The sequence below is a fragment of the Parambassis ranga genome, chromosome 13 (genome assembly GCF_900634625.1).
Source record: "Parambassis ranga chromosome 13, fParRan2.1, whole genome shotgun sequence".
In the NCBI taxonomy this organism is placed as follows: Eukaryota; Metazoa; Chordata; class Actinopteri; family Ambassidae; genus Parambassis; species Parambassis ranga.
This window is the reverse complement of record NC_041033.1, coordinates 12,687,699-12,976,056: the sequence shown is the minus strand read 5'-3', so window position 1 is coordinate 12,976,056 and position 288,358 is coordinate 12,687,699. Positions and strand designations below refer to the sequence as shown.

Here is a 288,358-nt window from a genome sequence, read left to right as displayed (position 1 = left end):
TTTAACCGCCCAGTGATGAGCACTCCACCATCATCTTTGGGTGTTCTTAATTAAAACGATAAAAGGGAGGTCCTGACTTTGTGCACATTATGTCAGTAATGACTAGTTAATCTATGTTGATTTATATCCCAACATTTTTTTAATTGTTATTTTTGTCTGTGATTATGCATCATTGAGTCATGAGAGTACTTTTAATACTGATACAGAGAAAATCTAAGATAACATTGCTGCAGACCGCAAGTTTATATGAAAAGTGAACCATTTCTACCAAGTGTGTGAAATAACTGCTGTGTGAATAAGCTCTTTTGGCTTCCTTAACAATATGCACAGAGGAAGAGGAAGACTGCTCATATTTGTGAGCCTTTCACCAAAGGTCAGAGTTTGTGAGAGATTTGATGTTAAGAGTTTTGTAAAACATGTGATAACATACAGTGCTGTATCTGTGTGTATGTGTGTCTCCACAACATGCTAATCTTTACCCTGCCCCAGAGAAATAACACTCTTAAATTCCAGACGCATCACCTACAAAAAGTGTGGAAAACATTTTGCTATATAACATAAGTCAATAAGTCACACAGACACACGGAACCAACTTGTTAGCTCTTGATGCTCAGTAGTCCAGGGCATGTGCTTGGCCTTGTGAGAGTATTGATTGAATTGACGATGTAGCCAGAGATCCATTGAAAGGCATCACACATTCTCTCCTGACAAAACACAGAGCAATGACCTATGGGTGTAGTGTCTGAGTGTGGGTGGAGGAAGTTACATGTTTGTGCCATTTGCACACTATCGGCAACTTAAAAGGACAAATATAACAATAGACAGTGTAAAACAATGTAAAATAAATAAATTAAACACAGTGCCACTGTCCTCCACTTGAGTGAGTACAATACATGCTCTATCAAAGGATCAAAAAGAGCCGCAGTTAGTCAAATCCTGACTTTGGTGCACACTTATTGTGACGTGTTAGTTGATAAATGAAATTTCTTCTCTCTTCACTTGTGCTTGTACTGTCTATTACCTCTTTCCTGCTCTCTGCAGATGTTGTTTCCCCCTCCCTCTGAGCACCTTTCTCTTCTCTACCCATGCTCTTTTTCCCTAACTGAGTTGCTTTTCATTCACCACTTCCTGTTCCTCTATTGTTTTTTGACTTCTGACTCGGAGCAGAATGTCAATGGTGAACTGAAAACATGATTAGGAATAACACCTTGAGCTGGTATAGTTTCATAAGAGTAATTATATCCTTACCTACTGTTCTTCTTACCTTACCTTTTCCTCCCCCGTCATTTGACATTCTGACGTCTCCACAAGCAAAAAAACAAAAAAACAAAAGGAAGCCTGAGAGAGGGGTTTGCAGATAGAGAAAGAATCAGACAGAGGGCAAGGAAGGGCAAGAGACCTCTGAAGGGAGCAGAGCACACAACTTGGCCAGAGGAAAATAAAACTGAAGCCTGTTAGCTTTTGATATACAGTGCACATAAAGATTTATTTAAAGACCTATAACAATAAACAAGCCTACTGGTGTTTACAAGAACTGCTGAAGAAATAGATATGGAAAGAGGAGCTTGTCAGTGTGTTACATGTGTTTCTGCACACACACAAACAGTCCTCTTTTTGTCCAATATGTGCACTCGACTCAGAGTACGCACTGTCTATATATGAACGCATGTAGAAAAATGACACATCTTTTATTCCAAGTTCAAATATAGTCTGATGTGTGTGCCATGTCCTTGTCAGTGTCTTTTCTCATCAAAGATTTTGCTCCAACATAAAGCTTTTCCACACTAGTAGAATTCTAATCCAAGTGTTGCTGCATCACGTTTGGCAAACAGACAGGCAAAGCACAGCTTATGGCTCAAGGGGCTCCGAGTACATTTGCAATCTGTCTGCCTTTTTTGATATAAGCTTTGATAGACAAACTGCCTTTAACCAGGCAAGCTTAGACGATCAAAATAGAACTTTTCACTGGCTAAAAATGTTCAGTAATTAGAAATCTTTACCAGCACATATTAAAGTAAAATGTTTTTACCTGGATGACGAGTGAGTCAGACAACATTTTTTTCAAGTACAGGTGTGTTTAACCTGCAATAGTCACGGTTTTTAAAAGAAGGAAGTTATTGTTCAACTTGGCATTCTTTAAACAGCAAATTCACACTAGGATAAAGGCTATCCATCAACCACACCTCAGCTCAGATTTGCATTTATTTATTTATTCATTCATTTATTTTTTATTTTTATTGGGGGGGGGGGGGGGGGGGGGGGTTAATTTGGGATCAACTCAGTACACATCATTTTTCTCCTCACCTTCTGCTTTGCTGGACACCTTTAGTACAAATAGGGCCTAACAATCTAGTCTGAGATATATTTAGAACATTTCCAATGCTGCTGTATTCAGTTGTTTGTTACTTTCTGTGATTTCTCACAAAACTTAAAGCATTCTGCTACTCTTCACCAAATATTATCTTCAAAATGCCAGGACTGTTGGGTCGCAGATCCCTGGATATTTTTATACCTCAAAAAACACATTTCGGTTGTTCCATTGTAATGGCTACAAGACCATAGAAAAAGACAGGCTGTCTCTTGTCAAAGGATGAAATCAAAGTACATGAGTTGTAAGATGCCAAGCGAGGGTGAAAGTATGAAAACAACACTCCTTATCTGAACTGGTTCCTAAAGTCAGAACTGGAACATAAGACTTGAATGCGTCACTTTCCTCTCCCTCTGCATTTATTGAATCTGGACTTAAAATAAGGTATGCTTATTTAAGTGACTTGGATCTAAATTTGTTTACCACAGAGGATTCTGTGTCTAATAGTATTTTTATGTTGGAAAAAACAAAATAATTTTCAAAATGGTATGTGCATAGTTGTGGCATCTATCACCTATTTTTTTATAAAAACAGACAAAAATGTATGCCCAAAAAGACATATTACACACAGTCAGTGATTTTGAATGAGTGAGTGGTCATAAACACATTCTCTACATCATAGTAATGAAGATAACAGCATAGAAATGAAGTCTAATCTTAACATTTTTATATGATGGTGTTTTTGGAATGCTGCATATGACTCATGTTTCATGCTTTTTAAGATGACAAGTATGACATTTGAGTGATGCACTAAAGGCATCACATTTTAGTCTTGAATTACTCATGTGTGGGGTGGGGGTGGGTGATAAAAGTGGTGCACTGCAATTTCATGTTCTTATGAATGAAAACTGATGGATGACAAAAACATCTGATTGGACCACTCCTGCCCTCCAATCTTGTAGCTGTCAATAGAAATCTGCATGGGTGATTTTAGTGGGTGTAATCTAGCACCATTGCTGACATGGGCAAAGGCGTAAGCTAAGGTACCACATTTTTCATGAAGAATATTTCTTTTAATTGTCAGTAATAGTAAAGGTATAGAAGAAAAAAAGTAGAAATAATCAGTTGGCACAGCAGGCCTGAAAGCTGTAAAGTTACAGCACTCAGCACACACAGATGAGTGTGTGCTGTTGGCAAGAGAGCACACACAGAGCCAGAAACCCCTGTAAACCAAACAATGCAACAATCTCAGAACAAAATGGTAAAAGCCATTGGCATATTGGTCAAACTCTGTTTTTGAATGAATTCACCTGGAGTTGTTTATTTATAGAATAAACCAAATGGTAGAGCTGTTCTCCTATGTATCCCCATTATGTTGGAAATGAAAATGTACTTCTGTTAAGAAAGTTAAATCTATTTTCAATTTCTTGGGTCTTGTCCTTATGTTGGCTTTACTTTTGCTTGCACTTTCAGATTCAGGTTTCTTTATCATTTCACATGACGCATGATTTATAGTTAGTAGTCAGCTGTCAGTATATAGAACATTCTGATATTGTTGTAATTTTAAACCAATTATTTATATTTATATTTCTTTACTGTCCTATTTTCTGGTAGTTTCAGTAAATCACTTTAAAACTATTTTTTGAACAGTGAGACAAATTTCACTATAATCTTATTATTCACTCGGAGTATGATGTCATAAGTCTGTGGCACATCAAAAAGCCATTTGGGTCCAAGGCAAACAAACAATCCATTAGCTGTTCCAGTGGCCAGTGTGCTCTGTAAGCGATTAGTTGGTCTGCTACCCTCCACTTCGATCAAGCGGACCACTTATTCTTCCCTGTCCTTCTAGTCTGCCTTCCTTTCTCCTATCTCTCCTCTCTGTCACTGCATCAATCCCTCCTTTATACCCCCACCAGGTTCCTCTTTTCAGTGACTCAATTACACAGGCTTCTTAAAATGACTATCAACATGTGTCCCTCAAAGTTAGATCATTCTCAAAGCCCAGATTTTCATTATAGATAAACCGCACATATAAAAATACCGCATATATACGGTTCTGCTCCATGTAGTTATTTAAAAAAAGCCTGAATTAATCTAAAGGGTAGAATGATCAAAAACGTAAAAGAACATGTCTGACAGAGAGAAAAAGAGAAAGCTGAAATGAGCATTATGTGGAGGTTCCAGACTGCCACTTCTAATCTCCCACAGTCAGCGCTGCCAATCGACATAGCCCAGCTAGTTGCTGCTGATGGGGCTTGATGTGAATGTGGTGGGAGTGACGGTACACTCCCACGGAGAGGCAGAGGCAGCAGCAGCAGCAGCCACTGATTAATCCTCATGCTGGAGCCACTAATGATTTATTTATTTGGAAATTACAGAGCCCTGGGAGAGCTGGGCCCGATTGATAACAAAACCCAAGAGCGAGGGTGGGGAGGAAGAGGAGGTAGGCTCAGAGATTTACCACTTCCTCCCACCTCACTGCTTGTCTGTGCATGTGTACTTAGGTATATATAATATATTTTATACAAGTTTGAGGTGTCTGTGTGTATAATACGTGTGTGTGTGTGTGTGTGTGTGTGTTGGGGATCCATACCCAGGGGAGAATCAAAGGCTAATTTTATCTTGACATCAGTGTTTTCTTGTTAAATATTTATTTATTTGATGTAACATGTTTGCATGGGTCTTCTCAGCTGCAGATAGGGGTTTAGCGGCAGCGGAGACTCCTGCTGTGAAGATATTGATGTTTGATCACAGGGTGTCTTGCTCTATATGGATAGATGTTTTGTGCAAGACGGGCAATTAATTTATTATTTTCTCTTATTTGTTTCATACTAAAATTGAATTCTTTACGCAGAACTTAGGCAACAGTGTATTTAAACATCTGCCTGCTTTCTTTGTCTGAAGCACAATGTGGCTTTGGAGCCTGCGGTGATAGACTAATTATTACACAGGCTCTTTATCCATGAAAGCAGAGAGAAAACATACAGTTCATATTCACACTAAGGAAGATTACTTATGAGCAGTATATCTTGACACCATGCTCTCTGAAGTGACAGCGTGTTCTATGGTAACCCATTATAGCATAGTATGTGACAACATGAACAGGGAGCTAGGTTGATGATGAGCTTTTTCGCTTTGTCTGTGTTAATGGATCCAGTCAGTAAATCACCACCAGTGAGTCCTGCTAACATGATTCATTTTAGCTCATTAATGTTAATTGAAGTAGCTGTCTTCTTCTTACTGAATCTTATGTAACCTCTGTGGGGATTATGGGGGCTGTGGAAAGGGCATAAAGACCTCACAGTTGTCTTAAGTCCAATGGTTGGATTCCTTCTGTCTGAAAGTTATAGAGATGTTACTTGAAATGTTCTCTAGTGTACTAGGAAGTGTCTTCTAGTGTAGATTGGAGTGAATATAGGTGAGAGCGAAGGAATGATCCTGATTTTTGCTGTGCAGTTATTCTAGTTTTAGTAAGGTGTAAAAAAGGAAAAAAAAATGTTCACCACATTTAGAATAGGCCAAACAGTTATTCAAAGATTCTTGTGTTTCTTTCTCAACTAACAGTTGAGGAACTAACATTTTCACTACTTACCAGCCTACATGGATTAATAATTGAGACCGGATGTTGTCTCACTCTCAGATCATGGTGGATGCCCATTATTTTACGATTCTATAAGAAGGAAATTTGCTTGATTTGTATTGCCATTGTTTTCACACATTTAAGTTTTTTATTAAGAACAAGACCTTCCATGTGAATGAGTGTTTAAAAATGAATATGTAGATACCAATGGTTGCCCAGCATAACCATATCACTTCACACATGCAACTCAGCTCCTTCATGCATTCACACATTCAGCACCTGTATTTTAATAGTGTTAAACACATTATAAACTATGTGTAATGTGTAAAGCTAACAACCAAACCATGGCTGAAGCTATATCACCCTACATCTATAATCACTGTTACAGTCTGTCTCAGTTATTCTAAGCAGCACTCATTGAGAGAGCTAGGTCAATAAAATCTGCAGTTATCTATCTAGTGCAGTGATGCAGACTTCATACAGCCACCCACAGGACAAACAGTACGCCCACTCAAACTTTGGTTATAACCAGCATGTGGTCTATTGCATAATACATAATGCAATATCATAATACAGCTCAACCATTCTCTGTAAATGGAGAGGAAATGCACACATAGTGTGAGATAAAGCAAAATATTGCAGGGAAGCCAATTTGTTTGGTAAATAAAAATTGGAAAAGAAAAATCCCCAAATTTCCACTTTGAACATATCCAACAGTTGCATGAAAACCAAACGTTAGTTCTGAATAGCATCACTTTTGGATGAGCTGTAGCTGGTATGAAGGCTGACAAAATCCACTACAGGTCATCTCCTTCATTGGAATTGTGTTTTTTAAGTGTCAGTATCTATTTAGTTATGTTCATGATGAAATGTTTTGGTTCGGAAAACAGTCATAGTTGTCCACCTCTGTGTTATGTTTCTGTTAGGTTCCTTGTGAGGATGGGCAGTTATAATTGTGCTGTAAGAACAATCCCCTGGGTTTATCATGTCAAGTCAACTAGAAATTTGCTAATGAATTTTGAAATAAAAATCATTTTGATATATATTCTGACTCACAAGGTGAGGTTGTTGGTTGTGTGATTCCTGTAGGATCTAACAAGGAAGGGTGGCCACTTAATTAGCCTGTTTGCCTCATAAAACCAGCTGCATGTGGAATTTGAATTTTATTGCAACATGGGTAAAACAAAGACCGTAACCCTGATTTTAATAAGATAGTTTGTATCTTTAGATGATGCAGACCATGGCTTGTACGTTTGTGTCAGTGCTAGTGGTGTTACAAACTACATTAAAAGATATTCTCATTTGCACAAGGAAGACATTGAACAGCAAAGTCTTACATGTAGCTTACACATCTTTATAAAAAGAGTGTGAGTGGATCTTAAAGCCCGCTGGTGAGTGCAACAGTCTGAACAGGGCTAAACAGAACAGATGCCCCCTGTGGCACCATGACTCTGCCTGATTAATCCTGGGTCTTTGCTAATATTCAAAAACACAGAGGGCAGAACATCTCTCTCTTCTCGCTCTGCCATCTCTTCTCACCACAGCGCCTTTCTATCCTCTCTTCGTATCTCTTCTTTTCCTCTCTCCAAGAATCTGCATTCTTGCTCTGGTCTGCATTCTCACATTCACTTCCCACTCATCTTTCTGCTTGGATCTCTCTCTTCTCCTACCTCCCTCTCCCCCCGACCTTGCTTCTTCTTTTTCCCAGCATTCTGCACAAGTGATAAGCATATGTGTCTCAGGATTGAGGTGAATCTTCTCATATGTACTCTTTCTTGGTCCTTGGAGTTGCAATCTGCTCAATAGGATGCGAAAGCTTCTTTAATTAGAAGTAACATTCTGAATGGTAGGAGTACATAGGTGTTTGGTTAGAGCTTTCAGTCTGAGTCCCAATCAGTTTCTCAGGCCCACCTACTTATTTGTGCCTCTCTTGTCTCCTTTTTGTTTTGTGAGTTTCTCTGGCTGACAGCGATTCTGAAAACAACTTCAATCATGTCAGTTTAGATGGTTGCATTGATAGTCTTTGATCAGCCCTGTATCTTCCAAGCAATTCTTTCTCAGCCGGTGTTATTACATATAAATTGCTCTTTTGCAGTTTACAATGTCAACCAAGAAATAATTCATACCTTTCCCAACAGGTTTCTGTATCACTTCTTCTGTTTCTTGCACAGAAAATCAACATAATAATTCTTCTGCTTGCTCAGCCGTTGCATTGGAATTGTGATTGCGCTTTTTTTTTTCAAAGGCTTCATTCACATTCGTGAATAACTAATGAGAAACATTGGCTTATTAGCTCTGAAGGTTAAAGCTAAACCTGAAAATGTAATATATGTTAGTATAGATAGTAAAGGATCATTGCTAGGGCCAGTGATGAAAATTACGTGAGATCATTAGTCACAACACTGATCTTTTCATTATCTTCTCCCAGATTGATTCTGGGCTATGATAATTACTGTGGGGTTCATTATGTGGGTGTGTCATCATCATGCACACTTATTAAAAATGCTCAGAGAGGACATTGATTGGGTTCAAATCTCTGTCAGTGTCGAGACTCGCAGGGAATGAATAACTTGGAAAATAAACGATTCCTTAATGGTCACACACTCACACAATTTTGCAGTCTTGGTCAAAAGTGCTTATTCTCTATGAACTACTGAATGTAGTGGTACTTAAACAAAAAATATGTTTAAATATACATCTGCCACTGAGAAAATACAGCAACCTTGTCCCTATTTTAAAGTCAGTTTCAATCTCATCTTTCTGTCATTGTAAAAACAAAGCTATCCCCTTCTCAACAGTTTGTTGAATCTGTCAACATCTCTGTCTCTGTGTTGTGACCTACAGCACATTGCCATGTCACACAGTGCTGAGCAATATAGACAGTGTAGGATGTGAACTAGTCTCTGGCATTGAAGGAGTTGAACCTTATCAAGATTAATGCTTTTATGGGCGACTGTCTTGTGGAGTACATATGCGTTTTCAAACCTGTCAGACGATCAAATACATCAACTGTCTGGCCTGTCACGACCAGAAATGGTGCTCTGAATCAGACATGCTCACTGACTCTGTCCACTTGATTTTTTTAATCCAGATTTGACATGTGGTCTTTATCTGATTGTGCATTAATGTGAGTACTGATGCTAAAATGGGAATTAGGCTTGGTTTCAAACAGTCTGCACCAGTAAGCAGACCAGTAAGCATGTGACATGATGCACTCAGTTTCCACACAACACTAGGTACCATGACTTCAGGGTCATTCCATGTGAAAACATCCAGCTTCAGGTCATCCGGCTCATGTGCCGGATATTTGGTACAATTATAGTGGCAATATGTCTCTAATAGTAAATACCACCAGCATAAATATATCTTGCAAAGAAATGCCACAGGTAGTATTTTGCTACAATTTTCACAGAAATGTCCAAACTTCAAAGCTGTATTTGACCATGTTGACAGTAAACCATATTCATGCCACATCATGCTGAGATGTGAGATCATATGGTACAAATCTGAAGGAGCTGGATTACTGTCAACATGCTCAAATATGGCTTTGAAAATAGCACATTTTTGTAAAAAAATTGTAAGAGTTGACATAGGAAAATACTACCTGTTGCATTTCTTTGCAAGATTTATTTTTATACTGCCGGTATTTCCTGGTAGACACATATTACCACTATAACTGTACCAAATATCAACTCTCCATCTTGCACATCTACAGACCCGTGATTCATAGAAGTTGGAAATATTTTTGTGTTTATTGGTCATTTATTGTTGGCCATTTTAGGCATTTGTCATGCCCAAACTATTCAAGATAGAAAAAAAGATTACATTTTCTGATTCTATGGGAAAAGTTAGCACTATGCAACAAAGACCAGATTCCTACATGCAACAGAGGCCATGCAGTAAAAGCTTAAACTAAATGAACAAAAACTAAGAAAAATAAATGAAATTTCAAAGGGCTGTATTTTGCAAATAGTTACACTTACAAACCTAAAACTCTGGATTCCTCCATAATATTGATAGATGTACATCAGTGAAATTTTTGAAAGATATCTGCAGGGGTCATCTGGCAGCCCTGGATGATTTCACATGGAATGATCCTTGACTTGCACACACATTGTAATTATAAAACTGCTTTTCCTTTAGTTTCTTTAAAGCTTGTAATTCCTTTGTGTTGTCCTCTCTTGCATGTCATCTGCGCCATCTGACTCATCCTGTGTGATGTTCCACTGTCTCAGTCTTTGACATGACCCTTCACTGCTGAGGTCTCATCTTAATTACTAGTAGCTCTCATTCCTCACTCTTGGCTGTTTAATTTCAACCTCATGCTCTCCCCTGACTTTTCTTGTGTTTGTTCCTCCAAATGGCAACCCATGTTTCCACTCCACTACAGAGACACTGTGGCTTGTCACCCTCAACCCATCCTCTTGTTTCAGCCTCTTTATCAAAAGTTTCCTGGTTGTTGCACTGGGGTGTGGAGATCAACAGAGGGTGCAGACAATAGAGCAAACTCATTAGGTAGAGTAATTGTTGCACTGCAAAAAAAGGAAAGAAGACGGCCCTTAATTCGATTACACTATTGTTATTAATTACATGTCTAGAGAGGCCTCTTCTGTTTCACATTTGCGTTTGTGAGAAAGTGAGGAAAAACACACAGCGTGAAAGAAGGGAAGAGAGGCCATGCAAAGATTTGCTCCATGTGACAACGGGGGCTGTGAATAAAGATGACTGCCTCATCTATCAGGCTCCAAATAAAGAGAGCTGTTTTACTGTTTAATGGCCACTCCACTGTGCTTCTATCACCCAAATGAGTCCAGTTGACATTTCCTCCTAAATCCCATTTACCACAAAGGCTTGCCTTATCTCTATATGGGGGTTTCAAGCCAATAATTCTTGTTTGCATGTTGTAAGTAGTAGCTATAAAGCGGTGTCACAAGCAAGTTGGTCTGATGAAACACCCCGGGTTTACATGTGGAAGTGCAATAATATTCGCGATCCTTTTACACACTGTTAATATTAATTCTTGGTGAGCCCACTCATTCTTTTTATTCCCATGCTAATGTATGCGCATTTTATGCCCACTGGCATCACATTTAGAGTCCCCCTAGGATTTCCAGTGCTTAACCTATTTATCCAGAGATAGAGCTACAGAGTACAAATGGCTTTTCTAATTAAGGTCCACTAATATGAATTCCCCTCTTCACATTACATTCATTCACCCTTGCTTGTTTAGGGTACACTACCCTAAGTGTATGTCAGGGTAACTATTCAAATATTTAGTTTAGTTATTTGTTTTGTTTTTCAGAACTCTGGTTACAATTAATTTGCATGACTCTGCCCTGGATCTAGGCCCAGGACAAGCAGATCATTTTGGATGCTTAAATTAACAGAGCACACAAGAATGTGTTAGTTTATTACATAATCCCTTTTAGTTTCTGTCTGACAGAAGTTTCCATCACTGAAATGTAAACATGTCATCATTTTTAATAGAGAAAATATAACATATGTCTTGTGACGATGTCAAGCAAGTTTTATCTAAAATCGAAATCAGTGGTGTTTTCATGTTGCTTGCTTCGGAAATTTAAGTCTTTATAAAACGCAAAAAAGTCTGCTCCGTAACAGTAATTGTAAATACACTTTTTGCTGTGGGCTATAATGATTATTGAGTGTTTAACGAGTGTTGAGACCTTGATATGTTAAGTGTTAAGGCCATATAATTTCCTATTTCATGAGATGCTCTACTGAGAGTAACAGAACAGAATACTGTACTAGTAGCTCCGAAATAATAGATTACCAGTGTTGTGTTAACCCCAACGCATCACATATAGAGGCTTGTTGATGTCTCTGAGGATCACATTTTACCACACAGGGTATCAATTTAGTAACACTTTATATTGTACTGGGAAGTTTGATAGACTTCAGTATGAGTAGTCAACTTGAGACCGTTGCCAAACTGTGCTTGCACTGTTGCTGTCTTTGACTGCAATTAAGGTTAAACTTTGCTGTAAAAATATTTACGTGTGTGTAGGGGTGTGCGATTTGACGATAAATAATCATGAAGGATTTTGGATTCGTCCATAGAGCACCTTCTATTAATTGCAGTTCTATGTTCGCGCAGCCGCATGAGTTTTTTTCACTCAGTGCACTTAATGTGAACCTGACCAACCAATGACAGCCTCCCTGTTAGGAAGCTATGGCTGAAAACAAAAAGAAAATGGAGAAATCGGTCCCTAAAACAAACTCCACCTTTATGTTCGGTACTGTTTTTCCGGCAGCAGCGGCGCGTCTTCTAAGCCTGTGTGTGCGCGCGCGACGTGTGTCGCATGTGTACATCAGATGCAGACAGAGGCAACAGCTAATGACGTTATACCAAAACAATAACGCAGGCATTTGATGAAGAGGCTCCATATAAAGACTCTAGTAAACGGTGGACAGAGGTGACAGTAGCAGCTCCATTTTTCCTTAGATATGATTCCCATTAAAGTTTGATCATGTGTTATAAATCACATTGAACTTTAAGAGTTACTTAAGTATCAATACTGTATTTATTGTTTAACCTTAGCAGGCACACTTCATTCTGTTTAAATGACTGTTGAATAATTCTTCTTTGTAATTGTTATTTAAATTTTCATGTTTATTGAAAACTAATACTGAGTGCACGTTATCAGAGTTGTTGTTTGCCTTTAAAATCTACTGATAATTTTTGAGAAGTGACAGAGTAGGCTACCTGAAGTCATTTGCACAGAACCATGCAAATTAGTGTCAATGTAAAAACAAATCGTTATAAAATCGAGATCGTGATTTTATCATTAAAGAATCATGATATAAAATCTTTGCCATATCGCCCACCCCTACGTGTGTGCATAATAATATTTCAAATATCTATGGTTTGTTAAGGCTACAAAACAAATTGTTAGATATAATATTGTCTGGAAAAATGAGACACGTTTAAATGTCTTAACTCCTTCAGCATCTGGACATTTAATTTTTCATTTTGGTGGTGGAAAATTATTTAAATACTAAACACACAAAGCTCATAGCAGCATAATCAGACTTCATTAAGGCTGCTTTCATCTGAAGACGGAGGGGAAAGGTGATTGTTTTTACTTTCATCTAAAAGTAGAACAGGTTTCATGTACACACACACACATTCATATGACTTTATCCTATTTTCATCTGCTGTAATGGCACCATGCCAGCTATCTATAATTAATGGATATTGTGGTAGTGTTCAATAGAAAAAAAAACTGAACCCTTTTTATGTGTAGATGAGTGAAATTTGGGCCCAATTCTTACAGTAAATGTGGGGTTTAGTTATTCACAGCAGTGCAATCAGCTGATCGCTCTTGTGTTCAAACTTAGAGATCAACTAAGTTGATCTGGATTTAAAAAAAACAAAAAACAAAAACAAAACAAAAAAAACTATTGATATTACAAATTGTTTTGTGGCATGTTAATTACATGTTTGACCTTTTAAATGTTAACAATAATAAATGAATAGGGGCTGTGTGTGAAAAATACAGATTACAAAACGACCCACTTGTCCTTTTCCTCACTCTGATTCTGCAAATATGGTGTTTGTTTTGCTCCAGCACACACACATCACACCGAATTTATTCATTCATTGAGTCATTTGTCTTCGACACAGACACGCACCCACACCCGCGCACACATGCACATACACACAATTAGAAATGTGTGCCAATTGTTGCTTTGAAGCTTGTTGACATTCACACAGTCACGTTAATTCAATTGAAATGCGACTAATCACCCGGCCGGATGTAGTAAGAAGCCGAAGGGGTTCCAGGATATGATATGTTGATATGGAAGGAGGAAAGGTTGTGTGTGACCGTGTGTTAAATGGGCATCAGAACATTATCTTTCCCATCGTGTTGGCCTGCATTAATGAGCTAATTGCTGTTAGCATGTAATTGAAATGTTAAGTACAGCCGGACAGCAGTGGCACTACATACCGATCGATTAAATGTAATTCAGGTCCCTTGTCCTTAATAATGGCTGTAGAAACTTATCACTCCATGCATCTCATTCCATGAACACAAGGATAGTAGCAATAAATGAGGGGAGGTTGTGGTATTAGCTTCTCTTCACCTTGTTCTCTGTCTTTAGGGTTCGATTAGGTAAAACACTTTTCTCCCACTCACAAATCACAATGGCAAGATGTGTGTTTTCACTCACCTTATTGGCTTTGTTGCCATCTATGTGTTTTGGTAGACTTCCAAACCGTGCCTTGGCAGTCTCTCTAAAAGGTCAAGCAGGTTTGCTGTGGATAAACAACAAATGATGATGTTTTGATGACATGTTAATTGAGACGTTCGACCTTTAGAAGATTGAGAATAATATGCTGTCAAAGATGGTTTATAGGTGCTGTCAATGGTTGGAAACACTGGATCCCCTTATACAGAAGAGGGCCATGATAATAAATTAAATCTAAACTTTATTATTGTAGATGAAAAAAGTACTGTCCCTCACTTATCTTAAATGCTATCTTCAGCTGCACCACGATCTTCTCCTGTTTTGTTGTACAAACACTAAATGTTGTTTGGGACATAGTGGTCCAATGTTTTTACAAAAAACACACTTTGCACTTGTATGGATAGGGATTATTTTCAACTGCCAACACTTTTCCTTATGCTCGTGCCCTGTCTCATTGTTCAGTGTGACACTGTATAATGTGGCCTCTGATGTTTGCTACCTTTAAATTGTGATTTTTGAAATAACATAACATGGGAGATATCATAATGTTGTGGGGAGACACTCGACGCCTATTCCACTGTATCCTTTCTATTTAGCTATTGCATCCGTAAGTTTGTCATGCTGCAACTTTTAGTTTCAGTTGTTATTTTGCAAACTTTGCTTTACTGATGTAACATGATTATATTCCTTGATATTGTTCTATTGTCATCAGTTGCTATGGAGAGCCTTTTGCCCCAGCTTAGCTCAAAGGACATACTCATTGTTAAATCTTGTGAATTGTTCTGACTTTTTCTAGTGGATTTCACAAAGCACTCACAAACACTGCAAAAACATGTTTTTCCTGAGATAATTTTCTTGCTGTCACCAGATAGTGATCTAGATTAATGATTTATTTGACCAAGATTAACCAGCGCCGTTGCCCAATTCATCATGGAACATACCAAAAAACAACTGAGCACACCATGTTTGCAGCGGCATCCCTCCCTCGGCACTTACTAGATCGTAGCAGCAGGTTTGTACGTGTCCCAGTGGTCCCCATCTCTAGCAGTATTGTAGCTCATTCATAACTCTTCTGCTGTGGTGACACTGGTGATTAATGTGCCCAGACATCAGCAAGCTGCCTATGCCAAGCAGAAGCAATGCACAGAGTCCATTAAACAAACAGCATGAACTGTCATATCTCTGTTCATATCACCTGGTATCGGCACTCATCAAGACCACAGGCTCCATTTTTACCTGGAATGAGTTAACAGCAGTATTTCTTAAGGAAACAGCCCTGTTTGGAGTCATTATGGATAGTTTGTACTCACTCTTATCATAAGCTTTTTCTCACACAAGCAAGCCTCCTCAAGGCTTTTATTGTTATGCACATTTAATGAGAACACACTTTGGAACTGTAGAGCACATTTTTCCTCTGCCTTGATCTGAGAGTCTTTTCTGACTGCTAATCATCACCCAGAAGCCTCAGAAAGCCACATTTAAAATTGAGTTCAGAAGAGCCAATGAAATTTTGCCTGTTTCTAGACTTTCTGAACACCATAATGTACAACTAATGAGAATCTTGAGTCTCAAATGATATAATTGAAATCAGCTCAAAGGTTTGAATGGTTTGGATGATCACTTTACATTGTAGACCAGTGGAGGGAACGGCGCTGCTCTCTTTGCTGTCATTAACCACATTCCTGAGGTGCTTGGACACAGTAATGATGCTTGACTCCAGCACCCACAGACTGGCATCCGGTGTCAACCATCAATCTACCCATCGAGAGTGGAGCTATAGCAGTTGTAGACTGATCCGCTGCCTCTTTTGCTAAATTGCACATTATGAGTGTGTGTTACAGTCTCTGCATGTGCAAAATGGTTGTTGATTTGACAGAGGGTTGGCTTAGTCACCTCACTGTTGGTAAACACAGAGAGAGTGGGTGAGATCTATCACTGGAATGAGTTTGGTAACAAATGCTGATAATAGAAGCCCTTGGCAGTAAATAAGCTGAAAATGAATAGACCAGCGGGGCTCTCTGAGATCATTTATTCATCCCCCTCAAAATTCTGCTCAGATTGTGCTTAGTCATGTCCTTACTCTATTTCCTTGAGTTGATTGGATCACGACAGTTGGTTTGGCTGTCAGCAGCCAATATGATTGAAAAGTAAAGTCATGGCGGCATTTACGCTGAATAACATAAATTGTATTTAATAACCTTATTCGTTTGACTGTCAAACTTCATGTGTTTGCTTCATCATTCTTTTTTCGCAGCTCTGTTGGGTAGTATTGCATCCCTCTAGTTTTTGACAGCTCTGATCGATATTGTCTTATGTTTAAAAGAAGGGTGTTCTGTGTAAGGTAATAGACCTATCAAATATCTCCACCCTGCTTTCATCACTCTGTTTTATTCTGTAGGTATGATCTGTTGTAAAGTGAGATATAATAATAAAACCTGCACCATACAGAAAACTGGTGAAAGGCTGAAAATTCCCTGCATTCATAGTGTTTACATGTGAATTTTCACAGGTCTTGACACTGTCGGTCCCCCGTCAGAAATGTATTCATCTTCCTCGCATTGCAGTTCGGTCGTGAATTCTTTTTAGAGTGCAGGAGCCAAACTGTGAGAATGTTTAAAGCAATGCCTTAGCATGAGATATTACATGTGGCAGGGCAATTTCCATCCAGTGCAGAAGCAGCCCTTCTAGTCCAGCGTTTAATTTTCACATGTGATTGCAAAAAGATTTTTCTCAGAGCACAGCTCACACTGTCAGATTAGTTTCAGTGGAATTGACACCTTTCCCTATAAATAATGCAGTAAATATGGAACTGTCCTCACAATCATACGTTTGTTATATTTTATGCCACCACACATAATTCATCATCATGTCCACATCTAACATGTCTGACATTTCTTATAAGGAAGGTACAGTGTATGTCACGCTTGTGTCAGCAAGTAGCCTTCTTCTTCTTCTTCTTCTTCTTCTTCTTCTTCTTCCTCCTCCTCCTTTACCTGCTTCTTTTTTTCTCTTCTGACAGAGATAGGAAACAAGTCTCTGGGAAGTAAAGCTGCACAAAACCCACAACAGCATCTCATTATCCACTAAATAGCACCAGATTAATTACAATGACAATGACAGATGGCTTGTTACTGGATCACTGAGATGGGACCCAGAGGAGGGACAGAAACATGCAGGTATAGAACAGTGACGCAACAGCACACATGTAACATTCCCTGCTCTAATCCATCTGATGCATTAGAAGATACAGCATACCAACCTGTTGTCCCACATACAGGTATACAAGGAGAGATGCAACATTTGTGTGCAACACTGACACACTTTTACTAAAACACAGTGAAAGCTTTATCATTTTTTTTATTCAGTTATTTTATTTTGAATTAGGGTCAGGCCTTCAACCTAACCAGCAACTCTCTGTGAACCCTTTCTTCACATTTATTTTTGCATTCAATTAAGACCATTACAATACTTGATAAAAAGTTCAAGATTTATTTTCCTTCTGGACTTTGAATCATCTTATAGTACAGCAATCCACAAGATCAGCTCTCTTGTAATGTTTGTAATACATAGCAGTACAAACATGAACACGCCTTTTATGTATTTACCGGTATTCATTTATTTATTTATCCCATTCCTTTTTGATGTGTCACACTGAAGTCCTCAACTCTGATCCTGTGTTGTCGACATGCCACCTGGGCCTGTTGAACAATTTGCTGTGGTAGTACTAAATTACACGGTCATGTTAGTGTGCTGTGACTACTGGAGAACACTTGGCAGAAACAGTGTCGGGAAAAAGAGAGAAACATTCTTCCCACTTTAGAGATATATATAAAACGTTACGCTGAGAAGTCGCAATTTTTATCAAACATTTTTTCTTCTCTTAATGTTATATAAAATTATATACAGGTATACACACAGTATGACCTTAAGATGGACAGAACTGTATAAAAAGAACTGGCTTGACTTGTATTATCACCTCATTGGCGCTTCTGTTTTATGAAGGGGAAACACAATCATTTGTTAGATCCCATAATGTTTATTTATGTTATGTTTTCATCTCTACCACCCAGCTTGTTCTTTCAGTCTCTTAGTCTTTCTCTGTGTTACCTTCTGCTTTAAGGTGAAATGTCCAACCTTAGTAGATGAAGCATTTATTGACGTTAAATAGTTCTAGCAGTATGAGGGTAAGCCTGTCCATTTAGATACTTGGCTCTCAGGGGAACAAGAGCATTTTCCACACCACTGACATTGTTAATCTCCATATACTGTAAATCTGGCGCTCACACTAAATTCAGGTTTTTATAGATTTAGATTAGGAAACTGGACGTCTACTTGGCTATAAAATCAAGTCCTCAGCTGCCCCACAATCATTTAGGCAAACGGGTAATAGTTGTATTCCAGAGGGTGCAGAGTCCAGGTGCAGGCTTTCAGCAGCTACTCGGTAGACTCCCTACATAAGCTAAAATGTGAAAAATATTACATGCTGTCACCATTTTTGGCAGCAGAAGGTGGTTGAAATGATGTTCAGGGAAGAGCAATTTCACCTGAATTGTTGTAGGTTTTGTTGGAGAAAGCAAATTATTTGAAATGGCCACTGTCATATGGCTCTATGGAGCTTCAATTGTTTGTTTCAGAATCTTAAAAAACAAACTGGTTGGAAACACATTACCTCCTGTGAATTCACTTTGTCTTGAGAAGTTATTCGGTAATGTCAGTGTGTGGAGGTGCAAGTCGATAAGCACATCGTCCTTTACGAGAGTTTAAAGAGCTGTGTCAGCAGGTGCAGGGTAGTTATGTGATGTACAACTGTCCACCATACTATAGAGATACAAAGATGGGTCAGTTAAAAAGAACAATAAATACAGTATTTTATATAGTGAAGCATTAAGAACTTAGGGGTTTGCAGTTAGATTGACATACTGCATTCATTGCAGTGTATAATTAGAGGTAAGTTATTAGTCTTATTTGGTGTGTTGAATCCTGCATACAATATCGTGAATAAAACACCCGGATGGATGGAGGACACCTGCTTAGCCATAGCTTAACTTGTTTATATAAGGGTTTTTTAAGTAGACAGTGATTTTAGATTTTTTTGGTGCATACTGATGCATTTTTGTTTGGAATGTATATTCAGAACGTGCAGACTAGTGTTTTTGGCATTCAATGTAGCCACCCTTTGTATGGCTAACAGTTTTGTGCACTCTCTGCCAGCCTGAGGCTATGACAGTGAAATGCTTTCCAGGAATCTTGAATGAGTCACTCAGTGTAAACCCACTTGAGATGGTTTGAGATGACTTTTGACTACTGGATAACTGTAAGTAACCATTTGTTTAACTTCTCTAAATCTCACAAAAACAACCAAACACCAGAAATGTGACCTTCATGGACTGATGTCTAGATTGTTTTTGGTCTGATTGGCCATATCCTGCATTACTTGGCCCTTGGGTTCTTAATGTTTAACTTCAGCACTGTTTTCTTTGCAGATCAACCATAAAGGCCTGATCCGCAACGAATTCTCTGAACAGTTGATATGTCTGCTAGTTGAGTTGCTAAGCAGTATACAGGCATTAATTGGATCTGCCATTAATTAGCAGGCTGGAGTTCTTTCCTGGGAGAGCCTCCAATAGGACCAGGTCCAGGAGGCTTTTGCCAGTATTCCTTCAAAACATTTTAAGGCTTAAAACTACTGATTTACTCTCACTTCTTTTACTGATTTGCACAGCTCTTGTCATAATGTGGATGACTACTGTTAAAACACACTATTACACAATGGTTTCCGACACATAAAGAAGGTTATAATAAACTACTATAAATGCCATTTGCATGATATTCCTTGGTGTCAAACACAAGCATCTAAATGCATAAACAGCAATACCGTGCCTCTATGCAATGAAATTCTCAGCTATGTTAACACTGGTAAAAATGTTCTCTTAGAAGTCGATGAACACATGAATCTTACATAATGCATACAGATATAGTTAGTGATCTATATTCATCATTCTGCAAATTGCTTTAAGTGAACCACTACAGCGATGACAGGACTGTGCAGGTACATTTCTCTGACATTCAGTGCTTTGCATGTGAATTCAAACACTCCACAGTTTAGCTTCAAGGTCAGCTTTTATGGTTTGTATTAGTGACTTTTGTTGGTTCTTGCAGTATCGTCATTTTTCATACATCTCGTTCTTTTTCATCAATATCTGCATAATAGTCCCAGTAGAAAAATGTGGATAGAAATATGTGCAGGATTGGCAAGGACAAATCTGACAAGGAGGCAGTGTGGAGGTATCAAGGTTGATCACAGTATGCAATGGACTCGGTTATAGTAGAAGGTCATTTTGCTCTCATTTGTACGATCACAGATGGCTATAATTATACTGGTATCTGCTGAATTGATTTTCAGTCAATGAAATTACAGTCTGCATTTAGTCATTTCCATCACTTCAGAATGTTTTGCAAGGCGTTTAATTATTGCTAATGAAAGGTTTAATGTCCATCAATTGTGTGTTGTTTGTTACACTTCATTGCTTCTATTAAAATCCTGTTTTTCCTGTTTCGCCATTTTTTTTTATACTTGCACAACACATTAGCAACTTTTAACACTTTGAGCAGTTCCCCAGCATCATAAGCCATTTTAGTTTTATTCTGTGACAGACTGGACAGCTGTTGTTTTCCTCTGTTGTTTTGTCCTTGGTGACGTCAAGTAATGGCTATGCAAGGCGCAAGTGGCTCTCTGAGTAAACAAAACAAAACCTGAAATATGTCAAGGTAAATTCCTGGAGGAATGCAATGTTTGCTGTTGTTGAAGTGGTCTTGGATGCTTATTTTTTTGTATTTAGTCAGGTGTGCTTTGTTGTGAGGCCGCTGCTGTGATTAAATATTTGATTTTAAGGAAGGGTTTTGCCCTGGATTTGTCTGTGCTGGCTTGTGTGAGCTTGCATGTGTATTTATTGCCTTTTTAATGGTGGTGTACATCTATGGGTGTTTGTCTACCAGTCAAAGTTAAGTTGGATCCATACTCCACAAGAACAGTGAACTCCCTTCCCCCTGCCGACGTTACGCCCACAAAATGACGTCATTTTTCTCTCGGACCGCCCGTTGTGCAGCGCTCTCAGACACATGGCCTGGGCAGAACTTTTTCTCTTAAGGCTGTGCGTCAACCATGCTGTGATTGGTCGGAATTTATTGTGGGCGTGATGAATGTGGAGAAGCGCAAGAGCTGGTACCTCCTATGGTACCTCCGTGACAAAACAAACTTATTTTTTTACTCTTACCACCCGTGAAGCGAGTTCTCTGTTCTTGTGGAGTATGGAACAGCCTTTACTCTCCTGGAGATTTTTCATTTCATCTCGTACGATCACAGAGGTGATTCCATTTGCTTTTACTTAAATCAACTTGCCACTTTGCTATCATCAACCTTCATTTGTTGAGGAACGGGCACAGAACAGTTATCAGTACCATAACGTGTTCTTTATGTAAAGGCGTCGTAAATACAGAAGCGAGATGTAGGAAGCCTTTATGTAATTTCTGCAGATGTATTAGACAAGACATCTACCAAAATTAGTCCAAATGTATTTTCTAATGACAAAGAGGAGCTAATATCACATTTAAAAAAAAAAAAATATTAGCTGTCTCAAAGGCTGTCAACAAGGAGACAAGTCGTCTTTTTTCAAGGGTTCAAGGTTGCTGTCGCACAGTCACTGGCATCTTTCAGAGATATGGGTCAACATTTAGCCTTGTAAACCCATATAGCATTTGATTAGCATCAGGAAGTCTTTACTCAGACAAAATAACATTGAGAAGAGTCAAATTATTGCACAGGCCTTGTTTAGGATGCCATAACTTTTAATCACAAGATGGCAGCCAGTGTCTCTGTAGTAATGGTAGATATTATGACTTGCTCTTTGAATGTGAGTGCAGCAATGTTGCAGTCCTGTTCCAGTGGCAGGAGATTGGACACTATCCAGTATTATAGATATTAATGGCACTTAAAATAGAGAGAGAGAGAGAGAGAGAGAGAGAGTATGAGTGACACAATGAAAGTGAGGAGTGTAGTGTAGGAGAGGTCCAAGATTGTGTGGGAGACAGAAGGTTGTGATGACCGCTTTGATTACAATTCGAATTAGACTTAGTTTGCACAGTGTAGGGAGAGAGAAGAAAGAGTAAACAGTATATGACGGCAAATGACTCTAATAATTAATAATAAAAAACAAATATAAGAGTATATTTATAAAGGTATATCCTTTACCTAGTGATTGTAGTTTCCAATTTATCTTATTATTTGTTTAAAAAGTGGCACTTTGCTCTTTTTATGGATAGAAAATTGTCCATGCCTGGTCTAGGGTATAGTCCCAGGGTAATATGACATATGTAATATCTTTTTCTTTATATGGTCTGCATGGAGCTCATCACTGCTGACTGTGCGTATATATGTAAAAGAAAGTTGTAATGTTGTCTATACCTTGATAGAAAACAGCCTGGATAAATCATTTCAATAATGACATCCATCTACTTGAGCCTATGCAAATGTGGAGAAATTAAACATTGGGCATTTCAGGCAAAAGAATTATTTGTTCTAGAGAGTGGGACCATTTATCACATATAATGTGATGGAGTGGCTGTGAAAGTCTTGGAGAGGTGGAGATTTCAATGAATTTCATTTGTGGGGCAGTCAGCAGAACGCCTTCACATCCAAGGTAGAAATACTTCTGTAATTCTACAGGCTGTTTTTTAAATTCCAAACAAAAAGAAAAAGGCTGCACGCCATTATCTTGTTCAATGCAATTATTGTGGTGGATTTGCTTAGAGAAGATTTGCTTTTATCATGTTTATTCAAATGTTTATGTTTTTTTTTGTGAAAGTGTGCAGGTTATTCTGCTTTTCTGGAGTTGCTTTGACATTTTTCTATGTGGGTGGATGGTTGAAAACTACAAAGAGAAAAATGCTATCTAATGAACACAGATGTTGTAGGCTGTGATTGATTCTGAAGCCAGAATTTCCTTTGCATTTTTATCTTCATATAGAGACAAGACATTAACTGTTGATGAAAATACGCTGTAGATTGTGGTATGGAAGATATCTGGCTATAATCATTCCAATCATTCATGAGAGACTGGAGAGTAGAAACAAGGCAGAAGGACTCTCTGGTGTCAGACACTACATAGTAATGAGAGTAATGGAGAACGTTGCATTGATTTACTTATGCTGGGCAGTGTTATGTTTCAGTCTGAGATAATAGGCTGTTGAATAGCGGAGATGATAACGGTTCCAGTCACTTGGTTTGATTTCTTTCAGCACTTTGAATTTAAGATGGACTAGCTTTGGCCTCACCCCACTTCACTGTTTCTTCACCTGTCCCTGTCTCATGCAAACACATACAGACACGTACACAGATGCTCTGGGTAGGGTTGACCATTACGACAATGTTAGCACTGTCTGTCTTGCCCAGCTTTGATAATTAGAAATCTGGCCATGCTCGTCTTTTACAAATTCCCAACTCAACCATTGTTGCTTGGGGCCACTTGTCTGTTTGGATGAAGGCTGATTAAATTCAAGTCAGCGACTAGTCGCAACAGCTGTATCAGAGGAAAGGAAAGAAGAGCAGAGAGCAGAGGAGGCAAGGAGTGGAGGGGGGTGTTGCTCAGAGGACAAGCATGGAGCAGGATGGCTGTTTCAGTTGAAGAAGGACCTGTTTCATGTTTTGCAGATCTGATTTTATTCTGTTTACAAAGCATACAGGGAAATCATTTCTGTTTCATGATGTTATGAGTGATGCCCTCAGGCTGTGCCGGGCGTGTGTCCCATGCCATCACACCATGTGTTATAGTATTCTAAGACGTTTTCATATGTCCTACAGTGTTGAGGTCCATAATAGACGTCACAGCATGTAACTGCTGGCGAGGAGGGAAGCTGCCCCTGGCATTTACAATGGCTCAAAATCAAGGAATTCTATTGAAAATACAACACCATGATATATGAAATGGAAGATAGAAAACAGGTGATCTCAACAATAATGAATAAACTTGAGAAACTTTTGGATTTCTAGACAGCTTTGCATTTATTAGTTTTAGCTTACATTTTCATTTTCTGCTTTTAAATGTTACACATTGCATAGTTGTACAGTGGTGAGTTAAATAAGCTACTACTAATTGCATATCAAATAACTGGAGAATGCTAAAACAGTAAATTATACCTTCTTTTCAGCCTCAGTACAATGGTACTTAATAAAAAAACATCTTGTATAGGTGGGTGTGGTATTAACCTTCCGTGACCCTGCACTGCAGGACAAAGCAGGTTCAGATGATGGATGGATGGCAACCATAAAAGGTGCAGCTCTTACAGATAGAAAAGGTCTGTAAGAGCTTCATCTTTTATGGTTGTCATTTTCACAGCTCAATCTCTCTCTGCTTCATAGCCGAGACAGTGATCATTTATGTTAAGACATTTTAAAACTCTCATACTTCTTCAGCCTCTGTGATATCTATGCCAGATTTAATAAAAAAAATCTAGCTAAGAGATCTTGAAATATTTCAGTCTGAATCAAAGTGGTCAACCAACAGAGCCAACCCTAAAACCATGCTGGTAGCACAGCTGGAAACTAACAGCAGTAGACAGTGGAGCTAATGGCCAAGGAAAGCAACTGGCTTCAGTGGCATACTAGGAGGGTGGATGAGCACAAGGAAAAGGAAAGCGGGTCAGCCACCCATGATGGTAAAATTGCTGCATGGCCTGGGGTGAGATCACTGGAAGGCCCAGTGTGTAGCTGATCTGACTGAGTCCTTAGATCAACGTTATGCAGCAGCACAGAACATAGAGATGACTGGCTATCTTGTAGAGAAGATGATTGATGGGGACAACCACACTCCAGTTTGGGAAGCAATTGAACAGCATGTTCCTCTTGTGTCCAAGTAGACAGAAGTATTAGTGTATAAAAGCTGGGGGCTTTTATTCTGTAACATTACATTGGTGGAATTGTCAAGTGCAAAAAAAATAAATAAAAAAACATTTCCACCTCTTGAGGTGTTTGGTCACAAATCATTCTCAAAAACATTAATTCTCAGTAGATGAAATGTTTGAAACAGAAAGCCTATCACATAATAGCCACAGATACTTGAGCCTTTCCTTTGTGGTCTTGGTTATTTTTTCTGACTAAATTGACTGAATTAACAGATTAAATAAATATGCAATATTAATTACCTTGTCTAAATTATAGTAAACATAATCACAAGTTGGAATGAGATCTGAATCATAGAAATAATTTTAGTGGCTAGGTAGTTACTTGAAGCAGCTGCCATCTTGAAGAGCTTGTAAAATTTCCCAAGTCACATTGTTTTGACATTAAATTGTTTGTAAAAACAAACGACTTGATGATATTTACATTTATTTAACATAAGAAATATCTATGGTAAATTCTTGACCATCCGTTGTGATTGTGCAGCTATGAAAAAGGGCCTGCCTATGTTTTGTATTCAATGAACCTTCCTTATCACTTCTTCATCAAATTCATCATTCATGTCGGGTTCTGTGTTATTGATCTTGTTCTGTCAGCCTTTGTCAGTAGTTTGACTGTGGATATTAAACACAGCTGCTACATTCTGCATTGAATGTAGTGTGCTTTTAAGAGGGCGCTTGTAAAATAAAATATATTAATTCATTAACTCTGTTTTGTGGTTTATATCGCTGCTCCAACGCTAATTTCCTGGTCTGTGGTTTGCTCACACAAACTTCCTGGCCTTCAGTCCTTATTTTAAGTTTGGGTGCATCAATAAAAAGGGTGTTGGTTACAAGTAGACACAATAGGAAATGAACACAGAAAAGGTAATATGTCTTGAAACATTAATTTTTGTTTGTGTCATGGGCATTGGCAAACGCTATACTAACTTGTAGCTGCAGACCAGTGGCGTCTCTTGTGAATAAAGACTTCATTTTCCAGCTACTGCCAGACAATACGCAATTGAGATGATCAAATTATTGGGAGGCCAAGAGAGGACAGGAGTCGTGGAGGGGTAGGTGAGCAGAATGGAAAAGGAGGCATGACAAGATAAAAATGAAAGCCAGGGCCAGAATGCAGGATTGTTGGAAAGTAGAAATGGATCCAGTTTGGCAGAAGAATAGACAAAACAACAAAGTAAGCTGTTAGTTATACCTGCTCGTATTAAATTTCAGTTTAGCCTCATCTATTCCCTCCCACTGAATTAATCACCCTTCAACTACACGTTATGTTTTGAAGGTTGTCAAGCATAGCACATTTACTGATAGGTTGTGGTGGTGTTGTGATTTGTTTTTTTTTTTAACATTTAGGGGAGTTGTGCATTTTTAGGATGCACTTTTGGCAGCAGTGTTTACTTGCTGCTGATGGTGTTATTTACCCACCTTACAGTTTTGATTTGCTTTTCAAATCTCAGAGAGTTATTTTGTTCCCAGGTCTCACAAAGTGTCTCTTATCCATAGAGCCCAAGGTTGTTCACTTCACTCACAGTTGTAGATTTGTTACTGACTAAATCCGAGGATGTTTTTTGGGAAATGTAAAAATATAGCCCAGGGCTAAGTCTTGAATCCTGTGCCTGACATCACATTGCTTTTTTTTTTAAAGAATATGCAGGGATCATTGATCCACCTCATTTTACAGCAACAGCCAGTTAGCATTTATTTGAAGGACATTTTTTGGTGTTCATGTAGAAAGAAAAGCTTGTTCATTGAGAAATAGCATCACTGGCCTGTTTGTGTTGTGGTTGACTTTCTTTCTGTGCTCTTATATGTGTACTTGTTAAGAAAGTAATGCAGAGAAAAAAGACGATTTACATCCAATTAAAAGATCTCAAGGTTACATTGGGATGTCTCTTAATAGCCTGACATATTTATGTGAACACATGACCATAATGGATCTAAGACATAAATGTGGGATCATCAGCGGAACAAAACAACAGATGCATAACTGCACTTAAAAACACATTTTCATTAAGAGACTTAATTGACACTATTGATTTTAGCTAAGATGAGGCTATACAATTTAAGCCTACAGGTACAAAGTCCTAATTAAGATGATGGTGTGTGGTGATACGAAGACAATCGCACGAAAAAAGAAAAAGAAAAAGAAAGGTTTATGAAAATGTAATGAAATGAAATGGAATATTACCGCCTAAAGCCTCTATGATATTGTCTCTCACAGTGATCATTGATTTCTCTGCAGTATTTGAGAGAAATGGAAGAGATGGTGATGATTTAACTGTTTAAATGTCTACATTTGTTTTTTGCTTTTGATGGAAAAGTGAGGCAGCACGGTGGTGCAGTGGTTAGCACTGTCGCTTTCATTTACAACCACGACACTCCTGCAGATGCAAGAAGCTCTGGACATTCAAACTTTTTGTGCATTCATAAATTAAACTCCTGTCCACTCCTGTGTGATCTCCCAAGGTCCTCCGTCAATGTCAGCTTAGCTTCATGGTCAAGCATCTCATCAAAGAACAATATTCATACATTGTTGTCTGTTTTGTGTGTGTGTGTGTCTCAGCTGGTTACAAACAGATTTAGAAGGGAACAGACTGCAAAACAGAACTAGAATCACCTGGAGACTTGAATAACAGACAGACTTGGATCAATAGAGGGGATGGATACTGCAGCTCATAATGTTCAGAGTGTGTAAATTAGCTTATGGCACACAATGACGCTAATGAATCACTGCTTAAAGGAGGAGAGAAGTGACTGCGTGGAAGAGAGGCAGATTATAATGAAATATGTTCACCTTTATCATTGGTGCATGTTTGGCTATAAAGCACTATTGGAAAAATCATATTGGATCATTTCTTGGATGTACATGTTCAGAGGAGAAAGAAAATTAGAGTAATAAAGAGTTAAAACATACCTCGTTGGCCATTTTGGGAATATGTCATGTATAATGGATGATGTGGAGTAAATAGAAGTTAAAAGACATGCCAAATGGCTGATGATGCATGTAAGATGTTAAGTGAAATTCTGAGCTGTGATGCAAGAAATAAACTACATACTGCTAGGTCAGAAACATTTTGGTAGTTCGGGACTCAGTTTAAACTCAGTCAAGCTAAGCGTTAAGCTGATATGATGTATTAATAAGAAAGAGACTGTCCGTCAGTTTCTGAAAACGGGCTATGTATGTCTGAACAGATACAGGTCATTCTTTGGTTTCTGACAACAAGATTGGTTTTGTGTGGTGGTCATAACTCAGCTGTCTATGTTCTTGTCTCAGTGATGGATATAAGGAGGGAATTTGAATCTTGTTGAATTATTGAAGTTTTTTTTTTTCTACTCACATGTTTTTTGCCAGGAGGATTGTCATCAGCAGGATTTCTTGACAAAACGCGTTCCTCCGGAGGTAGTGTTGTATGCTGTCTGCTTTGATAGAATCTGTAGTAAATTATGCATATAGCTGTGTACCCTCAGGGAAGAATATTGTACTCCAGGTCATACATTATAAATGAACATGAACAACTGAAGGATGCACAAACACCTGGCATCCTCAGGTAAGGTTAGAGCCCAACAGGATTGAAAGTCATGTTGCTTTCGTAATTTCGGCCACCCAGGGGACTGAAAGAAGGACACACCTATATTGTTTTGTGTGGAGGCCCTACTGCTTGCTACTCACTCTGCCTGGATCAAATAAGCCTGTCTGAAGTCCTTTCCTTCTGGCAGGACAGCACATCTCATCAGTTTCCTGAATGTCTGTAGCATTGCATCAGTTGGATCTTTGTGACCAATCTTCTGACCTCTTGTTCACCACTGTCATATCTGGATGTCCTTTAAGGGCTCCCAATTGACTAGCACCTCTCCATGCTACTCTATTACCAAATATGTTTGATTTGTTTTCATCTTGAATGTTAGGTTCAAGGTCAATACTGCCTTCATATGTCTAACCCAGGGGTCACAGTGTGCAAATGGGCCATCTCAGTTGTCCACAAAAAAGCGAGTGAGGGAGAAACAGTGGGAGTAAGTGTGTGTGTGTGTTGATGTGTGTGTGTGCAGCTGCTCGTTGGTGTGTCTAGTGCAGAACTGATTTAAAGCCCCAGGCCACAGGAAGAAGGCTACTCTACACTCCGGGCACGTCCCTGAAACCAGCAGCAGAGGAAGCACTATTGCCATTCAGCAGCGTCAACTGCAGACACCTAAATGAGTCTGTTCTGTCCTGCAATCCCCAACGTGGCAGTCTGCCACTTACTCAACTTCTCTCACTCCTAATATGGCCTCTCCCTCATGCTGCTACTTCTCTATTCTCTCTTGCTGTTCATCTGGACCTTCTCTGCCTCTTTCAGTCTTACATCTTCACCTTCATGATCTCTGCATTGTTTGTCCATACATGCATTGAACATCTCTATCGACCGTTTCTTTACATTAATAGTGATGGTCCTTATATTGCAAGGCTCAACTTTTCATGGTCAGAAGCCTTTGCAGTACATGACTGGAGATGCATACCTGTGTAAATGCGTTGTATTGTCAATTTGGGTCAAACAAAAAGTCAGTTATGACTGCTATGGCTTTGCTCTTCACGTTTTCTTTGTCTGATGCTTCTGATGAACAGTTAGTATAGTTAGTTTATTTAAAAAAAAACATACTTCCATTAGCTGCGCACACAGTAGGTTTAGGCTTGAAGAACAGTTCACATCACGTGCATTTCTCCTGTTGTAACTCCTGTCAATCAAATATCTTCCAATGTTAAAGTGACTATAGAAAGACATGACCCATAAAATGAATCAGTTCAAATGTATGTTGCTTGTGTAAAAAATGTAGAACTATCTGGTAGCATAGCAATTCATAAAAACAACACTGGTATAACTCAGGTTCCTGTTGACCACATTTCCTCCCTGTCTATCATCTCCTGATTTTTATTCTATTGCTGTCTGCCTTTTTTAAAAATAGTTTTTTTTCTTTTCTTACCTTTCTATGATCTCCTTTTGTTTTATTCTCTGTGCACTATTTCTATCCTTGGTTGTGACAATATTTTGCTAGTTTTTTTCCACTGTGTTGTTTTTTGCTGAAATACATTGGTTGACAGCCAGATTAATAAACAATGGATAGATTCATTTTATGATTAAATATGATTGATACCAGTCTGAATATATTATTTAATAACCACTAACTTCTGTGTCTTGTTAGAGAAAATCTTGAGGATATGTTTCTTCATGCCTGCATATTCGTAGTGTCACTGTACACAACTTTTCACCTAATGTCTCTTTGCCACCTGGGGGTTGATGGAAGAGGAGCAGGATAGGTTAGTATCAGGGACAGTGTGATGACAGCTCGTGAATTCTAAAAGCTTTATCGGTCCCCTGCAGCTTGTCTGGGCAGCTTTATGGTGCCTCTCATCTCTCCTGTGTGTTGCATTGAATATGGTTCTCCAATTGGGGTCACGTCACAGACCGATAGGAAGCTATATTCTTTCACTGCAGGCAAAGCCACATAGTTCAGAACAGGAGCAGCAGAGAGAGTTAGCAGGTCCGACCAAGCTGACTGGCAGAGCATGAATATCTGCAGTAGCTAGCATACACAAAAAATGTGGAGAGACGCATCATTACACTAATTGTCTTCTTCATTTACAGTTTACCTAACAGGATTAGCCATGCTCTTTTCGCGTTTGGTCAGTATCTGAATACCCATCAAACTGTTGCTCTGGAACTTTTGATTTTGATTTGTCATGTTACAGCTTCTTAGGTTACTGACTACAGCTAGGGACACACTACACGACTTTCCTAGTCTTAACAGATTTTGAAAAGACTAGGAGACAATAACACTAACAGACCGGCTTCAGCAAATTACTTTTGATGATGGGGATCACACACTTAACAACTGCTCCTGATGAGGGATCACAGACTACATGATTTCAATCAGGAGAGACTCAGGTGACTAAAAGAGTACATTTATTGGAATAAAACACATTTGAATGTGCTTCGGCGTTTTAGACGTGATGTCCTCATCAAAAGGGGGAAAGTGCAGAAGGAGAGGCCAATGCAATTAGATGTTCCCTGGGGACTAGGCCTGGTGGTGGAGGAGAACGCTGGAGAGCGAGAGAGATGATGGCTTGAGCTGGCATGGATCTGGTGGTGCCTGGGGTAGAGAAGGGTTGCCAAAGCAGATCTGAAAGACAGCTGGCGGAGAGACGAAAGGTTTTGAATTTACTGCTAAGCAATGATTGTGAGTAGTGAGTAAGTCAGTGACAGGGCAACAGCTGATTGGTGAGCGAAGTGCTCTCTATTAATCACCTGGCTAGAGTAGGAGGATAGAGAGAGGAGAGAGCGAGAGAGGAAGTGCAGAGAAGGAGAGACAGTCAGAGGCAGATAGAGAAAAGACCGGTGAATGGCATGCTTTAATCAATGAAAACGGAGTCTTCCTGATTGAACTTGTGCTAAGAGCTTCAATTGTAAAACCAACTAAAGCCAACTGAACACAGCAAACACACCAGCTGATGGAAATTTGTTGTTTGCCAACCGCCAAAAAACACGAAGGAAAACAAAGAAGAAGCTGGCGACAATTGGCTCACTGTTGCTGCTGTCTGTGCAGCTATTGCTCGGATATAAGATATAAGAAAGAAAAACGGGTTAGAATCAAGTATTGGAAGAATCAATTGTTGTTTTAATAATCCCACTGCTTCGTGTTGTATTTTGATGCTGTTTCATATGTCCCACCCTCAGGGATCAGTTCACACTACATGACTGCGTCCAGACAGACAGTTTGAATGACTACGACTGAGGTCAGGTCAGGTCTTCACCCCTCACACACTAACAGATTGGTGCCAGCCACACATGAGGACTGTCCACTAGTTCTTCTCAGACTTTGCCCAACAGGAAATCTAGGGTAAAATCGGGTGAAAAATTATGTAGCATGTCAAACTTAAGCAAATTATGCAGTCAGTAATGCTTGCTTACTTACAATGCTTTATAAGGTAGACATGGTAATTAAATGCTAAAGAATGGTGGTCAGAAAACATGAAGAACAGATGTGTAATACAAGAAAGTCGGATGAATGAATCAATAGTTGCGAAATAACTGCAATTGCCTATTTATTTAATCATATTTTTTTGCATTAACATCAATATACAGTAATGGCTCTAGGGTTAAAGGAAAAGCCAACAGATGATTATCTGTTGCTCACAGGCTCAAACTGTGAACATTTTGGAGTCTGTGGTAATATGTCAAATGCAATTTAGATTATCCTTAAAGGCCGTAATGCTTCTACTGCATTTGCCAACCTTTCTTGTAATAGCTGCACATTTGATACTGGTAAACACAGTATATTTCCTGACATACTGCGCTATAGAGCCCAAATAAATCAAAACCTTCCTTACCCATCACCTCAGCTGCTGCAGCTCTTAGCCGCTGTCTGTTTGTCCCTTTCCCCTGATCACCTATGGGGATTGATGGTCATGCCAAAGCAAAAACAGAAAAATCCATACCGCTCTGCTGCCCTTTCCATATTGCATTGATTTTATGGTGAAATATTAATCTGCATATGTCATGTACTGTTGCAACGCTCAAAATAGTACAACATGTTTAGCAGTAAATCAACATAAACCAGCTTTAAACCAGGAGACCTTGTTTTTCTCTAACAGTGGCAATTAATGAGAAAAAAGCCATCCAGTTCATTCATTTAGGTATTTTTGAAATATAAATTGATTAGTTTACTTTATCTCCATGTACACGTGAATGAATACACATTATGCATGTAACATACACGGAGTACATCCTTACATACCATACACAAACATACACACACTCATTAACTAAGTCACTGTTGACAGCTCTGAAAAACTGCAAACATACAAAATTAGTTCTCACGTTTTCTCACATTTTTAACTTGATGACATTTTAATTAGATATGTGTCAGTTATTGGTAGATAGCGCTATGCCTATGTTTCCTATAGTATGTCTCTTTAGTTCCTAACACTTACATACTTTTCAACTCCCTGAGTTACATTTCACCTTTAAAGCCTGACTTTTTAAATGAATGTTACAATAAGAATAAGAATAAACACTATCACCCCTTTGCAGCACAATTACAATATGAGTGTAATAAAAATAATTAGTTGTTTTCTGTTTGCGTTATTTTATTTTTTATTTTTTTACAGAACATGTTTGGACTTGTTAAAGTAGTAGTAACACTAAATGTGACAAACAATGCAGCTAAGCTAATTTCAGTGTGTTCCTGTTTCATTATTTAACATGGGCTTTTGCCATTGCAGCATTGTTTTTCCCTTGCATAAATCCCAAAATTCTACACTGAGCAAAAAAACAAAAAAAACAAAACTCCCATAAATAAAGCATTTTTATATATTTATGTTTTTGTACGCTGTTATGCTGCAGGCCTGCAGCCTTGTTCTTGTATTCAGGATCCCTGCAATGCCTTGAATCAATTTCATCACATTTGGTACAAACCTTTAGTTGGTCTCAAGGATGAGCAAATTCACTCTGGCTGGTCAAAGGTCACCCTTTACTACACTTTCAGCTCATTCTTTTGAACATGATCAATATCTTGTTTCTCTTCATTTGGCACCAACATCCACCTGGAATTAGGAAGAGACTTATTAGTATTTGAAGGTTAGAGGATAAGGTCAGTATGACCTCACATTGATCTTTAGCTTTTTAATTAGCTATACATGAACAAAGTTTCACAGTTATCTAGTCAGAGAAAATGCTCGTATCTTCTTCTTTGACTGAGAAAGGCTGTGTTTTAGCAGAAACCTTTATTTTAAAATTTAGTTTACTGTGGAATGTGACACTGCCTTAACCTCATTTTGCTTATAAGATGCTCAATAAAGAGTAACACTGCCATGCATATTATCTGTGCAAACATCGTTTACCTATTATTTTTACAATAACTTCAAACCAGTTGAGAAAGAGAGCTTGTGGAGAATTTGAAGCCTCAGGGTAGTCGTCTTTCTGTGCAGATGGCCCAAAATGCATGAGGTCATTGTCATCAGGTCTTTTCATAATGTAGCATTTGCAGTGGAGTGGTTGTGTACATTTGAAAATGTGTCTTTCAGCAAGTCAATGCTGTGTTTTAAACATCACAAGTATGCCAGCAGCAGTAAATATTATTTCACCAAAATATAATCTAACTCAACATACAATTATCTCATGATGAAGCAATTTGCAGACATGTTCAATACCAAGTGCTTAGTGAGCATAGACATTTGCAAATGGTCCTAGATAGTTGAAATTTAATTAAAAATGTTTTAATGAAATTTAATGGTTAAGGTAACTAAAGTGTAAGATGGATTTTTGTCTTTTGCCCAGTTTTTGATAGGAAATGGATTCTGTGTTTTTTGGCTTGTGTATAAGGCCACCTGCGATGAAAGAAAGAAGAAGAGTAAATGAGTTGGCTCGAAGAGTAAGCTGAAGGAATATTCAGCAACAATATTCTTTCTGCAGAACCTTTACATATGTCAGCACTTCAAAAGTTCCCCTATTATTATTTATCCCACACCCCCTTAAAGAGCTTCAGATAATCATTTGATCTAACCTTTTATTCTCTTCCTACTGTAAATTGTCTCCAGCTAGATACATGCAACTCGTTGCAAGCAATTATAGACAAGTGGATTTCCTCGCTGAATAAAGCAGCACTTTGAACACCAGAAATGATTTATTTCTGTGATTCTTTGGAGGACTTTGGAGGGCAAATGTATGTTGTTAAAGTAGTGCTAGCACTGTGTCTGTTTTTACGTTGCTTTTGCAAAGTAACAGTATTAATCTGTTATACAGTCAGCATTGTATAATGAGATTTAAATTGCAAAGTACCAGAACTGAATTTTTGTTCATTGGCAGAATAATAGCATGTGTTTTGCCTGAATGGCAAAATGTAAGACTAACAGAAATAACTGGACACAGGCCCAGCTCTTCCAGTGATGGAGGAGATGTGTGCAGGAAGGTTGGCATGTATTACTGTTTATCTTTTTTTTTTTAATATTACCATTAGTAACCAGTCCAAGCATTGTTTAATGTTGGATCATCACAGTAAGTGTAGGAAGATAGTCATAACAAAATTACCTGCTGTTCATAATTGAAAACTGTGTCACATTATGACTCTGTGTGTGTGTGTGTGTGTGTGTGTGTCGAGTTTGTATGTAGTGTCAGTTTGTGACATGGCAGGTTATGTGCCTGCTGTGACGTAGGGCAATAATTTCACCATGCTGCTAAGTGATTAGGTTGATCTCTAGGGAGAAGTTTAATTCTCCTCTGAGTAAGGGTGCCATTAAAATGCAATGACATGAGATTAATGCTCATCTTCTAAGTGACATTTACTTTCTCATTTACTGTGGAAATTGTCTTGCAATATTGTGCACTAGGCATTGTTTTGAATGCTGATGAGTTTCAGAATCTGTTCAAAGTGTTTGCAGTGACAGTATGAAAAATGTTGCTTGTGCTATATAAAGAGGAAGGGTATCTAGCTGAGTAAGGGACAAATGGTAAAACAAGACCATCAGCAAAACAGGACCATGAACTTTGAAACTGTTTGTGGTTTGCAGATTTCAAACTTACAGTATATTGAATAAATGACTGTCCTCAGCATTCATAAGAGGGCCACAGAAGCAGATATCTGACTAGAAATATGATTTATACTGTCCTGCATAAAACATGTATAATTTAAGGATAATGAAAGGGACAAACCAAGCCTTCAAGCATGTTCTGATTTCCTGTGCTCCACAATCGAGCGCCTTAAACTGCGTGCACTCTAAGATTTTACAGTATGTCTATGTGCCTCATAAACTCATTTTTATCCTCTTTGTGTTTTCTGACTGATTTCTCATCTCTTGTTTTCGTTTTTTTTCCCTCACAGATTGCCTGTGTGGAGCAGCTCAGCGCACCGAACCCAAACTGTGTGTATGTACATGCACGCTCTGTGAGAGAGCCGGGGGCACACACTATATGTGTATGTGAGATGAAGAGAAGCTAAGTGGCTACCACAACCACCCAGATCAGACAGCCTCCTGTGCTGCAAGATGGATTAGAGCCCCACACCTCAGGAGATCAAAGGTAAGAGAAGATGTTTGGTAATCAGGCGCCACTCACCCGCCCTGTTCAATGACAGCATGGAGGAAGTGAAGAAGAGAGAGGAGGAGAGAGAGGAAATAATGAATGACAATAAGTTTAGCCTACGGTCTCTGTGCCATCTGTTTGCCTTAGGCTGGGACAATGAGGGCTGTCATGTCCATGTGTGTAAGAGGGACTAATGGAGATTAGGTATTGATAAAAATGCTGCTGTTAACTGAACTTTGCCCTGTATATAATTTTACAATAGGCTTTCAGTTTGATGGAAGTTAGCTGGAGCAGTGCATGGGTAACAGAATCCCAAAAACCCTAACCCAAGGTCAAGTCCTTTGTTGGACTGTGATATCCGGCCCACATTCTACTCTTGTTTTAAGTTGCTGTTTCTTAGGCTACAAAAATAATAATTTAGGATATGTCTCCATTTAATGTGTAGCTAAATATAGAAGGTGCCATGTGTATATTTATCTAAAAACACAAAATGTATATATAATGCTCAGCATCATTGAAACAAAACAGTTGTATAGTGCAAGCAGAAAGAAGGTCTGACAAATAGAATTGTTTTATAATGTTGCCACTACTTAAGGGGAAGTTCAAGAGGTTAATTGAAGTGGAAAAAAATACCAGCAATCTGAAACATCACTGGCAAACATCAGGACAGACCTCTGAATTACCGCCCACATCTCCAATTTTGTCAGCAGTTCCAAAAGACCCGATGTTGCTCTTGTGCACTGGAGAAAGAACGGAGCCAGGGAAAACACTCACTTCTGCTCTTGCCATAGTGATTAGTATTCCACATTGCTTTCAGTCTATAAATAAAAGCATCGTTGAAGGCAACAAGTCCAAGCGCTTTCTCTGGGAGCTGTTGAAAGTAATCCCGGAAAATGTACGAAAACACTGGCTGAATTCTAAGCAGATGCAGCAAGTGATGGAAAACATGGAGATAACAAATAAGTTGAATGACTCCATCATCACAAAATAACACTGACTAGTTCACAATGCTGCTATTCTAAACTGTGAGATTACAACACCTCCTAGGGTCAGTTTTTTTCTTTCAGCTGCTGTAGACATTTTGGTTGTTGTGATGAATTTAACTATGGATGGAAAAAATATTTCTTTCAAATTGCACAATCGTGCCACATTTGGTTGATAATACATCCCCCAGATACAACATATTTTCACTAGCAGAAGCCCCAGATATGACAGATTGTTACATTTATGCTAATAGAACATATGATTGAATTGCCTGACATCATCCGTTCATGGGACCAACACAGCAGCAAAAGTCTGTGTTAGAAGGTAGATAGGTTGGAAACAGTGAGAGTACAGTCAGCATGGTGGACCTTCACACTGGAGTCTGGGGTTTATATCCCCCTGACATTGCAAGTTGTTTTGTTTTCACCTGCTGTTAAATTTCGTTTGCATCTGTGGTAAAGTGTTGTTTTCACTTGCAGTTATAGTTTGTCTTAAAACACACAAATTCATATTATTATTATATTATTAATATTAAACACATTTTAGAAAATGAAAGAAGGAAAACCATTCCATTTCGTAGTCACTGGGTGGGTGGGTACCATCGTGATGAGTCCCCACACTATTGAACACATGGAGGTGCGGACAGAGAAACACGCACACGTTCCCTTTTTTAAGGAGGTGCAATATAGACCTCATGTTATGTTTTTCTGGTAAAGATGAGCTGCCAGTTTGGCTCTGTGTCTTTGTTTCTTTCTCTGAGCATCACAATATTAAAAAAGGAAAAGTGCTCCCTTTTAATCACAACACAATGTTTTCACCACAACAATAAAAGCTGCTTATTGGACTATGAATCAGCACTGTTAGCATGAAAGTGGATTACTTTATTGAGATTTCTTCAGCTGAGAGGTTTTGGCCATCCTCATAAAATGGATGGAAAAAAACACATTTTCCTTTCTGCTGTTTTTTTAATGGTTTCTCCATGAACTGGGTTGGTGAACTTTTACCTTTTTTCTAACTGAAAAAGTGTCTTTTTTAAAGATGCACATTACTTGGATTTCTTAATTATTAGGGATTTGAAATGTCAACCATTCCACATTTTTAAGACCTTGTGAGCAAAAGCATCCTTCATGTTCATAATGTTTTTATGCCAACATCAAACAACATGAATACAAATCCTTCTGTATTTTTTTGTATGTATTTTTTTAGGACAAATGTTTATTTCAATTAAATGATAAACTGATCAGAATTTGTTTCAAGGGCACTGTGACCCACATAAAATCATACTCATGAATGCAATACAGCAGAAACACAGTGATAAAATTTGTTGGCACAAAGATTCATTTAGACTCAAGAATGCATGTATTAGGTTCTGTGGTCACTATGGTTGTTTTTACTGCATATTAAACAGATGCTAAATTTCCAAGCAGTGTTGTAGATCATAAGCCTCTATGTATCAAGCTGACCAATTCATGGTTAAGAATCAGCATTCAGCAGAACCACAAAATCCTGCTTACCTCATTCTAATCTCCTTAGCACATTCTGTAGAGACTTTAAAGTGGCTATTTCATCGTATGTGCACATGTAGACTACAGTACCTTCAGCAAGAAGACAGTTCCAGTTGCTGTTCTGTCAGCTTGAATGTAACTTCTTATACTCCGCATACTGACAGCATGAAAGCAGCTAGTGTGTATTTGCAACAGAGGAGAACTGTTTTTTTCCTCTCACAGCCACCTCCTTCCTTTCTCTGTGACCTCCCTTACATTTGTATTTTGTTTGATTACTGACAGAACTCACAGTAGTTGCAGAACAGGTGTGGGGGTAAAAGTGTCAGACTGGACCATATAGGTGAAAAAAATGAGTTGTGCTGTTTTTTTTAGTGGACTAGATGCACAGTCATCTGATGGCTTTCCTCCATCTGCTACTGTGCTCCGGTAAGGCAAAAATGACAGAGCATCACAGGAGCCTTATAGGGGAAATCTGGTTCAACATGCAAATCAGCATGTTTTGGTACCACTGTACAGCGTGTTAGAGGGTGTATACTGTAGATTCACAGAGTGCAGAATTTTAATGTGAATTCCTCCACAGTGGTCCAAGCTGTCAGATTGCACATGTTAGTGCTAGTCTTACACCGGATGGGCAGCATATACAGAGAGTGATGGATAGCATATCTCCACTTGCAGACACACACATGTATGCACTTCAGTAAGTACTACTGACTTAGTCTGTGTCATATTACTCTTATGGGTGCCACTGACAGTAAAACCCATTTCATATTCATATTCAGGATAACACGCTTTTCACATTTTGTAAGCCACCACATTCCCCCACAGGCAGCTTCAGTTTGCTGTAAATATGCCTGAACACACAGTATGCTGTAAAGACACTGGATTTCTCCGAGGCACTGGTGGCCTATGAAGTCTACTACTGGCTCAAGGAAATGGTCTTGAGGAGATGGTTTCAATTTCATTGCCCACATGTGCAATCTTGCATGATATGCAAGTATTAAACACTTTGGTGCAGATGGTGTATTCCAGCTCCTCAGTATGTCAGCCACAGTCTTTCTATTGCCAATGCATACATATTCGGCTCAGGCTTATTGTGAAATGTTGAACTCTTTCTGTTATGACATTCGCGTTAAACTAGTCTTTGATCGTGACTGATATTCTCAACACTGCATGGAGAAAACTCTTCTCTGCCTGGTGTCATTTTATTTTTTCTGAGAAAGTTTCTTGTGCTTTTGTGTGTGTGTTTGTATGCATGTATTTAATGAACTGTTTGCATCTGCGAATTGACTGACGTCTGCCTCCGTCTGTCTATGCTGCTGCTGGGCAACCTGCCTTTTTCCTGCCTCCTTCCTGCTGGCTGCTCCTGAGAAGTAGAGATAAGGCCCACTGATGTTTGTCTGCTCCCTGGCAGATTACTGAGCAGACAGGTACAAGGACTCTGGCATATGGCTACAGTATACTGTAGGCCAAAGAAGAACTTGCTTGGGATGCCTGGGCTGACCACAGTACCATTCCAGCCTGGAAGCCATCTGGCTTCTTTGTACTATATGTTCATAGCTAATCACTATTCAGCTTGTTAGTCAATGGGGGAATTGTGTGAAACATATTTAGAACTAAAATCTTTTACTAATACCATGAATAATATAACATATCAGAGTACTTAATCAGAGTGAAAAATGATTTGTGAACCATACAATGTTGCAACACAGCTGTTGAGAGCAATTCAGAGCTTAATGCAGTTCATATAATACCTGCGTGACCTTATTAACTGTATTAATTTAATTTCAGATGCTTAATAAATATATGACTTTTAGGTATTCAATCACACAAAAAGAACACTGTAACTAAATAATTAGCATTTACAGTGCAGTTTGTGTTAAAACATGTGAAAAACACAGCAAGCTTCCAAAAGGGAAGACTTAAATCTGTGTGACACGACAAATATACATACGTACATCTGAGCCATTTGTGTGCTTTGACTTACAGCTCCAGGCAGTGAACATTTAGGGTATTAAAGCCTGTGGTCACTGTGAAAGAGCCTAATTAGGGCTTTTCTGCTTCTGTGAAGAAGGACTTTAAGGACAGAAAATTGCTTTACTCTTTTCTTCAGCCATGGAGTCGAGGGCAGAGAGGGCAAAGATGAGAAAGGAGCTAAAATGGTGTTTCTGCAAGGCTTTTGTCTGGTGCTGCAGAGATCAGGCGTTTTATCTGCATCATTTTTTTATGTCAGTACAATATAGAAGTAAGCAAGCACACAGCTCTTCTGCTAAAAGGGAAGATGGTGCAGCCTCATAAAGATGTTAAGTCAAAACTGGGAAAAAAAAGTTTTTTTGCAACTAGATTATAGGCTTTTTATTAGAGCTCGATTATTTGCCAGTCAGGCCATATATTACTGCCGATAAATATTAAGTTTAACAAAAGCAAAATGATGGTGAAAAACATTGTTTAACCATGTTGGGGGTGTTAAAGTTGCATAGTTTGTCCACCAGAGGACCATCTGAGGCCAGCAACAGGTACTGAACTCCACGTGTATGACCAGCTGATCAATACAGTCAGACTTCAGACTGACACTGCACTCTCAGTTCTAGCTGTGGTAAGTTAGCCTTTATCATGTGAATAACATTGCTTTAATAACAAGAACAAACAGCGTCATTTAGCATACTACACCCCTAAGGGGGCTAGCAGGCCAATCAAATCAATCAATTTAATAACCCCCGTTATTAAAACACAGACCTGGCCCAGACATGCCGTTTGACTTCCATTAACTGTGGAACACAAGCCAGCGAAGGCTGTGCAGCCGGTCTCCCAATTTGCTTTTTATGTGCTTATGTTTATGTTGTATTCAGGAAGATGAAGGAATGTATTTGCAGTGTAGTGATTATCTTGGCTACATTTAAATGTTTAATTAATACAGAGAGGTTAAATTTGTATTTAAAGAACAGTTTGTGGACTAGTGGAAATTTGTGAAAGTTGGTTATGTAGTTGTAGTTTGTACAATGTATTATATGTGATATAATTTGTATAATGGTAGGGGAAGCACTGAAATGTCAAAATTATTTAAAACAGCTTTTCAACTCAGTGACCAATGATGAGATGAGCCTGCCTATTATTAGATCAGTGGTACATAGTCAAGTCATATTTTAAGCTTTTTGTAAGATTTTAGATAAAAGATGTTGGAGAATTGCATTTAGGGCATTATATCTCAGTATTGGTATCATATCAGATTATATTATTATTATAGCATACTGCACTGTATCGAGGTACGTATTGTATCATTGTATTGACAAAAAATGGTCAGAATGAACATAGTCCAATTAGTATAGTATAGTCCATTGGGTTTGTTTTTAGTTTGGTATTTAATTTAATTATATTGTAATACTACAGTGTGGGTGGAGGAAAACACACAGCAGTTCACTCTTGGTGGACTCACTAATGCAAAGCTTTGCATCGCACACATGCTTAATGTAAGAAAAGTCATGCAGCGTCTCTTCCCTTTTTGGCTGAGGCACTGTTGTGCGGCTAGTGAACGCAGAGCAATGATTTTGTCAGCATTATGAACTGCTGCTGGGCTTTATCTGGACACAGCAGTGCATAATTGGAAAATCCAAACCAATGAAACATAACTTCCATAAGGTCTTCTCTGCCACTTGTATCACTGTTATTTATGAAAGTGCACTGTAATTTCTGCTATCCAGTCCTGGACATATAAAAAAGATTCACTGGCACAAATCTGTTGTCATAATTCACTGGTTTTGTTGGCTTTCGTCAGGTCACATTTCTTTGAATCAATGGCCATGCTATACTTGTGGTCTGCTGTACTGCCTGTTGAATGGCTATGAATGTCCTCTAAAGCTACAGGTGTCTGTGATCATGGACTCTAAGACGGACAGGGAGAGAAGGAGGAGTTTTTAGAAGGGGTAAAAAAAACAATAAAGTAAGGAAGAACCAAGTGGGAGAGAAATTAAAGAGGTAGGTATAAGGCAGAAGGAAATAAGGGATAATAAGGAGTAGCAGAGGGGTTCCAGGAAAGAAAGAGGACAAGACTGTCTGAGGATTTAGAGGGGGGAGTGAGGCAAGGAGAGAGAGACATGATACCTCAGATATAAGAAACAGTAGGAGAGGTAGGAAGGGAGTTTGAAGAGTGAGTGCAGTGGGCAGTCACTGCAGAATCTCCAGATACAATCAGCACGAGGCTGAAGGGCAGCGACGAGTAGAGTGGCTAGACACGACAGCTGGCTCCAGCGGTGTGTGGTGAGGGGTGGTATTGTTTCAGCTTTTGTAGACACTCTCTAATCCCATTTAAAAATTGGAGGGACCACCAGTCACAGTCACACAGAAACTGGCTGCTGTCACTGGGAAAGCTGGCTGATAGATGGAATCACTTAGCCTGGCGGATCTAATGATAATGGGGCAGAAGAGGTCATATTTGGAACAGGCCTGTGTGGTGACATGGACACAGTGATGCTCTGTCTAGTTGATAAAAAGCACTGTGATCAGTTTGATCTTGCTCATAATTGACTGCTTAAGGCTGGTTAGACGTTTCAGTTTGTCCAAAAACTGTATATGCATCCTAATCTCTTGTTTACAAGGCGTGGATGTGTTTCCCACTGAGTTAAACTGCTCTCTAACCAGTTGGTAAAGAACACCATCTGTCTTGTCAGCAGTATAGCATAAAATAGAGGTGCTGGAATAGGAAACTGCTGCAAGACACTTTAATAATTATTTGTCTAAATAATACATTTTGGAATAGTAATAATTTACATGACGTGGATTTTACAAGGAGCCAATTGTGAACAGGGGATTTCAGTCGACTGTGCTCTTTGCTGTGAGAGGAATGGAGCGCACAGAGTAGCTTGGCACAGCTTAGTGTGCACAGAGCAGTAAGAGGTTTTGTCTTGCAAGTATGGTTCTGTCACTCTTTGTATGCCTCAGATGCATACTGTTACAGCTCGAAAGGATCTAGAGCTCTTCAAGTGTTTGTGGTATTTTAGGGAAAAACCCTCCAAAGGCCCTTCATCTGAAGTTATATGACAGGAATTATGTACTGCATGTGGTGCTGAAGAGTCTAACATGATTGAAGATATTTGATGTAACTGTCTCCTTCTAGTCACCTATTTCAGGACAACATAAATTAACCTGTCCTGGAGACTAGTCAAGACTAAGCAAAACACAATCCTCACCTCTGGAACTGTAAGCTAATAATGTTACACATTAATTTCTCCTCCAGAAATCTCTGGAATCTTAATAATCAAGAAGTGCATTTGTATTCAGTTCTGTCCCAGTCCATGTTTGTAGTAAATGGAGAGTTGGGATGAATGAGCACGGCTCACGTGCCATATTTTCATTCTCACTGGGCTTTTAGTTTTCACTGAGCCGTGAACAGCTCTCCCATAGCAGCAAAGGTAGAGAGCATCTGTGGATGGCAAAGAGACAATTTGCTGTTGCATCACCCCGGTGTTTGCATGTGAGTGACAGGTTCTTATCACAGTTCCCACCGGCTGATCAAAGTTGAAAGCGGGTCAGGTTGAATTAAAGACTAGCTAATTAAAATGTCCAGGGAACATGCCAGCCCTCATTTAATTTATCTCCTCAAGTGTGGTTGGGTAAAGAAAGAGCAAAGACAAGAAAAAAGAATAAAGCTGCGTTTTCCCATGAGTTGATCTTCACCTGATACTAAAGGGGAGATTATTAGGCTCTGTGTGTTTGGTAACAATCAGAGATGTATTGTTCTATGATATCTTGTGCTGTGCCTGTGTAGGTGTAGCGTTTTGGTAGGAGTTTGGCAGGAGTTTGTTCACTTGAAAGCAGATGGATAGATTGAGCCCATGGGCAAAGAAATAAAGCATGTAATGGGACATCCATAAAAGGCCTATTGTGTTTTCAGCCTGCTCTCACTTTGTGTTTGTGGCATGGCCTTTTTCAAATCTCCCATTTTCACAGCTTGTTGGAGAGCAGAGACTCTGGGGTTTGTGGTGTGTGTTTGCATGTGTGTATGTGTGTGTTTGTATAGGGGAATTAAGACTGGGCGATATAAAGGTCAGTCCGAGATCTACTGTATAGGCTCCATCTCGATGTTGGTGTTTTCTCTCGGGGGTTGTGGTAGTTTTGATGCAGTTACAGACAAGTCAGAACAAATCAAAAGTAAAGGATGTTCATTACTCTGTAAGGATAAGATATGAAACTTTGTTTAGTGTGGCATCAGTCCTCCACTTTTTCCATACAAATATTAAGAATTCAAAATTTTAAAATATATATATATATATATATATATATATACTACGATCTGGCTTTGTTTTATTGTTTTAATCCCTTCATATCATATCTGTATCCCTCTGTACCCTCCTTTCAATTTATTAAAAAACAGTTCAAACATGTATTTCGAACTACCATGAAAAGGAACAGAAATATAGAAAAAAATAACACTTGACCAATAATACTAATGCACTGTTGGTGTGAAAGCCTCTACCATCAGGTTGTCTAATAATCTAAGAGTGCCTAGACCCTGGTCTCTTGCACCAGTTTTTGTTGTGAAGGTGTCTGAGGCTGACTGACACCGAGAGCGAATCATCCTAATGAGATGCCATGTTGCTCTCTAGAAATGATTACCTCAGGAGGAGAGGCATTAGATTGATGAGGGCAATCTTTGCCTCCTTTCTCTGGGATGCACCAGCACCTCCATCACCACCACACCATGTAGACAGAGACAAGTTTCTCCCTCTCAGCCCAAATGACCCATAACACCTCCTTGGAGAGTTAAAAGGGGAGGAAATCTGTGCTGTAACACCTTAGCTCCAAGTGACAAAATCAATTTAAGTATTGTGCTGCTTACTTAGAAGTTCAATTTCTTTAAGTCATCAGTCACAGCTTGCCTCTATGCATGCTGATTACCATGGCAACCCCATGTTACCCAGACTACAGAGGTAATATCTGTATAGATCTTTACTCCCTAAACCTCAGGATGGATGAAAGGCTTCTGTACGCAGGGAATTTAAAAAAAACAACAATTAAAGCGTGTTTCTCCTAAAATTTTAATGCTGATTAATCGATAACGGAGGTTATTGATGCAGTAAAGGATGATTGCTGAGTGTCCCATTTGTTACTGTTTGGCCCAGCCTTCTGAGTGTGATTGCCTCCAAGGAAGCTTAGAGACCCATTAATCAGGGCTTGGTTGATCACCCTCTCAGGTCAGCAGTGATGTGAGTGGGACAATTCTTTAGGTGAATTCAGCAGCACTTTAATACAGCAGGCCTTTAAACCAGCTGATTACAACAGCAGTAAAAGTAGAAGATCTAGTCATTTGCTGTTTTCCAGCTCTTACCAGGTTTTAAGCAGTTCATGTAGGTAGATTGAGATGTTTTTTTTTTCTATATTGGATAGATCAGACGATCAGCAGTGACATTGAGGGTGGAGTTGTTGGATACAGACAGCAGCTGCAGGCGGAGCATAACAGAGCTCTAATTGATTTGATAATAGAAGATTATTGATTGATAGTGATTGTGTTCGCTTAGGGTACTGCTAGACTTGATAAGTCTTTGTAGCTCAGTATCACAGAAATGGTGGTCCATGTTTCTGTATGTAGCGGTTTTTCAGTAAAAGCTCCAGTGACAAGTGATTGTATCATCTGCATGTCACTGTCAGGCTAATTTTAACCAATCAGAATGCTTGTTTGTGTTTTCATGGACCACGGTCACAGGCTTACATATTTTATGTTATATGACACCAGGCGTTTAAAGTTAGGTCCAACAACAAAGCACAACATCAGCCCACATGCAAGGCAGATTATAGTAGGTTTTTGTGTTATCTGTTAGCTGTGCAGGGTTTTTTCCAGCTTACTATTACTACTAAGCTCCCTGTCCTTAGTGGTGTGAAGTGAAGCCATAAAGAATTACTGCTTAGATTTTAAAGTGGGATAATAAAGAGAGGCAGGGAATTGTATGAATGGATAAGAGCCAAAAGGTCTGCTGAGGATGTGATGAATGAATGTGTAGAGGAGAGTGAATATAGTCGTCTTCTTGATTGAACCTTTGCTAAGCTCCATTTAACAGCTACCATGCAGTAGTCACCACTTGGTAGTGCATCAAAAAAGCCATGCACATCTGTCACTGATGAGCAAAATTACATTGAGTTAAGTGGAATGGAAAGGAATGGCTTGAATTCAACATACATTTAAATGACCTGTTTGCTTTAACATTGTGTGTTCAACATAATAATCAGCCAAATAGAACCATTAAATGCTGAAAATCTACACAATATACCTGTGCTTTTTGTATTGAGAAAAGTATAATTCCAACATATTTTAATGCAGGAGCTTATCATATTAATAACATATTAAATTCATAAATTGCTTGCCTATTTCCAGACTGTTTAGTGACTGAGTATGAAGTTAAACCCTGTTGTTAGTGAAGTGCAGTGGATGATTAAACCACCCGTGTTCTAGTGGTTTCTATTCTGTGCATCATCTTACTTGACATGCAGATCCACCTCTGGAGGAGATCCTTGGAAGATAGGAGACAGTGCTTTGGGACCAAGGCTCTGGGATTAGATACTTCACCTTCTCTTAAGTGTGCCAGCTCTGTACTGAGACTTTGTTCAACACAGAGTATGTTTGGAAAGTTGATGCTGGAGGCACTTATTAGGCACACCTTTATTTTAAAATGGATACATCTGCCATCTTGTTTACCAAATTACCAAATTAAATCAGTGGTTTTAGCAATCTTAGCTTTGACATTTTGTGAATATTTTGGTGACCTTGGACACCTCTAGACTGAACTTTTCTACCTTTTCTGCTTTACATTGTGCTCATAATAGATGACAGGCACCTTTTCACTCCAGTTCTGAAATTGAATGAGTCAGTCCACGAAGCTGTATAGTGACAGTCAGATTATCACACAAGCCCATTTCTTATTTCCTTTTTTTTCAGAAGCAAGCTGCATCATCTTTTAAAAGTAGTTTTTTTCATTTTCTTCCTGCCAGACAACATAGACATGATGTCTTTGAGCTGGAAAGTTTCTCAGGTGAACAAAGGCAAGCGAGATCTCTCTGATACATTAGCCTTTGTATCCCCTCTTCACTCTCCTTCTGACTCCTGATACCTTTCTCTCCCTCTGACACATTGGGTCTCTTTTTTTTTTGTTTCTGTTTCTAAGCAAACACATACATGCAGTTCTGTTTTCAAACCCTAGTGCTATTTTTAGAGAATGTGCTTTGAAAAAGTTTCTCCAGTATATTAAGCAACATTTAAAGGATGTAACTGTTTCATGAGAATAATACAGACCTAGAAATTACCAGGCAGCACACTGAGCTCCTAACAGCGCTGAAATTTTGACAGAACACAAGCTTCCAGGGTTTATCTCCAGTAATCTATTCATCTCTGATATAACTGTATAATTTATATCTACCTTGGCTACCTAGCTTTTCTTGACTTTGTGCTGCGTGCATAGGGTTAAGCTAAAAATTAGGATATTGCTACTTTACCACAAAGCACTGAAAGAATCAAATCCGTCATCTTTCCCATTTTTTTGCTTGATCTTGTTTTGCCTAAAAATAGTATCTTTCTTCAATTTTCACTGGAGGTCTAAGGCATTAGCTGTGATTGACCTCTACACTTAAGAGAAAAAAAATCTTTGTTTTGTGTTGTTTTTGTCATCATTTCTATTTGCTGCAAAGAAGTCACTTATTAAGAAAGGATGTGATGACACTGCTAGACACAAATTTAATTTTGGATTCTTGCAGAGAGAGCTACATGAGCTGCCAGACAAATTTACTGTTCTTTTCAATTACCACAATACCTTATTTGCACAGATAGAAAAGTGAGCATAATCACATTTGTCAATTTTATATTTTATTATAAAAGAACATATAGTAAAGACTGAGATAGAAGGTAAAAGCTATATTAGCAACTGAACAAAGAGCAAAGTAATAATGGTGTTGTGATTTAAACAGACTGTTCACCAAATTATGTTTAAGTGAAAGTAAAAGTGTAATAAAGGCACATGTGACACCATCACATCTGTGAGTCACAACTGAGCCCTTTTAGATCTTATACCTTTCATTTCATTTCAAAGATACAATATTTTGAAGAACAGCCAATAAAATCTGAAGACCTACATGATGAATTCCATGCTGTTTAATTAGTCAAAGTGTCTTAATGGTCGTTAACATCTTTCATGAACAATACCCATGGCTAAATTCATTGATTGATTTGGCATATCCAATCTAGACCCTATTTAAACATTGATTGATTTTCTTGTCTTCCATATGTGAATCAGCATTTGTCATGTTTCTCAGCCAGATTTGATGAGTTTTTCCCATGCATTGAGGCTGCTGCTGACCTTCAGACATGAAGAACTGTATGAAACATTGGACAGTAGGTTTGCCATTAATTGAAGGAAAGAGGTGTCCAGAGAGAAATGTGTCCATAACAATGGATGTGTGAGCATGTGTGGTAGCACAGCGAGTGGACATGTGGAGAGACAAAAGGAGAGAACAGTCTCTTTTCTCTGTGGCAAATAGATTCCATTCTCACTCTCACTGAGCCACAGTGTCCATGCTGTGGCAAACAAACTGCCAAGGCTTTGTCCCTCCATCTCTGTGTAATTGCACCCCTGGCTCTTTTTCACACAGGCCAGATTTATCCTGGCTGTAAGTCTCACCAATGCAGCACTATCTGCAAGTCCTTCCCGCTCCCCTGACGGGGCTCATTTCCCCAACAGTATGAAAGTGGCAGTCCAGCATGGGCGAACCATGTCACCTCCTACATATGCACAGTACTTTGACATTGACTTCTGTTGCAAACTAATACAAATAGTATATAGTAGTTGCTTGATGGCCTTTTTTATGAAAATGTTTTAAAGTGAGCTTCAGAGATAAGAGGATTTGTTGTATTAGTATAGTTTATTTGGCTTAAGACTATAGTATATGTAAATGCTGATTTACTAAGAAAGAAGCTGGCTGGGACCTGGATGGATCACTGGCTGGGGTTGCAGATAGGCAGGTATGAGAGGTATGCAGGTCCCTGCAGTGTGTCTGTTTACTCGAGAAATGATGGAAGAGAGCTGTTTGACAGAGCACTGTCATGCCTCAGTTAGCACTTTGGGAACCAAGCAGCCCCTACACTGCAGCAGTACCACTGACAGCAGTGCATGCCTGTTTTTTTTTTTTTCTCTGACTTTTATTTTAAAATATTTTTTTTGGCTGTGAAGAACAAATTTTCATCAGGGGTGTTTAATGAAGGTGTTTTTTTTACATTGTCCTCTTTGTAGAGGAATCAGGAGTGTGGTTCACAGCAGCAATTATGTTATCATCACTATCAATAGGCTGACCATTGGACTTCTTCTGGGGAAAGAGGTACATTTCTAGTCTAGATGTTGGATAAGTTGACATTCCTGGATGTGATCCATTATCACCTTGTGTTTATGTGGTATTCTCAAAGACTGTTCTGCGGGTGTCCAAGTAAATTATATACACTCATCATCAAGCTCCACCAGCAGGTCAAGTTTTTTTAATATACAATATATTAAACATCTATTACATATCACCTTTACGGATTGGGACACCATGTTTGACTTAATTATTTATGATTGCTATTTGATGTATGCTGTAATGATCACTGTTACTCTGGTGATAATCTGCCATGTGGACTAATTTTTTATTTTAGTGGAATATCACAGTAACTACAGAATGGATTGCCATATTTCACCTGGGCTTTTCATCAGCACCATCGTCAGGCCTAAGTGATTAAGTACAGCCGTACAGAGTGGCTAGTGTGGCTGTAGCCTTTTAGTCCTGTTTCATTTTAAAGCAAAAACCCTGCCTTAATACATGACATAAATCAGTCTTTCTATAAGATGCCACTGTAGTCCATTCTTTGGCCTCAGTGAGCTATTTGCTTGAAAGGCCAACTGCTGAAGGCTAACAACGACTTCATGAAATTTATGTCATCACTCTTTAGTTGTAAAACCAGCCTGCATCATGCCATTACTGTAGACCATTCACTTACTTTTTTTACCTGTTGGTTCCATGCTTTATCTTTCTTTCTGACAGAACTACTTTGCGGCTTCAGTGCACCTAATTTATATAGTCACTAGCGTGGCATTCATACATTTTCCATCTCAGTCTGCACCAATATTCCGAACTGATTTTAATGCTGCCCACCAGAAATCAGGCTACAGATAAGGCAGCTCGACCAAGGCGGTTTGAGAAAATGAGTGTTCCATTATTTATGCTCCCCTCACTAACTTTATGATGCTGTTAGGTGGTCATGCTGTTGTCCTCTGTCTCCTTTTATTAGCTGGGGTGCACTGCTGCATTTTAATGGATATGTCAAAGAAGGAAGTTTCCTTTTGGCAATCTTGCAAAGAGACTGTTTCTTGGGCTCAGTAAAACAAAAGAATAGATGGTGCACATCATAAGATGAGAGTATAGTTTTAATGAGTTGGTTTGTCTACCTGCCAAAGTCCAGCACTGAATGTGTACATTTTACCAACTAAGCACTTTTTAACTGTATTGGAAGCAGCAGTGGCATCGACTGTGTAAGTTTAGTGATTTTACCATAGCTGTTTTTATTTTATTTCAATATCCAATTTCCTCAAAAACTTGTTTTTATGTTAGGAGTTCTCTGTGTACTTTATGAAGTATAAGTGTCAGTTACTTCCTCGTTTCCCCTGTGCAGCTTTTAAACTAATATGAGCAGATGCAAGCTATTGCTTTTGTGGTGTAATTTGCCTTCAGGGCTTCACCTGCAAGCTGTGCTAGCACAGCAAGTACACATATGCATGTAGTGCACTATGTAATTACTTGTATTGTGACAGGGTAGTGTCAAAAACATAATGCCTTAGGCATTTACTGGAAATGACAATAGGAACCGGTAACTGGCTAATCTTGTGCTAAAGCAGATTATTACATTAACTAAATAAATAACCTAATAAACATACTGACAACACTGCTAAATGTTAACGTGTATATGGTGCAGCATATTTCATTTCAAACGCAACAGCTGAAGCTTCCTTTATTCATACATGAGAAAATTGACCGTTGACTGTGAGTGCCCAATTTTTGACATTATAAATACACTATTCAGTGCTCAGAGCACTATGTTTCTAGGGCTTACTTGCTACTGCTTTTCCTAAACAAAACATAGTAATATTTTCACCTAAACCTCACAAAATGGTGGAAATATTAGTTTAATGTAAATATAATTAATATATAATTATATATATAATATATAATTAATAATTATTATAAAAAATAGTCACTGCTTTAAGACAATTCATCTGGAATCTTGAGATGGTAGGCCGGTACTGTTACTGTAGAGTTATTACACAGGGACCCTGTTAGTGTTAAAGTGAGTGATACGATTATGCCAGAGTCATGTGGCTTTAGCGCCAGGATGTGGCACACACCTGGAAATTAGAGGCTTTAATTATATAAATTAATGTTTTAGTGTTTAAGCGCATGTCATTGGTAGACAAACAGCTGCATGAAGATGAGGAGTGACATTCATTATCAACATGATTCATGTCCAACACTCACTGTTTCCTCTGGTTCTACATATGTTACAGTGACTGTGTTCACAGAAATCTGTTTTCATTTTTCTTCCATCTGCTCAGTGTCACTTAATATGTCTGAATACATAACACCCTTGGTAGAAAGACAGCACCTTGCCCTTATACATGGCTTACAAACTAGCTCTTGATATTTAGGTGGGATTATAGTAATATTATGCCCCAAGCTCTTCAGCTTATTTTTCCTAATATGTTCGAGTCAAATTGTGAAAGAACTATTACACATCTTGACCCCTTTTCAAACATCAATGTTGAATATGTCTTAATCCTTGCCATCTTAAGCATGCCCAAGGTTGGATGTTAAATTAATGTCTCTAGTTCTAAAGAGGCACTAAGCTCTATTCATTATAAACAGGCTGACTTCAGAAAGGTAGAAATGGTCTCTGCAGTTAGTGTAGTTATAGCTTGTGCTATTTATGTAATAATAGTGTATAATATTATGTATGTAGTACACTCAACAAAAATATAAACGCAACACTTTTGTTTTTGCTCCCATGTTTCATGAGATGGACTTGAAGATCTAAACTTCATTCCAGATACACAATATTACCATTCCTCTCAAACATTGTTCACAAATCTGTCTAAATGTGTGATAGTGAGCACTTCTGCTTTGCTGAGATAATCCACCCCACCTCACAGGTGTGCCACATCAAGATGCTGATCTGACATCATGATTAGTGCACAGGTGTACCTCAAACTGCCCACAATAAAAGGCCACCCTGAAATGTGCAGTTTTGTCTCACAGCAAAATGCCACAGATGCCACAAGCATTGAGGGAGCGTGCAATTGGCATGCTGACAGCAGGAATGTCAACCAGATCTGTTGCTCGTGCATTGAATGTTCATTTCTCCACCATAAGCCGTCTCCAAAGGCGTTTCAGAGAATATGGCAGTACATCCAACCGGCCTCACAACCGCAGACCACGAGTAACCACACCAGCCCAGGACCTCCACATCCAGCAGGTTCACCTCCGAGATCGTCTGAGACCAGCCACTCAGACAGCTGCTGAAACAATTGGTTTGCATAACCAAACAATTTCTGCACAAACTGTCAGAAACCGTCTCAGGGAAGCTCAACTGCATGCTCGTCGTCCTCATCGGGGTCTTAACCTGACTCCAGATCGTCGCCGTAACAGACTTGAGTGGGCAAATGCTCACATTCGATGGCGTCTAGCACATTGGAGAGGTGTTCTCTTCATGGATGAATCTCGGTTTACATTGTTCAGGGCAGATGGCATACAGCGTGTGTGGCGTCATGTGGGTGAGCGCTTTGCTGATGTCAATGTTGTGGATCGAGTGGCCCATGGTGGTGGTGGGGTCATGGTATGGGCAGGCATCTGTTATGGACGAAGAACACAGGTGCATTTTATTGATGGCATTTTGAATGCACAGAGATACCGTGATGAGATCCTGAGGCCCATTGTTGTGCCATACATCCATGAACATCACCTCATGTTTCAGCAAGATAATGCACGGCCCCATGTTGCAAGGATCTGTACACAATTCTTGGAAGCTGAAAATGTCCCAGTTCTTGCATGGCCAGCATACTCACCGGACATGTCACCCATTGAACATGTTTGGGATGTGCTTGACCGGCGTATACGACAGCGTGCACCAGTTCCCACTAATATCCAGCAACTTCGCACAGCCATTGAAGAGGAGTGGACCAACATTCCACAGGCCACAATAGACAATCTGATAAACTCTATGCGAAGAAGATGTGTTGCACTGCATGAGGCAAATGGTGGTCACACCAGATACTGACTGGTTCTGAGTCCCCAGACCGCCAATAAAGCAGAAACAAAATGCACATTTCAGGGTGGCCTTTTATTGTGGGCAGTTTAAGGTACACCTGTGCACTAATCATGATGTCAGATCAGCATCTTGATGTGGCACACCTGTGAGGTGGGATGGATTATCTCAGCAAAGCAGAAGTGCTCACTATCACACATTTAGACAGATTTGTGAACAATGTTTGAGAGGAATGGTAATATTGTGTATCTGGAATGAAGTTTAGATCTTCAAGTCCATCTCATGAAACATGGGAGCAAAAACAAAAGTGTTGCGTTTATATTTTTGTTGAGTGTATAATAATGCTCACTGCGTATCTAAACGCAACAACCGGAAAGTGTTGACGTGGACATAATGTCATGGTAATTTACTGACACTGTGAATGGAGTTATTCTCTGCAGTTTCACAACCCATTTTTTCTTTTGTAACGCCATAAAGGCCAAAGATGGGCAGAACAAATCTTAAGTGTAAGACTATATTGGCTAATGGTATTCCCATGTTGCTTTGTGTCATCAGTAAATGGGGTTGTAGCCTAGGTAACGCATAAAAACCTGTATAAAATGCACAATCCTGGAGAGCTCACGTGTTTCTGCTATTAAAGCCTATAGATATTTAACGAAAAGAACTTAAGGCATTCTTAATATAGATGCCAGCTTGTTTTGTAGGCTGTACGGAATTAGTATATTTTTTTTACGTAAGTGAAGATGTCTGGGCTTCAGATTTGCCTCATGACTTGTTGGCCAGCCATTGCACCTACAGCTGTCTGAGTTCAGGGGCTACATCTGTCAAGTGACATGGCCTGTTCAGGAATATTGTTGATGTCAGCAGGATATTTATTTATTTGGGGATAATTTATACAAATCCAACCATAATTGCATTTACAGGGCCTAAAACTGGGCCTGCTTTAATTCTGCATTGCTTTTTTTTATTTAAATACTTTTAAAATGTTTCATTTTGTGTGTACAGTTTTATAGATTCTGCTGATACAGTGTGTGCAACCAAGCAAGTTCACCAGCCCTGTTCACATCCCCCTTTTCAGAGGCTTACGGCTGATTGCAGGCTCTTCTTCCAGATAATATCAGGTCAAGGACTGTTTACCACTTTGGGCTACCTTTTATTTTCCCTGCATCAAATCTCAACTTTGAAAGCAGTCATTGTTTTCTCGAACTCACGTATTCCCTCGCATACAGTGAGCTAGACAAGCAAACAAATAAATAGCTCTACATGCAGAGGAGTACATGAGCAAACACTCCCACATAATGTGGTAACATTGTGTTTGAAGCAGGACTTCAATTGGACACCCCTGAACAGTGTGGAACTCGGTATCCCACACAGCACATCCCTGCTCCGTCAGATCAGCATTCAACCGTGTTCCCATGTGGCCAGAGCTTGGGAGAAATGCAGCACATTGATATATCTGTGTGGAAAGGGGGCAAAGCTAAGGGTTTGTTAAAGAAGAAGGCTTTCAGAGGGTAAAATGCTATTATTTAACAGTGATTGTAATACATTAGATGATTTCCTGAATCTCAGAATACATACCAGTACTCAGAGTATTTTTTGAAATAAGACTGATTTTATAAATACAGGTTACGTTTTAAATGTAATTTACACATCCACATTTACAGCAACATTAAACAACTGACACTTAACAGTGAGATGTAATTAAAGTAAATACAGTGACTTTTTAATGCTCACACTCATGTTAAGTCAGTGACAATTATAGGACCTCTGAAAAACATGTATATAATTGGACACGCACATCTGGAAAACTTCTTATAATAAAGGAATGTTGACAATATACCTCTGAGACTAGCTGCAGTTTAATAAGCTGATGGTTTTCATGGGCTGTTTTTTATCATGGCGAAAGGACAATGGCTGGTTATTACTGTAAAACATATTTTGAATCAAGAAGTAACAGTAATGTAGAGAAAACTATTTAGACTTTGTACAAATATTTTTTTGATTTTCAAGGACACTCCAGTCTATATAATGTATAGATGTTTTGTTGGTGTTTAAGAGCTCTGTAAGAAGCCACATCAACTGTGGAAATACGAGCTTGTTAAACCATTTTGCTCTCCGTCTGTCTTCATCAAGCCAAGTTTGTCTTATTGATCAAATTGGATTCCATTTCATTGTCATTGCTGAATTCGTTCTGTGACAGTTATTTGATGTGTTTCATTAGCTTAATGAAAACAGTGCATGTTGATTGTACAAGCAGTATATTATGTGATTTTACAATATATATTGAGAGAGAGAATAATTAATCTATTGAACAGTGTAGCCTCCATTTTTTCCATTAAATCACTCTCTGGTGGGATTTGTTAATTTGTACGTTTTTTTTAAGTGTATTTATTTTATTTTTTATTAATAAGGCTTTATGTGTACATGGTCAGTGCAGACCCCATAAGGATGCCTCTGTGAGTGTGTGTGTGTTGGGCAGAGAGTGATGCAGGTCATTGAAATGTAGACAAGCATTCAGCCATGCTGCAGAAATCAATCCCGGTATAACAGATGGCAAGATCACTAGTAGCATTATTCTGTCACCTCTTTGTGCGGTGCTACCCAATGGGATATTCAAGATGCCTGTTTTTTTAATGAGCATAGCCTGGAGTAAATACACATAATTTTGCAAAAACATTCACAGTCAAAAAGGGGATCTGAGAGGCTAGCTACAAGCGTATAAAACAACATCAGCATATATGAAATCAAGTTGCAAAGCCTAACCACATTGTAGTGTTTTATGATGATATTTATTTTACATTTGAAAAATGCTGAAGTTTCCACTGTCACATTTTAGAGATTGAATTGTGGTCTGATTTCAGCCACCCATCTCCAGCCTCCAGTTTTTACACTTGGTTTTGAAATGGTGGAATATTCTAGTTTTTATGGTGTTGGAGAAGTTATTATGGCTGTTATTAAAAAATGATGATGGCCCATCTTTTGGTTAAAGGGTTCTATGGATGCGTTGAGTCCCAGCAAAAGGAAAGACTGATATATTCAGAAAAAGGCGCAGTTGCATTTTTTTTTTGTTTGATGAAAAAAAAAATGAAGAAAGAAAAATACTCAGGGTTGCTTTTTCCCAGCAGCTCACTGATTTTCATATTGACTCAATCTGTAACTGAGCCAAGATTGGGTCTGGTTTCCTCCTCTGTGCAAACCTTTGCTTAAATTGATCATTTTCCATTCTAACACAGACAATTGTGCAGATGTACTGAGAAACACACACAGCTGCTTTTCTCTGTCTCTCTATCACACACTTCCACATGAACCTTTCATAACACTCTGTTGGGCTGTTGGACACGCAGGCCAGTTGGCCAAGTATGAGATGTCATTATCCGTGCTCTCAGTCCTTTTCTTGGCACGGCTTTGGTTTGTGTCAAAATAACTGATAAATGTAATAGACACAGTGGAACACATTGCCAAAATTCTGAATTAGCTGGCCTCTTCATAATTACAAACGTGATTTTAATTACTAAAAGTTGGTATTGACAGCAGGGCCCTCTGCACCCCTGCTGCCACAGCAAAAGCAACATGAATGTTTTCACAGGCCATTTCTCTATGACCTAATATAAATCCAAGAGAGAATAGAGTACCATGTTTGCAGCAATATTTATGAAAAATAGCTCTGTTCTTTCAAAAGAAAGTGTCTTACAGGAAACAGTTTTGTCAAGTTATTCCTCATTTTTCTACTGCAGAGTGATATGTAATAAAGGGGCTGCAGCTTCTGTGAATTCCCCTGGCATCTCAGTGCTGTTATACAGTACCTCAAGGGGAAAAGGTGCTTGTAGACAAGGCACCCCCTGAGTGTTGGAAAATAGGAGAGACAACAGACGGATGTATGCATTCAGACACAATGTCACACACAAAGACGCACATCCTACCTTAGTAAACACTATCTGCAAAGAAACAGACTAAAGATACAGGCCTTTCACACATGGCTACAACTCATTGCAGACAGGGGACAATGAGATTAAATCGGCAGCCGTTTAAGTTGTTTTCAATTAAAACTTTGTGCACATGAAGCTTCAGCTTTGCTTTACTATTTTTCTATCTTGGTCTTATTACAGTATTGAGAAATAACTCTTTTTTTTAACAGAAGTTTAAAAAAAAAAGAGTGTTTAACAGAAGGCATATGGCACTCGAGAGCACTAATAGCACTTTTCAATCATACTGCAGCAGCAGTACCAAACAAAATGTTTATACTTGGAGAATATTCCAAAAAAAAATCTTCCATTTGGTAGTCTAATCAATGTTCGATTCATTCATGTTTCCTGCAAAATGTTAAAATTGCATTTTTACCATTTCCAGTAAAGGCAACCATAGCACAGTCCTGATCTTCTAATCTATTTGTACCAAACTTGTTCACTAGTCTGCAATCTGCAGTCTGCTTCCAATTACCATCTCATTTCAGCAGATGATTTTTTAAGGGCTGACTGGCAAGCTTAATATAAGATTCCCATTAACGCTGTTTCAGTGGGAAGAAGTCATTCGTTGTAATTTATCACGTGTTGCCAAATCCAGCAGTTAGTAGGCTCCAGAATACAACCTGAAGGTTATCCAGCCTACGCTGTGATTGCTCACTACAAAGTGACCGCTCGTGCCAGCCTGCAGCCTGGAAAAACAAGCCACGCGAGCATCAGCTATTGGTTTCATGGGACCTGTATGCCATGTGCCTTAGGGAGACTCCTGCTTGCCAAGGTCACACCAGAAAAAAAAAAGATCTACTAGACTTACACTACAAAACAGTACATCATCAAACTCACAAAAATGATTGTGTGCTGACTATGCAAGACTGTTTAACTAGAAGTCAATGTGTCTTTTTTAAGCAATGTTGTGTTATTTGGGTACATTGCTTGATAAAGAAACATAGCAAGGGTTTCGGAAAACCCACCCTCTTGAATGAAAGTCTGGATTCATGTTTTTGCTGACCTTCATACCAATTTGTGGACTTTTGTTGGCCTTTATGACATGTAAAGTATGTTGGGCCTTTGGTCAGTTTTTTAAAAAAAGATTGATGTTGTTGTCACTAGTGTCATCTGTATATGCTGGTATGTGTGAGGATGTGTTGGAAAATACAAGACAGGTAAGACAAGCAATAGTCTAACAAGAAGATACCGCTGGGTCGAATTCTGGAAATAGATAAATAACGCAATCGACCAGACAGCCACAGTCTTTTCTCTTTGGAAATTATCCAGTTATGTACTTCTGTATCAGGATGTATTGTACTGAAGTTTAAAAACAAATTTTAACTATACAAATAGATTATTGTTCAAGAAAGAAACAAGCCAAATCTGATCGTGAATCAGCACAGATGGCTCCTCCTAAAATGGCTCCTCAACAAATGGATATCTGAGAAGATCTTCTGTGTCTTGGGATCAAATAAAAAGACTTAACATTAAATTCCTTTTCTTACCAAAACACGGACCTAATAGTCAGGCAACGCATTGATAGTGACATATCCCGAGCTGAGGGTGAGCACTCAGTGTTGGGAGCCGTGAGGAGGTGTGGAAGCGAGGCTAAAAGTAAAGACAGAAAGCTGCAGTGTGTAGGTGGTACCCACGCAGCTCAACTTGGCTTAGCTATCCCTGCATTAGCTAGAAGGCTAGGGCCTGTTTGTCTGAAATCTCTTAGGAAGGGACACATCAAAGACAGGGCAAGGGGCCACAGTACAGCTTACACACTTTCTGAGGCAGCACACATGTACATTTATGCGTGCAAACACAAAGAAACTCAGAACGCACTTGCTCCCTTGGCTCCTATTGATTGCTTTCGGTGTCTTTCTTTTCTTCTCCAGTTTCAGAGTCCCCACAATAAAGGCCTGTCTTCACTGGCAAAGCATTTAGTAGTTGGAAAATGCAACTCCAGCCTGCGGCCAAAAGCTGTGCACAATAAGCAACAAGATACAGTGTGCGGGCTTTCATAACAAAGGCATGTTTGTATGGAACAGTATTGACATTTTCTGCAAATTGCATTTTTTTGGCTGGATAGTCAAACTCCACACTTGCATTATTGGAAGATATGGCACTGCTACCATTATTGGAACAAGCCTGTTTTTGGTTCAGCTAAAGGTGTTTTGAGTAGATGCTTGTCTGGTGGACAGAGACCACTTAGTGGTATGGTTCAACCAGAATATGAACACAATACCAAAATTTTCAATTAAAATGAGAAAACTTAGCCTCAGCAAATGCATTGTTTTGGGATCATTTGACAAAAAATTTATGTCCTAAAAGCTTTTTTATAGGTTTGTGACCTTAAATGTGTCCCTTTTGATTCGTATCCTTTATTCATTGTTAAAAGGTCCACAGCAGGGACACCCAGACAACTGAACCGATTCATCCAAAAAAAAAACTTACTGCAGCCTGTGTTTATTCGTGTGTTTAGCAGTGAAGGCCAGAGCAATGTATTTAAGCTCTTGACTACTGTAAGTGTGAACACATCATTCTTTGCCTCAGAATGTCTTGAATTACATACAGTGCTGGTTAATTTGTTTTTGGTATTATGAACATGTTTTGCACAGGTCTTTGTTAGTGTTTTTATAATGCCTGCATGATAAATGTCAGACATTGACAACTAGGATTTGTGGAGGACTGCATGGTAGTCATTGTGGACGATGGCTTTGTGAGACTCATTAGCAATTTGTATGAGCTTTTGTATCACAGATTTATTTTTACCATGTGTATGCACACAATCTGTTGTCATAGTGTTGGTGTGTGTGAGGGAGTCTGGAAAGAAACGTATATTCATGAACATAGGCAATGGAGTGTTTCTAATTGTATGTGTGTGCTTGTGTGCATGCGAGTATCGGCTTACCTAGAGTATGTGTGTCACATGTAATGAGGCAATATGCCTCCTTCATGACCCTGCCTGTCTTGTCATCTTCTTCATACCCTGACAGACATTAGTGTGACAGGTGGTGGCAAAACATGTCAAATCCAATGATTAGTATTTTTTCTCCTCATCTTTCTCACTTTGTCCATCTTGCCTCTAATCACTCTCCCTCTTGTGTCAGGTTGGTGTGTGCGTCTGTGTTGGTGTGCAGCATACGCGTGGGTTTGAGTCCTGTCACTTAACTACTCTATAGGGGTCTTCAAAATGTCAATCGGTCAAATATGATGGGTGGGTTGCAGGACGAAGAGCAAATTGAGAAAGGGGATGTCTGTTTGCCTTCAGAAAAAAGGGCATATGGACCCATCATTCAAACTCTGTCTGCCCTCAGGGTCACATTCAGCAAAGGATACACTGACTTTTAGATGTAATAAATGGAAAATGATCATATGTTACAGAGAGAATTGTATTAAACTTTCTGTATAGTATTTTATAGCCTACTTTGGTACTGATTGAAAACAATAATTTAATATAAATGTCAGTGTCTGATACGTCAAACAGACAGTTTGATATGTGAAGGATTTTCACCATAACTGGGCTGAATTGAGTGAGTGTTTTTTTCAAACAGTCCTGTTTACACCTAATACTATATATAATACTATAATACTACTATGTGATGTAGCAGGATAATGAGTGCTTAAACATGACAGATATGATGATATGAAATATCTTGTAGTTATTTGCAAAAATGTGTTTGTTTATGACATTTGTAATGAATCTGATTACTCTCTGATTACTGTTCTTTTGCATTATTTCCCTAAAGTAGCACAAAGTTCACAGTGTAGAAAAGCACCAGTGTGCTCACGTTTCCAATATTTCCTTATCACTTATTTCTTTTAAAATATTTTCACATTGTAGCTACACAATAAAAGACAATAAATTGACATGAGCAGTTGCCTAGCAACTACTTTTGCTTTCCAGTGTTTCCCTGAGAAAAATAGTGTAACCTCCAATTACTTGTGCTCAGGCTTTTTACCCCCGAAAGAGCATCTTCCTGCTGCATGTACAAGGGCTTTTAGTATGGTGTCGAGGAGATGTCTAAAATACATGTGGCCTTTCATTGTTCTTAAAGTAAAAAATGCAAATCAGGGCGTGCTTAGTTTAAAATACAAATGGGGAAGCACAAGTGAATCAATTACTGGCACCGCAATGACACAGAAGCCCCTGTGGTACAGGTCATTCTTGTATTGTAACTCTTTAGGCAAAAAAATTCTCAATTTGCATGCCAGCCATAAGGGAAGGTAGGTGGTCCCTGTATAAGACAGACATCCTGAAGACAGTAACTGCATTCTTGTCAGTCCAACTAATGCCCACCCCACTTTCTTTTCTGAATTCTTTACCTTTGTTTTATGTCTGTGTTGACCTATAGAACACAGATTTAATAATTAAAGCTCTCTTATTGCTTAAGAATAGAGACACATGCAACTCCAGGACCACTAATGTCAGTTAAGGGCTTTAATGAACCAGTCTCTGTACAGTTGAAGGTAAACAAACATTTAGTTTCACATCTGTTGTGAACTGTTGAAGATGAAACTCTTAACTGAAGTACTAAAAGTTTCCTACCTGTGTTGTATAAAATGTTTTCAAAGCTGCATACATGGCAAATATTTCTTGGAAAAAAAGGTGTTGGGAAAACAGCATGAAAGTGCTGTGTTAAAGCTCAGACAAGACTGTGAATGAACTGTAAGAAAAAAAAATTGTCAATCTACTTTGTGAAAGGGACTGCTGTTTTTATTTGTTCTGTGTGTGTGTTGTCATCAGCTTCTGAGCTCACATTACCAAGGTGTGGTCAAGGTCAATGTCCAGACTGGCACACAGCCATAGAACAGTGTGTTAATATAAAAACTTTAAAAAAATCCAATAAGTATTATTAGCAAATTTGCAAATATATTTTAACAAGGCAAGCAGCAAGTCATTGCATGAAACCAGCCCCATTTTAAATAAACAGTTACAACTGGTGCGGTAGGGTTTCTGCCAAGTACAACAAAGGGGCGGAATTCCAGACCCATTTCACGGAGACATCTGAAAGCTCATTTGTCAAGCTCTTGCTGCAGAAATAGCCCCTCAGAAACGTAGTCATCTCATGTTTTCTGAACCTTTATTGTTAATCTGTAGCTAAAGCTTTTCACATTGTGGACTCACAAACAGCTACACAGTCTGCAGAATTTTTCTCTCTGGTTCTGCTTTCTTAGTGTTTGAGCTTAAAGCCTAGCTCGTAATCTAGACCACCTCAGCTACCGATCAGGAAAGATATCAAACAACAGTTTGCTCCCCTATAAACTTTTCCCATGAATAAATTATGAAGTCCAAAACTCAAACCGTAATTCTAAGTCAAAGAGAGCTGCAGAAATCAGACACTTTTTTTATTGCATTGCATGATAACTCATTTATAGCTTTATATATATATATATATATACTGTATATATATATATATATATATATATATATATATATATATATATATATATATATATATATATATATATATATATAAAGTATAGCTATAGCTAAATAATGGGAAAAACACTCACCTAATGAGGGACTGTTAAATTGTTTGTCCTTGGTAACTAAAACAACTTTTTTTATTATTTTAATAACTGTGCTTAGGGGATTGGGACTGGCTGTTTTTGTTTGTTTTACCATCTTGTCAAATGCATCACCCAAACTAACTTTACATTAATGAAGGACATCCTTAAATAAAATGGTTATTAGCTGCTTTTTGGTGAATTTAGTGTGTTCTTCAAAAACAATACAGAACATCGTGTTGTAGTGAGTCGTTGATGTCCAGCTCCTTGTAAAAGTACACTGAGGCACCAGGCAGTCTTATATCTCTTGCAGAAGTGCTCTGTAGCCCATAGGAGGCTGTTGGCAAGTGATGTTCTGTCATTGCTGAGTGTCGAGGATGTTGTAGCCTCCTCTCTGGGCTGTTGTCATTCTGCTTGGCCAAGCAGTGTGTCTTAGGTGACACCGCTATGGTGGGTGAGGGATGTGAACAAGAGGAGCAAAAACGAGGAGAGACATTTTAGGGGAATAAAAAGACTAGGAGAAGAGAGAGATGAGGTGAGGTCAGGGGTGAGGTGAGAGGATGTGTGAAGGGGACCGGAGAAGTGAAGCAAGAAGAAATGGAAGGAAAGTGTAAAAAGAGGATAGGTGGCATGCTTTGATATTCTCCCAGTGCCTGGTGGAACCAAGCATGTATCAGCGCTTCAGCTTCTCTGCCTCTCATTGGGTGATGAAACCCCAGTTGCAGTAAATGAAATTTAATCAGAAAAAATTTCCACACAGGCGAGCTGTGAAATTTCATAATAAGTCCTGGTGGGGTGTGTGTCTACATATAAAAGCATCTGTGTGTGCATGTTTATGAATGTGCATGCAAAAATGATATAATCACATACTCGAGTCAGCAATAATGTGCAAAGCAGTTATGGCTTTGCTGCTGTGGGTTTAAGACATCACAATTGAAACCACTTACAACCTCAATTTCCTCTGTGTTTATCCATTTTTGTGACCTTATTGAACGGTTTGAATTTCACTTTATGGCTGTTCCTTTGACAGGGTTTAATTTCACACTGAGAAGTGTCACCTCTAGGAATGAGCCTTTTTTGCGTGTAATGTTTTTTTTTAGCCTTGAGTTAAAATGGGATTAATTATGTTCAGAAAGTAGTTTATAACAGAGAGAACTACTTTCAGTGATACAGCTCAATGCTTTGTATTAGGTGAGCGCATCAGATAAATAGTGCATCTTTGTTTTCATGATTAGTGGGCAACCCTTTATTGGGTGGAAATTGGTGACCTCACACAATACTTTTTTTGGAATTCATGTGCTGCTCCAATTATGACAGAAGTATCATAATTGTATGTTTACAAATATATTAGGCTCAAGTAGTAATGAGAGGCTGTGTTTCAGGTCAGAGCAGTTCAGATACAGAGCTTCTGGTGTGTACCAGGTGCAGTAGAAGTTTGTTACTTTGATTGTATATGTGCACACAAGGCGAAACTGCATATGGGACTGCATGTAGCAAAACGGAGATATCACAGTCCGAAAAGAAAAATATGTACTGTACTTCTGCTTTTATTAAAAACATCATACACAGATTTGGTAGAGCTCAAAACTCATCCCAAGGACTGTCATGCTTCCCCAAATCCTCTAGAGCAGCATGGCTGTCATGACAGAGTCATCATCCATGTGCAAACAGCACTCAGAAAAAGCACATAACTGTTGCCATATTGGGAGTTTTAAATAGTTAAAGACAATGCTGTCTTGCCATCTTTGCAAAATAGGCTTCCCCTCTCTCAAATTAGTTGAAACACACGCCAGTCCTGCTGTTGTGTAACGTTAAATTTACTGTAAAGAAAATATTTATCAATGTGCAAATGCTAAATCACACTTTCAGCTACTCTAAAAACGCTTAGCTCTTTAGAGACATGTATGCTTTTATCAGAATTTTCTTTCATGACCATATGTTATAATGTGAGTGAATGGATACATTGTTCAAGCAGGTCGCAAGACTTTGACCTATTGAACTCACGTTCAAATTTCCTTTACAGTTTTTTGAAATACTATTTAAAATGTACAGTATGTCTTCTTCAGTCTGCTTTATAATGGCCATGGTTTGCCCCATTTTCTTTCTTTCTTTTCTTCCCACAATAGAAATCAGTAAAAAGTAAAAAAAAAAAAAAAAAAATTGTTCACTTTCAGATAATTGATCTCTACTTGCCAGATTGTCCAAAGTCCCGAGAGATCACCATTCACATCCAGTTTAATTGGTGCTCTATTTCTAACCTGTTATCTTCTGTCCATAAAAATCACAGAGAGACACATCCTTGGCCCCACAGAGAACATTCAGTGTGTGCTACTTTGATCTGACAAGGTACAGAAGTAGCTAAACTTGTACAGGCTATAATCTGTCAGTCAATGCTGAGCCCCTAGATACTGATTATGAACCTTTGTGTGGTGCCTGAAAGGATAAGAAGTCATGCTTGATTTAAATATCTTGATCAAAATAAAGTAGTCCATTGTAAAAGGATGCTTAAAATCTTTTTTAAATCAATTCAGGGGATGATAACACATAGATAACTTTCTGTTTTTGGAATATTTATGTCTCTGTGCATGCTTGTCGGCTTACGTTAAGTCAAAGTTCCCCTGCACCACTCTCCTCTATTTGTCATCCACAGCCTTCTTTTCAAGCAGTGCTTTTCTCAGGGGTGCCATATTAAGAGGTGATCACTCAAATTTTAACAAAATACTGTTGAAAAATTTGCTATCCACATGGATACATACAGTATATCAACATGACATTCTTTAATTTGACATTTATTGTCCAGATGAACTCGCTCAGCTTCCTCTCTGTGCCTTGCAAGGTTAGACTGGCCCTGATTTACTGCTGTTCTGAAGGGTTGATAAGACCCAATATATCCATGCAAATGATAGCATGGTTTGCATGGATATATTGTTACTGTGGAATAAATGCGGAGTGGGAAAACTTCTGTAGAGCTAAGTGCCTCATCATCATATTTTTGACAAAGGGCCAGGATTAGGTTAGGAGAGTGATTGTACTTTCCATGTTAATGATCTTGTTTGCCTCAAGTGCATGAAAACTGTAACTGTGGTGCATGCAGATGTTTCTCTTGCATCTATAAACAATGGCTTTAGGCATCACAGTGCACATTTGTTTACATCTTCTCTATGTTACTTCCCTCTCAGTCTAGAATGTAGGATGCGCTGTTTTTATTTTTTGGGGAGGATTTTTGTTTTTTATTTTTGCGATTCCTATTAGAATGTAAGGCCATAGCAACTGTCTCCATGTAATAAACCCTTGTGGATATTATCCTTCATTTCTTTAATGTCTAATAGTTAGAACCTTGTGTGGATGAGGATCTGAGGCCTGGGCAGGTTTTCCACATGACCAGATAATCCAACAACTGATGCTGCTTAACACACCTATTATTGCTCATCAAGTGTCCTACAACTAAGGGCACTGAGGTAGTAGAAAAATTGATTCCACCATTGTTCCCGCGATTGTGATTGCTGTGGTTAACAAGGACACATTAAAGAGTAGATTTACCCAGGATTTGCAGTCTAGGATTACATGTTAACAAGTCAGATTAATTTTTGTCTATATTTATTAAGAAGCTTACTCGACTATGTAGCAAGGTAATGTGTGTGTGTGACTGAAAAATATAAAAATTCTGCTAATATGTGCTGTCATCGGCGTATTTGAAGCTCATTGTAACCTGAGCAGACTGCGATGGCACCCACCTGTCACTCAAAGTGGCCGTCCTCTACTCAACCTTCATACGTATTTGTGTGCAGGCTATAAACACATGTATAGTACTTGTGTATTTTAACATAGATAGATTGGCTTTTGGGAAAGCCCTCAAGTGGCCATTAGAGGAACTGCAACTCATGGCATTTCCATCTTGACTTTGTTTTCCATCCCCAGAGGTTGCTGCTTGGTTGTAACATTAGTTAAATATGAAAACACGGATATTGAACATATATTATGTGCAATTATGTTGTTACAGCATGGTTTATACTTCCTGGGGAAAATTATCATTATCTCTAATGTTCTTAAAAATCCATTTAGACATCACAGGAAAAGATACCCAGTTGTGTGATAGGTGCATGGTCATTTACTCCAAATGGCTAATTTTGCATATTCAATGGAAATTGCCCACAGCGAAACTCAGTTAAACCCCTACTCTTTTAGGAACAGTACTTCTCTCACTGATGACAGTCAGCTGAATGGATGCTGATAAGGGCAGACCGATTCCAGACAGAACAAACAACAACATTCTAATGGCACCTGATGACCTCTTTTTTGCTTATTCTGTCAAAGCCCATATATTGAAAACTTAAGTTTTGCCCCTTGGATAAAAATTGTGTTTGATCGTCTTTGCTAGCTGTCCACATACATGAGACAAAAATAGCTGTCGCTACTGATGCTACTGTGTCACTGTATACTTTTTTCATTTATAATGGGTGACCTGTCAGACTTTGTCATCCTAACCTAGGTGTGGGTGATGAAAGCACAACAGAAGTAAAGCTAACAGAGAGCCTGTAAAGTACCTGTCACAGCTTTATTCATGTGTGTGTGTTTGTGTCTTTATAATGGGTAAATCTGTGATCATGGAGGCTAGGCACTCTTCATCCCATCTCTCCAGGCTGTGTGAAACTCAGGAGGAATCCTCCCATCTCTCACCCACTCACTCACCCTTCATCTTCCCTTCCTTCTTGCCTTTATCTTACCCTCTACTTTCCTTTTGGTGTTCCTTGATCCATGCCCTCATGTCTCCTTTCTTCCTGTTGGTCTTGCCATCTGCACAAACAACCTCAGACTGGCCATGATCTGATCTCTTCACAACGCACATCTCCCACTACCTTGTCTTTCAGTCCTCACCCTTTTACCTGCTTCTCCTCCTCACTTTTAATCTTTCCTGAACCCTGCACATTTCCCCTGATTCATCAAGATGCTTGTGCCTCACAGTTAACTGCCCACCAGCGACTATACATAAAACAGAGTTGTAAAGGCTGTATTACTTGCTTATCTAAGGAGCAGGGAAAGGACAAAGTATATATATATATATATATATATATATATATGTTCTTTCTAGTTAATCCTGAGTTATATTTATCATCTCTATTTAGAATCTGTTTTAGTTTAGTTTTTTTTTGCTTTGTTTAGTTTTTAATAAAATGTAATATTTTATATATACCAATGACAAACATTGAATAGTCTTAAAAGATTAAGTGATAATGCGTTCTGATTATTGTTTTCTGCAACCCTTTCCACCCCCTCCTCGGTAGCAGACTTTCTGAAGTATTTTTGTATCTTAAATACATCTATATATATATCTGTAAAATGTATGAAACAGGCCTTCTCTCCTCTCCTCCTCACCCTGCGTCATTGACTACAGTGTACACAGAGCAGTAATTAAGCAGGGTAATCCTGTTTCAGTAACAAAAAACTACAGCAACCATAGATCACATATATCCTCATGAAACAAATCACTATGAAAATTATTGTGAAATTAACAGAGGCTCTGCTGAGGAGCAGTACACTGTAGGCTAGGCAGAATTATGTACATAGCTGTCAGAATATAATGCTGCTGTAAACCACAGAACATTATTCTTTCTAGGGGTTAAAATGATATATACATATATATGTATAAGCAATTTTGACAGTACAGAAATAAATTTTCTTCCTGCACTAAACAGGAAAGAGGGTGCTATTTTTCTCTCAAAGATCCCTTGCACACATTTTAATAAATACTTTGTGTCTGATAAAAACGACCTGGTTAGAAATTCTTAAAATAACTTATATATTCTACTGAATATAGTCCTCTTGTCTCAAACCTTGAACATAGATCATTCTGTACTGTAAATTTTAAATTATGATAACTATAGAAAAGGATCCTTGTAGGTTTTTTTTGAGTTGCTGATTGATCTGTGATGTTTTTTTCAGCTTGAAATGTTTGAATGCTTTTTGACTGACATTAATGCAACTTAATTTATTTTATTTTTTTGTTTCTCTGTTTAACACATAGGTTGTTATGGCTTGCATAGCTGCACAATTACTAGTGAAGGTTATTGTACTCACCTTTCACTCCCAAATCTCCATCCTGTATATTCCATACTTTGTCTCCTCCAGTGCTGTCCGTGTGTACTTAAAGGAACAAACCAGAATATGTTAACATTTTAATAATATAAGCGCAGTAGCATTATGAGAACACCGAAGCAATCCGTTACTTGCTCATTGTATTCTTTAAATACCTTCCTCCTGGCGTGTACCCCTATGTAACCTTGAATGGCAGTGAGAAAACATGTGAGGAAGAAAGGTAACATGAAAGTGAAAAAACCTGGAAGCTCCTTTTTCCTGCATTGCCAGTCTCTGACTGAGCTCCTTCAAAAAGTATCAAACTCAATTCTGCACACCGTCTGTTTTTTTTCTGTAGGATTGGGAATCATATCTAGGTTACACCTGAGATCACGGAAAACATGGAACCTTGCTGGTGCGCTTTATCTCTGTGTGCTTCTCTCTGCCGTAACAAACTGCCTAATTAGAAAGCTTGGAACCCAACAAGCAAAATACATTTTTCAGATTACAATCCATTTGACGTGCTTGTTGATTGGCTTTTTGATTTTTTTTCTCCTCCTCCTCTGCTACCTTTGAAACTAATTTCAACTTTTTTTTTTTTTTTTTTTCTCATCTCTCATTTTTTTGCCAAATGATAAATGCCCTTGTTTGTCTGGAGAATGTATTTTTATAGACTCAGTGCTGATGATGGTTTTGCAGATGTTTTAGGATACACTATTGACCAACCTTCCTCCCATATTCATGACTTACCACTCTGTTCCTAACATGGAGGGCATTTTTTTTCAAGTGCAACTCTTATTATGAAACTTGTATTCTTCCTAGATAAGAAAATTAATGTAATCAGTGTTTTTTCACATATAAAGGTAATGAGTGTGTCCTTTCACACATACCCTGATGTTGTTTTGTCAGCCGTAGTGCTTGCTCTGTAAAAAATAGATCACATTGATCTCTAGCTGAATGAATAGCAGCCCTCAGAGCCACTTGAGCTGCTTTAGTGTCTAAAGTAAAAAGTTGGCTTTATTGATGTGTACAGGGTTCTTGAATAATTTCAGAGTTGGTTGGGTTTAGACAGAATCTGAGCTGCTGCTGAAACACTGTTTGCTGTTTGTGATGTTCACCTCCATTATCCACCACCCTGCAGGTACAAGCCATTTCTCTCGCCGGCTGTGTGCTGCCACACAGGCAGGTTCAATCTGTGATTGTTTTCCAGCTGGGCTTTACATGATGGATGACTAGCATGGCTGCTTAATATGATGCCTACACGCTGCATCCATACACGATACATCCATGAACTGTGTGCAGATATGCTCTTACTTGCTTGTGCTGGTTTCCATCTTCCATTAAGCTCAGTGATGGGTGGTGTACTGAGTGGGTTCAATTTAATGGTGGGCATTAAACTGAGTGATATTACAAGAGACATGTCAGCCGTGGCGTATAGTCACAAAACATGTCTAAATTCTGAAAGTGTCAGATAATGGCTGTTTAGGCATATTCAGCAGAACTGGCTTCAGCAGCCTCTGTTAATATCTCATATTCCTTGTGGGTGTGCTTTGCCAGCACACATACTGTTAGCTCGAGTTAGGGTGCACTTCATTGGCTGCCCAGATCAACTCCAAATTGATTAACTGAGCTAATTATGGAACAATCGAAAGCCTTCTAAGGCTTATTCTTTCCTTAAAATCCCAAAACTAAGCTTTAACCCAGTGCATTATAAATGGTACGTTGCAACTTGGATTCACAGGAGACATCAGTATAGCAGGTTCTTATAAGAAGAAATCGGGCATCCTGCCACCAACTCATGTCATTATAATATCAGCTGCAGCTACAGAGTAATTAGTTGTGAGTGTAAGTGCCAAGACAAACGGGCTTTAGTTAATTACATAAGATTCTTGACCCACGTTGGCATCATGGTTTAAACCTTTTGAATTAATTAATGGACAGCAGAATCTACATTTAATCCTTAGTCCTTACATCCATAAGGAGACACATGATCGCTTCTATTTAATGCTTTTTATTTATGCAATGTGTGATTTATCATGCCCTATATTAAAATGTAGAAACAAACAACTTGTTGTCCTGTTTCAAACTCTCAGATGGAAGAAAGATTGCTGAAGAGTCGTTTTACTGTTCCTGTGCTTAAAAAAAGTTTCAAGAGTATAAGAAAATTATAAGACTAGCAAAATCTTTGTTAAGTGTGTACAATAAGAGCTATGGTATTGGCAGGTGTGAGCAGGCTTGGTCTGTCAGCTGTCTGATATTAATGGCTGTAATTTTGATGTGTATGTCATGGGAAAGTGCTGGCGTAAGAGCACTGTATCTGTGATTTTGCTCAGCAACAAAAACAACCCAACAACCCATAGATACGCCTATGAGTGTGGTATTAAGGAGGTCTGGCTTGTACCTCATTAGGAGAAGAGCACAGAGGGCCTTGGGGCCTTTCGGGACAGGCAGAGGAGAGAAGGATTGACAGAGAGAGAGAGAGAGAGAGAGAGAGATTGACTGCTTAGTCATAATGGGAATGAAAGCACAGTGCAGACATTTAAATACACAAACACAGCATGACACAAAGACATGCAGTATACACAAAATCACAAAGTCCATGCATTTGACTACTCTACATGTGAACGCTATCATTGCATTAGTATTTATAACCAAGTTAGCATTAGCCTCCAAAAGCAGTTCAGTTATTGAATTTCTGTTTAATTAAGTTAAGCTGGGTATATGTATTATGAATGCAAGCATGGCTGAAAATAACAAAATATGTATTCTTAAAAAATATAAAGTAGTTTTTTTCTTTATGTGTATAAATATTCTTAGACCCAACAATTTAGTGCTCATAGAAATATGTGGCGTTACAATACATTGATGAGATTAAAGTAAATCTACAAAACATTAAAGCACAGGGCTTCATCCTTTGGAGTGTGAATAAAAAGAACATGTATTTGGTATAAATTTGTTTTCCTCACTATACTTGGAGTGAACTTTTTGTGGCCACTAAAAAGTCATTTAAATGCTCAAATCATTTTTGGTGATCGTCCATCCCTTTCCTTGTATAATAAAGTTATGATATTAAATAGATTATACCTTATAATACTCTTTTTTCTAATGGTTTTACATCTAAAAGTAAAGAGCCTTATAGCAATCACTGTTACCTTTCTTTAAGCCTCCATCCTGTTTTAGACACTTGATTCTCACAACAGAGAGAAATGTTTTTAATGTTTAGACCTTCTTTTGTTGTGTTGTTTCACAGTGAGTTGTTTATGAGCAGCACTTGTCTTTCCTCAGTGTCCACCTCAGGTTATGTCCTTGAGCAAGACAGTAGGTCAGTAGCTGAAGAGCCACCTCTACCTCCTAAGCATTTATGAGTTCATTCATGTTTTCACCCTGATAGTTTTAGAGAACCTGGTGTGAGTTCTAAATCTGAACACAGACATAAAACATTCAGACATTTACAGCTGTTTAAGCAGAGCGACAAGCTGTTACAATTTGAAGGGACATCGATTTTGAAGTTTGTTTCTCTCCGATGCTTTTTGCCATCTCGGGCCTGTAGCTACCAGAGTCTGCCAAGCAGCCGATTTCCAGGCTTTGTTGCCCGTTTGTTTATGACTTGTGCTTCTGCTGCTCCCTCTGCCTCCCTTTCTGTTGCCCTTGGTGTTGCGGTGTTGTACAGTATGATTGAGAGTGTATATTCCTCTGGGGTATTCTGTGGCTCTAAGTCATTTAGTACACAGTGTGAAGGGTGTCATACACATTAACACACAATGCACACACAGAACGCAGTGAGATGGACACCGGTTTGACCTTTGTGTGTACACATTTTTAAGTAACACAGGGCGAGATAATCATGGTATACCAGCAGTGGTGTGTATGTGGGAGTGGGAGAAACTTGAGTGCAGATAGATCAGATGAGCATTTGTTCCACATCCATTCATCTTTGATACAGCCCTGCCCTTTTCCTCTCATTACGTCTTCCTTTCATTTTCTCCTCTTACGCTTCACGAAATAACACTGATTTCTGCCTCTCCACAGGCCACTTGTGCGGTTATCCTGCCTTTGTAATTTTACTGGGCACCTCCAGGAAGATCCAAAAGCACCAATCAGGCACAATTGTAGGTGTGATCATTGTAGATGATTGTGGATTGTGCTCTCCTGGTTTATTGAAAGGTTTAAATCATACAATTGTGAAATCCGCATGTACGGTAATTGAAAGCTAATAGCCATTAGCATTTTTGTTTGTCATAATTGTGAAGTAATGTAGTGCCTAATGTAAGTATCATGTCAAATTAAATTGAGGATGCTTTCATAGTGATGAATAGTGGTTGTATACCAAAAAAACAAATCAGATCAGTTTTAGTGTAAGTACCCTACCTTAAAAGAGCACCACTTCTCTAGGGCTGAGGACACACTACACCACTTTTCCAGTCCTAACAGATTTTGAAAAGAGTAGGAGGACACACTGACAGACTGGCTTAGGTAGATTTTTTATTATAATGGGGGTCACACGCTTAACAACTGCTCCTGATGATGGATCACAGACTGCATGCGTTCTCCCGTGTCTCACCCTCTCTTTTTTTATTGGCTTTTGGCAACACTTGTTTGCAGTTGGAACGGTGATCAGTTCACACTACACTACTGTATCCAGACTCAGCCTGAGAAATTGAAACATGTTTGAATGACTGTGACTGAGGTTGGGTTGGGTCTGTTCCCCTCACAAACTAGCAGATTTGCGTCTTTACCCCCTCACACACTAACACATGTTAGTGCCATCTACACATAAGGACTGGCCACAATTAGTGTAGACTGGTGCAGACTTTTCCATCGTGGGTAAAATTGGGCAAAAATCAGGTTGTGTGTCCCTAGGTCTAGGCACTACTATTTCTACAAGGAGTAAGCACACCCCACGCACAACCTGAATGCTGCCAACCAGCCCACAGGCGCTGTGGTTGCGTCTCCTCTGTCAGCCTTTGTACTCTTTCCCCGTGATGAGAAAGTGCAAACAGGTGCACTCAATCACCTGCTGCAGAAGGGGGAGAAGGGCAGTACCTGGAGGGGCACAGGAGAGAGCACAAGACACACACATAAGAAAGCAGAAACAATGCTCACAGCGTGTAGTGCCGTTTTTCAAGTTCCCTGGCAGGTATTGTTCCAGCATCTTGGAGAAGGTGCCATAGTTCTTCTGCGGATTTCACTCATCCCATTGTCTTAGACTGACATACAGTGTAGCACCATCTGACTGGGATCGTTGTCATAAACACCATTAGTATGTAAAACTTCTTCTTAGTGCTACCTTAGTAAAATTCACATAAAATGAACACTAATTATGGTCTGTAACTAAATTAAAATATGAGCAATACACACAGATCAGACTCTTAGTCATCAATGAAATGTTAGAGAGGAGCACTGAGTGTGGATTTCTAATTAAAAATTATAAATGATGCCTAACTGTTTTATGACATTACTTACTGGGAAAAAAAATAGTGACTCCAAAGTAAATTAAATCCACAAAAGCTAGACAGCTATCACCACCTTGCATCTCTAAATGTATTTCTAAGATTTCATGTTCACAAGTTTAGCTTCATCAAGACATTCTTGAAATGTTGTGTGTGTGTGTGTGTGTGATATATATAGACAGATGAAAACCATGAAAACATAACATGCCAACAGCAATCACCACACAAAAGCAGATATATTAGCAAATTATTGCAAAAATTGAATTGAGGCAACTGGAATAGAGTTTTCTTGAAGACGTTTCTCTGCTCCGCCAAGCAGCTTCATCAGTTCTGTTGTTTATATTTCAAATGAGCATTCTATTCGGTTTATATGTGGTGGAGGACCTCAGTGGGTGGGTCTGTGTTAAACTCACAAACAATAGCCCTAAATGTCTCCAGACTTACTTGTGTTGGTCTGACTGTCTGTGTCAGGTGTATCTACTGACTGAGACTTCAGGGGGGCTGTGGTGGGGGGACAGGTTGACAGCCCATTGTTCTTGCTGGGCACATGTGATTTGGAGTAGCCTCATTTCAATCCTTTGAATGTAAAATGACCTGGATGACTGAGAATCTTCGTCAACATGTTTACAGGCCTCAGAAGAAGCAGAATCTTATTTGACTCTTTTGTTAGTTTGCTAAAGAAGCTGTAAAAAAAAGACTTTTTACAGAAGATCTGCTCAAGTAACAAAACTATGTACAACCCTTAGCAGTGATATTTCAAACAAGTAGTCGTCAGTGTTACCAGGATGTCTCATTGAACATAGGCAAGAGAACAAAAGAATTTGTTCTAAAGACATAAGGAAGAAATTTTTAAATTCAACATGGCTTCCAAGATCAAAGTACAACAGTTTCTGGTTGTACTATAGATGTTTTTGTAGGCTCCATTGAAGAAGACCCAGGAAGAGCTCACTTGAAAGAGAAACTGTGGCCTGAAGTCAAATATATGTTGACAAATGCTTCTCAGAGATTGTCCTGCAGACAGATCAAGCAGAGTTTTAGGTGTTTGTTAACCCACATCAGATCTACAGAAAGACCGCCCTACAGAGAGAAAACTAAGGAGGCCCAGTTGTGTTATAGGGTTGGCTTTGTTGCACGGAGCACAGGATGTCTTAGATCTGTGCTGGACACAATGAAATGAGAAGCTTATTAAGATATTCTGAAGTACAACCTGCTGGCCTCTGTCAGAGAGCTCTCAGTTGCAGGTCATGGCTCCATCAATGTGACTCAACGCAGAGCATGCTTATATAAAGCATGATATTAGCTCGCATGTCCAATCGCATTTAACATCAGAGATATCAAGTATGCTTGTAAATAATAGGAAAAATCTTTAAGGATATCAGTTATATAAAGTTTTGAATATGCTTGTCAGTTTCAGTTTTAAAAAAAACCTGTAAATTATGAGTACAGGCACATTTGGCCATGTTCTTATGCTGTTTGAAATGATCCTTTACTACATTAAAATCTTAATGTAGCTCATACATAATCTGATGAAGATTAGAGGAGTCATTTAGGTTGATAGCAGCATCAGTTATGTTATGTGGGGACAGCACAGCTTTTCTAAAGCACAGTCAGTTGCTTGCTTTGAAAGGATAGGCAGGTCTTATGTATTAGTGAGCATTGACATTTCTTGGTTTGTATTGTAAATGCAGAACATTCATATTCTTGTTCAACTTGCTTACCTAAAGGAAAGCATGCAATTAACATGAATAGTGTTATGATAGCAAGTAACCTTGAGATGTCATGCCTACAGTAATCCTGTCAGTGTGATAGCAGTATGGTGCAAAAGAATGTCGCTCCAGGGAAAAGCATTGTTTACACCGGTACATTTCCCTCTTCAAGATACCTATTGATTAGCAATTTGTTACCTACCACTAGTCACTCCTATCTGCTTGTGGTCTGACTAGCAATAAGTGAGCATGGCATGCTCTTAACAGCCTGCCTCTGATCTCTCTGCCTCTCTTGCCTCTTCTCCGCCATCTGAGCAGACTGTAAAGTTGCTCTTGCACAGGGTTAATTGGGTAATCATACGCTGCCTGTGATGACAGGTGACTAAGCCGGCAGAAACACTGCAACATGCACTCATAACAGAATAACAGATGAACTGGTGCTGCAATATGATAATGAGAAGTCCAAAGACAATACTGGTCGGCCCAAGGCTGCAGTAATTTGTCTACCACTGCTGGCAGTGTTTAAGTAGCCTGAGGGCAGCGCTCACTTCGACACTTCATTTATGTGAGGAGATTATCAAAAGTGGGACTTTTCAACCTGCAATTAACACAAATATCCGAGATCATCGTTTAATTAAAACGTTAGACTGCTGTCCTTTAGGGATGTTTCTGCTTTGCTCTCCAGTCATCATAATATAGTACCTTCTGCTAAATTCCCTCCTAACATATTGCAGAAAATCTTTTTTTTATGTGTTCTATCAAAAAGTTGTTAAATATTGATGTGAGAAGCTCACCTGAGATCATCCTTGCCCCTCTGTCTTTGAAAGCAATTGCATCAGTTTTGGTCATTTTCTCAGTTTATCCATCATTCATTGCAACTTTGCTCTGTGTCTTACAGTTTCAGTGTCTTGTTGCTGTCGTAAGTATTGCTGTTTGGGTTCAGGCAATTGTTACACAGTTCCTTCTGTAGTACGGTAATGATTTCTATTTATTTTTTTTCTTTTACTCTTTAAAATTACCCACATGGTGTCTCACGCCTGAATGTAAATTTGATGTTTGTATAATTAATGTCACTAGCATCTTGTATACTTCACTAGTCCTAATATGTAAATAAGGTGCCATAGAGTTCTGTCAACAAATATATTGGACAAGTTAATTATTGTGCATCGTAGTGTCATCTACACATTAAATCCTGACATTAAACAGGACCCACACCCCCCTTTTGTTGAACTGCATGTGTGAACCATACAGATTAGGGTAAATGTGACTCCCTGTAAATCGCCAAAGGCGAACAAATTCCTCTGCCTGCTTTATTGATGGTTATCAGTTTTTCACCATATATTCTGGTGTTATATATATCGATAAGTTTAAAAAACAGGTCACTCGAACCTATAATAATTTCTCTGGTCAGCTGTTATGCTGACGTGAGTGCTGCAGGACTGACTCAGCTACTGTAACAAAGATTTCCAGCATACAGTGGTGACAGCCAGAACAATAGATGCCTGTGCCTCAGATGAAGGCACCGGGGTACCATTGTTATATGTATAGCACGTGTTAACTGAGTTAAAAAAAATTGAAAGGTGAGCAATGCAGGTTTTTTTTATAATTATGTGAATGTGTTTTTTTTTCATTACAGTATCCTCATGCTTAAAGTTTACTGCTGTTGTGGTTGTGTTCTGTTAAACTCAGGCCTGAAATGTTGCACAGAAAGTTTGCACCTCTGGGAGAATGGGATTTCCAAAGGTGAAACCCATTTCTGGAACTGTTAAATTGTCATGAAAGAACAAACAACAGAACGGTATAGAAAAACTGACCAAGCGTATTTCAAACGCTCACATCATTATTTCTAAGCAAACCACCTCTGTTGATGACCGGTGTGCTGTAACCTCTTGGATTAGTTCACAGTTAGTCTGTTTTTCTTGATGTTAGATAGATTCCCTGACTCAATTTCAGGAGGAGCTGCAGGATCAGTTCAGTTTCCATCAGCCTTCTGTTGCCCCTGACAGGGAGACCACTGAGAATCAGTGTTAATAAAATGTGTGTTTACTGCTGGGACATGTTGGTGAGCGTCACACTGGCTGTGACAATCCAGTCCATTCCAGAAACTCCCAGGTCCGTTCAGAACTGAACAAAGGACTGGTAAGTGAAATTTTCCAAATACAGACACTTCTTACTTCCCCTTTGCTTTATTGTTTCCTTTTTTTAATGTCTAGACATTTCAAAGAGACAGACTTTCTTTTTGAACTGATTCTAAATGTTCACCAGAGGAGTCTACGTACCCACATGCATATTAATTTTCGGCAGCTCGTGACAGTCAAATCTTCCTGAACATCGGTCACACATCACTTATTCCCATCTACAAGTTGCTTTTGTGCCAGTTCTGTGACTCCCAATGCAGCACTACATGAATATATGCAAATATGGGAGTCTCATTATGCATCTGACTTGCCTTTGGTTCAGACTGTCAGTTTTAATTGTCCATTTGCAATTGAATTACATAATCTCTGATGTATGATTGACAGTTTTGATATTTGGCTTGTGTAAACTGTTGCAAAAGTCAACAGTGTGTAAAAGTCAAACAGCTGTCAGACCAACCTGCTCTGTCAATTGCTGACGCTCCCTCTTATTGCCCTGTTGCCAGAACAGACTGTTTCTGTCTTGATTGTCAAAGCGAGCTGAAGACCTCTTACTGCTGGATGTGGAAAGGTTTATTTTAGGCTGTGGTGATTTTTCTCAATACAACATGATTGAGGTACTGTGTTTGTCACAACAATTACAAAAGTAGATTAAGACGTAGAGTTAATCACATTAGAAACTGCCTGAAAAAAACATTTTGATTAACTATTCTTAAGCTTACGTTTGCTCACAAGCTAATGTGAATCACTTGGTTTGACAGTAAATAAATGTAGTCCAAACTTAAGAAAAGGAGGCAGTGCTGTAGAAGCAGACAGCATATTGTAATGTAGGTTTAACTACGACTGAGAAATAATCCCCCAATAAATCTCTGTAATGCAAACACTGGGTCCAAGTGGATTGACATTGCAGTTTATGTGTTTTTTTTCACTTTGCTTTATTAATATAAATTTCTAGTTTTAAATGATCTTTCTGTGCATTCAAAATAATTTCATTTATATGTCGAGTAATGTAACTGTACCAATCACTCATGAAAAGCAAAGCTTTACTGTCAAATCACATTTCTGTTAAGCAATGCAAAAGTTACTACCAGACTGGATACCACTGGACACATATTATATGGGAGGCAAGATTAATACTTAAGGTTATAATTGGTGCTAGCTAGTCGGTCCATTATTTTCCTGTGTGTGTTTTAGGTGATGCTGTGAGTAGAAACGGTGGCATTTATGGCCTTCTACACCTCTCAGAGATCTGAGCTGCCCTCATTTTATATAAGTTCACTCCCCAGTTGTTCTGAATGGACACCTCTAATAAAACATGGACAATGCATTTGTACATATCATGGCTTTGTGTGTAATATTGTGCCCTATGACTTTAAAACATGACACAAATTATTCTGTCTGCAAGCGTGTGTGTGTGTGTATGTGTAGCCAGCCAGGCATATTAATTATTTATCACATGGACGAATTGCCATACAATCCATGATTATATATCCTCCAAACCATCTTTATCAGTCTTTCCATTATGTCCCAGTCTTTCAGCTAAAATAGTTAATTTAAATTCCACCAGTTGTTCTCTCCATCTCTAACCTGTTTATCTGAGTCTTGCATATTATTACAGTTGTTTGTGCTACTGATAGCGCACAAGCATTAATGTTGGTAATATATTTTGTTTTAGCTGCCTGTAATTGCTTTTTTTGTTGTTGTTACTTGTAGCTGTGTTAGGTGCGTTCTTGTGATTAAAAGGAAACAAAAATAGCATAAAAAAGGTTTATACTCAATGTGTTAACAAACAGTTGAACTCTTCCATCCATAGAGCATTGTTACTGTCATGTGTTCTTTTTTTAATGGAAGCGACTTTTGTTTTCCTTTAAATAAAGAATTCGTGGTATACCTTTATTACCCTCTAAAGCTGAAATGGTCTGTTTTTTAAAGCCTTGTTCAGAACAGCTATGATTTCACTGCAGTGCCTTTTCTCTGATTCCATCACACCAGCCTGCACCGGCTTTCTGTGAGCAAAGAAACAAAAGGAGAGTTTCAATAGCTAACACTTTATTTCACGATCCTCGGCCTGTTCAGCATTCTGCGAGAGGCCTATAGTGAAAATGCAATGGATACAACTCTATACAGTATGATTACCTGTCTACCTATTCATAGCAACTCACAGTAAAAGTAATCTTTGCCATTGTCCTCTTCATTCCTGCACAAGCCGGTCTCTGCAGTAGAACTGTGATGCTCGCTGGAAGAACCATTACAGATTTACATTGTCATGAGGTAACTCACCAATGTATATATATATTTGTTTTATGGCAAAGACCTGGAACTGACCAGTATCTGGTCTGTTTCGGGTTTACTTTTACCTGTGGACAAATACATGTACTGTATGTAATGTAATTTGTCTTGTGTCTTTTAAATTAAGAGTGTAGTTTTGTTTTTGTTTGTTTTTTTTTCTCTTCTGCTTTTCTTCAGTACAGATGCAGTGCAGCAGCAGAGATATGGATAAGTCTATGTTTGTGTTTCTCAAACAAGAAGCTGAACTAAATATGATTCAGATTCTTTCAAGTGTTCAAAAGTGAGGGCATTCATTCAACTCAATTTTCATTTTACTCCCCTGTATTGAGCTTATTGGAAATTGTGCTCAACTCAGAAATGAATGAGCCGATTTCACTGAAGAGTCATTAGTGTTGCAGATTGCATTGACTATCAGTCTAAAAACTGCCAAGGCTTTTGTCTCTGCTCAGTGGTGATTTAGCTTGTGGAGGCTGCTGATACATATCTGAGATACGACTGACATTGATTTACCATATTTACTTTCAAGGGTATTGAATTGGCTTGGTGTATGTAAGTATTATTTCCCACTTCCTGTTGCAGTTAAAGAAAAAGCTTCAAAGCTTTTCGCTGCTAACAAACATGATGCCATTGCTTGGTGGTAATACTTCTCCGCTGTTCTTTATTAAAACGTGTGCTGTGGGATTTCAGGTGTTAGTAGCATGAAAGCATTTTGCCATGTTGAAAATGAAAACCTGCTGCACTAAAGTCAGGCTAATTGAACATTAAAGCACAGCAATCCCTTGTGTACATAATGATATAAGCTGCAAGGTATTTTCAGTACTCGATTAATTTTGGAACTGGTCTCTCATTTGGTGCTGTTTTTTTCTGTTTTTACTTCTCCTCTGTGAACCTTAGGGGGGAAATTCTGACAGCTGTTATTTGCATAGTTTTGATGGAAAAGGTGTGTGAAATGATCTTGATGTGTTGAAAGTCCCATCCAGCTGTTCCCCAAGGCTCTCCTGAGCAATAACGCTGTAATGTAGGAGCTCACAGGTATCGTCTAGCAGCTAAAAACCAGAAAAATAAAGAGTAGGTAGATTAAGGCAAACCTTACTTATTCCACATGGTTTGCTGCCTGGTGTTTACACTGCAGTGGTTAGGGATTCAATTTGTTTTTGCCAGTGTGGCCTATTAATTCTGAAATAAGTTTCATCGCTGCAAAATCCTGCCAAATAAACATATGTAAGTCGGCTCTCGTGTTGCTTAAAAACCTTATTTTTAGCTTATTTTATTCCTTTTAGATTATTAAGAGCAGAAAGAATACATGCAGCAGTGTGTATATTCCCAAGGTACAAGACCTTAACAAATGCAATCACAATTTCATTGCATGAGTAATCATCGGCTGTGGAATGGGCGGGTAATGTTTCACACTTACTAACAGCTAACAAAGGGCAGTTCAACGCATCTAGTGCTACAGACTAAATTGTTAGCATGACCACAGGGCAGAATCTCCATGAGATGCTGAATTACTACTAAAATTTGTGATAAGTAATGAAGTAGCAAAGAATTCATGCAAGGAGTGTGCCTTGTAACATATTTTTAATTTTGCGATCCTTAACTTCTGTAGCTTTGGTGCCAAAAATCAGATCTTAGGTTGTGATTGATGCCGCATAACACCCCGCCACCCTCCTCCCCTACACCTGTTGATCATTATACTACACCTGAAGGACGGGTCATTTAAAAAATACTCGAGGGAAACTCACTTTAAAAACTCGCAGTCTACAAGAAACTGAACTTTTGCATCCTGTGCACACTTTTCTTGCAAGCTTTCAAATTTAAGGTGAACTCCCACTAGTTTTTTTTCCAAGACCTTCACTGGATCCTCATACATCACTCTGTAATTAATGTTTGCTGTTGAAACTGTAAAGGTAAACACTTCCTAACATCCAGAGACCACCTACTATCTCAGCAGACAAATGCACCAACTCATCCAAAATAACCAAACAGGTGCAAACACACAAAATCCTGCTCTTCGTCCTGATGAAACTGACTTTGTGGATGCTTTTGCACCTTTGCTGGCTTTTTGCCTGTATGAAAATAGAAACCTGCTCTCTCCAGTCCAGCTGCACTAATCGCACGTAACAAATCAAACTGGCTGACTATATTTGGGAGGATGAGTCTAAAGGGGCTATTTGTCCTGTCAAAAATAAAATCTTTTATGAAGTCCCAGTGCTATTTTCCAGTACAGTATAGTCAGCCAGGTTGCACTGAGCTTATCAGAAGAGTAGACACTGTCCTCGTCCTCTTTTCTTTGCAGAACCACCCACTCCTTTGCTACCTAAATGTCAAATTAAATACCGCCAAACTTTGATGAAAGCAAACAGAACTTTATTTTTTTATCAAGCATCTGAGAACTTCAAAAAGTTGTGATGAGTATTAGTATAACTAAAAATACAAAAAAATTGTATTTTCAAACTGTGCTTTCAACACTATCAAAGACTGCCACCACAGGTAAAAATAAAACATGTTATATATCTAAGGAACTGTACTTGCACAGATGTGAAAATTGATAACGTTGATAAAAATGACTTTTCTTATCTTGAACAATAATAACAATAAGGGATGTTTAGGCCACTTGCAGACGTCAAACATGACATGTCCTCTCTTTTTAAATTGATAAGGCAACATTTGTGTGCTGCATTGTAAAACCTTCATTCTATAAACAGCTGAATTGTCTTAGTTACTGTCTAATTGTGTCATATTGGTGACTGCTTCAGTTTGATATGGTTTAATTTGTGGGTAATCTGCATTTAACGGTGTCCTAGAAGTTGCTCCTAGTGTTTAGTGTTGAGAAAATGATTGCATATTGTTGCTTTGAGATGTGCAATCACAGCTGCAAATAGCTCCATGCAGCTTATTTTTGTTTTTTTTTTCACAATTAAGCATAAAAAGACAGAACTCTACCATGTGGACTCAGGTTTGTTGTAAATGGAGCAATTATCCTGAACATGGACAAAAACAGTCAAAAGAAGTTTTAAATCCAGGCAGTGTGTTTGAAAAGGATTGTTTGTGTAATTTAAATGCTTATTGTATTCATTGCATATGTGAGCATGTTTCCATTGTCATTGTACACATGCAGAGAACTCCAATACCAGCTCTTCTAAATCTTTGCTTTAATCCAAAAGTCCAAAATAGGGCTGTCCCGATACAACTTTTTCACTTCCGATATTATACCGATATTGCAGCCATGAATATCGACCGATATTGATCCGATATTCACTAAACACTAAATCAACACATCGTACATACTTTAATTACAAATTTTGTAGAGTGGTAGAAAAGGCTTTATAAATTGTCAGAAGCAGTAGGTAGGAGAAAGACCCATTTATTAACAACTGAATAAAATACAAAGGTAAAAAAAATAAGGAGCAAGCTCACTATGGTGAGAACAACTGAGAGCAGGGACACAAAACCAACAACAGTATTGTTCACTGTCCAACTGCTCAAACTCGAGTCCACACAACTCCAGTTTTACTAACTGGGCCCAAAACAATGTGGTCATTGCTCTTAGTCTTAAACAAATAGTGTAAACAAAATAAACACACCTCTCTTATAACAAGAGCAGAAAACAATCAGTCAGTCAGTTATTAAACTGCTGACTACTCTTACTGTTACTCGCTATTAGTGTTACTCACGTGCATGTAACACTGCTCTATGCAATGTAAACTCATCGTCTATCCAGTGCGCAGTCAGACTCAATAAGGACAGCGGAGAATGGTCCAGATGTCGGTGGTGAAGCTAACAGCATTAGCTTTCTCTACGTGTCTGGCGATGAACGTCTTAGCTTCTTCATGCATCTGGGTCATAGTTTTGTCGACAATGGAGTGGCAGCTAGGGATAATATAGCGAGGCTCGAGGTGCTCAAGACTTCCTAAACTTCCTTGCCTCTGTGCCTCCTCGGGAAATTTGAGCATGACAAGTTTTGCACGTAGCTGCAATGTCTTTGTCCGACTGTAAGGAAAAATACTGCCACACAGCCGACATGTCTTCTCCTTGCTACAGTCGCACACGTACACACACTTGTTGTTGTGATCACGTGATCGCTACATGCTGGAGCCGGGCGCTTTTCTTCTTCAGTGGGCGGCAGCAATGGGTGCACTACTGTAGTGCAACTACTGTGATGGAGTGTGAAGCGTCACCTACTTTTATCAGAGCAGTGATATCGGGGATTTTAGATGCCTTCCGATTAAATCCGATATTTGTTTTTTGGCTGATATCGGACAGATATCCGATATCAATATCGGATCGGGACAGCCCTAGTCCAAATACATGTATCCATCACAAGTTGAATTGTGGACCAGTTATATGGGTCCAAAGGGCCAGGGGCAGCTTGTTAGCATCACTGCTGTGGGTCTTTCAAAGAAAAAATCTGTAATCAACATCCTAATGGTTTATTATCATCACAACAGCTCGTCTTAACCCATTGTAGTTTTTATGCTCAACACAAGGGAATAAAATACAAGTCCTGAAATATCTATCACACTAACAAGATGATTGTTGCCCTGCTGCCTTGGACAGATAGGTTTCCTGTAAGAGTGTGTGTGTGTTGCTGCAATCTTCTGCTGGTCAGAGTCAGTAGAGGTACTCATCTGTTCTTACTGTAAAAATGGCAGTTCTGGTAGTGTCAGATCTGCTGAGAACTTGAGAATGGATGAAGGTTGTTGCTGTTGTCATCCTAAATTAAGCAGCAACTTCCATTTAAAAGTAATGGCTCTACGCATTGTTTCCCTTCAGAGTCCATACCATAGAAACAGAGGGGGATAATGCTTTTTCATCTGTGATGCAAATAGGAAAAAAACAAATAAACAAAACAGACCCAGTCAGTTATACAGAAAACAATGAGGAAATCATCGAACCTCATCAACACTGTTTGCACCCACTGATTTTCTGCATGCAGCTAGAGAGATGGAAAGAGTTGATCTACAGTTTTATCAGTATACTCGATAGCTGCAGCTTCACTGTCTGTCCCTCTTGATGTGGGCTCATGTATAAATGGTCTCCTCTGTATATTTTTCAGGTGGCTGTGACAGGGGCACCCCCGGGGCAGGACCCATGAGGAGTCATAGAAGATGCTCACAGCCTGGGCGCTTCTGCTCTTCTTAGCCATGTGGGTGAGAAGCACCTCTGGTGGCCCGCTCTCCTTCCGAATAGGTAAATTGTAAAACTAGAGAAATACTGCAGTCTACAAACACATGATTCAGACACATGACAACTTGCAATTGCGGAAACATCATACACTACATGTATATTTTTTCATTTTAGTTGTACATTGAGCATATAGGTTGTTACAATAGTAGCTCACTTTAAAACAATTCTGAAAACTCCAGAAAAAGCCGCTCAGATATTCTGCTTCTGGAAACAGTGGCAGATCGTTGGACCAAGGCTGAAACTTGGACATGGTTTTTGAGAGGGCATGGTTCAAAAGTCTCATAACCTGCCAGGGAGTGCTGCTAACCAATGGGGCCTGCTCTTTTTTGTTATTATTCTCCTACAGTCAGCAGCTCTCTGACATCCTGTCACAAGCTTCCCATCTACCAACGTTTGACTGACTGTCTCTTTATTTATATATAGACCCTTAGGTCTTAGGTTGGAAACCATGCACGTGCATGTGTCTGAATATGTGTGTATGAACTGTATATAGGTGCAGATAGGCAAATAGTGACAGAGATTGAGAAGTTCAAGTTTACTATTAGTAAGATGAAAAAAAAACATGTGGTCAAATAAACCCAAAGGGTGCATATATGTACTATAAATGCTGCTAAGAAAACAAAAGACAATTTATGGGATCATACCAGCCTGAACATACAGCTCATACTATATTGGGACATCTTGCACAGTTTTCCATTCAGCTGTCTTCCACATCACTTAGTACTTTTAGGTGGGGGTAAGTAGGGTGAAGTAGGCTTGCAGACATCCATGTCTTCATCAACATCTTCCAGCTCTTTCACAGGGGTTCCCTAACCTCTTCCAGACCAGCTAAGAGATGTAATTTCTGGCTTCGCCAGTGGAAACTGTCTCTTTGCACAAGCATATAACACAGTCATGTTGACATAATCACATCAGACACATATTTTGTATATTTTCTAGAGAGATGACTTCTGTGATGGTGAAACGTTGTTATCCCTGAAAAAGACTGCTGTCTTACAGACAAATATATGCAAATGAATACTTTAATGCAATCTCCTTCTAATCTTTTACCTTCGTCCTGTACACGGTCTGTGAGAGAAGTAAAGGTCTTTTTATCCTTACTTGACAAACTGACTCAATACAAACTCTCATCCCCAGCAGTATTTCTTTTTCATGAAAAGGCTCCACTTTTTTCCCTATAGTCACTGCCACAGCACTGCTCCTGTTTGCAGGACTTTGGTGGACTTGGTAGATACGATGCCTGAAATGACATCCTTAAAGTTTACTATACCAAACAGCCAGGAACAAATCATTCCTAATGTGTAAATATTGTAGTACAAATCACCAGCAACCCCATGTCTTTTCTTTTCTTCTGCATCCTTGTCCACCCTCCATCTGACTGTATAGACACAACTCCAGAGTAGTGGCGGTTTATGTTTATCTCTGTTGTGTTGCATCATTGATGGATAATTAGATGCCTGGCCTGTTTTCTCCTTTTTCCCTAATGTCATCTGTGCACAGATCCAGTCTCTTTGCCAGTGTACTTTCAGTACAAACACACAGATATTCATAAACACACACACACAGCCATACACACATTTCAAAGCACAACAAGGCACGCAAACAAACATACCCCCAAACACCACTACAAACTCCCTGCCATTTGCGCTCCAGGAGATGGTATTTAACATGGCCATCCCTCGGGTCCTGCCTGGCTGGCATAATGTCACTGCCTGGCCTTCTCTGAATGTGTCGGTGCCAAAAACAACCTCCCGTCCCTGCCACAGTCCCCGCCAGGACCATGCTGCAGCCAGCAACAAGCTCAGTGTAGGTGAACTGAGGAACTTGTTTTTGTCTGTTTTGTGACGATGTAAAATTCAGGAATTAAAATTGACTTTTGTTTGCAAATTAGTTTGGCTGTAAGACGACGTACTGTGGGCCATGTAATTGAGAATATTGCTATGAATATAAGACGACATTTGGCATTTTTACTGCTGTAGATATTAAAGTATAAATAAGTCAAATGAGAAAAAATGTGCAATATTGCATGAAAATCACAGTTATAATAGGCAGCTTATTGTTGTCGTTGGTACTCCTCATTAGTCAGGAGATGAGCATCTGCTTACAAGCCAATAAAATGCTAATTTGGAGAAATCGTCTCCCACACAATCACCGCTATGAGCTAATGTCTGTTTTTTTTTATTATTGATCAAATGTTTTTTTATTTAGAGTTTACAAAAGACATATACAGTACGACAATACAGTAAGATGTCTAAGGCATACAAAGTATAAGCAAGTTAGGAACAAATTCCCCTCTAACCCCAATCTTGAATCTTACAGTATTACAAAGTAATAAAAATACCTGTATCTGAGTGAAAGTATAACCTAAATATAGACGTTATCAGGTAAATTATGCATATTTATGCTGCACTCTTTCTTTAACCAAACTATAAACTGCATCCCATCTACTAATGGTTTTCTGACTAGCTGCATGTATCCAGGCCACCACTCTCTCCATCATGACAATATCTAGGAAGGAGTGGGCCCATTGTTACCAGCTCAAGCTATGAGGAGGCTGCCATCTCAGTGCCAGCATTTTCTTAGCTGTGGAGAGGCCAGCCAATAGTATGCGCCTTTGTTGAGGAGAAAGTTTTAAGGTAGAGTCATCATTAAGCAGAAGTAAAGATGGTGGTAATGGGATCTGGACCTCAAGCATATTACTCAAGGTAATAGAAATTTGTCTCCAGAAAGCAGACACACTGGGACAGACCCAGTACATGTGAATAAAAGATCCTACAGTATTAAGTGTGCACAACTCACAATTAGGAGATGAGATGATTTTCATGGCATGATGTTCCCTGGGGATTAGATACACCCTGTGTATAAATTTAAAATGTATTAATTGATGGTCAGGTTTTTTGGAGGTGTCAAGTAGGGTCTCTCATACTGTGTTCCAGCAAATCTCTTCCTGTCCTGCAAAGATGGGGTCCATATCCCATAGACCTTCAGAGAGTGGAGAGGCATGAGGATCAGAAATAAATGTATAAAGTTTGACTGTGTTTGACTGCCCCAAGGGACACGGTATGCCCTTATAGCAGATCTCAGTTGTAAATAAAAATAAAAATGATGAGCCGGGTAGGTCATATTCAGCTTGTAGATTACTACAAGCACACAAACTATTATCATCAAATAGGTCTTTGAAAACATTGACTCCCTTCATCCTCTACAATGGTAGAGAGAAAGACCAACGTTCTATATCCTTCTCAGTTTGGTTATGTATATTATGAAAGTTATGTAATGTTAAATGATACAATAAATGGAAGGAAAGTTATCAATCCCAAGGTATCTGAACTCCCTTGCCATTGGGATATTAGAAGGCAATAGCTGATGGAACTGGATTTAAATGCATCAATGAAGATCTAGTCCAATTAATTTTATATCTAGATAGTAAGCTGAACAAATTGAAGGTGGATAATAGATGTGGCAGAGAAGACCCTGCATCACTGACATATAGCAAAATATCATCTGCGTACAATGATATACGGTGTTCAGTATTACAGAAAGAAATAGGAAGTACAGTTGGATTTTTTGAGCCAGTGGTTTGAGAGAGAGAGAGCGAAAAGTAAAGGGGAAAGTGGGCAACCCTGATGGGTGCCCCTTGCTATGGGAAACCACGAGGAGCAAGTATTACTAGTATAGACCATTGCTGAAAGGTTTGCATGAATAAAATTATCCATAGTTGCCCAGAGGTAATCCCACTCCAGTCTGTCAAACGCTTTCTCATCGTCGAGTGACAGGACTGAGCACTGGAGCTCAATCACCTTTGCTGAATGGATAATATGCAGTGGGCAGCACATTTTGTCAAGTGCCAACCTGCTCCTAATAAATCCAGTCTGATCATTGTGTATCAGCTAATGCCTGTTTTTGATAATACAGGGAGTATAATTTTAGGAAAATAGTCAGGAGAACCCATATGGTCCTTTATTAGAGTTACATTCATCAACACTACCAGCTTTGCATTACACTTCAGACCCCCATTCTCCACTTCATAAATGGCTCATGCACACACACTGTCCAGTTCAATATCACAGTCTGAAAGCCAATTATCTGCTGTTCGTAATTTAAAGCCTGTAGGAGGCTTCATAGGAGATGGATTTCTCTTCCATTATGTAGTCCCCCATTGAAATTAACTTAATAAGAGTAAGAGCTGAACAAATGATGTAAAGTTGCTGAGATTTTAGAAAGGTTTTTCATTTCACTGTTAAGTCTCAATTCACCAAAATCTAAACAGGTGTTCACATGGAGTTTTCTTATCTTCCAGAAGCCAAAAATGTTTTGTAGCATTCAGGTCTCAACACTGACTTGGTTGTCCCTCACAAATTCACTTATTTTAGATGCCTAAAACTGCAGGTCCTCTTACCCACATAAGGTTGTCTCCAGAACAAAAACATAAACAAAACTACAGCTCTCTTAATAACCAATGCTGCCTAGTAGAACCCCGTGTATTTTCACTGTACATGTAATCCCACTGTTTAATCTGTTAGTATGCTGCTTGTTTCATTGATTATCTTTCTCATTTCTAGACATGTATATTTTATTACTATGTTTATTTGGACTGATTTAAGCAATGGGCAGCTAGGGGATCTATTAAAAAGGATGTTTTTTTTGCCATTGCCATTTACTTTTCCTCCTATTAGATCTATTGATGACTTTATTTGTTGCTTTTTTTCAGTTTCTCACACACATTGGCAGAAATGGCTAGGGAAACTCATCCATTATTTTCCCAGAAATCTCATCCAACCCTCTCAGTGATCCCTAAGAGCTTAATGGCCTGCTGGGAGATGTAATCCCTCCAGCATGACCTGCGTGTGCCCGATGGTCACCTCCCTGATGTACACCTCTGGAGGGAGAGTCCCAGCAGCTGCTCTTCTCAGAGTTTAATGCCATGGTCACCCCAAATTGTTAAACTTCATCCTGAATCACACAAAGCAATACATCATTTTGGCTTTCTGTAGCCACAGCTTCTTTCTAGCAATCACTCCCTAAATTTGTGCACAAAGATTAGAGCAAATATTACTTAACAATTGGTGGCTCTATGTCCCATTCATATATTAAGTAAAACCAAATGGCCTAACACTGCTATTGGTAAACCATGGCCATGTCCACCTGGGCTACAAATTAGTTTTTGTGCCTTTTGCATTGAATACTTGATGTCCCAGAGTTAGCATGAAGCTAATTTTCATCAGCAGTCACAGGTCCCAGATAATGTGTATGCACAGTGACACATCAACAAACTATAGACAAGCAGGATATCTAATGAAAAATGACACACTGCAGTGCATTTCACACACCATGGTTCTTTCAGCACTTTTCAGCAACACATTAACTTTCTAAAGATTGTGCGACTGTGGTTGCCTCACCCGATCTAAATCTAAATATAACCTCAAAACAAATCTCATTTGAGCCAGGATGCCACAATGTTACTTAGTTAACAGATAAATACACCCACACCTAACTGATAAAACTTACACTCACAAGTCAACAAATAATTGTTTCTAAAAATGTTCTGTGCTGTTCTAACAACACTGTATTTTTTAGAGCACTTTGAGAGAATTCAGCTGGAACACTTATCATTAACTCACAATCAACTGATTTATGTCAATCTTTAATAAAACTTCAGACTTACGCTGTGAGAGATCAAGCCTTAGGCTTGTGTAACATACTTTTTTTCTCTTACTTTATTCTAAAAGACACTAACTGAGCATCCCAGAGTACTGAAAGAGCAGCAACCAGACTAGCTCCACAGGAAAAAGTCAGGCAAATCTCTCTTTGCTTGTTTGCTCTCTTTTCCACACTCAGTGGTAGAACGCGATAGAGGATTCTCAGTGGGTTAAATTCGATTGGTTTCACTTACTCAGCAGCAGAGGCTCAGCCTGAACCATCTTTACCTGGCCTCACTGCCTTCCCTGGGGTTAGTGTGGGATGCGGTTTGTTGTAAGATGTATGTAAAGAAGGAAAAATGTACAGATTATACTGTAAGAATCTGTACTCTCATCTAGTTTAGTAAGTAAAGTGGCATACATGTACTTTGATTTAAGTTCTTGCCTATCAGATTTTTTTTGAGGTTGAGGCAGTTTGAAAGCGTTTAATCATGCCTCAACCATATTTGTCAATGTGGATGTGATATGCTGTGTGTCATCTGCAACACTTATTTTTTGTCTAATAATAACAAACAAGGACCACAAGGCTGTGTGTGTTTGCTCATGCACATACACCCACACATGGACTGTTTGTGTGTCTAGGAATGAAGGGCATGTAGGGTGTCTCAGTGAAATTGAAGCCCACAGGTAGAGTCTAATAGTGTAATTAGCCCTGCTGAGGTAATACCCACAAGTCAGCAGCACCATACTGTCAATTCCCTCAGTTCAGACCCCATCTACACTCACAGTGACTTATTAAGGCTGGCTGCGAGAGCCACCATGGCTGAGTCATTGTGCCCTTGCCTCCAGTCAGGTTCATTCTGCCCTCATACGCTCTGATTTCAGCTGGCATCTATGGACTAATTTAACTCACTGTTACTGGAAGAGCAGAGGAGATAGCATGTTGGGAGGAAAGGAGAGTAAATAACTGTGAGGGGAGTATCCTGGGTTGCTTTGAAATTGTAGTCTTACTCCCTCTGTAGTGGAAATTCTTTGTGAACCCAGAGCTAAAAAAGAGACTGTCCAGCTGAGGAGCCATGTGTGGAGACTTCCTGATTAATTTCTCACCTTTTAATTACTCTGTCGTGTGCTGTGCGAGCCATTAGGTTAATGACACTCAGACATGTGTACTCACAGACCTGAAGCTGCAAGGCACATTTGAGTTAAACCTCTTTATAGGTGACCACCTGCCACAAGAGCCAACTGTCCACTTTTAACTCGGATGCCAGCAAAAGGTAATGAGGAAATATCGGAAAGAAAAGGAAGCTTAATTATGGAATAATGTGTTCTTTTTTTGGAGTATAAGTCAGTCACCTAATTTAAAAATGTTTGTTGAGGGCTTTAGAGAAGAAAGGAGCCCACACAGAGATAAATCGTAATGTGAGGTGCCGACTAAAAAGTGAGACTTTATGATTAATCTCTAAGGTTTTAATTACCAGGGCAGGTGCTGGGACCAGTCATTTAGTTAATGTCAGGACTGGCAGATAGGACTGATGCTATGCAATTATGCATACTATGTTGCTCCTGAGCTTACCACATAAATTATTCAATAATCCGATAAAGTCACAGTGCACAGGTGTTTGTGTGTACTTATTTTCGATCACACACCCCAAGACACACATAAAACACAACCTCCCGAAATAATGTATCCTCAGTGGAATTTATAAAGACAAATTCAAATAAATGTTTGCTCATTCGCCTTATGTGCATGTGCACATACTCCATGCACACTCATAAAAACGCTCCCAGTAGCTTCAGATACGCACAAACATAAAAACATTGGTACTTAAATTATTAACAAACTAATTCCAAGCTGCAGGGGGATGTTTGCAAATGTGTAATGGAGCTTGCCACATGCTGAGATGGAAGTCATGAGCTTAGTATAAAACAGTGTGAGTTAGTTACTGTATTTTTACCGGCCTTGTGGTGGTGCATAACGAAAGTCATAACCAGAGCACAGACAAAATCTGCAGCTTCTTTTTATATTCAGGTAGTGCGAGGCCTCAGCAGTGTGAGGTAATTACATTGATCTTGTGTGTTTCGTTGATATGGTGTAACTTTAGTTTCACTGGTTTGTCTAATTTATACTTCTGTCAGCCTGTCCTCACATGCAAAACCACAATAGTCATTGAAGTTTTAAGGAGACTGTAGCACCTTGTGTTTACAATGTGAAACTTACCTTAGTCTCTGTTTTAACCAAAGCTACCATCTCTTCCCAAACTTTAACATATAGCTTTGTTGCCTGTACCTAAACAAAAAATGGCTGGTAACAGTCTAAAACGAGGTATGACCCCCAGCCTAAATGTGAAAGCCTAGAGAAAGGTTATCTCCTCTCAGCTGCCTCCTCTAAACAAGCATATTTGTTGTTTTAACTGGTAATTTTGCCTTTCTTGTGCTGTGAGGCTTTTGTTAGCAAGGTATTAAAGATGACAGAAAGTATTGGTTCTCCTTCATCATCTGTCAGAATTGGCAAGTCGAATCACCTGCCATAGGCCATGGTCTTTTTTCTTTATAAATTGCTGAAAGAGTTTTATAATTGCTGCTGCTACATGAGCAAGCCCTATTTGTGCTTCTGCTGAATAACTAGAACTCAATATTTTGTTCTGCATGTTTCCAGGAAAAAGCAGGGAATAGTTTTATTTTTATTCATCCCTGATTTGCACCTTAACCCACTGCATCTACCAGACAAGGACATCAATTTCCTCTTAGGAGTTGCTGTGTTTTTGCAGCAGATCTTGACTCTCCTCATCCATTACAGTGGAGAGAGCATTGCCTTTAAAAGGAATTAGAGGAGATGATTTGATTAGTCATGATGGATGCCAGCCCAACACTTATTGTAATGTATTCCTCTCTGTTCTAACACCTGCAGTGTCATGTGCACCACTGCTGTGCAAACACCTCTGGTTTGCATATATGTTGTCAGGGCCATCCATGCAGGCTTCAGGAATGTGTGCCTTGTGCTTGTTTCATGAATATATAGGTATAAATGCTGACAGTGCCCTGTTCTTTTTTGTCTTGTGGGGCACCATTGTCTCCTGAGAGCTAGTGGTGGAAACAGCTTTTGTGGATAGCCTTTTGATTAGGGCTGAACAACACAACACCAATGCCGGGTTCACACTCATGCACAGGCTGCTGCCTTATACATACAGTATAGAGTTCATATGCATCAAAAGGCTCAGACGTTTTCTCAACCAGTAAACTTTCCAAATGTCATTTAAATGAGCTGCTTGTTATTCTGATGGAGTAAAATTGTATTTTATTCTCAGATTGTTACAGCAGTGGATACAATGGTTTCTATCTACATGTCTTAGCCAGCTCTTTTATGCAGAAATATAGAGAATGTTCACAACTTTGAGTAATTTTCAAAATTTGTTTTCAGATCTGAGTTTTTTGCATTAATATTAGACATTTAGAGCAGCTGTTTTGCCAACTGCATGGGTATCAACCTTTTCAGTGTTGTTAATTATCCTTTTAATAGATGATGCATATAATTATTTAATTTCACAATGTTTGCATTATGTCTGCATTTGACTTTTTAAAGGCTTGTTTAGTTGATGTGCAAATGCAAAAGGAGATGGATCGCAAACATGGACCAATATTAAATGTTTTTCCCCACATTACATTCACCATGAAGTTTCTTAGTCGTGCCTAGGCCTACTACAGTAAATCTCTGAATTTAAAGTAAGCCCATACACAAACATTCACACAGAGCATGAATTTTCCTTTGTCCTTCTTCCAACACTATTTGTAAGGGTTTGCAAATGGTCAACATTCTTTAGGGAATGCACTCCATGTCAACTCCAGATAAGAAGTTTCACTCACACAGGCAATTTTAAAGCACATGTGCGCACTGTCTTTGCACTCTTAGAAAGAACTAAGACATTCTTTACAGACATATTTACATGGAGGGCTCTATAGCTCTGAAGCCAATGAGTGTGGACTCATTAGATCATCACAGTGTAAAGTCATAGTCATTGTTCAGTGTTCCACGTTTAGTCTTTCACATTAGTTATATTGACACCTTGTATCAAACATAAATTTGAATTTTTAGATATAACACAGGCTTCAGTAAAGCCCCTGTAATTTAAAATGTTCAATTTTTTAAGTGATTTTCAGCTGTTCACAAAATAGATGTTAACTAGAGATACAGTGGTGCCTTAAATTGCTGAAATGACAAGGCCACTTTTTTAATTTTTGCTTTGGGCTAGCTCAGAGCACACAAAAAAGCAAAGCAATCTATTGGAGCATACTGTTTAATACTGTTTGTTTCCTTTATTCAGTTAAATTAAATTGTATGTTTAGCTTAATGAAATTTGAAGTTTTTGGATGTTTACGGTAGCAAACAAAGACAACATTTTAAAGTTTGCCAAAAACGTTCACACCTGTCGTATTCTATATTTCCAAACACCCAGGTTGTGGCTTTGCACACTGATTTGGTTCTTGGTGTCAAATACCTTTCTTATCTCAGCCGTCCATTTTATACCTGCATGAGTGAATTGCACACTCAGAGATATGGAGACCCCTCTTCCCTTGACACCTCGTTCTGCCAGTCCCCCTCCATTATGCCGTGTCTCTGATCATGGCTCACAGTGTAGATTTTGGCGAGCCCTCAGAGCCCCCCTTCCCAGCTGTTGCCAGGTCCTCTGCCATTACAATTGGTTGGCACAGCTACCAGCATCTGCCACCCTTGCCTGGAGCACCACCTCTGGCTACACAGATGCCAGATTTGTGATTGTGTGCTTGTGCTACCTGTGACTGTGTGCTAACCCGTATGTGTGCACTCACCTGCACACATGCCTCCATCCATCTCCTTATCTGGGCATACATCTGTGGTGTTGCCTGCTGTTCTATTTGAAATTCATTGCCATGTGCTAATGGTTAATTTACCAGGCCTTTATCCAAGAGGCAAAGGACAGCTGCTTGCCTAATGGCTAACTAATGCTGGGAAGTACTAGTAGCTTCCATAACAGATACTGTGGCTGGTTATAAGAATACAGGACCCAGCAGGGCTCACCAGTTAGGATGTCATCAAAGAAACCTGTGGTGTGTTTTATTCCAATGATTCTATTTACACAGGTGACTGATCAGTGACATGGAGGAAAACAAATGAGTCAAGCGGAAAGCTGTGTGTGGGGAAAAAAAATCTTAAAAAAAAGCCTACCTTGTTGTGAGATGGATGCTCTTTTAGTCTGTTAAGTGTTAATCATAAATATAAAAAGGCCAAACCCAGAACAAATAAAACATTAATCATGTGAAAGCATAGTGAAATTTACAGTATTTCCAACAATTGGAAAAAAAAAGATGCTGGAAAATATTCTTAATATTAATTTAAATTGAAGCATAGATTGAGGACATGTATGTATGATGAGTATATTTTAGTAGAATGGATAACAAAAACAAAGGAAAGACATAAGTAAAGAGTCTGATGTTGACCACTGAAAATGTGTCTTGTACAAACTTTGGCTCATCCATTGAAGTGCTGTCAGCGGCTTATTCCTTCAAAACAATGTAATTTCTTCAAATCATTGAAAAACAGTTCAGCGAATCCATTTACAAAACATTGAATTGTTTGAACTGCACCAGCTTAATGTTTTAATGCCAAACATTCCAAAAGAATATACAACAGTATGTTAATATCTGGATAGAAATACATTAAAAGTAAGGAGAGGATCAGATGGATTAACCAGGTAAAGGTAGTGGGGAGATGACATGTTTCATGGCCTGACTTCATGGACACCATTGATAAGTATATGCACAATTAAACACAGAGGACTTTGGCTGTTGGGCAGTATAGTCTATCGACTGTGTACAGATAGGTAGGCTATTTTCACTGCGCAACCAACTGTGTTATTAACTCACCCTGCACTGAATCAATCGACGGGTCTCTGGGTCTCAGTGTGTGTGTTAGCTCATGTGGTTGCATGGCTTTTCTCCTTTCCTATTTTACCTTTCTGGTCTCCATCACCTACTCCCTGACTGTTCAGGGTCAGTGGCAGATTGTCCCCCTTGTATTTTTCCTATCTCCTTACCTCAGATTACACAGAGTGCAGTCCTGCAGGGAAGCAGCCTGGATTACTGTCCACATCTGCTCACCTGTGTGCTGCAGTGTCCCTGCATCCCTCACCTTATCAACCATGTACACTCTCCAAGAAAAACTCCCATGTGGAGCCTCTATCTGCTGGACTTTTTACAACCCCAAAGGACAAAAGCATATTGTCCTTTTTGTTTCCTTTTTTACATTCACAAAAGTAGAGGTACACATATGTACGTACACACACACCAAACTCACAGAGGGTGTTTTCAGTGTCAAGCTTAAGTACACAGTGTTTACTCTAGCAGATCTTCTAGGTTCTACCCATTGCATTGTTAACCCTCGTATTTTGCTCCCAGGAGAAGAGTGTGCATTGTGTGACTCTAAAAACATCCCTCACCTTTTCAGCATACAGGACTCATTTAGGGATTTGTATGTCTATATTGTAAATGTCTGAACAATCCAGAGGTTCTTTGGTGATGTTAGGCGGCCTCCAGAGTCCAAACACGCATCTGATACTGTGAGCTATTTAGGTGGAGGAATAATGAGGCAGAAGTGACCCTTAGTTGAAGCACCAGTTCACAATACAGTGGCAGAAACGCCTGTAGGCTTCTGTGGATGTAGAAGCACAGAGCGTGAGCTGCAGCGGTGATTGTGAGAGTTGATGACGACACACAGTACTGTACTTGTCGCTGAGTCCGCGATTGTTCTCCCTGGAGCTTTATTAAGCTAGGCTATGGAAACTTTGAATGCCCTAAGAAACATCCTGCCCCTACTCCATACCCCCTACACTGGCAAATGACTTGTCTTGCTCTGCCTCCCTCTAGACAGCTCTCCATGTCTTTTCTCCATACATCTCTACATCTCTACATTCCTTCCCCACTTCTTATCTTTGTAGTCTTTTCCAAAGTTCTTTTAGTCTCTTGAGGAGAGCCGAGTCACCCCGAGGCTCAATTGGAATCTCTCACACCATCCTGTTCACTGTAGATATAAACCTATTATCTTGTCTGTCACACCACACTAAATCTACTGGTTCTCACACATTATAATTCTGAATATGAATTCAGTGTTAAATGTTGACACATGCTTTTTAGTATGTATTGTCACTTTATTTATGGAAAAAGATGTTTGTGTTTACTACATTTAAGCTTTACAAGATCTACCTATTTCAACCTGGATTCTTCCATGTGAAGGTCTTAATGTTGTGAGAAATATTTAACCATTTTTCATCCAGGAACTTTCACTTAATCACTTGCTGGCCAGATAAGATTAGGGGAAAAAATGGTCATAAGGCATACAGTTCTCTGTCTCCTTGAACATAAAAAAGCAAAGAGAGAAATATGACTGTGAGGTAGTATCAGGGGTATCCAGTACATATCAGCACTGATAGTGTTGAAGAGTCTAAGGAGCTTTGGTTTTGTGTCTCCAGGTGATGGATACTCAGAGAGTCCACGACTTTCACTGTGTCCCTGCCTGCCCTGTTGAAATGGTGATAAAAAGTCAATACTTCATGTGCAGTAGCCATCAGTCAGATGCATGACTACATGCCAGTGTGTGTGAGAGAAAAAGAAATAAAGAGGAGACCGAGCAAGAGGGGGAGAGAAAGAAAAGTTGCTAATGTGCTTTTCATGTGGTAGATTATACTGTGGCATTGCCCTGAAGCAACAGGGTGAGCGTGCTGGCCCCCATGGGTGCTGTCAACCCACTGGAGTGGCTGAATGTCCGTATGCTATTATGCTAATAATAGATAACAAGAAAATTGTCCATATATTTCCTTTGAAGCTTTCGCTTCTCATTAGGTTGTGAATGGCTGTTTGTGTGCTTGCTATCTTTCTCCTGCCCCAATCTGCTGTTATCATGTCTTACATAGTGAGATAACCTAAAGCTTTGCAAACTTTAGCATTATTTTTTACTTTTCCTGGAAAAACAGTAATGTCCTAGTATCTGGCAGGCATGGCTGTCTTGTTTTTTTGAACAGGCTACACAAGCCACCATAAAGAACACCAAGTTTCCCTGCCGTATCATGTTGGTGCCTTTTTTTGGCAGTTTGTCATAAGTTTTGTTGAGTTAATGTTTTTTTGACCTACTTTTTGCCAGCTTGATTTCTATGACACTGCACCAGCCTCAGGTATGGGTACTGGGCCTCCTCTGTTACTGTTTCCACATTATTGGACCCTCAGAAAGAGAAGCCAAGGGAAATCTTCAAAAGTGCCTAATGAGATAATGTATTGCTTGAATTATTCATCAGTTCATATCAATAGCACAAGATGACACAAAGATGACACAGAAGGAGGATGACAGATGTACACAGCAAGAGGATAGTCATTCATCAACTCCTTATTTGCAGCACTGAGTATTTTGACCTCAAAATTAGTCAGTTTGAACAGCTGTGAATAAGTAAGCAGCTGTTCTTCCATGATTCAACTGTTATTGTACGTAAGCGCATCAACAGATGTGTGTACAGCCAGAACAAATAATTAGATTTAGATGAATCATAAATAAAAAAGTGAGGATGTTCAACACTCTTCCTGCTGCTTGATACCCAAATAAACTAAGAACACTATCCTAAAATTATAATTAATTGCCTCAAATTGTCACTCTTTTTGTTTTTTTTTGTTTTTTAATTAAAAAAATTAAGTACTGATTTCTAAATCTACTAATCACTTAGTTCACTGATTGCTGCCATTTGAAATGGTTTCTTTATAGACTGGACTAGAATATAAAGTGACCTTTGTGTGAATGGTGGGTGGTTGAGAAGGTTATGAAAGAAGTGCTGCTGTCATCCAGTGTAAGAAATCTTCTCCAATAGTAAAGGTCAGTTTCCTGCAGGTTAAACTACCATGTCAAAATGCCAAAGGCTCTGCTTCACCCTGCATGTGGCTATTTGTGGCAGGCAGTCTTTTTTTTTTAGGGTTTGTCTGAGGTTACATCATGTATTAAATGCGATAACAATATGTTACTATGTCACTTCAGGCTATTACTGCATGTAGTTCAGTCTCTATCAGCAGTTCCCCAGGTGCTGACAAGCATTTAGTTCCTTTCCTTCTCTTTAGCTGGCGTGTTCACTGAAAGCTGCCTTCCTTCCTCCGTTCTTTCTGCCATCAACACTACTCGGTTCTCCCTCTTTTCCTTCTTAACCTTCCCCCTCTTGACTCTCATCTAAATGTCCACTGGTCTCCCTTGACCTTCCAGACAATTACATGCCAGTGGCTTTATCTGTAGGCCAGGCCTGTTGAGAGAGATACACTGACTGACAGGTAATGACACCCACTGAGAGCTGGAATTCCCTGAGGACCAACTGTCTGCCTTCCTGCCAGCCGGCTCGCCTGGCTGTCTTCTGTCCCTTGGGTCCGGAAGTCAAACTACAAGCAGTATTTTGACGTGGTTTTCATCTAAATAACCATAATCATCATCCTCACCATCATCATCGTCAAGATTATCCTTCTGCCACAAAAACATCATGCTGCAACAGTCAGCCGCCTCACTGTCTGGTTCCGTCACGATCTGTCAGTTTGTTGCATGCCGCAACAGGTCTGCCCTGGGTTTTCCTTCTGTCACCATCTTATCCTGTCACTATGTCTTTCTTTTTCTGTTTCTTTCAGTCTGTAAGTCTCCCTTTATATCTCTTTCCTCTTTCCATGTCTGTCAGTGTGACTCTCATAGGCTCACTGCATGCTGTCATTCACTTTCTCTCATTTGGATTGCAGACCAATAAAAAGAACTTTGATTTCCAGCTTCCTATCCTTCTCTTTTTAGTGGGATGGGTCTGTTACTTTAAATTAATTTCTACTATTGACATGGTGGTGGTTTAAAGGAGTTCTGAGTAAATGTCAGTGTAGATGTATGAGCATGTGTGTTTGTATAAAAGATGAGGAAAGAGGCTGTCACAAATCATTTAAGCTGCCTTGAGAATTAAGGAGAACTCTTGGCTGTGCACCAGGTGCTGCCATATCCTCTGAAGTGGTGAATTTTAGGTTTTGTATGCCTCCATCAGAGAACCACACATTGTGTGTGCTGTTCTGTTGTATAACATGAGCTGAAGAGACTGACAAGGTTACATATAGACATACAGCTGTTATGTTAATTTTCCTGTGGCTCCAAAGACAGTGACTTATCAGCTTATGAGCTGCTTTAATTATAATACATAAATGAAAAGAACAAAAAAATGAATACATTTGAATGTTTAAATGTTGTATCTTTATTAAAGAACAGACACATGTGGTGGAGGGAGGCCTCTACTTGCTCTCTGTCCATGTTACAAACTCTTGTCATGGCCCTCCAGCAGCCTTTAAAGAATCATCTCCTCCATTGTGTCCAGCTTTGACAGAGGCTGGCAACACACCACACGATGCATATTTCTGTCACTGTCGTCATGTTTGACCCAAAGGGATTCATCCTTCCATAAAGGAATGAATGTTCCTTTCCCATTTTTTTCCTCATAGCTTTATTTTGCTGCTACCACTTCCATTTTCCATAAATCCTGATTCCTGAATAAAATTGGAGCATCATGCTCCTGGTTTTGACTGTGACAGACCTGTCACCCAGCTTGGCTTCCAAAGCTGTTGTTAAAGGCTGAAACTGAACTGTTCTCTGTTTTTTGTTTCTTTTTGTGTGTTTTAAGGACTGACCCAATCAAGATGCTAAGCACTTAAATTTCTTGTCACAGTTTGACTTTCTACCAGCCCTGACAATCAAACAGCTGCTACTGTTTGTGTTTAGAATCTGCTCACATCATCCCCAGTGATTGGCTATCAGTTAAAACTGGAGGTTATGGCTATAACCATGGTTCTCTGATTAGCATGAGTGAGTGTCTCACTATGGGAGAACGCCCCCTGCGTGATCCCGACAGAAGCTTTAATTACACTACACCAGCCCTTGGGGCTGGTATCAGTGACGTCTATGTCAGGAGGGACCGCCCTCCTCCTATATAATAGGCTGACATAGCTTCAGTCGCCATTCAAACAAGCTCACCTCTTCCTCGCTTCCATAGCAAGGAGGGTGGTCTGGTGAGACACTCACTCATGCTAATCAGAGAACCATGGTTATAGCCATAACCTCCAGTTCTCTTTCATAGCATTCGTTTCGTGTCTCACTATGGGAGAAATACTGACTCCCGGATTGCCAGACATGCCTGTAAAAATGACAACTGTCCCAGAGGGGCCTCACGAAGAGTGGGTTGTACCCCGTGAAAACCCTACCCCAAGAACTGAATGTGCCAGGGTTGGAACCGTAACATCCAACTTGTAAAACCTAGCAAAAGTGTGGGGTGAAGCCCAACTTGCAGCTGCACAAATTTCCTGGGCTGAAACCCCCTTAAAGAGAGCCCAGGAAGCAGCAAGGCCCCTAGTGGAGTGCGCACGCAGACCAGCAGGAGGCGGAAGACCTTTGGTCGTGTAAGCCAGAGCAATAGCCTCCACAATCCAGTGGGAAAGCCGCTGTTTTGAGACTGGCTTGCCCACACATGGCTTAGCCCAGGACACAAACAACTGGTCACTCTGCCTAACACCCTGAGTCCTGTCCAGATAGGTCCTTAGTGCACGGACCGGACACAGCGTATGCAGACGCCGATGCTCCTCAGAGGAGTAAGGCGGTGGATAAAAAGCAACCAGCTCTATTGGGGAGAGAGACCCAACCACCTTTGGGATAAAGGCTGGGTTAGGCTGCATACTGACCCTCTCGCCCCCTGGTGAAAAATGGGTACAAGCCTCGTGCACAGACAGGGCATGAACCTCACCGACGCGCTTAGCCGAGGCCAAGGCCAGGAGCAGCGCTGTCTTAAGAGATACCACCTTCAAGTCCACCTGATCCAGTGGTTCAAAAGGTGGACCAGAAAGAGCATCCAGCACCGTGGGCAGGTCCCATGACGGCGTAAGAGACCTAGATACCGGCAATTTACGTCGTGCACCTTTCATGAACTGACACACCAGAGGGTGTCGACCCACAGATTTACCATCAAAACCAACATGGCAAGCAGAGATTGCCGCCAGGTACACCTTGATGGTTGAAAAAGATTTTTCCTTCTCAATGAGGTCCTGCAGAAAGGATAAAATCACCCCCACAGAACACTGAAAAGGAATGGCCTGGGACTCCGAGCACCAGCTCTCAAACACTTGCCACTTAAGCCCATACAACTTCCTAGTCGATGAGGCCCTAGCACATTGAATAGTCTCAATGACACTGTTTGGGAGTCCTGTTGAGTTCAGGTTAAACCACTCACGGGCCAGGCCCACAGAGCCAGCCTCTCTGGGTGAGGGTGAAATATTTCCCCTCGTGCCTGGGATAGCAGGTCCCTGCGTAATGGCAGCTGCCAAGGCGTGCCCGCCAGAAGCTGGTAAATCTCCGCCATCCAGTGTTTCGCTGGCCAGTGCGGAGCCACCAGGATTACGACCAGCCCCTTCTCCCTCACTCTGGCCAGAGTTGGAGGGATGAGAGCCACTGGGGGAAAAGCATACAGGAGAGCACGTGGCCACTCGTGTGCCAGTGCATCGATCCCCAGCGGAGCCACTCGGTCGTGCAGGGAGAAGAACAGCGGACACTGGGCATTCTCCGCTGACGCATAAAGGTCCACTGCCGCCCGTCCATACCGCAGCCAAATCTGCTTCACCACTTCTGGGTGAAGTCTCCAGTCTGCATATAGAGGGATCCCCCTGGAGAGTAGGTCCGCCCCGCAATTCAGTACGCCTGGAACATGAGTCGCTCTCAGTGACTGAAAGTGCACATTGCTCCAGACTATCAGTCTGTGTGCCAGCGCATGCAACCGCAGAGATCTCAAGCCTCCCTGCCTGTTGATGTAGGCTACCACGGTGGAGTTGTCTGTCCTCACTAGGACATGGTGTCCCCGCAGCCAGGGGAGGAAATGTTTTAGAGCCAAATGAACAGCAATCAGCTCCAGACAGTTTATGTGGGTGAAGCGCATGTGAGGGCCCCACTTCCCGTTCACTGTCCTCCCTTCGTGTGTAGCACCCCAGCCTGTGAGAGAGGCATCTGTAGAGATCACCTTCCTGGCCGAAACAGTTCCCATGGTAGCCCCCTGGGTCAGAAACCCTGGGCTCTTCCACTGGCGCAGAGCCAGTGAGCAGTCCACAGAAACCCTCACCCGTCGATGACCATCTCGGAGAGGATCTAGGCCAAGGGAGGCTACCCAACGCTGAGGCCCTCTCATGTACAGGCGTCCCAGGGGTATCACCGCCACAGACGAGGCCATCAGGCCTAACAGCCTCTGACACTGTCTGAGTGTGACTGTGTTGCCCCTGTGAAACAGTGCAAGGCATCCTTTCATTGCCACCACCCTGTCCTGAGACAGGAAAACTCTGCCTTGGAGAGAGTCCAAAGTCAGGCCTATGAAGGTGATGCACTGAGAAGGTGTCAACATGCTTTTTTCCATATTCAGGCGAAACCCCAAACTCACCAGATGTTCCCTGAGAACATCTGTATGGTGGGCCGCCTCTCGGGGTGTAGAGGCTGCGACAAGCCAGTCGTCTATGTAAGTGGCCACGCGGATGCCTCTCTCCCTGAGTGGGGCTACAGCTGCCTCTGTGCATTTCACAAACACTCTGGGACTCAATGACAGGCCGAACGGCAGCACCATGAACTCGTATGCTGTCCCTCGGAAGGCAAACCTGAGAAACTTCCAGTGTGGAGGATACACTGGAATGTGGAAATATGCATCCCTCAGGTCGACAGATGTGAACCAATCGCCTGCCCGCACGAAACGCAGCAGAGAGGCGTGTGTCAGCATCCTGAATTTGTATTTCCTTAAATAGTGGTTCAGGGCTCTGAGGTCCAGGATGGCCCTCATCCCCTGCCCCCCCTTTTTTGGAACCAGGAAATACCTCGAGTAGAACCCGCTGTGGGCCTCCTCGGGCGGGACAACTCTTATTGCTCCTTTCCCCCTCAGAGTGGAAATTTCCTCTAGGAGAATGTTTGCGGATTCTCCCTGAGCATGAGAAAAAATCATCCCTTTGAAATGAGGTGGAACGGCTCTGAATTGAAGTCTGTAACCCTTCTGAACGGTTCTCAACACCCATTCTGACCGTGTGCAGGCCGCCCAATTCTCTGTGTGCAGAGAAAGCGGGCTGACCGGCAACTCTGTCATATGTGGTACGTTGGCGCCCTCTTGAGGTCGAGGTGCGTAACACCCAACGCCCATCCGCCCCGGTGACTCCTGCCTGCTGCATGGAGGTGCCCGGGCGGACCGCGTCACAGCCGCGGGGATGTTGGTCCCCGCGGGCTGTGTTATAGCAGAGAAGATAGTTGTGTGTCTTAACATATCTTTTTTCTGCATTTTTTTCATAGTCATAGTCAACAGCGCCCTCGGCTCTCTGCCTGGATGCGCATTGGACTGTTTTATTACAGAGTGCAAGACAGAAGTGCTTGTGCAACACTGAGAATGCTGTCTGTGTTTGTTGGGCACTCGAACGTGAACACCGGCCCAAGTGCTGCACTCTATGCGGGCAACGTCCCGCAGAACCCGCTCTGGAACTGAGCTGGAGAATGGCAGGGCGACCCGTTGGGGGGGCAGCCTGGGTCGGCCCTCCACCTGGGGAGAAGCGGTCAGGCCTGCCGCTTCCTCTTCCTCACCGTCGCGGTAGCGGGTTGAGGTGGTGGAGCGGCTTGCCGAGCATGGGGAGACTGCTTCCTAGCCCATGGGTTGCCGGCGCTTTTAGGGGCTGGAGGGGCTGCCTGCGTCTTGGACACCTTGGGGATCCGATAAGCAGGAGCCGGGTGAGAGACAGCCTGAGCATATGACTGACGCGAAGTGCCGGGAGTAACAGGTGGAGCCCTCCTTGGCAGGCAAAGTTTCAGCGCCTCATCATCTCTCTTTTTCTCCTCACATCTCTTCTGCATGGAGGCAACAGCCGAGCCGAAGAGCCCATGAGGGACGACCGGAGTGTCGAGGAGCTCCTCTTTCTCCTTAGTCGTGAGGTTGGTGAGCCCCAGCCAGCGCGCTCTCTCTTGCAGGACCATAAGACCCATGGCTCTTCCCGTGGCTTGGATAGCCACCTTGTGGAGGCGAAGGACGTGGTCCGTAATGACGCAGATTTCTTCCCACAGGGAGTTATCTGGTTTAGCCGTCATGTCCTCCTCTAATTCCGCCTGGTAGGCCGTCAGGATAGAGGAGGCGTTGAGAGCTCTGGTCGACAGAGCCGCCGCCTTATAACACTTGTCAGTGAGGCTGGACTGAAAGCGGTCTGTCTTGGAGGGAAAAGATGAAACCGAGGAGGACAGGGACGTCTTCGGGTGAAGGTGTGTCGCTACCAGCGGCTCAATGGGAGGTATTTGGCGGATGCCGTTAGCCTCCATCCCCTCGCAATCCCACAGGGAGCTCCCCGAGATGGGGTGTTTCTCGCTGTATGGTTTAGCTTTCCACGTAGCCGCTATCTCATCAAGCAGCTCTGGGAAAATTGGCAGCACTTGTTTCCCCGTCTTCTTTGCTTTGGGCAGCTTCTTGCCATCAAAGCGAGACCTGACTTCCTCGGCTTGAACCGTGGGCCACGGGATGTTGAGCCTTACAGCGGCACGTTTGCACATGTTCTCCCATCGCGACGCCCGGCTTTGCAGCCCCGCCGGTGACGCTGAAGTTAGTTTCTTCTTCGTCACCGTCTGATAACAGGAGCTCGGAGTCGGCAGACTCTCCCTCCTCGTCATCAGCGTCTCGTCTCGGGTCGACACGGATAAGGCTCTCCCATCCCTCCTCTGACGGGAAACAGGAGTCTGCAGTCTGGGGAACTGCGTCTGCCCAACTCAGCCCGGGCGGCAGCGCTTCAGCCGCCCCACCCGACATATCCACCCCGCCTTGCGGCGAGGCTGTCTCCGACAGCAGTGGGTCACCGCCGGACAAACTAGCCTGGCGAGCTAGCCGTCGGCGGAGCAACTTGCGTGGGAAAGCAGCGCAGTGGATACAATCGTCCGTGGAGGACATAGCCGCCTGCGCGTGAGGTACGCCCAGACATGCTGCACACACGGGGTGAGTGTCCCAGCTAGACATTTTATTGCCGCAGGGGCAAAGCTTTGGGCTTTTCCCGACTTCAGCGGGGTTGTTAGCCGTGGCCATGACTAGCATAGGGTTCAAGGGCGCTAGCGTTAGCTTGTGCAGCTACTGGTTGTGTTCAGGGAAATATGGCTATTTTCCTGGCTAGCCTGTGATGAGGTATCGCTACCTGCTGTGGGTATTATTAGCGTGAGCTGTATAGTGGTATTGCTACCTACAGACGATGCTAACGCACCCGCTGTTAGCAGAAGTATCGCTACTTCGGCTGTGACAAGTATTGCTACTTGAGGCAAGAGTATTTCTACTTTCACCGATAGCGTGGAATAGTATTTCTACTATTCTTCAGCTGTGAAGCAACCGTGTCGTGTGGGACCAAGCGCCCGGTGACCGAGTTTTCACTCGAATCAGTGGGCAGTTTAGCTAGGCACCCAGTAACACAGTTGTCATCAGGCTTCTGTGAGAAGCGAGAAGAGGTGTTTGAATGGCGACTGAAGCTATGTCAGCCTATTATATAGGAGGAGGGCGGTCCCTCCTGACATAGACGTCACTGATACCAGCCCCAAGGGCTGGTGTAGTGTAATTAAAGCTTCTGTCGGGATCACGCAGGGGGCGTTCTCCCATAGTGAGACACGAAACGAATGCTATGAAAGAGAACTCTGCTGTAAATGTCCCAGTCTTGTTAAGACAGACACAAACTGTCATCAAATGTGGATACAATATATTTTTACTTTGATATGTTGTTCTTTTAAAGTAAATAGCAGCATACACAGCACCATATTGTTTCATGCTCTGCATGAAAAACACAGACTTCTCATTAATTTTAGTGAGACCACTGCATTGACACAGCAGGGTGCAGGCACAGAGCAAAACCCCGGCAAGAATAAGCTTGTTTATGATACAATGGCAGTGCTCTGGCCATGCAGCTAGATTACTTTCACCTGGCACTATTTGCAAATTATTGCAAATATAAAACCTGCCCAGAATTATAAAATTTTAAAAATACGGACCTTACCCTGACACTGAATAAACGTTTACAAAAACAAAGAGAAAGTCGAAGTCTGTCTTACTGAATGTAATTTGTGCTGAGCAGATGTCTTAAATATCAAAAATCAGCAAATTAAACTGTTGCTGAGAGGAAGCAGCTGTCGGTCACTTAGCATGAACTTCAGATTTTTTGATGCATTGAATAGACACCCTGCTTGCCTGTGTTGTTGGAGAGGAGCTCATGCCTGTGTGGCCTGGGTACAGTGAATCATACTCCCTGCTGCTTTACCATGACAACCATTGCTCATTCTTTATCACCATGCTGTCAGAAACACAGCATTCTTTGTAAAGTTGAAATCAGCTACTGAGAATTGATGGCTGTTAGTCAGCATGAAGATATCAGGATTTGTAGTGTCAGTCTTGGCTCAGCTGATTCTAATGAATGAGAAGTAGGCGGGCTACTTTGCATTGATGAATTGCTTACACACTTGTCCAACCTTGGGGGAGTGGAATTGAGTAAATAGCGGCATCACTCTGTTGGAGGATGAAATAAAAGATGAGGTTGTGTTGTATCCACACAGGAGGCTGAAGGTATGGTCCAACATGTTAAATCAGCCATTTACACGGTTTGTTTTTGTGATTATCCTCTATCTTTTTTCTCAGTTGGCATCCGCCACTCCCAAAACCAACCAACCACGTCTGTTTCCATGTCATCAAACTATGCGCACCAGTGACAGATTCTCTATCGACTCCATTTTATACTTTGTTGATGTCCCACACTCATGCTGCTACTTTTTCATGCAACCGGAGATACAACCCTTCAGTGAACAACCATTGTGCTTCCAGTTTATCTGATCCCATTGTGCAGCTACTTGCAACACTCTCTTGGCGCTAATGTCTTAAGAAGAGGCACAAAATCTTGTGGCATCCATTATTTTGTTGGTGTGTCATGTCAACCTCTGCAGTGTTTGGACCATCTGCACTTCTGTGCCAATGTGATTGTGCCAATGCCAATTTATTTATAATATTTTTGTTTCTTTTCTTGTATCCATATGTACAAAGCCATACTTTGTGCCTGTTAATCTTGTCGTGTTTGTATTTCTTGTATTCAGTACTTTAGCTTGTGGGTGTTTCTAGCACAGCTAGTTGTGTATTTGCACTTGTGAACCTGTTTGTTTTTAAGTTGTGTTGCTTTGTATTTCTGCTCAGTTATGAGAAAAACAAAAATTACCGTAAATAGAGTGACATTATACAAAACAGTATTCCCGAGCACATATGCATACAGTGCCCGTACTTTGATATAGTAACCCACCTGCACTCCATTTCCCATAAGTCCCGTTTTTCTCACCGACCTGCTGCAGCAGACCTTCCATTCTTCATTCCCCTGAGATTGAGATCTGATCATAAATCTGATCAAGAATATAAATTGTATGTATACAATATTTATACACTTGACGTGTGCACACACTATGTTCGTGTCATATAATTTGTCTGCAAGCAAAATGACACAGGATATGATAACATGTCTACTGCACATACAGCAAACATGTATTATATCAGACAGCTATCATCACCTTGTCTTTTCTATCCACACTGCAGCTTATCTTCAACAATGGAGTATTCTACATACAGTTCTACAGGTCAACAAAGCCGACAGTTTAGTGATGGCTTTATCATTTTCTTCTCCTGTGACTCAAACGCCATTAGATAATTTTAAACCTCTGGCTCTCTCTTCTTTGATGTTGCCTAAAGAGAACATGATGTCCAATGGCAACAATAACTTTGCTTTAACAACACAACAAGACATCACATTAACATTTTACATGTCAGTGCTAGCTCATGAACTTAAGTCGGCTTTATAGTTCTTTGTTAAATCTATGGATAGCCTACATTATTATAGCCTATATGTGTTTTATGCATTTATGCTTGGTGTGTTTGTTGCAACATAGAAACAGAGATGTGCTGGGAAGGGAGTAGAAGTGTTTAACTAACAGGAGGCAACTTAATTTTATGTGGTTGTCCAGTAACTGGGACACAAAAGCAAATGTTTGTTTGTTTTTTGTTTTTTTATGTCAGCAGGTATATTTGACGATGCTTTGTGAAAAATTGGCTATAGTTTAATTTTCAACTGAGGTGAAGTTGTATTTAAATATCCATTGATTCTAATTTTTAGCAGCCATTAGCACTGCTTTGTAGCCTATTTGTTGGTTTCATAATCTTATCATGTGACAATTACTTGACCTGGCTACTGTGAGAACAGCATGAGAAGCTTTTTCCTCTGTTGTTGCTCTTGTCTCAGTCAATATAGCAAAGGGCAGTCTTCTGAGAAATTCTGTCAGAAACCATCAACAAGAACTGTAAGATTACAGCATTCTAATTATCTTCCCTTTATCGCAGTGGTTCTATTCATTCTTTGAATGAAGCCCTCATTGGTTCTCTGTACAAGGAAGTAAGAAAACAAAAGCCCTTTCTCAATCCCTCAATGGCTTTTACAGCCACAGGTCCTTAGAGACACAATTAAAGTCTTCCTATTAATCACAAAAATTGTGATTTCAAGCCTAATTATAATAATTATTGATTGTATTCCATTGATCTCGTATATGGTTCAAACTTTTTTCCTCTACTGACCAGTAACACAGGAGATGCATAAACTGCAGCCTAAATACTAAAAAAATACTTTTTACTGGCCAGTAGACTCAGCTGTAACTTTCAGCCTCAGATTAATGAGGCTTAACACATCAGTCCACTCACACACATTATGATAGGAGTGTGTTGGCTATAATTACATTATGTGACACCAGGAAATCAGTTTCTTGTCGCCAGGTCTTCCGTGAGCAAGGTTTTCTAATTATGTAAGATAGCACCTCCGCTTCCTACGGTAGTTCACACCACAGGGCTTGCGGATGAGATTGATTAAAGTGTGGAACCAGCAATTCCATTTTCCATGCAGTCAGACAAGCAGACAGATTTGCTATGGTACAGTTCACAGTCATGCTGCTCCAAGTGAATAAAAGAGCTATTAGACAAGCATGACACATGGTATTCTCATCTGTTGACATTAACAAATGCATGACTGTTGAGGCACATGCAGGTACATGTACACCAATGTTCACACACATATAAACATGAAATGTCTGACTGCGTATAGGCTGTGATAGATGTCTGATTTCTCTGCTAATTAATGCCAAAACACCAGCAAATAAATGAGAAATGTTGTTTTTAGAAAATTACTTGAGCGTTTGGTTTATTGCTTTACAAGGATTTGATGGGATTGAAATCTACTCATCCACAAAGCTGTTTCTGTGTGGATGATTAGATTTGTCTGATTGCTAGCATGGTATTTGTGTATTTTGACAGCATAAGTAATGATAGTGCATGTGTTTAGTTAAAGTGAAGACTGACCTTTTGGTTAAAAGTACAATACACCTTGACAGTACTTGCATGTCATGGCTGGAGAAAATACAAATAAAGGTTCCATTTTAATCACCTTCCTCTGCAGCTTTAGTCTCTCACAGTGTAAGAGGGCAAAGTGTACAAACCTATTAAACTGAAAGCAGCCAAATGGAGGCGCTGAGGGAGGGCAGACCTGTGCTTTTTCTAACTGTGAGGTCCTTGACCTTTGCATTTACTGTTCTGTACATCTCATATAAAATTGAGCCCCTTATCTGAATTGCCATCAGTGACTGGAAGGTATGGTCTCATTGTGAATCACATGCAGGCTATACAAAAATTCAAATAAAAGATTTAGTTATGAATTTTGCAGCCATTCGTTCGTGAGTTGATGAATTAATTCAGCCGTAATATAGCAAAGAAAGTGTATAGATGGTGATGAGACCTATATGGTCCCACGGAAGAGTATGAAAAGCTTTTGAGCTGCATTATTATTTTGTGTTTTTTGAAACTCATCCAAGTGCACCACCTGGCCCATAGTAGCTACTGGGATGATGATCTCATTAAGCCCTATACAAACCTGTATCAGTACATATCCCTGTTTCTGCATGTTGGCACATTTTCAGGAGAAACAAAGGTGATCTGTTCTGAAAACATGATTGGGTGGACTAATAACCCAGCCACAACAAACCAAGCCTTTTTATGAAGTCGCTTAAGTGGAAGTCAGTGCCAAAGTACAGGAAAGGGAATGATTGTTGTTTGAAGAACCAATGCAACTTCCAAAAAACAAACAAACAGAGCAGTAAAAATGATCCGTGGCTCATGTAGTTTATGGATGTGAAAGAACAAAATCATGCAAATGCAAAAACTAACAGTGTGAGAATGGCACTTAATGCATCCTGGGGTAGCCTCCACTGTAAATTAGTCATATACACAGCTGTGAGTTCGTATTGCTCTTATTTCAAATGAAAGCCATGTAAATCACGTTACAGTATCTGTATTCTTTAAAGTTTATTTGAGGCCAGGTCCTGCTGAACTCTTTCCCCCCACTCACAATCAGGTAATAGGTTCTGCCCCAATTAGAGGGTGTGTGTTGGCCAGCACATTACCATTAATTACCTCTTACAGTGGGTGAAGTGCTAGTTCATTTGATCTGTGTTCATAACTTGGTCCGCTGGAAAGAGAGCTGCAACTATTGAGCCAGCATATCTTTCAATAGGATAATGAGTTTTTTTACTGTTGACCACCACTTCTTTGAGACACTGAGCTGCTGTGTGCTAACATAAAAACACATCGCTCCTCTGGGAAAGACAGGATACTGCAGTCATTGAAGTTTTCAACTTATAACGGTCCTGCTTTGGTCTAAAGCACATGTTCAGGATGGATAATTATTGGCTCTAAATGCAGGAGTCAAAGTGACAGAAACTTCAATGACAGTCTATGTGCGTGTGCTTATGTTTGAACTGCGCAGTGTGTGTCTGCATGAAGAGCCGCATCGCTGTCTGTTATACAGAATTGTTTTTCCCATGCAGTAAGAGCTCTCAATCTTTTAGACTGGACCATTATTGTGAATGACAAGGTTAGCAGAGTTTCTAATGTTTGCGTGTAATGGTTCGGCACTGAGGTGTTGTTGATGTTCCAAGGCTGTTACAGCTGAATCAGCCAGAGGTCGACAAGTTGACTAAAGGACCTCATGAGATCACACATTGCTATGTGCAGTTATCTCTGAGGAATTCTTATTTCATACCTTATTTTCACTGAGCCTCTCCTCTGTAATCCACGGCCCGTTACGCCCCAGCGTACCCCCTGGCTACTCATTGATTGCTTGCGATAGATCAAGCTCCAGCTCATGTTTTCCCTGTGTGAAAACAGCCTTGCTTGTTTGCCAGCTGTCATGGATTGACCACTCCAAAATGTCAATTCCTGTGAGACCAAATCCTGTCAGAATTACAAGTTTCATTCAGGCGTGAACTTGCTTCTGTGGACTTGCATTTTGTATTGATGCATTTTACTACTTTTTATGGATTTATTTGTATTTTTGCTGCTTGTTTTTATGCAGGCAGGAGATGATGCTGCACTTTTTTTTTCTTATTTGGCAACGGAAATGGCAACAAATAGAATAACTGAGAAAGAGAAATAGTGTGATAGTCCAAAGAAACAAGTCAGTATCAAAGTTATGAAGAGAAGGATAAATGAACCATATGCTGAGAGATGTTTTCACCCACGGTTTAAGGTCTGGCCTTCCACACGTGCGGACACTAAGTGAAATCCCTCCAGTCCCCTTGTGATTTGACTTCCATTTGTTTGTTTTGACATTATCACATTATCTAACCTGGGGAACAGACCAGCCTTGTTAAATTACCCACAAGTTAATCTATTGGTGACTAAAAAAGTACATTCCTCTGGTTTCTCTGATGGCCTTTAGACCTGATCTCTAATTGGTTTTGTGGCCTTTGTTAGCACTGTTTGGACACTGAAAATAACTGAGAGCTTTAAAACTAGTTTCCACATTTGTACAGTGTTTACAATTCTTTAAGGGACATACATGACTGTTAAACAATTAAATGATCCTCAGCAGATTTAGCAGATTGTCAACTGCCAGAAAATAGAATTGTAAGCCATATTTTTCATGTTAATGTCATGATTTAATTATTTTTTACAAAAATATCAACTTCGACTCCGTAAATGGGTTACTGTCATATTTTTATATATGTCACACATCAGAGCAACCCGATATTTCTGTGTTGACATTTGTTATTGTAGACATCTCTGTAGACATATTTGGATGACTCATGCTCAAGAATGATAGTAGAAACCTGATATCACCTCCATGGGGATGTGATGATCTCATTTTTATTTAATGTGTCACAATGCATGGATATGTGGTTTTATTTTTTTCATAAAATTGGCATTAGCATTTTTGATCATAACCATGTAAAACTGTTGGTGTGCATGCTGTTATTAGTCATCATGGTGAGACGTATGGCATTGTGCAAGTGCCTCATGGATTTAAGTGCTGAAAAAGATTTTAGGAATTCTCTGGGAAAAGATTTTTAATAGTTATATTTAAAATATTGAAACTGTTTTACATTGTAATCAGAATATAATTATTTGCAGACAAATAGCATTTCAATAATTCTAATTGAATGTGGGCCTTTGATGTTGCTCTACTATCTAAACATACCAGCAGTCTTATTAAGCTGTTATAAGCTCTGATAGGAGGAGACTGATAAGTGCATAAAGAAATGAACGTGCCCTTTGTCTCTGGCTTTTCCATCAGACAGGGACGACCACGACCTCAGATGACCTTCCTCTGTGATCCTGTGCTTCTTAGCAAAGCATTTTAATTGGCTGTGGAGCTCTGCCCCATGATGATATCAGATGAGTGAATATGTCTCATCTTTGCAAATCACAGTTAGTTGTTGTTTATTCAGCTGTGTGATTAGCAGAGAAAAGGTCACTTTAAACATGTTCCGGCTCTGTGTGCACCTCTGCACATTTAATACTAATATGATTAGACTTAAAGTTACAGCACGCGAACCCACAGCTCTTCTCTTTAACAGACAGTCTGCGATACATTTACCTTTTAGCCACTAATTGTGTTTTTTGTTGTGCCTTATTAATTTCACACTTTTCTGGGTTGGGTACTTTTATCACCTGCCCCTGCTTTAGCTATAAAAGTAACCTATTTAACGTGTCTAGTTTCCCAGCCCAGTATAATTACACGAATTATAAAGCCCACTTTCAGACATCTGCTGTTCACTCTGTGTTTGCCTTTCTAGGCCTATTGAGGTATGTTATATTTTGTATAAATACTGGTTACCCTTGCAGCCTGCTGATTTAATCAGGACATAATTAAATGATTAATGTGGAATGTTTTATTAAAAAATCATCATGTTGCTGACTTTTTGTACCTTTTGGTAGAGCAAGCCTCACAACCTCTAGACTGAATTTAAACACAATAACAGTCAGACGTCTCTGCTCTTAAGTCACAGAATAAATTCTTTTCTGTTATTCAAATGCAATATCCAAGCATGCATACTTATACACAGCTCCTCAGTTATTATATGTGGTGAAATGATTAAGATCCTTTTTTTAATAAGCCCTCTACAGTCTTATTGTGGTGGAATTGCATTATATTTTTCTGCATAAAAATGAAGAGAGTGCATTATCTACGTCCAATCCCTCTATAATTGGCTTAGCTAAGCCATATACAAGACAGGAATCACTTCTTCTGATTATAATGCTACAAATACAGCAGACTGCACATAAATCACGCCTGAGTATAATATGTTGTCTCATCATTCTTGTAGAAAACTGATTTCTGTACACTTACACAGTATACCTACCCCAAAAAATGCTGCTGCACTGACAGGGGTTTTTCTGTGTCTGGTGTGTCTTCATAGTTTGTTTTGAGTGATTTTGCTGCAGTAAACAGGATGTTTAAAATGTTTTTTCTTTGGTTGTTTTTTTTGTAGTGCTATTGAATTTTTCTTAGACCTGGTAAGAGACTGTTAAAGCTTTGAGTGTTTTATGTCAATGTTTTATAATACAGATCTGAAATTCACATCACATACAGCACTCCCTTTTAGGACAGTATTTTCCCTGCTCTAAAAGCTGCTGCTAAAGTGTATGGATTTATTAAGAACAATGCTGTGCTATAGTGAATACTCCATATTAATGGAGAGAGGTATTAACAAAATGTCACATAAGTATTGGTCCTAATAAATCCATGCACTTTGGGGTGAAGCTTCCAATAAGGCGACTTTTATTGTAAATAAAAAAGTAAAGTTCTCCGACTGAATGATCACTGACCATAGTAGTGATCGTTCTTATTCATTTGGAAAAAAACATTTCACAGTGACCAGTGTGGCCGTTCACCCTTTGCTCTTTTCCTTTCCCTTTTCCGCTAGCTGCTATCCTCGATGACCCTATGGAGTGCAGCAGAGGAGAGCGATTGGCCATCACGCTGGCCAAAGATAGCATCAACAGGAACAGTAACCGCTCCACCACTGGCAAGCTGGAGGTGGACATCTTTGAACTGCTGAGAGACAGCGAATACGAGATGGGGGAGACAAGTAAGTATAGTGAAGGGAAATAATTGCTGGTTAAAAGCCGACGTGTGTGCATCTTTGCTTATGTGTGTTAATAGAAAAATAGAGAGAGAAATAAAGCAGAACAGCAAAAAAGTTTTCATTTTGAAATCACTTTTGAAACTAACATTGTGTTTTTATTCAGCCACTCATGCTCCTTCTCCCAAGGAGCTCTCCAAGTCTGTCAGGCAAAAGAATGTTTTGGGCAAACAGAAGCAAACAAATCATACAAAATATATAGCAGAATGGTGTGGTGCTTAAACAGTATCTGTCATGTAATTATATACAGTATGCATATGTTTGCTGGGTCATTTTAGCAACTGTTATTGTGCTCTAGCAGCACAAAGCAAAATATTTAGTGTAAAAAGAAAAATTAAGTATAATTTAATAAAAAATAATCAATGTCAGACCAGCGATGACCTTTAACAAAAAGGCTTGGAGACCCTTTTAAATGAGCCATTATGAGATTTCCAGCAATTTGTCACAAATGTGACAAATGCATTACAGAGGGTGACTCCATTATCACAAACTGGAGTATCTGTTTGATGGCAATTCCATCAACACCTTTTTTTCTGAGTATATACCCAAAACATTGGTGCTTTGTGTGATGACTTGTTGCCTCGCAGTGTTGGATTTTTTTACATTTTTAATGAAAACGCTCTAAAGTCAATACAGCACAGTGTGTGTCGGCAGAAAATGACCATTATAAACGGCTATGACAAGAAGTGTGGGGATCGATTTTCAATAGGACACGTTCCCACTTTCACAAAAGCAAGCGTGTCAGTGGTGCTGCTAAATCCATGGAAACACCGCTTCACTTACCTCAACAACAAAGAACTGTATTACTTTCCCTGCCTGGTAAAAGACAAACCCTTCCTAAATGTGGTTTCTGCAGTGTTCAGTGTTCAGGTTTGTGTGTGTGTAGGCTGGGCTGTGTGTATATTGTGTAAATGTTTTGTGTGTGTGTGCAAAATTGTGTGCGTAATTAGAGCCAAGAATTGGATTAAGGACGGATCAGCGGCCGCAGTTAGATGGAAATATCACAGAGGGAGCGCTACCTGCTAAGAAAAGTACACCCCCTTCCACCTTTCAAACAGCCCCCTCCTGCCTGCGCAGTATACAGCTCCTAAATGGATGCGTCCTTATACTGACTGCTGCTTCTAAAGACAGGAAATACAAAAGACAAGATGCTTGGTTTCCATACAGCTATTCTTTCATGGGTATGACATTTAAAGTCCCATAATGTTAAATCTTTTCTTTTAGGGCTGCCATATGTGCAGCTAAAGACTATATCCCATTGTTAACAGAGCTTCTTGGTTTTTTGAATGAGTATACACAGTAGGTGATTGTCAGCTTACTTCTGAGGACAGGATCAGCAACAAATGTATTTTATTAAGTAACCCCTTTCACAAAACACAAATCATTAACATCGATCCCAAAGCCAGCAAACTCTATTGATCCCTCCTTTAAAATGTGTGTTTTGTACATGTTGTATGACTTGTCTGTCCCTGTGTATCTGTGCATCTTATAACCTGCAAACTTCTGAAACCTCTATCATTGCTTCCAACAGTTTGTATTGATCAGTAAAAATCAGTATTTAACAGGGATATTGGCGGTTTGATGTACTGACATTAAATTAACCACAGTGTGAAGCTCAGTACATTTGTGATAATCCATTGCAGAAATTTCTACTTGAAATTCATGGTCACCCATGAAGTACAATATTTGGGCAAGTTTTTATTCTGCAGACTCTGAGTCAGAGCACATTTACTTTGAAATAAAATAATAGATTGTAGGAGGATTAGGAGGTTTTCAAAGGTAATTGGACATGGAGTCAAGCAACGCCATGGATTTAATATTTTGTAGAAAATTTGGTTTAGTTAGTGACCACCTGGTGTCCAGGACTGTGCTCTGCAGGCCCTTCTAACCGACTTTGTTAAAGATATTCCAGCTTCTCTAGCTGCACTTCGTTTAAGAGCTCTTCTGATATCTCCTGACCTACCCTAGGTGCTGGTCATAAAGTCTTCTCCTGAAGCTTGACAAGGAAACATATACGCCGACATCCTAGAGAACATTTGTGGCCTACTGTGCAGTGCGCAGTTATGAAGGGGATTCTCTACACCTAGCTTTCTAAAAGACTTGTACTCCTCCGTCTGCCAGGGCATTTTCTAGCTTTTCCTTCTCCTATGTGCTCCTCATATTGACAGACAGCTCCACCGCAATTTAAATGGCAGGTCTCAATCAACTCACACATGGCTGCCCACAAAACATTTAGTTGCCAAGTCTGTTTATTACGTTCTGAACTTTATTTAAGGAGCTATATTTCATTAAGAGCTTTAACTATTAAAATGTACATACTGAGATTAAGCAGAGATTTTAATGCAGTGTTCATTCCTTTTTTAGAAACGGTGTAACCAATGTGTAACAGTGTAAAGACTGACATAGAGATATATACACACAGACTGCAAGCTGTGCAGAAAGGCAGCAAATGAAGGCGTCACCAGGGCCAGGAAAGTACTGGCTGGCAGTCAAATCACTCAGCTTTATAATTCAGTGAAGCCATGCAGACAGGTGCAAATGTGTGTGTGTACATGTTAGTGCTGTTGTTTGTGTAAGGTGCAAGTGTATTCATGTCTTACAGGCCCCATGGGTAACTAGGGGATTACTTATTAATCATTCGATTCACTGCCTCTGGATTCACCACACCAGCTCAAAAAACGGTCCCCCTTTGCCTCTTTCACGCACATGGCTGGTTAATGCTCTGCATTTGTCCCAATAACCCGCATCACACACACACACACACATGCTGAGAGAAGACTGGCACATATTGAGTGTACCTGTGTCTGCCTCACTCCATTGACTGCAGTATTTTAATTACAAGCTAGGGATTATAAACTCACAAGAAATGCCATTATCTTTTCCAGTATGGGAGATTAAAGCGTTTTGGCCTATGTATGCGCGAGGAGTAAAACTCATCCTGACTGAAATGATTATGTCTAAAGATGTGTTTTCAGCCCTGAAGGTAAAGCCTTTAAATCAATCCTTGTAAATGTAGAATTTGGGGAACAAGATGAGATGTGTGTGTCACTTTTGGGAATATTATTGTATTCATGTGAAGATATTCCAATACAGATTTTATGTTTTCAGCCTCCAGATATTTCTGCTTGTCACTATTTCTGTCTCTCTGCTCTGTCTATGTCTCTTCCCATTTCTATATCTTTCTGTTTTTCAGATGTGAAAGTGTATCTTGTTATTATCAGTTTCTCTCCACGAGCTAAACTCCCAGGTGCAGAGAATCCTCCTGGTTTTCTTTCTGTGCATCAGTTTGAGCCTATTAAACATGAACAAATGCATTAGTCCTTAAGCACTTTTCACTATCATAGGTTCAGGTTCCCTTGAGACAATGGAATTGCTGGTTCAGTTTAGAGTTGGGACAGTCAGCATGTGCATCCATTAACATCTGGCTGAAGTGGGCCTTTTTTTAATGCCTTGCCAAACAGCAGCTGTTTTACTGTTCCTCTCTCACCCCTCCGTATTTCTCTTTCAGTGTGCCAGATCATGTCTAAAGGGGTGGTGGCAGTCCTTGGTCCATCTGCCAGTCCGGCTTCCAACTCCATCATCAGCAATATATGTGGAGAGAAGGAGGTGAGTTTATGTACCGAGCTGGCCTGCAGCCGGGGCCACGTGTCTCACAGTGTGACCAGAAACAAAGACTTTGGATACAGGGATGCTCATTAACAGCTGGATAGATTTTGCTAGAGATTGAGGGGAATGAAATCCAAGTTGTTAGCGAAAATGATGAGATACTTCCCAGTGTCATAATTCTTCATCTGCACTCAAATCAAAGCACCACTGGGCATCTTACCTCCAGTATTCTCCTCATTAGTTTGGAGATTTTTGACACAAATACAAAACAACAGTAGCAGTTTTGTTGTTTTCCTCTGATTCACCAAAACATGTTGTCTTTAAATCTGTTATCTAGCAGATGATATCACAGATGATAGCATTATGTTGGCGCGATGTAAAAAGCCATATTTTCTTATCTGAACAGTGTAGAAAAACATGTTTTTTACACTTTGAACATGACTGAGTAGATTCGGCTTCAGAGCTTGACTGGATGCAGACAGATCCCAGCTGGATGTTAATTGGCTTGTCTGAACTCTGACATGGTGTGTTTTTCTGTCTGATGTCAAAAGACAAGACGCATTTGAATTACAAAAGCATAAACTAGATAAAAATCAATGAATTATGAATAAATATTTATCAGCGATGGCTTTCCTGACATGCTTTGTCACAGTTTACTAAATTTAATTCTTATGTGTAAAAAAAAAAAAAAAAAACATTTTTTATTATAAAACCACTGAGCCCAATATTCATTTTACATTGTATATAAAGTATATATATCAAACATCAGTTTTTCACTTTCACCAGTGTTTTCTGGTGTGCTTTCTGCCATAGTTAGATTTTATTCACAGAGAAGCTCTCCGTTTAACTGTAATTAATTTGATCAGCATGACTACTAAAAGACATATTATTACCATCCTAGTCTCTATAATGTCTTTCTTATGAGACATCAGTCTGTTATAGTGGTAGACAGACCAGGACTCCCTGCTGTTGAAAATCTCTGGTGGCACTGACTGGCAGGGCCGACTGCTTTGAAACACTGACTGTGATAATACCACTGTATGAATATTAAAGACCCCATTAGAAGAAAATTCACATTGCTGACTTGTTAACTAATAAATACAGCATAGTCATAAAATACTCAAAGGAGTTGATGCTGACCATAAAAGCTCTGCCCTGGCTCAAATTCCATTTTTATTCAGCCTCTATTATTGTACATGGGAAGGAGATTATCTCAGCCAATTGTACATGTTTGTCACAGAAAGTGACAGAATTAAATTGTCTACTGTTGTCATATTAAAAAAAATCTGTGTATTTTCCTTGTTTAATACTTATTTAAGCTCTAATTACATGCAGTAGCTTCAGGATTTAGGTCCCTGAGTGGCTGGAAAAAAATATGCAGCGTGTTATCACACAAGGGCGCAGCTTCATAGAAACATGTGTAGCAGGCTTATGATTGCCATCTGGACGTCCATCATCATCCTCTCTATATATGTATTACTGCGACTTCCATCCAGCACCCATGACAAAGCTCTTCTCTCATATGGACTATTATTTTATCAGGGCTATGACACTTGAGTTTTGTGCTGAGAGCTGCAGTCTATTGTAAGCTTTGCAACTCAATCCCTGTACGTATTCTTCTATTCTAATCCCTGCTTTGTTGAACACTGCATTCAGCATTTTTAAATGGCACTACTACAGTATTTCATGTTCATTGTTACTGTGATAGTAATGCAACAGTTTTGAAACACCACCAGGCTGTAGCCTTGGTCTGGATGGTCTACAAATGTTCTCTTGGACTCGTTTGTTTGGAATTCAGTATTCAGATGTCACTGTGACCTAAGGTCTGTCCCATTTTTGTGAGTACAGTCAAAATCTCAGCAACACTTTTAAGCATTTTTCTAAAACATAGTTTGGTGGTAATAAACATACTATTTCAGTCTGTTTATGACAACATATTACACAAGTGTCTACTAATATAATGTGAAGACAAGGTCCCAGGTGCACTGTAACAATATAAAGTTTGCTTTTTTAAATTTATTGAAAATCATCCAACATATATAACAAGTATGAAACTGTTGGTGAAAGTGTGCATATGTGACATGTATGCACAAATATGTTATTTTTAATATATATATATGAATCTTTAAATGGTTGATTTACTCCCTCTAAGTATTCCAAGTTAAAGTCCTCCATTGAAAGTATGTTTTATTAGCAGAATGACCTTTATGTACCCATAATTCCCATAATTAGCCCCCTTGTGAGAAGTCCTGCAATTACATGATTCATCCCTACATTATTGACTAAATAGCTATGTAGAGTTGTACTGCTGTTGCTGGTCATGTGGAGCTGGTATTAAATGCAAGCTTCTCTGTGGAAGTGCCTTTTCAACATGTAGTTAACCTAAAGAACAACTCTACACATCTGCTGTCCTTAAGTGAAAACTACTGCTGCTTGACATTCTTATGTCTCACCTGTTATCTTTGATTATCCAAGTCTAAGTGTTGTTAAACAGTGATATTAGCCATTTTGTGTGTTTGTTTGTAGGCTTGAAGACTTTATATGGTGTTGTTGGTGTTGCTTCAAGAAGAGCATTAGATGTGATTTTGCATCCACTGGCAAAAAGGATAAAAAATACACACAGATGCTTTTTTTGGACACTGAATTGTCATGACAATAGACAACAGATTTCTAAAACCAAGCTGTTTGCTTGGAAATACCTTGATCCTCTTATTGCATTTTCAGTTGGATAAAAAGCATTAATTACTTTTTCTCGGCTGTCTGGGAACTAAGGGAACAATCAACCCAAAGATTCTCAGTTTTGGACTTCAGGACACCACTGCTTTTTATTCTAGTCATACAATCAACTACTGTTGCTTACCTAGAAAACATAGATGGTCCTCAGTCAGACCCTGAGACATTTCTTTTTTAATCTTATTTATTGAAGACGTCTTATTTATTTAGAAATCTGTCAGAGCTTTGTGTTGTTGTTGCTTCAGACCTTGCCTTCTTTGAAACGTCCACATTTATGAGAAATATGATTGATTTCACTGATTATATCCTCCATTCCTCCATCTCATGTGTGCAAATCAGCACTGTCTGTCTGTGTCTAGCAGAAAGGGCCACCTTGGTCTTGTCATGATTTCTGTGATAGGTATGCTTGGTTAATGGCCTTTACCAATATGGACTTTTAAAATTGGTAAGCTAAGTATCAATGCACTACAACTAGAACACAACATTGCCCACAAAAACTGTGGTATTAAAGGGACAGATAACACAAATCAGATAATCAGATATTCATATTTGTTTCTTTGCCCTGCTGTGCTATTTATTTACGTGGAGAGGTATTTTGTAGACATGAACCATAAGGCTTCTGCCTTCTGCCCACAATAATGGGACCACATGTCACGTGGTATGGGGTGCTCAATGAGCCAAACCAGTGCCAGCAACACTTGTTTTTTTGTTTTTTTTTCCATCCAGGTAAAAAAAAAATCTGTACAACCAATATCTCCAAAATTCTGCACCTCACACCAAAACAAATAGCCCTGCAGCTCTCAGAAAAATGAATATTCAATTTCTCCATGTAAGATAGAGGAAATAGATATGAAGATAGTTAAGATGAAACACAATTATCTGTTATACCGGTAATATCAGTCTAATTGAGGAGGGAATCAAGCGCTAAAAAGACAATGTCGTCTTTCAAAAAGTAGATTTAACCATATCTTCAGTTTTATTGCACCTTAAAGTACTTATAATTTTAATAAAATTGTGAACCTTTGGCAAAATGTGGCCCATTAGAATAATGACAACCTCTGCCATTGCTACCAATCACAGAGGACCCCTGGTAATAACAGCACTGCATGAACACGCCTGAAGTAACTGAAATCTTCTCTGTGGAAGGTTCATCATCACGGTGGGATATTCTGCAGTACGAAAAGGTTTCCCTGCTGAGTGAGAGAGCACTGAGCTTCAGCTGATGTCATCCTTGATGAGATGAGCAGCAAAAATCTTGCACTGCTATCAGTGGGCTCATCTAGTAGCACAACAAAGAAAACAACAATCCTTTGGGAAATAATGCAAACCTTTATTCTATGCTTGACAGCCAAATAGTCTGCAGCACATCTCTAAGGACTGCTCAGGAGGAGAGGAGTAAATAAGTAGCAGCAGAACTAACCTCCAGGGAGTCCTGGTGTTGTGAACGGAACAGATATACATAGCTATCTCATAACAACTAAATGGGTCTTCATTAGACAACTTACAATGGCAGAGTAGAAGAGAAACAATCTGCAATGTATTAGTAGTTTGTCATTGTCATTATGTCAACAGTGAAAGTGCAGATTGCATTATGATAGATTATTTATCACATCCCCACCTAATATCATCAGCTGACCTTTGTCAGTGATTGCGCCCGTTTATAAAAGGTGAAAACAGGTCACCCTGAACCGTAGCAGCTGGAAAGAAGGTTGTGTGTGCGTGCGCCTTTGTGCCTTCACCTGCCACTGTGAGCACCTAATCCCTCACTGTGAGGCCACAGATGCTGGCACTCCAGCCGCAGTTGTCTGGGACTCTGGCAGCAATATTGTGGCTGACAGGCCCCACTAGGTGATCAGCACATCATCTACCAGTCTCTATCAATAACTCTCTGGGTTCCACTGCCGCTGTGGCAGAGGATGCTTTCACTGAGGAGATAGAACAGTGAGGATGAGCCCATCTGGGTTTTTATACTGAGAGTGACAAACAGCTGCAGAGAAGGCAGATGCATTAAGTCACTGTAGTTTCTGCACATCCTGAAAAATGTGGCAATAAAGCTCAGGGTCAGGATTTCAAGAAAGGGCAGATTAATGTCTTAATTATGAGAAACTGTAACACTTCTGAGTGTGTTGTGCTTGTTTCCACTGAATCTCGATGATTAGAAACTCGTATTTATTGTGACTCATATTCAAACATTGCAAGTGTTAATATGAAGGAATAGATTCAATGACTGTTATTTTTATACAAAGACTTGGACTAAGGTCATTTAGCCATTAGCCACAGAAGCTTCCAAACCCAATAGAATAAATGTCAGTGATTAAATTTTCATATGGTTCCTGTTTAAATGCTTTCACTCCCAAGTTTTATCCCTGACTGTCCATGCTCTACCATAAAAGATGCGGAATATCCCTGTGTCTGCTAAAACGGTTTAAACATACTACTTTCCTCTATGATTCAAACGTGTTAGATGTAGTCATGAATATTAATGTAATGTCTGATGTTCAGGGGTTGCTTTAGGCCCATGAAGCCATCTGCTTTTTACAATACAGAGAGATTATACAACTGCATTCTGGTAGGGTGGCAGTCAGGTTGGATTTAGAGGTGAACCTGAGGTCGGCTTGGGCAAACACAGAGCATGCAGGATTGGGGTTGTGGGTCAGTGATATAGCTCATGCTCTGCAGAAAGTCAATAATAAGGGATTTTGCTTTCATGCACACAGAGCCTAGAGAAAAATCCACTTTTGCTCTGAACTTGAATGGAATTTAGATATACAGACAGGTACTAAACAAGGTGTCTTCATCTATCCGTCTGTCAGAAACTCTCGCCATCTCACGGTGGGCCTCTTTCTCTCCTGTCCCCTGGGATAGTGTTTTCCAGCATTCTGAGTGGTTGCAATTAGGTGACAGTGAAATACTCATTTAGCCCCCCAATCTGTTCCTTTCTTTTCTGAGGCTGTGTTTGTTTCCAAAGTATTTTATGGTCAAATGTATTCCCAAGATTGCTTTATTAGCAGGCAAATGAACTCAGCAGGATTCTTCCACATAGCCAAACAGGCGCAGTTGTTGAGGAGAGCCATCAGACAAAGCTGAGGCACAGTTGATATCTGCTGAATAGTTATTGAACAAATTCTTGCTTTCAGAGAGAGAAAAATAGATTCAGTAGGTTCAGGCTTTCATTTGTGCCTTTATTGTGAAGGATTCATCAGAAACTCGCATATTGAATCCTTGGTAGAGATCTAAATTTTTTTTGTCCATTCACATCTTCAGATACTCATCAGTGTGTGTTTTGTGTGTGCGGAGTTGTCCAGACTGAATTAAAGGGGTGAGTTGTCTCAGCATGACACATGCAGTGGAATTGCCTATTGTCACTTGATAAGACATCTAGCCAAACCAGTAAATCCTCTCTGGCCAGAGAGCGTTTACACAGCAGCTCTGCTCACTTTAGAAAGTCTGTCCAGATGTTGCACCACAGTTGGTCATAGCAAAGCCAGCACACCCACATCTCCTGGCCGTGTAAATGCTGCACCTGCTTCGTATTACACAACGGGAGGTTGTTTTTGCCATTATGACCATGGTTTGTTGTTAATGCGACGTCCATTTTACTGAACTAATTTGTGCCAACGTCAAGAAAGTGACAGTGTTATCTCTAAAATGTGCATTCATACTGGTGAGTTTTCTTAGTAATATGAGCTTATACAGTGAAACTAAACATTGCATTAAACAAAACAATGGCTGGGGCCTTCTGATTAGTTAAAACCTTTAATAACATTTTTCATGCACTGTGGTAATGCGCATGTGTTTGTTTGAGCTTTTAGAGTAAATTTACAGTGTGTATGTAAAAGAAAACGAGTTAACCTGTCATATTCGCAGGTGCTGTGACTGTGAGCAGCATCTGTTCTTTTTGAACCTGGCAATGTAAGCCAGGTTTATTTTGGGGGAGAAACACCTTATTGTTTTATGTAATATTATTATTATTATTATTTAATATTATATCTCATTAGATATTCCACCAACCCTCTACTCTTTTGAGAGCTTAACTTATTTGGCATTTTTTTCTTCTTTCCTTTAACCGTACTCCTAATCAATTTCCATCCCTCTGTCTCCCCTGTGATACCAGCTGTCTACACAAACCTCAGCTCTCCTGCCATTTCCCCTTCAATGTTAACTCCTTCTCAAATACAGATGACTAGCAGGCCAAGATTGGCCACTTGTAGAAAAAGAATAGAAGAGGAGAGAGACTCCCTCTCTCTCTGCCTCTAATCATCCTCCATCAGTCTCACAATGAATGTCTATGTTTTGGAAAGTAGTGGTATTAGTTCTGCTGTGGCGGCCTTGTTCTGCTTGGGGGGGGTCAGTTTATGGTTCAGCTCTCTACTGTAATTGGGCTTTAAAACCACTGTATGTTCAATCAAACTCACTCTCCAGCTGCAAGCGCCTTTGTTTTGGCAGCAAGTGATGCATTATTGGTCACCACTCTGACTCGGATCTGATTAAACAGAGCTGATCTGCATTTTCTTCAATACAATGTGTCCAGCTGGAGAAGGAGCTGTATCTCAGTAGTGTATTTGGTATGAATTGGAAAACTTAAACAGCTACTTGCTTATTCATTGCATTGCAGGGGCAGTCAGGTGTTGGTTGAATCTCAATAGGATTTCTGCCATATGTAGACACTGCTAGTGGAATATTTGTATGGATTCCTCCCTCACAAGAAACAAAGTGCAGCAAAGTATAATGCAAATTTGCTTTTTAATTCCTTCATGAAACAGGGTTATGTTGCAGCACTCCAGTTTTCATCAATTTGTTTTAGGTTTTTACACTTTTCACTTAGCAGTCATTACGTACTGTGGAATACATTTGAATTTGGAAAAAGAAGCTATCAAACATTTCCTAAAAGGTATATGCAAAAACAGAACTTCTACAAAGACTTCTGTTAAGACTCAGTGGTATTTCAATTTATTGCTTTTGTGTCTATCTGTCTATACATTGGGAAGTTTTAGGAATTAAATATTAGACTCAGAAGTAGGTTAAAAATGTTTAATGGCAGGTGCTCAGCTGGGGAAGTCTTAGGAGTAGAGCTGCATCATCCTTCACACATTTATTTCCCTTTTTGGACTTATAAAGAGCTTTTCTGCTTGCCTGGAACTACTTTAGAAACTTCAAGAGCTACTTAATGGCCAGTTACTTGTTAGTGAATGGCTGCTCCCTTTGGTATCAATTCAACTTTCTCTATAAGGATACAATGTATTGTTTTATTATAAAAGAACACAAACATTGCATTATACAGTGTCTTTGACATTTCTTTATTTTGTTTACTTGTTACATGAAATGATAATTGTGGATAAAAATACATACAATTCTACAATGGGGAGGGGTTATTTTCACTGTCTGGTGTATGACAAACCCAGTTGCCTGGTTCCCACTGCTCTGACTCTGTTCCGTTCTCACTGCTCATCAATTTCTGCTTAGAACTCGTCCAGAAGTTAAACTAGAAGAGAAAAAATAGGTCAGGACACTTTCATGGGATTTAAAGATGCTGTTTGGCGCTCTTGACATTTATGGCCGAAGAGTTAGAGGTCAAGATCAGAGAGTCCACCAGGAACACTAGCAGTGATGGGGTGATGCTTTCTGCAGGTGAGGTCAAAGATCACTACCTTGATTATATGATCCATAACTCTAGTTTCATCAGCTGCACAGTCATGGGTGAGCAGTTATAATGTGTGACAACTGATTGAAACTGAGTGTTTATTTCCTTTGTTACAGTCCAATATCCAGTTATAAGTGTCAGTAATCATCACCCACAACCTCTGCATTTCTACCAGTCGAGAATTGATAAATATTATATAAGAAAAAAGTACAAACTGCAGTAAAGACTGCCTCGGGCTCAAAACATCACAAATAATAAAACTCAGTAATTTAATTCAAACGATGATAATACATAATGAAACTCTAGGCTTATGCGGCAGTGAACATAAGTACACTACATTTCTCTAATTGTTAAGATTTTGTACAGGGTTCCTCTGTTTAATCGGAATGCAAACAAAGCACCTGTTTTTTCCTGTCTCCTCCTAATCATAATTAGAGGAGCACAGCTGTCACCTGCACCTCTGATGACCCTCTTTCCTCACAATGCTATTGATCTGTTTTGTCAAGGCCACAGCAGCAGAACCATCATGTACATATCTGAATCTGCTATCTTGTCAGAAAGCAGTCTCTTGATTTGATCACTGAGATGAAAGTGAGGAAAAACAGAGCTACTCCCAGGTGAGCAGCCAACAAAGTGGCTTTCAATTTGGCTGATTGTTGTCATCAAGGTTATGAAGAGGGACTCTGCTCCATATTGCAGTGCTGCTTTGTTTCATCTTAGTCAGCTGTGTCAACATGCACACAAGTTTCTGTCTTTGGAAACACTACCCAGCTGATATTGCACAGCTTTCTGCCAGCTGCTCACTGAATTAATGCACTACCACTGAAACTCTTTAGGAACATTCAAGGCTTTTGTCTCTCCATCAACTTGTTTGTGTTCTGCTTAAAGGCCAGGTTCTCGAAGATCTGTTGGCCAACTGTTTTCCTGTGTTGTTGTGTAAAGTTGAGCTGTGTTTTGTTCGAGCAGTCAAACAGTTGGCCAGATTCCCAGAACTGGATTAATCCCTCTGTTAGATTAAGAAAAACACTTTTCCAATCAAAGCTCTCTGTGGAAAATTTTGGATTCAATACCGAAATGATTTCCCATGCTTGATAAACACAGATAGACTTGCAGTGGGCTTATAAGACCATATTTACTGGCAAAAATGTCACTTCCTTTAATCAGGTGGGTGGTTTGAGACAAGCCCCGAAATCAAATTTCGAGGTTTCTTTTTTATCTTCACCACTTACAATAACACCACCACAGCTGGTAGCCAAACAGGGAGTTTAAAAGCTTTTCTCTTCTTTCTCCACAAAGAAATTTGCTCTGAAATAGAGCAGTGGAGTGGGGAACAGGCCTCTCTGGAGGAAAGGAACTTTTTTCTCTCTGAACTGGCTGATCAATGAGATAGAGATCTCGTGGTCAATGTTCCACTCTCCTAAAAGGCACCATGGGATCCGCAGCCCACTTCATCTTTATCACTGGTCTGCCTCTGCGCTGACCGCAGGGACCTGATGCAGGCTTATTAGTACCACAAATAGAGATCTGGCTGCATGGGCTGAGGCTGTGATGAGCTGGCGGTCGGGGGCGGAGATTGTCAGCTGTGTGGCATTGACAGTCACCTCGCTTATCTTCAGTGTCTCATCTCCCTCGTCTCTCCCACGAGATTTTTATTTGCCTTTTCTGAATGCCAACAGCTGGTCTCCCAAATCCCCTATAAACCTTTTGGTTCGAAAGGGGATCAGGTAGCCATAATAGACTACCACCTGCACTCCTCCATCTCCTGCCACCCTGCAACACCATCCCTGCCAACCCTACTCTGGCATTCCAGCCTTGGCATCGCACTTGCTGACTGATGGACAATGTCTCCAACAGCATCTGTTCTCTAATGCTCAGTGGCCAACATAATTCTCTGGCTTGCAATAGGCTACATCTAGCCAGGCTTCAGACTTTGTGTTCTGCTATTGGCTGGTGTTTTACAACTGATGATCTCCAAACTGATTAGCTATGTCCACTTTTTGACTGTAAACGAACTGTTCTCCCTCTGGTTTCAGCAAACCTCCAGGTCAGGGAGACTGAGTGGCTGCTGTCCACTTGGCTGGAGTGCTAAGTGTTTTCAAGGACAGTTTGGTCTTTCTGCCAAGCATGTGTTGTATGCTAATTGATGGCCAGGTCAATGGGTGGTAATGAAAATGAGTCGCTTCAAACATCACTTGATGATGCTTTCTTTCCTATAGCTGTGTCTGACACGTTCCAAGCCCCATAAAGCACAGTGATACTTTATTAAACAGAGTTTTGTTCTGCTGCCCCTCTGAGTCCCGGCCAACAGATGTAGCTGCTGATTGTGTCTCTGCTCTCCATATGGCACTGCAGCACATCCCCTCAGTCAGACCCCCTCCCATCAGACTCCTGTTGAGTTCACCGCAGACAGGTAGTAGAATGACTTGGTTGCTTGTCAGCTCAACAACCGAGGCAACCCAGAGCTTGTTGAAGTGGACGGAAGGGAAATTAGCTTTCACCTTCACTCCAGTTCAGGGCACCAGACTCCTCACTAATGCCTGGTCAAATACGTCCTCGATTGTAACCTAAGATTTTCGATTGAAGAGAGGTTACCCGAGGTTATTGCTAAGCTTATACAAAGAGCAGACAGCACATCACAGGCTTGGATGGGTTAAAAATGTGCAGGTTCATTTTTTTAATAGCTAATCTGAGAAGATCGGAGTGCAGTCTTAGTGTAATTAAGGCAAGTATATTGTAAGCACATTGTAATTGGGTTGAGGTATTTTTGCTGCCAAATAAAGGTGCCTTCCTTCCCTCTGCCCACTATGTGTGTGTGTGTGCGTGTGTGTGTTACTTGTGCAAAGCCTGTGTCCTGTGAGAGCTTCCTCATTAAACGCCTGTCAAACCCCTGTCTGCAGACCTGCCAGGCTTTCTGTCACACACTGCAGTTAATACACACACACACACGCATACATACACACTTACACATTGTATATATGGACAAGAACACACATCCAAAGCCAGAGTGAGCAGACTCTTTGAGCAGTTTCTGTGTCATGCACACATTCTGGGAAAAAAAACACACACAAGAAAGACTTGTACCTTCTGTGGTTGTACTGAACAAAAGGGGACAACTCTGTGCACCTTGTGGTTTAAGTGATGGTATCCTTTGTCACATTGTTACCGAGGCTAGATGTTATTGGGTCAGTATGCCAATAAACAAAAAGAGAAAAACACACACAAATATAGACACAGCTTTCCAGAATAACTTGTTAAGATATTATAAACTGGTACCAGCCGCACATTCCCTGACCCATGTCCCGAATTATCTATGACCCAAACTATAGATAATGTAATGCTTCCTTATATGTTACTTGAAACCCAGGATTCAATGGGTTGACTCAGTTTTAGAGTCAGTGTCTGATGGCCACAGAACTCACCACAAGTTTAGTTTAAAAAGTTTAATGTCATACCGATTTAGATCATAACAACAAAGGATAAAACGTTTCTAACCTAAAAGCTTTTAGACTTTAGATTACCCTGACTGTAAGACAGCTGTCAAGGCCCGAAGTTAAACACCCACTAGTTTGCTGTCCAAAATGTTCTGCCTTAAAATGAGCTTTACTCATTAGATAATGAGGATAGCTTACACAGCTTTAATGACTTCCCAGCAAATAGATGCTGTATCTTCTTAATAATTAATGAGAGGCACTAAACTCTGCTTTATGTTTAGCCTACTGAGACCAAACAATAACAAAGCTAAATGCTGATGTTCTTATTAAATCCCCTGAAACTGTGTGTCTTGAGAAATGAACCAGTAAAGGGGAGAACATCACACAGATTGCATTTGACAACAGAATCAAATTTCACACTGCTAAATTCATTGACACCACTTAATGAGTGCAGATCACAACCCCTTTGCCATTCCTCACTCCCTGCTTATGTCTACAGTGATTGTGTGTGTTTTCCTCTCCTTGTCCCAGCTTCTCCTCCTTACTCGCTCACCTCATTGCTCTCTTCTTCTGTCAGTCAGACTGTTACCGTCTCCCTCTCTGCCTTTCTATGCTTTCCCTTTACTCTGCCCTTCACTTGCACATCTCACCCACGCTTCATTCCCCTGACACACGCCTGTCTTTCTCCACAGCAGTCACCATGGCATTTAGCTCTATTTACAGAATAGCTACCAAATTATTAAAAGCGTAGCCGTTACCTTGGACTATATATTATATGTTTGCCAGAGGTTTCCTTTCCCTCTCACAATTTTTTTTTTTTAGATCAAATTAATTTCACTCCCACTCCACAAGTGTGGCCCTGAGCAGATGCTTTCAAAAAACACTCCCATCTAATTTTGATAGCTTGTTTACATGATGTTCGCATCACTTTAAAAATTTGTCTTGCGCAAAATTGGTCTCTACACATTAGAAGATAAATGCAGATCATAACTGCATGTTAACTTCACACACAGCTAAAGAAACACATTTTCTTCAAGACCTAACACAGGAATATACATATCTGTAATGAAGTCAATTGTTTACTGTACATGTACAGTAAACAATTGACTTCATTACAGATATAAAATTAGCACTAGCCCACGCTCAAAGATCAGAGTATTGGTGAGGTTTAGCTTTAATGTGTACACAGGTGTGAAACAGGAGAGTACAAGCTGTGGCAGGTTGCAGTTTAAAATGTCTGAAGCACATCTCCCCAGCTCAACAAACGATAGAGAAAGTGTTGGTGGAGTTCCTTAGAGGATAAATGCAGAGAGGGAGCTAATAAAGCTATGAATCCGAGAAAACTGGTACATTCCTATACACCCATGCATACTCCACACGCTAAATAAATAAAACTGAATTGAATTCTGCAGGAAGGTGCTGAATTGCCAGATTTTTGTGTAAATGCAGCAGAAGGGCAGCTTGGATGCACATATTTATTTTTCTTAATGTATTTCAGAGCCATTCAGATGTCGAGCAAATACACTGGATCCATTTGAATAACTTTTGATGGTATTCAGTGCCCAGTTAATAAACAATAATGAGCCTTGATGATGTATAGTTAATAAAGGTGATAATTGTCTCTTACTCCTACACTATAAGCAACAATTTCCACATGACATGTGGTCATTTGATTGTAACTTTGAAAACTTTAAGAATGCTACTTTAACTATGGCCATAAATCTGCACAAGGACTGCTTTTGCCAATAGCAGACAATCCACCAGTCATAAAAGGTGAAATGTGCCAGCTGGGCACTAAAATGAGTCGCTGTAGATTAGTACCCAGGATTGCTGGTGAATTTCTGGCAGAGCTGAACTGAAAGTAGTGCAGCCGTTCGGTTATAGTCTTTGAAGCTGTGCCCTAAGAAGACACATGTTGGAAAGAGTTTTCTGTTTTTATTTTTGGGATTAATCGACCAGCACAGTGACTGATACTCGCTGTTGGTTGCAGATAAGAGGTCTGGCATGCGACTTTGATGTGGCTGACAACTTGCTCTTGGTAAAGTGAAGATTGATTTCCTTTGCTTGGAGTACCCTTGTTTTTAACTCTAGTTTTGATACTAAGCACTTTGTCACACAAGGATAGTAACTGCTGCTATTTAACAACCAATTAGTCTTGTTGCTGTAAGCAGGGAGGATGTGTTTGAGAGGGATAAATAGATAATATCTCCTGTTAAATACAGTGACAGTTATTGCCACTGTATTCATGTTTTTTATACTCACACACTGAAGTTAAAAAAATGCTACTTAATTTTTCCAGTAGATTGAATATGGGAAAAATATTAGCATGTTCTATGTGTCAAGGATGTGTGCTGTGGAATTTGATAATGAATCCACACTTTGATCCAAAGAATTCCTCTAAGACGCCAGCCGTTTTAGCAGTAGGGTCCATTGGGCCAATTAAGTGGAAACAGACAAAAATGTATGTACATGTATGTGAGTATGTGTATGTTTTTGTAAGGAGCTTTCTGAACCCCCACTCCCTGAGATACAGCCTATTGAAGCGTGTCAGGTTTTATAAGTGAAGAGGGGCAGGTAGCACCACTCCGCAGAGCTGAAGAGGGAGGAAGGAGTGGATGGGGAAAGGGGACAAGTGGAAAAAGGAGTAAACAATCTGGGGTATTAGAGAAAAGGACAGAAATGAAAAAGTGAGAGTGAGAAATTGTACAAATGTAACAGGGAAGATGAAGGGCACACCTGAATAGGGGCACATTTCCCCAACGTGCTGTACAGCTATTACCCAGATTTTAGGGCTCCCTGAGAGGAACGAATGGCGTTCCAGCAAGGGCTGTCAGTAAGAGCTGCACCTCCATCCATCCAGACACCCAGGGACTCCATTACACCCTGATGGGCAGGGATGGAAAACCAATCGAGGGGATACGGGTGCAGGCAGGAAAGCAATGTATGGATACAGGGAACCGCATAGACAGGCAATCTGGCATGATGAAGAGCCTCCACTCCCTGTTCCTCCTTTCGGACCCAGCACGTCCTCCTGCATCCCCTTCAAGCCCCACTGCGCTCTGCTGCAGTGTGTTGCCAGCTGACTGACCCGACACCTGCCACACTGATTCCTACTCCACCCCCCCAAAATATATATATATATATATATGGTATCCTCACAGGCTTCACTGTAAGGCCTGGCAGCATGTATCTGCTCACATCATCTCATGGAGAACTGAAGCAGAGATAGATTTCATTGGAGGGAAACAGATGGGTGCCGTGTTTGAACTGGGGAGGAATGTAATTTATGATTTTTCTGAAGTTCTGCAGATTTGTAGGTAGCTCCAGTGCAGATTTGTTGCTGTGCTCATGGAATGTTGAAGGCTACAAGGTTAGCTGCAGTGTACTTAACCTCCCTTCCACAATGGAGATGAGCCTGTGTTAGACATACCTGTTAGCACAGAGGAGTGCGGTTTGATAAATTCATTAGAGGCAGCTAAGGAATACAGATATTTATAAATCCACAGCAAATCAACGCTGCGAAAACACAACGATCGATCTCGATGAAGATTGTATGCCTCACAGGAGGCTGGGATGGAAGGATTATATATTTATTGATTTTTAATGAAAGCTTGGCCAGCTTTCTTGTACTTACTGCTTATATCTGATCTGTGCTGTAAACAGACATGCACCACATGCGTTTACTGTGTGCTGATCACTGACAGTGTGAATGCATGCTTTTCCAATGTACACTGCAGTCTGCATTTAAGTTTTAAGTCAGAACTATGTATTTTGTTGCTTTATTTGTGTAATTTCTACATTTACACATACAATATAATACATTTCTGCATTGCCAGTGATGCTGATTTAGCTTTGAGTTTGCACTTTTGACATATCTTTAAAATGGATTTCCAAACCAAAACTCTGTACAAGAATTTATTTGTGATTATTAGGATATTAAAAACGAAAAAAGAATCAGTTGTTGATAGTATAACAATAATCAACAAATGTTATTGATTACATTGATTATTTAAATGTTTTGGATCACGTATATGTGAAATAGAATTGTTATTCTTGACGACATTCGTGTGGTGAAAGTTATGTTTTCACATCTAAACCTGGTTTGACAGCTTCTATATGTAATTTGTGGCTGAAATTATTAAACTATACATCCCTTTTTTGGTCCATGCTTCATATTCCAGGATGTTTGGTCTAAAATGCTGTGATGTTTATGTGATATTTATGCAATTATACGTGTGCATGTGATTTATAAACGTATCATCTGGAAGCGCACAGTTGAGCGACTCCGCAGTGAGCCGGGTAAACAAATGTTTTTTAGCTGTCCGTGTTGGAGAGTTACACTAAAGATTTCTCTAACAAGGGCTTGTTTGTGTAGGTGGAACAAAAAAATACGTTTTCAGATCCAGACTTGAGCTTTACTGCCTCAGTCACTGAAAAATATGTGTTTTGTGATATGCACATTACCGCAGACCCGTGGGTTTTTCTTCTTGCAATTTATCACAACAAATTAAATAGATTTCCTCTGAGCAGTTTCTTCTGACTGTCTGTGGCATCTTACTACATTCATCCTGTGTATTTTCTTGTTTAATCTCTTCTTATGGTTGTCCTGTTAATAGTTGCTGTATTTTTAAACATGAACATGAATGCTAAAGGTCAAGGTTTAAATGCTCAGCTATGAATGAAGTCTGACATGCTCATCTTTTTGCAGGTGCCCTATGTCAAGGTGGCTCCAGAGGACATTCTGAAAGTTCAGTTCCCCCGGTTCACTACTCTGGACTTGAGACCAACTAACACAGACATCAGCCTGGCTGTTGCTGGCCTTCTTACCTTCTTTAACAGCACCACCGCCTGCCTCATCTGTGCCCAGGCTGACTGTGAGTACAATGTTCACACCTTCAAAATACACACATCTTACACACCTGTGGAGAATTCTCACACTCTGTCTTCCCTGCATCTGCCAACAAAGCGCAAACATTTTTGTTTAATGTCTGCTATCCTTTCACACGTGCTAGCACACATAGGCTCCCCACGCACACACTGACTGTGTACTGACAACAGATGCAGCACTTATCAACATCTCACCCTGCGACGTGCCTCTTTCTGAAGCAGCTGCTGCACTCCACAGCTACAACTCCCTCACAGCAGCACACCAGACATCTGCAACCAAAAATAAATTACATTTACTGCAGGATCCTTTCCCTTTTTGAACATCACTGTCTTTCTAAAATTAGGGTAATGATACAGCACATTCAATCTGCCTTCGATCACTGAGTAATACTTCGTGTGCACTCCTAAAATGCCGCCTGCTAATCAAAACACAACTTTTAGACAAACAATACAGCGCGCCGTTACAGCTGTAACCACCCGTGATCTGACCGCCTCCTTGTTAAAGGCACTCGTTAGATTCTAAAGATACTTAGCTGAATGACCCTAAAAAAGCCTGAAAATCCCCTCAAGGGAAGTTATTTTCGTAAATAGAGAGGAAGATTAAATCATGGCTTCTTCCCACCCTCTAGTAGTCCAGCACACAGTAATTACAACTCCCTAGACAAAGGCACTGTGACCTCAAATGACACAAGCTAACCTTTTTCCTAATCAGTGTGAGGCTTTGAAGAAAGGAAATAGGCTTGAGATATCAACCATGTGTCAGACAGCTCAGAGATGGCAATGAGTGAACCGCCCACCCCGCCTATCTCAATTCTCAGTTCTTTTTCCTTTCAACTCCCTCTTCTGGTCTTTGACTCTCCTTTCATTCACAACCTTTAAGATGAAATGTATCCCTTAAAGCATCATATTTTGTATATCAACGCAAAACAGAATGTAATTTTGGTTGGAATAAATTAAATGCTGTCTGTACCCTCCCACCACAGCCATTATAACTTAAGGGTTTAAAAGATATCATTAGTTGTTTTTCTTTCTAGATGTTCATGCACCTGTCAGTCTTTTTTTTTTCCAATTTAGGGCTCGATCCTGTTTCTGTGACATTTATTCCGCAGAGAGTTGATTAATACAGCTCGGGCGAGAACCATGATATCAGCTGAAGCTTTTAGGCACCCTCTGAATTTAATATTGGCAAGACTGGAGAAAAGAAACTAATTTTAACATTACATTTCTTATTCTCTCTGGTTGTGTGTGTATGGGGGGCTTCTCATTCTGTGTCAGTGGGCTAAGAGAGGGCTGGAAAGGAAAGGAAAGGAAATGAAATGAAAAGAAGTGAAATGAGGGGAGATGAGAGGTAGATACGTAAAAGAGACCGACCAAGGGGAGTCTGAAATGAGAGAGCAGGAAAGGTTGCTGTTTGGCAGATGTGGGAGATGTAGCGACTGGGGTGAGGGAAGGGGAGGAGGTAACCATGCTGCAATTATAGAGTAGCAACAAGCCGGAGAGGGTCCAGGAAATGACGTGGCTGTATTTATTGCACTCTCTCATGTGACCCTCATTCATTCAATAGAAAATGCAGCAAATGGCTGTGTGCCTGGATGTGTGTGTGTGTGTGTGTTTTAGTGTGGGTTAAGGTTTTTGTTCAGCAATAGCATCAGCTGGAACACAAGTTGGGCTGCTCCACCAGCCCCGCCCTCCCTCATCAGCTCGGGCCGTCAGTTGGCCGGTTGGCAGCCCACTGTCGGTGGCTCGTCCACATGTGCAGGCCTCATTAATCACCCAAGCCAGTGACAGCCTAATAGAGCGTGGCCAATTCATGAATATTTTCCAGCAATGGCTGAGGAGGCAGGAGAGGAGGTGGAGCTGTGCCCAAAGGCATGGTGCACACCAGGACGAACATTAATCTAGCTAACCCCCCAATTGATGGCAGCGGGTGCAGGAGCAGCCGCAGTACCCAGAATACAGTCTGTGTGGTTTAGCGATCAGACGTGCTGCGAGGCCCCACATGTTGTGTGCTTTTGGTAAACAAAGAGAAACACTACATAGAAAACTGCACACGCACATTACTGCATTAGCTTACACGCTCACATGCATGCTGTTCCCACACTCACAGGTGCCGCCCTGCAGTGTTGCACTTTCATTAGTGAGATGATTGTTGCAGCTGTCAGTATGCTGAAAAAAACATCCAATAAGCTCTAAAATGTAACCAGAGCGGCAGTGCAGGTAGTTCAACAAAACAGTAGGCCACAGGTGCTTGCAGGGCATTTTTTATGCCTTTGATAAGCACAGCTGGGGAGCAAGGTTTGCTAGTTTAACTCACTGTATAGATCCATCGCAGCTATAGTAAAAACAATTCTTGTTTTCTTCATTGTATTACTTGGTATGTGCTTATTTCTGCCTTTTATGCATGATATACAGTTCGTACTGCCTCCCAATGTTTCACAGGTAGTGTGATAGTGTCATCAGTAACCTGTAATCAGTGTTAGTGAAGTGGAAATGTCACCTCAGTGATCTGTGAACAGGTGCACTGTATATATCCATTCATCCATCCTTCCATTCATCATGGAGGGCTGGAGGCAGGGTACACCCTGAACAGGTCACCAATCCAGGGCTACTGTATGAAGGGGTAAAAAGTTTACACTTTAATAACAGTGGAATACTAATGATCCAGACGTGAAAGGCAGTGTCGGTACATGGTGAACTATTCCTCATTGAATAGTTGGAAGGCAGTTAAATTTGAACTGAAAGAAAGAAAAAGTCTTTGTTGATTTGTGGAGTGAGAGGAGTTGGTGTAGACAGGTGCAAATATGCAGTATTTTTTCAATTCAAAAAAAGAAAGAAAATTACTAGTTATTTTCTCTTATTAAAAATAAAAGGTCAATTGGGATTTAAGCATTATGAAGACCAAAAAAAACTGTTCAGGCGCTTTTTAAATGATAACCATGTGCATTAATAACCCATTCTAACAATCCATTTTAAAGGTATTTTTAAAAGTAAGATTTACCTGAAGACTGTTCTCTTTAGTCTCTTTAATTTAGTAATTATATTCATCATACAGCAATTCTGGCATCTGCTGTAGGTTAAGTTTTACCTAAACTTAATAGTTTCCAGTTATTGTCGTGACATCTTTAGTTTCTCTTTCAAACACATAGAGATACATGTTATACACACAGTGTCCATGTCCCTGTGCTGTGCAGTGTTATGACATTCAGGCTCACATAACAAGCACGCTGGACAGTACCTGACATTTTGTAGATGCTCTGATCTGGCCATTACAATTTGCTCCTTGTCAAAGTCACTCAGATCCTTGTGTTCTGCATTAGCCGTGTGAATCTTCCTGCTTTTAACACATCAGCTTCAAGAACTGACTGTTAACTTGCAGCTTAATATATCCCAAACCTTGAGAGGTGCCATTGTAATGAGATAATCAATGTTGTTCACTTCACCTGTCAGTGCAAAATGTTGTGTCTGATCAGTGTAAATGAATGCTGTTTGCAGAGAGAGCAGGAGTGATGAGCAGCAGCACATCAGAGCACCACCATGCTGTGACTGGTGGATTACATTCAGTATTGATGTCTGTACTTTTATGGTTATTTGGGTTAATGGAAAGGGGAATATGCTCCAACTTACTGCGAATGTTCTGACATATCATCGTGTCCACATCACTTTAAAATGATGGCCCCAGTGGTGGCAAAGTCGTAAAACTAGGTCTCACTTTCTGCTCAAGGCTAAATGATGAGTCATCATAATGTATAGCTGTCATAAGGGCGTTTGGGTCTGTGTTAAAGACTCCATCTTTGACAGAAGGTTTCATTATATATCGTTCATTTATATTCAGTAGCTCTGTGATATTCACAGGTTGATGTTTGTAGTCTGCCTATGCCTCTGTGTTGTGGCAGCATTTGCTTGGGGGTGTTCTGTGTGTGTGTGTGTTTGGAGACAGAGAGAGATCTTGCAGGCATCCTGTGGCGACAGTATATGCAAGGTAAATGATTAGTTGCCTAAGTTGAATGTCAGCCATGTGTCATTCATGCCAATGAGGAAATTCTGTCTCACTCTATGCTTATAAAGGTCCTTACAAGCATAGAACTGTGCATTATTGAGACAGAAATTCATTTGATTTTACCACCCTCCTAATGTCAAACCCTGCTTTTTATCCCCCAACCACGTCTCTTCCTTTTATCTTGACGACTAACTTAACAAATAGGTGGATGGAGTTGATTTACCATGTGCTGCTGTACCTGAAACCACACACAGTGTGACTCCAGAGTGGACCTGTAAATAACAACTTCTGTGACAAGCTCAACAGAGGAGATTTTTTTTTCCAACTGTGCTTTTTACAGTATGTGGTTAATGCTACAATTTCCATGCTAGCGCACAATGAAAGCCACGTGTGGCCTACATTTCCATATAAAGCAGCAGGACACAGCAAAAGGAAACGTATTTCAATTTAAAACACTTATGAGCGTATATTTTTTCTGTCAATCAGACATCATGTAAATGTACAGTAAATGTCATGAATGCTGTGTCTGTATGTGACTGGTTGAAATAAAACATTACGCTTAATTCTAGACTTAATAATAGACTTTTATGTTACTGCCGTCACTTTCAAGCTCTTAAAGAAAAAAGTACACTCACACCTAGGCTGCCTACGGTTCTGTGGATGACGCAGGACATACACACACTCTCACAGAAGTGGTTTTCTCTGTAAACCTCATACAAGTCACAAACAAGCACATTTTCCATTCACCAGTGTCATTTGATGATTTGAAACTGGTTCACAGAGACATTCAGCGAGGGAACAACTTGGCTGCTCTAAAGCACACAACTAAAAAAAAATATATAAATCCTGACCTGCCAGAAAACTAAAGAGAATGTTTTTTTTCTGCATCACTCATGTGTGTGTCTCTTTAGCCAGAAACATCCAGTACACAGTACAGCATCTAATGTCATGAAGTCAATGTGAAATTGCATTGGATGCCCTGCAAAGAAGCGATGCAGAGTGGATGCAAGAGGCAGACAAGGAGGGCGCTTTAGCAGAAGCTATTTCAAGCTCATCAAAGTTATTCAGTGTTATACTACAGAGGAAGCTGATCTGACAGTTTGGAGACACAGGCAGGCAAGCAAGCAGCAGCCGGGAGTGATGTCTCATGAGTGCACAGACATAGGTAGCCAGGTACTGGAGGAGAAACACATATACCTTCATACAGGTTATAATACAGGCACAGTCTGAGACGTAATTGCAGAGTCTTTACATGAGGCTACTGTAGGAGTACTTTGGCTTGTGCTATCAGAGTGAGCTTGATACCTTAAAATTACAAAATTGGTCTCAGTGTGACACATGAATTGTTCAGCTGTCACCATGGCAGAAATCACATTAAATATCTGTTTACACCAAAGCCTAGAGTGTCATTTTACCATTAAGTTAAAATGGAAATTCCAGGTGGAGGCTGAGCTAATGCCCGTCCTCCTCCACAAAGTTATGTCCTTCTCATATGACTCTCCTTGTCATTAAGAAATGTTGCTTGAAAGTAATGAGATCTGGCAAATTGTCAAACCAGTTTAACTTTCATGCCAACATGCTGTAGTTTACTACACTTTTTTTCCTGTATTAATCTCATAAAGGCAAAGTAGATCAATCGCGAGCAGACTTTGTCAGTTAAAAAGGCTGAAATGTTATACAGGAAGGATGGTTAATATCACTCCACCGTCACAGTGCTCTGAAACAGCAAAACATAAACACATAACAACATAATTCTGTAGGCGGAGACAGGTGAACATATCGACAAAGACATTTAATGACAGCATCACTCAGTTTTAGTTCTTCTGTATGTTACATTAGTGATGTTGGTGCCATTATGCATGAAACACCACCTTTATTAAAATGTGTAGTTCATTTATAGGAGCCTAATGTCATGTTCAGGGGATTTAACAAAGGTAAGCGCAGCAACTGGCTCTGCATAATGGCTCTGCAATTGCATGCAGCACTCAGAAACTGAGGCTGCAGATTTATTAACATATACCTGCTGACTTGATATGTCTGCAGGGATGTAATGAAGCTTACTGTGCAGTATAAAACAGCCATAATTTAAGAATCACTATTATTAACTTATAGACTATAAATGTAACTGATTTATTTCTTCACATCTTGAGCATAGTTCTGTGACATTTGTCACTAATACTGAGTTGACATTAGATCGCAGGTTGTGCACAAGACCTTAAATTACTGCACAAAGCCTAAAACACACTTTCTCTCCCACATTTCAACTTCGCACCACTTTGAATGAACCATCCACCTGTTCATGTCTCTCTTTACACCTGTCACAATGTTCTGTGCTTAGTACCACACAGATGGGCAAAGTCGATATCAAAGTCAGAACGACTGAACCCAGAGCTGTTAGATTCATTCAGATTGTATTTTTCTCCCTGCAGCACACCTCACAAATTAGCCTAAACTCCTATATGGAAAATTAGCCCATAACCTCTGAGGGTCTGCTAATATATGGATGCAAAGTGACTGGTGAAATGCTGCAGGGAGCATTTTGATTAACTTGGCTGTGCTTTAATTAGGGCAAATCCCACTTACCCAACTTGAGTCAAACAGCCTTTTACCATGGGATAGAATATTAAAGAAGTTACTGAAATGCCCCTCTGCGATCAATAGCGTTACAATAATTGCAATTAAACAAGATCATTCCAGTTACTCTGTTTTTTTTTTTCTTTTTGGCAATGGATTTTTTTGTTTTGTATTTTTGTGTTTTTAAATGTGCTTGATTATCTTTATTTTCTTAATACTAAGAAAATACTTACACTAGCTTACTCAAGCTTCATCACCTTTGGGAGAGTCTTCTCTTCATTAACTCTCTTGTTTTTGTGTTTGTTTTTGTATGTCTCTGTGTGTGCCTTACCTGTAGGCTTATTGAACCTGGAGCAGCTCCTCAGGCAGTTTCTTATCTCCAAGGAGACTCTGTCTGTGCGCATGCTTGATGACAGCCAGGACCCGACCCCGCTCCTAAAGGAGATTCGAGATGACAAGACTGCCACTATAATAGTCGATGCCAACGCCACCATGTCGCATATCATTTTGGAACGGGTACGTATGCTTCACATGATTTATTTACAGCTCATACTGATGACTTTGCATGACTCCACAGTCTCAGCTTAATAGCAGTCTACACTCACATAATTCCTGTACAACTCAAAAAGCAAAAGTAAATAGAGACTGCCAGTAGCAACAAATGCCTAAGGCAAAAAGTTAATATATGAAGGAATGACTTTTATAACCGAAAGAAGCTGATAAGTATTCAGTTTTGACCTGTGGAGGTTGTATTCCCAACACAATGCACCAAGTGCAGTGCACAAGATTTCAGAAAGAAATGTCTATTTTTCATCCATATTTTATGTAACATAGACGATGCAAACTAATGCACATTAACGAGGGTGTATTTGCATAAACAGATCTTTGACTTATACAATGACATACACTATGTGGATGACAGCATTAAATCAAGTTGTGGGCAGCAGTGGCTTAATGGTAGAGCAGGTTTGTCCAATAACTGGAAGGTCGGCGGTTCAACCCCAGCTCCCTCCTAGTCATTGTTGTGTGTCCTTGGGCAAGGCACTTTACCTGCATTGTACTGTATGAATGCTTATGAATGAATCGGCGGTGGTCGGAGAGGACCTAGGCCACGTATCTGTCAGTCTCCCCCTGGGGAGCTGTGGCTACATCTGTAGCTTACCACTGCCACTGTGTGAATGTGGTGTGAATGAATAATGCATCTCAATGTAAAGTGCTTTGAGTGCCCAGCAGAAAAGCGCAATATAAGACCAATGCATTATTATTATTCCAATTACTCATCATCCATTACTAACGCATATGCATTATTATGAGTAAATAATAATGTAAAACAAAGTAAAAACAAACTGAATGAGCATATTTGTTCTATGGTAATGGAGTATTTTATAAAATCTGTAGTGAATTTTAATATAATTCTGCACGGCTGACATACTAGCAGCAGACTACAGATCATTGTTGTATCACTGGCAGAAGTTAAACTGCAGGTTGAACCACTACTTCACCAGAGTTGAGAATAACCTGAAACCTGGTGCAGTGTCGATACTTGGGACTTAGTTTTTATCAGTTGAAAAAACCTTATAAATAGGCCTATAATAATCGGACCCATCACATCCAGAAAAAGAAAAAAATAATAATTTCTGAACACCGGAAGCATAACACTGTGTCCTTTTGTGCTAGTTAAAATAATTAACTACTCAGACTATTATTAAGACTTTGCATGGTTTGACTCCAATATAACACTGATGCTTCTCCGGATTTGACACTCATCTTTGCAACAAAACCCTCAGTAGGTGAGAGGGTGCATGGCAGCATATGGTCTCTTAAGTAATTAATACGCGCCTCATTATTTCCTGAAGACAATGGATGGAGAGCTCGAGTGGAGGTGCCTGTTTGTCGAGCAGGGAGAGGGTTGGGAGGACAGGGAGGACACCTTTTTCTCCCTCATCCTCAGTATTGTTGCATATTCCTTCTCTTTTTATATACAGTGTAATATACTGTATAGCAGCAGTTTTCACTCAAGTTTTCAGGCTTACTTCAATGGTCATCCAGTCACCATGGTAACCCATGCAACCCAGGGCCAGAGAGCAGCAGGAGTCCACACTGGGATATCTCTTGTTCTTTCTCTCTTTCTCTTCCTCCGTCTGTCTCTTCAGTTTCAATATGGAGCAGCTCTCTCTTCTCGCTCTGTGTTCTCTCTGTGATCTCTGCCCAAATGCAGAGAAGACAATCTCATTTTTTCCCTTCACACCTCTCTCACCATGAAGGCTTGTAAATCCATCCCACTATCTCTGAGTCTTCTTTGTATGTTACGTTGTCTGTCTATCTGTCAGAAGACAATCCTGTAACAGGGTGGTGGAAGGTTGGCAGTCCCAACTCTCATGTGCAGTGTGTAGTTGCCAAACATATCAAAGCTGTGTGCCGGCATATTTGCCAGTCTCAGATGATGATAAGAGTGCCCAGCTTCTCTGAAGGGACACAATCATCCTTTGTTATGCAAGACATTCCCCCCTTATTTGTCTGTTTACATCTTACATCAAACCCTCTTCAGACAAAGGTCTCACTCTCTGAGGTTTTAGCATTCGGAGGGGTTTAGGTCAGCGCTGTTAGCATTCTGAATGTAATCTCTTTTAGTCAGGCTTCCACTGTTGTGCACAGATGTACAGAACCAAAGTGGGTTAGATAGTGAGGCCAGTGCAAACTGTGTTCACTCTGACCAAAAGCTGCAGTAGAACAACAAGGAGATCCAACGCTATTTTCAGTGAAATGAGACCTAATGATGAGTGTGAAAATGTGGGCAGCAGCCAAAACGATTTAGGTTATAATGTCAGTTTTTGGTTGGTAGTATTAAGTAGAGTTCAGGATGCTGAAATTAAAGATGCAAAGACGTTTTGAAGTGTTCCTTTTACATTATGCTGTGTAAAGAGAGAAAAACTGGTGCCATTAGCTAACTTGCTATGTGTACCCTCAGGGTAGATGCTAACAAACAGCTTCCCTGAAGCATATAATTACCTGACAGACAACATTATAGTAATTTTAAAATAATAGTATGCTAAATTTACCCAGTGGAGGCGGTTTTATAAAGACATCTTCAAAGGTCATTTGGAGTGTAATAGTAAAACATACATTTGAATGCATGCACCAGCAGCATGTTAGTTGAATATGCATTAGATATGTGACATACACACAATACACACCAAGGTTCCACTCTTTGGGGACAAAACAAATCTATAATTATGCCACTTATCAGGGGTTGTTGTAGTCATTGTTTAGTCAATGACCTTTTTGCTAAAATGAATACTTCTTCACCAGAAATATTGTAAAAGGGTTGTAGACCATTTCCACATTCATAACTGTTTCTGTATAAACCACAGCACCTAAAGTTATGCATAAGTAGGGCTGTAATCAGTTTTAAGTGACTGGCCGTCTCGGCGCCGCCGTTAAGTGGGAGTTAGGCAGACTCTGGCGGTGCATGCTGAGCTTAAAAACCTGTCCTCAGAATACTTATAGGAGCCATAAGAAAGAGAATCCATCTTTATTTACAGCCTATAGGTGCGTGTGTTTTGGTGGATATGAAAAACAGTTTTTGGACATATGGGTATGCATGCAAATGCACTTCATAGTTATGGATTTTAATAATACAATGCTTTGCAGCATGATTAAACTTAAGCCTATAGATCATTGATTTTCTTTTTGATAATGACTTTAATGAAAACAAACTATGAAAAGTTCACCCTGTCCTTCACAACTGCTCCTCACTCTGACTTTGATTTAATCAAATTGTAAGAGTGTCGAGCAGCATACTAATGTAGCTCAGAAATTAATTGCTCCATTGAGAGCCTTCATCAGATAGGAATGTGTCTGGTCTTATCAAGATGTGGATTTGATCTGACTGCTGCAGAGAGGAGCTTGAGTTACACTGAATCACTGACCTCTCCCCCCTCCATTCTCCACTCTCTTGTCTTTCTGTTGCTCTTCTCCCTCCTCTGTTTCTCTGACCTCCAACTTAACATCTTTTTCTTCAATCCATCTCTCAAATTTGTGTTTTGTTCTTTATGGACCCACTTTGTCTCACATCTCTTCACCTTGCCCTTCTTGTCTGTTTCTCTGCAGGCATCAGAGCTGGGAATGTTGTCAGTCTACTACACATACATCTTCACCTCTTTGGTAAGTAAACAGGAGATTCCTTTTCACACCTACAGAAACACATCAGTACTCTTATGCCATGCTCATGGAATGAATTAAAATAGTACACTTTAATTGGTTCTCGTTACTTGAATGAGTGATTGAAGGGATGGAGCTCAGGAAGAGGAATTATTGCATAGCTTCATTAAATCAGGGGTTTATAGTAAAGTCTTATTTTATGACTGCAAATTATAGACTTCAGTGTGTGACAATCAAATCACAGGAGCCTGCTGGTTGAAGTGCACTTCAGAACAAAACAAATAAATTATAATAATTCTGTTATAATTCCTACTAGTATAACTGTTGGTGTTGTTACCTCTGCCATTTTTCTTTCTTATGACTGAGGGAGTGCAGCCAAGCTCCTATTAATGAACGACCAACTCATCATCTTCAGATTCAGTAATAATTTCTGTCAGAAAATGAGATGGAGCTCCGTCTATACTCCACTTTCTTTCTTTCCCTTTTTTTCTTTCTGAGGGGAATAAGGGGGGGTTCCCTTTTAAAAAAAATAAGTTACTGTGCAGCAGGAAAATCAAAGATAGTGACCTGAAATTCGAGAATAATGATGTTAAATCACATAGAGGCAAAAGGATCTGTAACACTTATTGTAGGATCACAGCGGTAGCAGCCTGTGTAAAATTTGATGCTACAGTAAACTTAGCAGAGAGCTGCTCCCTAATGGAAATTAATGAGGTTCAAAACACTTTGTTCTAATAATGCTGTAGAGATGATTCATATCAAGTTGATTGATAACTCATTAAGAGTGGGCTGCTGCCATCTTCATGTATTCTTCCACAGCCCTTGACATATAGTCACTTCGCTCGTTGTCGCTCTGTTTTCTCCTCTCCCTCTATTTTAAGCTGCTTGTTTTTTTTTTTTCTTCGTCTTCACTCCTAAATAAGCTCCCTCATCACGTTACCCTGCTGCTGTGCAGGTCTGCTGGAGGGCACAGCAAAGCACTCAGATTCATGGCCGAGACAAGACAATGACCGCCCAAACCCCCTCCTACGAACCATTACCAGCATTTTCTTAAATTCCAGCTATTGCTCAGTGACGACATGTTTAATAGCTTCAGCTAACATCATTAAGTTGGTCAGCGATGTGCCCCTGGCAGCCCAGGGTGTAATGCAGGAGCTATGAGCAGAAAAATAAAAGCACTTCCGTCGCCTCAGTTGTTGTAATAAGTGATTCATCCTATTTATTGTGTTTTTAAATGGCTCTGCTGCTTGTGTATCACTCAGCTCGCACATATACATAAATGTGCACAGACACAAAAGATAAGACGGCAATGAGTTTCTTTATGTTCTCTCACAGTTCAGTTCATGGTTACACCATTTTGCAATTTCACTGTGATCCTCGCATCTCTGAAAATGGCAATAATACAGTGAATGAGTCGCTCCTTTTTTCATCATCTCATTTCATGAGGCTGTCGTGTCCAGAGAAATGACAGCATAGGTCATTTGTTGAAACACTGTTAAACACCTAGAACATTCTGTGCCAACCATGATATTCTCATAGAGCAGAGAGGTATGCGGTGTTGAGGGGATGTACAGAAACTAGTTTTTTTATAGATAGGGCTTTACTGCCAAAGCAGTCATAACATTTCTGTATGGTATGTAATTTATATTACAAGAAAAGTTACCACCTGGATTTTTGAGACAATGGATCCTTCAGGCAAATGTAGAAACGAGAAGCTTCTTATTACATAAAGCTGCATACACACTGATATTGTGTTAAAAGAAACCATCAGTATGTTTGCTGGGTTCATTTAGCAGTAACGATCTATAGAAAATGGGGTTAGCGTTATCACATTTTACTACATTGAAGTGTTTTTACAGAGCTATTTAAAATGAGATACATCTTTGGGATTCAGGCTATTTGTGTTAACTTTGAGTAACAATGAAAAAAAGAGGACATCTGGTTCTCTTTTAGAATAAGAATTCATCAGTCAAAATCCTAGTTACACATATAACTATAGTGCAAGCCTTGGTACAGACGCTCTGGTGTATTAATGGTGACTTCATTTGCTTATATGAAATAGGTAGAATTTCTTGTAAACCAGTGAGGTAATTGTGTGTTAAGGTTTTGAACAATGAGTCCCAGATATTTCAAAGGAAAATGTCACAGCCTGAGAATAGAAGCTTGTCATGTCTGTAATGGAAAAGGACAGACAGGGCTGAGGTGGTAAAAGTCTGCAGATATTAAGTTGGAAATTTGAAAGGGAAAAAAAAGAGTTGTTGAATTTTACTGATATGGATGAAACAAAGTCGCAGTATGATGTCCAATCTTTCCTTTCACAAAACCTTGTTTTGGAAGCTGACAATGTTGATGGAGAGAAATTACTTTGAGTGACAGAAGCTAAGAGAACAGAGGCTCGCCTGACTTCAGGTCTGTAACTGCAGTCTATATTTAGCTGCCTGAGGGGCCACACATCCGGAAAAAAGTTTTCTGATAGATAGATGAAAATAAGTAGCAAATTACTTTATTTATTTATTAAAATTGTCAATAAGTCCTAACTTTTTTAAGACACCAACCTTTTCCTTTGTCTTCCTTCTGAAAGAGATTCTAGAGCCACACATTTATAGAAGGAAAGATAGAAGATAAAGATGATGGCTGCGTCGTCACTAATCTTTCATGGCTGTGAATACATGTGTGCACTCTTAACAGTAGCCGGCGTTCCACTCCTGATATTTCTATTATCTCAGTGAGCAAATAACATTTCTGAGGTCTATTAAAAGGTCATGCTTATCGCTTACTGCCTCACCTTTCCCCCTAAAAAAGCTCTTACATTAGGAGACCTGTGACCTAGTGCTTACTTTATTTCTTCCCAGCAGTCCTTTTAATGAACTTTTACTGAATGTGAGCACTTCTATGTAAAAAGTCCTGCAGGGCTAAAGGAATTTCTGTATCTCCTTAAAGATTGGGTCTGAAGAATGCAGTTTTTGTGAGATGAGCAACTAGCTGCAAGATGTGACGTCTTTATTAGAGTAAATTAAATACAGCTCTGTAAGGCTGCACAGCATGAAAGCAGCTTTATATCACTGCTGTAGTTTTTCAGGTAACAACTGATTTTTCTTGATTGCAATCACCAGTTTTCCTCTACAGGAACATACTTTCCTTTTCCTGTGCACAGTTATTAGGCAAGTTGTATTTTTGAGGATTGATTTTAATATAGAATAACTACAGTGCTCATAATCAATCCAAACTACTATGATATTTAAGAGAGTAAAAGTTTAGTTTTGGCTTTCTTACCAGGGTTTAGGTCAGGTGAGGAGGGGGGCATGTCCTTATTCTTTCTTCTTTAAGGCCTTTACTAGCTTGCCCTGCAGTGGAGAACTTTGATACATGCGAGGAGTTCATTTTGAGTACATCTTCAACCCAAAAAACCAACTGGCTCATCTTTAGTAATACCAGCCCATACCAGTACCCCACCTCCACTTTGCTGGCGTCTGAGTCAAAGTGGAGTTCTGTGCCAGTTACTGATCCAGCCACAGGTCCATCCATCTGATCTGTCAAGAGTAACTCTCATCTCATCAATCCATAAAACCTTTGAAAATCTGTCTTGGCCAGTTCTTGGTGTTAGAACTTATGTACCTTGTTCAGTGGTGGTCAGATTTCAGCCCTCCTCACCTTGGCCATTTCTCTGAGCACTTTGTTTTTCTGGGCAATCCACGTAGGTTGCAGTTCAGGAACATGACAGCACTGGAGCATAATGGGTTCCTGGTAGCTTCATGTTTGATTCTTCTTCAAATCCCTGGCAGTTAATTTGGATCTAATCCTGTCAACGTGTTTCTTGTGACCCTGTTGATTATTTGCAACAAAATGTGTAATGGTTCTGGGATCATACCCACATATCTTTGCAATTTCAATTTATAACATCTGTTAGCTTTGTGAACATTTTTCTAAAGTGTAGCTGCCTGTCCTTTAAATTCATGGATCTTGATTCTGCTCTCTGTAATTTTAACTACTTTGATGCTATCACATCATTTAATTTTTGTGCTTCTTGCAGGCAGGGGGTTTCACCTTTTGAGGGCATGCAATTTAACTTATGCAAGAACAAGCACTGTATTTCGAGGTTCAGATGAGAGTCACTGATGATCTGAAGCCATGTGTTTGGAATGGGAACATTTACTGATCAAAAGAACATCTAATTCATCTGAATTGCTGTCAAGAGTTTTTACTTTTGGGTGGTGATAATTGCATGATGGAACAAATGAGAATTTAACCAGGGGGTCTACAGTTTTGTGATCAATTAGAAGTAAGTAGATGCTGTGTTTAATGCTGATTTGGGATGAGCTTCATAGCACTGTGGCTAAACAGATCAGAGTATTTTGAAAAGGATCTTGAGTTCACATGGTTGGATGGAGAACTGGGTTAACTGACGCTAACCACTGATATATATAGTCATAGACATACTGTACATAGACCCAACCTACAAACTCAACATGTTACATGCTTTATTAACAAAACAAACATTGCTTATTCCATGCAGATATAGATTCAGGGCAGGAATAACAAGGGTTAGGATGTAAATAGTCTCACACCATCCAGGATTATGAAGTGCATATAGTCCCACACCATCCAGGAGATTTTTTTATGGTGGCCATAACCATAAGGTTGGCGGTTCAATCCACCGCCCTGACTGCATGCTGACGTGTCCCTGAGCAAGACACTTTACCTGAGGACCACATTTACACATCAATCTGGCTAGAGCTGGATTTGTCCCAAACTCTAGCCAGAATTTTTCGGTGCAACACCTAGCAGTTCGGAGAAGAGTGCGCAATGGCCGTATTTGTAAATAGGTCTGATTTGATCCCACTCTAACTGGACTGACTTTCCTCAGTCTAAACAGGGTCTTAGTTGCTTAAGGTACAAGCACTTTGAGTACCTTCGAGTAGATAGAATAAAGGCGCTGTTTAAATATACAACTTCTTCTGACACCATCAGTCACTTATGAACTCTTACCCTGAAATTTCACATTTACAGTTTGTTTATTTTTGTACAATTATAGATTATTTAGGCTTCTTAACATCAATTATTCTTAAAAGCTACATTACATATTTATCTCTTTTCCACTCACTCTCCCTGTTGTTTCCATACCTATGTGGCCCCCTATTTTGTCCACCCAACCCCTGCTTCTGTCTCCCTCCTCTGCTGACACTTCATTTGTATCTGGTCCTGACATCCCTGACTAATGATCTGCCACACTGCTCCCCTGCCTAATCTGTTTCCCCTGAATCATCATCTCAAGACTCTCATCAACGTCCTCACGCAGCTACCCATCTTGAGTAAGGTTTTTTTTTTGTCATGCCCACTTATGCAGCTGACTGCTCTCACTTTGGCTGCTGGGTTTTGTTTGGTTTACTCTGTCATGTGTTCATATTATTAATCTGCTATGAGAAATTGTGAAAGACGGGGGCAGCACAGATGCTCCTTTTCTCCTATGATCATCAAGCAGAATTGTTATCTTCAGAGTATATTTGTGAATGTGGCCAGATGTTTCTAACTACACCATTCATAGTAATATGAGTTGTTTTGATGTCTCTACACTGCCCATAAGTTGTGAAGTTGGGTGTGCAATCTTATAAATAGCAAGTCCATTTGTTATAGACATAGAGATAGTAGCACCTCGCAATGGTCTCTGAAACGTGCCATGTGTTTCTCATAATATTATTTCTGCTCTGTGGTTTCAGAAGCACTAGTTTAATGCATTGTTTAATCTGTTCCCTCTAGTTGATGGTGCTAATCAGAATTAGACACACAGGTGATGAGGTGGAAAAGGAACACAAGCATCATTCAGATTGTATCAAACATAGTTTCCTTTATTTCATGTGATAAAGCTCTTAGCGCTAGTTTATTTTCCTCTCTTCCCATTAAGTCCACTTAATAACTGCTGGTAATATCCTGCGCCTTAATTGTAAGATATAATAAAAATCTTGGCCCTCGGGTCACAAAGAGTGGAGAGATTATAATAAAAACATGATTCTGGAAAAGCTGGGAAACCAAAGAGCTCCACGGGGCTTTTACAGGTTCTCTCTGTGAAAAGACAACTTTGTTTCTGGGATTGTGGGAGTAGCCGACATCATGTGTTTTCTTCGACTTGCAGCACGCACACAAGAGTCACGCACACACATATGCCTGTTTGATGGATCAAAACAAACAGGAACGCTCACCGCCACATAGGCACACACATTTGCCGACATACACACAGTCAGTCCCCGCTCCATGGCTTCCATCTAAGTGATTTGTAACCCACGATCCCAGCTACTCTGCAGGATTGAATAAATCACATCAGGTTGGGAGTGACTCATCATATGTTGACGGGATGCCTAATGTCATTTGAAGGTTAGATGAGCACGGGATTGGGCCTAGCAGCGCCTCGCATGGCACAATTTCACTTTTGATGTCATTTTGAGTCTTGATGCAAGCGTGTAGACTCTCTCTCTCTCACACACACACACATAAAAAGTCAAAAACACGCTTTGACACAGAGTGCCGACTGACATATTATCCTTCTCTGCAAAGAGGGGGCCATCAGTCCCCCCCAACCCTCCCGCCCCTCACATATTCCTCCGCCTGTTTGTTTTGTTCTTCATGTTCCATTTCCCCTCCACACACTCATGATCCCTCTTGTCACTGCAGTCATTGTCATGCATCCGTGCCTGAAAAGCTTCCTTTGCCAACACTTCCTGACTGTCTCAACACACACACATGAATGATAAAACTCAAATAAATAAACTCATGAACACGCTCACCATCCCAGCATCCCGTCCCTCACACAAACATACATACAGTTGTAACATCTTGGCCTGCTTATCTACCTGCCTGTCTGTCTGTCTCCCGGAAATAGGCAGTGTAATTTTTGTCTTGTGGTGTTGCTGTCATAAACCAACAGCGATACAGAGGCAGGCTCCATGCTTGGTTCCAATACACGTCTACAAACAAGCACAATAATTTAAACTCTTTTCTTCTTCCTTTCTCCATTCATAGTTGTTTAAGAGCTGATTGGCAGGTTTGTGTGAAAGAGTGATGAGGGGAGTTAGGTTTTACCTCTGAAGCATGGCTGAGGCTGTTATTCACCAGTTAATCCCCTTTTCTTTCCCAGACACTAACGTGCTCCCCACCATTTGTTCTTGGCCATTTGGGGTTCTGGGCTCGACATGCTCCATGCTTCTAATTATTCCACCCAACACTGTCAAATGATAAAATGCTTCATGATTGAATGTGCCTCTAAAGAACAGATGAAATGTATGCTTGCCTTCCAACCAGCACAAACACAGTTTTCTAATTTTGTCTCTGTCTCTTATTCCCAACATGTTTTTTTCCACTAATTCTCTAGAGGTTGCTCTAATGAAAAATAGTAATCAATAGATAATACTTGCTGCAATTGTATCTCTTTCTTTACCCAGACAATAAAAAAGTTGAAAACGTTGACTGCCCATTTGCAGGTAGGACGCAGTTGGAGAAATCAACATAGAATATGGTTATAAGTTGTAAGTTATGTGCACATTTTGTAGGACCATCATGAAATAACACAAGTAATGAGATCTAATGACATAAAAACCCAGCTGGTATAGTATAATACCACGTGACAGATACTTAGACTAGCATTGGCACACATTGGATGGGATAGGAGTATTTGAATAATGATATCATGTAATAATATGATAATGCTACTGATAACCATCATTGAAGAGAATACTAACAATCAGGTGCAGTGCACACACTAGCCATGTGTGTAGAACTGATAAGGAATGTTAAGAGCCAATTTATTGGATGTTAATGTTCAAGTCTTGTGGTCTGGTCAATTAGTGGAGACAAAATCTGCCAAAATTAACACCAAGATAGGCAAGAAAATGGCAAAGAAGCTTGTTGCAGAGTGTAAACGGGTCTGATTTAATGCAAACATTTATCTCTTTCTAAACTTTTGATGATAAAAGTCTGGAGTCAGGCCACACTCTCTTCCACACGCTCTTACATACAGTATGTGAATTTTAGGTCCTTATTTTTCATATTTTATTCTGCCACACCTGATTGTACATGTTATTTACTGAGCTACCGGTGAACTAGCTGTTAGGTTTATTTTTTAGTAAGAGGAAGTGTTGGCCAGAACCCGCATAGCTTTTTCTTTTTGTCCTTCCCCTCACTGTCTCTCACTATGTGCCTCTCTCACTGGGCGTGTCTGGCCTTGATAACAATATTGTCTAGGTGATACAGAATTCAATTTTCCAAGTTTATTGTCCTGGCAAAATTTCTGTCCCATATCTGTGAATGCGAATGAATGGAGAGAACATTACTAAATATAAAAAAAAACACTTCAACCTTACCCTCCATCTCCTGTGTGCACTCTGGTACAGAAGATTTATAAACCTCCCCCTCACCAAAAAAAAAAAGTCTTGTCAGTCAAACTGCTTTAGAGGGCAACCACTGTGACTGTGAAAATGATTGGGATTTAATTAATTCCCCTCCACGGCTTATGTAAAGTTCATATTTCCCTGTTTAGACACAGAGTTTGAGAATCAATCAACTGAGTAATAGAAAAGGTAATAGGCTACGTGGACGGTGACAACAGAGAGCTGCATCCTGCCAGAATATAAACTATGTCATTATTATGTCACAACAAGTATGTGTCACCAAATATTGTCGCTTGCTGCTCATTTGTAATGAAAAGATGCCATCTCCACTACTAAAGAATTATATTTATTGAGTTGGTGCTTAAAGAGTAAGATAAATACTAAACACAGGTGGTCCCCAGAGAGACAGACAGACACATTCTTTTGTGGCTGTAATTGCTTCACTCCCTCTATAAATGTTAGTCTGATGTTGCCATTTTAAAATATTTTCAAGGCGCAGCCAGAAAGTAATCTGGTTAAAATGTCTACATGATACAATTGTTCTTTGGATTGACTTGCCCTCTACAACCAATTGAAATTTAAAGTGGTTTGGGCATGTCAGTTGTTCATGTGGAGCCTCTTCTAGATCTGTTTGGGCTTTTAAATTGATTCTTTTTTTTTTGATAATAGTCTTCACATTCACACCACGTAAATCTGCTTACTCACTGTGTTTTAAGTGTCTAAATTTACTAGGACAACAGCAGGTTATAGTGACATCTGTTCATGTTCACCTTGCCCCAGTGTGAAGCAGGAGGCTGTGGAGTGATCGTATTTACATTGCCTCATTTCAGATAGAGAGCAGTTATTGCTGTGAGCAGAAAATTTGCATGGGTAAACTTTAACTTTGTAAACATTGTCTGCACTCTCAGCAATCTCCACACCAAAGCACACACCATATTTTCACAGCCACCTCTGAAATGCAGTTCAGTTTCTCTGGATGCACGTGTCACCTCTGAATGACTAGATACCTGATAAGATGTGTGCCCTCCTCCTCTGCCGGGCTGGATTTGATTTAGATGATATTTGTTTAAGACCACCACCCGTTTTTCTGGCTGCTCTGTCTCATCCACTCTCTGCAGAGTCTCTCTGCACTATTAACTATCCAATAAAATCATTAATAAAGGGATCAAGGCCTCTGTGGGAAGAAATGTTCATGTGCAGAAGCAGTGTAGCGGAGAAGCTAGCTCAATAAAAAGAGATTAAAGGAGGGACAGTATATCTTTGATTTTAAATGTTAAAAAATAAAACATGTGATGAAGCTATTTCTCCATCATCTTCCCCTGCTGAACCAACAAATGTCAAAACAGCCATTACTTTTATTATAGCACTTACACTCACATATGACACTCACATGCAGCTGCTCACATGCTGACATTTGCTTCTTACATTGCAGTAGTCAAACATTTTCCATGTTTACATCATGTAGTAAAAAGAGTCTGAATTAAATAGACCATTTTGTGGACTTCTCTGACATAGACTCTGAGTAAAATGCCTCATTGGTACTTCGAATCAGGTTCATTATGCACCATATCAGATCGCACAGCCGATTAATAATCTGAGTCTCTTTCATGACCTAATCTTTTATTTATTGCCACTGAAGTTCAATCTGCTTTATTGAACCATCATCTGTCTATTGTGTAGGCTCATATGCCCCAGTTTAATGTGGTAAATTGAAGGTGAAAAGGGTTGACAATTATGATGCATTATTGCTGGTTTGGTAGGGTGCAGTCAATCCAGGGGCACGGATAACTGCCTTTTTGACATCGCTGATTGAACTTATTGTCTGGTATTCCAGGTCAGACAATAGCCTCTATGAGACGTGCAGTCCTCTCTATTAATCTGATGGCGTCTGACCTCCTGTCTGAATAAGCAATTTGGTTACTTTTGTGTAAAAGCTGTGGTATTTGTACACAAAATTACAAGCAAGAAAAAAGCCGAGACATTATTAAGAGTTCGGTGAAGAAGAAGCTTTCAGCATTCAGGAGAAGAGGTAATATGAAGACTGGGTTCACAGCTGGCAACGTGGCAGGAGATGCAGAGGCTCCAAACAGCTTCCTGTGAAAAAAGAGTACTGTATTTTTCGAACTAAAACACACTTTTTTTTTATCCTTTGCCTGGGTATGCGACTTATACTCGGGTGCGACTTATATATGAAAAAATATATAATTTCACGTTTGTTATTTTTACACTGACAGCCGCTAGAGGGCATCTAGCCTTGTCTACCTCCGTTGTTGGCAGAGTTGTTCAGAATGACATCGAGGAAGAATTCAATGTATTTAGTGGAGTGAGATCGAGAGTTTGATAAACTTGTTTTGTCATGTTCTTTATGCTATAGTTATCTGAATAACAGTTATGTTACATAAAGGACAACTATTGAGTTTGTTTTCATGCTTCATGTAGCTGAATAGCCATCAATGTTCTATGTTAGCATCATGGACGTCGCTAGCCCTATTTTAGGGGGGCTTCAGCCTCCCTAAAATAATCCAAAGCCCCCCTATAATTTGGAGCAATATTTATTTATTATTATTATCGTGATATTTCGGAGTTGACCATGTCGTATACGACATGAGAGCATATGTCTTACAAAGTCGCTCATATATCAAGAAAGTAATAGCTAGAGGCGTTCTGTTTTTTTCCGTTCAGGCTTTCCGCGGAGCTATCCGCCATGTCTGTGTGATGTAAACTGGCTGTATCATTCTACGGGCAAGTCAGTGTCCAATCAGACCATCAAGCGATGTCACAAGGGGCTCAAATATCCAATTGTAGAGCTATGTGCCTCTGCCGTGGTATATCAAAGATGTCTTCTGAAGACAAGTTAAGTATTTCCCGACTAGCTGAGTTCTACATGTCTAAAAAGCGGCTCTGAACGCAATAATAGACGCGTAAAAGACATTATCTCAGCCGGAAAGTGCATTGTTCTGAATACTCCTGTTATACACTGTTATTCACTGTTATTTCTTACTGGAAATTTGACTTGTTAGCGGTGGTATGTTTTGTTACGCTAAGCCGGAAGTTACGTCGAATGCGCTCCGGATGAACAGGCTCACAGTAAACAGCGCTTCTTTCATGTAGCGCAGCTTCATTTTTCAACTTTTGCCACACAAATATTGCAGGGACAAAAAAGACATTTACAGCGCGACTATTTCTGAAAGAATAAGAAAAGATTATAGACTGTGACGCTGTTTCTAAGTCACCGGCAGACGTTTTTTCCACAGATGAACAGCTGGATTGATGGTTGATAGGTGCAATATTCACACACCACACTATACAATAAATTACTTATTTGTTCTTTTGATGCACTATGTACATTTTATTACAAACCACTTCTACTTCCACTCATCTGTGCAGTAATTGTTAATCTGTAAACTCTCTTTCGATTGTATTGCATAATATCGGTAGTTTATTTTATTATGTATATAGCTTTTCTTATCTTTTGCTTTCTGTAACTGTGCTGACGTCATTTGCCCATTGTGGGTGACATATAAAGGTTTTCTTAATCTTAATTACCTGGAGCATCTGGAACCATCTGAAAAATAATATATACAGTGACAATAAGAAATGAAGTAATAATAATGTGTAAATGTGTATTTTGTTATTCTTATTAGTGTTTCTTACATTTATTTTATAGAGAAAAGTGTCCAAGTCGCAAGAAATGGATAGGAAAATGGAAAGGTTAAGTTGGACACCTCACCAAAGGATACCATCTCTTTTATGTCTTGAGCCACTATTTCAGATAAAGACAGAAGAGTGACAAATGCATATCAGTATTCATGAGGGGCGTTCATTAATCATTTATGTTGAATTTTGGAGGTTAACAGGTCGAAATGTGGGGTCTGCTCATGTTGAAGTGATTAGAAATTGATTGGGATTCATGGAGAGATCGTGTGTGTAATTGAAAACATTTGGATGTTTAAAAAGCTTCCCCAAAGCCAGAGAAAAAGTCTGTGCTATGAAAAATGTTGGGCATTCTGACAGTGAGGATCAGTGGAGTCTGTGTTAGAGAGACCTAACATGTTTAATATGTACTGTAAGTCGGCCCTTCCCTGCCTTATCGCCCCAAACTTTCCAACAGTAACACACTACACACTCTGAGAGGGCTTGCTTACCATAAAATGATTAGACTTGAAGTCCTGCAGTCTCTTTGTATCTATACAGATTAGCTGAGGGTGTTTGTGTAAATGAAAATAAACAATTTAGTGAGCGTTCCGACCTCGAGTCAGGCCTTGGTATGTACGAGGAGTTCTGGCATATTGATTACTCTGTGTCAGCCATATTACCACCAACTCTCCCTCTGAGCCCCATGTCTGGATGACTCAGTGTTGACAATTGTATTACAGCCTATTATCTTCCAAATCCCAGGCCTTGGATCACAGCTCACTGTAGGGTCAGCTTTGGAAAGTTGGAATTGCTTTCTGACTTCATACCTGACTTCCTTTTCTCTAGACCGTGACTTTTTCTTTCTGCCATCCTCCCTGAAATCTCATGTCCACCTGGCTGCCATGGTCCCCCGTCCCTTCATTTTATTTTTCCTCATCGCTTCACTTCTGCTTCTCTGTTCTTGCTCTCTCCGTTCCTGCCCTGCTTTTTTCTCCTTTTCCACATTCACCTAGCTCAGACCTGCCATGTACTGTATAATAAGCTGGAAGCCTGCCAGCACAGACTTGACCGCAAGTCGAGCTTCTTTTTCTTTTCACACCACTTTATGTGAAATTTATCAAAGTCTTTACATGTAGGTTTTGTTGGGAGTGAGATTTTCTCACTATCATATGTTTGAAATATCAGTGTGCTTGTGCCTTGAGGCTGTCCACTTTGTCACACATGTCACAAAATAAATCATTAGTGATATGTAGACCAAATATGTCCTGCTCTTTGCCGTTTTTAATCAGCCTGATGGAACTTTCATTTTGATGAAACTGTTATTGTATTCTGATTATCACTCGGCCCAGACAAAGACATCCAGACAGAAGGTTCGATAGACAATCAAGCTGAGCTGATTGCTGAGCTGATCGTGTCCAGTCCGGATTAGTGAGAGAAGGTGAAACAAGTTCTTTGTGTCTTAATGCTCTGTTGGTTTGCCCAGGTGAGGTTTCTCATTAGATTATAAAACACGTTTGGAATGAGGAATAAATGAGGTTTATGAAGATGTGTAAAATTCCTAAAAGATGATTGTGTGCTGCTGATGACTTGGACGTGTAACTAATTTTGTCTGGCCACGCACACACACACACACACACGGAAGCTTTATCAGCTATACAACATATGCACTGCAATACAATAATGTAACCTGATGCAGCACATGTCACAAAGGGAAATGTTGCCCACTGATATTTACCAGACATCAACAATAGATGTCTAAAGTTCTAAAGTTGCAGTGCAGTGAGCTTACCATAGTATTGCTATCACAGTGTGAATATGACTTCCTGAATCAGGTGGCTTTCATTTCATTTTTGAACTGTGTGTATACTGTACACAGGCATTACAGCTTCCATTCCCAGCAGCCTGCTGATCCAATTATGTTGTTTGCGGATTTGGCAGCCTTTTCCCCCAGGCTGGGAGTAACACCAAGAATTGATAGGAAAATACTCACACATTTAAAACACAATGAGGAAACAGCACTAAAATGCTTTCACACTGATGGCCACAATGAGGACAGCAAGCAGCTACAGGGGGTTACTCAGATATTCTGCAATAATGGCAGGAAATGCTTTATAATACGATGAAGCAGAAAATTAAGTTAAAAACTACCAAAATCCTTATTCAATCTAAATCTGAAGGAAGCAGCAAAACCTCCCTCCCTTTGGTATGAATGACCACAATGAGCACCTGTCATTAAATCACCAACTACAGAGCTGAGCTAGCTATAGGCTCGTATATCTTGGCTAGTCAGCAAAGAGTATGCAGTTTCAGTTTGTTTTGTTCAGCAATCACTAGAATCTGTAAGTCACATCTTTACAGAAGAAACAATGTGTGATTTTAAATTCCGTAAAATAATCTGATACAAATCCCAGCACGACTGTAAGAAGCCATGTGTAGCCATGTGGTGCATTCTTTTCATGCTGTGGCTCTTCTAACACAGAAGGGATGTCTAGTCTCAAAGCTGAGGGCTTACTTGGTCTTGATGAGAAACACTCAGGTGATCGATGTGAAACACTCCGGGCTTCACTGAGATGAGCAGAGTTTAGATGGAGTCTCATCTCCATTATCTGCTACTCTCCTCCTGTAGTTTTTTTTTCTCCTGTGTGAGTATGTCAGCCACCCACTGCCAGCTCTGCAGCCTTAGAGGGTCTGGGAACAGTTTCCGGTTTTCCTGAGAAATATAATCTGCTGCTTAGACTCGGAAGATTTGCAATTAAAAGAAGCATTCATGTGTAATTTCTGTTTTAAATTTGACGTTCTTTTCATGCTTTCAGCTGTTTTTTTGCCTTCATGTAAATCTGCTGGGACTTACATGAATATCTGACTGGAAAAGACAGACTGCTCCAGATTCCAAACATATGCTAGTGTCTGCAATATTCATGGTGTTTTTGGCCTCTGCCAGCCTAAGAATTATTCCGGGCATAAGGTCTCTGCCTCACAAATAGGCTGTTACTGTTGCAGGTCAGACATAATTCTATGAATAATGGAATAAAGTCGCTCATTTGTTTCCAGCACTGCAGGAATGCTGCCAGATTGTTTTGATGTATGCAGCTATTAAATGCTTTGAAACAAAGCTAATGTATCAACCCCAGCTTACAGCATTAAGATGTATGGTATGATAATACCATGGTCATCTAGCGGTAAATTAAACGAGGTGGCTACTAGAAATGATATAAATGACAGGTGAGTGCCCCACGCATAAGGAATGACTTGGGTACAGTCCACATACAATCAAACAGAAACTGCACCAGACTGCTGGTGAGTGATTGGAAGAGCTGCAATTACAGTTCTGTCCATCTGCAGAAGAGTCGAGTTTTGTGAACAGAAAATTTCTAAATTTCCTTTATCCAATTGTGTTATTAGATTACAGGTTCTTAACAAGTCTGTAGGCATGACATTTGGTGGTGCTCCCTCTCTCCTCCTCCTCTCCTCCCTGCCCACGCTCACTGAGAACATCGTAATTAAGAGGCTGCAGGAGGCTTTAGAGCTCAGCCTGAATTTACGTGGCAATTGATACAAGCATGAAATGACTTATTGCCAAAAACACTGCATGAACATTTCAGCTATTAGGGAATAATCAGTGTGCCACTAGAAATGGATTTTATTACAGAGTGAAGGCCGGGCTCAGGCCGAAAGGTTTGAGCGTGTTAGAGCCCTCCTCCTGAGTAACAGCAGGGACGTCATTAATTAGGCCTTTATCATTAGGAAAATCAATATGTAATTTACAGAAATGCTACTCAATCATAGGCTCCAGGAGTCTGGCTGTTCTCAGTGCTGCCATGCTAGATAAGGAATTGGGGTGATTTTTCTTTCTTCTTCAAATTGTCAATGATTATTATCACCACAGAGCTCTGTCTTTATCTGGGACACATTTTACAGAGCAGAAAATAAAGACTTGAGTGTCTGAGGATATGGAAACACATCTCTTAAAGCTACACTTGGTATTTTTCTATGAAAAAATGACTACATATTGAAAGTGGCCATCTATAATAACAAATGATTTATTACACAATTCTGTTTGTTTCTTCAGACTTATCAACCCATAGATTAGCCAGTAACAGCTGGCCTGTGGGTACTCTGACCTTACTTCAGCTACAGGCTTTTTCGTCCATTATGATGAGTGATAAGTAATGTGCCCGAACTGTGTCCATATACAGAAATAACTGACTGCAAAGTTCAAAGTTTGCCTTCAGATATTTTGCTAAATATAACCAAACCACAGAGGATCAAAGAAATGAAAGGGAAGCGCAAGCAGAATAGTCCTGACAGCAGTCTCACATCAAAGTTTAACCAGTGTCCCGGGTGAAAGGGCCTTGGCAACAGCCAGAAAAAGATTTTGCTTTTGTTAAAATACAAATTTTCACACAATCCCCTGGTCAAACCTTATGTCACCTGAAGTTTTCAAAAAAATGAGCAACTGCTGCTCTTATCAGTAACATGTTTGCAACACTCCTTTACTGCTAATTTATGTAAGACGTCATGAGTCATTGAATGTGGGTCATTTCATAATCATTGTTCTGACTCATTTGACATTATAGCAGTGTTCCTTTACACCACCAATGACCAGTTTCTCTCAACTTCACCAAAATCCATTAATTCTAATGCCGCTTTTATCCGATATTTTTTTCTTTTGAGAAGTTTTTCAAACAGACAAACTGTACAGATGACTCTGACTCACTGAAATGTTGAGACTTTTCTTAGTCCCAGTGTGAAAAAAGGCGTCAGGGTGAAGCAGCAGTCGTTCCTTAACATTTCTGGCACATCTTGCATACATATTACAAAACTCCCTATACAGTCAAACTTGAACTTGAAAAGCTTATCTAACTGAAATATTTCACATTTTTGGTTCAGATATTTTAAAATTAGGTACAAGATGTTGTTCTATACACACAGCAGAGATGCATCCTGATTCTGTGGATGCTGTTGGTCCTTAACAATCCCAGGAGTTTTATCCTATTTAGGAGGGTGTGATTAGTGAGAGCGGAGCTTTAAAGAGGATGATTGATTCAAAGAATATTTCTCTACATTTTGTATCTGTTTAGAAATGGATCCCTTATATCAAGAATTATGCATGTGTGTAGAGGGTAGGGTTCATGACAGGGTATCCCTCTGTCAGCAGCATCGGTCCTCCTGGGAGCTCATTATGCACTGCTCCAGCTGAATACAGCGTTACTAACACCAAGTGGTCATGAATTTGACATTTCTCTTTAGGGAGAGTGTGCATGTATGCATGGTCTATAATGTGAAAAGAAAGAGAGATCACTGAAAGCTAAAGTTTATTTAAAATAAAAAGCCTATCTAAAATGATCAAAGACACAAGGACAGAAAGTAGGAGCTGAAAAAAAAGTTCAAATTGTAAGATTTTTGTGGGAAAAAGGGCAAGAACTGAGGATGTCAAGCAACAGATTTTGGTTAGTTGGCTGGAGTCCTGACTGCTGATTGATCTTCAGGTGACAGCCGGTGTCGGGAGCCCTCGGCCAGGCTGTCATTCCCTCATTCTCCCCCGTCCTCCCACCCTCTCTCATCTTCGCTCTCTCGCTGTCTTCCCCACTGCTTTTTAAGCTTTCACTTGTGCCAGCTAATCTCTCACCCAATTCAGGCTCTCTTATTCGGTCTCTCTCTCTCTCTCTCTCTCTCTGTGCTCCTCATCATCATTCTGTTCTTTCACCCTTTTCACCCCTGCTTCAGTGGTGACAGTTGGTTTCTGCTCTTTAAAACCCTCCAACTTTTTTTGTGTTTCCCCCACTGCTGTGAACCAACTGTCCCCTACTAAACACTGGCCATTTCACACTACCTATTTACTATGCAAGAGCTGCTGATGGGCAGTCTCTGTTTGTGCCTAACCCTGTGTCTGTATGTGCGTGTGCATGTGTGTGTGTATAACTCATGCAGTAGAGACATGTTTACACAGTCCTACCTCCTTTTTAGAGACCAAAACAAAGTCTCCATGGATGCAAAGGCATCAATACATAGTTAAAGATTTGGGACTCGGGAAGTAGCAGTCACCAGGAAATAAATACAAATCAATGTAATGTCCTCTAAAGTGATGGAGACGTGACTCTGTGTGTGTGTGTTTGTGTATTTGAATTTAAATGTGCTCGTGTGTCAGCACCCTGAAAGCCCACAAATGCATCACATTAGTTTTCTTCAGACATTGCCTCAGGATATTTTGGTGACCTTGGTCTTCAGTGAGTATGTGCATGTGTTGCTCAATTACAAGGATTTTATTTTTCTGTGTGTGGGCATACACACATGGCCTCTCATTTTGTGTTTGTGCATGTGTATACACATGCATAGATACAGGCTTCCTTGAGGGACATGTTTAATGATAGGCTCGTTCGCACAGCTCTGACTAATGATCTATTAAAGTACACTTAACCAGTAATTATATGGACAATCCCTAAAGGCTTATGAAGCCCCAAAAGGGATTGCTAAAGATAAAGGAAAAGCCAGTGTATTTAATGTAATGGGCAGTAATCAATCATGTTGTGTTTAAACTTTGTTTAAAGTTTATAAAGAATAAACAGAATATTGTCAAAGGAGATTTTCCTCCTGCTGTGATCACATCGATGGTTAAACGTGAGATAAAGATTAAGGATTTTTCAAGCTTTTCCGAGGAACATGTAATCCCCGTCTTATTGCTGCTTTTCTGCTAACCTCACAGAACTAAATATTTAGTTTCAGGGTTGCAATAAAATACAGTGATACAGGCTCATTTTTTAAATTGCCTGTTTTCAGGTTAACTGCAAAATAAAGTGAAATCAACTATTAACTGTTGCACATACCAGATGGTCTCTTCTCTACCATACGACCATTATACTGGTCATTAACAGGATTGTCTCCTGAAATGCTGCTAGCAGCTCCTTAAACTTCAGTGCCACGTCCTCTAATTATAGCCAATATGCTGTGTATTCTGTTTAATCTGTTTTACACTCTGCAGCTTGAAAGGAATATCAAAGCAGACTAATAAATAACAATCAAGTCAGCCTAGATTTTAACCAAAAGAGAATTAGTGCAAGCAGTAAATACAAGGTTCTGTCAAGGTTCTCAACAGGCATGGCCTTATTTTTATATACAAATCCTGTGAAGTTCAGCATTCAGTGTCCTCGGCACTCAACTTTGTTCCCCACCTGTTTACCTCTACATAAAGAGAACCGCAATGTTGATTCTAACCAATCAGCATCGAGCCCTGCCCTACAGTTTGTCACACTGGGCTAACACAGGATGCTGCAGCAATGAACACATGCTGTTAGATGGTGGCTGACATTTGGAACATGTTTTTGTGTAAAAGCAAGCTTTTGCTTTTACACAAAAAATAATACTTGTCCTTGTGTCTTTGAGAAACTGTTTCTCTTCTCCTGGCCCATCTGAAAGAGAACTTTGCTTGCATAGACATTTCTGCTGAGGAGGCCAGGACTGATCGTCCATATATCACATTGTCCTTAACATCTCTCTGCACTCTGTGTAGCTGTTCTCTGCCCTTACCCGAACTACAGTATGTTTATTAACCGTTTTCCCAGAGCTACAAAAGATTTGGCACTTCTAGATTTTTAGGAGGTTTTTTATAGGCCTCCCACCTCATGTTGCACCACTCTGCTCCAGCTCTGTATGAGTGCAGTTACTTGCATCTTCACAGCGTAAGTGACTCATGTCGGGTCCTTTCTTGGTCTGAGAGCCCCCCCCCCCACCTGCTTGTTTATTTCACTGACCAATTCACTGTTTTTGTCTGAATTATCTAAATTTGCCTAATCCCCTCTCATCCATTACCCTTTGGCAGACTTATCAGTGCTTTGTAAGCTTTGATATGTCCAGCAGCAGGCTGACTGAAACCTGTTTTTTGCTTGTTTATTTTCCTTAGTAAAATTTTGACCTGATCATTAAAGCTCCTACCACACATTATTTGCCTTATTACATGGCAGAGGATCACTCATGTACAGCAGTTAGTAGCTTTGGTCATTGTTCTCTCGCTTTTTTTTTTTACTTGACCAGTTTCCTTCCATTGTTTTAACCACTGTAACTCACACCATGCACCCATTTTTTCTGTGTCACCTGCCACCGTTTTCCTCCCACACCACCCACACTTTACCACTCACCATCCCTGCCCTTATTTTTTCCTGGTTTTGGTGGCAGACAGGCTGATCGGTAGACTGGGCTTGGTCTGGCTGTCATAAGTTAGATGGCACAAAAAGAAATGGCAGATGAAGGCTGCCACCTGAGGGAGGACTGGGTTCTGACACCTCTATTAACCTTCAGGAGACGTCCATCCCCGGTCACACCCCCACTCTGCTCTTTTTTTCATGCTCTCCCTCCTCTCTATTTCACCCTGTCCCCTGTCTGCTGTTCCCCTGGCACAGGAGAAGCATCTTGTCCCTAGAGCAAAAGAGCCAAATAACAAATGACTTGTATTTTCCTTTCCTCCCAACCAATATGCCACGGATTTCTATCTCAATTATCTATTGGCCTCAGTGTCCTTTGTTTCCTGTTCCTATTTCCTGTCTCAGCATCTTTCTGGTTGTCCCTCTTTAATTGTAAACCATTAGCTTTGCGATCAAGTACTCATACAGTGATTTGCACGTCAGGAATTGCATAGCTAGTTCCAAATGCATGATTTTGTGCAGTGATGCATAGCTAAATGGTGGGAATGAACAAATTGCTGCGGCTTTCTCATGTCAATCAACCATAATAATGGAAGTTAATGAAAAATTATTCAGACTGATTAAATCAGCTGTAAACATGTTCGATGAACACGCGCCCTTTTTACCTTGACAATAATTCAATTCAATTGATCATAGCAGATCATTGCAGAATGTGACAGCTTCCATTGATATGAGCTGCATCAATAACAATTCAGTAATGTGTTTCTCTCTGTTGTTTTTCGCTGCAGGAATTCTCTTTACTTCGACTGGATGATGTGACAGACCAACGAGTCAACATTGTCGGTTTTTCAGTCTTCAACAAAACTCATCCCTTCTTTCAGGATTTTGTTCTAAGCCTCAATCGCTCCTGGCAAGAGAACTGCGACCATGCACCCTTCGCTGGAACCCCGGTTAGTACTCACAACACAATGACATGACCAGTCCACACACCAGTTCGCAGTTACTGTTAACTGATCATTTTGTCATTTATTGACTGTCTTCTTAAGTAATTATTTTTTCACCAACTCACCAACCAAAACAGTGAAGCCACAAAGACACAAATATATCGGTGAAATATACAGACATGACATTTATCCTGTTACTGCTGTAATTTCAGGTGTTGCTGTAGGCAGTTGTTGTTTCACAAAGCAGCTCATTAGCAGCGTTTCCCTTATTACATTTTCTATAATGGCATCTTCCTTGTTAAATTTGCTTTAGAGAAGATGCACAGCAAAAGAGCTGCTTACCTTCACAGCGACCCTCCTTACACCTTCCAAGGTTCTCATCTAAGCAGCGTCTGTTGCTCAGCTGCGTGCTCCATGTTTGAACGAGTTCAAACATGCCAACTTCAAAACTGCCTTAAATCACCAAGGCTTCTGTTTGCTTACAAGTGTAAAATTAAAGATGGCTGCAGGTTTGAATAGTGAAATTCCTGAAAAAGGGGATTTATTCATATCAGCAGTTTCTTTTTACCGCCACATAGGACAGAAATAACGAGCCTCTTGCTTGAACATGTTGTATTTTCACAACATTTTACGAGATAGGCTTATCTAAAATTTCTGCCTCTGATTCACCAAATAAAACAGGCTAAATGACCTTCATAAACATGAAGAGCGCTACCTGTTACTGTAAATTACTTCTAGTTTATGGGACCAAACTTTATGAGTATAATCTCACTCCACAATAATCCCACTCTAGGCAAAGCTCACTCACCCATTTGTCCAAGTGTCACTAATAAAAGCAGAACCTTAAAGTGACAAGAAGAACTACAGCCCTTAATGTGTTTCTACAAATTTTCTGACCTTGCAGTATTAGAATCAGTAGAACACAACAAAAACACATCAAAGTGCAATCAACTGCATATATTTATGACCACCACTAAGTACAGACAAAAGGATAAACAAAAATTAGTATATTCGGATTGAGACAGACAGGTGGTTAAACATGAATCTTCCATTCCTTCCTTTTAAACGGATGCCACACAGCTGCAAAGCTCTGTTTTCTGAAAGACTTTATTAAAACCTATAAAGTCAATTAATGAATGAGTCATCTATGTTTGAAGTTAAGAGAAAGCAAAAAATAAATGAAACAAATGAGCTCATACATGCACTCATTACCCCCTTCTGCTTCTCACAAGCTGGGCGTTGAAACAGGTTAAGAATAGTTTGAACCCAGCATGAAAAAAAATGTTGTATTCTGTGCACAGCAGGTCATTTGATACTTAGCAAGCCTGCAGCAATTAGACTTGTGACTAATTAGCTAATAACAAGAGAGAATAAAGGCTGACGATGCCAGAGTGAGAAACTGATTAACCCATTTAGACATGTGCATGGATGATATAATGTTGTTTTATTTGCTCTCATATACAACACGTGTGTCTGCATTTGTGCAACTAAAGCATTAGATGTATATAAAGACTGATGCTAGTTTATCTCAGAAGGTTTAATGACATTGATATTGATCATGAGAAGGATGACATTTATACGCTCACAGCGTGATGCAAGGTCACCACACAGACAGCCGTTAATAGGAGCTCATGTCAATGTACAAATGGAATATACGTGACAGAGGAGCTGCTATGCCCGGTGAAAATGGCTACAGGTCACAAGTGTCACAGTAACTGACTTCTGAATGTTTCCACAGTGTTTCCACACTGTATATCATGCAGAGTGTTTTTTTGTACTTGTTATTCTGTGCTGTGTCTGTTTTTCCCTCACTGGCTTTGGTTATATCCTCCTGTTTCTTTTTAGTATTATGCCATTTATATCCAGCCCTTTCCTGTCTATGTGAGGACCAAAGCTTTTATGTAATGCTACCAATGCTTGTGCAGCTTTGTCCAATAGGCTTGCTATATTGTCCAATATAGCAAAGTAACTTTAACTTCCCTGCAAGCACTGACTAGTGCTGCATTACTAAAGTAACTGGTTAATGTGTTATAGAAAAAACATTGTGTGTAGTTTGTTTAAAACACTTTCACCACCATCTTTTTTGGCCACAATTTCCTTTTCTGTTTTTGTATTAGTCATGTATTATAGGATAGGAAAGTGAGACTGGTGTAGGGAGAGAGGATGCCAGGCCATGGTTACCTGGTTACCTGTATGTGTGGAATATAACCAGACGTGCTGCTATAACAGTTTCTTATTTAATGCTGACCTAATTATCAAACTTTGTTTTCCACCACAATGACATTATGGCCATAAGTCAAACTTAAAATATATCTGTAGCTGTCATGATTTCACAAGCTCCTTTGATACACCACACTGCTCTTAATGTGCCATTCACCAATTAAGTTAGACAATTCAAGGTCAAAATACATCACAGTTTCACAGTTTAATGGCCTATTGTTGTTCTTTTTAGCCTCCCAAATTTACTATGCATCACAGTGCCTTTCAGCCTTGTATCAATACCCTCCGAACATGAGGGCCATTTCATCTCTAGATCTATAACACAGATGTAGAGCAGTGAGGCTCAGATTTCTAGTGCAGGGCATCCTGCATTTTAATAAAATGTACATAGCAGGATGCAGCAGTAGTGACGATGAGGCTGTTTGTACAGAGGAGATGAGAGGAAAAGCTGCCTCTCCCACTGTTTTCTGGCTCTCACTGAGAGAGGCAGGCAGTAATTGGAATGGTCAGGGTGTGCCAGCTTCATTGGGGATAAGAGCAGGAAGGACAGAGTCTCTCCAAGAGAGTGAGAGAGGGTTTTCAACACTGTCAGCAGATCAGAGTCTTTCTAATGATCTAATGGAATAATCTTGCTGCCACTCCAGGGATGGGTTAACCCCTCACGGACTGTTTGCAGTTTGTGTGCTTTGACTTTTTGCACCTTTGTGTGTGTATGTTTGACTGCGTGCGTGCATAATGTATTCACCTTCTTCCCTCCCTCTCCCGCTGCAGCTCTCGTCAGCTCTGCTCTTTGATGCAGTATACGCGGTGGTGGCGGCAGTCCAGGAGTTGAACCGTAGCCAAAATGTTGGCGCCACTCAGCTCTCCTGCAAGTCCTCCAAGATCTGGGAGCACGGGACCAGCCTCATGAATTACCTGAGGATGGTAAGACTTGCTGGATGTAATGAATGAAGATGACTAGACAGACCACTACTTTACTCAGAGGAGACCTAAGAGACAACAAATGAAACATTTTTACAGCCAGCAGGGGTGCAGTGGCTCTGTCTGTGGGTGACAGGTAAAATTAACCTTGGAAAACTTCCAAGGTAATTATAGGCAAGTAAGTAAATAAAAAAGTAATCCTCATGAAAAGTATTGAACATTTCACTAAGGTTGAGTTTAAAATATCATCTACCTCATGGACCTTCCTTGAATGGCTGGCTTCCCATCAAAATGCCCAACTTTATAGCAAAAACAAACATGTTTACTATCTGGTTTTATCCATTTGTTTATATAATATTAAAGCTTATATTAATGTATAATCAAGGTTGCAACCACTTTGATGGACAGACCTTTCACCTTGTGCTCCACCGCTGTGCCCACTTTCAATTTAAGTGGGAAATAGGCAGGTAGTGTCCACTGAAGCCTTCCAAGTGAACTTTAAGATCTGCTCTTTAGGACATATATGACATTCTCAGCACCATGAAGGATTCATCTATCTTTATACACAATCTCATCACTATAACCCTCAGTACATAAAAATGTGATATGATTGATTATTTTTGGAGGGCATTACTGTACTGTGAGCTAAGCTCAGAGAAGCCATTTCCAGTCTAAGCTAAGCTCACTAGCTGCTTTATATTTACTGAATACATTCAAAGGATGAATATTCAGTCTTAACCTTCACCAAGAAAACAAATAAACACATTTCTAAAAAATGTCAAACTATTTAGATTTCAAGTCACAGCTCTTAATATGTTTGTGTGTAGTGTGTTTTTTTCTCCCCTTTTCTATCAGGTAATCACTTTAATTAGATAATGTTAGACAGGAAAGCTTGTTGTGATCTTCATTATTGCTTCTCTTTTTAAATGTTAATTGGTTATTTTCAGTTCAGATATTTTCACAGACAGCAGATAACGTCTGTGCTGTCATCCCCTTTAAAGTTATAGTCTCTATCTGCTGGGTCAGTTTATCTTGTCTGCATTATACTGAGAGACATAGAAGGAGGAGAGATAAAGATGTGCTGTCAGTGAATAAAATGTGTTTTCCTGTTAGCAAGGAATGGATTTAAGTGATCGAAATACTAAAATGTGGCACATGTTCGATAACAGACTGTTTGTCTTTCTCACTCGGCTAGTCACTCTCTCTTTTTTTGGTGTAAATTTAAGTTTTAGCAGCTTTATTATTTCTGTAAATTTAACATATAGGAGCAGAGCCGGTCAGTGTAGCCTCATATCTATATGAAGTGCAACTGAGAGCAAAGCAGCGTTTTTAACGTGTTGCTGTTTCTGTGTTGAATAGGTAGAATTGGAAGGTCTAACAGGCCACATAGAATTCAACAGCAAAGGACAGCGGTCTAACTACGCCCTGAGGATCATGCAGAACAGCAAGGATGGCCTAAGGCAGGTAAAGTGACTCCCAGTTTCACATCTGATGCTGAGATTATCTGTCGTCAAACGAATTGCATGCTAAGGGTTTGCAGCAGCATAAAGTTCACACTGCTGGTTGAAAACAATTTACATATAAATAGTCTATGATTTTTTGAAGTGACCCACACAGATGCCTTCACTTTCTCTTTACACAGGCTCTTATATAACTGTTACTGCTAACACGCAACAGTCAAACAGTCCCACTCCTGTTCCCAGTGGGGCACTACCTCTGGCAAATGTCGCAGTTGTCTTCATGGCAGTCAAGTAACTGGAGCTGGATTGTACAGCAGGGGGCTGTTATAACACTTGCTTTGTTAGAATCTATCAGAAGAGGCAATGTGCCTGAGAAAACAATAGAAAATGAATTCATAGTAAAGTAGAAATCCGCCTTTAGTTTTCTTATCAATGGTCAAATATGTCTCTCATTATGGATACATACTTCATATGAGCAGACGGGGATTCTTTGTGGAATAAAAGAACAATTAGAGATTTAGTTTACTGCCTTGTTTTACATAATGACTTAATATATCAGCTGGGATTTGTGGGTGGTGGTAATCAATATCAGTCACTCATATGCTGTGAATTTAAACTTCCCACATAGCAGTTATGTTGTACTTCGTCATTAAGTAAAAATTCTCTACAAGCATCATCAGACATCTCGGTCAATTCCTGAGCTCTTTACCCTGAAGCACCTCATGCAGTCTCAGAAAGTATTCTCCCCAGCCACCTCTGTTTCACATCGGGGACATGCGTTACACTTTCTTGTAGATTAAGGACATTTACAAGGATTACAAAGAGTGGAATATGGGTAATGAAATGTAAGTGAGGAGAGGCTCTGAGCAGCTTAGAGGACTGTCTGTTGCTGAATGGATGCCAGAGCTCATGGTGCTCTCCTGATGGGTTGCTGATATTATGTGTAGCCGTTCTTTCTTAATTCTTCATCTTAAGGAATACCAAATTTACAAGCATTACATCGATCTGTCTTTGTTTTGCACAAAATACGTCTGGAGAGTTAAGATAGACATAAATCACGTATCCATATATATTTTGTTGTTCTAACAATGATTCAATATTGAAATAAAATTCATGTGATGTGCCTATTCCTAAGATTCCCTCCAAGGGAGAACCAGTGATCTGGGATTTAGTGAAGTAGGCAGAAACAAGAACATTGCTTCAAATCCAAGACTGGCTTGGGAAAATCTGTTTGGGCAAAGTGATAACCCAGTACTCCCCCATCCATCAACTGCATCTCCAAATGCCCCAGTGGAGCTGAGCTGTCGCCTGCAGTGAAAATCTGTGGTTGATCTCCCAGGTAAAAATCTTGCTGGTATGTGAGTAATGGATGGAAGACGAAGAGGATGCAAAGGTAAACACTAGAGAGAGAGAGAAAAAAACGAGCTGAAGCTTGAAAAGCTGGGTGATAGAGATATGCATTAAGATGAAGAATCTGTCTGTGGCCATGTTTACTTTTATGGTAATAGCTGGATAACCCAGGGTTTTAAAATATTTATACAGATAGCATCTTTCTCAGAAACCACAAAACAGGTAAATCTTCTTTTTTGTGCACTAATTTGTAGTGCCAGACATGACATTTTGTGAGGGGGAAGTCATAGAGTAAAATATAATAAAGTTAGAAATGTATAAAGACAATACTTCAGACTCTTCAAGGAGAAGCAGAGTTTTTATATGATTTATTTCAAACTGAATGTACAATAGTCTTGATATTTATTCTTACAAATACACAATGTAACTCTATAGAAATTGAAGTAAATAGAAAATTGGCCCCCAGTTTAGTTCCAGGCATAGCACAGTAACAGATTGTCCATGCAGCACACAAACTCAGTCATCAAACTGATTGGTTTAAAGTAGTTCAGGCAGAGGGTGGTGCCTCTATGGAACGTGCAGGTGAAGGAGAACTTCATTATTGTTCCTGTTTTATCCTTGATATACATACATATTTATTTGCATGTGGAATCTTATAAACACATGCAAGCAGAAAGTAGTATGTAGCAGCCTAACTTAGTGTAACATTGCCAACAAATTGATACACCCACTGGTGCACTGTAAATTTTCCAGACAATTACCTTTTTCATTCACGCATGAGCTCACTCGGACATTACGTGAACTTCATACTAAAGAGCTGGCAGGATAATATCCTGTTAATGTGTGGTCCAACTGATTTGGAAGTTTGCATCTTCACGTACAGCTTCACTGAGCTCCAGTGCAACTGTGACAGGGTCTATAAATTAAGCTTGAGTGTGGCCTTTAAATACCTGAAATAAGATGGAAGGAAGAAGGTCTGTGAAGTGCTGGAACGTACAGTACAGTACAGTGTGTGCCAATACACACAAGAATGCATATAGCATATTATTGCCTGAATATGCTGTATCATGGATTTGATGATGTCTAGCTTGCCAGAGCATACTTTCAGTGAATAGAGTCATATTAATGCGTCTTGGTTAGTGTGGCCATCAAATACTCTTCTACAAACACACATATGCAAACAACCAGAACAGCACAATGTCCTTTTCTTTCATCCATTTTAATTAAACAGTTGTTCTTTTCTCAGTTCCTCTCAGTCATTATATAGAATGAAACAGCTGCAGCAGATGTTATGTCTTGTTATGAGCAGCTGTTATATTTACAAACAGCAATGTATGCTAGAAAACTAAGTGATGACAAGACTGATGTAAAGTGAAATGTATTATCCCTGTTTGTTCTATCTATCCCTTAACCTGACAGCTACAGATTAAGCATACATTTCCCTGCTTCCCCAACCATTGTGTTCTGTGCTGAATTGTGTCTAATGGTTATTAACTTATCCATAATACAACACACCATAGCAGAAAGTTGCCTGCGTGCTGTCTCATCTGCAGCACTTGTTGTTGTTTTTCTATAATGACACAGACAAGGCTCAGACACTCCAACATTATAGAGAGTCATGGTGTTTCTCACTGTTTGAAAATATTTGAATTTTTCTGTTGGTGTCCATGAAAGAGTGGACTGTGTTACTACCTGTGTGTGAGGCACACCATCACCCATGCAGCTGTCAGACAGTGACCCATCTACCTTCATTACCCTTGTCTGTGTGTCCCCATGTCCCCGCTGGCACTGGGCCAGTCAGGCAGAAGGATAATGCTATCAGGTCTAACGTGATGATTCCAACCAGAAGTATTATAAAGAAGGCCTGCCAGTTATGTTAATCGGAAGAGGCAAGGTGTTAGACGAGGGGACGGGATGGGGGTGTTGTTTGTTTTGTTGACTAACACCTCCCACATGCTGCTGGGTTGGGGCTGCTTTAGCCAGACAGACACTGGAGGTGCCAGGGCCTTGGCAGCGATAAAGAAGGTGGCTCGCTGCCCACACACACACCTACACACACCCAGTTACACAGAATAGGTGCAAATCAGAGGATGGCAGGTTTTTACTTCAGGTCTTTGGTATGTTAAAGAAGAATAGCAGCAGCATTATCTACAATGCCCACACGGTTGCAAATAAAAATACATTCAATGAAAAGATCTATCTATCTATCTGTCTATCTATCTATCTATCTATCTATCTATCTATCTATCTATCTATCTATCTATCTATCTATCTATCTATCTATCTATCTATCTATCTATCTATCTATCTATCTATCTGTCTGTCTGTCTGTCTGTCTGTCTGTCTATCTATCTATCTATCTATCTATCTATCTATCTATCTATCTATCAGCAGTGGCTCTGGAGCACTATCTGTGCTTTATTTTTTGCATCAATCATCTGCTTGTGTTATACAGTGACTAACAATGAGTCTGTACTTGTTCCTTTAACTATAAAGGACAAATGACCTGTATCACAGAACTTTTGGATTGATTTAGTTTGAAATGTGAAGAGTGGCTGTAATTCTGCCTCTGCAGCTCACATTTATTATTGATGCTTTGCATTCAAACTTCACACCAGAGAACTAATAATGTTCTTTTTTTTCCAGTAGTTTGTCTATAAATTATTAAAAGGGGATTTTTAACCAGTTTTGTTCTAATGCAAAATTCATCACACTGAATAATTACTCATGACGAGCCACTTCTGATGATTATTAAGTTAAAGCCTACCTTTATTCCAGAATATTGACATTTCTGTTTTGTTTAGGAAGTCATTATATCTATATAATGTGCTTTACTTTTTTGTTATTATTCACATTTTCATACACAGTTTGTTACTACTGTGTTATCAGTCATTATAAGTAGGCTGTGCTGAGAGCTCCATCTGACAGGTAGAACAAACCACTGGTGTGCAAGAATATCTCTCTGCTGTTCTGATCAATAGGGAGCATTACATCTGGGTGGTTGTTGCTCAGGTGGTAGATGGTGTCCACTAATCATTAAGTTGGTGGTACTCCCACATGCAGTGTCCTTAGGTGATAAACATAACACCTTGCATCGTGGCAGCCTTCTGGTCTGTGAGTAGGAAGGTGTGATGTCGACGGAGCAGAATGGTAACAACATTGTTTTTTTTTTTTATTCATATCAGAAGTAAATTGCTCCGCTGCTCCTGTGCAGACAGCCAGATGCACCAGTGATGATGGTAAAGTTGTCAGGGCTTTGTTTGAGTTCTGGCCAAAGCACCAGTAGCCAAAGAGACTGCACGGAGCAGCAGAGGGAGGCAAGTGGAAGGAAGAAGAGAATGAGCAATGGGGGAGGAGGACAACAGTGTGACAGGCAAAGTAAATGAGACAGAAAGGGCGCATTAGAGAAAAAATAGGACAGAAATAAAAAAGAAACAACACTAGAAAAAGTTAAATTATATTTCTGCAAGGGATATAACCTTTTTACCTTTTTTAAACTCTGCCTTTGTTGTCACTGTCAACAGTGTCTCTGACAATGATATCTTGCTTATGTCTTCTCTAGATGATGTAACACCGGGGTTATGCTGTTAAACAGTACAGTTCTAGGTATACTGTATATAAATGAATAATAAGACTCAAACTGCTCCTCTTAACACACTGCGTTCAGGACGCAGCAGTGTTTTAATTGATCATAAGCATGTGATCATAAGCATGACAGCAGTTGTCAGTCATGATGTCTCGGGACTGATAGCTGAAATGATTCCACAGAATGCATGTGCTGTCGTTTGCCTGTGTGCCTTTTATGTTTGTACTTGTGTGTTTGTCAGTGTGATTTGGTTGGTACAGTACTATCCCAGTGTTGCGTGATTCTTGGCTCATACACACAATCACACACAACATGCCCACCGCCGTTTGTGCTTGTGGTTTAAAAGAGGCACAAGTCTTTTCCAAAACAAACAGCCTGTGAGCCAACTGCACCACAGCACACACACACCATCCTGACAGAGCAGTTCAGCCTCTCCGCAGCCCCCTGGCCACCGTAGACTGCCCCTCATTTTCAGTATGGAACCCATTGACAGCAGCACGCTGGTTAATTGGAGGAAGCTGTAAAATGAGTAATTATTGCAGTTTGGATTAGGCAAGCTGTTGGCTGTTACACTGCTCGGTTCTACTGTGTGAATGTGACAGAGGAAGGTGCTATCAAAGCCGTTTCTGTGTTTATGTATATTTGTGCGTGTGCTTGTGCTTGTTATGTGTGCATCTCCGTGCTTTGCAGGCAGTCTGTGTGCTGTAAACTCTCATGGCCAATTCCTGGAGAGAGGAATAGAGCCACTAATTAAGTTTTATAATGGAGGCACTTAATCACTCCTTGGTATAGATACCACCTGAGAGGGAGAGAGGAAACAGAAATGGCAGAGAAGCATTTTTAGTCAGTGTGTAAGAGACCTGCAGAACAGGAAGTAGGTTATGAGTAGGTTATAGCAGGGTGCGCTGGCCAGGAGTGGAAAAGGCCAAAGGCTGGCTACAGCATGACTCAAAGCAAATTGTTCTCATTATCAAGTCCACAGGTGCTTTGCAAAAATCCAATGTGCAAGAATAGATTTGGCTCTGACATTCTAGCACGTAATGTGTTTTTTTTTTAACCTGCAAGGTCGATGGCTATCAGACTTTGAATTAGCAGAGCTGCAAGTTGCACATTTTACCTTTATTTTATGTCTTTTTTAAAATTTTCTATCCTCATCTTATTAACATAACTTGAAAGCCTGTTATTTTTTCTTCTTTCCTTCCCTCAGTTCCACTGAAGTAATAGAAATCCTCCCTCACCAGGTGTTCACACAAGCCACCAGATTTACTGAAATAGAAAGCAAGTGTCCCAGCTCATTCGTACTTATCCAAGTATAGATTACATTTGCCACAGCGTTAGAACTCAATTGCCTAAATGCAAAGAACTGATTGGGTTTTGAGCTCAGGTCGGGTTTATCGCCACAGTCAAATTCATTTTGATTATTTCGCCTCTTTTGTACTTTCAGTTGCGCTCTCAGTACTCAGACTCTTCTGATCCAAGCAGTCGTTGATTGCAGCACTTCATTTTATCTTAAATATTGACTTTCTTGTATTGTTGTTCTTCTATAAATTTTGGTCCTATTATGTGCATGTGTGCTCTGCTGTACGTCCCCGTAGTAAATCTTTGTGAAGAAATCATCAATAAGCTGTTAAATCGTCCAGACCTACCGTACTACAGCTTTTCCAATTTCCTGCATTATTATTCGAACATTTACAGCCAGATTGCTTTTTTAATAAATTTTACTCCCCTGCTGTCCTTGTCCTGTGTCAAGGTCCTTAGTGGTGGAGCAAAGCAGCAGAGGTGATGAAGTAACAGGAGGCCCTTATCCTTGTCTGCTTCCCTCCATCTGAGGGAATGCTGAATGCATGGAATATCTTTGACACACATTCACTTTGATTCTCCCTGACACACACACACACACACACACACACACACATAGTGTAAGGGCTAACTTCAATTTGCATGAAATGATTTCAGCTGTGTTATTTACAGAAGACTTCCTCTCCGTAAATGTAGTTGTTCAATTTCTTTTGGATTTATTTATTTCCTGTCAGCACTGCTCCTGTGTTTATTAAGGTAATCTGCCTTTTTCTTCCCCACCTTTTTTTCTTTGCTCCCAACCCTTCTTTGAGAACACTATTACTCTAGCTGCCCCTGCTGCTGCTGCAGATGCAGATGTACTCAATTCAATTTCTATCCACTGCTGCAATGTGAGGGAGGGAGGGAGAGAAAGGACAGGTATGGCGAAGTAGTGCGTGGTGGAGGGAAAGAGAAACTGTAAAGGATGAGAGGTGTGAGGTAGTGCACAGCAGGTTGACAGATTCAAGTCTGCCTCCACCCTTTTCTTTTCCTTGAAGGACATTATCATAGGAGCCCGAGACATGGCTTGGATCTCTTTCTCTGCCTCAGGCTCCAGCAGAGATGAGTACATCTTAACCAGGTCTGATAGTCATACTGGGTCTAAATTCTGAGGAGCTGCTGCTTGAGCTGCTGCCACTGAGGTTAGAGTATGTTTAGAAACTGAGGCGGCCTTCTGAACTCCTCCAGCTGTGAAGATTAAACATGTTGCAGTCTTGTGTGACTGAGACTGTGTGTGTGTGTGTGTGCGTGCAGATCAAAATGCTGTGTAATTATGACAACATATTTTAATATCACAAGTGACAGCCTTAATCAGCAGTTAAAGAGCGACAAACAGCCTTTAAAACAAAATGAAAATCCCCCTGATAATAATGAATAAGTCAACAATGGAGATACAGCAGGAGTAAAATACACCTTTGTGACATAAAGTGTGTTTATTTACCTGGTTGCAGTGCAGCTGTATTATCTCTATCTGAGAAGCTACAGAGATTCTCTGAGGACAAGATCAAGGTGTCCCCAGCTGAACCCAGCTGGTCAAGGCTTATTTATATTTGAACGTAATTAATTAAAATATTGTATTGTGAAGGTGCATCTGAACAATAAGTTGCATGGGTTCCTGTTTTTTTGTGGTGTGACTTTTTGAGCCACTGAACTGCAATATGTTAGACCAACATTAACTGTGAGACTGGAGGTATGCTGTGCTTTTAGGATTGTAAACTACCCACCCAGAAACCTCAGATTAAATGTGTGAACTCAGATCTTTTCTGTGGCTTCTTTCTGCATTCTGGGTTCATTTTTAATCATCAGTCCACTGTGGGGGTTCTTGTTCTTTCATGTTGCTTTAATCTCTCTGGTGTTAGTGATGCTCTCTGTTCAGTGAATTTATCTTTTATCCAATCATCATGTAAACCTTTTTTAGAAAAAGTGTCCTGGTGTAAGAAGTCTCTTACATAATATGTACTTATGGCATTGAATATATATGCCTCGTGATGTCAGTTCATGGCTCAGTCACAAAGCCATGAACTGGTTAATGAGCAGCTCCTGTGGTTTATTGCATACAAAGCTGTCTCTGTTGTGAATTAAATGTCGTGAGTACTGCAGACAGTCCTGGAGGTCAAGGAAGCTATGAATTTTGAGAAAGCAACTTGTCTTCCAGCAGAAGACTCATTTTTATTTGATTTCTCATTTTTCATTTCAATTTCTCCAATGTGGCTGAATACCAATCACAAGTCATAAATGTAATTTAACGCATTGCTTTTGAAGTACAATTAGAATTTCTGGCCCAACATGAGTGCTGCATACATAGGCTGTGTGAGCTAATGCTATCTGACTCTTCCTCCTCTCACACACAGCCTTTTCAGCAGGGATGTAACAGATGTGATGATTGTGTCAGATACATGATACAGCTGTTGATTTAAACGTTTGGGACTGGAGGAACGCTGGGCATTGTTTACGAGTCATATTAGTCGTCTTTTGACATGTTATCCCTCAAGACGTTTTCTGTTTGTCTCTCTTTTTTTAGCCAAGATTCATTTGAAACCTTGAAGGAATTCTTCAGCCAGCTTTAATGCAGCTGCCTCCCCCCTGAGTGTACACAAAACCAGTTCAAGGCAGTGTTGTTATGCGGCACCAATCAAAGCAAAGCATATTGCACTGTAACCACTCAAATAAGAAATCAACACGTTACTACTGAATCTGTTCAAAAATGATCTTCTCTATTCTGAAACTGCGACTATGTATTGAAATTCATATTGAATTTGTCAAAGCAGAGACTCACATCACTAGTCTACACACACCGGCATCCTTTGTGTGTATCTAGTTCTTTCCTTTGTTTGGTCTCTCAGAGACGTACAGCAGTCCCCTTTCCTCTTTTGTTTTTCTCAGTTTGCACTTTGCAGGCTGGAGATGGGGAATAGATCAAAAGCAGAATGGATGAGCTGTTTTGCAAGATCCCCCAGTCTTAACGGATTTCAAGGCTGGGTGAGGCTGTGTATGTGTTGCTTGGCTGAGTGTGTGTGTGAGTGTGTGTATGTGTGTAATATGCATGTACATGCAAATTTATGTGTATGTGCCCGAGTGCCTCAGTGCCTGTGAGTGTGTGTTTGTCTCTCTAGTGTGCACCACTGAATTCTTACCAAGAGTCCTGATACACTGTAATGTAGCTACAGATGAAGTAAAGGTGCTTTGTAATCTTATAGGTAATGTTACATTTGTTCTTTGTTCCTCTGATCTCCTGACAACCTTGTTAAAATATTTAGAGGATTTTCATTTGATATTTCATTCACATACTTCACAGTTTTTTTCTTTGCTTCATAGTAACTTAAACAAATGGCAATGAAACATTTATACTAGCCGTACTGTACATACTGTGTATCTGCTTTCCTTCACCTCCTGCAGATGAGTCAACAACCAAACATCTTCTTATATACTGTAAATAAAAAAAGGTCAATAGCATATGAGCAGGTGGACATTGGGTCATATTGGTATTCATTTGTGAGGATGTGTTGAGTAGTAGTATTAATCAAGGAGGTCATTCTTCTGGTTCACACTTATCCAATACATTATGTTATCTTTATGAATGGATTCTATTCCTCACTGCAAAGTTACCATGGGCATCAATGTACATGACAATAGATCATGCCAGGCTAAACATTTGAGTCAAAACAAGAAGGCCTCAGACCAATCAGCGTATCAGCTTTCATCTGGCACTTAAGGTTAAAGTCTTTGAGGTTAAAAAAAAGAAAACTGGAGCATTTTGACCCCGTTCAGACTGGGCAAAGTCAATCCAGCTAGCGTGGGATAGAATCTAGATTACTTTTAAGCCGGATACATTCAGACCTATTTTCAAATCCGGCTATTGCACTCACGCGTCTGTGCTCAATCCAGCTCTATCCGGCATCTTTGCTGTCCTTGCATCATAAAATCCAGACCCCGTAGGGCTGGGCGCTTTCCAAGTTGCACATTTTACCTTTATTTTATGTCTTTATTAACAGAACTTGAAAGTCTGTGATTCGTGTAATCTTCATTCCATATTCACACAACAGTGAGTAAATGGAAAAGTTTGTGGTGATGGACACACCCCCAAAGGTCTTGCTCGGTCCTTAGTGTATGTGTACATCTGCAATAATGTGATCATTACAGATGAAGACATTTTGACAGTCTGTATTGCCTGGGTGCACAGGCTGAGCAGGGACTGTGGCTGCGGGGGCAGCCATTGTTTGTAGTCTTTTTCACAGGGGATGTAGCACTTGGAGAACATGCAGCACTGCTTTGAAGATCTGCTTTGCAAGCTGTAAGACCTTCTCTTCAACTCAGAGCTTGTGTCTCATTACGGCTGTTGAACTGGCAATGCCATTATTCATTATAATGACAAATAATGAGGCTGCTGTTATGAAGCAGCACATTTTCAGAACAGAACCAGATTGACTTTTTCGTTGCTTTCCTCCATAGATTAGAGGCTTCTTGACCAGAAATATATATTAGCAGTGTTAGTGCTGCAGTTTGTAACCCGTTTCATCATTCAGCGATGGAGTCACGACTGTGTGAGCTTTTCCCAGTCATACATTTACTGTATGGCAGTGCCAGCCACCTACACCACCACCTGTGTCTGTCTAGCCCCTGAAGTTTGCCTACGGCGCCACCCCGATTAGTCTCATTCCTGCTGATGATGAGTCATACCAGTGAGAGCTTCTGTAAAAAGTTAGCCCTTCTTTCCCATTCATTATTCCACAGAGAAAACACGCATAACAGTTGCACAAACACACAATGCCTGCACTTCATTTGAAATAAGGCGGACTATATGGCGCTCTAAATATAACTGTTTTAGGCACTACAGCTGCTGATTGAACTGCTGTGAATGTCTGCTGGTGGGTAGAAACTGTATCTACTTCAGCATATTTTCTTCATGTTCAGGCGAACATAATGCTGCTGCAGTATAAGAGCAATGAAAGTCCATCTTCAAGCCTGTGAGGATGTTAGAAAAAAGCGTGCAAGCATCCAGTCACACATCCCTGCCTCGACTCAAACTCATTTGCACCGCTGTGACACCTGAATGCTTTAGCCTCGGTGTAACTGGGTTGTATGACATTATGCTTGATAATGGTTCCTATTGCTTCTCTCATATATGATGGATGCATCTGTCACAGTGCAGTCTCACTACACCCTATTGGGTACGGCATTTTTCTGACAGGAAAATCAGCCAATCCTGATGCTTCAGTGAGCAGCCCCCCTAATCTTTTCCTCATGCTGTAATTCCAGGTTGCAGAGTGAACCCTGGGTAATCCCTCACAGGGCTCATCGTTCCACTTGTTGTCACTTGCTCTCTCTCTATTTCCATGCTCTCTCGCTCTTTATTTGGCACATACATACACCTCTCTATCGCATAAACTTTCTTCTCTGTGCCTTTTCAGTCCCTGTTGCTGCCGCCTTCTCATGTTTTCTCTACCTTATGTTCTGCCTCCCTAGCTAGCTGCTCCTCATACGTTCTCATTGATTTTCTTTCCATTCGCCAGCCTCACCACACCTACTCAGTAAATGATTGACATTCCTGCACATTTCTTTTCCCTTTTTTGCTGTTCTCCTATTCCCCTTTCTCTTATTAGACCCCATTCTGCATCCCTGTCAGTATCTCAAGAAAGCAAATAGTGCAACACCGACTGCACATTCACAGGATGCGCTGCACACCATTGTAAGTGTGGTGTAAATACCAAATTAATGACACTGCAAATGAGAAACATCCAGCTACAGCTCTTTGTATTGTTGTACACAAACACCGTCTGGTGTGTGGCAGCTTCCCCTCTCTTTGATAAACGCTTATGAGTCTAATAGATTCTGGGGTGCTGCATTTATAATGAGGTTTTATGCAATGGTTCAGTGTTGTTGCTTCACTGGGATTAATGCAACAGTTAGAGTTCCCTTCACTTTGCAGAACCTACACAATTATTACAAACTGTGCATCAAGGGGAATGACATGTAAGATTACTGACGTTCTTTCTTTAGTGCTCTGTAGTCTGATTGTTTCATCAATTTAATTAGTTGTGTATTCAAGTCTCTCCTACATTTAGACACTATTTTTAGCTTTTTATGCTATTCATGCAACATAATGAGTAGTTTCCCATTTTTGTTGCATAAATCAATAATAAAGTGTCATTTACACAGAATAATTACATTTAAGTTTTTCAGTCTGATAAATGTCAAAGTGTTTTTGCTCAGAGTGTGAATTCCTGCTTAAATTCCCATACATCTTCCTTCCTCTAAGTGACTCAGACACTGCAGCTTTGCTTTCTAGCTCAAACAGAGTTGACGGGAGGGCCACCGAAGGGCCAGTACTTCCCCCGTCAGCATATGTTCATCCTCCCTTCCTGCTTCCTTCCCTCTCGTCTCCACCTACCTCTTCCCGAGCTGGAGTCGTGGTGCCACCTCATCCCATTACCCTCTCAGTCACCCCCCATACTCAGACCTTTCGTGACACCTGCTGAGTCCAGCCAAGCCAAAGACTCCCACCTCCCACCATCTCCACATGCTCTGACAACTGATTGTGTACGCTGATTGCTGTACAGCATATTTCACCAGTCTCTCTTTGGTCATGCTGCAGTATGTTCGTATTTTTCTCCCTCTCTTTTTCATTCTTGAGGCCATCAGAAGCAGGGTGTGCAATGCGTTGTGCAGAGAGGTGCTGTGTAGTCTATTTGTGTGAGGAAGGTGCTGTTTCTCCCAACAAGTACACCATAGGAAATGGAAGGAAAGATCTTTTTGATCATGTAATCTCAAAGGAAATCTTTGATTCCGGGTGCTCTCTCTTCAAGTTTCTTCTTTTTTTTATTTCACAAATCAGAATTCATTATCAATGTTAGTAGGTAGGTAAATGGCTTCCAAATGTAGTTCCAATCGTCATGAATGGCCTCAAGTCTCCTGAGAATTTTGGACTTTTTCCAAATCAAACTTCAATCACTGATGCTTTAACAGTTCACCCGCTTGGATATTCCCAGAGGTTTTAATCATGTAATCATTACTCCTCCTATATAATACTGGTAATGGAGGAAAGTTGATTATTATGATAAGGGATATTATTTCTCTGTAGCCTTTTGAGACAGAGAGAGCAATGTTTACACAATGAGGTAGATTACAGAGTTTGAATGTAGATGAAAAGAGTATTTTTGTATATTGAACTTCACAGGCAAAGAATATTTAGTTTGCTTCCTTTTATTTATAACTAGTTTCCGCAACAATAAGACACAGTGTAATCTTAGTTGTAACACAGCGGGCAGTTATTAAGACCACATGCATATTAAATCTTACACAAACACAGTATTAAGTTATCTTAATTCATCTTCAGGTTATCTTTTGCCCCAGTTCATACACAAACAGCTCAATTTATGGACTCTAAAATTGCACGTCCCTGCATCAGCCGCACAAGTGAAATGATAGCTTGTGAAACTATTGTGATAAGAAAGGGAAAATTGCGTATAGTTCCGCCCTTCTTGTATCAGCAGTGTCTCATAAGACTTAGCATGAAATCAAAAAGATGGATTGTAGGTTTTGATGTGAATAATAAAAATATCACACAGCTCAGCCACAGTGTAGGTGGAGGGTAAATTGGACGTAGTGTGAAAGTCAAAGCACTGATGTCATGTCAAAAGACAAGCAAGAAAAACAGTCATCATTTCAACACTTTGCATGTTGTTTACTTTATCCTCTACAGTATGTGGACAGGTTTTAATAAGCTCCAGGTTCAAACCATTAAAAAAACAATGTAAAGCATTCAAGGTCACAGCACACCAGTCCCTGTGCTTTTTCCCCCTGTCACTGCCAGTATGTTCAAATAGAGGCCAGCGAGCGAAATGTGTGTATGAAAGATTCACAAGCTTCTTGTGTTTACAGAGGCTGCCATTGTGGAATTTGGGATTGACAAACTTGACTCTAGCAAATAAACAGGAGATGGTGGAGACAGATTGAAAGGGGATATGGAAGGAAATACTGCATGTGAGGTGTAGGTGTGAAGTCCCACTCAAGCTGTAATGAGAATGTGGCTCCGCGCCACAGGATTTGCCGGTAATTGGTTTAATGAATGCATTCTGTTGCCTCTGATTGAACACATGCCCTGTGTGTGCTCCTCAAGGAGCCGCACATGTTATTTTTGTTTCCTCCTGTAGTGTCTCTAACTTTGGCTGTCACCTTGACTCTCACTGTGGTGATCTGTCCACTCCTTCCTCTTTGTCTTACGGTGTCTTTTATGAAGGTCATGTTGATTCTCCTTCAGAGAAGAGGAACGAAATTAAGTGTGTTAGAGTGTTTTTATTGGCCTTTTTCAGCTGATGGACTTAGTGACAGATTTGCGTGTGTGTGTGTGTGTGTGCAATCACTTTGCAGATTGGGCTGTGGCACTCTGAAGATGGACTGTCCATGGAGAGAAAACTTCCATCAATCAATGTAACGGATACCCTCTTCAACACGACTCTAACCATCACAACGATATTGGTAAGTGCTCACTCTGCACACTCTCACACACCCTTTTATTAGCTCAACTCCCAAACTGATCTACATGTGGCTGACATTCTGTAGTTGACAGACAATTACCATATCAAAAACCTGTTTTCAGATCCAAACTCAGTCCTCTTGGGATCAGAGGAACTCATGCCGCGCAATTGTTTTGCCCTGAGTACTTCAGATGAGGCTACATCACAGTGTATCAGCAGGATCTAATAACTTACCACGTCAGCCATCCTCTGCCTCTGCTGTAAATATAGATTCTGTGAGTGCATGTTCTCACCCCTCTCAGCACCTGTTACAAGGGCTGCAGGTTTTATGGAATTTCTTTTATCACCTGTCATGTTCAATCACTAATCTACGAATCCTTAAGCGGTGATAACGCCTCAATAACATTTGAAATCATCTCAAGACACTGAACCTGTCATAGCAGCAACATTAAGGCGATGGCAGCAACTCTTTTTTTATATGGAAGAAACCCAGAGTTGATCATTTGTGGGGGGGGGGGGGGGGGGGCAATCTAAGGCGAGCAGATTAATTCATACACGTATCAGGAGCAAACATATTAGCATCTTACACCAGTGTTAATTTTAGCAGCAATTTCTGATTAGTTTTTATTTTAGTCTTGTGACTAAAATGTCATTTGATTTTAGTCACGTTTTAGTCATCAACATTTTTTAACTTTTAGTCTAGTTTTAGATTAAATCTGCCGTGGATTTAGTCGACTAAAATTCTATGATATATATTTTTTCATGAAATAATTAAGGTTTGAAGTGCAATAAAAACAGGCACAGCTTTAACTTGTGTTATTTGAAACAAACATCTCTTTATTTAATTGCTATGACCAAAAGAACCAGTGAACAGTGAGCTGCTCTCCCTGAATACACTGTTCAGTCATGACCTTCTTCATGAATACTCCATAACTACAGCAAAATACTTCAGTGACAACTTAGAAACAGTGCGCATGCTGTAAAACCATCAGCAGCGGTGTCTTCATTTATAGATTTTGTCACGTGTATCTTTGAACAGAAGTTAAGATGACTCGTCTGCAAACGTCGCTTCACGTTTATTGTGTTTTTACCTCTGATAGTCGCTCCACATGGTTTGCAAACCATCTTGTTTGTCTTGACATCAAACGTGTCCGTGTGTCTGTTCTTCTCCTGTTTTGTGGTACCATGCATGAGTACGCCTTCTTCCAGCATCGCGGGGCAACGTCCTTACGCAGAGAGATCACTTCTGATTGGCTCTCTGCCGCCGTCTCCTGATTCGTACACAAACACAATTTGCTCTGATTGGATCTCGTCTCCATCAATAATTTCGTCTGGTTTTTATTCGTTGACGAAAGTGTCAATACATTTCGTCTTCGTTTTTGGCACCATGCGTTTTTATTTAGTTATCGTCTCATTTTTATCAGCAAAAAAAGGTTGTTAACAAAAACTATAACGAAAATGATTTGTCAACAAAATTAACACTGTTACAGCTAAGTGGGTATACAGTACACTCATACCGAGTTACATTACTGGAGAAAAGTATGTAATTAAAATAAAGTTTCTTTTGGAAATTTTCATGGTTACTGTTTTAATTATATTTGATTTGAACAACTTTCACAAAAGCTTGAATTTATTGAATATTTTAGCATCTTCTCTAGAAGCAGCAAGCTGCACACCGGTAGCCTTCTGATTTGTTTTCTTGTCATCAGTCACCTGCTCACCTTGCTCTCTGCTGGCGCACGATTCGAACATGTTCACCTAAACTTGTTTTTCAGCAGCGGAACATCTTCAAAAACTGTGTGTGTGTCTGTGGCTGTGTGTGTTGTGCGCTACAGTGGGGGGGGCCATGTGAGGAGTTCTGCATACACATTTTTCATAAAGTATGAAATGTCCGGGCAGAAACAAACTTTGTTCTAGTCACCTCGGGAACACGAACAGCATCAGTGTGTTGGAAAAAGCTTCAAAAAGCTTTACACCCAGACTGTAGATAAGGGCCATATTTTTATTGTGCAGTGCAAGAAGTGTTTTCCAGCAATTAAGATACTGTTGACATATAAAAAGTCCATGTCTAATTGTAATACACATCTAAGAGTTTGTAGCCTGTACATCAACATCGACATTTAGGCTGTACAGCTGTGGAGGTGTTAGAGGTCTGTCTGTTAATTGCTGACCCCTCACTTTTGTAAAAACACATACTGAAGTTCAGTCTTGTGACTGTTTTTATTATTGTGTTTGCTGCCAGCTTTTAAAATATGAAATATTATGAATGAAATATGTATGTAAAATATGAATATGGTTTACAGTTGAGAGCATTTATTCAAAATAACGAAGTTATCAAATGTAATCAAATGTAAGTTGTTATTAATTTGATAAAGTAATTAAAATAGTTACACTATTACATAGTGGTAACTTGTAATTGTAACAGATTACTTTTCCAAAGTAATCTTCCTAACACTGCTCGTAAGGTTACTGTTACAAGGATAAACAGAGCAATGAGGCAGAAAACTCTTGACAGTCATTTACATTCCGGGTCAGCGGGCTGCCATATACTGTGAAATGTATCACATGCAGAGGAGCCAACATGGACAGGCTGGATGAGAAGGAGTGGGAAATGAAACCCATGTCCGTGTGTAAATATAGATTACAGTGTTTAGGTCTAAGAGACACAGGTTACCAAACAAAATGTCAGTCACACAAAATACACTGAATATTTATCTAAACATTGATCCCACAACACAGTCACTGTTGTAGAGAGGAGATGTTGCACATCACGTTGGATTGGGAGTTAAATAAAGCATTATTTTAACCATAAGATGCTTTAGAGTCAAAGAAGGTGAGGATGTCTGCTGATTATTACATATGACATATACCCTCCATGACACCATCCTTAGATTTCCCAAAAGAGAGCTTTTGATGTTTACTTTGGTGGCTTTAATAGTCACCAAGTTGGCAGCACTTACACTAGCACTAACAACTGCCTCGTCTAACAACCAGTTTATGCAAAAGTGGTGAAGAAAGTGGATCATGAGTGGAGCTGAGGCAGGTGGGCAGCTTCCTTAACAGACAGCCTGCAATGTGTGACGGACACCCAGTGCAGTCACACCAATAATTATGCATCAAATTTAAGCCTTAATATAATTTACACGGGTGAGTTATTTTAAAATTCATCCATCATGCAGTTGTCATGAATGAGGAAATTGACTGAAATTGTTTCTCTGCTGGCAAGTGAGGCATTTTTACACGCTGCTCTGTGGGGATGGATTGCTTTTAATGGCCTACTTGCTTTTCGAGAAGATTTTGGAACTTCATTTTTCAGCCCCAGAGGACTGCCGTTGGGTTGTTCTACAGGTATAGGACCTGCAAAAAGAGAGAGAGAGAGAGAGAGAGAGAGAGAGGCTCAGCCTCCTGCACACAGTCTTCACTGGCATTAGGTAATTTGCAGCTCAAGTTTATGGTAAAATCAGTTCTGTGTTTGATAGAAAGTCTGGTATTGCAGATACATTCGTATGCTTTTCTCGCTCTGTTTGTCAGTAGGTCCTGTAGGGTGTTTTTGCAGCACCACTTGATTAACTATCAGAAATAAATAAATACAAGTAAATGATTTAATATGACAAACGAGGAAACAACTGCTTCACCCAAAAATCTCTGCTTCTGCGCTAATAGGCCAATTGTTTAACAAGAGGCCTAACACTTTAAAATGACATGACAAAAAGCTTACAGCTTTTATTGGTGGACAAATCAGACTTGAAGGTTCACTTCAGACAAGTCTCGCTTCATGACTCAAAGGCGTATGAGGAATCAGTATTCTAAAGTTGAACTAATTTGTTCTGTTATGGTTCAGGAAGGCAGGGATGAAATTCATGACTCAGGGACATGGTAGCAGTTTAAGGCAATTCACCTTAACTAGAATCAGTCACCACCACCCTCTTGTTCTGCAGGCAAAAACAAGCATGGTGTTTGGTGGGAGGTCAAACACTGCAGGTGAACAGTTTAAAGACACTAAGCATAGACAGTCTGTAAAGTTACAGAAAGGTTTGAAAGCTAGTACTCTGTGGCAGATGAGGTGAAAGAGTGAGTGGATGGGGACTGGAGGGAGAAGCTCAAGTTATTGTAGTAACACAGTGGTTAGTAGTAAATACGAAAACTTGCAAACTGAGACGCAATACTCTAGAAAATAAACAGAAAATGTGACATATGAATGTGTCATCCAACCATATCTTAAAGCGAATGTGTTTATAGCTCATCTAAATGGACACGCTTGAAGGTGCAGCAAATAGCCTGCTATCACAGCCTCCTCCTGGCTGCATCCCACTGGCTCCATATTCTCTCTCAAAAAGGCTCTGCATGTTTTTCTAGTGTCAGTGTACTGAACTGTAAATATTGTATTTGGGATAATGAAAACATTATTGATGTTTAGTTGTTCATAACAACAACAAAGTCCAAAACAGAAGGATATCTACCTAATTGCTATATTAAATTAAGACACTGTCAGCATGCTGGAAATGCTGCTGCATTTTATTAATGCAATAATGTAATGATAATGTAATAACGGGTTAGCAGTGATAAATTACCCATCAATAATTACCTACGTCTTTTAATTGCATAAGCAGATGTTTTAGGGTATTCCAATCCTTTTGAGAATAATGTAATGCTCTTAATGAGCTCACCATTTTCTATTTTACAGTAGCTTTGATAATATGTGTCTTCATGTTAATAAATGGCCACAGAGCTTTAGAAATGAAAAATAGATTGATGTTGTAACAGCATGAAACCATTCAGCTTGTCAGTCAGCTGCACGTGTTCCATGTCTGTTTCAACACACAGACACACACACGCAGACCTGTCACTCGTCCAGCCCCTCCTCTTCCCTGATGACTCAGATGATAAGGCGCAAAGTAGCTTGTAAGCAGAAGCAATTGGCCCGATGTGTTGATCTGCCCTGGGAATGAGAGGAGCACATATTGCCATATTTCTCCACTGAACATCTCACTGGTCTCATTGAGACTGATTGGGGCTCAGATGGAATGGCTCATTTCACACAGGAGGGGAAGGGCACGAGGAGAGAATAGTGTGTGTGTGTGTGTGTGTGTATGTTTGTTTGAGTCGAGCCATACTACAAATGAGACAATTCACAACAACTGTTTTCACAACAGAAAGAGGGTGTGAAAGAACGAATTGGCCAAACACAGAGCTTTGATTTCACTTTGGATATATAGAGTCCCTGGACCAAACTTCGGAAGCCACCGAGGAGCAATTTTCAGTGCCTATCACAGCTCATTCATCATGGTGTGATTGCTGTGTCGCTGTTATCTCGCTTGTGGGCGGCAGACGAGCTGCAGCTGAATGCTTCCATAAGAATTCCTTGGGAGAATGTTTGTGTGTGGTGTTGATGTGTGTGTGTTTGCTTGCAAAAGCCCTTAGTGTATTTATAACTAAGCATTTGTGTGTGTTTTTGTTTTTGTTTGTATGCACACTTGACACATTCACTTGGCCTTTACAGAGCTGTTTCATTGCACCTACACACAACTGTCACCTTCCCACTTCAATTTCACACAGCTCCAGAAAAAAAGAACAGAATTGATTATCACGTTACTGCAGGGCCATAAGCCAAGTGTTTGTAATTATTGATTGAGTTGGTTACAGGCAGTGTTTAGGTCTTGGTGAAAGTGTCATTATACCCTCAGTCGATGAAATAATAAAATAGAAAAAGTTCCATTTTTGTGTTACCCTGAGATAAGAGTTTCTTGTACGTGGTATTGTGTTTCCTTTCTTTCCTGAAATACAGTGGCTTTTCAGTATCTGTATTTACCATTGTGACTGCATTGTGATTGTGTAACCTCTGGGTTATCAGGGTTTTTTTGTCCTCAACAACAGACTGAGGGACAGATATCATTTCACTCTTTAGGGATCACCCAGATTAATCAAAACGGTGAACCAAGCTGAACCAGAAGCTTAGAGGAGGGACAATTGTCAGGAGCATCAGAAAACATGATTTAAACAGCACTCTCATAATAGTACAGTCATTCCTACATGAAATTACCACAATAACCAATAATACCCAGTTTAATGAGACAAGTATCATGGTCACAAGGGTGAAGTTATCACGTTGTCTAGAGACAAATTTCATCTTTCACTTTATTGTATGTATGATTCAAGCAGGTTTAGTAGACCTGAATATACAGCTCTTATTATTCCTTAATACTCCCAAGCAAACCACCAGCAGAGACAGATTTGCTGTCAGGTCCCACACCTTACTCCAGTGTTCAACAGGTACTTTTGATCAGTTTCCTACAGACCCAGGTGACAACTATCAATATGTTGTCTTTTTTTAAACAATACAAACACTTCTTGCGCACTGACTTCTTTTAGTTGCAAGTGTCTCAGTCACATCAGTCTTCTCCTCTGACATGACTCAGCAGTTGTAATCACACAGTGTGCTAGGACAGTGAATTAGTGTGTCTTCTTATGCCAATCTTCTTCTCTTTATGGCAGGTGTTAAACAAAGTTATGGTGCATTGCGCCGCCTACGATGACACAATGAAAACAGAGAAAAACAGGAATGAACTATGAGGCATTGGGTTTTAAAAAATTACGCCTATGATGAAGTCATCATAGGCGTATTTTTTTAAAATCGACCAAAACCCTATGTTTCTCTCTAATTATGTGTCCTCTTAACTTCCACTATCACCCACCAACTTTTTCATATTAAATGCCACATTCGTACAGTCATCCTACATATTTAGGCACTCACCCTGTCCCCCATGCACACAAACACACTCAACCCAATGCAGGTGCACAATTTTGAGAACATTAATGATTTGAAAATGTGTTATATTATTTGATTTGTCAGTGTTTTTCTACTGGCTTCATTTTGTACTTGTGATTATTATTCCACTAGCAAATCATTTAATAGCCCCGGGTGTTAATATATCATTCATTTATAATTTGGGTAAATCCTACCCAGACTCAGTCTTCACAGAACTCAGTGTTTCTCCTCGCTTCAGATCAAATGCAGCCAAGCTTTACCTGCAGACACTTTGATGCCAGCTTGCTCCCATTGTTAGGAAATCATAGTTTCTCAATATTTACATCCTAACTACTCGGCCCGTTTCCCTTGTTAATGCTTGAAATATGTTCTAACTCCTTTTTCTGCCTTTTTTGACTGCTGGCCATTCTCTCAGGTTTTCTTCAGAATACCTTTGTGTCACTGAGTGCTTTTATATCCACTCACACAAGTATTGTACGTAGAAATTCAACAGTGCACACAGCACCAACTGATAAAAGCAGGCACACAGGCAGATTTTCTGGCACAGGGGCTCAAAGCCACTGAGGCATGTGCACATGAATTTGCACTCAGACACAAGATCTGTCCCCATTTTTCAAAGTTTGTGTGCTCTTTCTTTGTCATCTCATTTATATTTGTGTTTTCTGCATTTGTTGCAAAGCACAAAACTGAAAAAATAGCTTTTTAAAAATGAACATGACCTGGCCCCTTTTTCCTAATGACCTAATATTTTTACAAAAAAATGAAATTATCAGAGCATCTATGGCTCACCTTCAAAGAGGACTACAGAGCCCTGTGAGAGAATTATATCTCCACTCCCAGTTCGCTGTGCTCTGGAGAGCACATTTTTAAGGATAAGAGAACAGTTGAGGAAAGCGAGGAGGGTTGTGTGAAGACATCTCGAACACCCTGAGGTTTGAAAAGGGGAAAACCTTATTGTGGTGTGTGAACAACACCCACCAGTGCACCTGCGTCTCCGCATATATGTGTATGTGCTTGCGTAGACGCAAAAATAAAATGTGCTACTTCCACCAAAGTTATCAGTCGACAACCAGACTCCTCATGGCCTGGGAATAAGAGGCTGCTTTAAAAGTCTGCATTTCTTTATAGCTTCAAACTCATAGCTTTATTACTGTTTTGCTGTGGTGTGCAAAAGAAGGTAGATGGAGTTTTCTTGTGATTTTGCCTTCAAGGAAGACAGCACTTTCATAGCCTCGTATAGCCTTTTCATACTGGTGTATAGTTATTTTTATACGATTTTGTAATAAACTCGACAAAGACTTTTAGTGGAAGTAGTTCTGTCAGTCTTTGGTGGAAGTTTTTAGATGAGAATCAACTTTTAATAGCAGTTCCTATTTCTACAACCCAGCGCAGATCTGTTTATAGACAGAAATATCGAAACACAAGAAAGAGCCAACTGGAGCTGCACATTGAAAGAAAAATTGCAACAAAACGGCTCAGGTGCAGCAAGGAAAAAAGAAAAACACTGTGGTATGATAACAGACAGGCAGGCCCTGTGTTATTGATTGCTGTTGGGTTTTATTGGTGTGATTGATGTTTTCATGTCTGATTTTATTAGTCTGTACTTAACCAGGTCAACACAGCAGGATAGCCAAGTACAACATACACATTCAGTATTTCCTCCCTTTGCTCCAGGATAGAGCCTTCCTAATGATGGAGGCCATATATTATCAATACAGAACACATTGTTCACACATGTACATCAACACTGTTAAATCGATTAGTTTCTGCTTAACTGAGTGTTGTAGTTGGTCACAAACATCCTTCATCCTCACACATTACTGTCACTCTGTTGGTCTGGCTTAACTACTTACAACTAGCTAATCCATTATCATGTTTTTATACATAATGTGTATGTATGTGTGATGTATTATAGGGATGGGCGATACTGAAAATTTCAGTATCGATCCGATACCAAGTAAATACAGGGCCAGTATCGTCGATACCAATACCGATACTTTTACTTTGAAGTTTCATGATCATAAAAAATTATTTTTTTGCCTTTAAATAGTTGATCGTGATTAGCAGAATAATACACAAGAAACTTACTTTGCTTTGTTAAGTAAATCAAGCTGCAAACAAAAGTGCAGAACTGTATACGTTTTTTTAACCTCACAATCATGTCAGCGATGCTCCTTGTGAGAACCATGGCTCTTTGTGAATCATGTAGGTGAAACAGCATGACTAAAATACTTTTATAAAAGTTTAACACCTATCTGCATGTAGCCTAAATATGAAGAATAAAGATCCTTCAACAGTTATCACGAAAGCATAATTATATTAATCATACTAAAATACATATCATTATATAAACTTATATAATTACATTATTAGATATATTTTGGAATTTGAGAAAAACAAGATTTATTTCAGATTTATTTCAGCACTCAGAAAGACAATATTAATTCATTCTGCAGATTACTCAATCTAAACTTTCACTTTTTTAAATCATCTACTCGATATTCATGAGTGTTTGTCCAGTAAAGCCTTTGTCAGTGACCACTGTCTCTGGTTCATGTTTAAGGATCTGCCTACTCCTCCTCCCTGTGTTTACTCTGCAGCTCAAGGTTTTTAAGCTCTGCTGCTTTATATTTGTGTAAATTAGTTGTGTTTCCACAGTGGCAGGTCGCTTTCCTGCACACCTCACAAATAGCAGTTTCTTCTTCTACGTCTGTCGCTGTGAAATAACTCACAAACAAATAAACAAACAGTGCTCCTCTTCCTCTCTGCCATCTACATGACGCTAGCTGCACTTTACAGCCAATCAGGAGCTCCGTCTGCTCCGGCAGAGTGGAGAAGGAGGGGGAGGGGCGGAGTGTGCCTGCGCAATGAGCAGAGTGACAGAGGAGCGCTGTCTGCACCGCGAGTAAATACAAGTAAAGTTGCTGAAGGTATAGAAGAGAAACTTCCACAGAAATATCGATCTCATCAGGCTAGTATCGAGTAATTACTGATCCCAACTTTGGTATCGATACTATCGATATTTAGATCGATCGCCCACCCCTAATGTATTATTGACCAAATGTGGTGTCTACATGTCACTGTAGACAGTGAAACATCTTGGTTAGGTTTCTGTAAAACATGCCCTATGAAATGACAAAGCCATGTAAAATAGGCTCTAATAAGCTCTGTAGCCCTACACATTTTACTGTTATCATTTTTCTGGTGAGAACTTTTTCCTCAAACCAAGCTTAGTGGATTTTTATGCTGAAATACAGCCAAAACCTTAAAAAAATAAAATAAAATTAAGAAGCAACAACAAATGTTGTTTTGCCCTTAAAGGGTGAGGAGTCGGGTGTTGTTACAACATCTCTTTTTTACTAAAGTTATGTACCTGTTAGTAGGATCAATGCCCTGTTTAACTTTGGCCTATATTGCCAAATGTATTCTTTAACATTCATAGCTCTCACATTACTTTGTTTTGCAATGTGGTCTTTGTCAACATCCTTCTGTTTTAGCTTCTGTAATACACTGAACAGCATGTCTGTGTAATCGAACTTTGAGCCTGGTTAGGTAAAATGAATCTGTGTGCAGATGCTCACAGCACAGTGATGCAGACATAGAAGGAGTTGATCAGCAGTCATGTTATTCTCATTCTTATCTCAGCAGTGCAGGTGGGTGTGGGTTCCACTGTCCAGTGATGCAGCGAAAAAGAGGCAAAGCTTTTCAATCTACAATGCCCCCCCACCCTGCAGGTGGAACCAAATAGTTGCTATGACAACAACAGGGCAAGTCACAGTAACAGTTGTGCCACCTGATGTGCACCAACTTCCCACATATACAAATTCAGTGTAACTATTTTTTGTGGCTTTCACTGAGGAAAACCTATCACTAGTCAACCAGCAACCGCACACACACACACACACACACACACAAAAGTATACTTCCAGCTGTGGTAACGACAAAACAATTTCACATCTATTCCAGCTCTCAAACTGCAACACCACAACATTACAGCTTATGCTTTACCCCCCTGAATGCTGTTACAGTTTGTTTTGTGCGGCTTACACACACCCCACTGTAGGGATTTATGTTAACACAAGGAGTCGACAATCTTTTAAACAAGATTTACAAAGAGTAGTGAGGAAAAAACACTGAATAAAATGTCTATCCTCATCAATAGAGAAAACAGAACTTTTGCTTTAAAAAGTTTTAGGGTCAGCCAGAAAAAAAATGTTTATGCTTGTTAATCATGGTTATGTGATGCCAACATGAGTTAGTTTATCTGGATTCACGAGCTGAGTGCAGGGACAGTGCAACAGCCTAGTACATAATGCTGTCTTTTCTGTGATATAGTGGTGTCTGAGCGCACCCGTTTGACAGTTGCATTATTTGAAAAATAGCACAATAAGGTTTGCTCCAAAATACATCACTGTGGGGCTCCTTAAATCGCCTCCCAGCATCAACTAAATGACAAAACAAGACATAAATAAACAGCTGAACAGAGAGTTGGTTCACTGAAAGACAGGTTGTAGTAAATAGGGGTGTGTGTGTGTGTATGTGTTTAATCGGAGAAAAGCTGCTTTTATGTCTTTATTCACTTATTTCTGGATGTAACAGATTAGAAAGTGCCTGTCCTGCGCCTGATTTTAGTGCCTGGCTGTGATTCAGATCCATATATTATATTATTATATTTTCACTCAAGGCAGTAAACCTGATATGAACCATGACCTCTAAAGGACGTATGAGATTCTTTCACCTTTCTTCCTCACAGTTTCTGTAAAGCAATCACATTCACCATTGAAGGTGGCACTCTGCTGATTTAATTTTGAACTTGCATACCATTTTAAGAGATAAAAGATGGATTTAGGATAAATTGTTGAAATGGAATCCAAAGCCAGAGGACACATTTTCATTGCTATGGACTGTATCAGTGCGATGTAACACAATGCAAACCGTGTGTGTCTTTCAGGAGAATCCATATGTGATGCTGCGGCAAAACCACCAACAACTTGAGGGAAATGATCGTTATGAGGGATTCTGTGTGGACATGCTGAAGGAGCTGGCAGATATTCTCAAGTTCAAGTATCGTATCCGGCTGGTGGGGGATGGAGTGTATGGGGTTCCTGGAGCTAATGGAACATGGACCGGTATGGTCGGAGAACTCATCTCAAGGGTATGTACTGTAAATGTGTAGCACACAGCCACCTCCTACATTCACAGATATTTATTCCAGGGGTCATGCAACTTATACATACCTTGACTGTAGGGATCTTAGTCTTGGACCTCAGAAATGGGGTCCATAGTAGTGACAGTGTCAGTAGTAAAGGTGCCAGATCAGATCCACTTTAAATCCACATTCCTGGACTGCAGCCACTATCGCTGAGCACTCCAGTCTGTTCCAGCATCTTGAGAAATTAATGTAGGCCCCTGTGTCTCCTTTAGTCCACCAGGAGCAAAAAGCTGAAATGATCACCCTGCCTGCAGGCCTCAGGGATTTGAGAGAGCTGGAGACCATGTGTTTCCAATTTTCCAATTGTTCTTTCATCCCTGGCTGGCAGCAGCAAACCTATCTCTTTAAATTAATGGAGAAATCTCTTGGGATCTACCTAAAATTGTCTCCTGATGTGTGTGTGAATTCACGTCTCATCAGGAGTATCCAAGGAGACTCAGCAACCTTGGTTGAGTTTATCGTGAATGATTGTATGAACATGTTCCTTGGTTGTTAGTCATTGGCCAACCAGAGACACCAGAAGTTGCACTTAATTCTAGACTTAAACTGCGTGTAACAAGAACTACATAACTTTCCACCTTAGGTCACTAACTTATCAGTCACCCTGCCTATACTTGCACCGTTTCACCTGTAAACAAGCCATAGGACCATATTTAATCATGTTTTTTTCTCATGTGTATATGTAAGTGCATTAAAATCTAAAATGCTTCCTCAAGGCACATACACAAACATGTTGCCCAGCTTTCATTTGGCTCACAGCTAGCTGATTTCCTTCTTGTCTTTTTTTATTCAGCAGTTGACCTTTTCAGCTCCAGCATTGTATTTTTTCAAAACAGTCACAGCTTGTTGGGGGCTTGTTTTCTGTCAGTTCCTTTCCTTAAGCCACCTAACATGATCTTAATGAACTTTTTTCCAGAATCAGTCTGTGTTGTTGGTGTTAAATTGCAGACTGAGGCTGTCTCCCAGCTATCCTGTATATATAGCTGTGAACAGTCAAATGACATCATGTAAGGCAGCTGAAGGGATGTGAGGTTGATGAAGAATCAAATGTGAGACGATGGAGTGTAAAGTAAAGATGGCCGAACCTTTTTTTAAGAGGTGATCTGTTTTAATGCTGTGGACTAATGGACGGCAAAGCCATCAAGTATGTAAAGCAAGAAGTGCCTGCTCTTGTTATTGTCACAGCCTGCCACCCCTGCTGTACGTTGCCTCTGGAAGCCCGACCTTCAGAAGCACCATGGGTTAAAGTTAACATGCGGCTCTGACAGTAGCTTGAGCTTGTGGAGTGCTAAGTTAGGAGGGGCAAGACATGCTTGAGAGGGATTTGTCATGGGACGGGGGGACATCTGGAGGGATGTTACACAGTGGATAGACTGGCTCAAGCCTGTTTGGTTAAAGGCTTAGAAAGGAGCGGGAAAGATGGCAGGGGTAAAGAAAAAATTGCCACGCCTGCAAGTTGAAAGGATGTGAAACATACACTTGGTTGCAGCGAAGGAGGACAGCCTGAGGATATCCTGGACAACAGATACCTGTGTCCCTGCCAGTGCTATTCACACTGAACAATATTCCACTGTATAGGGGTGATTAGTGTGATGGGTGTCAGACAGCCTGTGCTAACAATGTGAGGCCAGTAGGAAACCAAACCAACATATGAGAACAGTTTGTGCTTAATCCAGAGTGCTGCGTTTAGAGAACGGAGCCATGAAGCATCTCCAAAGACTCTTAAAGTCAGATGCTACATCTGAGAGCGTAATGTTTAATTCATCCGGCACATTCACAAGTTTTGCTTTGTCCTTCTACTTGGTTACCATGATATGATTGAATGCAAGTGGAAACAGGTATGATGTAATATTGAACAGCCAACATTACACTGTGCCTTTTTTAATACTAGAAGGCAAAACAGCAGCCAGGCAGAGGAATCCAGTAATCAATATTAATATTCCATTGCCACATAAATATTTCAGCGGCCGTTACAACTGTGTGTTCATTTTTCAAAGGATCAGTAACTTTCTTTGTTAAAATTGCCTGCATGGTTGTTCCCAGCGCGTTGCTTCCTTCCGGCACTGGGAGCAGGCAATCAGACTTTCAAACGATGGAGAGAAAAAAAGAGAGGAGGCTGGGGACAGCTGATGATGGAGGGTCAGAGCCTGCAGGGAGACATTAGGCCTCAGTATGGAGTGTAGGCTGGGGCAAGGCTGAAGGTTGAAATTTAGACGTAATGCGCTACATGAAGGACAGATTGCAGTTCTAAGACTGAAGTTCTCCATATTTACATCACATCAAAATGAATGTTGCTCTTTCATGTGTGCTCCTCTCCTTTCTATGACACAGTAAAACGTGTTGTGTCTGCAATGCTGCAGCAAAGCACCCCCTCTCCTCACTCTCGTCCTCCCCATTTCTCCTCGTCTCCCCAATCCTCTTAGTCCTCCTGCAGCAGACAAAGAGCAATGCATTGCTGCTTTCACTCTTTGCTCCTCTGGGAGATGAAAAATCCCTTGCAGTTGCACTTTGCTGGCCTGTATTATTAGCAAAGAGCCATCCAGCATTCAGCTACATTGACCATTTCTACTGTGTATGTGTGTGTGCGTTTCTAAGTGTGTGTTTTACCAGCCTCAGCTTTGTCAAGTGATTTGTCTTGACAGTGCTCCCTTGGCCAACCACAATGGTTATCCTGAGCTCTGTGTCCTACACACACAGCCAGTGCTGGATTATGTCAGGGTGAAAATCCCCTTGTTTCCTTCTGATCACCCCCTGAATTAGTTTGTAAGGAAGGAGCGGATAAATTCTGGTCTCAAAATTATAATTTATTAAACAATGAGGCAAATTCTGAGTCGCAGAGCTCTGGGTTGTTGCACACAAAGAACCAAACAAGAACAACACAAGAACAGGACAACCAACAAGAACAAACAACCACACAGCAACAACGAACAATGCAACAACCACTGGACATGGAATTCACACATTGATATACCCCATGGGCGTTCCTGCCTGCCGGCCCACAGGGGCATCTACCGCCCCCCTGCAGACCCTGGTTCATACAGCAACTAGACCATTAGTGTTTACTGCCAAATAAGGTAAAACTTCAATTCCTCAAATCTCATAGGTTGTGAGTCCAATCTGGGGGTGACCATAAAACTGGGTACTCAGGAGAAAAACACATTCCTTTAGAATCTGGCTTTTATCAGGTCAAAGGTGCTGCTGTCCTTAGTCTAAATTTATGACCATCTCGTACCAACCGGAGCTCTCTCCAGAGAGCAGAAAAACAACTGATCTCATCTGCCACAGCCTGAATTGCAGAAAACAACGTTATATGACACACTATGAAATTACTTATTAATACATTCAGTATCCTCAAATTACTTTGATTTTCTATAAAACTTCCTAACACATAAACACTTATGAAAATCACATTATTAAGCGATAAACACATATAAACATGAATACTTATATATCTGAACACACTGCATGTTAACACCATGCAGAATAAATTCTTTCACCCAACAATTATCCTCACCACAGATAGTGCTATTGGTGGACAAAGAGGCTATGGTACACAAAAGGGCATTATTAGGGAATTAGCAACCAGTGGCCCACTTCTTATGTCATCCTCATCTTCTGTTCAAGTGCACATATTATTGGTAATGTTACAAACCTTATGTCATTTCTCAGAGCTGTGTGCAGTATGCCGCTGGGTTTGTGTTTCATGTGCAATAGCCACAAAGATCCACAGTGCATTAGTGTCACAATAAAGGCTCTGCAGTTGTGAGATGGCTATGTTTTCTTTGTGCTATTCTTTTCTATTAGCCTCTGAAGGCCCAAGTGAGTCCCCATTAGGAGTTGGAGGGGATGGTGGGAGTGGAGGACACACATGAGTTTGACTCGCTTTCCTCTTCTGTGTTGGACCATTGTTATTTAGTTTGCTGTTTAGAGTTATATTGTGATATTTAGCTGTGTTGTCTTATGCGAAAAGGTAGTAACCTCAGCACCCAGAATGCACTTGGCTCACTGCCTTCTTAGCTTGTTGATTCTTAAAGCAACCAATTAGACTTGTCTGTCACTATCACTTTACTCTACATCTGTTTCAGCTATGGTTATTTTTTCCAGTGCACTAATTCATTGCTTGTGGGTAGTGCATAACTCTCAGTAGTTGTTGTCTCTGCTTCAAATAAGCCTATTTCTTCTCACTGAGTTTAGCTTGTATGAGTAGCCCCCAGTGTTAAGCCATGGATTCCAGCACATTTAACATCACTCATTGAACTTTTGCTGATGAAGTGATGCTGTATGATGAATATCACACATTTTTGTCTGTTGTTTTTTTTATTTTGTATTTGCTTCCTTGTGATACTACTTACCCTCTGTGTTTCAGAAAGCTGACCTCGCGGTCGCAGGCCTGACCATCACAGCAGAGCGTGAAAAGGTGATTGACTTCTCCAAGCCTTTCATGACTCTTGGTATCAGCATCATGTACCGCGTACACCTGGTAAGTTACCTCCCCGAGTTCTCCCACATGCACTCTAACCACAGCACAGCCTCTTACACAGCTTGCAGAAATACCACAGCTGGCTGCCAGCCATGTCTAATGGCTGCAAAAGAACCACTCTCCCGTCTGCTCTGTCTCTCTCTTAGCCTGTCTAAATCCTTTTGCAACTTCTCCTCTTTAGCACCTTATCACCTTCTTTACCTCACAGCTCTCTCCTCTCTCCTTTATCCAAATATTTTCACGGCTCTACCATCCTCTTTCCGTCTCTCATTTCCTCAACTTTCTTAACAGTGTCCATTTTTTTTCACTTCTCCTGTGTTCACTTATATCCTCCTTCTGGTGCTGCAGCCCTCCATTCTGTTAGCACCAGATGGCTTGTTTTATGGTGTGAACTTCCTGATGAATGTTGCAGTTTCACAGTTGTTTTCTGTTTGCTCTTTGATTAGGCTTTGCCATCGTATTCACACAAGCAATGCCCTCCATGCTCCGCTGAGAGCAAGTCCAAGCAAGAAACAGTGAAACAGCAGCAGTGCAGGTGGAAATGAGCCAGTGTTTGCCAAGTCAGTGGCCCATTAATCATCAGTCCTCCCCCAAAACCCAAGGTGACACAGCAGGGCCCAGTATGGCATTGGCCACAGTCCGTACTGAGGTGTTCTGGCATGTGCACAGGCTAACATTAGAGCAGTGTCCCACAGGGGCATTTACACACATTCCTATTCCATCTTGCTCCTGTCTGCACTCCTTGTAAACCTCTCTCTCTCCTTCTCACCCTCCCATAGCCTGTGCACAGTACCAATAGGTGTAGCAAGAGGGACTCAATTGACTGCCAACAGTTGGAGAGAATCAATCGATGCTCACAGCAGGTGCAGTGTTAAATGGGCTGCTGGGCAGCGTGTGACCTCTGAAGTGGCAGGCAGGCAGGCGGGTGGCAGCACAAGGAGATGATATGGAGCTGATGTCCCACAGGGCTGTCACACAGAGTCAAAGAGTTGAATTAGCGCAGACACGACCTAGTTGGTGCCAATGTCCTGGGTAAGAGGTCAATAGGAGAGGAATTGAGCAGTTATTATTGAGATATGATAAATGGACTTTGAAAGAGTAAATACACGTGAGAAAGGTTAGTAGTAGAGCAGGTGTGGACTCTCTCTCTCTCTCTCTCTCTCTCTGTTCCTCATTTGCTCTCTTTACTTCCCCTTTACCTCTTGGTATTTTGTTAGATCTGATTCTTAGCGGTCCCTCAGCATGCCCTAACGTTCGATATTTGAATTTCTGTGACTGCACTTGTTTAGTTCTAATCCACTGACTATTGATCTGAGGCACAGTGATTTCTACAAGGGGGTCTGCTGCTTATTTCAAACTTTAAATGAAAATTTCACTCTAATCAATAAGAATGGAGAATGCAATGAAATAACGGTGCCTGTTGGGTATTAATTACCTTCAGACCGTCAGCCATTTAATATCCATTTCGCCTCTGTGTCAATATGTATGGCATGTCTGTCTCCTGTCTCTCCACACACACACACATATCTCACAATCTTTTTAGACAGATTTGAACCAAAGCTCCACGAGTTCCTCTACTATAAACCTGAGTGGTGAGAACAGCCACAAAATACCTGATTTTGTGTTAGCAAGTTACATTACACTAAAGGACAGAGCTGCTGATGGCTACTCTACTACTTGGCTGAGTTCACCTGATTTGTCCGCAGAATTGTGCTATATACTGTCTTTCACCAGAAGCTGTTACATATATATCACTGCTGAGATCAGAGTTATGAAGTCAGACACTGCCTAAAGCTCCTGTCAATCATCATCATCATCATCATCATCATCATCTGTACAACAAAAAGCCATATGCTGGATCCCAAAGTTCCAGCAGTCTTTCTGTGCCCAGCCCATCATTTAATCACTTAAGCCTTTAATTTGGGGACTGTTTATATAAGAGAAAGAGAGAGTGGTTCTTAATTATGAAATAGGCGTTAATTAGGGGTGTGTGTGTGTGAGCTGTGTCAGATTCAGCAGCTGCCCTGAGGGTAGAGCGTGACATAACAAGCTTTATTGACTCCCCAGCCACACACGTCCAAAATCACTCAAACACACACGCACACCCCTGCTCATGGATACACGCCCACATGGTTTCACAGACTTGCAGTACAAAAAAACAGCAATGCACAGTTGCAGGCATGTACAAATTACCCAGACATAAAGCCAGACAACCTGGTAAGCCCAGAAGGGAGCAGTACATTGTTATGAAAGTGACCCCATGACCTCCACCAAATCAACGGCTCTCCACAGATTGCCCCTGCAGCCGTCGCAGCAGCCCTAACAGCTGACAGCATCTGCTCTGACACAATTATAAATGCGCGCACTTTCAAAGAGCCCAGAATGAAAAGACAGAAGGTGGGAGACACAGTACACAGTAGCCACGACTACATAAAAGAGAATGAGCAAGACATCGGTAGAAAGGAAAGCAGAAAGGGTGGAGAGAAGATGGGAGAAATGAGAGCAGAGAAGTGAGCAGGAGAGTTAAAATGACAATAGGAAGTCTCCTTCAGTGAGTCAGTATCCAGGCAGGCAGCCTCAAGGGGCAACAGTGTGGTATGAATACCAAGAAGCAGGATGACTAGGTGAAATCCTTGACTGGATAACCTCACCAGCTCCTTCAGCCACCCTTCTGGCATGCAGGCGATCCCCCAAGAGAAACAGGGGAGGGACAGTGAGAAGTTGAATAAGGGCAGTGCAAGGTAAAATGAATGAACATTTCATCTGTGCCCTTAGAGGAGGAAGGGACATACACACACAGAGGCAGCAGTTCTGCACTCTTTTATTTGTTAAACTGTACTCATAAAAACATCTGCAATCTTTTACATCTCTTCATTTGGCTTTTATCCTCTTATCATATTAATGTAACTGTAAACCTGTAGACCATGACTGTTATTGTCCACATTAATATATGTTTTCTTTTGGCATTGGAAATATTTACACTCGGAAGTGAAGAGAAGAAAAACTTCTCTTTCGAGCATAAATATCTCCCATTAGCAATGGTCACTGCATTTTCCTCAGTCAACCTACCTGCTGCCCTGGTGCTTTCTAACCGTGCTCCCTATGCACTGTGCTGCCCAGGCACGTTCTGTATTTGCCCTGCTGAGGATGACTGACAGCTTAGACAGCCGCTGACAATATTTGAAACACAGGCACACACACAAACACAAAGCTGCTGACAGTCTGTCTTGCACACACAGACTCGCCATTCTATGAGAGCACTGTTTAAATAATAATCCCAGGACATTTGGGTAGACTAGGAGGAACTACTGCTTTATTTAATTGTAATTGTAATTCTTTGCTCAATGCTCAATTCTCAAGTCAATACATCAGCCACTGATGGATGAATTACTAAATGCACTCAATATTTGCATGCAGAAGTTGTTTTCTGAATCAATTAATGAATGAATCAGAAGTAAGTGCCTGTGAAGGGCAGATGCACTGTTACATCACAGGAAACAGGAGTCAGCCTGCCCTATGAGCCACCTCAAACAATGCTTCAGCAGTGCCCTGGCTTACCAAGCCGTGGCAAAAGCAACGTTAATCTCAGGGGGGCTGAACAGCAAGCTGTACATAAAACACTGACATGTTGCCATCATAAAGCACTCATGGTTAGCTTGTTGCTGATTTGTTTGGAGTTACATTAGTAAAGTGGATTTCTTTTTGCAGCAAGCTGTTCAGTGGTAGGTGACATTTCAATAATTCTTGAATAGTCTCATTTCTAGAGCTGAAGTCATTCTTTGGTTTGTTATGCATACAGCTTAAAAAATGTTAGTCTGTATATTTCCTTAAAGGTCATTGTATAAACGTTGGAAATATGCACACAGAATCCATGCAGGTCCTACTTTGAATCTTTGAAATTTTTATTAATGTGTCTATTGCCGCCTAACCATGAATACTTTACTGAATAACTGCTAAAAACTTTGCCCTAGAGTCTTACAATAAATATATATGCAAGCACCAAAGTCAAGATTTCTGAACAACTCCCACTGTTTTCCTGTCATTGCACCCTTTGTCTCTTCCTACCTGTCTCTATTTCTGAGTCGCTCTTCTGCACCGTCTCTTTTTCACCATCTGTATGCATGAGGGTCCTGCAGTCTATGCAGTTCTCTTCATCTTAATAATAGCACCTTGGTGGAAACTTAAAGATGTGGGCACACAGGGCCAGCAGTTCACAATACGCTAGTTCAGCATGCACCAAACTGTCCCAACAAACAGGAGGGCTCACATCAGCGCGTACTGTTGTTCCCCCAATAATGTCAGTGCCAACGAGAGGCAGCTTGGCTCACTGTGTGTGAGCACTCTAACTCTACTGTTCTATCTTCAGACTGCAATCATCATCATCATCATAAGCAATTACACTCTATATATAGACTGACATACATTATGACTGGAAGACCGATTTGAAACTTGCTAAAAATTCTCCTCTAGTTTTCTGCACCACCCCTGTTTTACTCAGTCGGGTTAATATCCAAGTGATTACAGACGCATTAATGAATTTTCATCTCTGTTCAACTCTAAATGGGGATTCGTTTATCATAACAAATGCCCACCAAAATAATTCGCTTCAAATTTAATTTTGGAGTGCCTCAGAAATGTATTACTGCAGCGATTTGGCATGCGTGAGGTCTCCCAGGAGTACCTAATCGAGTATTTTTTCATAAAAGCAATTTGGGCTTGTACAGGTGGGCTCAGCGGGGCTGCCTGTTGACACAGAAATGGAAGATAAGGACTAAGCATGTCCCTTTCATAACACTCGGACAGTTGGCTGTTTGATCACCTTCACTATCTAACTGTCCTGCAAGCCCTGACAACCACCTCCATTTCATAGTCATTAACAGATGGTGGACGTGCGTCTGTGTGTAAATGGCTAATGTTCCCCTGCTGCCGTTCAGTCAGAGAGGCTGTGAGTTCCACATAAGAAATATGAGCATGCACAAACGTGTGCATAAATAAGCACCCACCATCACACTCACACTGGTCCATCAGTAATTGGTTTTCTTTAGAGGACAATAGCTGTTGGTGCTGGATAATGAAACATTACAAATTAGCCCCTATATTCCCATTGGTCTGCCAACCTTATTTCAGCCACTTACCAATGCAAACTGATACATAACAGTGGTTGGCTGCTTTTTTTTTATTTTTTTTTGCCCAAGCCACAGCTATTAATCTCTTTGCCTTATTTTCCTCTGAGCTGGGACACTGTGCAATCCCAGTCATACTGGAAGTCAACTATAGGTCACAGAAATGAATTTGTGTTTAATGTAGCTGTAATGGGTTAGTTGCTTATTCGACCTTTTTCTTTCTACTGCACACCAACTGGAGGTGAGTGCAAATAGCAGCTGTTGTATTTTAATAACTGTGGCCACTAGTCATTATTGTCAGGGCCCGAGCACCAAGTGGTGCAAGAGCCCTATTGGAACCCACAAAAAAAACTCACCAAACTTGATATCCATAATTGTTTGCCTGAAAAAGCGCCAACCACTGGCTCTACAAACTGTCATGTTATAGCATACTGTTGCTATCTACTCACACATGCTTCATCTAATTCACTTGAAATGTAGTGTGTCACAACACTTGTTCAAGATTCTGAACAAAACTGTTATGGTTTTAACGGGGCGTGGCTTCAAAATGTGAGTTACTGTATCTAACTTTATTGCAAAAGCATAACATTGACCAATTAAGTGGAAAATATTGCCAATCAATATCTGTATTTGTGTTTCTGTTGCCAGAATCTCCAAAATAAAACCTCTTATCTGTGTTGTTGTATCAGTATCCAGCCCTGTGTGCCACTCTGTTGACAATTCATGGAAGACTGAGTTTGTGCTTTCATACAATGTTGATCTGAATGTTTACATGCAAATGAGATTCATATAATTATACTGCTATCAGTTTAGGACAGGAAAATCTACGCTTATCACATCAAAATCCCTTTATTTACTGTCACAGTCACCTTTTTCATCTTCTCCAAATTACACAGGCGGCAGTACATGTTGGTTAACAGGCCAAATTGGGCTGAGGCAAAGGAATCAACACTGTGTTTCAGCCACATTTCTGTTTTAATTAATCATGGCACTGGTGTGGAGGTGATGTTATGAACTGTTTTCTTGTGTGCTAATGAGTTTATTGTCACCTCAACAAGCAAGTATCAAACATCTCACCTCACCCTTCAAAACATTTTTTTATTTTATTTTATTTTATTTTTGGCCTGGCTTGTACTGTTTGAAAATGGAATCTAACCACACTGTGTGGTGTTTTGTTGTGTTTCAGGGACGCCGGCCAGGATACTTCTCCTTCCTTGATCCCTTCTCCCCTGGTGTCTGGCTCTTCATGCTTTTGGCCTATTTGGCTGTCAGCTGTGTTCTCTTTTTGGTAGCCAGGTAAAGAGCTCACCCATAAGATACAGTGCACAAATATAAGAAAGCACAAACGAATCAAAGAACAGCTGCAGAGAGTAAAAGCACAAAAAGGTTTGTTTGGGTGATCTAAGGAGGAGGAAACAGGTGTCTGTTCTCGCTTTTCTTCAGTTTTTGCAGCTGATTTTGCACATCACAGTGACAGAAACATTCTCCTCCCAGTAGAGGGTCTCCAGCGTCACACTGCCCCCTGCTGGTCATGAAGGGAGCTAAGACGACTGCTTCTGAAAAATCTTCATGGCTTAGCACTACAGACAAGTTATTGTGTCATTTTAGGAAAGCACTTTAATGCCAAAAATGTAAATCATCTTATGTAACACTTTTAAATTTTAGATTCCAGACAACAAAATTTGTGTTATGTCTCTCCCTGTGGCTTGCTAAGAATGTTCTCATTGTAATCAAAGCAAGAATCTTAAATAATCTGTATTATCAGTGACTCCTCTGGTCTGTTGGCTTCTTGTAATCTTGGTCCCTAAAATTACATAACAAAATTACACTTTGCTTTGTGGTAGAGCTGTGGGCTCAAGGTTCTTTGGTAGTTGCGTGATGGTTCTAAACTAGGTGAACAAGCAGTAGATGAGTTCAGATCTGCCTTCCTGAATGGCATCCATCACCACAGTGGACTTTCCGTTTCAATTACTTGGAACCAGGCTTCAGACTTTGTGCATAATGACTCAAAGAGGCATGTAATGAGAACTCATCTCCTTATTAGTCCATAAACCCATCAGTCCTTTTCTCAGTCTGTTAAATATCTCTGTCCCATATTCTTTGTTTTAAAGATTTTGGAGAAATAATACTCTTATTTCAAGAGATACATCAGATGTGATTTAAAACCAGCTCTTAACAGAGTCGTCACATACCTTCAGTTCTAAGCAGCAGCAACATCTGATAACTACACTGCCTACATCTTCACAGTTTAAATAGACAGCATTAGGGGAGTGAAAATCAGGTTGTTTCTGTCTCCAGAGAGCCAAGGTGACTTTGTGCTCAGTTGACTGTTGGAGTTGTTTTGCTCCTCCATTTCCCTCACTCCCTGCCTCTTGAGTTTAGCTCTTTTCAGAATACTAAATCCAGCTTTCATTCCCACTCTTGTTAGTCATTTCCCTCCTGACTCTCTCTGTTGTGTAACCACATTGTCTCACTCTCCCCAGATTGACACCGTATGAGTGGTACAATCCCCACCCTTGTCTAAAGGGACGTTGTAACCTGCTGATCAACCAGTACTCACTTGGCAACAGTTTCTGGTTCCCAGTTGGCGGCTTCATGCAGCAAGGATCCACCATTGCTCCCAGAGCTCTGTCTACACGTTGTGTCAGTGGAGTGTGGTTAGTATTCACTGCAGAGACACATGCATGTTTTTCTGCCTGCTCTGTTCTAACTGTGTGCAGCTTCCTCCCACATGAAATGCATCTCATCTTTGGAGCTATAGTGACACATGAGATCATCAGACTTCATCCAAACCAAGCATGCCACCTGCCTCCATACTCACCTTCCCATTCATCCATCCAACACATCATCCACTGAAAATTCAGTTGTTCCGTCTCCTCTCAGGTGCACGGTTATTTTAATCCTCCCACACTTTCACCCATATAATCTGTCTTCATACATCAGCCCTCCATTTACATACATTTATGGGTGAATACATCTGCTCTTGTCCTCTGCCTTTTCTACACAGGTGGGCCTTCACATTAATCATCATCTCATCCTACACCGCCAACCTGGCTGCCTTCCTAACAGTGCAGAGGATGGAGGTGCCAATAGAGTCAGTGGATGACCTGGCAGATCAGACGGCGATAGAATACGGTACCATGCACGGAGGATCAACTATGACCTTCTTCCAGGTCTGAGGTTATGCACATCGCTGTACATGATGCGTTGTTTATACTCTTCAGTCTCGCATACATACATAAGCACAGACTCACCTCAGAGCCTGTTTCGATCAATGGGTCGTCAGTGATGTTATCCTCTTCATCACGTCTTGTCCTTCCTGTCTTCCTCATCTAACCACAGGTTTTATCTGTTTCCTGTCTGTTCTTTGCCACAACCATTCAATATCCTTCTCCTCAGGGAGATGGGCACTGTCCAGGTCCCACACTATCCTCTTTTATCTTCTCAAGATTTGACCTCAGAAGGAAAGAGACAGAGACAGTGAGAAACAAAGAAATGTGTTACAGGGGAGGGAGACAGTGAAGGATTATATTAGGCAAAGGGAAAGCCTTGAATTCCTTGCTGCTTTTCTTTCCACTTGCCCTTGAATAACTCAGTGAAGACAGGTGGCGATGTTTGACATTTCTGTTCTGAACTCTGTGGCTACTCAATGAAAGAAGTGTACTAAAGAAAAAAACATGTTTCTTCAGCTGACAACTGGCATTGTTGTGATTGTGTTTCTGGTCATTTCTGTGCAGAATTCTCGCTACCAGACCTACCAGCGAATGTGGAACTTCATGCACTCAAAGCAGCCAAGCGTGTTTGTGAAGAGCACAGAGGAGGGGATCGCCCGAGTCCTTAACTCTAACTATGCCTACTTGCTAGAGAGCACCATGAATGAGTACTACCGCCAGAGAAACTGCAACCTGACTCAGATCGGTGGACTGCTTGACACCAAAGGCTACGGCATCGGCATGCCAGTGGGTGAGTGGAGATTTAGCTTTCAAATCTCCACTCGCAAAGTCAGAAGACAGTTAATTAGTGAAGCAGAAGGGGAAGGAAGTTCAGTATAACATAGACATCAGAAGAGAGAGCTGGTGGTTTTACTTACTATTTTCTGTATAATTCTTAGTGAAGTCAAACAGGGGAATGAAGAGCAGGGCCGTTAGTTGGAGGATACACCGTAAATGTCACAATAGAGAGTTAAATTGAAAAGCAAAGCCTCAGCAAAGCCAAACTATTAGCAGTTATCATGGGGCACAATGATGCAAAAAGGGAGAAACTAGACGAACCTGAGTTTAATAGAGCAAGAGAGTTTCCATGCTGTGAAGGGAGAACTGAGACACGAGAAAGAGAATTTGAAAAATTGTTCCTGTTGAATGTGAGCCTGTTTCTGTACAACTCTCTTGCTACTCTGAGAGAATAAACACAGGGTTTACATATACTTTGATCTCAAGTTGAGTCAAACTGCAGACAGAGGGGAAAAACACTCCTTAAAGTAAACAAGATTAATTTCAATCGTTTGATGTTTCAAGGGTAGATAAACCCACTCTTTATTGAAAGATGTTCCATACCACATACTGTGCTGTGACCTATACAACAAAATCGGTCTCTTATAAAACTGCCTGATGGTGTGACATAGTTTCAAGTGCAGTAAGTGTAGGTGTTTTTGTCTTTCAGGATAGAACCTTTATGTGCACCAGCGTGAGCTCAGCCTCTCTCTCTTTTACAGGCTCAGTGTACCGTGACGAGTTCGACCTCGCAATCCTCAAACTGCAGGAGGACAATCGTTTAGAGATCCTCAAGAGGAAGTGGTGGGATGGTGGAAAGTGTCCGAAGGAGGAGGACCACCGTGCCAAAGGTCGGCCTCTAGTTTCATTCTCACCGTGTGTGATCATCAGCCTCTGATTTCTCTTACTGTATGTTGACACCGTTCTGCAGGTCTGGGTATGGAGAACATCGGCGGTATCTTCGTGGTGTTAGTGTGTGGCCTGCTGGTGGCTATCTTCATGGCGGTGCTGGAGTTTGTCTGGATGTTAAGACAGGCACCAGGAAATGAGGTGAGAGAGGGCTATCTAACCTGCATCTGTTTTGTCTCCCTCTCCCCTCCCTGGCAGCCTCCCCCTTGTGGAGCTGCTAGGTTGTCCCACAGTACGCTGCTTTGACAGGCAGTGTAGTGTTGCCTTCTACTTGTTATTCTTCTGGGTTCCACTTGACATAGCCTCCTTGCTTCATCTAGCCATTGAGGCAGAAACAGCACAAAGATATACCTCACTTTTACCTTACTCAGAATATATATACAAATGTATTTATAACATTAGAGTAGCCGAACATATTACTTAAAATATACATGATGTATGAGCTAAACTCATGAATGTAGTTAGATATTTTTGGTGGTTAATACATGTTTATCGGGTGCTGCTTCTACCAGTGATTTTAGCTTTTTTATCCTAGCCTTAACCCACACATCACAATTTGATTTGAAGTTCCCATGAAACAGCAAGCAGTGCTATTTGTTTAAAGCTTGGTCTACCCTGATTAGTCAACTCCAGCAGCAGAGGGAGAGAAAATTTCAAAAAGGAATTCATTGGTTGCAAAAATTACTGTACTCACTGATCAGCATTTTTAGTGTTTGCTAGAAAACTTTCAGTTTTCACACTGGGTGAGATACAGGTGCACAAGTGATGTATAGTGCCAGACATATCATATAACAGCACTTTCATGGGAACATTAACAGATTGCCTTGGGTTGTGCTCATTCATTCTATCAGGCGGTGAATGATGGACAGTGATAGCAGTCAATGACACATTTCTACTTTTTTCTCTGTGAAAACTGATTGACACTGGTAGTAGCCTGTCAGTATTATAATCCTATACATATACATTTTAATGTAACTTCATCTGGAGTGACGACTATCAGCAATAAGCATAGTTTGACCAGGCGCCTTGCAATCTTTTTAATACAAACAATGGCCAGTTCAGTGTGCAGTACAGCAGCTCTGCTGTGCTATTTTTTGACTAATTATAGAAAGCTGTGCATGCAGTGATATAATTATTCCTGATGTGATTCATTTAAGAGATACTTGATACTTGTCTGGCCTCCACACTGTGATTTTAATTCAATAAACATTCAGAATGTGAAAGTCAAAAACCAACTCATGTGATTTCTTCTGCCTGAGCATCACAGATTGATGTTTCACACCAACTTGTGAACCCTGTGTGTGTGTCTGTGTGTGTGTATATATGTATGCATTATGTGAGTTTGTATAGCTGTTACTGTGCTCATGTACAGCATGTGTGGATGGATTATTAGCATTCAACATTCCATATGTGCTGTATATGTGTCCTTATTTTTGCTGCTGGTTGTTTTGTCGGCCATCTCTGTGTTGTGCATTGATCAGAGAAGTAACTGTGATATGTATGTGTGTCTGTGATGTCCATCAGTCTGTCCTGATACAGTCTGCCAGTCAGTGAGTTGTATGGCATCTCTCCCTTTCTTTCTCTCCCTCTCTTATCCCCCTCTGCCCTGTTTTTTTCTCCCTGTTTGTGTGCTTGCAGCAGTCAGTGTGCGAGGAGATGCTGCGGGAGCTCCAGGGGATCGTTCTGTGCCGCGACAGCTTGCAGGTGAGGCGCCGACGGGCGGCGTCAATGTTGCGGCCGCGGCCATTACCCTTGGAGGAACGTCGGGCGCGAGCTGCTGCTGTCAGCCTCAGCAACGGTAAGCTGTGCGGGGGCACCGGACTGCCTGAACCCCTCTCACACAGACTGGCGCAGGAAGCTGCCCTGGTTGCGAGGGGGTGCAGCCACATCCGCATTTGCCCTGAGTGTCGACGCTTCCAGGGACTGAGGATGCGTCCTGCAGGGGCCACTGGGGCCCTCCCATCTCCAACACACAGTGAGGAAAGCATAGAGTGGGACAAGACCACAAATAGTAGTGAACCTGAATAACACCTGGTGATTCCAGCAGGACTGACTTTTCCAGCAGCCAACTCCTTTCTTTCCAGGGATCATAGGTCATGTGGTGTTTTGATTCAACCATTTGGAGTGTGTTCTCAAAGGACAGGATGATACCATGGGCTTCAGCTGTCAGTTTTTGGAATCTCCTTGGGTGAATTTTTTCCTTGGTCCATAGGAAAAACTGATGGGTCTGTCTCATTGTGGTCTGTCCCTGTTGGCCTTCTGTACTGTGTAAAACAGGACGGACAAAAACAGCTTTGGGGCATTTGTACTATGCAGTATTTCCAATCATTTATCATTGTGCTGTTTCTTTTTTCCTTTTTAAATTATTTCTGTCCGCTGTTGGATTATCAGTACTGATTATTGTTATTCTATTGTTAAAAAAAAAACTTTAAACAAGTTCCTTTTTTATCTGACAATTTACTGTACGGGACATATATTGCCTCTGGAGAGCTGCAAAGATGAACAGACTAATGCAAGGTCATCCTTCAAAATCCTTTTATTTTGAAAGTGCCAAATACCTTGTGGCTGAAGAAAGCACCACGGCCTTGAGAAGACAACAAACTCCTGAACCTAAAAAAAAAAAAAACAAACACACTGATTTCTTTTTTAGTAGTGATATTCTATTAAAAAAATGTTTTAACTGTTGGTATCTCTGAAAGACAGCGATGCATGTCCAGCGGTGTTGGCGGTGCTGATGGAGTGATTCATTGCAAAATGGTGAGAGAGTGATTTCCTGTTTGTAAACATGATGGCTACAACACACACAACACACACACGCCTCCACAAAGACATCCATTGATTTCCTTCTTCCTGTGTGTCTTACCTCTGTCCTCTAGCTCTCCTTCATTTTTAAGGCTTACTGTCTTAACAGTGTCTTATTTAGAAACGTATACACAGCGTATGTCCTGTGCACAGCATACAGTGTATTTTTGCTACATTTCCAGGCATGATTCAGATGTCAGAAAGATGAGCCTGAATTGAAACCCAGCATATATTAGAACCACCCAAAATCATAAAGTTCACAGAAAAGTAAAGGGATTTTTATCAGCAGTTGACTTGAGTTCTTCTAAATGTCAGGGCAGTAAAAGTTTTATTCAATTTGATGTTTTACACACTGAGCAGTATTTTAGTTCAGATCAGCTTAGATATGCTCTAACATTGCATTTTTTTTTTTTCAAAAATCCAAACCACACTTTGAATGTATTGAATGGAAAAGCTGCAGAAAAAAATCTTGTAATTATTAAATGAATAATTGTCCTTATTTGCTTTATATCATCTGCAAGTGAAACAATGACAAGTAACCACCAGCAACAAGCTTTTTAAAGTACTTTCTTCACAGACGCATGACTCTTTCCAGCCTGTTACATAGAGAGAATTGGTGGCCATCCACCTGTCTGCACCACCTCATGCTTATCTTGGATGTGTCCACTATTTTAAATCTTGCCATCAGGCTCTGTCAATCACAAAAACTGGGCCACAGTGAGTTGTTGAAGGTAGAGTGGCAGCAAATCTTGTACTTGTATTAGCTACATTCACTCTCTGTATTCTGTGCTTACTAAATCCCTCCATGAGCTCTTTTAAACCTAAGAGAGGAATTATTGTTACTGATTATTCACAATATTAAAATGTCTAACATATCATTTCAATCAGAAACATCCTTTTGGTTTAATCACCGCATCTGTCATTTCATATGCACATGAACATTACCCAAACTGACAGGCAAACTTAAACCTCTGGCAATAAGTAAGAACACACTCTGCAGGTGTGTTCACAGTGTGATCAGCAGGGTTCTCAGTAATGCTCCAAAGTGTTTGTTTTTTTTATTACAGGAGGTAACACTTGACGGCCTACACTGCTGTTGTTTTGGTGTGGGTTGCTGAGTGATGGAATAAGATTGTTGGTGTTCAAGCACCAAACACAAAAGATAAGGCAGCAGCCTTGTCTCTTTCCTGAAAGCAAGACCAAGTAACTTCAGAGAGAATAGCTGGATGTTGTTTGGTAGAAAGTATCCCTGAACAAAAATATTTCGGGTAATATGGTTATAACTTTTTGAAGGAAACATTGCTTTTGTTTTCAAAACTCATACCAAAAAAAATTAGGATGAGATACAGGTCTGCAGGCAAAAGGGAAAAACAGTGTTTGATTTTGAGGCAACGTGTCCCTGTATGAGAACATATTAATGGAACATGTTCACAGGTTGAGAGTATATAATGAAAAAAAGACAATAAATGGAAACGCTCTTCTGTATACTTCACTTGTTAAAGCCAAATTGCCAAGCAAATGGTAAAAGAAAAAAAGAATACGCACATTTCATTACTGTTTTATAAGAGAAGTTTCTACCCATTTGCTGAATGTCACTAAGGAACTCATGAGAGTTTGAAGGCTCTCGCTGCTGACTTCTTAAACACTGAAAAACATTTACAGGGGTGCTAAATCAAGCGTAGTCAGAATGAGATTGCCAATTACCTTGAAGGCATGAAGAGCAGTAGAGTACGAATTAAAACAAATCCCACTGAAACACTGGGCGACCTTCTCTGGGAGACCACGGAGGGAGATGGCTGCTATATTTTATATGCTTTATTTTCTTATGTTGACATTTTTATTCCATTATAAAAACATTTCTTAAAAACAGCTTCCATTCTGCAGGGGATGGGCTTTCTCTTCTTTGCTTTGATGTATTTGACCTTCTCAGCTGTTCGGATCCGTCATGCTAAATAGCCTCTGAGTGCACTTTGTGTTTATAAGTTTTATTGTTCAGACAGCAGAAATATTTAGACAGTGCTTATGTTGTGATGTACAGTACACGTGTGCAGAAAAGCATTTGAGGATGTGTGGCTCTCTGGCTCAGTAAACATAACATAACCAGAAGGATCAATACTCATTTCTCTCCCATAATATCTGCACACTTGTGTATTTGTGTGGGCAGGAAGTCCAGTGGAAGCTAATGAGTTTAAGAACTCACTCACGTGCTGTGTAAGCATCCACCAAGTTCATCAATCACTGTGATCTTCAGTGGGTACTTGTGTCTCCTCAGGATAGTGAATGAACACTGCACAACCCCCTGCATCTGATACAGTTTAATTCAGACTGCCTTTCTCTGAGTGCCTGTCTCACAACCTTTCTTTCTCTAGCATTAGAGATGTTATCTTTTTTTTCCACAGGTCTGCAAAACTGACACACAAACAGTCTTCACCACCTGTATGTCACAGCTGTGTCAAGTTCATTTCATCGCGCTCATGCTTCTTCCTTCTGCCTCTGGTGCTTCAGCTCCATAAATTAAGCACATCTCCCCCCACCACCGCCTAGCTGCTGTTGGATTTATGGAGCCCGTGATGAGCACTGAGTGCCTGCAGAGGTGTGTGAAACTCCACTTCACTCCTCCAGCATATAGTTGTAGCACATAGCAATACCAATTTTCCTTGTAGGTGATTGATACTGTGCAAGGATTTAGGAATTATAGTATACTGAGTCAGATGCATTTTGACACACTCATTCCTTTGCACAAGCCGTGTGATCATTTCACTCATATACTTATGTACTTCACGGGTTTTAGACATTGTGGGTTCAGTCATTATACTTTTGTTGCTTTCTGATGTCAACTTTTGACTCCACTCATCACATTGCTGCTGCCAACATTGCATCAGTTTGTGAATCAGTTGCTTTCTCCTCTGTCATACGTCCTCTTCCATAACTGCCACTAATAAGCACCGGATATGAAGATAACAACTGAAAGACACACATTACAGTAAACACATTACCAGTGGAAACAACAAAACTGGTGCACATTTTAACATTTAAGTGATAGTTTTTGTATTGATTTACTGGCAGATAATTGCAAAAGGCTTGTTGTTGTTGTTGTGTGCTTAAAGGAAAGGTATTCAGAGTGCAAGAGTCCCTTACAAGGTGAGATGCTGTCAAGGCTGTTATACAGCCTTTTGTTCGCTGACAGTTGTTGAACATATTGACCAAAACATCTTGACATTGTTTGTCTTTCAGAGAAATAAAATGGAGCTTCATTTACTTTGTGTTTCAGTCCCTCACTTCTCACTGCTGCTGTGATCGATGGCCCACAGATGAGGAAGCATTGATTACCTGGATGTGTGTATGTTGGACTGCTTGTGCATGCACAGGTGTGTTTGTGTGTGTTCCGTGAAGGTGTGGGCAACATAAATTCATCCTATGGAGGCAATCTCATTGTATAGTTACCTAAAAGCTGAGCAGGCGGAGACATCCAAGTCACATTCCAGAGGACGTGCAGCAGACGGCCCTCTTTATCAGGTACCAGAAAAAAACAAAAGCACTGAGCCTTTTATCGTGAAAACCAGTCAGATGAACGGTCAGATACAAGTTGTGTTGTCTGTTGGCCTGATTACTTGACCTTGGATTAAATAAACACCAGTCACTTTCCATAATGACTCTATGTTTTATAGAGCCTCATCCATCTCTAAACCGGTGCTGCGATGACAGAGTTCAAATTAGAATCTGTTCATTAATCTTGTTCCCCATCTACAAAGCAGCATCTTGATGTTCTGCCTTCTAGTTGTGCAAAGAATGTACAATATACTGTATGTTTAAGGGGTGATCGATAAGCTTTCAATACATGGTCAATGTTTAGTTTTGGGTTATTAAAAACTGCAGCTTTTCACCACCTGAGAACAGCACTGTGTGCAGTCATCCAGGCATGTGGGACACTTTGTGGAGGTCCTAGATGACGACTTCTGGATTCTCTTTGACTGACTAGGAGGGAACTATATGTGTAAAATATGTGCTGCATTTTCTAAAAATGACTTTTAGGTTACATTCAATCCTTTTTTTCATTTTAGGTTTCCCTACAAGGTGCCAGTAAAGAAACATAATTAAATACATTTATATAATGTGTAAGTACATTACTTAAGGCACACTGCTGGTAGACATTTGTCTGTGTTCTCTGACTAACAGGTGCACAAAGCTTATTCTAGTTTCAGGCTGCAGTCAACCCTATTAAACTATAAACAAACAGAAACATGAACCCTCTGACAGCGAGAGCTCCTTGTGGTTTGAGGAGAAGATATTAGTTTTCAGATAAAGGACTCTTGAGTTTCTGTGTTAATTGGTCGTTAGAGCTCAGAATGATCTTAATCCCTGAGTAAATGATTCATTACCCCACAGAAGAGAAGCTAAAAAAATTCACCGGGCCATGAAAAAGATGCACAAATGACAGCCTTGGAAGTAAAATCAGTTTATCTCTTTCCCCGCAGGGGAAGTCAGGCTTTATTGATGCTGGGCCGCTGAAATCATATTTCCTGCATCATTAACTGTTATTTTGCCTTTCCCTTTTTATTGTCTATACTGGACGTTATTTTCAGTTTACTTTTTGCTTGTGGCCAGTTTCACCTTCTGCTTTCTTGCCTTTTATCATATCTCCTCTAAATAGAAAAAAACCTATCTAGACTGCCATCTTTGCTCAAATCTTGTTGTCAAATCATGATAGTCACAGTTCCCAGCTTAGTGTACTTAGTGTAATCCTCCCATGGTGTTATTCCACTTAACATATTCTGCCTCAAAGCGACAAACATATATAACAAAGAATACACGCTGTTACACTCTTTATTCTGGCCACAGGCACCCTGTCCATAAACAGACATTAGCTACATCTAGTGGATGTTAGACAACATTACAAACAGTACCAGGTACACGACTGAATACATGCATTTATAACTATTATAACTATTAACTATTTAGTCAAATATATAACACCATTCATCTCTGTGTTTAGCAGACTACAATGTGAGTTGCAAACAGCTGAAGCAGGAGCCTCACTGAAAAAAACACACCACCACCGTGTCTTTTAAATGTCCAGTGCATTTAGGCCGAACTCAGAGAGCAGCTCCTTGTAATTTTGATGAAGGGTTGTATTCATGTCCTCCCATCCCTGCTGAGCCGCAGCCAGCTTGGTACTCAGGCTGTCGAGAGTGTCCTGCAGAAAACATCCGTAAAATTAAGATGCAATTCTTTTAAATTGGATGTCTAACCTGATACACCCCCGCCCCCTCCATCTTTATCTCTGATGAGTTTTCAAGAGTGAGCTGATGGAGAACAGACTTAATTAGATTCTGTGTCAGACTAGGGAAAGAGAGAAATAATGTTAATTACATATTAAAATCCTATCTATCATCACAGGCTGAGCCCTCTAACACAGCTCAAGGCTTGACCATTTACCTTTGAAGATCTGAGTGCTGAGCATTTGCATGTAGTGTCTGTGATCAGGCAGCCAGGCTGTACCTAACAGTGACCCCCATTCCTGAATGGAAAATCATGTTTTGTCATATTCAAGTGTTGTTCTAGTTTTGAGTGATAATGTGTTGCTTAGCAGCACATTTTTTATTATTGTGGATATTAACAGAAGGAAGGCACTACATTTGGTGGACACCACTGTAAATATCCTAACCCTCCAGCCTCTTCCAAACCTCCATCTCAGATCAATAAACCTCTGAAGAGGAAACACAGGAAGCTGCTGAGAATGGTAAGCAGCATTTCCAATGTTGGAGAGTAATCTTCAGTGCAGCAGAGCAATCTTTGTTAGGAAAACTTGTATAAAAGGCAGTCCCACATTGAAAGCATGCCCATACCACCAGCACTTCCTCACAGGATGCTGATTGGTCCATGGCAGGCACACAGTATGGGTACCAGAAGATGGCACTAATTCCTACATGCTAGCTCTTTAAGTAATGAAATTGATGCATAAACTAAAAGGTTACTGTGCATGACAACTCTGAGTGTTACCCATAGACAGTAAACAACTAGCTTCTGTGGCATCACCAGCAGGTGTCTGAAGCAGTTTTGAGTGGGAGGTTTCAACCTTATTGGCACAGTCTGCCTAAACTCCAAATACAGACAAGCAGACAGGCAGTCGTGAAAGCTGGAAGCTCACGCTGTGAATCGACACCCACCTCACAGCGGTCATGCCCATAATGATGCACAATTTTAAATCCTAATGTAATTAAAATAAAAAAAAATTAAATAAAAATTAAAATCAAAAAGAAGTCAGCCCCCGCACAGTCATCACAAAACAGGACGTTTTCATTTTTGTACCATCTGTAAACATCTTTGTTTCTGCTGTAATGTTGCCCAGTTATATGGAGGTCTATGGGCCAGTCCCTAGAGGCTGCGGGGTGAACTGCAGTTTTTAACACACAGCATTGGTGTCATGTCTCAGCTCTGGAGGCTTCCGCTCGGTGGTACTATGTGACTCTTAAACTTTATTGGTTCAGAATAGGGCAAAAGAGTAGACTGAGCTACGTCAGGTGTCTGACTGTCAAACAGCTCATACATGGCTGGTCTGAGATCCAAGGTCTTTTGTACTTTCGTGTTTGCACTGTGGTGGAGTTTGCATGTTCTCCCTGTGCCTGCCCTTTTGTCCTCCCACTTTCTTAAGATGTGCTTGTTAGATCAAGTGGTCACTCTAAAGGTGTGAGTGTGAATGGTGAATGTAAATGGTGAACTGGTCCAGGGTGTACCCCGCTGGGATAGGCTCCAGCCCCCTGTGACCCTGGGATGATGGATGGATGTTTGCGACACACTTACTGTATTCTCAATTCTGATATTATGTGCTGTAGAAGTGCTAATCCCTGCCTATCACTTCTGAACAGAAGCATTTAGATATAAGGTTGATCCAACACAGACCAAAAAAACACCGTGTCATCACCAGAACAAATGGATGAGGTTAGAACACTGCTTGTGCTGAAACTTACGTGCAGGACCTTCTCATAGCCTGTTTCCATGCTGTCCAGCTTGTACTGGAGGTCCGCTATGATGTAGTCCTTCTTGAGCTCCATGTGTTGATGCGCTTTTTTCTCTTTTTTCAGTTCTTCCTGACACAGGCCTAGACAAATACACACAGGCTGATCAGTGCTTTTTACTGGGTCTTCTATGACTATAAATGAATACATTTAAGTATAGCTAAAAAATAGATTTATCCATACCGAGCTCCTCCGTCAGCTGGCTGACCTCCTTCTCCAGCCTCTTCACCTTGCTGCTCAGCTCTGTCTGCATGGTTTTGTACTGACGGCTGAGATCTGGAGTGACATTCATGTCAGCTATGTCAGACTTCATTGCTGATTCACTTTGTACAGCTGCAATCAGCTTAGGCACACAGCTAATTAGACTTTTTGTTCCTCAAAAATTACCGTAACCTTGGCAAACACGCCCCTTGTCCTCCATCCCCAAAGGGTGCCACACTTTGCATAGGTTATTAAAAGAGAGGCTAATTTTTGATTCGTGTCTGTTCTGTACTCACCAGAGCTGATGTCCCTGTGGTCTTGTCTCTCGTGCTGCAGCTTCTGCTCCATGTCTCTCACTTGTCTTCTCAGGTCACTTCTATCAGACTGCACCTTCCTGACTGACTCGCACTGTAACGCTGTGGTAAAACACAAACATGGATGTGCAGGCCAGAGCTAGATGTTCTTTAAGTGAAAGTTGCAATGATGCAATTACAGTTCTATTGGCAAAACATTTGGAGACCTCTGAATCAAAATATTTCATGAAACATGCTGAACATGAAGCAGGGACAGGCTCCAGCTCCCTGTGACCCTGTACTACAGGACAAAGCGGGTTCAGATGATGGCTGAATGGATGCTGAATATCAGCAGTACTGTCTGAGGAGTAATACACAGAATGGATTTACGTTTGTGTTTGTGTAAGTGGTGGTCAGAATACATTTACTTTAATAAATATAGGTAAATATGAATCATTCACTGCAGTTTCAAAGTATTTGTAGTTTAGTTGAGCTGCCACCTACTTGGCTGGATTGCCAGCTCACTGCACATGAACCTGCTACAACACTTTGCATATTTACCAAGCCAAAAAAATTCACCATGGGGATTTCAGTTTACAGCGGGAATTTCTTTCATTCTCCCATTTCTATTGTATTCCTATTGAAATCAAAACCATCTATGGTAGAATTCTTTCATGGGTATTGTCCCTAGTTTAACGACACATACTGACAAACAGAAAGTGGCAGTGGCACAGTTAATCAAGAACAAATGACCTCTTATTATTTTGAGATTTTAGGGCAACAAAGTCAAAAACAGTTCTGCTTTTAGCTCTTACAAGGGGGAAGTTTTTTTAAGTTTTGAATTATTGGAAAACTAAGTTTTTCAATAATCACAGAGCAATAAAAACACAGAATAATTACCATAACACACACAGATGGGCAGTTCAGACCATTGTACCAATAAATCCCACATTAGGCTATTTATAAACAAAAACTTCAAACTCACCTATGTGATCCCGTAGGATGGCTACATCGAGAACACTGCGCCTGTACTGTTGTTCCAAATCATTTTCTCCTGCAGCAAGATAAGAGTCCTTGAGAGAAAAGCATAACTTAACATCACAAAAAATATGCTACAAGCAAAGTTACTTTTCTCTGGACTTTTCTTTGTGGTCTTTTTTGTCTTTTTGTTGGGGGGCATGTTTGCTGGCAGCCTGTTCAGACCTCTGAGCACACAAACTATAAACTAACTGTATATGGATGAGTCTTTGTTACTGGGCACTAGTTGCTGAGTGAGTTGCCATGGTGATCAGCTGTCCAATTTGCTTGATAGTTGACTGACTTTACTAACAGCCAATCACAACTTGACGGCAGGACGGTTGTGTTTTTAGTTTACACACACACACACACACACACACACACACACTTTTCGCGGCTTTGGATCCTTCAAGGCGTCCTTTGTTGCCAGGGGTGACCAAAGCTCGCGCCGTGAAAATCCAGGGCTGCATTCAGCAGCTCTTGAACGTTTTATGAATGCTTGTGCGGGCGGGTGCGCGCCCCCGGCTACATTCATGGGTCGGGAACGCGCACCGAGAAGGCGTGGAGTTTTGAGTGGGGGGTGAACGGAAGGGGACGTACAGGAAAAGAAAGGGCCGCACATACACGTCACAGGGGAACAGAAACATACTAGGCAATGTTTAAGTCTTACAATTATTTATTCGCCCCTGTTCCCGTGTTTCAACGTGAAGCTTTCGCAGGTTTAAGCGCAACTTCCTCTCCTCGGTCACTGTTGTGGGATCTCTTCCGTCATTATCTCAGCCCGCGGAGGAGGGCTGACACTGTCACACAGCCACTCAACTTCCCGTCAAGACACGATACAGGCGAAAAGAGCTGCTGCTGACAAAAAGGGGAACGAGGACACACGAGAGTCCAGAAGGCGTCTGGACAGAGAAACGGCGCCTTTGTCCTCCAGCTGAGGGCGAGCAGAAACAGGTCTGCTGCTCTGCTAATTAGCCTGCGTGGGTCCCTGCAGAGAGACGGTGAGCCGCGCAGCTAGCTGCAGCACAGAGCGACTGTCGCAGGGTGTGAGTTGGGCTTGTTTTATCCACTACCAGGACATTTATCTGACAAACCCATGTTAGGTTTACTGATGGGAGCATTTATCCGATAGCCCTACCTCCCTCTGTCTACCCCCTGTCGGACCCTGGCTCGGATTCGCCACTCGGGCGCTGTCCTCGCAGGGGGGTACCGGATCACCATCGCCCGGTCCAGCTAACTCCAGGCGGCGGTTCGGTCCCCCTGACCCCTGCCCTGCCTCGCCTGTCTGTCGCAGTGGACAGCCGTAGCCGAGCCCGAACATGGCAGGGAATCTGAAGAAAGGCGGGGGGCTCATCGGAATGATGAAGGATGCCTTCCAGCCACACCATCACCACCTCCACTCCCATCACCAGCCCGGGGCCGTGGACAAAAAGACGGTGGAGAAATGCTGGAAACTGATGGACAAGGTTTGTGATGATCAGCATTAAGCAGTCGTTGACATAAGCTTAAGTGGTGGAGGATACCTATGGTTATTCCTAGCTAATTGCAGCTAACTAGCGATAAGCTAGCTAATATTCGCCTGCTGCAGTTGATGCTAATGTGAAGTTAGCCTCTCAGCTGGGATAAGACTGGTTTCGCTAACTTTAGTGCAATTGCTGACCTAAACTCTGTGTGTACCAAGTTAAATTGCAACACTTTACATGACAGACATTTAGAAACAGCCTAACATTAACGATAGTCCACGGAGATAGGAAGAGTTGGTGTGCTAATGCTGTTAATACTCGGCTAACTAGGATAGGTGTTGCATAGCATTAGCTTTTTGATAATAAGTGTATCACAGGCTTCAGCTTTACCTAAGAAGGTGATGTGCTTAAAGACATGACATATAATTGGATTTAATAAATGTATGTCAGTGAATTGAATGTACTGGACAGCTAGCACTGTAACAGTTTGTCCTGAACGCTGTAGCTCAAACGTCCACAGTCAGCTGTCTGTTAGCCTTTGGAAAGTGTAACAAATCATTAAGAAAAAACAGAAATGTGTCCATTCAACTTGGCCAATTATGCTCATTCACAGTGGAGACTCACCTCACAGTTTTACTTCTGGGGAAAAACGTCTGTAAGAGTTTGACCCCAGTTTCCTGTGAGATTCATGCAGCTTTTTGGCTCTCCACCTATTTCTGTGTGAGCTTCTGGCTTTAAGTTTAATGTTTAAGAGACAAACCTACTATAATCTGATTGATTTTGCTCCATTAATGTCTGTGATAGAAGCTATGTTTAGAATGGTGTTGTATTTATTAAGGAAGTGTCACTGAAAAATTAGTCGTATTTAATAGTTCTGATAATAGTTTTGTTCTTTCTAAATACTGAATGCTGTTATTGTAAAGTTTAAGTTTTAAAATATCCTAATGGTCATTCTAGTCATTCACTCTTACTGGACAGCTGCCGTGACACCACTTCTATCAACTGCGTAGTTAGTTAAATGTTTTCAGTTTACAGTACGGGAATAATTTACCACGTTCATCTGAACCAGTGAAATGGTTGAAGGGCAGTAGCAGCGAACTGGGAAAAAAAGAACATCTTACCTTTTGAAATGACTATATGACCAAAGTATTTTTAGTCTTCTAGGTTGTTTAAAATAGAAGCAGCTATATTGCTCGACACTATCTGAATGAAGTAAAACCACAGCCCAGCCAGACCAAAGAGCAACCACCACCGCCTACAGAATTACAGTGCAGTAACACAAAACACCTCCTGTTAAGGATGTAGGTTCAGGTTTGCACAGCAATTCTTCAGAGGTGACCTGCTACACCTGTTCTTAGAAGCATTCAGCGTTAGGGGCAATGTCCATAAATTGAAATGCTTTGCTGACATTAGGTTAAAGTGTTTCATTATTTACAAGTGCGTTGCTGTGTGCTTTAGGTCAAATGTGCTCTTCATGTAACTAAATCTAAAGCTATATTTGAAGAAAAGTGTTACCACCAATTTATACTTTTTCAACCAGACATTTTTCAAAATAACAGCATGTGATTTTCAGGTCATGAATGTACTCGAATATTATATTAATGTTAGTTTTGTGATTCAGGGTTACATTTGTGTAAAATGTACACATAAGAGTTGTGTTGTTTAAAAGTGTCATGCATGAAGCCTTTCATGCTGCTCTGTGTACATTGTTTACACTGCCTAAAATACATGCTTTTTTCTGGTCTCTGCATTTGAGCATGGCCACCAATGTGTGACAACACTTCCTTATGCTGCCTACTGTCATTATAGATATTGTACTTAATTTTCCTGGGGAGTCATCCCAAAGGGATCAATACAGTTTAGTCTAAGTCTGAGTAGAACTGTAGAGGAAGGCCTAAATGTCTGTTTCCCTTTGCTAAATGAAGAGCAGAATCTGTTTTCCAGGAGTGGTCACTGTGGAAACCAAAGTTGCTTGTTTACAGCACACAGAAAAAAAAGAAAGAAAAAAAATGAACAGATCGTCAGAGCCAAGATTTCTTCAAGCTGGTTAAACTTTAAACGCCTTAAAGTTGATGCAGAAAATCTACCATGTTTGTGCAAGGTGCAGAATCATCCAGGAGAGACTGAGACAGACAGAAAAGAGACCAAGATGAGTGGAATGCAGTTTAGCTTGAAGGCAGGTAGCTGTTTTGCTTGAAGAGAGAAGCCTTAATATAATTGACGTACAAAAGCACTCGCTTCTTGTGTCCTTGTATGTGTGCATGCATGAACATGTGTTTGGCTGAGTTATGGGTACAGTGTTGGCGTGGAAGATGATAATGTTCATGGTGTTACCTTGACAATCATCATATCTAGTCTAAGACACAACCAGAGATGTCCTGCTTTATGAGGCCTGGAAAGGGGTTACATTCAGTGGGGTAGGGTTGCCTAAATGATCAAAATACCCAAGAATCTGCATGAATACACTTTTGTGGCAGACGTGCTTGTTGATGCTAATGCTTTATGTATTTTGGGGATTCTTGATATCTACTGAAAACCTTAGTTTAAAAGTATTGACATGAGAGAAGAAGAACCAGACACAAACGTAGGCCCATAAGCCGGAACTTTTCACATGATATAAAATTAGTATTGCTTTAAATATCCTTCCAGTCAAGTTTGACCTCGTTCTTTTTGAGAGGCATTTGATATAGTAATGATGAACTAACTTGTCTGAGCACAGTAGCATATGTGCAAACTGAGGGAAAATATGCCTGATATGCCAAATCTATGATAAGGCATCTGGAATCATGAGCTCTCTCGTCATGTCATGTACCATAAGAAACGTAGTACACGTTGTCTGACACTGCAGTGATGGAAAAACAGCTGGTACACTGCCAGAGTGTTCCAGGTAGAGATCCTCTTTTAGAAAGTGCAGCATTAATAGACCTCTGACAGTTCTTTGACACACAGAGATCACCAAAACAAACATGAATATGCCTTAAAATATTACAGTCAAACATAAAGATTGTTATACCCTAGGCCCATGTTTACAGAAAATATACCATATAAAAAAAGTAACGTTTCTACAGTTTATAATGAATAAACAAGGTCCAGTTGAGGTCTTATTGCTAACAGACTGCTGGCTTTCAGGAAGAAGAGGTGACATTCCTTTAATGCTATTCCTGCCATATTTCTTTCTTTCACCCACACATGATTAGTAGACAATAATTTGGCCTGGTCCACAAAGAATGAGCCATGTCCTGTTGTTGACATGCAATTGTTTGGTCACCACATTGAACCTGATAACCTAGCTTTAAAACAACTTGGGTTCAAAGCAGGACATGACATGCTGAATTTGTCAACGGATTTGTAGATTCCTGCATCTGCAATCACACAAGTAAGTTTGAGTGGTGTCCAATATATAGCCTAATGACAGAGTGTTCTAGGCTGTCCGCCAGTGTCTTTATAATGGTCAACTAAGTGACTCAGACACAGTGCAGTAGTACAGTGAGATGGGTGAAGAAAGGTTAAACATTGCTGAGGATGAAACGTGCATTTGTGCACGCAGCGAGCATGCCGTTCCACACTGCATCCTATTCAAACGTTATGAGAATGTCTGCTTGTCAGGCAGAAGTGGTATCTGAAGTACAGATTAAAATGGGGAAGTGTAAACACATCAACAGCTTCTGTATACATTCTGAAGAATCAGATTGTGGGGACAGACAGCTTGACCATAGGCAAGTTATCTGAAAGTTGCAAGCAGTCTACAAAAAGGAGAAGGATACATAGCTTCGCAATGAGAACAGCAAAGCTGTATAGACTAATGAAGGTATGCCCTTGTCTTTCTCCTCTTTAATCTTTTTGGTGTAGACAGTAATGGTGTGACAGTGGTCAAATAAGTGAGGCTGTAAGGGATCAAATCCATCATACACTCACTGTATGTATTCCATTATATAATGCATAGTCTTGCTGCACTCTGAAAGCTCAGGGCCTGACAGGGCTTTTAGAGGCCTTTCTCTCAGTCTTTAATTTTGTTGGCATTTCCTATTCTGCAGGTCTCCCGTTTGAGCTCTCTGACAGTATTTTGCACTAAAGCTGAGTGCATCCGTACAGACAGGAGCCATGTTATGTAAAAGTCTATATGATTCAAGTAATACCTCAGAATGTGAACATGTAATGACACGCAGTGCGATTCTGATTTGTTTCTCACTTTCCAGTCATGTTGTAGCTCATGTTTCTCTCTTGAACCCTCTCAAACCCATTTCTTGTCTCTAACTGTATGTTGTCCTCCCCCTCACATCCTCCCTTTCTGCAGGTGGTACGCCTGTGCCAAAACCCCAAATTGGCTCTGAAGAACAGCCCCCCTTACATCCTGGACCTGCTGCCAGACACCTACCAGCACCTGCGCACCATTTTATCTCGCTATGAGGGCAAAATGGAGACGCTAGGGGACAATGAGTACTTCCGGGTCTTCATGGAGAACCTGACCAAGAAGACTAAGCAGACCATCAGCTTATTCAAAGAGGGCAAGGAGCGCATGTACGAGGAGAATTCACAGCCCAGGTAAGATATTGAGGTGAAAAGTGTGAAAATGACTCCATGTGGTGATGGTGCTGCTGAGCAATTGTGCTAATTTCCCTTAATAACCCCACCTGGAAGTGTTGAGGTAGAGGTGTGAAGTATATGTAATCTAGGAGTTCATCCTGAGTAACTTGTGTGCAGAATTGCACCCATACCCATCCCCCAGGGTGGTTGTAGCTCAAGATGTATGAAAACAAGAGGAGAGATGTGTTGTGGTTTGAGCATGTGAGCATCTGTGGTTAGAATGGCGCTTAATCTACAGCTGCCTGACTGCCTGTCATTTTGTTTTTGTGCCTCCCTATCTCTACCATCTACTTGAACGTGTTCTTGTCTTACCTCTGGTTTACTGTACTTTTATCTGAAAAATGCACAGTGCCTCCTTTTCCGCCTTACTTCGAGTAATCTTTCTGTGTCACTGTGGGAGTCCAAAAAGTCTACAAGGTGCTCTGGAAATAAGTAGTTGACATGTTGATGCACAATTGATGAGACATCCCTGTTGTTTCCATTGTTTGGAAAAAACAAAAAGATCAGGAAGAAGTTAAATGAGCTATTTGCCAACAAAACGTTAAGTCAGTGGTTACTGGCTGCCTCAGAGGTGCTGACAAATTACTGCACTTACCAGAAATATTAGCCTTTGGACATTTTTTGTAATAGGCATCGTATGCTCTCATTGTGTTATAAGATGGCAAGATAGCCTTCATTAGATTTCCTTAAACTTTTCATAAACTATGTGAAACGGTATTAAAAAAGGTCCCTCATTAAAGGCTTTCTTTAGGTCTGTCTCTGGGTTTTTCTTGCTGGCAGTGATGTCTCATCTTGTCCAGACAACTTTTTATGTCTGTCTTCAGGAGTTCATGGATTGGGTTGTTGGACAGAGGAAATGAATGGGCAGAAACCATTGCCTGAGGGGAGACAGATGATTTTATGTTAAGTTCACAAACCTGATAAAAATCAGTTTAGTCCACTTATTATATATTATTGAGTTATTTTACTGTGCCGCTCTCCTGTGTTATAACTTACCTTATATTTTCTGATTTCAGTTAGAAGTTGTGTTTTCTGCCTTCATACTTCATTCCTGTTTTTTAGCCACAGTGTGCTCACTGGTTCTTAAAGAAACAACCTGTGACAAGAGGCATCAGTACTAAGTGTTTATATGTTTATTGTTTGTAGTTAGTGGAACAGAAAGGGTGCAGTAGGTGTCACAGAGTGGAATCCCAGACAGATAAGACCTTAGAGCAAATCATTGAATGACACAATATTGGGTATTTGGTTTGGACACCTCTAGATCTTCAACAATTTATCAAGGAAATTTGTTTATTGTCTGATCGGGGGCCAAGAATTACATAATCATGTTGTTTCCCCAGGTTTTCAGTGACATTGTTCTCTGCTACCATTACTGTAATCTTGCAGACAGAAAATCCCCACAAAGGCAACCAGAGAAAAGGAGGCTTCTATTTAAGTTAATACTGCATTTATCATGTGAAATTCATTTTTTTCTTCATCAGCTCACTGCACCAAGAGTTCATATAGACAGAAATTCCTGCTTGAAGCAGAGGAAACACACACACACACAGAGTAGCCAGGGATTACACACAAAGGCTGCTATTGTCTGAATGGAGAAGGCAGTGGCAGTGACACTAACCAATGGGTATCAGAACACTTAAGAATGCTATGGAATCAACCAATGACGTTTGGCTGCCAGTGAGAGACTAGTATGTGGTTAGGCTGCAGCTGAGCTTAGCACATGGCTTAGGCTGAAAAGCAAAACTGTAAGGATAAATATAATCTCACTGCCTCAGGCCAGAAAGAAGAGTTTGCTTTCTCTGTGTTTTTTCATTTCAGCCTCAATTAAAATACAAGAACACTTACTTATGTTTTCCACCGCTTCCATCGTCAGTACTTGATACTTACTGACTTAAATGATAGTGATTGGCAAAGGTTGATAGCTGTTTACAAATCATAGTGAAGGGTCCAAGTGTGCCACAAGCCCTAAATGCAGCGTGGGTGGATATGCAGTATGTGATGCCGTCAGTCTTCTCCACAATGTTTTCCCCAGAGTTTCCCCAGACTTTCTATTCATCTAGTTCCCACTCCCTTGTGAGCCACACACTGTAGAGATGAAGTAGAGTTGAGGTAGTGTTGTTTTTTTTGTTGAGCAACACTCTGCTGAGTTTTGTCTTGACTTTAGTAGCAGCTGAGTTGTGTGGGATGGAGGTGCAATGTATTTACCGTGTTTTTACATACTGTCAGAGGAGAGAGGTAAAATAAAGAGTACATTGATGTTCACAGTGGAAAAAAGTGAGGATGAAAGTGAGTGTTTTGTTAGCAAGATATAATTATTAACACAGACGGTTCAGTCTGAATTGATATGAACGCAGTCAGCACTTCCTCATTTGCTTAACTTACTTCCTCTTCTGGCTTTACACAGTCTACCCGAGACATTTTTCAGCTTCAAGAGTTGACCGTGACAAAAATTAGTTTTAATCATTTTGCTTGTGTTTCTCTCCACGAGTGTTGTTTATTTCCACAGCGTCTTTCTTTTGCCTGTTGGCTGATGGGCTACAACATTAGGATAATATAATCTCAGGGAAAGTGTTCATTTTTGCTAGACAGGAAGTAGAACTTGACATTATAGACTTCTGCTGTAACATAAGTAACTAGTGATGTGTAACTGTGGCTTCTTGATGAAGCAGGCTGTCGTCTGGATTTTGATGGTGCAAGTGTATTACTTTATTCTTAGAACCCAACATATCAACACTTTGTGTATGTGTGTGTATTTCACACTCCCTGATCAGAGTCATACCAGAGACGGATTGATCAATGTGTCATCAGAAAAGCACCCCCTTAGCTCCCATGGGTCTAACCGGATACTGCTTTGACCTTTCTGTGATCGTCTTCCTAGGGTAAGCTGCAATTGCCTCCTGACCACCATTGATAGGTCCAGCTGGTCACAGGAAGTGGTGAGCTTTTAGGCTCCAGGGTGATAGAACTGCACTGTGGGACAGGCTACACTGCAGAATGTGACAGACCTGAAGGATTATAACTTGTATTTATTACTTTTAGTGTGGGGGTTTATCTATTACAGCCTAATTTGTCTTATGTCTTATCTTGACTCACTTAATCTGTTGCTGCTGAGAAATCATAGCTGTTGGCTTTGTTTTAAAGCTCTGTAAGCACTCATCACCGGAGCTGCTGAGCCATGTCTATGTTTTCACATCCTGGCTTAAAGTAGATTCAGTAACAAACATGTAATCTGATACAAAGTCAAATTTACAGCATTGACTGTATATTGAGAAGGATCATCCCTCCCTGCCTCAAGTTGCCCACCTTCCTTTTACTTACAGATTATAACACCAGCCTTTTGCACAATAGAAACATGCATTCCAAACATGCTTTAGTGGTATTACAATAGTCAGAAGAAACAACTTCCTCAGACTGCAACTCATTCTGCCTTCTCTGCAGCTGGGTTACTGTGCAGCCTTTCATTCAGCACTAATTTAGATCCATTTCTATGCCAGTCAGCTGGTAGATATAAGACATTTGTATATCGTTTACAATTATTTTCAACTTCTTACACTTAACCATGTTGTCTAAGAACATTACACATGTACTGGCTGCTGTTGCTATTGTCACTGCATCTGGCTGTGGTTGGACTTAATGGCCAGTTCCAAAGATCATTTTATATGTTGCATGGTTCACATCTTCTTTTATGCTGTCAAATATGATATCATTTCCTCTGCCAATATTTATAATAAAGTCTTTGTGTTTTGTCAGTGACAGATACAATCCTTAGTGGACAAAAAAAATTACTTCACGTTACAGTACCTAGTGGTATTTGCAAATGACATTTATATTTATTCCTGTTTTGGTTTGTTAAATGACCTTCATTCTAAATGTGAATTTGAAAAAACATGACTTCCTATTTTCTGTAAATGTGCCTGTCCCCCATGTATAACAAAGGTCTGTCTCTGAGCTCCTAACTTTGACTATCAGAAAAAAACATCTTATCACCATAGCTGTAATACAGTAGGAAAGGCCTTATGTTTGTAGCACTAGATGGAGTCGAGAGGAAATGCAGCTGAGCTGTAGGGCCATATGAGATCAAGTTGATTACACAAGAAAGTTTGCATCCATGTCATTCATTTCAGTTTTATCAATAGCTACAGGGATAACTTTAGATTTATGATTTAGCTTCCCAAACTCTTTTAAAAAGAGTGGATATGGTTGGGCAAGTTTCAAATCAACACAGAACTGCTAAAAAGTATTAAAGTATGTTGAAGGACTATTAGTAACTCTTTTATCTGTTTTTTAGTTTGCGAGTGAGAATCAGCAAGGTCACTTGATGAAATGTGTGGCATTTTTCACATTGGATTTTGTACTATCAAATATAATATAATTATTCTTCCACTGTTTATGGTGGAGTGTTTTGCCAGTGACGGATATAGCTTTATGAACAAAAATGCTGTACAGTACCATACCTGTGGTATTTGCAAATGGCATTTGTACTTATATATTTATATTTATTCCTGTTTTGGTTTATCAAGAGAGCTTCATCCTAGCTGCAGTGCCTCATCCACATGTTGATGCGTTGTAGCATCTACTGCCTGAGAAAGCCATAGTTTGGTTTCACGCCACTGCTTTTCTCTGCTGTGTTCACTTTTCAGAATCAGACTGAATGCGCTGCCTTTTGGCTCAGCTCCTTGTACAAACCCAGATGCATGAATTAATAAAATGTTGCCTCACTCTGAGCTGCTACAGGAGGGAGTCTTGGCAGTTAACTAGCTGGTTGTGATGGAGTTTGGAGGAAGTTTTTAGTGGTTAGCCTTACAGCCAAACGGCTATCAGCGCTGGGAATGGAAAACACAGTTCACACTTCAGAGGCTGCGGGTGTTTCAGCTTCAATTACATTTTCTCACACTTGGGGTTCTATGCTCAAATATATGTACACACACTCAAACAAATAGCAGAGCATCATGGTTATTTATGACATGGTGATATCAGTGAGCAGCCAACTCATGTAGTCCTCACACTATTAGATTATGGTGATTAGCATGACGCAACCCACTATCTTCTCTGCCCTACAGGGTACAACAAGCACTTGCTGTTTATGCACACAGAGATAAATGAGCTCAGATATGCACTCAGATATGGCTATTCAGCTGTATTGAGAGGATTAAGCTAAAACTGGGCTTTTTTGACTGTTTTGTCGCCTTTGTTGTTATCTGTTTCATTTACTCATGTCATTTTGTAAAAGAGACAGAATTGTATGCACAGGGCAGTGTTTTTTATTTTAATTCTTTTTTTTTCAGTAGTCTGTTATAAGAAGACGTTAAGTGTTTGTTTTTTGTTTCATTGCTTAAGTGTAAAGTCATGTGGGTGTGTATTCTGTCATGGCTGTTTCCTGATGGAGATTTGGAATGAAGCCAGTTCCGGAGAGAGTTACATTTGGTAATTGATGACTGGACTAAAATGGTAATCCAGAATTTCAAATATAATCCCAGTAAAGCAGCAACAGTGTATCTATTTAGAATGTACGGTATGTACTGTATATATTTGTGTGTAAACATTGTGAAATTCAGAATAATATTAACGTTTAGCAATGAAGTGTGCACTCTCTGTTAAATTTGTTTATGTTTTTCCAGTTAATCTTCTTGATGTGCACACTTAATGTGGCATATTGACATCAAATGGAACAACTGTCTTTCAGCCAGCCATAAGCAGCTGTGGTCAAAGTTAAAGTGTTTTGCTTGTGACTTAAACAGAACAGTAAACACGACACTTGTAATTCATTTCTAACATGCACCTCTTAATCTGTTTTGTCTCCTATCATACCTCTATAGCTGAGAGGTTCCATACATTTGGATGACCTCACAGACACATGGGCATGTTTTAAAGAAAAACATTCATTTGTCTGGGCATGTTTCTTTAGAGTCCCAATCTGCCATAATTCAAACATAAATTGTTGTAAAGAACATTATGGTAGGTAACTTTGTTGTCAAGCTCATCTGTATTTAGTCTTAAGTTAAAACGATAACACAGCTGCATGATAATACGACAGCTACTTGTGACTAGACAGGCTGTAATTCTGAAAGTCTGACCCTTGCTGGCTGTGCTGAAGTGCATTAGCGCAGTGTGGTGCCGGCTGGCTAGCTGTGCTACTTTATCACAGCCAGCAGGAAACAGGAAGGGAGCAGCCAGCTGCAAGGTTAGAGGTCACTCACTATAGCATGAGGGGGATGGAGGACAAAAACCTAGTGTTCAGAAAAAGGTTTTGCTGTTTTTGTGGTCATGGTTAAAATGTGACATTAAAAACTATATATACATGACAACCCAGAGTAGGTCAGCAACCAGTCTGCATGGTTGTAGCCCAGTGATTCTGCATTGTCACTGTTGGCATGGCAGCTTAAATGGTGGTACGGTAGGCTTTTGAGGTGCTGGCTTCTGCCCAGTATACACACAGTACAGAGCTGCCATTGTGGGATGGTGAAGGACAAGGACAGAGAGGGGCTGAGAGATGCTAAAACAGATACTAGCTTCTGCTGTAACATATGTGTTCAGCTTTGAACCTGTATCTCACAATAGTTTTTGAGATGATATTCAGCCTGCTCTGGGTAATGCTTTAAACACCATATAAAACGACTCTTTGTAGACTCCGTGCACATCTCATGCCAAGACAGCTGTGGCACTTTGTGCACAAGCCAGTCACACCAGTGTTTGCTTTTAAATTCATTCTCTCTGCCTCTTGAGTTGAGACACTGTGGACGTATGCTGCTACAGTGCACACCAAGTCAATGTACGATGTGAATGTATGATAAAATTAGAAAACCTCATTTTGTGGATATTGAACAGTTCGGTTGGCTCTCTTAACCAGAATATAACAACCTGAGTTTTAGGAGCATCAACACAGTTTTAACAGAACAGTGAAATGAACAAACAAGTATGGAGTCACACGTTTGGGGATTTTTTTGGCTTAACACTTGTGTTATTACACTTCATGTGAAACTTCCTGTTTATTTATGGTAGTTTGACTCTGAACTAAAACAGTTCCTCCTGCATATGTCAAACTCCACAGGTTTATCCGTTTTTTTACCAATTGTTTTATTGTATTCAAATTTCAGATAATATATATTTTTTTTACATTGGTCGTTATCATTTGTTATACAAATGACAGGGTCAATTGACCAAAGCAATGTTCACCTGCAACTTGGTACAGTTCCAGATTTTTTTTCCAGAATTTTTACTTTCCAACTTTATTGTCCAGTTCATACTAGTAGCAAATAACTGATTATGTTCTGTGTCTGCCTAGATGCAAGAACGTCTGCCACATTGTGGGGAGAAGTAACAAGTTTTCACTCCCTTCATCTGTACATTAATGCAGTCATACTTCAACTTCTTTTATGCAAATTAAACAAAATAATATCAGTTTGCCCTAAATGTGCTGAATGCCTGTCCGTTTGGCTTTGCTCTGCTTTGTATCTGAATGAATCACAGTGGGATTAGCAGAGCAGGGTGGGATTGGTTACTTGGAGCTGCCACTCACTGAAGAATTTTTAGACTGACTAAACAATTGCCCTTTGATCTTTGGAAAACATGTAAAATCAGCCAAGTATTAACCTCTTCAGATTACTGCAATTCAGTGCACATAAATTGTCACCCCATGTGAGAATCTTCAAACATATCATTAGCATTTGCTGGTGAATTAGAAATGAAATTAAATGGTGGGTTTGAAGAGATGAATTTATAAGCTTGAATTTTTAAATAGCTTCCATGAATGTTTCAAGATGAAGGGAATGAATAAGTAGATTCATAGGATGGCAGACTAGCCTAGATGTGGAAATGAAAGCTGTGAGTGCAGAGAGATTAATGCCACACAAACTGGGGAGAGGGGAAACTGTCTTCATATGATTATGTGGTAGATGAAAGCAGAAAAGGAGGGGGGGCAGTGTAACTTAGATAAAGGCACAAAGCAGGGCGAGGTTGACAGAGGAATGGATGAGGCAGCAGCTTTAAGGCTCTGTAGGCCAGTGTGGCCAGGAAGCAGAGAAGCTGAGGACCACCCCCTGCTGAGATGATAGCTGCAGGAGAAAGCACACAGAAACACAGTGTCACAAATTTCAGGAGATGACTCTTGAAGGGATTATATTCTTGTGTATGGCGTCTCCAGGAAAGTGCTGAGAGTAGTTGAAGGTCTCATTTGCCACACCGCTTTGCTGATGAGGGTAGCCCCGACTTCAAAGACAACAACAGTGGCTGCATCCAGCTTCAAGGCTTCACTGTAGATTTTACGTGGGTGGAGCAGTTCAACTACAAGAGTGCTCAATTTGTGGGAATCATTTCCCACTGAGAGGGTGTAAATATAAAACACTTTTTTGCAATTTGCATGCATTGCGTTTCCTCTTATAGATCTTATCTGCTCTCAGAGGTAAACTATCTTCCTAACAAACCCTGGTCTATTTTGGCAGGGTCTCAACATACACTAATCGTATTCATCCATCTTCAGTCACTGTCCTCCTTCCTCATTCATTTTTTCCACTCCCCTCCTCTCTCCACTCATATAGGGTGTGTACTGTAGTGCGGGGCAGCTGCAGTGTAGCCACGCTTTCATTGCTGCCTCTCTCTTGCATGTCAATTCCCCCTGCCCCACAGCCAAGCACAATCTCCCTCTGTGCTGCCTCATAAATCACTGCTTTCTCAGTATAACACTCGTAATGCTGTGATGTGTGCTCGATTATGTTGACATTGTGCAGATTAATTTCCCAGCATACTTTAGTCTTATATTTTTGTCTAACCTTCTTTCTTACTTTAGGCTATCTCAGTTATCTCATCTTCTCTATTGTACCCTTTTCCCCTCTACCTACCATCAACTACAGTTAGAACTGTATAATAGGATGTCGTAGCCTCTACATCTCAGTCACTCTGTGGAGCGTGTGTGTGTGTAAACCCTGCTGTGTTTTCTCCCTGAACTTGTGACTATTTCTGTATCATGGAGGCAACTAAGGACAGTTCTCAGTAGTAGGATAGCACAAAGAAGAAACTCTGCCTAGAGGAAAATGTCTTCATTTCCTGCTCTAATACTTTCACGCTGTTAACCACTGCCCCTCATACTGCATATTATAGAAACAGTAACCAGTTATTCTTATGGATGTTGGTGATGCTAAACATAAATCTTGACCTCTCATGTGACTGTTTTGTTAAACTATTTAAACTTGTCACGATATTTTTTCATAAACTGACCAATGTAACCTAGTCTTGTTGTTCTTGTTGTCCCAAATGTAAAAAAATATTGTATATATTATAAGGAAATCTTATTTTAGGAAGTTAGACTTCTGGTCACTAAAAGCTAAAAGTTTATTTTAAGTCAGCTGTTAAGACTATATTTACTGTGGGTTTGGACAGGAAGTGAAAGCTGCTCACTTCCCCTTTAACCAGCTGGACCTTAGAGACAGAGCGACAAAGGCACAGAGCTCTGCGGCCAACTCGCAGTCAGCTGCAATAAACACAGATAATCTAACTCTAAAACTAATCAAAAATAACATTAAAAATGATGTCGATAAAATGCTTAGTATTAAAAAAATAATCCAGTACTTATTAACCGATTTGATTAGTTCAGCATATCCAGTTATTGACTACAAGACAAGGTGTCACTGTATCACTGTGCTCAGTGTGACTTTGTCATGTTAATCTGCTCAGGTAAAATGATGAGGAGTGGATGTCATACTTATTGTAGAGCTACCGTGGAATCTGAGTAAAGTGATTATATCTCCGGGAGCCGTCACCCACCCTGACAGTTATTGCATGGCAGTGCTCTTCATCTGCTCTGACTGAAGAGATGGTGAAACAAGCTGACAAACCAATGAGGGGAAAAAAGCCTGAAAACATGCAAAAGAGAGAGAGAGATACAATGGTTTCATGTTTAACTAGTCATCATTTTTTTTGCTGATGTGCTTCTTGTGCACATTAAGAATTGATGTGGAGGCAACGTGTGGATAGATGTATACGTATGTATTTACATACGGTTTTACTTTATTTCATTTACCTGAGGAAATAATGCAAATTAATTACGGTAATGTCCCCCCTCGATTTTGATGGCTTAACTTGGTGTCTCCATAACTGCTGAAAAATCACATTTTAAAAATAGTGCCTATATTAATGTTGATAAATAACAAAACTGTTATTGCTCAACATTTCTTGAAGCTATTGCTCATCTGCTGACCTTGTAAGACCAGTGCACTGAACAAAAGTTAAAATCTCACGCTGCCCTTTTGTATTCTTGACATCCACAGGCGGAACCTCACCAAGCTGTCGTTGATCTTCAGCCACATGTTGGCTGAGCTGAAGGCCATCTTCCCCAATGGTCTGTTTCAGGGTGACAACTTCCGCATCACCAAAGCAGATGCTGCAGAGTTCTGGAGGCGCGCCTTCGGAGACAAGTAAGCCCAACATATTTATACTTCAGTCATTATCATATATAGAATGCTATATTGCTCTAGTGGTTCTAAACATGCATCATGAATACCAAAGTGCAGGTTGTTCTCAAGAGAAAAAAATCTGTAAGACAATATACATGTGACATCTGAGTGTAAGAACATCCTTCCTTTCTGTCCACATTATAGGTTAATTAAGGAAGTCTTAACGTCTTTTAAAGCAAGCACACTTAAGTCAGTCAGACTACACTTAGGTCCAATCATTAGTGACCACAGTCATATTGTAAACTGAGCTAGAAGAATAATATAATAGCTTGGTTTCTCTAGTGTAATGATAAACACTTAATAAATTATTTACTTAATAACAATTTCCTTAATACTTTATTTGTCGTGGGTTTTTTTTAACATAACTGTATCTTCCTTTTTAGGTACTTTGTTTCAAGTTTTTTATGTCATAAGCTGCTTTGTTTTGTATTGCAGAACAATTGTGCCTTGGAAGGTGTTCCGTCAGTCTCTCCATGAGTTCCATCCAATCAGCTCTGGGCTGGAGGCTATGGCCCTCAAGTCCACCATAGACCTTACCTGCAACGACTACATCTCTGTCTTTGAGTTTGACATCTTTACCAGGCTATTCCAGGTAGATGGCACACACACACATTCTGCACTTTTCCCCACACATTGGGAGTAATGAGAGGAGATATGCGCAAAGTGAAAATGGAGAGTAATTCATATTAGTTTGTTAGCCTTGGTGTAGAAAACTAATTTCATTTGAGCAGCACACAATAAACAAATTAGCCACATCTTTCTTTGGCTAACTCCATCAGCTTGTTAGGATGTCTATTGACTTATTTACAGTGTCAGACTGTAAATAATAATTCATTCAAGTAACTGGCCCTATGTAGAAGTAGTTGTATAGCTTGTATTCCATGGCCTAGCTTTTTTAGGGTTTATGCAGAAAGTTTGAATCGATGTGTGATGTTTCTATTTCCATGCTCTCTGAGCAAATGGACAACATGCAGATGTTACATGTTTCTTGACATGCTGTGGAAAGTGAAACCCTTTCCTCTAGTTGGCCTTTTCCTTTCCTTCTTGAGTGTAAGATCTCTGCAGTCCCACAAATCTCACAGACTCTCTGTGAGTCTGTGAGATTTGCAGCAGCGCCCCCTCCAGCAGGTGGCGCCTTAGGCGACCACCTATGTCACCCATGCCAAGAGAGACGTTCAGACATAGATCACTTTAAACTGCTGATGTATGCAACAAGATCTCTATAACTCATCACTTTACTTATGTAGAGTTTTTATTTTTGTCAGACATTTGTTATCATGTGTTCTAAGCTGCTATAGAGTCACATCAACATCTCTTTCAGGGACAGTCGTCCTGTGTGCTCCTATGAAGTTGCTCTGTTTTCTGAAATAATTTTGGACAGAAAATTCTAGGCTAAGCAAGATAAGTTTGGAGCATCTCAATTTTAACTTTGTAATTGATAAACCACACTGGAGCATGCTACTTTCTCTGTTGTGTAGAAGGCTAAATGGAAACCACCATTTGTCTTCTGCAGTCATTTGCAGGGACTGGCCCACTTTGTTTTAGAGTATATGAGCATATATTTATGGTGTGCAGGTGTTGCACAGCATTTGGAAACTACTTGATATCAACAGTAGTAATGAAGCTACAGTAGAAAAGGAGGCCAGATAAATGGAAAAATGGAAAGGATAGAGCGAGTGCAGAGCCGCCATCTTCAGAGCTTTTGTTGTGTAGTGCAAGCATTTTGCATTTTATTAAATTAAAACCATTGTTTTGATAAGTAAACCTTACTCAGTGAGTTTTATTTTACATTAAAAATAAATTACATCTATTATACAGCAGAATATGCTGTTCATTTTTGACTGACATTATCTCTGGCTTCTTGTGTGTAATGCACTGACAGTCTTGATGAAGCCTAAACAGATTACTGTACAGACATTCGCTATGACACTCCCTCATACAGAAAATCCTCCTCTAAATGTCCTTAAACTCAGAAGAGGAAGTGAGCCTGTGGCCATTTTAGGCTCTGCCCTTGATATGCATTAGACTGGAGTGACATGGTGTTTTTTTTATTATATTAAGAGCCTGTCCAATGTCTCATTTCATTCACTATCTTTAGGAGAATTGATATTGATTAAAAACCAGTGGGGTGAAGTTGTGTCACACAAAGTTTAGTGTACACTCAGCAGATCTAAGGTAATTTGGCACGAAAATGGCAGCAAGCTCTAACTAAAACTACATGTACAGTTATTGATATCACATGGCTCACAACACTTTATTTACGGTCTGGGTTAAAGTTCTTAAAAAGCACACTAGACAGATGACATACCATGTCTCTAATGTTGAGTTCAACAAAGGAAGTAGGTTTGACTTGTAACTTCCTGTGTGCAAAAGTAAAAATGAGCAGATCAGCAGACATCAGATTTTTATTTGGGCAAATGGACAGGACAAGCCCTCATTTTTGCAGCTTGTGTCTTATGCAGCTCATTCTCACAGTTGTATGTGTTAATTCTACTTCCTTTCACACACCAGAGACTTGTGATAGCAATTGCGGAACCACCTACTCACTACCGCACTCAGTCAGTGCACTGTGCAGTAGTGAAATGATTTTTTTTTTTTTTTTAAAGTTAGGTATATTCTTACTACTACTACTTATAGTAGGGAAATTGCATTTGGGTTATTTAGTCTTTCAATAAAATAAACTGACCTGCTTTTTTATATACAGTATTTAGCAGTCCGTGTAGCCTTCTTGTGTTTGTCGATCCAGATTGTACCAAATGAGTACACTGTTAACTGAATGCCAACTATGGTTAAGCTGCATTTTACATTGCTTGACCCAGTTTAGAACAGAACTATAAATGATGCTGATGCTCAGTAAACAGTTGTTTGAATGTCATCCATGATGCAGTACATTTCTCCATTTGTGGGCACATGCTGTTATTGCTGTGTCCATTCTGTTACACATCAGATGACTCACCCTCTCTCTTTCTCTCTTGTGTGTATGTGTGTGTGTGTAGCCTTGGTCGTCGCTGCTGCGGAACTGGAACAGCTTAGCAGTTACTCACCCGGGGTACATGGCCTTCCTTACCTATGATGAGGTGAAGGCTCGGCTGCAGAAGTTCATTCACAAGCCTGGCAGGTGAGACATAAATATGCAGGACCTCATGTATATGCAAACATGCACAGAGACACACTCCTTTGTTGTGCAGTCCAGATAAGCTTGATGCCATAGCGCAAGATGTGGTGACATTTGGTGCTTCATGATATGAGTGTGGAACACATTTCAAGTGGTTCTGCCATCGGCATGCCCTTTCATCAGCTCAAAATAAACCTTTATTGTCTGTCATCAGTTTCTATTAGCATGTTTGGGCACTTTTATCTCTAATGTTAGAGCTTAACGAGACGCAACATATTATCATGAGTTTCCACAGGTAACAGCATAGTTGCAGGTAGCTGTCGAGACCTATTTTCCTAATAATAATAATTTATCTCTGATCAGAAGATGATGTGCAGTGAGTGTGTTAATTTTTGAGTTTTGGCTTTACATAACTACAAGGACAGAGAGGGCATAGCTTCACTTCTGATGCCAGATTCACATACTATTTAGTGTGTGTGGGTGTGTGTGGGCCTGTGTGTGAAGGACCCAGGGCAGCGTGGCACTGGTACCTTGCATCAATGGTTTGATTGTACACTGAAAGCTGATGTCACTCCTCAGGCCTGGACTGTGCAGGGCCACGTTGACATCGGGAGCAGTAACTGGTTGATGTGTGTGCAGCTTTTTGACACTATAAATTACAGCCTGCAGAATTCTGTTAGTACTAAGGTACAGCGGTTGCTCTGTTTATATGCTAAACATCAAGGCCATTAACAAGACTGCTTTATGACTTAGTCCTGTTGATTCATAATTCATGCTTTTGTTTCATGTACGGTAGTATCAATTAATTTAATGCAGGCCTATATACCCAACCTATTGGCTTGCTTGCTCTTAAGAGTACCAACATAGACTGCATTACCTTCAAGGGCAGTTAATGCCTTCCTAGAGTGACAGGAGTGGCCCATGTCTCAGCGGACTAATGCAGCTTCTCTTTGCCACACTTATACTTCCACTGTTTGGCAGACACACTCTTCTTGCTCACTAAACTTTCATATTATAGAACACCCTACCAGCATTATTAGTACAAATACCCTACTTAATGTTGAGGTTTCTTTTCTTTTTCTTTTTTTTATATAAATGAGCATTGGAAACTTTTGATGTTGCCCAATAAGCAATTGGCCTGCAGATAGTCTTCCCACAATATACTTTGTCTTCCAAATCAGAGCTGCTCTAATGTATAACTTGTGCTTTCATTTGTTAATACAGCATAAGGAATGTGAAATGTGAATTATTTGAGGAATGCCTTTCATGTTTTTTGGTCATTATTTTCTAGCCAGGTGATGCACTGGTGCAGAGTTCAGCCTACACTTTTTCAGCTCTAAAATAAATGTTATTTTTAGTGTCACAAAGGTAAATTTATTGATAAATCTTTATTATTTCTCATGTCTTTCTTCGCAGTTACATCTTTCGACTGAGTTGTACCCGACTGGGCCAGTGGGCGATCGGCTACGTGACAGCAGATGGAAATATACTCCAGACCATTCCCCATAATAAACCCCTCTTCCAAGCCCTCATTGATGGTTTCAGGGAAGGATTGTAAGTCAACTGGTATTTTATGTGGCTTTGTCATCACCGTCATTTTCTAGAGGGCTTTCATGTAGTCATCTGAGCTGCGGTTCTGTGGATCTGTGAGTGGTTTGTGGTCCTTCATACCCTCTTCAATTTGTCATTTCTTCTTTTCTTTGCTCCTCTTACCTGTAAACTCTGCACCCGTGTTCAATTTGTTTTCTCCAGACCAATCCAATCATAATTTTTTCGCTTGTGTCCACTAATCCATTGTTATCATGTAACAGAACTGCTGGTTTGTGCATCTCAATCAGTCGTTTAGACGTGTGGCGTGAACGTCATCTTTTTATGCCAGCACTGATTGCTCTGTGTAATGAAAGCTGTGGTTGGCCTGTCCCAACCTGTAATCAACTGCTGATTTAATACTGGGAAACCCTATAAAGTCTGTCATTTGTATCTATGAACGCGTATTAAATGGTAATTACAGTGTGTTACATATTTGTAAAACAGTCACATACTGTGCATGCACTGATTGTATTCAGTGAATGTACTGAACAGATGTTTTCATTACCACAGCCTGTTAGGTACACATGAAGCATCATCACGCTCACTAATGTAAAAAAAAAAAAAATTCCCAGGAAACATTTAAAAATATTTCTATCACTACCATATAATTTCACATGTCTCCAAATCTCCAGCTATTTATTCCCTGATGGCCGGACCCAAAACCCAGACTTGACGGGACTCTGCGAGCCATCACCTCAAGACCACATCAAGGTCACACAGGTGAGAGAAGGCAGCATTCTTAGCCTTTGCTACCTATTCACGTTTACATTTCACATATATAATAAAGACTAATAATTTAAGTTTAATGTTTTGGTTTTAATGTCACCTTGTCTTCATTTAAAAGTGAAACTAATGTGTTGACTTTGTTTTTAATGTGACATTAAGCCAACTTTAAATAAATCAGAAACAAATAACAGTCAATCTAACTAGTTCATAATATCAGGCTTGCATATCTTCTCAGTTTTATAAAGGTTATGGACAGATTCATTTCACTTGAGCAGAGGATTGAAACTAAAAATACGCCCCCACATTTTAACTAACGCTCCAGATCCTTCTGGGCTTCTTTCGAAATGATCTCAGGTGGCGTTAACTGTATGATGTTACTGTCTTGTCATGTTTTTCCCCCTTTAGGAGCAATATGAGCTGTACTGTGAGATGGGCTCCACTTTCCAGCTGTGTAAGATCTGTGCCGAGAATGACAAGGATGTGAAGATTGAGCCCTGTGGCCATCTCATGTGCACCATGTGTCTTACTGCCTGGCAGGTACAAGAGTGGGTGTATGCACAGGGTTTGTGTGGGTTGTTCAAGTCTCATAACTCATACCTGTTGAGCAGACATTTTGCAGACATAACAGACATATAAAAGCACAGAACTGTCTTTCATCTCTGTATGCCGTTACATCTGCCTGTCTGCCTGTGTTACAGGAATCAGAAGGTCAGGGAACAGGGTGTCCCTTTTGTCGCTGTGAGATTAAAGGTACAGAGCCCATCGTAGTGGATCCTTTTGACCCCAAAGACAATAGTGGAGGCTCTTGCAGGGGAACATCGGGTGCAGAGGGTGCACCATCACCCAGCTATGATGATGACGATGATGACAGACTTGAAGATCCCCACCTCATGATGAGCAAACTCGCCTGTACAAAGGTAAAATTAGAGAGACCTTAAAATAAAAGTCATTTCAGTACCCTCAAAGTTTCCAATCATGGCAGTGGGCAGGCTGCTCTATTTTCCTTTGATAAAACATTGAGGACACCTAACACTCTGGGTGCTCGTCATGGGTTCCTTACTGTCCTCTTATCTTCTGTTTTTCTGAGACTCATCTCTGCAGGTGAAACACTCCCCATATTGCCCTCTTCAGTGTTAAGCTCACACCTTGTATCCTAGACTCTTTCATCTCCATCTCTCATGGTGCCTAGGTAGCAGCCTTTTTGTGCCTCTTGGTATTTGATATGTGGGGCATTCTCCCATCTTATATATTTCGTCTTTGAGAAGCTCTGTGTGCATTAATGTCTCCATAGAGTGTATAAATACCTGAGATCACACGCACTTTTGAAGTGGTGCCTGGAATTTCTTTGGCTTTGATTGCTCTTTGACCATTTCTTTATGTATTTGTGTACAAAACAAAGCCTAGGTGTGTTATTTCTTTTTTGAACTGCACAAAACACATATATCTGATATATCCCTGATTATATTAGTGTTGGTCATCAGATTTGATGTGTGTGGTTCTTTTGTGTGTGATCTAGGTGGAGCGGCCACCGTCACCCATGTCCATGGCTCCTCAGTCCTCTCTTCCCCCTGTCCCACCACGACTAGACCTTTTACCACACAGACCTCCCAACCCACCTGGCGCCTCCAGCCCAGGGGTCTCCAGTAAGGTAAATGAATACACACAACCAACATTATCTCAGTGTGTGATATATATATATATATAGACTCATGGGTCCCTTCCATTTCTGTGTCACTCTCCAGGCTTCATCTCACCACAAGGATAAGCCTCTTCCCCTTCCTCCAGCACTGCGTGATCTCCCCCCTCCCCCTCCTCCAGACCGCCCCCACCCAGCTGGATCAACCTCTGATGGACGGCTCCAAAGGCGGCCCTTACCCAGCACTCCTGCAGAACCCCCTCGAGATAAGCTCCCTCCAACACCCCCAAACCGGCCTCTAGGTGAATGGATGTCCAGGCCTGTTCCCAAGGCCCCTACGTCCTCTTCCTCATCCTCCTCATCATCCTCCTCATCCACCCAAGTTTCCAGTTTGGGAGGGGACATTCGAGCAGGTGTCAGGGAGCTCTCCAACAGACACTCCCTCCCCTTGGCACTGCCCTCTACTCTGGACAACCGCTCGGACTCGCAGAAGAACAACAGCTCCCTTAGTCTGGACCACCAGCTGGTCAGAGAAACAACAAAGCACACTGCACTGTTATTTGATTCATTGGCACACACAGCTTGTAAAGTTAATAAGAAATTGTCCTGAGAGAAGTTCTGAGCATTTCCTTTTTTTAAGTTGTAAGATGCCTGTCTCTTCTTGCTTTCTAGAATTTTGCAGCAGTAGCTGGTCCAGACTATGACAACCCCAAAGTCAAACCCTCAGCTTCAGCCAATGCCATCTATGCAATGACAAACAGGTACATTGCCCTGACACTGTTATAACATTACAGCTGCTATTTGGAAAAACTGACTTCCTTTACTAATTTGCTGTATTTAATCTTTATTTCCAGACCATCTCCAGTTTTAAGGGCAGTGACTGGAGAAGAGGCACATGACAGTGAGGAGGAGTCGGAGTACATGATCCCCTCCTCTCGCCCTGTCCTGCCCCCCATCAGTGCACCACTAGAGAGGGAGACCTCATCAGTCCCACGCCCACCACAGCCTCAGTCCTTGTCAGCACACCAGATGCAGTCCCAAGCCTCCACACTCAACCAACGGTACTCAAATCCAACAAGTCCACTTCCTTCACATCAAAAATTAGAATAAAAATGCAGTTAATGTGGGCTTATTTATTCCTGTTGTTTTTCTGTTTGCAGGCTGGCACTGGTTGAATTGGAGGATGGACCTCAGATGTATGAAGCTATGTACAACATCCAGTCCAGATCGCAACAAGCCAGAGATTCAGGTATCAAGGCTCCCAACCTGGGTACAAATTCTCATAAAATCCGACATGGGCAACACATCACGTTTTGTGTTTTCTGCACTCTTTGTGATTGGGATTTCCTGAAGACTTTTATTTTATTTTTTATGCCAAAACAAGATCCTGCAGCCGGGAAGATAAACACCTCTTATTGTTGGCATGAATGCAATTACATTTCTGGCACAGAACAGTTATGAGTCATCTGAAGCTAAAGGATATAATTGTGCAATGAAACCAGCTACAGATGTGCTAAGCCATTGTCTTTCATCCTTCCAGACTATTCAGAGTTGCCCCCTCTGACCAATGGTCCCAGAGAGCACACGGCCGATGATAGGGAGGAGGAGGAGAATGGCTACGACTTCCCTAAACCTCGGCTTCCAATGCCCCCTGCCAGAAGGACATTTTCAGAAATGGGAGGGTCTTTGTCGTCATCTTCTTCATCCTCCTCATCTTGCTCATCCTCCACAGCTGCTTTCAACCGCCTTTCATTAGATTCTGATGCTGGAGCTGTTGCAAGTAAGTCTACTTGTCCTTGTGAACAAACACAAGCATTTCAAAATGCGGATGAATCAGTATTTTTCAAGTAGCTTGAAACCAAGCATTTCAAGTCAACTGAAGCATTTTGCTGCTATCTAGTCTGTGGCCAAACATGAACTGCATTCACAGCATGCAAAGAAACCAGCTTTGCATTACTTTAGTGACCATAATACTAGAGAAACAGTGTTAAACAGGATGATCCGAACAATGAGACATTTTCTATCAATGCCTGCAGCGTTTTGTGTAAGTTTTAACTTATCTGATGTGTCACACTCTGTAGAAGAGAGTTAAGGCCAGTGCAGGAAGAATTCTCCAAGGCAACACTTTGTCATTTCCTGTGTATGAAGCCCTTGTGGTAGTGGTGGTGTCCACAGTGCTGCAGGTTTTTTAAGCCCTTTCTTCATTAGACAATCTTTACATTCCCTAATGTCTGTAGTGGTTTGACATTTACCACTGATGATGATTGCTGGGTGTTGTAATATTCTACTAAAAACCTTTTCTACCTTTTCTATTTGAGGACCAATTAAATGGCTCTGACAAGCTCTCAGATTATAATTGGACAACTTAATTAAATGCCACTACACTTGTAAAGGTCAAAAAGTTTTACCTTATATAAATCTCTCTTCTCTCCTCTCTGTCTTTTTTTAAGACAATAACATAAAGTTTACTTCAGAACCAGTTGCTTATTTAAAATATTTTTTTATATTGTGTATATATATTTATGTGTCCTTTAAACTAGATTATACTGACTATAAATTCTGATTCATGAGTGTATACACTGACTTGTTCCATATCTTCAGCCTCCTCAGAGCCAGTGGAAGCACCAGAGAGACCCCCAAAGCCCCTGCCCAGACGAATAAACTCAGAGCGCCGGCCAAGCCCTGTCCCACCCGTCCCTGCTCCACCTTGTAGTGGGGCAACAGGAGGAGAAGCCAACCCTCAAATCAGTAGCGAGATTGAGCACCTTATGAGTCAGGGATACTCGTACCAGGACATCCAGAAAGCACTGATGATTGCACAGAACAATATCGAAATGGCCAAGAATATCCTACGCGAGTTCGTCTCCATTCCCTCCACTGCTCATATTCTTACATAGCACACTCCTTGTGCCGCTCTCTTGTGTTTGCTCTCTCGCCCTAGCTTGGCCCAGCCTGGTTTGGTTTAGGTTGGCACAGACCAGCCCGAAACCCAAAGCCCATTGCCTGCAGCACTCCCTCTGGTGCTGGCTGACGCATAACGCCCTGTGGATTCTTTTAACTGGCTGTTACTCCAGTAAGCTCTCAGTATCTCTGGGACTCCGCGCCCTGCACTCCATGCGCTTTCAACAGTGTCTGGCGTCCTTTAAACTGCTAAGGCAGGCCTATTGTTTTCCAAGAACATCTCCACGGGACTGACTGAGCGTGTGTGGAACAGTGAGTGGATGCCACATTACGCAAGACATTAGTAGGAATTCTGGGAAGATGGATTCTTATCTTTCATGTTGAAGCCTCTTGCTGAAAATGTAACCAACACCTCACAATTAAAACTAAAAATGTATGTCTATATGAAAATTTAATATATGAGTAAATATATATTAAATGTGTGTAATATATATACAGTACGTGCATATATAGTATGTGAAAATGATTTCAGTTTCATGGGTCGCTGTTGGTACAAAAGGTATGGGTAGACAGGGACCAGAAAGGGGGGGGGGAGAGTCTTCCTCACCAGGATGTGGTCAGCAGCTTGAAAAACATGCAGCAGAGCTTTTTCAATATGAATTCATTCTGTTATGGCCTTTTGATTAAGAACATCATTTTGGTACTTTTTTCTCTCAATTTTTAACATGTTTTTGTTGTGTTGTATTTTTAAGTAGCATGACAATGGTTTTAGGTCTTGACTGTTGCAGACTGTGTGTGTGTGTGTGTGTGTGTCTGTCTGCCTGCCTTGCCTGCCTGTCAGACCTACTCCTCACGGCCTGCTCTTGAAAAGAACCCCTGTTCCTGTACAACATGAATGTGGAATTACAGTCGGTATATTCAGACTCGTGCTCTGTAAATGTACTACTGCTCTAACTCATATGGCAGGGCCTAGTGTAGCTGTAGAGCCTGGCAGTGAGATTATTAGAGGACATACTAATTATTGACGACCCTGCAGTACCAGACAGGCTAGTTGTGTTTTGTGTGATCCACGGGGGCTGAAACTGTTTCCGTTCTGTCGCTTTGTCTAACGTCTTCATTGGCTGGCTGGTTTGGGTTTCTGTTTCCAGCTCAGCCTGATGTTACAAAACAAAAAAAATGTCAATGATTTACTTTGGTAATATATTATTGTAATATGATCATAAATATTGTTATTATAATTAATTCAGAAGTGCTTCACTGCTGCTACCATTGTTAGTGCTAAACAATTAAGCCTTAAATGTACATTTGTGAATATTGTGTTTAACCGTGTTTCTTTAAAGTGACAGTATCATCTGTTTCTTCAGTCCGTAATGTAGCATACTTGAAAGAACATGCAGCTTGTGAGCGTGCAGCCTTCTCAAGCTGTCGACTCTACAGTGTTTTAAATATTTTCTTTGTATATTCTCTGTATAGCAACAGTAAGAAAGCAGTCAAAATGCTTTGGGTATGGAAACCAGCCATTTTGTAATAGATTCAGGCTTCTCTTTCACATCAAGTCCCTTTGTCTGCACTGAAAAGGGAGTGATTGTTGAGGCTTTTTCTTTTTCTTTTTTTTTAATAGTAGGCTCATGGGTTTGCTGGCCCACCCCCAAGTCTACATTAAAATCAGTGTTTGGGCCAACTGTAAGAACTAACTCAGGAATAATAATGTTTCAAACAAGTGGCGTTCACCCTGGCTGTCAGAAACCGGAGGAGACATGTAGCCAAAAGTATCCGCTAATGAAGTCACACAAGTAGCCTACTACTACTACTTCTTTATTGTCACATTATAACTTGCACATTTTTGTATTATTTCCAGTGTTTGCAGGACTAGAGACAGCAGCTTCATCTCCAGGTACTATGAATGATTAAAATGAATTCATGCAAGGAGCTCTTTAGGTACACTGACCTGAACCTCTCCCAGCATATGAAGAATGTCTGTTTTTTCTCTTGGGAGGGTGTCATTCACGTCAATAGCTTATTCTGGGTAATGCTGTGTAATGACTGGAAGCTATCTCGGCGCTGTCTGGCTGTCCTCTGGTTCTTTTTTTTCTGTTCCTAGTTGCCTTGAGAAACTTCTTGAATGATGGGTAATGGACGGGGAGCTTCCCCAATCCGCAATACTGTACCAATGTTTTGTTAATGTTTCAAGGACAGCATTTCATTGTCGTGTATTATTTACCGTTTGTTTTGTTTTTGCACAGTTATACCAATTTGTGCTTTGATACTGTCACTCTAAAGAAAAAAGCAAATTGTATAGTTAGTGATGTGAAAAGAAAAAAAACAGCTGTTTAATTTCATTTTGCATTCCTGTACATGTATTTTGTTCCAAAGGTTTTGTTTACTTATGTGAATAATTCTGTGAGCAGTGCCATATGTTTAGAGATCCTCTCATATGTTTAGAATAAGGCCTTGTTTTTGAGGAGTTTGTAAGTATTGATCCGAACCTGTCAATCTTGAAGGCAAGATTGTGCGGTGTTGCTTGTAATAATGTGTCCTCTCGGCCTCTTCAGACTCGTCGGGCCTCATCTGTGAGTTCAGGTGCTCCTCTGAGGAAGGTATCTCTCTCTGTCTCTCTCTCTCAGAGCAGTGCCTCGCTTCAGAAATGCTTGATGCTTAACAGCCCCGCCCCTCCCTGCTCCGTTACTGGGGTTTTTCAATTTTCTGTCAGAAGAGGGAGCTGTTGTTCCACATAGCTATGTCGCTTCTCATCAGTAAAAGGCATTCATTCATGTTTTTTGATGGTTTTTAAAGCTCATATCACTTTGGAAGTATGCACATTTGCTGTTAATAAAATGATAAGCAAAAGCCATCCCATGTCCCTCTTCCTTCAGGTATGTTGAATGTGTAGCAACATTTATGAAGATGAATGTCACATGTACCAGTAACATGCTTGACGTATTGGATTAAAGGATTTAGTAAATAAATTAATGACAGGTTTTACAATCCTTCTTTTATATATATTTCTAGGTCATAAATCCTGCAGACGTTACAAAGAGGACTGGAGCAGAAAACTGAAGCAGCATTAGGGGACAGGAAACGAGGTGAGTGTCTCACAGACGGATCCAATACTTTGGTTCTATTTTGGTTTCCTATTTCCATCTTGTATATGCTAATTGCATTAAAAATCAAAATGTGATTTGTCTGCCTGACTGGTAGATCAAATCATATAAAACCTAATAATCCCGTCTGTTTGCATACAGTATGAAGATATGTGGCATGCAAAAGGACAATTTATTTACTGTCCACCTTATTTCAGTAGTAGTAGATGTATAGGTTAAATGTGTGTATTCTTGACAGTTCATTTCTGAGTTGCATTAGTCATTTAGTTCTTTAATGACCTAGATGACAGAATCCTTAGACATCCTGTAATAACAGGCACCAAAATTATATTTTAGCATAGCTATAGCAGTTGTGTCTAGTTTTAAAGCGTTCTCTAAGTTCTCTAAGCTTAGTCCTGAAGTGACGACATAAATTGATGGCCAAAGTGCCAAACCTCCTATCTGAGAAAAAGTAAAAAAAAAATGTTTTTAAAAACTTGTTATTTTTTTGCAGAAAGCTATATATTAAGTACACCCGATATGTATAATACATTATTTTTGTGGACTGGAGCACACACCAACAAGGTTTTGGATCCTTAGGACATTCCTGCAGATAGGAGGTTTTGTACTTTGGCCATCGAAATGTCAATTTTAAAGATGGGTAGGTTGTCATTTAACAGTCAATCTTTATTTGGTATCATTTTCAAAAACTACAAAGATTTAAATTCAATATTGTTTTGAATATCATCAGTGACATGATTTACATTTTACAACTGAGGCTTTAAAAGGCATAATACATCCAAAATCATTCATCAGTGGCAGTTCTTAAAAACAGCAGAAAAAAAAACATTGTTGCTGGAAGGTATGCGTATGAAAGCTACACAAAGCAGTCTGATTGTCTTAATTTGCATAATGTGTGTGTCACAGTCATTCCCCCCTCCTCAGTAGTCATACACTGATGGAAATCAGCTCTCATTGCATCTTTAGGAGGAGTAGTTGTCAGTTTAAGGCATCAGGTCTGAGGGGGATTCTGTGTCTCTCAGGCATCCAACAGACTTTTTCAAGTTTAAGTCAACACATGAATTCATTCATTGAGCAGAGACATGTGTGATTCCTTCATGCTTTGAACCATCATTTTTACGGAGTGATAATCTGTTCCACCAACAGCCTTCATTAAAAAAAAAAGAGATAAAAACACCAACAGTAACAAAATCACACACAAAAAGCATGAATATCCACATAGAAATCAGTGCACTTGATATTAAATTTAAACATAACTAACAGTACAAAATGAGTTTTGAGTTTGAAGTCATCTCTAATGCATCTGCAGATCAGACAATGAATATCAAACTAGACTGAAAAGAAATGTTTAATGATTATTCACTCGTCTCACAAGATACCTTTAAACTGAGGAGTGAAAAGATTTAAAACAGTGTACTCAGGCCATATGTAAAAAAAATAAATACAAAAAAAACATAAGAGGAGTCTTGGTATTATTCAGATTTAAAAAAGTATATTCTCTGACATTGTAAAGTTATGATCTCATCACAAGACGCACACAGTAACAGGAAAGCTGCTTAGAGAGGAGGTGCAGAGTCCTGATGCTTTCTGGGTTTTTCTTGTAAATTTACAATTTTGTTGTCAGAGAATAGTTTTTTTCATCTAAAACCATCTGTATTTTTTTCCACATGGCCCTGATGTCCTGTCGTAGAAGAGTGTGTAAAGAATAAAGGTGAAGATGTGAATTAATTGTGGAGGTTTGCCATAAAGTTTCAGTGTACAGACTGAAGCAGGAAACGCAGACAAAGAAAAAGAAGACATCTACCTAAAGTAAGATCTCCTTACCAAGCACTAAAACAAAAAAAATATTTTTTGATCATTTTTTTCTGTTATTTCTGTTATTTTAAATAAAGAAATATATACACAGATTATAATATGTACATGTGTGGATCTGTTTCAGGCTCTTCGGTGATGGTTTCTGCCTGAGGTGAAGCTATAAAAACAGTCCCTGCATTTGGATTTGTGCTCTAATTGTTCTACGGATGATCAGCAGTATATAAGGCTTGCAGCAGAGCTGAGGTTTGTCCTGCAGAGTTAAATGAGCTATTACAAAATTAAAGTTGGCATCATCCATGGCGATATTAGCTGACTGAGCTTTTCCATGAACTCTTGAATAAGGAGCTGTGGTGGAAGCTTGAAGACATCAGCGGGTCGAAGCCTGAGAGAGGGAAGAACAGGAGCAGCTGTCGGGGTCTGCAGTGAAGTCACCTCCTCACCTCTTCTACATGTCCAGGTATGCACCACCCTTTACTCCAGTGGACAAACACACAGAGAGGTTTGATAATGGTGCCGTCCAGCAGCAGTAAGGTGATATCAGATTAGAGATCTACCTGATGACTTTGTGGTTGTTTTTCTCCGTTGACACCGAGGAGAATCGCTTCCTCTGTGTTGTCACTCTTCATCTCCACCACGATGTTGTCCTTGTTGGATTTAGTGCTGAAAAAACACACTCATGTTAGAAGTAATGCATCTCTGGACAAATGTGCAGCCACAGAGACAAATGATTACAGCTGGCAGCTTCTTTTTACAGTGTTTTATCTTTTCTTTTGCTCAATGTTCACGAAGTTTTGCTAAAATTACCTCAGACAAACTAAATCTGGTGATAATACAGCACATGGGTCATTGGTTAGATGCTCAAACTCCCATTAGTCTAGATGGCTTGTGACCACACTGATCACAATCAAAACTTCATCCACACATACACAGGTGAGCCATCATAAAGCATCTTGTTTGTACTCACAGGTCCTGCTTGCCGGATCGGCCACAGATCTTCCCCTTCTTGTAGAGGAAATAGAGCACACTCCCCAAGACAGCCAGGAGCAGGAGGCAGATGATGACAACAGCAATGATAACACCGTTGCTCTCTGGTGGGGAAAGAAGCACAAGAACAAAGCACAAGGTAACTAACTGCAAGCTGTATTATGAATGAGGGAGAGAGGAAGCAGGTGGAGGCGCAGCAGTGTAATAAGGAGCATGTCGCAGTAGCATCATTGAGGTGACTGAAACCTGGCAAAGAAAAGAAGGTGCAGAGTGTCTTATGGATGAAGGAAGAAGAAGAGGGCATTCACAGGAGGAGGTGAAGCTGATGAAGAATTCAGTGATAGTGTGATGAGAAGTTCACCAGGAGAGGGGGGTGCTGATGAATGCTGCTTGTGTGAAGCTGGGAGAGAATCTGCAGTGACATACAAACCTTTCTTGACTTTCTTTGGTGGCTTTGCTGTTTCTGTTTTGACTGGAAAAAAAGCAGAGTTATCAGTGGGAGGCTGTGCAGGCTCAGCACAGAAACACACACGGGCAGGTCAGACCTTCAGCAGAGGCCTGAACAAATGTTCAGAGGAGCTTATCTGTGATTGGAAGCTAAACATCTAGTCAATGTGTGGTCACTGGAACAACAGTCCCTTCCCAGAGTAGCCCTGTTTAATCTCATTTAACCACGCTTTGGGAGAAACATCAAGCCAGAACAGTTTTCCTCTGAGGGCCTGGAAATTTCCTGGCATGACGTACTTAGAGAGAGAGACGGGAGGCAGGAACAGAGAAACACACGAGGCAGCAGCCGTAATGGGAGTCAGGAGACTCGCTCCGAGTGCATTTAAAGCATCAGAGTCACACTGAGCATGTGTGTGTGCACATTTGTGGTTGTATATGCAGATTCTAATATGGTTCTGTGCAGGAAGTAAACTCTTATTCCATTATTTGATCTGATAATTTTGTAATAAGTTTTATTTTCATAGTATCTGTTTTTTTTCATCCTTCTGTTTACAGACAACATATAAGAAAGCTGAATGTGTAGATAATAGCTGATGTGTCTCACCCCTGGTAAGGTTTTACAGGATTATGTTTATTTTCTGTGGTTTGGCTAGAGTGCAGTGACTCTGGTCTTACCTGAGGGATTGGAAATGGTAGTGGTGGTTGTAGTGCTTGTTGCCTGTGTGGTGGTGTGTGCAACTGAAAACAGGTAGAGGTGCAGAAGAGGGACAACACTTGTTACCAAACTGAGGGAGGAGGGATGCACATTTAAAAAAAAACAACAAGAAAAAAACATGACCAGAGGGCACACCTCTCAGCACACAGCCTTCAGATGAAGTAAAAATAAAGACACAGAAGGAAAGGGGGAAGTGAGGAGGAGAACAGATAAAGATGGACACATACAAACAGAGGCAGGAAACGTCAGGCAGCAGGAACTCACTGGCTTTTATGTTGAAGGTACTTGTGTCAGAGCCGTATTCATTGGAGGCGTTGCACACAGCGGTCATGTCAGAGGTGACTTGGACCTTGAGCACACTTTCAACTCCGTTCTCCGTGACTTTTTGAAATCCTTTGCTGACCTGCCACACACACACACAGAGGGAATAGTAACCCCATCAGCAAACAGGTCAGATTTCCACCAGCACGTCTCTCAGGCCGGTAAACACAGTAAGAGTATCATCCGTCAGTTACTCTCGAATCATGGTGGCACCTCTGTAAAGTGCGCATATGCAAAGCTAAATGGCCGTCGCAGTCTTAGGTTTTTGTAGATACCAACTATACCTTTGCATCAGTAGCTTTTTAGTGGCTGGACAATTATAAATGGGTGTCAATAGGAGGGGGCAGCTTGCAAACTTGAGAACCCCTGATTTAGTGAGCACACAAGTGAACTAAGTGCATGTGTGAATGAGGAGCTTCCCTCTGCTGTACCTTTCCGCCAGCGGTCCAGATAATGGTGGGGACAGGGTAGCCTCTGACGTGACATTTCAGGTCCACCTCCCTGTTAACAGTCTCTATTACTGTGCGGTCCTTCCGTATTTGTGGTGGGCCTGCAGAGAGAGGGAGCGAGAAATAGCACACTATAAAGCTGAGTAATATTCAGCATATAGGGTCTGTAATAAGACTCACCCTGGACATGAACAATAAGTGTGCCGTTTGTCTGCATATCCTCAAGCTCTGTAACGGACACGACACACGTGTACGTCCCTGATGTGTCGAATGTAGCATTCGTCAGGATCAGAGTGTGACCTTTTGAAATCTCCTCTCCATCCTACAGAAAGACGACTGTGTCAAACACTCAATACTGTGCAAAGAAACTTCATACCAAAGTTTTTTTGAGTGAATGTTAATGGGCTGTAAAAGGCTATTAACTATTTGTTGTCACTTTTTGTGCGGTTGTGCGGTGAGTATGTGTAACCTTAAACCAGGTTGTTTCTGTCTGGAGAGAAGAGACGGCATTACAGGTGGCCATCACATCCTTTCCTTGGAGCACCATTGCAGGTTGTTCAGGCACCACAACGGCAGGATCGAGATCTATAAACACAAAGAGAAACATGAAAAATTCCTCAGTCAGTTTAATCTAAAATTAAACTAAACTCATCTTTTTGTAATATGTATTTGTAAATTATAATAAAATTCCTTACAATTGACAAACACTTCAGTGGTATTTGTGAGGGACTCGAAGCTCTCCGTGTCTACGATTTGGCACTCGTACTCTCCACTGTTAATACGGGTCGCATTGATCTGCGCCGTGTCAGTCTCCCAGGTCTCACCACTCTGCAAAAGATCCACAGTAACCTCAACATGAATGTGAAAGTGCTCAGGAGCTCCTGCTGTCTTTGGAGCATCCTGACCACCATCATGTTGTGTATACTTTCTTACTCTTGTGTGCTTGATTGAAAGGAGTGCAGATGGATCATTTCCGTTGCCAGTGCAGCGGAGCTCAACAACATCCCCTTCCTTGATTTTGCCCTTTGGCGACTCAACCCAAATGTATACTTCAGTGGAGGGGTCTGAAACACAGAGAAAGGTATTTAAGGTCAAAGGTTTTACAGAAAGAAGGTTGCAGGAGGTTTTAACTGGTGAGGGTGACTTCTTGTCTCAATGTCACTCACAGTATATGGTGATGGTAATGGGGGCGCTCTCAGTCATCTGGGTTGCTCCAGGAACAAAGTAGTTGACCTCGCAGTAGAATTTTGCATTTTTATCTTCTTTCACCACCTTCCTACTCAGCTCACTAACGACTGATAACAGACCATTTGATTCTGTAGTGGTGCGAAACTCTATGATTGTGTCTAGAACACGCACAGAAAGAAAATCATTTTTGAGTAAGGCCTTAAACCACGATCAGCAGTGTGGAAAGTGTTACAGATGTTGATGATGATCTGCCTCACCACCTGGACTGCTGAGAAGCGGCATGTTGTCTCTGTACCAAGTGACATTTGGCCTAGGGTATCCATTTTTGACCTCACAAGTCCCAATCTGGGGGAGATTTGGAGGGAGGAGAGGAGATTTGAAGAATAAAAGCCATCAAGAGTCATTATTTTTAAACTTTGCTTCATAGAAAGCTTATTCACCTTGGAGGGCTCGAATTTGTCGACTGAGACCCCTGTTTCCACAGCTTCAATGGTAGGACGCTCCGGTGTTGCTGCAAAAGAATTAGACATAAGTCAGAAACAGGGCAAAAGAAGATTTGTATGTTCTGCCAGTTTGAGTTGTGAGAAACTGTCATTGTCCCATTGAAAATGTCTAACGAAAGAGAGAGAGAGAGATAGCACAACTTTATGGTGTATTAGGAAGTTATAAATATAAAGAGTTTAACCCCACTCTGCCCAGTACTGTCTGCTGCATAAAACACGGAGGCTTTGAGGGCCATGCAAATCATAGAAACCTCAATGGAACAACAACAAATTGGAAGGAGAACTCTGTAGAAATTCAACTTGAAATTAAGAATAAACATCATAAAACATTGTCAATAAGAGAGTAAGCTCTTACCAAACACCCTCAGCTTGGTGCGTCCCTCTCCACTTCCATCTGTGAGACCTTTGATGCGGCAGGTAAATTCCCTTTCATCTTCCACCTGCACGTCACTGATGGTCAACACCACCACTCCGGTGGCTGTGCTCACGTTGATCCGGTCCATGTACGGAGTGCCTTTGTCCACAGTGTTGGAGACTGGATCCTGATGGTAGATTCTCTGCTTGTCACCTGAACGTGTCACCTGTCAGAGTTAAACACACACATAGCTAAAGCACACATACCAATCTATATGTGTGTGTGTATTATGTATGACAAGACTCACGTAGAACCACTCTATGACCATTCCACCACTGCCTTCATCTGATGTGTACATGCAGGTGATCTGAGCAGTTTCTTTGATGGACACCTCCACTTTGTCCTCCATGTTCACCTCCACAATGGCCCATGCTGAAAGACAGAAAGACAACACAGTTGCAGCTGACTAGGTCTCTGTGGTTCATCCACACAGCTTCTAATTTGCACACAAAACAGAAGACTGAAGAGAATTATTAGCTGGAAACTGACAGGCGTGCATGTAGCTCCACCTTACAGGTCAAGGACAGTTTATATTCAATATTTTGATTTAAAGCGTGATACATTCAGACGCTTTACCAAACCATCCATCCAAATTACGTTATCTTCACAGGGACCTAACTGATGCTGCAAACACCATCCACAAACTCAAAGGAGACATGAGGGCAATAAAGAGAGAAGAAAGTCATGGTGGGTCGAAGGGAGCAGAGAGATGCTATGACAGGAATGAGAAGCCCACCCATGTCCACATTAATGTGCCGCATTCCAACATGTCACCCTCTCACAGGAAGAAAGGCTCGTTTTACAGGCAGCATAGTGGCCCCACTGTTCCTCCATGATCAGTCTTTGAGGAACGAGTGGTTTTCCCCTTCCAGGGTCCTTAGACAAGACGCATCCTGCTGTTGTAAAGGAGGGACCCTGGCTACGCTTCACACCACAGTGTGTTTCAGTAGATGTAGCCTGGAGGTCGTGAGGCTGCCAGGTTTGATTTAAGCTTTCCTGAGTGTATGTTAATTGTTTTTTTAAGGCCATTCTTAAATGTTTTTACACACGAACACTAAATGTAAGGTCTCGAGAAAGGAGCAAGACATGTCTCATTGTGAGCTTCTTCCAGAGAATGTCAGGGCTGTAGCTCATGTGTTTTAGTGATTTCTTCTGTCTCATACATCTACATTACTCTCCTAGGATACTGCATGTTAAGGATCAGATCAGTCATGTGAGTTTTGAATGGCCTTAAATACAAAACTGGAAGTCATGAACTGAGGAAGGCTGTTAAGAGGTAACACCAACCCAGTTCACTGTAACTGCAGCATCCAGTGTAAAGATTCATTTTTTTGAATTCAGTAACAAAAAATTTTAAATGTTTAATTATTTTCATGTAGCTCTCCTCTCCTCTCCTCTCCTCTCCTCTCCTCTCCTCTCCTCTCCTCTCCTCTCCTCTCCTCTCCTCTCCTCTCCTCTCCTCTCCTCTCCTCTCCTCTCCTCTCCTCTCCTCTCCTCTCCTCTCCTCTCTTCTGTTTACTGCTGGCTAATGGAGCTGGACTGATGCTTTCCTGTTAAAGAAATCCAATTAGTTCTCCAACATAGACATTTCCTGGCCATTAGCAGTAGAAGGACAATGCTGACTCACTCACAGCACCCCATCCCCCCACCTGAAGACCTACCTACGGTCAGATAGGGGCTGAATTTGCAGTTTAGACTGGATGTTTCACAAAATCTTTCCTCATCCTGTCTGACAGCTGGAGTGTGTTTGCTCACGAGGTTCTCAATCAAATCTTATTGGTAACTTGATTCCTCACCACAGTGCGCCCATCAGAGAGGCCGCCACTGCAAGGCACTCAGATCAATGTTTCCTGATGACGATGAGAGCAAAAACTGTACACTGGATAATAGTATTAAATCGCTATGACAGGAAAAAAAAGCAGAGCATCCCCTCTAACAGCGGCATGCTGGGAAAGCCTCTCTAATTTCAAGAACCTCCTTCTGAAAACAATACTCTTTCCCCTGAAGAGTATGTGTTTGACCCCAAGACACCAGCTCGACATGCAGCATGTGGTGCCATTAAATGCAGAAATAAAGTCTGTTTTCATTATCCACTAATCTGACAACCTTTGTTTTTAAATGATTAACTGCTCTTCATCCAAAATTGTCAGAAAATGGCTTCGTCAATACATTACTACCTATAAAGTGCTGTCCAAATGATTCAGCAACATTACATGTTTAGATTGTTATTGATCAGAGAAGCATCTGATCGCCCTCACATTTTTTCCACAACAGTAAGAAGAAGAAGTCCAGCAATGATCTCAACATCAACAGACATCAACTACAGCTTTCTCGAAAACCTTTACATGACAGAGACTGCGTATGTGCATTACTTTCCTGGATACACCTGTTAAAACAGGATGTTACAGCAGTTAGTTTTGACTTCAGTCAGTGTTGACTGAACAATGATGTCCATGCGGTTAGAACGGACGCATGTGTGGAACCTTAAGCCTACAATGGCAAAGAGTTGCTGAGTTTACCAGGGCCTACAGGTGTCAATATCACACCACTACATCTGAGCTGTAGCACCAAGGGTCTAAACCAAATGACAGATTGTACAAATGCATTGAACCTTTCACTGTCTTAAGTTCGACAGGAATCTGGGTATGACTTTTCCCAACAAATGTCAGCCTCATATAACACTTTGATGGAAACAATTCATCAAACAATGATTCTGAGTTGAAAATCAATGCTCCTGGAGCCCCTTATTATAGGCTGGGGGAGGGGGGGGGTGCTATATGTTACTGCATATTTACATGTTTCCTGTAAAAACAGGAAGCTATGGGAGGCGCGGGGAAATACCCATTCTGCCTCACTGCTGTTGAATGAGAGGCACAAGAGGAGGGAGGGTCCTACAATTAAAAATATAAACACACTCCATTTAATAGCAGCCAGAAATAGATATGCCCACAATGAGGCATGAAATTTACCTTTAGAAAAACCTACAAAAGAATTGTGTCAGGTATGGTTGGTCTGACATTTTTATGAGACTTTTATAAGTAAAGATATGAAAAAAATGACTTAACAAGCATGGACTCATTAAATAAATCATTTACATACACAACTGAATGCACCACACACACATATGATCATCTTCATAGCCCCACAGCACACAGGTTATGAAGGCAAAGGCAGATAGGATAGGACAGGATAAAATAATCTCAAGATAATCTTAAATCCAAGACACTGTATGTCCTGACAGAGGGCTTTGATTTCACTGTAGACTAAACAGAGCTGTGATAACAAGGCCTCCTGCCAGGCTCTGAATGTCTGCTTATCCACACCTAAAACAAACCTCTATTTATACATCTGACTATCTGAACATGTCCACACAGCAAACACAGAAAACTATTACCAGGTGATCAGCAGGACGGCCTATTTTTGAATGTAGTATTTTAAACACTGCAGTCCTCCCTCTGACAGGTAACGTACAGTAGACAGATGAGATGTGGCATGTTACTGTTCAAAGGATAGAATCTGAATGGAGTTTCTCAGCCTTGACAGGTAGCCTTCAACCTGCCCTCCTTCCTGTCTGCTCTGGAAACCTGCCCAGACCACAGATGGTCAGCGGTGAAGGAGCAGACTGGACGTCCACCTTTAGCACTGACATCCAGAGCAGGTCTGTGTGGCAGAGCTACGTCCCTCCCAGCACTTCTTTTTTCTGGTTAGCATCCCTCATTATCTTTCCAAATCTAAATCTTTATGAACAAACTGACCCGACTTCTTTATTTGTAAACATGTTAAAGTGTTGATAGTCTCAGCATGATGTTCATATGTAAAGTAAGTTTATAAAGCTGTGGCTTTAGGTCAAAACCAACCCTCTTTGCTCCCTCCAGCTCCACCCTCTTCTCCTAATATGGTCACTTCAGGGTCTAAAATACAGCAGGCGAGAAGCTAAGACTGCAGCACAAACCAATGGGTGACATCACAGAGAATAAAACAGTGAACTCTCACAACAACATTCAGGTCAAGCTAAACACAGGCTGTCAAATATGCTTCATATAAAAAAGGACAGACACATCAGGTCTCCTGCTGCCAAGCCAAAAACATTAAGAAAGCACTTTCTCAAATCTGACAGAAAAAAACAGGCCGATCAAAGCAGCGGCAGCAGCTGACAGGACCGTCCATGAGGTCAAACAGAAACAGACACACAAAGCTGCAGATTTTCTAGCCTGTCTCTCTGGAAACTGAAATGATCTGGTAATCACACACATACTCGCACTGTAGCTGGATCTAACCGCTGACCTGAACTTGAGGCAGTGAACACATGATTACATGGTTTGCAAACATCTCAGAGGACAACCAGCACATGACACACTTCCTACTCAGCAACTTCTCACTCGCTGCGTTCCAAACACTTATTTTTAGTGAATGAGCCGCAGCTTTTCTTCACACTTTAAAAGCAGACATCTACTTATTTAGTTTGTATTACAGTATCCTTATGTAATCAGTTTCTTAATATTTACATAGCATGGATTCCCCCTGTTTAGACTGTAATTCATGCTAGATTACCATGAAAGGACGAGCACTATATTCAAAGAGAGAGAGTGTGCATGTGCGTGTGTGTGTGAACTTAGTTTTAATTGCCATCATCCCGTAGCTATCCGGTCAGGTGACAGCACTGCTGAGAGTCTGTTTGAACACAGCAAGAAGCACATGGGAGCAGCATAATAACAGTCATCCTAAAATTAACGAGGGCTGCATTACATGTAATTAGTGTTTAATGTAGCTCCTGGTGGTCCATAATAGTCAATCACAGAATGCGTGCCACCAGTGTCAACTACATGGAAAAAATGTTTTCCCTTAAATCATGCTGGTAAACATAAAGCGACAGCTCCGTGACATGTTTCCACTGTCACATCTAAGAATAACAATGGCCTATCAGACGTGTTTGGACACATCATACAGCAAAATAAAAGTGCACTGACCCGACTGGCACCAGAAATAGCAGCCCTACTTCAGGACCAGAGAGAGAGCATGGGAAAAGCCAGGTTCAGCCAGGCTGCGCTTTGTATGGATGTGAATGAGTCTGAACGAGTGAATAGAGTAAAAAGAGAGAAAAAAAATAGATGGCGAGAAATCAAGGTGGCGGGCAGAGATGTGTGTGGCTGTCTGCGAGTGACTCTGGCTTCTGACTTTTATCACACACTAATCCCTCAACGACACACTTACAGTATCGCACACAGGAAGGGAAATGTAGTCACTGCAGATAAAATACAACTCTCACTGAGAGGAGAAGCAGAGGGAGAGGACTGCAAGGCCAGAACTTCCCAGACTTTCTTCTTTTTATTTGATGCCGACAAGCTGCAGGAAGTGTGGTGTGGTGTTTGTCTATTCATATCACTAGAAGACACCCTCTGCTTTAAAGCTGCTTTCAGCTCTGATTCATGCCAAAACTAGATATTAACAGAAGACACATCATCACTCTGACAGTGCAACAATTCTGGCTGTGCAAATGTCAAAGTTTGTCTTCTGAACAAAGAAAGCAGCAGCAGATTTACTGCAGACCTGAGAAAAAAAGACCATCAACAGAAGACATGTATAGCTCAGCCTGGTCGCATGGGTTAGGAATAAGCATTTTCTCTGATCTGCTCTGATTTCTCTTACAATCTCTCCTCAGCATGCTACATAACGCAAATACAAAGCAGAACTTCTATATCCAATGCAGACTGAGAATGCGCGCGCGCACACACACACACACACACACACACCAGAACAGTAGCCCCACTTAGTTTTGGTCAACTCAGCTCCTTTAACTGCTGAAGAAGAATGTTATGAGAAACACTTTAAAACGTGGACACTAAAGGCCTGTTCAGATGTTCATCAATCACAGACGTCCTGTGACACCCCAAGACACACACACACACACACGTCACACAGGGCTACAAGTGAAAAAGACTCTCACTGACCTATGAACCCCCCACTCTTTTCAACCATAAATAAACCCCCTCAAATAAAAGTCAAATTCATTGTGCTGCAGCAGACATTAATAATCAAACATTGTGTTGCAATACTAATGTATGTATGAATGTTTTTTATATTGCACTGATAATGATGTAAGCTGTAATTCTGCAGAGGATTCTTTGTTTGTTGATCCACGGCTCGTTAAAGATGTTTCTATCATCTCTTTGTAAATTTGCATGCTTCTTTTCATGCTGCTCGCCTGCATTAACGTTACAAGTTTAAATTATTAATGAGGACCCCAGTGACCTAATTTAGACTACATAAAGAGGAGGACTTTTCTAAAACTAGTCTGGTTTCTGTGACCCCGGGCAGAGTGGACGGCTCCATTCCTGCTGTGCACACAGTAACGCTCCTGAAGTAGTGAGGACTGGCCAACAGCACCAAACAGAAATAGCATCCAGAAACTGGAGCCCAGACGACTTGTAGGATTTTTGAATGGTTCATCATGGGGAGAGTACAAATGAGTAAAGCAGATGTACAAACATTATCAGTGTCAAATTATACTAATATTCCATGTAAACAAAGCAGAGTGTAAACACGTTACAGCTAAAAGAACTCAAGTGATGAAAAATGAATCACTACTATTATATTCATTAAAACATCTCGGCCAAAACAGACTCTGATTCATCAATATCAGTGCTGTGCAGCAACATTCTTACAAGTAAGTCAATATTTGGATTTTTGTTATTGCAAAAACAGTTTGTAGGCAACACAATAAAAACCATGCCAATGATTTCAAGCCATTTTACTCATCCTAACAAGCACTGGTGTGCCAAGAACACAACAACATGCCAACATAAGCCATAAAGAAGAAGTCTAGATAATTCCATACTTAGATATAAAAAACATTTTTACAACTTTATTCCACATTACAGATTACAAATGCTGCCACGTCCCTTGATGCACTAATGCAAGATGATTTATAACAGGCAAAGGCAAGCACAGGCAGCATGAACAGAGCGTCCTGTGTGAAAAATGTCTGCATCCATCTAAGTCCTATAATAAATGTCAGAAAGGACAAATAGACTCTGACTTCTTTGCATTCTTAAGTATAACCATTAGATGCAGCCATGATACTGTGTTACATTGTCAGTACAAACAGAGTAATCCTATGTGCAGCCTACAGGGTTCAGGTGATGTTTTAATTGCCATGTGCAGAGACAAAAAGACAGACGGTGGCAGCTGTAGCAACCAAATTGCACATTCCCACGATGCCACAGAGAAAACAGGGTCAACTTGTCACACTGACCTGCCAGACAATTTCTCTAACACACACACACACACATCCCTAGGGTTCCTGAGCCGATCGCCGGCAGTATCCACTCAACATGCCATCAGAATTAACGATTTCCAAAAGGCAGAGGAGACGGAGGACACAAAGAATGTAAACACTGTGGAGAGGATCAGAGTGGACCACACAACAGGGGAGATGGGGAGGGAGTCACATTGCTCTCTGATTTCTCCTGGTGATCTGATGTTATATTCCATTCCAACAGACCACCTGTTACAAAGCTCAGACCTGGCTCGCCTTTTAGCACGCCAGACTGTGGTCATTTCTGATGTAAAACAAACATCTACCATCATGACAAGCACTGTGGTTGTGTAGACCTCTTTGGCACACGTTAGGTTGCTTAATCTGACTGATACAGTAAAGCAGCCAGTTAGTTTAGCCACTTTTCATCCTATCTGCTGGTGTTTTCTATAAACTTCACATCACTTTCAAACTACATTTGTAAATGAATCGGTAACAGTAATCCGAAACTCTCTTCCTACACTGACAATGAACTGACGTGTGAGATAAGCTTTGACACAGCTAGCAGTTTCTCTTTTGTTCTTTATTAAAACTCTGTCAAGTAAGTTCTTTTCTGTTAATCCAATTTTACTGTAAATCCTCGAGCCTTCATGACCTGGCAGCTCCATTGTTTCTTTTTGCTGCGCATCCCTTGACTTGTTGCAGTAAAGGAGGCTGTGCTACAACGATGTAAAGAAATATCTGCTGGTTTTACCCACATTTTGCTGATGTATGCAACTGCAACATTTCACATGCTAAACTTTTAAACAGCAGAGCTTTATCAGCATTCAGTGGCTGACACACCCACACACACTTATATAAATGACTTCTGACTTTATTTGGGATGAGGTCGCCTTCCCATGTCCAACTCCACATCTCCCAAAACATTAAAATAACACAAATTATTTAAAAAAAATCTATGCCTGCTTGCATTGCTGTGAATGTGCGTGTATGTGCGTGTATGTGTGTGTGTATGTGCGTCTGTGGTAGTCTCGGTGGGCCATTTCCTCACGACTGCTCCCATGATGGTACCCACACCCCCTCCATCCTCTTTCCCACGTCCTTAGACGACAAAATCGGTCTCCATATCAGCCACTCTGTGAGCACTCAGAAATAAAATAACACAAGTATATGGGAAAGGCCAACAGGGATAGTATTTTTGTGCAGGGCTGATTGTGACGATACAGAAATGCAGAGAGGGAGAGGGGGGTCTCATGACATGGCTTCACAAGTATGAGATGTGTGTTGGTTGCTGCTGGCATATTATAGCTAAAGATAGACTGCAGATACACAAACACAGATACACACACACACGGAAAGCTTTTTACCCATTGACTCAGAGGAGGTAGCTAGCAGCAGATCTCTCCTTATTTGGAAGATGATCCATGTAGCATTTCTGAATCTGTTCTTTCATGATGAGGGATCTTTTTTCTACCTTTGTGTGCAGCTGTGAGAAGTAATGAAAAAATGACTTTGTTTAACAGGCACCAGCTTCATTGTTTAGTTTACAAATGATTTTCTTGACAACACTGGGGTGTGAGATTATGTACATCCTGCACACTGACAATGTACACTGGAAGACCTACTGTGGATGGAGGCAGAGACTTCTATGTTAGAGGATGGAGGTCAGTGTTTCTGCCCTAACATTTGTTTGTGTGCTGATAGGCAGCATGTTTACCTATACATGAGCATACTGGGTAGATAGATATACACTGCACTTCTGGTGGCTTACATCCAAATGCTATATTAACATATATTGCTAATTTATTGTATTATCCTCTGCTTTGTTTACAGAGTTTCCTGAGAGCAACCAATGCCCTGTAAGTGCTCTTCTTCTTCTAAAATACAAGTGAGTGTGCCGTTATTGTTGTTTATTGTGGCAAATAAATTGCTCAGAGTAATTCCTGGAGAGTGTAACCCTCTTTGTACACCCAACAACAAGTTAGACACACTAACATTACACATCATAAGTTAACCATCTCGTTAAATGGGGAGCATTTAAAAAACAATGGCCTAATGTCATGTTCACATCACATCAGATGGATGGGAGATTCCAATGTTTATGTCTTCAAGCATAACAAACCACAACAACTGTGGAGCTAAATGATTAAATAAATAATTCATATGATGACACAGCATCCTCTCTGTCAGTAGGTATGATATTCTTCAGACACCGGCTGTTCAAATTCAAGTGTAAAAATGGGACTCTGTGCAAACTGCCCAAAGAAATACATTCTGATCACATTAACGTCATCTCACAAAAAAAACAGCACCAGTGTCGAGTAAACTCTTCTCTTGCTCACATGCTTAATTTGCCAAAAGCTTTGCCTATTTATCAAAGGACAAATGAAAAGGACGATTTAAAGTGTCCCACACGCTGTGATCTCAGGTCCAGAGTGTTCGTGTGGCATGATGAAGCAGCGCTGCCGTGAAAACAATGACCTCTTTTTGACTGCATCAGCTGTTTCTACTTGGAGAAAGCTGATTAAAATGAAATGATTTAAAGTGACTTAAATCATATCAGACAACCTTTAACTGAGAGTCTGACCCAGATACAGAAAATAGTTTCATCAGAGAATATTCACAGGGAAAATATAATTGATGTAAATCTATTATATATGTGACACACGTGGGCCTAAATAATCAACAGAAGCCTGAGAGGAAAGCAAACCACAAAATGTAACTACCAACAGGGATCAAATGTAACAACACAGCATGCACCAACACCACCAGTCTGCTCTGTGGAGTCAGCGGCACACTGTCAGGCCTGAAGGTTGCATTAGGTTAAAAGGATTCTAATGTGCATGAGTACAGCCGAGCATTACTTCACAAAAACAACATGCATTATTAAGAAGGGTGCTGAACTAACAGAGAAAAGACTGAGAGATCCCGACTAGCCTCAAGTCTCCATTTGTGCATGAGCAGTTCCCGGAGGGCAACTTCAGAGGATTCAAGGATCAAACCAGAATCAGGGCGCCCAAAGCTTCTGCAGCTCAAAAGCTAACCTGGTCTCTCAACACAGACAGTGGCATCAACAGTGAATTAAACATTTGCAAAACAAAAACAAATGAACATTTCTTCACCAATCTGGAAACGCAGCATTAGAAAACTTGTATTAAGGCTAGATAGCTGTATGCCTCTGCATAACTAAATACTAGTCAGTGCCCAAAAAACAGGGAGGACAAACAATTTGTCTCCAGTAATAGCTGTTGCTGGTGTACAAGCAAAAAAAAACATTGCTTATCCACAGTAGCTCCCCCAGCTCATCCTCAGGCATTCCCAGCTCAGCCAAGAGATATAATCCCTTCACTGTGTCCTTGATCTTTCTTGGGACCCAAGATAAAAGACGAATACACATTCAGGACAGCAGCAAAGACAATTCAAGTCAATGTCCTTATCAGCAACTTGGCAGCCATCTTGGTAACACCCAGGCCTTGATTGTGTCTGACCAAAAAATGGCCTGGACCTGGACATCAGGTTCAAGTTGACATGGTCTAAATGACTGTGGAGGAAGCCATAGCTGCCATTTTTCACTGGAACATAAAACCTGCGTATAGAGTTATTGATGAAAGCTGAGGAAAATCACCAAAAAACACTTAAACTTCACCTTTAACTTTAAGTCAATGTGGCGTTCAAGGTTTCAGTGACACCGGCCTCATTCAGAGTAACATGACTGACTCAAACAATGGCCACGGTCATTCATTTTATGGGCTGCCAAGAAAAACCGTACACTTAAAGTTCAAAGTGCAGCTGCACCTGCTCCTGCCGCCATCTGTTATTACAAAGCAGCACTGGCCTTTCAAAGGAAGTGTCATATGCTTTTCCCACATGTTTTCATTGTGTTTTTTTTAACTCCCTTGTCTCTCCCCTTTAATGTTACTCAGTATTCACACTCTGACTGCAGATGCTCGCTGATACAGTGGGAATGATTTGAGTCTCTGATGACAGGATGGAATTTGTGAGACCCTGAGCCACAACTATGGCAGCATTTTACTGTATGTATCAGGGCTGTTCATCAGAGTTGACATTGAGTTGTATTGTATATTGGAGCAGGAAGAACCCCTCTGCAGACATCCACCAAGTAAAGATGTCAAAAAGCTGTCACATTCATTTCCACGTCTCATTGATACCCCACAGACTAATCATCCTGGCTTAACTGCTCCCTCCTGCCACATTATCACAATAGCCACATCTCTAACACATTGAAAAACATAACAGAGCAGCAGCAGAATGAGGTGAAGGAGAGGCCCCTCAGCCCAGCAGTGGCAGCTTTCACACATCGGCAACACTTAGTATAACACTACTTAGTAAATCAGCTTCAGGATTAAGACAGAGCAGCAGCCTGTGACAGGGGAAACATTGGATAAGATGACTCCAGCCATTAATACTAATCAATGATTTACATGCAGCACCACACTATATATCAAGCCATTGTAGAACTGTCAATTTTTCACTGAGAGAGTGAAGAGAGAGAAGAGAGTTTAAGGCTGCAGCACATGCCCGTTTTTTTATTCTCCTCAGTGCTATAAATGGTTCACATTGACACACATGACTGTATATCATGCTGGATAAAATCAATCACACAACAAGTTTTGCTCCATATGCAGGTGAGCCCCACAGTGAACTCTGGAAAAAAAACACATCTCGCATGTCCACATCTGGAAAATTCAATCCTGAAGTCATTGAGTCACATTATTCCCACTAAATCAGCTTCAGGTGCTGCTTCGTTTTAACATCCTGCTGCGTATTCTGCCATCTGAGCAGCCTGCAGCTCTGCGGACGGTCGTGCCTGCCTTCTTTGAAAACTATTTTGTGAACGTGCAGACCAAGCAGAGCTGGACCAAATGATTATTTAAAAAACTGTAGAGTAATACATCTTTGAGTATTTGGAGTGGACTGTCCCTTTAAGGCAGCTGTTTCTAAAATGCTGCTTGCACCTCTTGATGATTTGCTTTCCAGGCTTTGGGTTACTCTCAGCAGAAGTGACATAATGACTACACTGTCTCTAACAGAGATCTGAGCTGACAACATTTTGCCCAATAGTGGAGACAACACAAACCTCAGTCATGTCTGCAAAGCTTGTTGTATGCTGAGAGATTTAGATTTTCCTTCAAACTAAGCAACGGGTGAATTTTAAAATGTCACTGATGTTAATGAATTTTGGCTCTGAAAGGTTTTATAACACATGTGCCGTACATTACACATCCCATAACCTCTCTGACAGCACTGATTTCAACATTTTGATTTCACCCATTCCCACAACGCCTCAGAATGTAAATTATCCTCTAAAGCCACAGGACCACGTAAAACCATCATTTTGACAACGGAGTCAGTGAGACTGACAGGACGGAACAGCTGGCATGTCTGGAGGCAGCAAATCAACCTCTGACCCAGAGTGAGGGAGGGGGAAAGTGGCTGCAGCAATTCTAAAGAAAAAAGCCATCGATGTGACCCAGATCTTTTAGGCTGCCACACTGGGGGCTGCATGTTAATGCATGTTACCTCTGCTGCAAAGTTTATCTGCATGCTGAACGAGTACGGCATCATTCTGTACCACATGATTAATTATGGTGTACACATCCAGTGTGAGTGGTTTGTTCTAATAAGGCCCGGCTCCTCACACCTGTTACACAGAACACTGTGAGGAAACTGTTTGAACCAGACAAGTCATTTCAAAAGATTATGGAAGATGATTGGAGGAACACTGTGCTGTTATAAGTCAATGGCAGTTCTGTTTACGTTCACTAAATTCATACCAAAAAGCTGCTTCTCTTCTCTACACTGACATATTTCAGGCAGCTGCATGTACTCTTCTAAATTAACACCTCACTGCTCTTGAAGTTTACACAACTCAACAATTACATCTATTCCTGGACAAACAGCTGATCCGTCCAAATCAGAGGCCACAAAACGTTGTGACAACTTTTCTCTATTTGTTTGCACAGCACTAGGAGATAAGTTAGATAGAAACATGTTCAGATCTCATCCTCTCCTCCTACCGCAGAGCTCTCCTTAGTGACCCTCTAAGTGATGTTGATGTTTTGGGCTGATGAGAGTTTGTCTACAGAAAAACACAGGGTTTATTTCTGGGATGATACAATGTTGTGCGTCGGTTTGTTATTTCAGCCGTGACCCGAGTGAAGCCATCCTACACAGCAGTCACATTCAGTACAGTAACCACAGAGTCTAAGAGAACAATCAGAAGATAACACAAGCAGACACATTTCATACTCTATGTTTCATCTCTTAACTTGACAGCTTTATTAAGCTGATGGCATATAAAAGCCTCACATAAACGTGTGGTCTGAATGTTTCAGATCAAATGTAGACTGTGTTTTAAACATCACTGAGCTCTACAGATGTTACAGGACTCTTCATCCTGTCACTTTATGTCACCTCTCTGACCTCTTTCCTGCTCTGACTGCAGTAAAAAGGTCTGAGGTCACTTAAAAAAATTAAAGAGATAAGTCATTTTAGAGAATTTTACAATCCCCCTGACATTCTCAGTGTCTCAGAGGGTTTTACTTCCCAGGTTACACAAACAGCTTGTTCTGTTTCTGGTTGTCTGTTGGATCAGGTAACAGCTCCTGTCAAAACCAAACATTCTCTGCAGTGCTGAGACTTTTATACTTTGTGCTCATTAGTGGTTAAAATGTCCATCGATATGTGGAGACACACACAGGACGCCACACAGGAGCCTCGTGTTATTATTTTTTTTTTTAGAGTCAGGTTTCACTGTTGACGTTTTGTGCTGAGGTTTTTTTATCACTTTATGTTGCTGCTTGGTCAAGGAAAACATTGTGATTTGGTTTCACAATGCAGACAACAAAAAGCTTCATTTTCAGCTTTGCCATTGTCATAAACCCTGCTCCAATAAAACGACTGCAGTTTTATTGCATTTGCATTTTTCTGTGTAACAGGGAAACATTTGTGCATCAGAGAAAGAAACACTAATATTCAAAATCTAATCAGGTCTTGGCTTTGTACTGAAAAAAAAATGCACAATGAAAAGTTCCCGTCTCATTTTTCTGTCTTTTCAGACATCAGCAGTCACACAAACACAACAATGAAATGGTGAAAAAAAACATTTCTCACACCTTAAAGGTAGGGTAGGAGATTTTGAAAACTCAGTGAGAGTCAGCCAGATTTTGAAAGTAAACACACGCCCCTTTCTCACGGAGCTCACCCCGAAGCAATGCCTCCCAACCAGTCTGTGACTTCGGCCATCATGCATGTACCTCTCTGGTGCGCGCAGAGCAGGAAGAGAGTGACAACCAGCCAACTAAAGGCGCAGGGGCGCCTCAGGGGATTGGCTGATGTTTTTAGCGTTTTATAGGTTCAACAGATGATTAATATTCTTCGTTTTGAAGCGAAACTGCCGAACTAATCGGTTGCTATCGGATTGTAAAGAGAAGTTATACTAATTTAACAAAAAGTGCATCAGAATGAAATCTCCTACCCTACCTTTAAGCAGTTTGTTTGCAGCTGGAGTTACTGAGTCTGCTGCAGGGATGGATTTCATTCCACAACAATATTTGAGACCTGATGAATAACAAATCACCTTCAAACTACAGGCATGCTATGAAGAGTGAATTTACATGGCCAGCTCCCACAGTTTCTCTTGTCTCCCACAGTGAAACAGTAACCCCACTTTAACAAAAATAACACCTGATGACAACACGTTATCGAGTAGTAGCGATGAGCTGACCCCAGTCTGTGTGTGTGTTTGTGTGTGTGTTGTCAGGATTGTGAAGGCACCAGGTGCTCGCAGCTGTCTGTCTGGTTGGGGAGCTTCAAAGTGCTGTTAGAGTTCAGACATCGTGTTAGCCTGTAGCATGAATGGATGTACTCTGCAGCCAAATATAACAGATCAGAAGCAATATGACTTACAGAGGAACAGCCTCATTGCACATGTGCAGAAACATTTTAAGGATCTTACTGTATCTTATAATAATGAAGAAACTAGACACATTTGATTTTTTTAAATAAATCACTAGTGAGAGTTGTGAAATCCTTCACAGTGTACTTTAAGACGAAGTGGATAGTATTCACAACAGGTTGTATTTTACCCTGCTCTGAACAAAGCTGAACATCCGTTTTCTTCTTTCCTTCCCCTTACACAATAAACATGAGTTAAACTGCTCACTGTGGCAACAAAAAGTGTTGATATTAAGGTATCATTCAACAAGGCTCAACCGCACAATGTGTCTTAGCTACAGCTACATTATACAAACAATCAACAATCTAACAAATTGGCTTCTACTCACAAACACACACAATGGCCGTGATGACAACAGAACAAAGTCCAGGGAGCTTTCTCCACCCCCCCTCCCCTCCATCTCTGGTTTGCCATATTGATCCAGGTAATGGTGATAATGGATGTTTTTCACATCTATAGAGAAGATCAAACAGTGAAAGGAAACCCTTTGCTTCTACAGTTCATGCTCTTAAGTGCATAAAATCAACCCATTAAATGGGAGATCCGTCCAAACAAAGCATTTCTGATCTGGGGCAACACAACAGAATTACTGTAATAATCTCACTGAAATCTTTTAAAGCCAGGAGCAACAGCTGTGGCCACAAGTGGTGATAACTTAATTAATGGATTATAGAATAACAACACTGCATTTCTGTAAATTCTGTTATAACACTTAATGTAGAAATCATACGCGGGAAACAACAGCAGAACTTTTTGCTTGCTATAATGCTGCTAAAAGACCCACTCTTTGTTCACACTAAATTGGTGTAACGATGTGCAATTTCTCAGATAAGCTGCAGACATGTGTCTGTCTGCTGACGGGTACAACAACAGTGCCCAACCATCATGTCTGTATACCTTTCACAATAAGGCATAATGTAAAATGAAACAGTAAAAAATAACATGAGGTTTAGACAATACATGATCAAACAGTCAAGAGTTGTGATGGTAGCAACGCTTGGTTTTCTTATCACCTGCTCTGACAGGTTAGCCACCTTGTAAAGATAAACCTCCATATGTGTCATTGGATCAAAACTCTTTGAACACCACAGGAAGTCTCTGGAAACCTTCATCATTTCTAAACTCCACTCATTGGAAATGCTCAGCCACGGCTTACTGTAATCATGATATGTCTTGTTGCATGTGAACAACACCACATGGAGATGTAACAAGGTTTAAAAAGACCCAATAACTATTTAGGACCAAGCTTTTTCAAGTGGATTTTCTGTTTTTTTAAACCTGTGTCTTAATATAAAAACGCACTGTGCTGTAAAGTTCATGGCACAATATTAATATTCATACTAAAATTAGCCATTGCACTGTTTCCTTTCCAGATTCACTTGGGATCTGGATAATGTTTCACTAATCCTAACAACCATAAATTCACCAAAACAATTTTGGACATGTACAAATTGATGTTGCACCGTCAAGGGCCAGATCAAAAACAGTGGTGGACGGCTGCTCCTCTCTGTGCTGTCCTGAGGCGGCTGTTGCATGGGAACACATAAACAGAGCAGAACAGTGCTGAGATAAGACACCATGTGCCCATGACAAACTTTCTCCATGGAGGACATGGTTGCAGGGCATGGTGAAAGTTTCCATCAGCTGGGAAAGGCTTGTAGAAAGTTTGTGCCTTGATTTCATGAATATATGCTACAAGACTAAATTCAGGATAATGACTCATTGGACTCTTATAAGGGTGGGGGGGTTAGCATTCAGGTACAAATTCTGCCATTCTCTAACAATGTCTAACTTCCTGCTGCTCATATGCAGAAAACAGCCACACACTTCATTGTAGAAATACTCCAGAAGAAAAGTCTGAATTTAGGGACTTCCATTTTAAACCCGCTCTGCTCTGCTGATCCTCTGCCAGATTACTGGCCCTCAATTTTCAATGCTGCGGTCGACACACAACAAGGCCATTTATTGTCCACAACCAGCTCCCTTCTTGTGAAGAGCAGAAGTTGTTCTGAGCACATGAAACCGAGAGACAGCGCCTCGGCCATGGCAGAAATGGGTGACCTTTAAATTGAGTGAGGTCTAATGTGGCTGCTCTTTGGCCCTGCCTGATTAGCTGATGTCACAGGAAGTGAATAGTATCCTTATCAAGGGTCACCGCTGAAGTCCAACAGCGGATCTGACTTTTCTCTGATTCATCGAGAAATCTGGCACAGACACAAGACACAGACACATTCGGTTCTCTGTGTGGGTGTTGAGATAATGATCATTAAAGATTCTGAAGGGGAGAAAAACTGACCACAAATGTGATTTCCAACAGCTACACTGTACCACTGAAGTCTGTGGAAACCGAAAGAAGTGTGGACAAATTCTGCTTATATGACAACTTTTTGGTTTTTCTTTCAGACTGAAAGGATTGGCCCCTGATGAGGATCTGCAGCCTAATTTTTTGTGGTTTATCCTGCATCGTGGAAGTCATAATCCTGTACCAGGAATTTTTTTACACCTGAAATTACCTTTGAGGTAATTTCGGATGCTGAACTAGCAGCAGAGCTCAGAGAGAGATTACAGCTACCAACCAATGTACAAGTGGAGAAACAGAACTGACAAAACCATGTCAAGAAGGCACACAGAACACCTAAAGACCTTTTGTGCTGAGTGAGAATAAGTAAGCACTGCAGTCCTAATTCGTCAGCTACCCTTTTTTAATATAAGTTCCCACCACCTGCTGGAAGGGAGGGGTATTTGCTCTAACACAGGAGCAGGACATGCATGCTAGTTAAAGACTGGCTGTATGCTTTGAGGTGTGTTGAAGTAAAAATTGCTGGCCGAGACACATGAGACGTCACGTGACATCACATTCAGGCTTTAGGGGTTAAAGCATCAATCAATCGGGAAATTTGTGATGGTTTTTTCCCCCTACAAACTAAAGCAGTCAACAGGAAAATTGTTTACTGTCTTAAATCTGATATACAACACAAATACAACACAAATAAAAAAATTTTGATTTTTAAGAGGATAAATATCCTCTAAGTGATCTAGATCAGAGCTGACTGGCACCAACACACAAGGAAGTTAGAAAGCCAGAGATGGAGACGTACTCTGGAAGGAAATGGGCTTGATAAGAGCAGCGAGAGATCACAGACAATGGAGCGGGCTTACACAGGAGATCAGCACAATACAGCGAAGAGGTGGAAAGGTTCACATGGTCAGTGACACACATGGATAAGGAGGGGTGAAGGCGTGGGTAGAGTATGAGGAGGGAAGTCAGGCTCAAGAGGAGGAAGGGTAGGGTGGAGGTGGGGGGGGGGGGGGGTTACACTCGTCTTGTTTAAACAAACAACTTAAGGCAAACCAACAGCAGTAAAGTCCTTCAAAATGAAGCTGTGTGAAATGTAAAGCTGAGGTAGCGTGGCCCTCTCACCCACATAACACCACATAAATCTGACGCTTGCTAAAAATAAACTTTCATCAGCTCCTCACAGTGCATCTCACAGCACTGATTTAAAACTGTCCGAATAGTCAGTGAGGACATGTTCCTCTCTGTGTGCTGTAGGCATATCACACTGTTCAGTGAGAGCTGTACCTCACTACAGGAATGTGTGTGTCTGTGTGTGAACGTCCATTCACCGCAGCTTTGGACTGGGCAGCACTGATCCACTTCACTGCTGACAAAAAGCAGACCAAGACCTGCACATCTGATGATGTCAGGGGCTATACAAACAAATCACTACTTCACACTATACCACAGAAATCAGCAGCTCTCACTAGTAAATATTTACAGTGACAGTCTGTGTTTGTGAGCCGAGTGCCACAGATATTCTTGTCAACTTCCTCCATGCATCACCTAAAATCAGCAAACCTCACATCAACTGCAACAGGAAAGAAGAGATGAAATGGGCACATGCCCTTCAAGAACACATTCAAGTCTGCAGTCTGTGTGGTCTTTAGAGGATGACAGGACAGTGAGAGCACACAGCAAGCTCAGGTTAGGTTAGGCTGCACAGGACAGCTGCTATCATGCTTTTACAGGAAAAAATAATGTAAGCAAAAAAGAGGCGCAGAGCAAACATACTGCAACAAGTCCCAAAGCAACAAAACTTTTCATATGCCTTTCCACCAGGAGAAGTGTCCCTGTGAGCCTCTGCAAAGCCCAACAAACAAACAAACAAACAAACAAAGCCTTCTGTTCACACAGCCGCGTTTTTCCTCGTGTACTCACCTCCCCAGGTGTGAAAGAGGGCCACAAGCCCGACGAGCAGGGCGACAGTGTTCCGTAAAGCCATGGCTGCGGGTCCGTGCTGCTGCTGCTGCTGCTGCTGAGGTGTGTACTGTACAGAGGGAGTCTGGCAGGAACTGGTCCCTTAACAAAACTGTACCGAGTGAGAGGAGGAGCGCCGGGGCAGCGTGGAGAGGCGGATGATGCAGGAGGGGCAGGGACGGAGGTCCACCACTGTACACACACACACACACACTCTGTCATACATTGTTTGAATTACAACTTTATGTCTTTTTGTTGCATTTATTTAGTAACATTTCGCTCTTCAGACAAACAGTTTATGTCTTTTTGAGGCGGATATTTTTACAGTGGTAAAAAAGGAGGTTTGTCCCATTGGAGGAGGAGGAGGAGGAGGGCGGAGGTCTGCAGCGAACACACAGATATGATATAATTTGTAATTTATTCGTTTTCGAGTAGACTTAAAGATTATTTACTGACAGAGATGTAACTTTATCAGGAGGAAACCGTGACTGGTGGAGAAGAATCATTTCGTAATGTGTGTGGAGGATGGTGTGGGCGTCGGTTCAGTGTGAGGAGGTGTGTCCGCTGTCTCACTTCTGAATAACTGAACTCTGCACGTGTGTTTGATCACTTAATGATAATTCACAGTGCCATAGAAAGACAAAATAATACAAACAGTTAGGACTATTTATTTAGGAAAAATAATCAAATTAAAAACAGTAAAGGCAGACATAGAAATATATTAAATATAGTCCATACATATATTAAATACAGTCCACCCTAAAGTCTTCTCATTCTACTCCTTGTGGCCTGTGGTGCTTCACTGTCTACATTGTTTGGGTTTATATGGCCCATCTATTATTGCTTGGGTCATGATATCTGGAAAAATATCGGCGTGTGCACCAGAAGCACCGTCCTCTTAGAAGACAGAAGCCTCTTTAAAATGTGGACTTGGACTGCAGACCATAGAAAGTATACAAACATTTGATGTGGGGGTGAACTATCCCTTTAAAGCCTCTCAGGACTCTGTTCTTCCTTAATGTCTTGAAGTCCGTTTTAAATCACCACATATAAGCACTGAGTTCCCATATCAGCACACTGCTTCCTGCAGTTGTTTTATATAAGAGCACATATTGTCACTAATTCACTCTGAACGCTGAATTTTTATTTACAGATTTAAAAGCCTTCAAAAGACAGTGTATATAACTCCAACTCTGGAGCTTAACCAGGCAGTTGAAGCTCACTGCCTCCCATAACAGAGTAAAACAGTGTGCCTGCCAGAAGACATCATATCATTTACATTTCACTGACCTCCTGTCCTTCAGTGTCAGGACTGCAGTCTGTCATAGGTGAAACAGTTAAACCGTGCATACAAGGTTTAAGATAGCAGGGTTTGGATAACTGTATATTTGCCAAACTGTAAGAGAGCTCCCACATATTAGTGAGAACTAAGTAAGGAAAATAAATTCTCAGAGCGCCAGAGGTCAGCTGGAAAATGACACATGTTCTACTGTGCAGATGACCCGTTGATGAGATCAGGCTTTTTCAGAAGCCTCTGAGCAAATAAACAACACTCATTTAAGAGGTGATTTTATCAATATTAAACCTTTTTTATGAATTATATGAGTGTTGATTGATAAGTTTGTGACTCTAGGCAACTACTAAACTTCTTTATTATCTTGGGGAGAAGGCTGTAGTGTGACAGATGTTGGATGACACATTATTAGATGAGTGCATGAAAGCAATTATTACTGGACCAAAAATACCGCAAAACTTAAACAGCATGTGCATGTAGTTCAGACCAGCATATGGACCTATCAAACACCCCTCATATGAAACAGGATACCAAATTTGGGACCTAAATAAAATAAAGTGGGACCTCCTGGAGTACAAACATTCAATTTGATGTGGTATATAAAACTACCTTCCAGAAGACCTGAAGGTTGAACTTGTGTTCCAAAAAGTACCACACTTCCTGTGATAACACCCCAAACTGGCAGCAGGCATTTAATCTTGGCATTATTTGATCCCGTGTGAACTATCACAGACTGTGCAGTTGGAAGCAGATCAAAGAATGGTGGGACGTGTCATGTACGCTGATCTCTGTAACCTTCGCTGCTGGAAAACACGGCTGAGTTTGCCATCTGTTGAGCCTGCCAAGTGGATTGCCTCCGACTACAGGTCAGAGGTGGAACAGGAGGAGCAGGCAGTAACACCAAAAAGACAGAGAGAGGCAGAGAGAACACAGTGGAGACCTGGCCTGCTTAAGATGTGAGGATTAATACTGTTTGATATAAAGAGAGATGACAGAGGAAGGGAAGCCAGTGTCCAGCACATAATGGAACATTTACTCTTATTCTGGTTGTATCGGGAGATCTTGTCAAGGTTTTGTTCCACGGGTTAGTTCAAGATTTATTTTGCAGTCTTTTCACCGCTATATTTCAAGCAGTGTTCTTTAGATATGTTCTTTTTTATTTATTTTTATTTAGTGGCAGCTAAATAAAGAGGCCGTGAGAGAGGTTCAGGGAACTTTGTGTATTTCTCTGCTGAACTCTCATTCAGCAAAGTTGAAGCACTCTGGGTGAGGGTGGAGAAGCTGTGGTGCATCCGAGAGCATAATAATAATAATGTGTACAGAAAATTAACATTATAAGTAAAGGCGTTAACACACCCCTCCCTCCCTTTCTGAATGCTCTGATGTGTAAACTGGAAACTTAACACAACATCCTTTCTGGATTGCTGTTTCGCTGCCCAGAGTAAGAAACAATTGCAATTGTTTGACCTTTACAATGTGCAGAGAAAACTCATGTAGTTCAGCTGGGTTTTTTTTTTTTAAATAAAGGGTTGAAACCACCAGATACCAGAACCTACAAACATGCTCCACCAACACATGTTATTTCCTGCTTTTTACAGACCTAATGTAAAGTAGATCGTGTTTATGCCTTGGCTTCCTTTATGGTGAGGTTCAGCCCTTATGTTGTACATTGATAGAAGAGAACTAACTGTTCTCAAAACAGCTACATTGTTCTGCCACTCAGGGTCAGATTAAATCTTCAGGGATGCCAGCTTGGGTGTGGCACAGTGACTAAATAATATAAAAATGGGAGAAATCTTTTTCTTTCTTTTTTTTTCCTTAAAATTCCTTGCGGACAAATTGCAAGAATGTCCCCTCTTCACCCTTTATTTAATATGATACATCCTGGACAGGGCGTTTGGGAATATCAGGGGGCGGCTGGGTTTGGGAATGAGGCAAACAGAAGCAGGAAAAGCAGCGTCCTCTCCCCCACCGAGTTCCCAGAGACTGTGAGGCTGGAAGGCCCTGAAATCATTGTAAGGGGATTTTTCAACCGGCTATTCACTGTAACATGAAACCCTAAAAATTATACCATTTATTTTTGTGGTAATAGCTAAATGAAAGTAGCAGATAGTTTATTTAAAAGAACTGTTTCACAATTAAGGAATACACTGTCCATTAAATATAAAGACAACAGTCAGCACAAATACTGCAACAATAGGAAAAATCTTCCACAGATCTGTTGGAACAAATCTTCCATATAGCACCTTAATAAAAGATATATTTTTATTTAATCACATGGCACATTGCAGTTTTATGAAGGAGCTGTGAAATAAATCACTGATCACTGGTCAAAAATCCCACAAACATATACATCGTTTTGAGATTTTAGAGATGCTAGTTGGTGGATTTTATCTTTGGAGTCACCATGCTCACTGTTATGATGGTCATTGTGCTAAGTTTGAACACTAAGCAATAGCTTCAACTCAAGTGTTTGCGCTTTTTTTACATTATATTTGACTTTTAAACCCGGTTCCTTGAAGATTTCCACTCCTGACGACTTGCGTGTCCTCACCGTGCCCCCCCCCCTCAGTGATTGATGAATATATTCAGCTTCTGTTTATCTCACCAGGGCTCACAGTGCTGTGCTCATGGACTAAGGAAAGCCTGAAGGAAGGAAAGAGAGGAAAAGAAGTCATTCTTTCCAAGCTGCTGAGGCCAGACCCAAGAGCAAGTTGTTTTGGGGGTAGTCTGCCCATCATGACAGGAAGCTATTGTCCGAGGAGCTCCAGAGGATGAGGGGCTTTTCATAGGACGCTGGTATGGTGAGGGGGCTCAGGGGGAGAGTGGGAGAGAAATTTGAATTTCTGCTAAACTCCGTCATAACAACAGGGATCACGACAAAGGGACACTTTGATAACTACATGAGCCAAGAACTGAAATTGCTTCTCCATGGTGATTATATGTGGATTATATACAGTGGCATTAATCACAATAAATCCACCCACTGACATGTTTCTTTAGTCTTTCAGTCTGAGAAGATTTCACTGTTAACAAGCAGAGACAATAAGATGATGCAAAGAATTTCACACAGAGCAAGTTATTAAAACAAAATCACCAGAAAACAGAGGCCATCACCTCATCACACCTCTCAACACTGCTCAACACTTTTTTTACTGGGAAAATCTTGCAGGATTTGCTGAACATGTTGAGCTGAATCCATTCCTCACAAGGCCCAGTGAGCTTCAAGACCCAGTGAGCGGACAGCTTGGTCTGTTTATTGTGGATAACTGCACGGACACATCCTGGATCTCCTGTGTGCTGACTAGGATCAGTCTGGACAGGGGGTTTCTTTCAGGACATGTTTAAATTTAGGAAGATGTTGTCCCCTCCCCTATGGGCCCACCCTACTTTTGTGTACTTGCTGATAAACAGAAATGTGATCTTACACCATTTTTGTTCCTTGATTGTTTGTTATGCTATTGTTATTGTTGTGTTATTAGAATATCAATTACTTTCTGACATTTTGTAAATAAAGGAATTAATGGATAAACTGATAACATAAGAGTAAGTTTTAGATGTGTTTTAATTCACTATAAATTTTCCTTGTTTTCTTGTTTTTTTGTTTTGTTTTTTTGACCAGAGGACAGTAAGCTCTGGGAACCAGATCTGGCTGTTTGGCACTTCACCAAGTTATTGAAAGGAATTACGAGATTTATTCACAATAAAAAGAAATGTCACTTGCATGATTTCACAAAGGACTTCAGTGAGTTTAAGAGCAGAAGCAGATAAATGAGTCATGCAACAGGAAGCTGCTGCTGCTGCTGCTGCTGCCTGCAGACCAGTGGACATCCTGCAGATGCACAGACGAGGTCCTGAGAAGACAACTCAAAGACCAGGAATGTCACGCTGAGGGACCTCCACAGTCTGAGTCATCCTTTTCATATCTGTCTGAGTCACATAAGAAAAATCATCACTGCCACTTTTGTCTCACCTTTTTGTTCAGTTTTCTGTGATTGCCTCTCTCTTGTCCACCCCATGAACGGCAGAGACAGCAGACTCGAGGCGGAGGGTTACAGAGGAATGTGGGGTCCTGCTCTGGGTCTCAACCAGTCTGCACTCCAGTGATTTCTGCTGTTTAGAGTTTGTGTTTTCCCAGAGAGGCTTCTAGTCTGCTGCCTACCCCCTGCCCTCTCTCTGTAAAACACAGACACAGATTGTAAATGTATTTATTTATTTATTTGTTTCTAGTGTATTGGCTGGCAGACAAAGTAATCACTGAACACCAAAATAAACCACACCATGTGGGAACACAACACTTAGCTTAAAGCCACAGCTACAAAGATTCTCAAGATTATTAAGAAAGCGCATGAACAGTCAGCCAACTGTCCAACAAGCAGCTATGTTGAATCAAGAGTAATAGGCCTACTTGGTGGAGCATTCCTTTAACAATAACTATCATATGTAGATATATCTATATCTAGCTATACATCTTTTTTTTGGGGGGGGGGGGATAAGAAAAAATG

General features: G+C 40.5%; 4 protein-coding genes across 9 annotated transcripts; 2 read left to right on the top strand and 2 right to left on the bottom strand.

Annotated features, from left to right (window-relative positions):
• Positions 1 to 86,108: 86,108 nt before the first annotated feature.
• On the top strand, positions 86,109 to 217,369 carry grik4 (glutamate receptor, ionotropic, kainate 4). The gene is made up of 19 exons (XM_028418966.1): positions 86,109 to 86,190; positions 117,175 to 117,339; positions 120,902 to 120,999; positions 137,513 to 137,678; positions 144,600 to 144,778; positions 148,373 to 148,426; positions 169,358 to 169,519; positions 172,505 to 172,657; positions 174,014 to 174,118; positions 188,756 to 188,863; positions 200,580 to 200,783; positions 205,207 to 205,320; positions 211,630 to 211,739; positions 212,927 to 213,100; positions 213,451 to 213,616; positions 214,181 to 214,406; positions 215,155 to 215,283; positions 215,364 to 215,482; positions 216,980 to 217,369. Exons 1-19 carry the CDS (start codon positions 86,109 to 86,111, stop codon positions 217,367 to 217,369), a joined length of 2,904 nt encoding a protein of 967 aa, XP_028274767.1.
• Positions 217,370 to 223,208: 5,839 nt separating this feature from the next.
• On the bottom strand, positions 223,209 to 226,903 carry drc12 (dynein regulatory complex subunit 12 homolog). Its single transcript, XM_028418767.1, has 6 exons — positions 226,782 to 226,903; positions 226,639 to 226,707; positions 225,657 to 225,776; positions 225,343 to 225,435; positions 225,112 to 225,242; positions 223,209 to 223,337 (listed from the first exon to the last, which is right to left on the bottom strand). The coding sequence occupies exons 1-6, from the start codon at positions 226,831 to 226,833 to the stop codon at positions 223,209 to 223,211; spliced, it is 594 nt and encodes a 197-aa protein (XP_028274568.1). The 5' UTR covers positions 226,834 to 226,903.
• A 352-nt stretch (positions 226,904 to 227,255) lies between these two features.
• On the top strand, positions 227,256 to 255,981 carry cbl (Cbl proto-oncogene, E3 ubiquitin protein ligase). 2 transcript variants are annotated; one of them, XM_028418760.1, is made up of 17 exons: positions 227,256 to 227,716; positions 227,803 to 228,136; positions 232,428 to 232,675; positions 242,977 to 243,123; positions 243,598 to 243,754; positions 246,159 to 246,280; positions 247,694 to 247,831; positions 248,500 to 248,587; positions 248,999 to 249,130; positions 249,292 to 249,510; positions 250,110 to 250,241; positions 250,336 to 250,755; positions 250,902 to 250,990; positions 251,084 to 251,290; positions 251,390 to 251,478; positions 251,770 to 252,009; positions 252,831 to 253,126. In XM_028418760.1, the coding sequence occupies exons 2-17, from the start codon at positions 227,990 to 227,992 to the stop codon at positions 253,124 to 253,126; spliced, it is 2,871 nt and encodes a 956-aa protein (XP_028274561.1). In that variant the 5' UTR covers positions 227,256 to 227,716; positions 227,803 to 227,989. The 2 variants fall into 2 exon arrangements, with proteins under 2 accessions (XP_028274561.1, XP_028274562.1); XM_028418761.1 differs by lacking the exon at positions 227,256 to 227,716 and having other exon boundaries at positions 227,990 to 228,136; positions 252,831 to 255,981.
• An 895-nt stretch (positions 255,982 to 256,876) lies between these two features.
• mcamb (melanoma cell adhesion molecule b) lies at positions 256,877 to 282,666 on the bottom strand. Of its 5 annotated transcripts, none has more exons than XM_028418762.1 (17): positions 282,521 to 282,666; positions 263,316 to 263,440; positions 263,009 to 263,234; positions 262,591 to 262,661; positions 262,408 to 262,495; positions 262,129 to 262,308; positions 261,896 to 262,026; positions 261,658 to 261,790; positions 261,432 to 261,547; positions 261,143 to 261,284; positions 260,945 to 261,063; positions 260,457 to 260,595; positions 260,153 to 260,215; positions 259,461 to 259,502; positions 259,011 to 259,134; positions 258,601 to 258,706; positions 256,877 to 258,520 (listed from the first exon to the last, which is right to left on the bottom strand). In XM_028418762.1, the coding sequence occupies exons 1-17, from the start codon at positions 282,582 to 282,584 to the stop codon at positions 258,518 to 258,520; spliced, it is 1,872 nt and encodes a 623-aa protein (XP_028274563.1). In that variant the 5' UTR covers positions 282,585 to 282,666; the 3' UTR covers positions 256,877 to 258,517. The 5 variants fall into 5 exon arrangements, with proteins under 5 accessions (XP_028274563.1, XP_028274564.1, XP_028274566.1 ...); XM_028418763.1 differs by having other exon boundaries at positions 262,411 to 262,495; XM_028418765.1 differs by lacking the exon at positions 282,521 to 282,666 and adding an exon at positions 270,321 to 270,477.
• Positions 282,667 to 288,358: the final 5,692 nt, after the last annotated feature.

What these genes read in the sequence shown, in the direction of transcription:
- grik4 (XM_028418966.1), top strand. Translation starts at nt 86,109, where the DNA reads ATGCTCACAGCCTGGGCGCTTCTGCTCTTCTTAGCCATGTGGGTGAGA. An exon ending in CATCTGTGCCCAGGCTGACT is followed by an intron (nt 137,679 to 144,599) that starts GTGAGTACAATG and finishes CCTTACCTGTAG; the next exon opens with GCTTATTGAACCTGGAGCAG. An exon ending in CACCCTTCGCTGGAACCCCG is followed by an intron (nt 169,520 to 172,504) that starts GTTAGTACTCAC and finishes CTCCCGCTGCAG; the next exon opens with CTCTCGTCAGCTCTGCTCTT.
- drc12 (XM_028418767.1), bottom strand. Translation starts at nt 226,833, where the DNA reads ATGCCCCCCAACAAAAAGACAAAAAAGACCACAAAGAAAAGTCCAGAG. An exon ending in CCAGCTGACGGAGGAGCTCG is followed by an intron (nt 225,243 to 225,342) that starts GTATGGATAAAT and finishes GTATTTGTCTAG; the next exon opens with GCCTGTGTCAGGAAGAACTG. An exon ending in GCTATGAGAAGGTCCTGCAC is followed by an intron (nt 223,338 to 225,111) that starts GTAAGTTTCAGC and finishes TGTTTTCTGCAG; the next exon opens with GACACTCTCGACAGCCTGAG.
- cbl (XM_028418761.1), top strand. Translation starts at nt 227,990, where the DNA reads ATGGCAGGGAATCTGAAGAAAGGCGGGGGGCTCATCGGAATGATGAAG. An exon ending in GATGGTTTCAGGGAAGGATT is followed by an intron (nt 247,832 to 248,499) that starts GTAAGTCAACTG and finishes CCAAATCTCCAG; the next exon opens with CTATTTATTCCCTGATGGCC. An exon ending in GCCTCCACACTCAACCAACG is followed by an intron (nt 251,291 to 251,389) that starts GTACTCAAATCC and finishes TTCTGTTTGCAG; the next exon opens with GCTGGCACTGGTTGAATTGG.
- mcamb (XM_028418762.1), bottom strand. Translation starts at nt 282,584, where the DNA reads ATGGCTTTACGGAACACTGTCGCCCTGCTCGTCGGGCTTGTGGCCCTC. An exon ending in TGGTCATAGAGTGGTTCTAC is followed by an intron (nt 263,235 to 263,315) that starts GTGAGTCTTGTC and finishes TAACTCTGACAG; the next exon opens with GTGACACGTTCAGGTGACAA. An exon ending in CACCAAGCTGAGGGTGTTTG is followed by an intron (nt 262,662 to 263,008) that starts GTAAGAGCTTAC and finishes ATTCTTTTGCAG; the next exon opens with CAACACCGGAGCGTCCTACC.